The 243,793-nt window shown below is 43.6% G+C and overlaps 8 protein-coding genes across 12 annotated transcripts; 2 read left to right on the top strand and 6 right to left on the bottom strand.

The window, feature by feature from the left end:
- Nucleotides 1-7,793: 7,793 nt before the first annotated feature.
- amfra (autocrine motility factor receptor a) lies at nt 7,794-22,901 on the bottom strand. The gene is made up of 13 exons (XM_046346237.1): nt 21,878-22,901; nt 15,757-15,849; nt 15,181-15,345; nt 14,805-14,957; nt 14,481-14,521; nt 13,694-13,826; nt 13,347-13,480; nt 13,036-13,146; nt 12,659-12,858; nt 9,774-9,880; nt 9,457-9,591; nt 9,030-9,220; nt 7,794-8,196 (listed from the first exon to the last, which is right to left on the bottom strand). The coding sequence occupies exons 1-13, from the start codon at nt 22,124-22,126 to the stop codon at nt 8,016-8,018; spliced, it is 1,893 nt and encodes a 630-aa protein (XP_046202193.1). The 5' UTR covers nt 22,127-22,901; the 3' UTR covers nt 7,794-8,015.
- Nucleotides 22,902-24,902: 2,001 nt separating this feature from the next.
- On the bottom strand, nt 24,903-47,416 carry nfatc3b (nuclear factor of activated T cells 3b). Its single transcript, XM_046346215.1, has 9 exons — nt 46,936-47,416; nt 40,904-42,089; nt 40,322-40,484; nt 37,531-37,730; nt 35,374-35,546; nt 34,424-34,564; nt 34,291-34,346; nt 33,119-34,181; nt 24,903-26,372 (listed from the first exon to the last, which is right to left on the bottom strand). Exons 1-9 carry the CDS (start codon nt 47,021-47,023, stop codon nt 26,263-26,265), a joined length of 3,180 nt encoding a protein of 1,059 aa, XP_046202171.1. The 5' UTR covers nt 47,024-47,416; the 3' UTR covers nt 24,903-26,262.
- Nucleotides 47,417-47,538: 122 nt separating this feature from the next.
- Nucleotides 47,539-56,307, bottom strand: dus2 (dihydrouridine synthase 2). The gene is made up of 16 exons (XM_046346227.1): nt 56,181-56,307; nt 55,712-55,855; nt 55,540-55,585; nt 55,338-55,429; nt 55,155-55,198; nt 54,880-54,940; nt 52,387-52,434; nt 52,231-52,296; nt 51,993-52,063; nt 50,675-50,761; nt 50,403-50,571; nt 50,007-50,128; nt 49,671-49,814; nt 49,006-49,093; nt 48,827-48,900; nt 47,539-48,585 (listed from the first exon to the last, which is right to left on the bottom strand). Exons 1-16 carry the CDS (start codon nt 56,184-56,186, stop codon nt 48,351-48,353), a joined length of 1,497 nt encoding a protein of 498 aa, XP_046202183.1. The 5' UTR covers nt 56,187-56,307; the 3' UTR covers nt 47,539-48,350.
- Nucleotides 56,308-56,598: 291 nt separating this feature from the next.
- slc7a10b (solute carrier family 7 member 10b) lies at nt 56,599-71,929 on the bottom strand. The gene is made up of 11 exons (XM_046304322.1): nt 71,123-71,929; nt 66,699-66,903; nt 66,305-66,456; nt 62,512-62,637; nt 62,077-62,230; nt 61,466-61,589; nt 61,152-61,255; nt 60,853-60,949; nt 60,482-60,631; nt 58,539-58,716; nt 56,599-58,275 (listed from the first exon to the last, which is right to left on the bottom strand). Exons 1-11 carry the CDS (start codon nt 71,292-71,294, stop codon nt 58,151-58,153), a joined length of 1,587 nt encoding a protein of 528 aa, XP_046160278.1. The 5' UTR covers nt 71,295-71,929; the 3' UTR covers nt 56,599-58,150.
- An 862-nt stretch (nt 71,930-72,791) lies between these two features.
- faap24 (FA core complex associated protein 24) lies at nt 72,792-75,606 on the bottom strand. The gene is made up of 4 exons (XM_046346204.1): nt 75,411-75,606; nt 74,905-75,050; nt 74,581-74,736; nt 72,792-74,294 (listed from the first exon to the last, which is right to left on the bottom strand). The coding sequence occupies exons 1-4, from the start codon at nt 75,511-75,513 to the stop codon at nt 74,052-74,054; spliced, it is 648 nt and encodes a 215-aa protein (XP_046202160.1). The 5' UTR covers nt 75,514-75,606; the 3' UTR covers nt 72,792-74,051.
- A 1,839-nt stretch (nt 75,607-77,445) lies between these two features.
- tdrd12 (tudor domain containing 12) lies at nt 77,446-122,433 on the top strand. Its single transcript, XM_046346193.1, has 35 exons — nt 77,446-77,529; nt 83,764-83,817; nt 83,959-84,126; nt 84,395-84,531; nt 84,697-84,819; nt 84,959-85,014; nt 85,146-85,231; nt 85,329-85,548; nt 85,704-85,777; nt 85,883-85,995; nt 86,116-86,187; nt 86,282-86,336; nt 86,554-86,678; nt 87,776-87,920; nt 88,095-88,202; nt 88,605-88,790; nt 89,159-89,312; nt 89,409-89,536; nt 90,039-90,230; nt 90,878-91,006; nt 91,250-91,367; nt 91,567-91,706; nt 91,959-92,179; nt 92,454-92,535; nt 92,725-92,906; nt 93,138-93,345; nt 104,966-105,058; nt 105,316-105,491; nt 105,792-106,313; nt 106,677-106,744; nt 109,399-109,492; nt 109,672-109,785; nt 110,038-110,191; nt 110,448-110,508; nt 120,505-122,433. Exons 2-35 carry the CDS (start codon nt 83,794-83,796, stop codon nt 120,570-120,572), a joined length of 4,596 nt encoding a protein of 1,531 aa, XP_046202149.1. The 5' UTR covers nt 77,446-77,529; nt 83,764-83,793; the 3' UTR covers nt 120,573-122,433.
- A 6,381-nt stretch (nt 122,434-128,814) lies between these two features.
- On the top strand, nt 128,815-160,108 carry LOC124033809 (ankyrin repeat domain-containing protein 27-like). Of its 4 annotated transcripts, none has more exons than XM_046346172.1 (27): nt 128,815-128,969; nt 137,262-137,381; nt 138,188-138,298; nt 138,649-138,805; nt 138,930-139,084; nt 139,395-139,454; nt 139,573-139,626; nt 139,797-139,862; nt 139,971-140,047; nt 140,358-140,479; nt 141,210-141,288; nt 141,453-141,591; nt 141,865-141,957; nt 142,169-142,287; nt 142,469-142,551; nt 142,737-142,852; nt 143,062-143,154; nt 143,445-143,642; nt 145,125-145,181; nt 145,623-145,739; nt 146,000-146,164; nt 146,413-146,607; nt 146,710-146,829; nt 157,256-157,429; nt 157,506-157,599; nt 157,798-157,879; nt 158,146-160,108. In XM_046346172.1, exons 2-27 carry the CDS (start codon nt 137,280-137,282, stop codon nt 158,519-158,521), a joined length of 3,204 nt encoding a protein of 1,067 aa, XP_046202128.1. In that variant the 5' UTR covers nt 128,815-128,969; nt 137,262-137,279; the 3' UTR covers nt 158,522-160,108. The 4 variants fall into 4 exon arrangements, with proteins under 4 accessions (XP_046202128.1, XP_046202111.1, XP_046202137.1 ...); XM_046346155.1 differs by having other exon boundaries at nt 146,410-146,607; XM_046346163.1 differs by having other exon boundaries at nt 128,818-128,969; nt 137,266-137,381; nt 146,410-146,607.
- A 2,883-nt stretch (nt 160,109-162,991) lies between these two features.
- LOC123998871 (iroquois-class homeodomain protein IRX-5-like) lies at nt 162,992-165,676 on the bottom strand. Of its 2 annotated transcripts, XM_046304122.1 has the most exons (4): nt 165,424-165,676; nt 165,129-165,297; nt 164,222-164,627; nt 162,992-163,990 (listed from the first exon to the last, which is right to left on the bottom strand). In XM_046304122.1, exons 1-4 carry the CDS (start codon nt 165,594-165,596, stop codon nt 163,293-163,295), a joined length of 1,446 nt encoding a protein of 481 aa, XP_046160078.1. In that variant the 5' UTR covers nt 165,597-165,676; the 3' UTR covers nt 162,992-163,292. The 2 variants fall into 2 exon arrangements, with proteins under 2 accessions (XP_046160078.1, XP_046160160.1); XM_046304204.1 differs by having other exon boundaries at nt 165,129-165,676.
- Between the last annotated feature and the right edge of the window lie 78,117 nt (nt 165,677-243,793).

Here is a 243,793-nt window from a genome sequence, read left to right as displayed (position 1 = left end):
AACAAGTAACATAATAAGGTTAATAGACTGTGTGGAATAATAGTGTTTAACATTATTTATGACTACCTCATCTCTGTACCCTGCACACACAATTATCTGTAAGATCCCTCAGTCGAGCAGTGACTTTCAAACACAGATTCAACCACAAATACCAGTTTTTTCCCCAATACCTCACACATACTTATATGTCCCCCACTAACTTTAAGCATCAGCTGTCAAAGCAGCTTACCGATCACTGTACCTGAACACAGCCAATCTGTAAATAGCACATCCAACTTCATCTCCATATTATTTATTTTTTGCATCCCAGTATCTCTACTTGCACATCTATCACTCCAGTGTTAATGCTAAATTGTAATTATTTCTCCTCAATTGCCTTACCTCCCTAATCTTACTACATTTGCACACATTGTACATAGACTTTTCTATTGTGTTATTGACTGTACATTGGTTTATCCCATGAGTAACTGTTGTTGTTTTTGTTGCACTGCTTGGCTTCATATTGGCCAGGTCGCAGTTGTAAATGAGAACTTGTTCTCAACTGTCCTACCTGATTAAATAAAGGTGAAATATATTTTTCAATATTGGTAGATGGGTAAAAAAAAATATATATATATATATATATATATATATATAAAAAAGATATTAAATATCCCTTTGAACATGAAGATATTAAGTATAATTTTGATGGTGTATCAATACACCCAGTCACTACAAAGATACTAGCAACCTTCCTAACTCAGTTGCCGGAGAGGTAGGAAACTGCTCAGGGATTGTTGACTAAAACATTTACAGTTTAAATGTCTGAAAACTGAGGATGTATCAATATTGTAGGTACTCCACAATACTAACCTAATTAACATAACGAAAAGGAAGCCTTTACAGAATAAAAAAATATTCAAAAATATGCATCCTGTTTGCAACAAGGCATTAAAGTAATACTGCAAATAATGTGGTAAACCAATTAATCATTTGTATTCAGGACAAAAGGTTATGTTCGGGGGAAATCCAATCCATGTAACATCCTGACCATAGAAAGCCTTTATTTTCTATGGTGGAGTAGGTCACGGTGTGACTGGGGGGTGTTCTAGTTTATTATTTCTATGTGTAGTCTAGTTTTTGTATTTCTATGTTGGCCTGGTATGGTTCCCAATCAGAGACAGCTGTCTATTGTTGTCTCTGATTGGGGATCATATTTAGGCAGCCTTTTTTCCACCTGTTGTTTGTGGGATCTTGTTTTTATATTGTTGCTTTTGAGCCCTACAAGGCTGTATGTTTGTTTGTTAGTTACTCTTTATTGTTTTGTTGCTGGTTCACATTTGGGGCGGAAGAGTAGCCTAGTGGTTAGAGTGTTGGACTAGTTGGGAAGGTTGCAAGTTAAAATCCCTGAGCTGACAAGGTACAAATCTGTCGTTCTGTCCCTGAACAGGCAGTTAACCCACTGTTCCTAGGCTGTCATTGAAAATAATAATTTGTTCTTAACTGACTTGCCTAGTAAAATAAACATTTAAATAAATTATGAACCCAAAGCACGCTGCGCCTTGGTCCACTCCTTATAACGATTGTTACAATCCAACCTATTACGGAGTACCACTCCATATTTTCAAGCATAGTGGTGGTGGCCAGACACTGGGAGATGAATTCACCTTCCAACAGGACAATAACCTAAAACACAAGGCCAAATCTACACTGGAGTTGCTTACTAAGACAGTGGATGTTCCTGACTGGCCGAGTTAGTTTTGAATTAAATCTGCTTGAAAAAAAAATGGTAAGACCTGCACTTTTTTTTCTAGCAATGATCAAACATCCAATTTGACAGCTTGAATTTAGAAAAATAATCAAATGTGCAAATGTTGCATAATCCAGGTGTGGAAAGCTCTTGGAGACTTACCCAGAAAGACTGTAATCAATGCCAAAAGGTGATACTAACATGTATGGACTCAGGGGGTTGAATACTTATCTAATCAAGATATTATTTTAATTTGTTCATATATTTTTTTTAAATAAATGTTACAATTTTTCTTCTACTTCACAAAAATAAAGCCATTTTAATCCCACTAACACTGGGGGTGAATACTGTAACCCCCAGGGACTTTGAGGTATAGCTATACCTTAGTACCCCAATATATTATTAGTCTCTTCCCACAGCCACTGGAGCGCCATGAGTCTGGCAAATAGTGCTAGACTAGCTATAGCCCCAACAGGTACTGTATCTCACATGCACACCTCAGCGACTGACTGGTGCAGAACCAATTAAGACTCACTTCAGCTGCTCATTGTCCTGCAGAGAGAATGAGAGGCCGGTCAGCCTGATAAGAGGCTCAGCAACACTTTATACCAGCAGCATTACCACACTGTTCTACCACTGGAGTTGTCCCGCTTAGGACCCGGTGCCATCTCCAACAATGGTGGAAAGAAGAGGCAATTTACCGAGGTTAGAGACTAATCATGCTAGCTAATACAACTCAGTGTATATTTTGTGTTATCACACATTTGATAACCTGTTTGGGTGTACCCAAGGAGGGAATTGGCGGAATAAGTCTCTGCAAATGCAAACAGGACTAGGTAATCTAGGTGCAAATTATGTAAATATATTGATTAGATATTTCTCAAAATATTGTTATGCTTAACACAGTGGTCAGATTTCCAGCTTTAAACTATGAATAAGCTGTTGATTGGGTTTGCTCCGATGCCCAGTCTCGGTACACAATGACAAAACAAGCAAATATTTTTCATCTCTTCTTCTTGGCACTTTTCTCAGTGTGTGAATTCACCAGAACTCATAATGCAGCCAGAGACCCAGTGGACTCTCTTTGTCCACCAAAGCTGTTGCATGTTAATTTCTCTACCATAAGCCACCTTCAAAGTAATTTTAGAGAATTTGACATTACGTCCAACCGGCCTCACAACCAGACCACATGTATGGCGGCGTGTGGGCAAGTGGTTTGCTGATGTCAACGTTGTGAACAGAGTGCCCCATGGTGGTGGTGGGGTTATGGTATGGGCAGGCATAAGCTTACGGACAATGAACATAATTGCATTTTATCTATTCAATTTGAATGCACAGATACTGTGACGACATCCTGAGGCCCATTGTCATAACATTCATCTGCCGCCATCACCTCACATTCCAGCATGATAATGCACGGCCCCAAGTCACAAGGATCTGTACACAATTCCTGGAAGCTGAAAATGTCCCAGTTCTTCCATGGCCTGCATACTCACCAGACATGTCACCCACTGAGCATGTTTGGGATTCTCTGGATCAATGTGTATGACAGCGCGTTTCAGTTCCCGCCAATATCCAGCAACTTTGCATAGTGGGACAACATTCCACAATCAACAGCTTGATCAACTCTATGCAAAGGATGTGTCGCATTGCATGAGGCAAATGGTGGTCACACCAGATACTGGACTGGTTTTCTGATCCACACCCCTACTTTTCTTTTTCAATGTCTGTGACCAACAGATGCATATCTGTATTCTCAGTCATTGAAATCTATAGATTAAGACCTACTTCATTTATTTCAATTGACTGATTTCCTTATTCGAACTAACTCAATAAAATCTTTGAAATGGTTGCATGTTGCGAATATGCCTCTCCTTTCACTCACCTAAAGTCCTAAAACAATTTGAAAGGCCTTGCTGCCAGTCTTCAGAGAAGCTACAGAGGTGGCATGCATGGCTGACAGTTACAGACGGATGGTGACATACACATGCCTCGACTTCCCATGACCTTGGTTGACCTGGTTCGACATAGACAAACCATCAGTCAGTCTCACTGGATGAAGGCCATTGTAACGGTGAGAGGTCAGGAGCTGTCGCATTCCTCATACAAAACACAAAATTAGGCTAGACCGCAGGAGATTCGCATTATAGTGCAATTGACATTTAAAGGTGATTTCCGATTGAGCCAACATACGTAGTGTTTACCGTTAATGAGGTCTCCGCGAATGAGAAAAAAAAAATTCCTTTAAAAAGGTGCATAGCTGAAAAAGAGCGATCATATTTAATCTGAATGTTCATAAACCAGTTACATACATTGTTGCTAGAAGCTTAACAGCCAGTAATAGGCTTTAAAACGGGTCATACCAGGGATGTGCTCTATACAACAGTCTCTACTATAAAATATTGTTGTTCTGTTTAACCTAGGCATAGTGTATCATGAAGAGGGAGAATTTGAACCTCAATGATTGAGACAGTGAACATTCCCTTGGAGACTAGTGTACTCTTACTGCCCTCTAGTGAAAACAGTCACAGAGTACCATAGTAATACTGTATAGGGACCCAAACTGGTGGGGGGCAAAGAAGGTGAGAAGGTGGAAACTAGCGTGATGTGTAGTATAGAGCTATGCAGGATTTCAACTGGATGACCCATTTAAGGTTTAAAACCACCCATTTCTCCAACGAAGTGCAGTTGTAAAGAAAACACTACTGTTTCTAAAACAAGGCAAAGACCAAACAGGGTTACAGCATCTATAGTAGTTATGCATTGTATTTGTAGAGGGTCATTTCACATGTAAAATAAAGTCATTACAAAAGTATTTACAAAAAAAATATATATACACACACACACAGTATATATATATATATATATATAAATACATTATTGATCCACTGTTGAATTTAGGCACAAAATAAGTGAACAAAATGCATTCCTATGATTTAGTTACGTACGCATTTTTGCAAAATAATTTTACAATCAATTCTGTGAACAGTTCCATCATCCAGTTGGTAGTCCAAAGGATACCGTGCCATCTATATTATATATTATATATATATATAAAGAAATACTGTTTCAAGGTGCAAATGTGCAACCAAAACAAAACACTAAGGTCATAGTATAGTCAAGGTCTACAAAGACCAAGCCTAACATTTTGTGACACGTAAAAAGCTGTTCATTTCAGGAGAGTTTTAACTACAAAAACACAAGTCCCAAACTTCCCTGGTTTTCGGATTTCTGGAACTTTGCAACTTTACTAGGGAATACTAGGAAGAGAAGCCTCTGGCATATCATGATGATCCAGATGTATGCATAGAGAGACATTAAAAAAAAACTTTAAGGACAACACCACATGAATTCAATAAAATATCACTACAAATACTTCTCGCAATGCAAAATAAAATGAGCAAGACGTAGATGTCTATGTACAGGTATGAAGGTGTTATGGCAACGTTTCCTAAACTCATTCCTCGGGACCCCATGGGGTGCAAGATTTGTTTTGCCGTAACACTATTCAGCTTATTCAAAATATCAAATCTTTATGATTAGTTGAATCAGCTGAGAAGTACTAGGGTAAAAACCAAAATGGGCACCACTTGGGGCCCCCGAGGACCGAGTTTGGGAAACCCTGTATTATGAAATCCTTACATACAGTGCCTTTGGAAAGTATTCAGACCCCTTGACTTTTTAAAATGGATTAAATAAACACATCCTCAGCAATCTATACACAATACCCCATAATGACGACGCAAAAAACAGGTTTTTAGAAATGTTTGCAAATTTATAAAAACATTTAAACAGAAATACCTTATTTACTTAAGTATTCAGACCCTTTGCTATGAGACTTAAAATTGAGCTTAGGTGCATCCTGTTTCCAATGATAATCCTTGAGATGTTTCTAGAACTTGGAGTCCACCTGTGATAAATTCAATTGATTGGACATGATTTGGAAAGTCACACCTGTCTATATAAGGACCTATAGTTGACAGTGCATATCAGAGCAAAAACCAAGTCTTGGTGTCGAAATAATTGTGTGTCGAGGCACAGATCTGGGGAAAGGTACCAAAATATTTCTGCAGCATTGAAGGTCCCCAAGAACACAGCGGCCTCCATCATTCTTAAATGGAAGAAGTTTGGAACTAACAAGACTGTTACCCGATGGTCACTCTGACAGAGTTCCTTTGTGGAGATGGGAGAACCTTCCAGAAGGACAACCATCTCTGCAGCACTCCACCAATCAGGCCTTTATGGTAGAGCGGCCAGATGGAAGCCACTGCTCAGTAAAAGGCACATGACAGCTCGCGTAGAGTTTGTCAAAAGGCACCTAAAAGACTCTCAGACCATGAGAAACAAGATTAGTCTGGAAGAAACCTGGAGGAAACCTGGCAGCATGGTGGTGGCAGCATCATGTTGTAGGGATATTTTTCAGCGGTTGGGACTGGGAGACTAGTCAGGATCGAGGCAAAGATGAACAGATCAAGGTACAGAGAGATCCTTGATGAAAATCTGCTCCAGAGCGCTAAGGACCTCAGACTGGGGCGAGGGTTCACCTTCCAACAGGACAACGACCCATAAGCACACAGCCAAGACAATGCAGGAGTGACTTCAGAACAAGTCTCTGAATATCCATGAGTGGCCCAAAAAGAGCCCGGATTTGAACCCAGTTGAACATCTCTGGAGAGACCTGAAAATAGCTGTGCGGCAACACTTCATCCAACCTGACAGAGCTTGAGAGGAATGGGAGAAACTCCCCAAATGCAGGTGGGTCAAGCTTTTAGCGTCCAACCCAAGAAGTCTCAAGGCTGTAATTGCTGCCAAAAGTGCTTCAACAAAGTACTTAGTAAAGTGTCTGGATACTTATGTAAAAGTGATATCTGTTTTTTATTTGGAGTATTATGTATAAATTGACGAGGCAAAAAAACAATTGAATCAATTTTATAATAAGGCTGTAACCTAACAAAATGTGGAAAAAGTCAAAGGGTGTGAATACTTTCCGAAGGCACTGTAGGTCAGTACCATTCAAATAAAGTGTGAACCAGCTAAAGCCTTTACCCAAGGTTTTGAAGAAACATGTAGACAATCTAAATGCTACTTATGCCATCTACGCATGTACACAAATAAAATAATCAATGAATATTTCAACTCCTTATAATACAAATTAAAATGTGGCTTTTAGCTATGAATCATAGTGGTACACTATCAATACACAAGGCAATGGAACTGAACTATATATGTATTCAGGACAGAAAATAGATCTTTCCTACATCAAACTGTACTAGACTGTACAGTATCAGAAAGTAGATGGAGACTGTCTGTTCAATGTTTCTTCATGGTAGAGATAAGAGCAGAAATGTGGACAATACAGATTTCTGTCTAATAATGTATTGGCAGGCAGTCTCCCGTCTCAGTACTAACCAGGCCTGACCCTGAACAGGCGTGTTCTGGGTGTTATGGCCACAAGCAGTTTTTTTAAAACATAGTTTTCTCCCCGAATTAGGTCCCTAGGCATCTCTGCAACTCCTCAATGGGCTCGGGAGAGGCAAAGGCCAAGTCATGGGTCCTCCGAAACATGACCCGTCTGGCTGGCTGCTTTCTTACCACACCGCCTGCTTGAGCTGGATGTCAGCCGCACCAATATGTTCAATTGACGACGGGATTCAGCTTGCAGGTGCCCGGCCCTATCACAAGGAGTTGCTAGAGCATGATGAGCCAAGAAAAGCCCCACCGGCCAAACCCTCCCTTACCCCAGACAGTGCTGGGCCAATTGTGGGCCCTCCTATGGGGCTCCCGGTCACGGTCCATTGTGACAAAGCCTGGGATCTCATGTTTAAAACACAGCGTGGGGAAAAAATGTCATCATGCACATTTCTCAGGTTAATTTAACAGATAGACAGTCCATTCAGTAGTGGGTTATTTACTCCGGCCCTAGATGGACTGTAGAGGGGCAGGTTTGGTGGTACAGTGAGACCTGTCGTAACCAGTATAAATCTTACTGGTTCCCACTAGGGCTGTAACAATACCAGTATCACAAAAAAATGTCCATGACCAAAATTAAAACACGAAGCAGATCTAACTTTGGTCCTTTAATAACCTGCTGTATGCAATATATTGTTTGCTAAAGCTTGGAAAATAAATACATGTGACTCTGGATGAAAACATAATTTCATTTGATTCCAACATTAGGGATGTTTTCCTAAAGTTAATTTCGCTTTGTGTTTGGTTTCCTTGCCATGATACTAACGAGTATGGTAATACTGGTATCATCCCGGCCTTAGTTCCCAGTCCAGCCTCTTCACTGGTAAGTGTGCATGCGGCGCTCAGCAGCTGCCGCTAACTTTCTGCGTCGCAGGGTCATAGAGTCTAAAACTGAGCCTGCTGGGATGTCATCCTCAAGAGAGGGCAGACCTTCATCGTACTCATCATCGTCGTTCATAGCAGCAGCATTTTCCTCTGGGCTCTTGCTCAGATATCTCCTGAGAGGGGCGCAGGAAGAGAGGAGCAGGTTTTAGTTTAAGACCTCTGCTGGGTTCTTAGGGTTACGGTTGAGCCAGGATGTGGACATGAAGCTAGGGTTAGGGTTGAGGTTGAGCCGGGACGTGGACATGAAGCTAAGGTTAGGGTTGAGGCTAGAGTTAGGGTTGTGGTTGAGGCTAGTGTTGAGGCTAGAGTTAGGGTTGAGGCTAGGGTTAAGGTTGAGCCGGGATGTGGACATGAAGCTAGGGTGGTATTTAATATTGGCTTATTTAAAAATTAAAAATACTTTGGCTCAGCTTGATTTAGCTTGCCTGGTGCAATGGAACCAATAGAATAGTCCCAAAAGTGCAACTGCAGACCCTGCCCATCTAACAAACTGTATTTGAAAGAAGACAAGTACTATTTAAAGCCAGGCATGTTAATGTCCTGGTGCCGGGGGACATGTCTATCGGTGTGCTAATGGGGTCAGTGCTGCTCAGAGCCTCATGACCAGGTCGTATTATTAGCCATCGCTGACAATAGTGATCAGTACCATTAAACAGGAGAATGAGAAACACAATGAGCTGAATGGAATAGAGCAGCATGAAAAGGTGAAAAGCACAGGGTACGACCCCTTTAGCATACAATACCAAATATTCTAACAAAAACACCAATAGACAAGTGGGCACAAACAGAGCATAGAAAGGTAGTAAATATGATAAAATAGACAATTTGCGTCATTTGCAACATCCATAATAGATCAATTTGAAATCCAGGCTAGGAGGTTAGGAACTGGAAGTGTTCCATTGAAGTCAGTGCTTTCTTTTTAACTTTAAATAAACAGATCCAGTACCTCTGTGCTCGTAGCAGTAGCTCATCTTTCCTCTGTAGCAGTATCTTCTGTCTCTCCTCGGCTGACTTGGAGAAGCGGCTGCCTCTGACCTCAAAGTCCTCCACCTCGGGGGTCACGAACTCTGAACTCCCGCTGGCCCCACCCACATCTTGTGGGGAGGGGTTGACCTGGGAGGCGGAGTGATCCACAGGCTGGAGAGGGAGACAGCAGACATTTTAAGCAGACCTGGAAGTCAGGTATGCTCTAAACTTACTGTGGAAGTGTCCCAAGAAGGCTTTTTTCAAGTCCTTTTGGGTATCGGCTCATGGGATGAATTGACCCTGAACTCTATTTTAGCCCTTCCTTATGTTAATGTCACATCCAAGGAGACCACATAAGCACCCACACAACCAGCGTGTGGAGTTCCCTGTAGCAGTGTGGGACTGACCTGTATGGGGAAAGGAACCACAATGCGTCCGTCCAGGATGTTGTCAGTGGTGACCTCTACAGAGCGGGTCAGCTGCAGATCCTGCAGCACAAGATGGTAGGGAACCTCCGGAAACATCTCCCCGATTTGATGGGCCTAAAGATAGCGAGAGAGGAGATGTAGCATTATTTAAAATATCTAATGTAGCCTCCTATCTTTACCTCCTTATCTTCATTGTTACTGACATGAGAGAATAGCACAGGTGAAAGTTAACAAGAATATAATGAGACACTGGTAAAAAGAAAAACAAGTAATGGATGGACCCCACAAACACTGACCATGGCATTGAGCTGGGAGTTGTTGGCCTGTTGTACGATTCCCAGGATGTTGGTTGTGTGCATCACTTCCACAGAGAAACTGGGCAGCCAGCTGGCAATGCGAGAACCTAGTAGGGGTGAAATAAATGCACGGTCAAGCTCGTTAGATATTCACGGAGAGGTGTCCTCTCTAATCTGTATATGGATTTAGAGTGGTGAGAGAAAAGCCTGAATAGTCACCAACTGTGTCAGATTAACCACTGAGAGGATGTCTATCTGCATATTTTATGGGTGTTACTCTTGGCCCTAAAGATAGGGACTACAGATGTCATTTAGTTTCATAGCCAACACTGACATTTACATTGATGAGTAAAGAATTTGACAGGGTTAACTACTGTAATCAAAAATATCCTGTCAATGGGGGTGAGGCCTGAAATGGTCCCATGGGTTTGGGACTTTCTCTCTGACAGGAGACACCAGGTCATTATGGTGCCCCATCTGAATGAGAGTCCCTCGTGTGGGGTGGCCCAGGGGACCCTCCTTGGCCCGGTCCTTTTCCTTGGCCTCAATGACGCCGAACATGAAGCTGCCAACCCTGTGTGGAAATATGTATTTTCTAGATATGTGGTAGTAGTGTAGTGGCCTGAGGAAACACACTTAATGTGTTGTGTAAAGTGTTATGAAATGTAATGTAATATTTGAAGTTGTATATAAGGGCCTTAATGTTGCTGGACCCCAGGAAGAGTAACTGCTGCCTTTGCAGGAACTAATGGGGATCCTTAATAAATACAAATACAAAGCTGCCACCCATACCATGTCTTTATAGTATTGTTGTTTGTATACAAAACATTAAGAACACCTGCTCTTTCCATGACAAACTGACCAATGGCTGCACCATTGAGAGCATCCCGACCTAGCTGCATCGCCGCCTGGTATGGCAACTGCTCGGCATCCGACCGCAACATGCTACAGAGGGTAATGTGTATGGCCCATTACATCACTGGGGCCGAGATCCCTGCCATCCAGGAACTCTATACCAGGTGGTGTCAGAGGAAGGCCCTAAAAATGGTCAAAGACTCCAGCCACGCAAGTCGTAGACGGTTCTCTCGGTTACCGCACGGCAAGCAGTACCGGAAAGCCCAGTCTGGTACCAAAAGGCTTAACAGCTTCAACCCCCAAGCCATAAGACTGCTGAACAGTTAATCAAATGGCTACACAGACTATTTACATTGACACCCTTATTTTATTATTATTTGTTGTACTGACTCTTGCACAGGCTTGATGTACACTCAGTGGAATCCACACACACACAAAGTACTCTGTTATTATCTATGCCTTTTCACTTTACCCCAACCTACATGTACATATTACCTCTACCTCGTACCCCCGCATATTGACTATATAGCCTAGTTATTGCTATTTTATTGTGTGTTACTATTTTTCCTTTAGTTTATTTAGATTTTTGTTCACGGTAAGGTTGTATTTGGCGCATGTGATAAATAACATTTGATGTCACTAAATCCACTTCAATCAGTGTAGATGATGGGGAGGAGACAGGTTAAAGTAGGATTTTTAAGCCTTGAGACAATTGAGAGATGGATGTTGTATGTGTGCCATTCAGAGTGAATGGGCAAGACAAAATATTTAAGTTTTTTGAACGGGGTATGGTAGTAGGTGGCAGGCACCCCGGTTTGTGACAAGAACTGCAACACTGCCAGGTTTTCACACTCAACAGTATCCTGTGTATCAAGAATGGTCCACCATCCAAATTACATCCAGCCAACTTGACACAACTGTGGGAAGCATTGGAGTCAACATGGACCAGCATCCCTGCGCAATGCTTTCGACACCTTGTAGAGTCCACTCCCTGATGAATTGAGGCTGTTCTGAGGGCAAAGGTGGGGTGCAACTCAATATTAGGAATGCGCTCCTAATGTTTTGTACACTCAGCATATATTGCATATTTTAACATTTTTAATATAATACAGTTTTACTGGTTTAGGATTTTACTATTTGATAATTATTTAATTATTCGTGTTGAATGTAAGCACCAACTGTCAGAGCAGCTCACAGATTACTGCACATAGCCCACCTATAATTTATCCCAAACAACTACCTCTTTCCCAACTGTATTTAATTTATTTATTTATTTTGCTCCTTTACACCCCAATATTTTTATTTCTACGTTGCACATTCTTCCATTGCAAAACTACCATTCCAGTGTTTTACTTGCTATATTGTATTTACTTTGCCACCATGGCCTTTTTTGCCTTTACCTCCCTTCTCACCTCATTTGCTCACATTGTATATAGACTTGTTTATACTGTATTATTGACTGTATGTTTGTTTTACTCCATGTGTAACTCTGTGTCGTTGTATCTGTCAAACTGCTTTGCTTTATCTTGGCCAGATCGCAAGTGTAAATGAGAACTTGTTCTCAACTTGCCTACCTGGTTAAATAAGGGTGAAATAAATAAAGAAAAATAAAAAAATAGGTGTACAATTCAGTCTGACTGAGAGAAACCAATAAAACCTACTACTTATTTACATACTTTTAAAGCACCAAAACATGTAAGCAAAGCAATGTTCTAGAATATTGGACCGTTGGCTTTGATACTTTTCGAATTCTCAGCACGGCTCAAGCAATTTCTCCAACTGTCAACACACCCAAATGAATATAGAGGACACATACCGGAGATACGTTGGTTGGGAATTTAGTGCGTCCCCCGCAGACGGTGGTCTCAGAAACGCATAGCTATGTCACAATGAGATGCGGGACTATGATTTACACTTAAGCCTAAATGTTGATTAATGTCTCCTGTCCCTGTGAAATAAATTGGTTCTGATTCTGGGTGCTAGTAAAAAAGTAGAAAAGTGAGTATACTGGGTGAGTGTTGGGGCCTCACCATCAAAGTGGAAGAAGTGGTTGTGTTGGTTGAGGTGTTGCCTTGCATCTGGCCCGGGGCCTCCAGGGCCCATGTTGTCTTCCAGCATGGGCTCCCTTTGCCTCTCCTCTCTCTCTCCTCCAGCCCCCTCGCTGATGTTCAGAGACATACGGCACGTGGGACACGACGTGTCCTGCTCCAACCAGGAACGCAGGCAAGAGCTGGGCACACAAAAACACACTGTTAATAGTAACCATAATAATGCTTTGATTTTATGTAGCACTAGGCACAATGTTAAATCATGATAATGGACTGGAGTTATGTATAGCAGAATAGATAGTTGTGGTTGCTGAAATGCACACTGCATGGGGGTTAAGTGTTTTTGCATATCTGCTCACTTGTGGAAGAGATGTCCACAGGGCAGCTTGCGTGCTGTCAACATGGAGTCCCAGCAGATAGCACAGTCATCATTGTTCGCTACAAGCTCATCAGAGGTGGCCACAGCAAACCTGCAATCAACAATATACTTAGAAGAACAATACTTTGCCCATTTTCTTTTCAGATCATGGAAATTAATATTTTCCTTTCAACCTTTTGCCTTCAAATATCCCTTAGAGCATAGATGGATACAGCTATAACACAATGTAATGTAAATAAATTCAGGTACAGTTCAGTATGTAGAAAGATAAAGCTTGACTGAGCAACAAACCTGGCCTCCATGTTGTTGATGACACGGAGGTAGTTCTTGTGGCGACGTATTCTCTTCTGCACCTCATGGAACAGGTAACGCAGCTGCATGAAGATCACCAGGCTGGCCATAGAGAGCCAGATGTTACCAAACAGCTGAGAGGAGAAGGGGAGAAGAGGGAGAGAAGAGGAGAAAAGAGCAGAGGAGAGGATAGGAGAAAGAGTTGGTAGAAAGAAGACATTCTCGTTACAACATGAAGGGACCTATAGATAAATGGACACTAGTACCAAGTCAAATAGGAACATGCCGCTCTTGTGCAGTTGTTTTGTGTGAAAGTGAGTGGATGTGAGGATGGGTGTTGAACTCACCAGCATGTGGATGTGGTGCATAAGGTCCAACCCCAGCAAAGCCAGCTCCATCACAAAGTCAGTGTAGTAAACGTAGGATCCTTTACTCTCCCAGGTGCCCTCATGGTTCAAGTCCCACAGGTGGATAAAGTACCTGGAGGAAGCAGAAACAGGTGTTCAGTGCGTGCCTGCGGCCTTTTCAGATTGTTACAGGCTTTGGATTTTCCATTTATATTTAGAGGTTTGATGTTAGCACGTGGGGCGCACAGACTGGTGTCACTTCGTTAGTCAGCTTGTGTTACACCTGTGCTAGTTTGTCATCTTGTTAGTGGGAAGGTGTCTGGCCCAGGTGATTTTTAAGAGTGGCTGGCCCAGTGCCCCAGTTGTCTGGAGAGATGTGGAAGGTCAACTCTCCTTAGATTTCTAGAAAAACAATCCTTTATCTGATCTTCCCCGTTTTTGTTTTGCTCCAACATTTTGGTTTGCTTCCTGTCTTTGAGTTTGGTGTGGGTTATTTTATTTGTCTCTTAGTGGGCACATTTAGTGGGTGCTCATGGTGGGTGTCTTTTAGGTTCCAGTTGTTGTTGCTATGCAACTTTCAGTGGACAGCCCCAAGAGTATCCTTCCTAAAACCCCACCTGTTTCATTCTGTTTCATTTTGTTTGATGACAGTGACTATTTGTTAGATCCCCCTTCTGTTTGAGTGCCATGTTTGGTTTTCATGCTGGGGAACCAGCATGTACCACCAGTTGGTAACGGTTTATAAAAGATATACAATATTTTGGCAATTGCCTGCACAATCACTTACCGGATAATGACATGTCCAGTTCTAACAGACACCAGTATACACTGAAAGAAAACATAAGAGAACAATGGTCTGGTTAGATAATGGGGAGCATCATCAGATAAGGCCATGATGTATACATTAAAAACAGGCAGATAAGCACTACACCGCAAATGTTTATCCATATAGAATAGAGAAACAAAGGCAAGAGGACCCAAAATACTTTTTAAATGTCGCCTCCATCTCAAAATGCATTGGAGAAACATTCCTTTCCTGATGCGAGGAGACACGATGAATCAAGGAAAAACAGTTGAGATCCACCTGGGGAGCGGGCTCCAGGCATCCTACCTCAGCGGCCATGAAGGCGACGGTGTGTACGCCGTGGGGATTTCCCAGGAGCCCACAGAGCAGAGCCAAGCCACAGCAGGTCAGCAGCATACCCACCAGCAGGGTCAGAACCCTCACATGGCTGTCCATAGGAGTGGTGGGTGAGAATGACAGCTGTAACAACACACACAAGACTCAATGATAAAGTACGATACTGCCGTGGATGATAATAGAATATCATAACATTAAAAACCCTATTCATGAACCGGGGAAATTAGAGTTTGTTTTACAAAACAAAGACACTATTGATTAGCCTTACAGATATTGGCTAAATACAAATGATGAAACAATATTGTGAGAAGAGGATAACTCCTATATAGGACTATTGGAAACGAACATATTCAAAGCGGTCCTTGCAGAGCTGGACCATGAGGTGCATGAAGACGAGGACAGCAAACCACAGACACCACATCACCACCTCCTCCACCGTCTGAACGTTGAGCACCCCGAAGATGAAGATAAACTTGTAGAAGATGAAGTTCCAGAACTTGTCCTTTAGGTGCTGTTTCGACAGAGAAAGCAGCCAGGGCAGATAGGGCATTACAACATTTGATTTAGTGGCAATAGATTTCTTGTTTTGAGGAAGGATTGTTGACATATTTTACAGTTGTATCTAAAAGCATAATTGAGCAATGATTTATCAAAGATTGGCATATTTATTACATTTTGGCCTTATCCAGGCATCTCATCTGGGTTTCGTGAGGATTTAATTCAGCTGCATAATAAAATGTTTATGATAGTGGCCTCGATCTTAGCATGCATATCTCAATGACTACTAATGAAATTACATTCCCATTATACCCCAGTTACTGGGGACCTGGCAGTTTGCAGTAAGTGTTTCAAAGAAAAACATTAGGCTACCTGGTTAACGAATGACATTACCTAGAAAAACACCAAACACATTCCTACTTACCTGTTTTTCACTGACACGGAGCGGCCCAAAGACAATGCACTGGATCACCTTTGCAATCAGCATCAGGACACAGCAGGCTGTATTCACCATCACCTGATCAACATGACATATTGAATTGAACGTTAAATCAGCCATCAAATGAAACAGCAAATTGACACTATATCCCAAATCCATTATTTCAATATCAAGGTCAAAGTTTGTCCCGGGTTACGAAAGTCTCAATTGCGATATCAGCACAATATCTATCGGACTAATCTCCACGGTACAGGAAGTTTCTGATGAACTTCACCAACAGTGTGGAGCCAAGACCAAGCTTTCTGGAATATACTGTACAAAGTCAAAGGTTTGGACAATCCTGATGAATTTACCGTGTTAAATGAGGCCTCACCTCCTGGTTACACTAGTGACCATATCACCCATGCATCCCGCAAAGGCGGGGGTGTTGCTAACATTTAAGATAGCAAATTTCAATATAGAAATCTATGCAGCCTACTCAATCACTTTTTATAGCTACTGTTTACAGGCCACCTGGGCCATATACAGCATTCCTCATTGAGTTCCCTGAATTCCTATCGAACCTTGTAGTCATAGCATTGTAGTTATTGTAGTCATATTAACATTTTTGGTGACTTTAATATTCACATGGAAAAGTCCACAGACCCAGTCCAAAAGGCTTTTCGGAGCCATCATCGACTCAGTGGTCTCTGGACCTACTCACTGTCATACGCTGGACCTAGTTTTGTCCCATTGAATAAATGTTGTGGATCTTAATGTTTTTCCTCATAATACTGGACTATCGGACCACCATTTTATGACATTTGCAATTGCAACAAATAATCTGCTCAGACCCCAACCAAGGAGCATCAAAAGTCATGCTATAAAATCACAGACAACACAAAGATTCCTTGATGCCCTTCCAGACTCCCTCTGCCTACCCAAGTACGTCAGATGACAAAAATCAGTTAACCACCTAACCGAGGAACTAAATTTAACCTTGCGCAATACCCTAGATGCAGTTGCACCCCTAAAAACTAAAAACATTTCTCATAAGAAACTAGCTCCCTGGTATACAGAAAAAACCTGAGCTCTGAAGCAAGCTTCCAGAAAATTGGAACGGAAATGGCGCCACACCAAACTGGAAGTCTTCCGACTAGCTTGGAAAGACAGTACCGTGCAGTATCGAAGAGCCCTCACTGCTGCTCGATCATCCTATTTTTCCAACTTAATTGAGGAAAATAAGAACAATCCGAAATGTACTTTTGATACTGTCGCAAAGCTAACTAAAAAGCAGCATTCCCCAAGCAGCATTCCCCAAGTGAGGATGACTTCAGCAGTTATAAATTCATGAACTTCTTTGAAGAAAAGATCATGATTATTAGAAAGCAAATTACAGACTCCTCATTAAATCTGCGTATTCCTTCAAAGCTCAGTTGTCCCGAGTCTGCACAACTCTGCCAGGATCAAGAGAGACACTCAAGTGTTTTAGTACTATATCTCTTGACACAGCGATGAAAATAATCATGGCCTCTAAACCATCAAGCTGCATACTGGACCCTATTCCAACTAAACTACTGAAAGAGCTGCTTCCTGTGATTAGCCCTCCTATGTTGAACATGATAAACGGCTCTCTATCCACCGGATGTGTACCAAAATCACTAAAAGTGGCAGTAATAAAGCCTCTCTTGAAAAAGCCAAACCTTGACCCAGAAAATATCAAAACTATCGGCCTATATCGAATCTCCATTCCTCTCAAAATTTTTAGAAAAGGCTGTTGCGCAGCAACTCACTGCCTTCCTGATGACAAACAATGTATACGAAATGCTTCAGTCTGGTTTTAGACACCATCATAGCACTGAGACTGCACTTGCGAAGGTGGTAAATTACCTTTTAATGGCATCAGACCGAGGCTCTCCATCTGTCCTCGTGCTCCTAGACCTTAGTGCTGCTTTTGATACCATCGATCACCATATTCTTTTGGAGAGATTGGAAACCCAAATTGGTCTACACGAACAAGTTCTGGCCTGGTTTAGATCTTATCTGTCGGAAAGATATCAGTTTGCCTCTGTGAATGGTTTGTCCTCTGACAAATCAACTGTAAATTTTGGTGTTCCTCAAGGTTCCGTTTTAGGACCACTATTGTTTTCACTATATATTTTACCTCTTAGGGATGTAATTTGAAAACATAATGTTAACTTTCACTGCTATGCGGATGACACACAGCTGTACATTTCAATGAAACATAGTGAAGCCCCAAAATTGCCCTCCCTAGAAGTCTGTGTTTCAGACATAAGGAAGTGGATGGCTGCAAACTTTCTACTTTTAAACTCGGACAAAACAGAGATGCTTGTTCTAGGTCCCAAGAAACAAAGAGATCTTCTGTTGAATCTGACAATTCATCTTAATGGTTGTACAGTCGTCTCAAATAAAACTGTGAAGGACCTTGGTGTTACTCTGAACCCTGATCTCTCTTTTGACGAACATATCAAGACTATTTCAAGGACAGCTTTTTTCCATCTACGTAACATTGCAAAAATCTGAAACTTTCTGTCCAAAAATGATGCAGAAAAATGTATCCATGCTTTTGCTACTTCTAGGTTAGACTACTGAAATGCTCTACTTTCCGGCTACCTGGATAAAGCACTAAATAAACTTCAGTTAGTGCTAAATACGGCTGCTAGAATCCTGACTAGAACCAAAAAATGTGATCATATTACTCCCTACACTGGCTTCCTGTTAAGGCAAGGGCTGATTTCAAGGTTTTACTGCTAACCTACAAAGCATTACATGGGCTTGCTCCTACCTCTCTCTCTGATTTGGTCCTGCCGTACATACCTACACGTACGCTACGGTCACAAGACGCAGGCCTCCTAATTGTCCCTAGAATTTCTAAGCAAACAGCTGGAGGCAGGGCTTTCTCCTATAGAGCTAAATTTTTATGGAATGGTCTACCTACCCATGTGAGAGATGTAGACTCGGTCTCAACCTTTAAGTCTTTACTGAAGACTCATCTCTTCAGTGGGTCATATGATTGAGTGTAGTCTTGCCCAGGAGTGTGAAGGTGAACGGAAAGGATCTGGAGCAACGAACCGCCCTTGCTGTCTCTGCCTGGCCGGTTCCCCTCTTTCCACTGGGATTCTCTGCCCCTAACCCTATTACAGGGGCTGAGTCACTGGCTTACTGGTGTTCTTTCATGCCATCCCTAGGAGGGGTGCGTCACTTGAGTGGGTTGAGTCACTGATGTGATCTTCCTGTCTGGGTTGGGCCGTGGAGGAGATCTTTGTGGGCTATACTCCGGCCTTGTCTCAGGATGGTAAGTTGGTGGTTGAAGATATCCCTCTGGTGGTGTGGGGCTGTGCTTTGGCAACGTGGGTGGGGTTATATCCTTCCTGTTTGGCCCTGTCCGTGGGGTATCATCAGATGGGGCCACAGTGTCTCCTGACCCCTCCTGTCTCAGCCTCCAGTATTTATGCTGCAGTAGTTTGTGTCTGGGGGCTAGGTTCATTTTGTTATATCTGGAGTACTTTTCATTTCTTATCCGGTGTCCTGTGTGAATTTAAGTATGCTCTCTCTAATTCTCTCTTTCTCTCTCTCAGAGGACCTGAGCCCTAGGACCATGCCTCAGGACTACCTGGCACGAGGACTCCTTGCTGTCCCCAGTCCACCTGGCTGTGCTGCTGCTCCAGTTTCAACTGTTCTGCCTGCGGCTATGGAATCCTGACCTGTTCACCAGACGTGCTACCTGTCCCAGACATGCTGTTTTCAACTCCAATTTGTAAGTCGCTCTGGATAAGAGCGTCTGCTAAATGACTTAAATGTAAATGTAAATGTAACTCTCTAGAGACAGAAGGAGCGGTAGAGATACTCTTAATGATCGGCTATGAAAAGCCAAATGACATTTACTCCTGAGGTGCTGACTTGCTGCACCCTCGACAACTACTGTGATTATTATTATTTGACTATGCTGGTCATTTATGAACATTTGAACATCTTGGTCATGTTCTGTTATAATCTCCACTCGGCACAGCAAGAAGAGGACTGGCCACCCCTCATAGCCTGGGTCCTCTCTAGGTTTTCTTTATTTTCTTTTACTATTTTCTACATTGTAGAATAATAGTGAAGACATCAAAACTATGAAATAACACATATGGAATCATGTAGTAACCAACAACAACAAAAAAGTGTTAAACAACTCAAAATATATTTTATATTTGAGATTCTTTAAAGTAGCCACCCTTTACCTTGATGACAGCTTTGTACACACCTTGAATGCATTTCAATTAAAAAGGTGTGCATTGTTAAAGATATGTTGTGGAATTTCTTTCCTTCTTAATGTGTTTGAGCCAATCAGTTGTGTTGTGACATGGTAGGGTTGGTATACAGAAGATAGCCCTATTTGGTAAAAGACGAAGTCCATATTTTGGCAAGAACAGCTCAAATAAGCAAAGAGAAATGACTGTCCATCATTACTTTAAGACATGAAGGTCAGTCAATCTGGAAAATGTCAAGAACTTGAAAGTTTCTTCAAGTGCAGTTGCAAAAACCATCAAGGGGTATACATGAAACTGGCTCTCATGAGAACCGCCACAGGAAAGGAAGATCCATAGATACTTCTGTTGCAAAGGATAAGTTCATTAGAGTTACCAGCCTCAGAAATAAGCAATTAACTGGACCTCAGAATGCAGCCCAAATAAATGCTTCAGAGTTCAAGTAATAGACATCAACTGTTCAGAGGAGACTGCGTGAATCAGGCCATCATGGTCGAATTCCTGGAAAGAAACCACTACTAAAGGACAGCAATAATAATAAGAAACTTGCTTGGGCCAAGAAACATGAGCAATGGACATTAGACCGGTGGAAATCTGTCTTTTGGTCTGATGAGTCCAAATTTGCAATTTTTGGGATTTTTTAATGGATAATCTCCGCATGTGTGGTTCCCACCGTGAAGCATGGAGGTGTGATGGTCTGTGATTTATTTAGAATTCAAGGCACACTTAACCAGCATAGCTACCACAGCATTTTGCAGCGAGACACCATCCCATCTGGGTTGCGCTTAGTGGGACTATGATTTGTTTTTCAACAGAACAATGACCCAAAACACACCTCCTGGATGTGTAAGGGCTATTTGACCAAGGAGAGTGATGGAGTGCTGCATCAGATTACTTGGCCTCCAAAATCACCCAACCTCAAGCCAATTGAGATGGTACGGGATGAGTTGGACCGCAGAATGAAGGAAAAGCAGACAAGTGCTCAGCATATGTGGGAACTCATTCAAGACAGTTTGAAAAGCATTCCAGGTGACTACCTCATAAAGCTGGTTTCAGAGAATGCCAAGAGTGTACAAAACTGTCACCAAGGCAAAGGGTGGCTACATTGAAGAATCTCAAATATATTTGTTGATTTGTTTAACACTTTTTTGGTTACTACATGATTCCATGGTGTGGTATTTCATAGCTTTAATGTCTTCATTAGTATTCTACAATGTAGAAAATAGTAAAAAAAAAGAAAGAAAAACCCTTAAATAAGTAGGTGTGAATAAGTAGGTGTCCAAACGTTTGACTGGTACTGTAGCTCGGACTATATCGATTCACCCAAGGTTAATACTTCAAAAAAATATTAAAACATCTACCTTTTACCTATGTTTGTCCTCTGTAGATGGTTGCCTTTGTTTACTGAAATCTATACTTTTTCAATAAACATTAATCAACCACCACTGATTATTTAATTGTTGAAATTCAATAGGCACATGCGGATTTACACTGAGTTGCCATCTTAGAGCAACACCGATGAGCAAACAGTCTGTAGTTGTATGTGATTAACCCTTTATTGAAAAAGTATGGATTTCAGCAAACAAAGAAAGGCACGCAACTACAGAGGATAAACATAGGTACAAGTTGGCCATTTCATAATTTATATTTTTTGAAGTATTGACCTCAGGCAAATCGATGTGGTCGGAGCTAGATTCCGCAAAGCCTGTTCTCAGCTCCACGCCGTTGGTGAAGTACATCCTTAAACTTTCTTTACCATGGAGTGGAGTTTAGTCCGCTACACAATATTCAGATAGTCATGCTTTGAATTGTACTGAATTATCAACAAACCACAGGAGCAGAGTTCATGAACTTACCCAAACAAAAACAGTGTCTGAGACCAGGTACAACCGGACAGTGGCTGCCACATCGCTAAGGCTGGTGATTGGGTCCTCATCAACATCATCACTTTCTACAGGAGAACTGCTCTGTGTCTGTGTGTACTCTACTGGTTCTGGGACAGTACAGTAGCCACTCAATATTGACCCAGCGAGAAATACAGCACTCAGAGCTGTGTATGTCTGCAAACTGGGCCATGGACATCTCTCCAAAAACAGCAAAGGCATATTGACTGGTGCAAGGTTTGCCACTTTGGAAAGTTCAGATAAATACGTATTGAGTGAACACCTATTTCGAGAGATTATTTTATAAACTAGTGATTTAAAGATGAAATGTCACTTTTTGGAAGACCCCACCAAATACACATAGAAATGTAAGTAATAGATATGTAATTCGCAAGTCCAAGAAGCAGGAGATATGTTGTGTGCGCTGTATCTTTCCTTCCTGTTTTAAATTTTCTTTTACTTTCAGATCAATACACCAGCTTCAAACAGATGAAAATACTATATTTTTTGGTTATTGAAAATATATTTATCGACGGTTTATATGGTACAATGATATGTTTTTATCACAAACTGAAATTAGGCGAACTATTCGATTTTTAGCAAGCAAGCAGGAAATGGTGCAGCGATTTATGCGTAGTGCACATTTAATTTAGCGTTATTTAGAAAACGTTAACTTAATTATCTCGTTTGTAGCCAATACCGTGGTAACATTTGATATGTATCCTCCTTGGCTAGCTAGCTAGCTAGGTATATGGACGACTGGTAAATCAACAACAGTTTAGCTAGCTAGTAACCAGGATTAAAAACTCTTGACATTTCGCCCACGCTGATAACTATGTACGATGTCGCCAAATACCAACTGTATATCGGCGTCTCTCTGAAAAACCGTCAAAGGCTTAACTGTGTCGACCGTCCTATTGCATGTTGCTGTAGCAATATCTCTGAGTTTCCACTTTATTGCGTCTATTTCAGTGTACTTCCGGTTTTGGAGCATCTGGATTCCTCTCTGGATTGGCTGGATCAGAGAGTGCTCTAGTTACATAAAACATATCAGAATTTGTCTGCCTGTGTGAACGCAGCAATGTTTTCTCAGCAAGGGACCTCATTCAGAGTAAGGCATCATACCTACAGTGCCTTCAGAAAGTATTCATACCCGTTTACTTATTCCACATTTTGTTATGTTACAGCCTGAATTCAAAATGTATTAAATATGTTATTCTCACCCATCTACACACAATACGCCTATAATGACAAAGTGAAAACATGTTTTTAGAACTTTTAACACATGTATTGAAAATTAAATACAGAAATCTCATTTGCATAAGTTCACACCCCTGTGTCAATACATGTTAGAATCACCTTTGACAGCGATTACAGCTGTGAATGTTTCTGGGTATGTCACTAAGAGCTTGGCACACATGAATTGTACAATATGTTCACATTATTATTTTCAAAAATGTTCAAGCTCTGTCAAATTGGTTGTTGATCATTGCTAGACAGCCATTTTCAAGTCTTGCCATAGATTTTCAGGCAGATTTGACTCAAAACTGTAACTTGGCCACTCAGGAACCTTCAACGTCCTCTTGGTAAGCAGCAGTATAGTTGGCCTTGTGTTTTAGGTTATTGTCCTGCTGAAAGGTGAATTTATCTCCCAGTGTCTGTGGAAAAAAGACTGAACCAGGTTTTGCTTTAAGATATTCAGCCCCCTTAAGTTAATACTTTGTAGCGCCACCGTTTGCTGCGATTACAGCTGTAAGTCGCTTGGGGTATGTCTCTATCAGTTTTGCACATCGAGAGACTGAATTTTTTTCCCATTCCTCCTTGCAAAACAGCTCGAGCTCAGTGACGTTGGATGGAGAACATTTGTGAACAGCAGTTTTCAGTTCTTTCCACAGATTCTCGATTGGATTCAGGTCTGGACTTTGACTTGGCATTCTAACACCTGGATATGTTTACTTTTGAACCATTCCATTGTAGATTTTGCTTTATGTTTTGGATCATTGTCTTGTTGGAAGACAAATCTCCATCTCAGTCTCAGGTCTTTTGCAGACTCCATCAGGTTTTCTTCCAGAATGGTCCTGTATTTGGCTCCATCCATCTTCCCATCAATTTTAACCATCTTCCCTGTCCCTGCTGAAGAAAAGCAGGCCCAAACCATGATGCTGCCACCACCATGTTTGACAGTGGGGATGGTGTGTTCAGGGTGATGAGCTGTGTTGCTTTTACGCCAAACTTAACATTTTGCATTGTTGCCAAAAAGTTCAATTTTGGTTTCATCTGACCAGAGCACCTTCTTCCACATGTTTGGTGTGTCTCACAGGTGGCTTGTGGCAAACTTTAAACGACACTTTTTATGGATATCTTCAAGAAATGGCTTTCTTCTTGCCACTCTTCCATAAAGGCCAGATTTGTGCAATATACGACTGATTGTTGTCCTATGGACAGAGTATCCCACCTCAACTGTAGATCTCTGCAGTTCATCCAGAGTGATCATGGGCCTCTTAGCTGCATCTTTGATCAGTCTTCTCCTTGTATGAGCTGAAAGTTTAGAGGGACGGCCAGGTCTTGGTATATTTGCAGTGGTCTGATACTCCTTCCATTTCAATATTATTGCTTGCACAGTGCTCCTTGGGATGTTTAAAGCTTCCAAAAGTTCCTTGTTCTTCATGATGCTCTCTGCGCTTTTAACGGACCTCTGAGACTATCACAGTGCAGGTGTATTTATACGGAGACTTGATTACACACAGGTGGATTGTATTTATCATCATTAGTCATTTAGGTCAACATTGGATCATTCAGAGATCCTCACTGAACTTCTGGAGAGTTTGCTGCACTGAAAGTAAAGGGGCTGAATAATTTTGCACGCCCAATTTTTCAGTTTTTGATTTGTTAAAAAAAGTTTGAAATATCCAATAAATGTCGTTCCACTTCATAATTGTGTCCCACTTGTTGTTGATTCTTCACAAAAAAATACAGTTTTATATCTTTAACATCTGAATTTAATCAATTTAAAAAAGCTCAAGGGGTGTGAATACTTTCTGAAAACAATGTACATGTTGTCCCATTCCTGTGGTTGCAACATCATGCATGTGTTGACTGAGTGGAAAAAAAGGAGAAAGTGTAACCACCTACACCCACGACCCACCTGTTGTAGGCCTATATCATTTTGATACCACTCATAGATACAGCTAACAAGATTTTTAAAATGTGTTTTCTTTTAATTGAACAAAACCACCTGATGAAGAAACTTTGACTTTGAAATAGCTGCTTCACACCTGACATATTGCCAAAGAGTGTCATGTAATTATTTATAATATTGTACATTCTTTGGAAAGTAAAATCTTAAAATAGAAAATGGGCATACAATATCAGGCCGGCAATACAAGGCTATGAAAATCAATCATTATTCTAAAGAATCATACAACTGCAAGAGCTACAGTATAAAAAAATAGATTAAAATCTAATGTATTTTGCCAATAAATATTACATTAATACAGCATTTACTATTTGGCCTTCTTCAGCCTCTTCATTGACATCAATGTTCTTTCAACAGCAAATTAGTCATTTTTATGCATTTATAGACATTTTAGCTGTGACATATTTTAGCTGTGCCTCCATCTGCTCTTTTTCAAAAGGCAGCAGGAAAATCTTTGGTATGAGAGACATAGCCATTTTTTTTCCTGAAAGATACTTTAGTTTGACTTGAAAATCGTGATCTGTTAAACAGGCATAACTTCTCTACAACCTAACCACCTGTATGCATTACCAGTGACTGGGTTGGTAATTGCACCAGTTAAATACATGCTTGGGAACTTTGGTGACTACTAATTATTTGTTCAACCTCCCGCTTTGGGATGGATGTGTCAATGTGTAGTTCATACATGCATAATCTATGAGCAGAATTACTGTCTTATCTCAATTAGTCACAAAATCCCTAGTTTGAAAGCAACTGTTTTTTGTGAAGCTGTGCTGTGCCATTTTTGCCACATTTTCCCCCACATGGGCCAGCCCCCTAGCAATTCAAGTTCTAGCCAATGAGCTTCAGCCCCTCGCCATTTGACAGCTAGCAAGATGCACACACAGCAGAGCGACAGAGAGAGCAATGATTTGGTGCACATATGTGACATAGTATGCAATTTTCAGGGACAACTTTTGGCTTGTAAGCGCTACTTTCAAAACTACTGGCTAAAAAGTATACAAAAGGACAGGAGAATCTCTTTAAGCCACCACAGTTTTGCCATCAAAATTGTGATCAGTTAATAATAGAACTGCCAAATGCATTGATAGCACCAGTCAACTCATGTCCTGAGTAATGATGATTAGAAAATGAATGAAAGACAAAGAATGGAAGAACATTATCACGGGAGAATCACAGAATCCCATTCATAAGGATCCTGTCCTGGTTGGCTGGACTCTGCTGCACTACCACCAATGAGCTGAGATATGTCTCTGTCGATGATCTCATTCACTGCAAAAGAGAGACACACAAATGTAAAAGTAAGTAAATGATACATCAAGCAATACAACACTGACACATACAATGCAGTGCATTGTTGATACAGATGTAGGATCTTAATTTGAGCCAGTTTGCTACAGCTGGAAAATAATCCTGCAGCAACAGGAAATGTGAATTATTATGTTGATTATAATTCATTAATATTTTTGTAAGGGATGATACACATTACACGTTAGGGCAAATCAGGTTTAAAGTGGGAATTACAAACTTTAGAAGTAGTTGCATTTCCTGCTGTGCAGGAAAACTCTCATCAACAAAAGACTGATCAAATTAAGATCCTACATCTGTACATTGTATTATTTTAATGACACTCTCCATCTACAGATGTCACGCGTTATGAAAAACGACCAAGCATTGAGGCCTGGTCTAAAGATTAGAATTGGCTGTATGGTGAAACATATTCTGGAGCTTTATCAAATGGTGTGATCCATGTCGATGGCTGAGGCTCCAGTCTGTATTTGTGATGTCTATTTATATTACTCACAGTGCAACAAAAACACATGGATTATAAGGCCACATACAGTGCCTTGCGAAAGTATTCGGCCCCCTTGAACTTTGCGACCTTTTGCCACATTTCAGGCTTCAAACATAAAGATATAAAACTGTATTTTTTTGTGAAGAATCAACAACAAGTGGGACACAATCATGAAGTGGAACGACATTTATTGGATATTTCAAACTTTTTTAACAAATCAAAAACTTAAAAATTGGGCGTGCAAAATTATTCAGCCCCTTTACTTTCAGTGCAGCAAAGTCTCTCCAGAAGTTGGGAGAGGATCTCTGAATGATCCAATGTTGACCTAAATGACTAATGATGATAAATACAATCCACCTGTGTGTAATCAAGTCTCCGTATAAATGCACCTGCACTGTGATAGTCTCAGAGGTCCGTTAAAAGCGCAGAGAGCATCATGAAGAACAAGGAACACACCAGGCAGGTCCGAGATACTGTTGTGAAGACGTTTGAAGCCGGATTTGGATACAAAATAATTTCCCAAGCTTTAAACATCCCAAGGAGCACTGTGCAAGCGATAATATTGAAATGGAAGGAGTATCAGACCACTGCAAATCTACCAAGAACTGGCCGTCCTTCTAAACTTTCAGCTCATACAAGGAGTAGACTGATCAGAGATGCAGCCAAGAGGCCCATGATCACTCTGGATGAACTGCAGAGATCTACAGCTGAGGTGGGAGACTCTGTCCATAGGACAACAATCAGTCGTATATTGCACAAATCTGGCCTTTATGGAAGAGTGGCAAGAAGAAAGCCATTTCTTAAAGATATCCATAAAAAGTGTCGTTTAAAGTTTGCCACAAGCCACCTGGGAGACACACCAAACATGTGGAAGAAGGTGCTCTGGTCAGATGAAACCAAAATTGAACTTTTTGGCAACAATGCAAAACGTTATGTTTGGCGTAAAAACAACACAGCTCATCACCCTGAACACACCATCCCCACTGTCAAACATGGTGGTGGCAGCATCATGGTTTGGGCCTGCTTTTCTTCAGCAGGGACAGGGAAGATGGATGGAGCCAAATACAGGACCATTCTGGAAGAAAACCTGATGGAGTCTGCAAAAGACCTGAGACTGGGACGGAGATTTGTCTTCCAACAAGACAATGATCCAAAACATAAAGCAAAATCTACAATGGAATGGTGCAAAAATAAACATATCCAGGTGTTAGAATGGCCAAGTCAAAGTCCAGACCTGAATCCAATCGAGAATCTGTGGAAAGAACTGAAAACTGCTGTTCACAAATGCTCTCCATCCAACCTCACTGAGCTCGAGCTGTTTTGCAAGGAGGAATGGGAAAAAATGTCAGTCTCTCAATGTGCAAAACTGATAGAGACATACCCCAAGCGACTTACAGCTGTAATCGCAGCAAAAGGTGGCGCTACAAAGTATTAACTTAAGGGGGCTGAATAATTTTGCACGCCCAATTTTTCAGTTTTTTATTTGTTAAAATAGTTTGAAATATCCAATAAATGTCGTTCCACTTCATGATTGTGTCCCACTTGTTGTTGATTCTTCACAAAAAAATACAATTTTATATCTTTGTTTGAAGCCTGAAATGTGGCAAAAGGTCGCAAAGTTCAAGGGGGCCGAATACTTTCGCAAGGCACTGTATACACTGTCTATTCATAGCCTGCCCATGAAAATGTGATGTTTATGAAACCCGAGCTGTGTATGAGGGTAGATGAAAGACCACATGTAAAAAAGCAAGGAAAAAAACATGTTTAATTGTCACATACACTGGACAGGTGCAGTGAAATGTGTTGTTTTACAGGGTCAGCCATAGTAGTATGGCACCCATGAAGCAAATTGGGTTTAAATCCCTTGCTGAAGGGCACAGCGACATATCTTTCACCTTGTCGGCTCGGGTATTCAAATTATCAGGGATTTTGGTTACTGGCCCAACGCTCTAACTGCTTACCTGCCCCCCAAACAAACATATGTAAACAAACACACAGCACCAGGCTAGCACTGTTGGGACCAAAAGAACAAGTCCCTGGCCTTCCCAACCAACAGACTGACGGGAACTCTAGACAGCTTGACTGCACCAGCTCCCCTCCTCCAAGACCAGTTACAAGACACTGTAAGGGCCTTAAACTATTTTATGCTTTAAGCAAAACAAAATTACTAAACCTAAAAGATCCCAGCACTGTAAATCAATGAAATCACTGTCATTTAAAATTAAAATGTGTCCTTCTGTAGCTCAGTTGGTAGAGCATGGCGCTTGTAACGCCAGGGTAGTGGGTTTGATCCCCGGGACCACCCATACGTAGAATGTATGCACACATGACTGTAAGTCGCTTTGGATAAAAGCGTCTGCTAAATGGCATATATTATATTATAAAATGGATTAAATCATTTGAATTAAATCATTATCACCTAATGTGGCATAAGCTTGCTGTACCCTAATTTATGTATCGCAGAAACCCTGTAGGGTGAAAGTCCGAGTTCAAAGAGGACCCTTCCACCAAACTCAGACCAGGGGTCTTATTTCCAAGCCATATGTAGTGAGGGGGTTGTGGGGTTGTTATGAATACCTGTCATCACTGCACTGTGACAGCTGTGCCACAGATGGTAACTGAAGAAGATTAGCATGCAAAGTACCTTTAGTCTCTTCTGTGTGATTATAATGTCTATGCTATACCAATCACAGTCAAAAGTGTTATCTCCTCAACTAGCAACCAGGGCCCCTGCCTATAATTAACCTAGATCAGCATTCTTCAACTCTGTTCCTGGAGAGCTACCTGGTAGGTAGGTTTTCACTCCAACCCCAGTTGTGACTAACCTGATGCAGCTGATCAACCAGCTAATTATTAGAATCAGGTATGCTAGATAATCTACGGGACAGTAGCTCTCCAAGAACAGGGTTGGAGAGCCCTGACCTAGATCATATTGTACGCAAACACACATAGACATATGTGCACAAGCGTGCACACACACATACATGGGCAGGCAGCCATGCAGCCCTGTAGGACAGCAAACAAAGACCCAGTGGGCATATGCCTATGGTGACAAGAAAACTGGGCAACAGTGACTGACTGTGTGGTTGGGACAAACACAGTCCGGCCAGCGAGAGGTGATTCATTAAAATATCTGGTCGGCATGGTGAGAGTCTGAGAGCTTAATGGTTCATTGCCTGGCCCCTGAAGGCTTGTAATTACAGCCAGCCCTACTGCTGCCTATCACCTAGCCCACAGTGCAATGGCATCCATTGATTCCTGCACTGTAATGTTCTTTATTTTTGCTTTCTAACCGATTTCTTTAAAGTAACTCCCCTGAGAATAAAATAAATAAGACCGATCAGATTGGGAAAAATCACCTATTCTACCCCTTCATTCATAACTAATGGCCCAGTAATAACTGTGCTCTAAATACCCAAGATCAAACATTTTATAGTCCCGTACCCCTTTAAACATTCAACCTCCAGCTACATACCCCCTCTAGCACAAGGGTCAGCGCACTCTCAAATGTTGTTTTTTTGTCATCATTGTAAGCCTGCCACACACACACTATACGATGCATTTATTAAACATAAGAATAAGTGTGAGTTTTTGTCACATGGCAGGTCGTGGGAAGTGACAAAGAGCTCTTATAGGACCAGAATAATAATAATCAATAATTTTGCTCTTTATTTTGCCATCTTACATATAAAACTTGATTTGTTCTTTGAAAATTGTGAATAACTCACCACAGGTTAATGAGAAGGGCGTGCTTAAAAGGATGCACAGAACTCTGCAATTTTGTTTTGTATTGGACAGAGTCTCAGTCTTAAATCATTTTCCACACACAGTTTGTGCCTGTATTTATTTTTTCATGCTAGTGAGGGCCTAGAATCCACTCTCACATAGGTACGTGGTTGCAAAGGACATCAGTGTCTTAACAGTGCGATTTTCCAATGCAGGATAGAAATCTGCCCGTGGCTTCTGATTAAATTACATTTTCACAGAACCACTTGTTTCAATTTTGATGAGGCTCTCTTGTTCAGATATCGGTAAGTGGACTGGAGGCAGGGCATGAAAGGGATAACGAATCCAGTTGTTTGTGTTATCTGTTTCGGGAATGTTACTGCGTAATTGCACACCCAACTCACTCAGGTGCTTCGCTATATCACATTTGATGTTGTCCATTTGCACACAAAAAAATCATACAATGATGGAAAGACCTGTGTGTTGTCCTTGTTAATGCAGACCGAGAAGAGCTCCAACTTCTTAATCATAGCCTCAATTTTGTCCCGCACATTGAATATAGTTGCAGACAGTCCATTGCATATAGTTCCTGTAATCCTAGATTCAGATCATTCAGGTGAGAAAAAACATCCCCCAGATAGGCCAGTCGTGTGAGAAACCCATCATCATGCAAGCGGTCAGACAAGTGACTATTATGGTCAGTAAAGAAAACTTTAAGCTCGTCTATCAATTCAAAAAACGTGTCAATACATCGCCCCTTGATAACCAGCTTCGGTAAGTTGTAAAAGTGTTACATATCATTGCATAGTGCAGAAAACACTCGAGAGTTCAGGGGCCTTGCTTTAACAAAGTTAACCATTTTCACTGTAGTGTCCAAAACGTCTTTCAAGCTGTCAGGCATTCCTTTGGCAGCAAGAGCCTCTCGGTGGATGCTGCAGTGTACCCAAGTGGCGTCTGGAGCAACTGCTTGCACGCTCGTTACCTCTGTTATGTCTCCCTGTCATTTTGCGGCATCAGTACAGATACCAACACATCTTGACCACCAAAGTCCATTTGATGTCACAAAGCTGTCTAGTACTTAAAAAATATCCTCTCCTGTTGTCCTGGTTTCCAGATGAGGATTTCTTCCTTAATTGATCCCCTCATAAATGTAACAGACATATACCAGAAGCTGTGTCAGGTCCACCATGTCTGTTGACTCCTCCAGCTGTTACGCATAGAATTCACTGACTTGTATGCGAAGAAGTAATTGTTTCAAAACATCTCCTGCCATGTCACTGATGCGTCCTGAAACAGTGTTGTTTGATAAAGCCATTGTGTGTATAGCTTTTTTGGCCTTTTCCCCCAGCATTGTCCCAGCCATTTATATATTTTTTAACCTTCATTTAACTAGGCAAGTCAGTTAAGAACAAATTATTATTTTAAATGACGGCCTAGGAACAGTGGGTTAACTGCCTGTTTAGGGGCAGAAAGACAGATTTGTAACTTGTCAGCTCAGGGGTTTGAACTTGCAACGTTCCAGTTACTAGTCCAATGTTCAAACTGCTAGGCTACCCTGCCGCCGATATCTGCAGCAGCAAGAAGAATGAAGTCCTCCACAATAGTATGGGGCTTGCCTGTCCTCGTCACTCGGTAGCTCACCATATAAGACTCTTCCAGCCCCTTCTTATTAATGGTATCTGCTTTTATACATAAAAGTAGTCTTTATTCTCGCTCTTACTCGTTCTTGCTCAAAAAACTTCCGCGGCTTATTTTTCAAATTGCCGTGTTGTTTCTAAATGTCTGCGCAAGAGTGATGGTCTCATCAAGTTGTGAGATAGTACTTTTGTGGATGAGGAAAGGCACTACTCCCAATATAAGTGAACCCCAAATCAATGTAGTTCTCATCATATTTGTGTCTCTTCGATGGTCCAACATCCCTGTCTGTTGTTAGGTGCTTTCCTGGGTAAGGGGGCAGTAGCTCTTCGGCTGCATCAGATTCACAACTGTCAGTGTCCATGCGCGCTGGGCTAACAACAAATGTAGAATTACTGATGTGCTTGTGGAAGCAGAACAACTTTTTAACCATTTAACTATTTTTGAGCAAACGGAATGAGCAGCAGCTACGTTTGACTACACACGGACAATTAGTGGAATTCCAGAAAGAGTAACGGTTAATGTAATTGGATGTTAATTATTTGACTAGGTTACCTGTATTTGACATTGGGTTGTTATTTTGCTGAACACCAGATTGTTTAATTTTATTTTTGGCAGTAAAACGAGGATACTCAGGCGAGAAAAAAACCTCACACAAATGTATAGCGCCGTTGAAAAATATACTGTTTGAAAATGTTAGAATATTTAAATGTTTTATATAAATGTTTTTAATAATAAAAAATACATATTTTTATAATAATCAATTTTTTAATTGCCGTACCCTCAACAGCATTGCGCATACCCCAGTACCCCAGTTTGGGAATACCTGCCCTAGAGAACATTTATCATCTGAGCCTCTTACCATCATCCAGTGTGATCTCCTGGAGCCCCATGTTGCCGAGAGGCAGCTTCTCCTCTGGTTCCTGCTTGATGTTCACTTTCCCTTGGTCGTTTGAGAAATGGAAATGGGTGGCCGGGGGACACTCCTGGGGGTCACTACTAGAGGCCAGGCCCTGGGCTCTGCTGGGGGACAGTTGCCTCAGAGGACCCCCAGAGGAGGCTGATGCTGACGGGGAGGTGGAGCAGGTTGCTTGTGCTCCAGGGGTGGGGGAATAAGAGGCAGGCAAGTTTCTTGCAGAGTGATAGCTCAGATTATACTCAGCCTGTAGGGCTGCCAGATCAGAGTCTGATTGGGAGCAGTGGTAGCTTAGAGAGTGCATTTGGGTTGTATTCTGGGTGTGGTTTCCCGCAGACTGGAGAGTGGCGCCAGAGAGATCAGGTCCAATGAGGCTCTGGTACATTTCCCTGTGAGGGCTGGAGGCAGCTGGTCTGGTCTGGGCAGACTGAGGTCGATTGACCTGGGGTGCGGCAGGGCCAGGTCTCATGGGAGAGCTGGCCTGGCCACTGTAAGGCACATTGTGTTGTGTGACCTGATAGACAGGCCTTGTCCGAATGGGTGGCATGGGGTCAGGTGTATGCACAAGGTTTATCTGCTGGTATCCCATACGGGGGCTGTAGCTGTGGAGGTGAGGGGAGTGCTGAAGAGGCGAGGAACCAGAGGGAGTGTATGCTGCCTGGGAGGGTGGATCACAAGGCACTGGGTGACCACCAGAGGAACCATACAAGGGCTTGTCCTGAGAGAAGGCCCCGTCAGGAGAAGTCAGCTGGCTGCTGGTTGGATATAGGCCAGGGGGATTGGTGCAGGTAGACAGATAGACTGAGTCTCCGTGCTCTTGCTTCACCCGAGTAGCCACAACTGCACAGTCAATGGCAGTGGGATAATGGTGTGGAGAAGCACCAGCCAAGTATGTGAAGTTTTGTGTCTGGCTTCTTCTCCTCTTCCCGTTACACACATAGAACTGCACCTGGACTGCAGAGCTCACAGTTGTGTTGTGGTAGGTAGGAATCTCAACCACGATTCTGGACTGCAAAGAGAATGTTTCAAAATGATTTATTATCTATTCAAGGGATTCACGGTTTCTGTGAGGTCCATTTCATGTAACTTTTATTAACGTAATGTACATTACTACTTACTATTTTACTCTTTTCACCAATAACTTTTCCATCAACTTCCCATTGTGTGTGTCCATCTGGAGAGATAAAACATCACAATTAATAACTTGTTAATAAACCTCTGCTAAAGTTGGGCAGCATCACCATCTCTTACCAGGGCTTTTCTCCAGGAAGATGACCTTTGACTCTGGGGATATGTTGGAGCCGGTGATGACCATCTCCTCCCCCCCACTGACCAAGCAGCTGACGGGACTGCAGCTCTCCATCTGGGGAAGGTCTGTGGCCGAGCGCTGGGCTGCAAGCCAATTACATTTAACTATTAAATATACTATACAGTAAAACAACATTATGTAAGCTACTGGATAAAATAAATTCAAGGGGAAACCTCTGACTTCTAGTTATAGCCTTGCCTAATTATTATAGCCAATAACTTAATACAGGTTACATAAATAAAGAGTATTCCTGGTCAAGTCGGCAGGGTAGCCTAGTGGTTTGAGCGTTGGACTAGTAAGCGAAAGGTTGCAAGATCAAATCCCTGAGCTGACAAGGTAAAAATGTGTTGTTCTGCCCCTGAACAAGGTAGTTAACCCACTGTTCCTAAGCTGTCATTGAAAATAAGAATTTGTTCTTAACTGACTTGTTAAATGAAGGTAAAAAAAAAATGTTTAAGTCCCATAATGGAGAAAAACTCAGGACTCTATGAATCATGTACATGTATCTTTGAATGTATGTACATACCATATACCAGGGACCATCAACTAGAGGATGGTTAGGGGGCCGGTACATAATTACAGATAATTTGTGGACCAGATATATTTAACTAAAACATAATAATTTAAAACCTTGCTACATTTGTATACAATCATATATATTTCTCTATTATGCATGGGAATACTTTGGAACAGATTTCCAAAATTATGATATGCTGGTGTTTTTAGACTTTTATGTCCAACAATCTATAAAAAATATATCTTTAAAAAAAATATATATATTTTTTTTTTTTGCTCAGAAAAATAAAATCCCGCGCGGGCCAAATTTGGCCTGTGGGCCGCCAGTTGGGGAACCCTGCCATATACAATATGTAGCCCTACTGAAGATACTCACAGCACTCCACAGGAATAGAGGCAGCTTGCAGACACATGACCTTTCCACTAGGCTGAGGGATATACACACGGAATGCCACTCGCACACGCGTGTTCTTCCTCCCGATGTCTGTCTCCCCCTTCCTGAGCTCAATGTCAGAGTTCCTCAGCTTCAAGATGCCTGCACAGTCAATACTATAGAGGGGGTCATACAAGTACAAGACAACTTTATATAAAGGCCATTTGAATATAAAAGCTAATAATTGAATATACTGTAGTAAGCTAATAAAATAGGCCCATAATGCTAGGAATAGTTCAAGTTTTTCATGTGTAATTTGATGGTGTTATGCAGTTTGTTGATTAGTCACAACATGTATCAGATAGTGTGTCAAGATCTAGTCTTGAGACAAAATAATAGCTGGATTTTTATACTATGGAAGGCAGCCACATTTCCATGACAAAATAAACTCAGCAAAAAAGGAAACCTCCCCTTTTCAGGACCCTGTCTTCCAAAGATAATTCGTAAAAATCCAAATTACTTCACAGATCTTCATTGTAAAGGGTTTAAATGCGGTTTCCCATGCTTGTTCAATGAACCATAACCAATTAATGAACATGCATCTATGGAATGGTCGTTAAGACACTAACAGCTTACAGATGGTAGGCAATAAAAGTCACAGAAAACTTAGGACACTAAAGAGGCCTTTCTACTGACTCTGAAAAACACCAAAAGAAAGATGCCCAGGATCCCTGCTTATCTGCGTGAACGTGCCATAGGCATGCTGCCAGGAGAAATGAGGACTGCAGATGTGGCCAGGGCATAAAATTGCAATGTCCGTACTGTGAGACGCCTAAGACAGCAATACAGGGAGACAGGACGGACAACTGATCGTCCTCGCAGTGGCAGACCACGTATAACAACACCTTTACAGGATCGGTACATCCGAACATCACACCTGCTGGACAGGTACAGGATGGCAACAACTCTCCGAGTTACACCAGGAATGCACAATCCCTCCATCAGTGCTCAGATTGTCCGCAATAGGCTGAGAGAAGCTGGACTGAGGGCTTGTAGGCCTGTTGTAAGGCAGGTCCTCACCAAACATTACCGGCAGCAACGGGCACAAACCCACCGTTGCTGGACCAGACAGGACTGGCAAAAAGTGCTCTTCACTGCTGAGTCGCGGTTTTGTCTCACTGGGGGTGATGGTCAGATTCGAGTTTATTGTCGAAAGAATGAGCGTTACACCCAGGCCTGTACTCTGTAGTGGGATCGATTTGGAGGTGTAGGGTCCGTCATGGTCTGGGGCGGTGTGTCACAGCATCATCAGACTGAGCTTGTTGTCATTGCAGGCAATCTCAATGCTGTGCGTTACAGGGAAGACGTCCTCCTCCCTCATGTGGTACCCTTCCTGCAGGCTCCTCCTGACATGACCCTCCAGCATGACAATGCCATCAGCCACACTGCTCGTTCTGTGCGTGATTTCCTGCAAGACAGGAATGTCAGTGTTCTGCCATGGCCAGCGAAGAGCCCGGATCTCAATCCCATTGAGCACGTCTGGGACCTGTTGGATCGGAGGATGAGGGTTTGGGCCATTCCCCCCAGAAATGTCTGGAAACTTGCAGGTGCCTTGGTGGAAGAGTGGGGTAACAACTCCCAGCAAGAACTGGCAAATCTGGTGCAGTCCATGAGGATGAGATGCACTGCAGTACTTAATGCAGCTGGTGGCCACACCAGATACTGACTGTTACTTTTGATTTTGACCCCCCTTTGTTCAGGGACACATTATTCCATTTCTGTAAGTCACATGTCTGTGGAACTTGTCCAGTTTATGTCACAGTTGTTGAATCTTGTTATGTTCATGCAAATATTTACACATGTTAAGTTTGCTGAAAATAAATGCAGTTGACAGTGAGAGGAAATTTCTTTTTTTGCTGAGTTTAGCGAAGCTATGGTCTGTTAAAATGTGTTTTTCACTATGTAGAAATATGCTTATTCTTCAGATGACAATCCGTTCCCATTTTTACATGCTATGATCTGTTCTAAATCTTAAAAAAGGAATAGAATTCACAGTGGAAACCATTTTACATTTTAGATCATAAAACCAATAAATCAGAAGCACAAATGTTATTTTTTTAGCATTTGAAAACATAAATCTTGCATGGTTATGACCAGTACCTGCTGGACATATTGTTTTCAGGGAGCAGAGGTATTTCCAGAACCTTTGTACTGCGTATTACACTTTCCTGGCAAGCAGTAGCCACCGTTTTCCCTGTTACTCTGTGCACCTGGTAGAAGGCATGCGGTCTCAAGTAGCGATCGTCTGCCGTTCCAATGAAAATCTGCAGGTTGACTGGCTTCTCGTTGTATCCAATGAGCTGAAAATGAAACCAATCCATAGAGATATTAATAAGCATACTATTGAAGCATACTAGAGCATTTGATTTACAAAGCTATAAATACACTGTTTCACTTCTTCTTATGAGCACTATTTTTTTGAGCACTGTTTTCTAAGAAGTCCTGATTATAATGTGATTGTAATGACAACATGAACTGAATCATGTATATTTCACTACATATACATAACTGTGTTCATCATGTCTATTTATAAACAGTATGCCAAAACAATACCAAAGATCTGTATAGATAGCATTACACTCAGAGAATGTCTAAAATGTGACCTGAAGGATGAGCACTATTTAGTTTACTTATGGAGGGTTTGTATTGCGCTTTCCCTACAGGAGTCCTGTAAGGAATATCCAGAATTTCCCGCAGTGAAATGTCCAAATTGAAACCAATTGAGGTCACCACAAATTTGTTGTGCCATAAAGGAGCATGAGATTGAGGAATGTACGGGGAAACACTGTTAGTGGCATTACAGAGGACTAGAGAGTGAAGCTGTGTGGCTTTAACACCAGAGTAATGAAGCCCCCCTCCCCAAAATAAACCAGCTGGTGTACATTACATGGGGGCCTTGGTAAAGCTTTGTTTATCTCAGCTTTCATCTGTTCCAGAATGGCTGCACCCTGATCCAGAGTAGTAGTCCAGTCCCACTGCAGCCCACTGGCAAAAAGTGCTCTGCTAGACGTTAGGTGATACAGTCCCACTGCAGCCCACTGGCAAAAAGGCTGTCTGTCTGAGGGTTACCATGTATCAATCATTTACATAATGCAATGTCTATAAACTGAGAGGGGGGAGAGACAGAGAGAGACAGAGAGAGAGGGTGGAGAGAGAGACAGAGAGAGAGACAGACAGAGAGAGATGGGGGAGAGAGATATAGTGGGGAGGGAAAGAGAGGGAGGAGAGAGAAACAAAGAGAGAGGGAGACAGAGAGAGTGGGGGGGGGAGAGAGAGAGAGAGAGAGAGAGAGAGAGAGAGAGAGAGAGAGAGAGAGAGAGAGAGAGAGAGAGAGAGAGAGAGACAAAGAGATACAGTGAGAGACAGAGAGAGAGGGGGAGATATATAGAGGGAGAGAGGGGAGATAGAGCGAGAGGAAGAGACAAAGAGAGAGACCGACTGAGAGAGAGAGGGGGGTGAGAGAGATAGAGGGAGAGAGAGGGAGACAGAGACAGACAGAGAGAGAGGGGGATATAGGGGGGAGAGGGAGAGAGAGACAAAGACAGAGAGACAGAGAGAGAGGGAGAGAGATAGTGGGAGCGAGAGTGAGAGTCTAGTCCATTTTTATTGTTTATTTCACTTTTGTATATTATCTACTTCACTTGCTTTGGCAATGTTAACATATGTTTCCCATACCAATAAAGCCCCTTGAATTGAATTGAGAGAGACAGAGAGAGAGAGAGAAAGAAAGGGGGAGAGAAAGAGAAAGGGGGAGAGAGAGAGAGAGAGAGAGAGAGAGAGAGAGAGAGAGAGAGAGAGAGAGAGAGAGAGAGAGAGGGGGCTCTGTATATTTTTGCTGTTGGGGACTTGGCTATCATACAGTATGAGATTAGTGCTTTTGTGGTTGGTAGAATTTAAATACGCTACCCCCATATTTACTGAACCTAATATACTGTATATCAACAAGCTTCACAAACCTCTGATAAACCTGATTGTTATATAAATGTCTGATTCAAGCAACAGCAGTGAGTAATTCCACAAAACGCCAACTCAATTTATCATACATAGTCAATTATGAGCACTCTTTCTCTGAGCTGTTTTCTAAGAAAACCTGATTATAATGTGATTATAATGACAACATGAACTGAATAATGTACATTTCACTACATATGCATAACTGTGTTCATCATGTCTATTTATAAACAGTATGCCAACACAATACCAAAGCTCTGTATAGATAGCATTACACTCAGAGAATGTCTAAAATGTGACCTGAAGGATGAGCACTATTTAGTTTACTTATGGAGGGTTTGTAGTGCGCTTTCCCTACAGGAGTCCTGTAAGGAATGTCCAGAATTGCCCACAATGAAATGTCCAAATTGAAACCAATTGAGGTCACCACAAATTTGTTGTGCCATAAAGGAGCATGAGATTGAGGAATGTTGAACCCGCCTATGTGATGTAATGTACGGGGAAACACTGTTAGTGGCATTACAGAGGACTAGAGGGTGAAGCTGTGTGGCTTTAGCACCAGAGTCAATTCAATGTAACACTTCCTTTGATATCTCAGGATATAACAAGTTGATTGACACTTCAAGGCTACAACTGAACTGCAAACAGCAGCTAATCAAAACACAATTTATGTGAACCAGGCATAAAGTTTTAACCATTTTCTGTTTTGCTTTGATCTCTTAGAGACCCTCAAAGTTTGCATTGTATCAATAGCACAATCATATTGATATTCTAGGTGAGAGCCTGACACTGACCCTCTATAGATACATTTGTCATGTTGACTTGGATTTACATAGAATGTGTCTAAATACTTTAGCTGTGCTAGATTGAGCTTGCCAAGTTAAAATACTAATTGAATCCAGGTCTGGTGTCGTGATTTTGTGAAAGTCTTGCTTTTTACCTTGACTAAAGGGTGTCCACCTGAGGCAGCCTTGATGGCCCCCCGACTGCCCTCTGTCTCATAGTGGGCCCTGTGGTGGCCCCGCGGCTGCACATCCACCTTCAGCTCACACTGGCCAAACTGGCTGGGCAGGGGCCAGTCCAGAGGGGGCAGGGACGAGGTTCTGGGTGGGGGAGGCAACACAGGGCTGTATTAATTAGGCAGCAAATGGAAGAAAACTGAAACAGGGAGGGAACTACCTGAACTTGTCCAATAAGCAATGCTAATTTTAAATTGAGTTTTTTTTGTTACGTTTTGGTAAATTTTGATACAGTGTGTGCGCTAATGAATATGACCCAGCAGTTCTTTCTCATAAACATACAGTCATTCAGATTTGGTGTTAAAAATACCATGGGGGTCTGTGTTTTGTTCTTCACCTTTAGGTAAGCTTTGCTGACCCTTTGCCTTGCTAGGGTTCTATGGTAGTACAATGTCTGCACCATGCTGAGTGATCGGGGAAATGAGAGCATGTTTTCAACCAGTGGTTGGCATTATGAAGCACGCATGTGAGTATTGATGCCGATGTGATTATGAATAACAAACCTGAAAAGGGGTGTGTTGCCAAGTTTGGGTTTGCTCCAGGTGAAGTGTGAGGGAACCGAGAGAAAAAGTTCTTCAAAAAGACCATCCTGATTTAGAGTAGACCCAGACTCCTCTGCAGGTGAATCCAGGTTAGGCAAAGCCGCTCTGTGGTCTTCCAGCCTCTGCCCGGAATCTCCCTGTGCTTGCAATAGACCCATGTGATGAGAGGTCCTCCTGGTCTTGGACGGAACGTCTACCTCAGGGAAGCTGTACAGGAGGGCCCCCATGGCACCAGGGCTTCCAACCACCCAGGTATCCTCTGTCACACTGCCCCTGGGAGAGTGGCCCGGTGTGGGGCTGGGGGAGTGGTGTGGCGAGGGGGAAGGGGAGGCTAAGTGGACGTCGGCACTGGAGTGCCTTCTTTTCCCACAAGGGGATGTGGGTCTTGAGCCAGACCTGGAGGTGGGACGCAGGTTCAGCCAGTTCTCATCTGTGACGCTGTTGCGCGGGGAGTGACAGGGGGACTGGTGGGGCGATTGGCGAGGGGACTGGTGGGGGGACCCGCGAGGGGACTGTCGGGGCGAGAGTGAGTAGGTGCTCATGAAGTACTGGTGCTGCCACAGCTCTACCCCAAATCCCACTGCGGCCTGGCCCTGTGGCGAGCAGACAGGGGAGGCCAGGGGAGAGGCCAGCGGGGAGCCCAGGGTGAAGCGGGCGGCCGCCTCGTTTAGCTCAGCCTCCACGTCGTCATACACGTGGGAGAAGGACTCGCAGGAAGACATGTCAGACAGCCAGCTCCTGGAGGATAGGCTGCTGCAGGGGCTGGGGTTCAGGGAGGATGAGTCCCTGTAACAGGGGTCCAGGGACAGGTAGAGGTGGTCCGTGGACAAGGAACGCTCGTGGCTGCACACCCCCCCGCCATCTGCCCCGCTGATGAGCACGGCATCCTGGCTGGAAACCAGCTCTTGGTGACTAATGGATGTGATTTGGATGCTTGGGCAGTCAAATGCCTTGGGGATGTGTCCAGTGGCACTGTATCTGGAACCGTGATCTTCATAGCTGGAGCTAGGGTGGTAGTTACCATGGGCCTGCAGAGGCGCCTGGTTAGAGACAGCTTGATGGCGCTGGTGACTCTGTTGTACGTCCTGGGCCTGGCCAATAGGCTGGGTGGTGTAGTATTGCGTGCTGTCATCAGGGTCTGGACCAGCTGGGTATAGAAAGAAAGTAGGCCAATTGAGAGGGTTGTTCATTTGCAATGAAAAGTGTCTACTCTTTAGAGCGTAGCAGATAAAAACAGTGCCACTGCACCCTGTATTAATCCGGAGTCCAGACAAAGGAACAGACAAACAAATTATAATTCTCTGATCTATTACTCTCTATTTGCATCTATCCGACAACAGCCTAGACTAGTCATCTATAGGTCAACCCACTGGGAAAGGTTTGTCATAAATGCCATTGCAGTCTCTACAAAATGTGGGGAAGACTAGAGACTGACCTGTTTAGCAGGGGCCACTGTGGAATGGCGATATATAGATTAACAGCAGCACTCGCCAGGCTAATTCGCATAACTGTATGTGCTCACAGCTGTCAACAGAGCAGAAGCAGCAGCATTAGAAGTGGCCTACTACTAATAAACAGTTTCACACAGGACACACGCCCACACACACTGTTTCTCTCTGGCCCGGTCTGGTCTGCATGCAAAATGCAAAGAGGGTGAATGGTCAAATGGCAGATTGTGCCTTGATATGGAGCACATATAATAATTGCCTTTGGCCTTGACTTATTTGCAAATGCAATGAATGTAATGAATATAAATATTATCTGATGCAACATGGGCTCAGCAACCCCTCTGGCTGAGTGGTAGAGCGTGGCGCCTGAATGAGTTGCGGGTGCCATTTACAACCGTTAGAAATAAGGAAGGAAACAGACAAGAGAAGGGCTTATGGCAAGAAGGGAGTGGGCGGCTGTTATTATGATTTATGCTCTTATATTACAGTAGACATCACCTTTCACTTTTCATACCCCAATGTCGCTGGCATTTGACCCCTTATGAGTACATTTCTACTGAAAACTGCTGCTGAAATCTTTATCTAAAATGGCAAAATGGGCAGTTGTCAGTAAAATAGTATTTTATCCTACAAAGTACATAGTTATACACTGAGTACACCAAACCTTAAGAACACCTTCATAATATTGAGTTGCACCCCCCCCCCCTGAATGGCACACATACACAATCAATGTCTCAATTGTCTTTAGGCTTAAAAATCCTTCTCTACCTTTCTCCTCCCCTTCATCTACACTGATTGACACTGATTGAAGTGGATTTAAAGTTGCACTATGCAGAACTCGCTACACCATTTCCTGGTTGCTATAACTCTACCCTATTTTCAGTTTTTGTAACTAAATAAGCTGGTATAGTGTAAAGAATCCTTGTTCCATCTAAACCTCTGTGAAATATATTTTCGATAATCAAAAATATTGTATTTTCAGCTGTATGAAGCTGGTGACAAAACCAAAAGTAAAAGAGCAAAAACACAATTTAAGAACAGGAAGCATAGAAATAGCGCACATAGAACAGATCTACAACTTCTTAGGCTTACTTTCAAGTAGAATGTTAGATCTATAACTCACATTTCTGTGAATTTGGTCAGGTTGCCCAAAAAGTTACATATTGCCATTTTAACAAGTGACATCAATAAGGGATCATAGCTTTCACCTGGATTCACCTGGTCAGTCTATGTCATGGAAAGAGCAGGTGTTCATAATGTGTTGTGCACTCAGCGTATATTGAGCCACTGGGATTTTGCATGTCAGTGCTGTCCAAATTTGAACTGGACCAGGATCTGATTAGATATAATCCAATGTATCAGTGCAATTTATAACTGTGTAATAAACTCAGTGGTGGAAAATTGCCCAATTATCATACTTGAGTATAAATAAAGATACCGTAATAGAAAATGACTCAAGTAAAAGTGAAAGTCTCCCAGTAAAATACTACTTGAGTAAGAGTCTAAAAAGTATTTGGTTTTAAATATTATGAAATATGTAATTCCTTATATTAAAGCAAACCAGATGGCAAAATGGTCTTGTTTTATTTTTACAGATAGCCAGGGGCACGCTCCAACACTCAGACATCATTTACAATAAAGCATTTGTGTTTAGTGAGGTAGGCCAGAACAGAGGCAGTAGGGATGACAATGGGATGTTCTCTTGATAAGTGCATGAATTGGAACATTTTCCTGTACTGCTAATGAGTACTTTTGGGTGTCGGGGAAAATGTTTGGAGTAAAAATTATACTGACCTAAAATATAAACACAACATGTAAAGTGTTGGTCCCATGTTTCATGAGCTGAAATAAAACATCCCAGAAATTTGCCACATGCACAAAAAGCAGTATGTCCAACCGGCCTCACAACCACAGACCACGTGTAATCATGCTAGCCCAGGATCTCCACATCCAGCTTCACCTGCAGGATTGTCTGAGATCAGCCATCCGGACAGCTGATGAAACTGTGGGTTTGAACAATCAAAGAATTTCTGCACAAACTGTCAGAAAACATCTCAGGGAAGCTTATCTGCGTGCTCGTCGTCCTCTCCAGGGTCTTGACCTGACTGCAGTTTGTCGTATTAACCGACATCAGTGGGCAAATGCTCACCTTCGATGGCCACTGGCACGCTGGTAAAGTGTGCTCTTCATGGATAAATCCTGATTTCAACTGTACCGGGCAGGTGGCAGTGTGTATGGCAACGTATTGGTGAGCAGTTTGCTGATGTCAACGTTGTGAACAGAGAGCCCCATGGTGGAGGTGGGGTTATGGTATGGGCAGGGATAAGCTACAAACAACAAACACAATTGCATTTTATTGATGGCAATTTGAAAGCACAGAGATACCGTTACAAGATCCTGAGGCCCATTATCGTGCCATTGATCTGCTGCCATCACCTCATGTTTCAGCATGACAACATATGTCGCAAGGATCTGTACACAATTCCTGGAAGCTGAAAATGTCCCAGTTCTTCCATGGCTTGCATACTCACCAGACATGTCACCCATTGGGCATGTTTGGGATTCTCTGGATCGACATGTACTACAGGGTGTTTCAGTTCCCGCCAAATCCAGCAACTTCGCACAGGTATTGAAGAGGAGTGGGGCAATAATCAACAGCCTGGTCAACTCTATGCGAAGGAGATGTGTCGCGCTGCATGAGGCAAATGGTGGTCACACCAGATACTGGCTGGTTTTCTGATCCACACCCCTACCTCTTTTTTTTAAGTTACAGTGCCGTGAAAAAGTATTTGCCCCCTTCCCTAAAATGTTGCATATTTTTTATACTGAATGTTATCAGATCTTCAACAAAACTTAATATTAGATAAAGGGAACCTGAGTTTACAAATAAATAATAAAAAGTGAAAATAAAAAAATGGATACTTACTATATTTAATTAACGAAGTTACGCAACACCCAATTCCCCTGTGTGAAAAAGCAATTGCCTCCTTACACTCAATACATTGCAAATGTTTCCTGTAGTCGTTGATCAGTCTCACATCGCTGTGGAGGAATTTTGGCCCACTCTTGCATGCAGAACTGCTTTAACTCAGAGGTTCTCAAGAATGAACTGCTCATTTCAAGTCCCGCCAAAACATCTCAATTGGGATTAGGTCTGGACTTTGACTAGGCCCTTCCAAACTTCAAATGTGTTGCTTTTTTGACAATTTCATGTAGACTTGATCGTGTGTTTTGGATCATTGTCTTGCTGCATTTCAGCTTCAGCGCACAGATGGAGAATTCATGGTTCCTTCTATTAAGGGAAGTAATCCAGGTCCTGAGGAAAATAAGAAAGTCATCCCCAAACCATCACACTACCACCACCATACTTGACTGTTGGTATAAGGTTCTTACTGTGGAATACAGAGCTTGGTTTTCGCCAGGCATAATGGGACCCATGTTGTCCAAAAAGTGATACTTTTGACTCATCTGTCCATAGAACATTCCTCCAAGAGTCTTGATGATCATCCAGGTGATTTTTGGCAAACTTGAGTCAACTTTTTGGACGAGATGAGTCCCATTGGGACGGCAGGAAGCCTAGTGGTTGGAGTGTTGGGCCAGTAACCTAAAGGTTGTTGGATCGAATCCCCAATCTGTCATTGTGCCCCTGAACAAGGCAGTTAACCCACTGATCCCTGGTAGGCTGTCATTGTAAATAAGAATTTGTTCTTAACTGACTTGCCTAGTTAAATAAATTGTCTGGTACAGATACCCAAAAAACTACTTATGTAGTACAGTCAAGTATTTTTCCTTAAGTACTTTACACCACTGAATAAACTCCACATCATTCAGAATGGCTGGTGTATTATGCAGTGTGATCGTAAAACACTGGTCTAGTATTTTACATGTGTGTTATACGTTTTAGAACTTTCAAAATATTCATGTTGCCTAAGTAAGCTAGACATTTAAAGATATAACAAGTAAATGCTTATTCAACTGAATCTGACAGTCTAGGTTTATTTGGCTACAATTGATACCTTACAACGGGGATAATTAACTAGATTCAGCAGCGAGACTATTTTTTCTTGAGCGGGTGGTTTAGGGGGCCAGAACATCATTAAAAATCAGTTGTAGACCAGATATATTTGGTTAAAACACAATTTCAAACCTTGTTTACATTTGTGTACAATCACATATCTCTTTATTATGCGTACTTTGGAACAGATTTCAAACATTTAAATCACTTGGGAGATGATTTGCTGTTGTTTTTACAGTATTTTATGTTCAACAAATAAAAATAAAAACATTTGGGGTTTTTTGTTCCAGAAAATTTGGGGGCCAAATCAAATCACCCGCGAGCCAAATTCGGTCCGTGGGCCGTCAGTTGGTGAACCCTGCCCTACAAGACAGTAGCGACACATATAGGTCAATGACTGCAGCCTACATTCGTAGTTCTTCTACTTTGGCTCCAGGACCAGGCAAATTGACATCGAATGGTTAACTTTAAAACATTATATTACGGCTTTGGCGAATACATTGTTGCATCAAAAAAAGAAGAGAACTCACCTACGGGGCCTAGCTGTTGTTGCGCCTCCTCCCCGAAAATAAGTCTGAAGTCCAGCTCCTCATTGCCGCTAAAATTTACAGTACTCATTCGGTCTGACGAGTCGGTTTTTTTGCCGTTGTTTCAGAACTGCATTCAAGATTTTCACGATGTAAGGAGGAAATACTTTTTGTTTTTACTATTAACAGCAAGAAGCCTATCCGAAGTTGTAAATAGTTAAAACGACTCCAAAATGCGTGTTCCCTCCAGACGACATTTATAACGACGTTATAATCTCTCGATACTTTACCAGTTCAGTTATGCAAATAAAAAAGACGCATAAACAATAGTTTGTCCGTAGTTATTCTCGATTACCCTTGAAGAAGCAGTCAGTCTACTCACTAAACTTCCATATTACAAACAAAGCATTGACAGACAGCTCCGTTCATGACGTCAGCTAAATCCACCACAGGCATCAACCTGCGTACAAGTATAGTAGCTGGTGAGAGATTATTAGAGTATCAAATCACATGACACGGCAGTGTCTCTGGATACGAATAAAGATAATTAGAATCAAACTGTTTAATTAAAAACAATTGATTCAATAGCAGCCAACTGTCAATGTATACAATCAACAAAAACGTTTATTGTTTAACGTGAAAGAGCAACAACCAATTAATTTAGGATGAAAACATAAAAAGCAAGTTTTCCTAATTTTGTAAGGTCCCATGTGAGACAATGGTGCAATAAATACTGCCTGAGAAAATTAACTCTCTTTATACAGCTCCTGTGCCGCCCTCCTCTGGCAGATTTCATTACACTGTACATACACTCCTGTCAAGAATTATAAAATAAAAACTTGCTTCTGGTCAATATGAGTAGTGCAGAAAGTTGATAAGTGTTTTTCTATTGTGACTTTACAGAAGAAACATTTGAATATTGCAAGAGTAAGCAGAATGCATGATTTCAAGTAGCCTGACAAACTGTCTTGTTACACATTTGGACCGGTTTCTTTGTAAACTAATCCGATTACCAGTTTGGTTTATCAAAAAATTAAATAATAATAGGGCCATTTAATAATCCCACGCAGAGCATGTTTTCTGCAAACCAACACCAAACAAGCTTTTTGTCACTAAACAAAATAATCCAGGAGAAAAAATAAATAGCATTGAACACCTCATGCTGATGTCTGTTTGACTTTTTGGAGGGGAGCTGACAGAATATCTCAGACACTACACTACTCGTTGCCATGTCTCAATCTCACAATAATATGGCCGCTACTGTATCAATCACTCCCCATGGTAAGAGCTGACCCCTGCCGGAAAACAGTCACCATTTAATATAAAAGGTACATGCTGTCTTATTGCGGTCGTAAAGCAATAATTTTACAGTTGTTACACAGTGTAGTAGTCAGGCTGTGCATGTCATGTGCTGTACACTATTTGGAATGGTTGGTGATCCGTTGCTCTTCTGGGTTTTCAGACGGGCGTCTTTTCCTGGCTCCAAAGTATGTAGTGGTGTCCTCCTCATCTGGCGTCTCGTTGCTCTTCTCCTCCCTCTTCCTCTTGCCCACCAACCCAGAGTACTCTTCACCAGCCCGACCCTCTGGTAGCCCCAAAACACGTAGACATACTATAGCAGAAGCCTGCTCTGCATATTTCTTTGACTTCTCCCTGCATGGTTATAAAAGAGAATGTGTTTTTATGTGTGAATAGTGTACTTTAGCATTTGTATGAGTAAATAACACTGTTTTAAGCATTGTGTGTTATAACAGTGTTATCAAGCTTTAACTTCCCAGGGTTTAACTTGGTCATAAATAGAAATAAAATTAATTAAGCCTTTTGTGAACTAACACTGGCATCTGCTAAATGACTAACATTTAAAATGTCTATAACACTTTCACTATTAACTCACCACAGAGTGGATCTGTACTTTTTCCCTGTCATCGTTACCATGGATTGGAAGGCCCGGTCTTGAGAGCGCTGTACCTGAAAACATCATACACAATGCACATAGGCACACTACACATAAATGCACTCAGGTTTTGACATGTATGTTGAAAGACCATGGCTAATCTAAAGTGGTCATCTTACTGTCTCATATCGTGGTTGCTCTAAGTTCTCCTTGCGGCTCCACTCCAGCAGGAACATCTTAGGGCTGAATTCTCCAGGGTACTCCCTCCTGACACACCAACATCACACGTCCATCATATTATGTACAGTCATAATAATATGTGCAATATGTAATATTCACAGTAATATATTACAGGACTTCCCACTACCTGCCTACACAACTCAACTAGTGACTTACTAGACATAAACCAATGGTCTTAAAGGTGCACTATGCAGAAATCGCTCCGCCGTTTCCTGGTTGCTGAAATTCTAAGAGTTCGCCTAATTTCAGATTGTGACAAAACCACCAGTCATTGTGTAGAGAATCATTGTACCATCTAAACCGCTGTGACATATATTTTCCATAACCAAAAATATAGTAGCTGGTGTACAAAACTAACAGTACAAGATGCAAAAACTAAACTTAAGAACAGGGAGCATAGAAATAATGCACATACTGGGTACACATAGAACAGATCTACAGCTTCTTAGTATTGCTTTCAATTAGAGTAACAATCTGTAAATGAAAATTCTATGCAAATTTGGTCAGGTCATCCCTTAAAACATTATCCACCAGACAGAGTAGAGCTGCTGTAATCCGATGAGAGAGATGTGTAAGAGAAGTTCCAAATGGCCTTAGAACAAACCGTTCAAATTTGACATGCATTGTGGTGACATCACCATCTAGAACAGGCTGGTTGGGGTGATTGTGGTTGGTTTGGATGGCTTCCCTTCTGGCTTGTAGTTCTGCCTGGGTCTTCTTATAGTACTCCTGCAGCCCATATCCCTCACTGGAAAACACAGGTGTAGAGTTAAATACCCAAACATCAAACTTAAGTACCAATACTACAATTTTTGAGTACTTATTACCAAAAAGGTTCACCAATAGAATAATATATTAAATAAAACTACATTTACTAGGAAATTAAATAGAATACTGGAATTCTGAAGTTCTCTGACATCATGATTCAAAAGACATGTACCAGATCTCTTTGTTGGTTTGGGCAGATTTGAGTTGCTTCCCCAGTGGAGACTCCACCTTATCCCTCAGCATCTGACAGAGGCAGTACTTGGTGTTGAAGGCATGGTTGTCGTAGCGGATGGCCTACAAATAAAAAAGCACAAATGTTTCTTAATTGGCCTCTAACATGACACAATGTATTTTATGCTTGGTAAAGTTGGCATATAGCAAGTCATCTTTGATTAACTTCCCTGTAGTTTGTGATTGCGTCATTATCAGATCAAAAAACAAGCCTTGGATTACCTAGGTAACTTTCCTATGTCAATCTACAATATGAAAGTGATAGTTGAGTTTGGCATTTTAACACAGTGGGTCTCCTGCAGAGTGAGGTAAAGTGCACGGAGCGTGGTAGACTCACGTATTTGAGGTATTCCTCCATGACCTCCTCCACAGACAGCAGTCCCTGACTGCGGAACACTGAGGGGTTCCACATAGCCGCCCTGGCAACCATCACAGAGGACGCCCCGGTGGCCTTCCGGAACTCCTCGATGTCAGCGTGGGCTTTGACCCGGTCCAGAGAACCTCCGCTACACAAAATACAGTAAGTGTCGAAGGCAAGGACAGTCAGTCACATAATAATTTATTTATCTCCGTGTTCACAACACCTCTGAGAGAGACAGAGCGACTTACTTAGCGATGACAGGAATGGACACCGCCTCAGCTATAGCCTGGATGAAGTCACAGTGAACAGGGTGTCTTGGTCTTTCATCTTTTAACCTGAGGAAGTAGAGGCAGTCACAAATCAATTTGGATATGCAAAACGCCAAAAAATAAAATGAGCCACAAAAAGGTTTGGGTCTCTATAAATCACTAGCTTTACACAAAATCAGGCATCTAAAATCAGATGAATGTAAAATACAATATATATACAAAAGTATGTGGACACCCCTTCAAATGAGTGGATTTGGCTATTTCAGCCACACCCGTTGCTGACAGGTGTATGAAATCGAGCACACAGCCATGCAATCTCCACAGATAATTATTGGCAGTAAAATGGCCTTACTATAGAGCTCAGTGACTTTCAACGTGGCACCGTCATAGAATGCCACCTTTCTAGCAAGTCAGTTCGTCAAATTTCTGCCCTGCTAGAGCTGCCCTGTTCAACTATAAGTTCTGTTATTGTGAAGTGAATACTTCTAGGAGCAACATCGGCTCAGCCTCAAAGTGGTAGGCTACACAAGCTCACAGAACTGGACCGCTGATTGCTGAAGCATGTAAAAATCATCTGTCATCGGTTGTAACACTCACTACAGAGTTCCAATCTGCCTCTGGAAGCAACGTCGGCACAATAATTGTTCGCCGGGAGCATCATGGCCAAGCAGCCGCACACAAGCCTAAGATCACCATGAGCAATGCCAAGCGTCGGCTCTGGAGCCGTGGCAAAGCATTCTCTGGAGTGATGAATCACGCTTCACCATCTGGCAGTCTGACGGACAAATCTAGGTTTGGCGGATGCTAGGAGAACGCTACCTGCCCCAATGCATAGTGCCAACTGTAAAGTTTTGTGGAGGAGGAATAATGGTCTGGGGCCCCTTTGTTTCAGTTTCCTGTTTCAGCATTACAATGCCCCCATGCACAAAGAAAGGTCCATACAGAAATGGTTTGTTGAGAACAGTGTGGAAGAACTTGATTAGCCTGCACAGAGCCCTGACCTCAACCCCATCGAACACCTTTGGGATGAACGCCGACTGCGAGCCTGGCCTAATCACCCAACATCAGTGCCCGACCTCACTAATGCTTGTGGCCGAATGGAAGCAAGTCCCCGCAGCAACGTTCCAACATCTAGTGGAAAAGCCTTCCCAGAAGAGTAGAGGCTGTTATAGAAGCAAAGGGGGGACCAAATCCATATTAATGCCCATGATTTTGAAATGAGATGTTCGACGAGCAGGTGTCCACAAACGTTTGATCATGTAGTGTAACAAAGGGAATGATAAGAACAGGACTTTACCTGCCATGAACGGCAATAGCTGCCACACCCGTGTTCTCAATTCTCTTTACCAGAATAAGAGTATCTTCCAGCTGAACACACACATAAACACAGGGGTCAGTCAGTCTGCCTCACAAGTACAATTTTAATGGCGAATGTAATGGTTAACAAGTGAGGTCAAAAGACTAATGAATTTGGCTCAAAACACATGACACCCATCTAATTGCTGTAGAAAAGGCATTGTCCTTTTAAAACTTACTGTGGGCAATATTCTGATTTTACATGTCACTGGTTTGGACACTCCTTTCACAAGTGTTCTAAGAATCTAGAAAAAGAGAGATGACAAAAATATATTATTTCTCAACAGTGCTCTATTCAATTAGCTTTCTGATGGAGGAGAAGATTGACAACTCACCGCTTCGATTTTGTCGGGGTCTGAGAGCAGAGCAGCTCCCATCCCACCCTACAGGAGATACAGAGAAGTGAGGGGTCAGCAGACAGTCACCTTAGTGTGAACCTTATAGTAGGTCTGAATTGACTGACCATTCATTGACTATTTGTTGGCTGCTGACTGTGTCACTCATTGCAACTTCCCTCCAAGTCTCCGACCACTACCTTGTATCCTTTTCCCTCTCGCTCTCATCCAACACCTCCCACACTGCCCCTACTCGGATGGTATCGCGCCGTCCCAACCTTCGCTCTCTCTTCCCCGCTACTCTCTCCTCTTCCATCCTATCATCTCTTCCCTCCACTCAAACCTTCTCCAACCTATCTCCTGATTCTGCCTCCTCAACCCTCCTCTCCTCCCTCTCTGCATCCTTTGACTCTCTATGTCCCCTATCCTCCAGGCCGGCTCGGTCCTCCCCTCCCGCTCCGTGGCTCGATGACTCATTGCGAGCTCACAGAACAGGGCTCCGGGCAGCCGAGCGGAAATGGAGGAAAACTCGCCTCCCTGCGGACCTGGCATCCTTTCACTCCCTCCTCTCTACATTTTCCTCCTCTGTCTCTGCTGCTAAAGCCACTTTCTACCACGCTAAATTCCAAGCATCTGCCTCTAACCCTAGGAAGCTCTTTGCCACCTTCTCCTCCCTCCTGAATCCTCCTCCCCCCCTCCTCCCTCTCTGCAGATGACTTCGTCAACCATTTTGAAAAGAAGGTTGACGACATCCGATCCTCGTCTGCTAAGTCAAACGACACCGCTGGTTCTGCTCACACTGCCCTACCCTGTGCTCTGACCTCTTTCTCCCCTCTCTCTCCAGATGAAATCTCGCGTCTTGTGACGGCCGGCCGCCCAACAACCTGCCCGCTTGACCCTATCCCCTCCTCTCTTCTCCAGACCATTTCCGGAGACCTTCTCCCTTACCTCACCTCGCTCATCAACTCATCCCTGACCGCTGGCTACGTCCCTTCCGTCTTCAAGAGAGCGAGAGTTGCATCCTTCTTTCTTTTCTCTACAAAACTCTTGAACGTGCCGTCCTTGGCCAGCTCTCCCGCTATCTCTCTCTGAATGACCTTCTTGATCCAAATCAGTCAGGTTTCAAGACTAGTCATTCAACTGAGACTGCTCTCCTCTGTATCACGGAGGCGCTCCGCACTGCTAAAGCTAACTCTCTCTCCTCTGCTCTCATCCTTCTAGATCTATCGGCTGCCTTCGATACTGTGAACCATCAGATCCTCCTCTCCACCCTCTCCGAGTTGGGCATCTCCGGCGCGGCCCACGCTTGGATTGCGTCCTACCTGACAGGTCGCTCCTACCAGGTGGCGTGGCGAGAATCTGTCTCCTCACCACGCGCTCTCACCACTGGTGTCCCCCAGGGCTCTGTTCTAGGCCCTCTCCTATTCTCGCTATACACCAAGTCACTTGGCTCTGTCATAACCTCACATGGTCTCTCCTATCATTGCTATGCAGACGACACACAACTAATCTTCTCCTTTCCCCCTTCTGATGACCAGGTGGCGAATCGCATCTCTGCATGTCTGGCAGACATATCAGTGTGGATGACGGATCACCACCTCAAGCTGAACCTCGGCAAGACGGAGCTGCTCTTCCTCCCGGGAAGGACTGCCCGTTCCATGATCTCGCCATCACGGTTGACAACTCCATTGTGTCCTCCTCCCAGAGCGCTAAGAACCTTGGCGTGATCCTGGACAACACCCTGTCGTTCTCAACCAACATCAAGGCGGTGGCCCGTTCCTGTAGGTTCATGCTCTACCAACATCCGCAGAGTACGACCCTGCCTCACACAGGAAGCGGCGCAGGTCCTAATCCAGGCACTTGTCATCTCCCGTCTGGATTACTGCAACTCGCTGTTGGCTGGGCTCCCTGCCTGTGCCATTAAACCCCTTCAACTCATCCAGAACGCCGCAGCCCGTCTGGTGTTCAACCTTCCCAAGTTCTCTCACGTCACCCCGCTCCTCCGTTCTCTCCACTGGCTTCCAGTTGAAGCTCGCATCCGCTACAAGACCATGGTGCTTGCCTACGGAGCTGTGAGGGGAACGGCACCTCAGTACCTCCAGGCTCTGATCAGGCCCTACACCCAAACAAGGGCACTGCGTTCATCCACCTCTGGCCTGCTCGCCTCCCTACCACTGAGGAAGTACAGCTCCCGCTCAGCCCAGTCAAAACTGTTCGCTGCTCTGGCCCCCCAATGGTGGAACAAACTCCCTCACGACGCCAGGACAGCGGAGTCAATCACCACCTTCCGGAGACACCTGAAACCCCACCTCTTTAAGGAATACCTAGAATAGGATAAGTAATCCCTCTCACCCCCCCTTTAAGATTTAGATGCACTATTGTAAAGTGACTGTTCCACTGGATGTCATAAGGTGAATGCACCAATTTGTAAGTCGCTCTGGATAAGAGCGTCTGCTAAATGACTTAAATGTAATGTAAAATGTCATAGCCCACCTTAGTAGAGTATTCCTTAGGACAGCCCATGTTCACATCAATGGCAGCCACATCATTCTCCCTACACATTACAAAGAGGAATATATAAGAACAAGTGCCAAGGGGCAATAAGGCTTTTCTTTTCACTTGTGAGGTAGACCATAGAACAGACTGTAGTGCCTCTCAACCTAGACCTCAGTTGCTGACAAAATATGCTTACATGTTCATCCTATATACCAGTAGAAATGGAACAGAAAGAATAGATGGACAACAGAAATACAATGTTCAAGACTCACACTAGTCGCGCCACAATCAGTGCTCTGTCTGGGTCCGCAGTTCCCTGCAGAAACAGTAAGAGGCATAGTCATGTTGGTCCCATCTTTGACATGTTGAATAAATAAGGACATGAGTCCTGTCTATGTCAAATATTGACTTCAATGAAACATTGCAGACAGTGAAGGCTCTCGTGTATAGCCTACCATCTGGAAGACAACACGGTCTTTCTCCTTTTCGCAGGTCCTGAACATCACTCTCTCATCAGGAGCCACGAAATCCACCGTCTCCAAGACCTCTGCAAATCACAGCGCGTGCACAGACACACACACACTAGCATCTCACAGTGACAGTTGTTACAACAACAGTAATCAAAGGACTGTAGTAGGGAAGGTGAGACAAACTTACCATTGACAACTCTCTGACACTGTGCCATTTTGATGTCAATCAACTCCTACAAAACATACAAAAAAAATGTATTGAACACAGTAATCAAAGACAACAGTTTAAAAAGATAGATTGACAGTCAATTGCCCCAAAGCCATAAAATGAAGCACACCTTCTCCACTGACAGACTTACCTCAGAGTACACAATATCAGCACCATAATCCAGGGACAGCAGTCTCGTTGGTAAGGTGCCAACACGCACCATAGGTGCCAGTGCATTTACATTGCGGAAACACAGTCTACCCACTGTATTGACCGTCATATTTTCTTTATTCGCCTGGTTCGAATGGAAACAGAAAACAGGCAAAGCTATTACAACAAGCTGTCCATGTCCTGAGTCTCTTCTTGGTGAAGAGGTTAGGTTATGTGAAGTAATCAACAACGAATGGTGGGTGTAATTCTATACGAATCATGGTTAATAACAGCATTGCTTTAGCCAAAGACAGTTTTAGCTGCGTTGACAAACATGTTTGGTGTCGCTGTTCGCTTGCGTACAACCAGAGAAACGTGGCAGATATAACGTATTGCTGGTAATATAATTGGAGGACACAGATCTGGCACTTAAGATATCCTGTTTTTACTCCATAATCAAAATAACTCACCGTCATTTACAGAAAGTACATTATAGTGGTCTTCATTTGATCCCCCGGAACGCGTGTTGACTCTACTTCCTGTTTGAAATCTTGCATCATCAAACCTCGCCGATTTGGAATAGAAATTACGGCATAGAACAGACAAATTCACTACGAGTAACGTTGTTCTAAAGTGGTCCTTTGTGTGTTGTGTGCTGCATACCTAACTGTACCGGCGGTGTAAACCTGATGAACGTAAAACACACTACAAACAGCTACAATATTTTAAAGCCACATATAAATACTTTTTTTAAAAATTCTCTCTGGCTGGCAGTTACTGGTACATTATTGGCAAATTTAAACAGTTGAATACTTTATAGTGAGTGCAACATTATGATAAATGATGATGGCAATGAAACAAAGCAGACAAAGCATGAAGTCATTCATTTCCGATAGGTATTTGATTTATTGTGGTATTATTGTCATTTTCTCATTTACAAAAAAGTGCACTAAAATACATTCTAGTTAACATTCCAAGTACTGAACCCATTGTAAACACCTGATGCTTTACAAATAATTTACAGTGTAAAAGCTCTTCATATCAAGACTGCTCTAGAAATCTGAACTAAAATGGATATAAAGTAGTAATAAATCTTGCATAAGCACTGTGTTTTACCTGACTGGCTTAATGATCATGGCAGCTGTTGGAGAGACAACTCAGACTCACGTAGTACTATCAAACTACATAATGATATCCTAAACCTACATCATTATCTGGTTATTGGCATTAAATATGTTCCTTGAGTAATGTGTGGTATCAAGTACAGTATCCATATATCTACTACAATACAGTATATATCTATAAATCTAGGCTACTTAAAATGTATGTTAATTTCAAAAGAAATGCAACATATCATCATTTTTGTTTTACAGTAACAGTCAAGGGCCTGGTCATATGAAGAGCACAATATCAGTTAAAGAGCTCTGTTTAGGGAAAATAAATGGAATGGCAGTACAGTGCACCACAGGAAAAGCAAAGGCCTTTTGTATGTTTTTGTCAGGTTACCAGCACAGCATTTAGTTTTAAGTGTGGTAGAGAATAGAAAATAAAATAAGTTAACTTGATATTAGAATCTTAGTTTAGAAACAAGCATTAGAAAAGTCCAGCAAGCATTTTGTGAGCAGTTTTACTTCCACATAACACTGGTATAAATTGGTGTTTGGGTCATTATGTCAGCTGTGAACATTACAGTTGTCGTGTATTTACAGTATATGAAATAGAATCAGTAGTGTTAAAGGCAATGGCAAAAGTTAAACAAACTAATTACTGTAAAAACATAGTGACACTCAACTATCAACTACAACCATCTATCATTCAGCAGTATACGATCAGAACACATCTATGTTGTTGGCTGTTGCTGGCTAAAGAGATTAATTTCCAAAGGATTCCAGTCAAAGGCTCTAAGGTCTTTGTTCAGATAGTTTTGAATATGTTCACAAATCTGAGGAAGTCATGACATGTGGCAAATTAACAACTGTCAAGAAGCAGAACATGGAAGACCACAGTGCTTTTCAAATTCTCATAAGGAACACACAAAGCAAAGCAAATTCCAAATTCAAATAATAGGTAAGGTACATTTTTGTTAACAAGGTACACAATTTCCCCTAAAAGGCACATTGATGCACAGTAAATCTTAGGTCAATTAAAACCCAAAGGCTCAAATACTTCCTTAGGGCATATGAAGTCTGTTTCAAAATGTGATACTGTTGCCATTAGCTTGTTGTCCTTGACGACTTAGTACAAAAAGAGAATACATTTTTTTTGCAAGTGGCCCATGCATCAAAACGCAGGCAATTCCACCTAGCTGTAAAGAAATGGATATGAGTCTGAGGTTACCAGAGACCAGACAAGGGGCTCCACTATAAGGAACGGACCGTGTCTGTACTCATACAGTGACAGAATATACAAAAAGAAAAATACTTCAGAAGGCAAAAAGAGTTTAAGACTTCCTAGATAGAGTGTCAGAAGATTTGTCGGGCCATTCTTCGATTGGACTGATCTCGATGGGGTCGAACTGAGGGAAGACCACGAAACACAGCCTCTGTGCCACGTAGGTCGCTGACTCTGTGAGAAAACAGGTCCCATGTTTAGCATCACATAAAAGTGTCTGACCAGACCACTAATGTAGTATTCCTTTTAAATGCCATATATCTGGGTCTCCTTAAATAAAGAATGGGTTGATACTTGTTATATATAGGGTTTAGGGAGTTTGAATACCATTAAAAATATGTGGTTGAATTCAGAAATTCAGATATTTTGGGGGGCAAAGAAAGAGGCCAGGATTACTAAAACAAGCATGTATTTGCAGGACTCAAGAGGACACTCACCGATGAAGTCATAGATACACTTTGGCTTGGCTTTCCAGTGCACCCCCAGGAAGTAGACTGGTACACCAGTGAGCATGATGACCAGCCCAACACCACACACTACAGGCTCAGAGTACAGGCTGAAGCCCAGTAACAGGGCCCAGAACATCAGGTAGGTGATAGGAACAAGTAGGTTTACCTGATGAGAAGGGATTTATTTTTATTTTATTTTATTTCACCTTTATTTAACCAGGTAGGCTAGTTGAGAACATGTTGTCATTTGCAACTGCGACCTGACCAAGATAAAGCAAAGCAGTGTTACACAGACAACAACACAGAGTTACACATGGAGTAAAGAATAAACAAGCCAATAACACAATAAACAAGTCAATGACACAGTAGAAAAAAGAAAGTATATATACAGCGTGTGCAAAAGGCATGAGGAGGTAGGCAATAAATAGGCCATAGGAGCGAACACTGGAGTGATAAATGAGCAGATGATGATGTGCAAGTAGAGATACTGGTGTGCAAAAGAGCAGAAAAATAAATTAAATAAAAACAGTATGGGGATGAGGTAGGTAGATTGGATGGGCTATTTACAGAGGGACTATGTACAGCTACAGCAATTGGTTAGCTGCTCAGATAGTTGATGTTTAAAGTTGGTGAGGGAAATAAAAGTCTCCAACTTCAGCGATTTTTGCAATTCGTTCCAGTCACTGGCAGCAGAGAACTGGAAGGAAAGGCGGCCAAATGAGGTGTTGGCTTTGGGGATGATCAGTGAGATATACCTGCTGGAATGAGTGCTACGGGTGGGTGTTGTTATCGTGACCAGTGAACTGAGATAAGGCGGAGCTTTACCTAGCATAGACTTATAGATGACCTGGAGCCAGTGGGTTTGGTCGACGAATATGTAGCAAGGGCCAGCCGACTAGAGCATACAGGTTGCAGTGGTGGGTGGTATAAGGTGCTTTAGTAACAAAACGGATGGCACTGTGATAAACTCCATCCAGTTTGCTGGGTAGAGTATTGGAAGCTATTTTGTAGATGACATCGCCGAGGATCGGTAGGATAGTCAGTTTTACTAGGGTAAGTTTGGCGGCGTGAGTGAAGGAGGCTTTGTTGCAAAATAGAAAGCATATTCTAGATTTGATTTTGGATTGGAGATGTTTAATATGAGTCTGGAAGGAGAGTTTACAGTCTAGCCAGACACCTAGGTATTTATAGTTGTCCACATATTCTAGGTCGGAACCGTCCAGGGTGGTGATGCTAGTCGGGGCGGGCGAATGCGAGCAGCGAACGGTTGAAAAGCATACATTTTGTTTTACTAGCGTTTAAGAGCAGTTGGAGGCCACGGAAGTAGTGGTGTATGGCATTGAAGCTCGTTTGGAGGTTAGTTAGGACAGTGTCCAAGGAAGGGCCAGAAGTATACAGAATGGTGTCGTCTGCATAGATGTGGATCAGAGAATCGCCCACAGCAAGAGCGACATCATTGATATATACAGATAAAAGAGTCGGCCTGAGAATTGAACCCTGTGGTACACCCATAGAGACTGCCAGAGGTCCGGACAACATGCCCTCCGATTTGACACACTGAACTCTGTCTGCAAAGTAGTTGGTGAAGCAGGCGAGGCAGTCATTAGAAAAACCAAGGCTATTGAGGCTAATAGAAAAACCAAGGCTAATACGGTGATTGACAGAGTCGAAAGCCTTGGCCAGGTCGATGAGAACAGATTGTGTTTTTATAATGAAGAGAGAGTCACAACATGACGTCTCACCTTCCAATGAATCACCCGAGTGAAGAGGACAGAGGAAAATAGCTGCTTCTACTCTGTTTTTAACAGGTGATGAGGACAGGTGTTGCTGTAGTTTGTTATTTTTTGTCAATTACGGTGTCAATCATTTATCTGAGGGCCATGCCTGTATGTATCATTTATATGATTGAACCATGCCTGTATTAATAATACCTTAATTGGTCTGTAAAGTTTGGGCTTCTTCCATCGGTAATAGAGCAGGCCTGCGATGGTGACTCCATAGGAGAGGTAGTTGATGAAGGACACATAGTTGATCAGGTTGTGTGTCTCTCCTATACACAGGATTACAATGGTGGCAGTACACTGCAAGACAGAGAGAGAGGGAGAGAAGGGAGGGAGAGAGAGAGGAGAGAGAGAGAGAGAGAGAGAGAGAGAGAGAGAGAGAGAGAGAGAGAGAGAGAGAGAGAGAGAGACTGTTATTGAAGACATAAGGTAGAGGGAAAAAGGACCTGCATGTTGGCCACTGAGTGTCGTTTGAGAAACAAAACATACAGTAGGGACGTAGTAGTGTTAGGTAGTCTTACGCAGCAAAGGAGAGCAGGGATAGGGGTGCAGTTCTTAAAGTGGATCATAGCCAGCAGGCTGGGTAGATGTCCCTCTCTGGCCCCAGAGAAACACAATCTAGAAAGACAAATAAAAACCTAGAGGGCTTCTAAACATTTAATTTACTTAAAAAACACACACACGCCTCCGTTTCTATGGCTGTGCCTCAATCCAAAGGCTGCATCCTTGTGGATTGAGACAAAGCCAGTCTAGAGGACACCATCCACCATCCCTCTGTCTCTCTCCCTTCTCTCCCTCTCTCTCTGTCTTTACCCCTCACCTAGAAGATGTGAAGAGGTAGCCGTTGATGCCTCCAAACGTAGACAAGGCTACAGAGATGGGCATAATGACAGAGAACATCCCCAGCAGCTTCTCTCCAAATGTCTGCAGCAGAACAAGAAGGTTTACATTTAAGACACAATTCAAGCCAGGGATAACTCTTGATGTACAGCAAATTAAAGGTAATCTCTATGTAAACATGCATTGTGTTGAACATTCATTAAAGGTCAATAAATCAAATAAGGGCACCATTAAAGTACAGTACGCAATGCAGTTTTTGTCATTTTGCAAAGCAAAGCGAACAGTGTTACTCACAACAGCCACAGCATTGGATGACAGCAGCTCCTCGGGTGACATGGCGGAGAAGTAGGCGATGTTGGTGAGCGTGTACACAAAGGTCACCAATGGGATAGAGATGTAAATGGCACGAGGTAGGTTCCTGATGAGGTAATCCACACGGTACACAAACTACCGATGAGGTCATCCACACGGTACACAAACTACCGATGAGGTCATCCACATGGTACACAAACTACCGATGAGGTCATCCACACGGTACACAAACTACCGATGAGGTCATCCACACGGTACACAAACTACAGATGAGGTCATCCACACGGTACACAAACCATTGATGAGGTAATCTACACTGTATACAAACCATGCAATCAACACACAGTCTGATATATCATACACTGTTAGAGAAATAAGAAGGCAGCTGATATGCAAAATATAACTCTATAGAATGTTTTCCATAGCAATATGTTCATTGATATAACATCACAACATACAACTATGCATCACTCCACAATGCTTGCTTTCATGCATTCACAGCCGGACTGCATATTCGGCACATAGCATTGGATTGATAAACAGAATAGAATAGAATGCAAAGGAAAATAATGTTTGGTGAACCAGAAGCTCACCGTCGCGGTTCAACCACTTCCTCTGTGACATAGTTCAGGAAGTTCCATCCACTGAAGGCGAATGAGGCCTGAAGGAAAGCCAGAGCAATCTGCCCAACCGAGGGAGTCGTGCTGAACTCAAAGGCCACCTGAGGCGTCAGTCCCTCGTAGTTACCTGGAGAAGTACAAATTTACCATCAATGTCTGGGGGGCTGTTTTAGGGAAATAGCTTGATAGTCTCTTTGACCATTTAAAGGTGCTATTGACCTTCGGCACCTGGGTCATGTTCAGTAGACACAAAACCGAAGAAAGCAAACGGAAACGGGGAGGTACTATCTGAACTTGCTAAATAAGAAACCTACTACTCATTTTCAGTTGCAAAACGTCTTGCATGTCCCAAGATTGCTATAATGAAAACCAATCTAGAGAGAGGGTGAGTGTGTGTGTGTGTCTCACCCTTGCAGATCTGCACCAGGCCGACCACTATGATGAGACCCAGGGCCGCCAGCTTCCCCACCGTGAACACATCCTGGATCCTGGTGGCCAGACGTACACTGGAACAGTTCACCCAGGTCAGGAACACTGCAGACACACACACACACACACACACACACACACACACACACACACACACACACACACACACACACACACACACACACACACACACACACACACACACACACACACACACACACACACACACACACACACACACACACACACACACACACACACACACACACACACACACAAATACTTTAATGTAATTGTCCAGTGAAATTCGGACTTTTGAAACTTCTGTTAACTCATACCCAAATAACGTTGTTGACTCGTCCTATACTCGTATTTGTGGCCAAAGCATAAATTGGAGAGAAAAAAAACAGTAAAAAAAACACCTCAAGCTTGTATCTCAAACAGAATGTTTAAAAATGCTTGCTATTTCTCATAGAGGCTTGCCAATCAGCAGTCGACTTGCATTAATATTTTTTATGATCAGTATACGCCCACACCATTCTGTTGTTGGGGTACGCCCACACCATTCTGTTGTTGGGGTACGCCCACACCATTCTGTTGTTGGGGTAAGCCCACACCATTCTGTTGTTGGGGTACGCCCACACCATTCTGTTGTTGAGGTACGCCCACACCATTCTGTTGTTGGGGTACGCCCACATCATTCTGTTGTTGATGTACGCCCACAACATTCTGTTGTTGATGTACGCCCACACCATTCTTTTGTTGATGTACGCCCACACCATTCTGTTGTTGGGGTACGCCCACACCATTCTGTTGTTGATGTACGCCCACACCATTCTGTTGTTGGGGTACGCCCACACCATTCTGTTGTTGAGGTACGCCCACACCATTCTGTTGTTGATGTACGCCCACACCATTCTGTTGTTGATGTACGCCCACACCATTCTGTTGTTGATGTACGCCCACACCATTCTGTTGTTGGGGTACGCCCACACCATTCTGTTGTTGATGTACGCCCACACCATTCTGTTGTTGGGGTACACCGACACCATTCTGTTGTTGAGGTACGCCCACACCATTCTGTTGTTGATGTACGCCCACACCATTCTGTTGTTGATGTACGCCCACACCATTCTGTTGTTGATGTACGCCCACACCATTCTGTTGTTGATGTACGCCCACACCATTCTGTTGTTGATGTACGCCCACACCATTCTGTTGTTGATGTACGCCCACACCATTCTGTTGTTGAGGTACGCCCACACCATTATGTTGTTGATGTACGCCCACACCATTCTGTTGTTTGGGTATGCCCACACCATTCTGTTGTTGGGGTATGCCCACACCATTCTGTTGTTGGGGTATGCCCACACCATTCTAACACAGAAAAGCTGCTTTTTAGCATACTTAAATTATTAAAAAATTGTAAAGAAAACTATTTCACTCATATTATAATTATATTATTATTATATAGGTCATATTTCATAGAAATCTGGGAACACTGGACAGTTACTTTAAGGCAAGCATTTATTGAGAAAACAAAATACTATTTAAACCCAGGTATAGAATATGGTAGCCTAAGAATGTTACCAACAATGATCAGTCAAAAGTCATGTTTGTCCTCACATAGGGGAGCTCTCGCCCAATCGGAATGTGGCATTAGGGATGCCAGGCAAGCCGTGAGGTGCACAGTAATGTGACATGTTCTCTCCCAGTCAGTCAGGACTAACGCCTGGGCACATGGTGTTGGTCGGGCGGCAGCGGCCTAGCAGTTGCCATGGCAGACTGGAATGTGGGAAATGGTAAGGCAAAGGGGTAGACACGATTGTTTCACCTCGTCCATCACTGTCATTGGCTTGCCTCTCTTTCTCATGGTGGCCTGGCTCTCACAAACAAAGGCTAGGTGTCAAGGCCCCCAAAACAAACCGCTTCCGATGCAACAGAACAAAACCCAGAGAGGACAGGCAGGCAGGTCCCTGAAGAGGCTGAGAGAAAGCTCACGTTTTCTCCAGATCCTTGGCATCCAGTCCCCCAAAAAACAAGTGAGAATAATGGCCCCTAAAAGCAAGGAACACAATAAAAAAAACATGGGCCACAATGCTGTTGGCTTGTTGGCTTTTCCGCAGCTCAATCATGGTACAATAGGGATTTTGTGTTTTTTTTCTCTCTACTTCATGGGGTTCAGTGGAGGTACAGTGGAGGTCCCCTCAGGCTTGTTGCCAAGTAATTAGTAATACTAGCATGTACAAATTGTAGACAGAGTGAGGGGTGCAACCCTGTGAAAAGCAATACACAAATCACAGGCGACAAAATTGGCTCTAACTTTAGCGAATGGAACAGACACTGTACATGACATTGAATTTAAGTCCAAGTTCCTTCAGGTTCACAAAACTGGTTGCAGTGACGTCATTCGAATGTCTTTTGTGGCGTCACAGTCAACTTCGTTGTAAAAGGATGTTTTTAGATGTATTTTTAGCGACCAATAAAAGGATGTCTATAACCACCTAAAAACCAAATGTCTCCTTGATAAAGAACTTCAAACTAATTTACAACCAGAGAATTAGGCCACTAGGACATCCCATGGCATATTTTGCCCATTGGGATGATTTTATACATACTTTAGAAACTGTACTCTTCATCAGTCTTTGTTTCCCTAACTTTCCGGCTCACTCTTCCCCCTCCTGTCTCCCCCTTCCATTTTCTATTTGATACACCATGCATGTTAATATCCCTGTCTCCCCCTTCCATTTTCTATTTGATACACCATGCATGTTAATATTCCTGTCTCCCCCTTCCATTTTCTATTTGATACACCATGCATGTTAATATTCCTGTCCCCCCCTTCCATTTTCTATTTGATACACCATGCATGTTAATATCCCTGTCCCCCCTTCCATTTTCTATTTGATACACCATGCATGTTAATATCCCTGTCTCCCCCTTCCATTTTCTATTTGATACACCATGCATGTTAATATTCCTGTCCCCCCTTCCATTTTCTATTTGATACACCATGCATGTTAATTAATATTCCTGTCTCCCCCTTCCATTTTCTATTTGATACACCATGCATGTTAATATCCCTGTCTCCCCTTCCATTTTCTATTTGATACACCATGCATGTTAATATGCCTGTCCCCCCTTCCATTTTCTATTTGATACACCATGCATGGTAATATTCCTGTCTCCCCCTTCCATTCTCTAAATGATACACCATGCATGTTAATATCCCTGTCTCCCCCTTCCATTTTCTATTTGATACACCATGCATGTTAATATCCCTGTCCCCCCTTCCATTTTCTATTTGATACACCATGCATGTTAATATTCCTGTCCCCCCTTCCATTTTCTATTTGATACACCATGCATGTTAATATCCCTGTCCCCCCTTCCATTTTCTATTTGATACACCATGCATGTTAATATTCCTGTCTCCCCCTTCCATTTTCTATTTGATACACCATGCATGTTAATATCCCTGTATCCCCCTTCCATTTTCTATTTGATACACCATGCATGTTAATATTCCTGTCTCCCCCTTCCATTTTCTATTTGATACACCATGCATGTTAATATTCGTCTCCCCCTTCCATTTTCTATTTGATACACCATGCATGTTAATATTCCTACATCCCCTCTGAGAGTTTTAAAAGGCTTAGAGGCAATTGTTACATAAGATATATTTTACTCTGTTGCACCAGATAAACTTCCCATAAAACATAACACAAGCATGCACGCACACACACAGTCAGACACACGGTGCAGTACTCACATAGACAGACTGTTGACAGCAAGCGTGTGGCCATGTAGGGAGGGACACAGTCTGGGAAGACAGGCTGTAGGACATAGTTAGAAAAGGTCAGGGCGATGACAGCCAGGGTGGTAGGGTACATGATGAGCACTGCACTCCACAGCAGAAGGAACCTAGGATGGGAAAGAAACAGAATTGAACAGAATTGTATTTGGGGTAAAAAGTCATGCATAGGCTACATCAACAACATGTGAATTTCATCACAGAGAAAAGCACATGAAAGTATCAATTAAAAATGTATTCCCAAAGTATTCTGCATTGATCCAACCTAATGTTACATATTTCATAATCAGCTTGCAAACTCTACACATTGGGTGTGAAATAAACTGTAGGTGTGGGAGACAGAGGTACCTACCCAACAAGGCCTCCAAATATTTCTGTGACGTAGGAGTAGTCCCCCCCTGACTTGGGGATGGTGACCCCCAGCTCAGCATAGCAAAGGGAGCCCAGGGCAGCTATACATCCCCCTAGAATCCACACAATCAGGGCTAGACCCACTGAACCCGAGTGCTCTAGAACCCCTTTAGGAGAGATGAAGATTCCAGAACCTATGATGTTCCCTGTGGAGAGGGAGAAGGTATTACTAGAATGCATACACACAAAAACAAGCAATGTAAATATTGTTTAAAAATATACACTACCGTTCAAAAGTTTGGGGACGCTTAGAATTTCCTTGTTTTTTAAAGAAAATCACATTTTTTGTCCCTTAAAATAGCATCAAATTGATCAGAAATACAGTGCAGACATAGTTAATGTTGTAAATGACTATTGTAGCTGAAAACGACAGATTTTTATGGAATATCAACATATGCGTATAGAGGCCTATTATCAGCAACCATCACCAATGGCATGTTGTGTTAGATAATCCAAGTCTAGCAGTTTAAAAGGCTAATTGAACATTAGAAAACCCTTTTGCAATTATGTTAGCACAGTAGAAAACTGGTATTCTGATTTAAGAAGCAATAAAACTTGCCTTCTTTAGACTAGTTGTGTATCTGGAGTATCAGCATTTGTGGGTTCGATTTCAGGCTCAAAATGGCCAGAAGCAAAGAACTTTCTTCTGAAACTCGTCAGTCTATTCTTGTTCTGAGAAATGAAGGCTATTCCATGCAAGAAATTGCCAAGAAACTGAAGATCTCTTGCAACGCTGTGTACTACTCCCTTCACAGGAACACAAACTGGCCCTATCCAGAATAGAAAGAGGCATGGGAGGCCCCGGTGCACAACTGAGCAAGAAGATAAGTACATTAGAGTCTCTAGTTTAAGAAACAGATGCCTCCAAGTCATCAACTGGCAGTTTCAATAAATAGTACCACCAGTCTCAACGTCAGCAGTGAAGAGGCAACTCCGGAATGCTGGCCTTCTAGGCAGTGCTGCAAAGAAAAAGTCATGTCTCCGACTGGCCAATAAAAAGAAGAGATTAAGATGGGCAAAAGAACACCGAGTCATCTGATGCAGCACTCCATCACTCTCCTTCTTGGTTAAATAGCCCTTACACAGCCTGGAGGTATGTTTTTGGTCATTGTCCTGTTGAAAAACAAATGATAGTCCCACTAAGTGCAAACCAGAAGGGATGGCGCATCGCTGCAGAATGCTGTGGTAGTCATGCTGGTGAAGTGTGCCTTGAATTCTAAATAAATCCCAGACAGTGTCACCAGCAAAGCACCCCCACACCATCACACCTCCTCCTCCATGCTCCACAGTGGGAACCACACATGCGGAGATCATATGTTCACCTACTTGGCGTCTCACAAAGACACGGCGGTTGGAACCAAAAATCGCAAATTTGGACTCATCAGACCAAAGGACAGATTTCCACCAGTCTAATGTCCATTGCTGGTGTTTCTTGGCCCAAGCAAGTCTCTTCTTATTATTGGTGTCCTTTAGTAGTGGTTTCTTTGCAGCATTTTTACCATGAAGGCCTGATTCACGCAGTCTCCACTGAACAGTTGATGTTGAGATGTGTCTGAAACTTGAACCCTTTTACGCTTTTATTTGGGCTGTAGTCTGAGGTGCAGTTAACTCTGGGTCTTCCTTTCCTGTGGCGAGCCAGTTTCATCATAGCACTTGATGGTTTTTGCGACTGCACTTGAAGAACTTGAAGAAACTTTCATGTTCCGTATTGACTGACCTTCATGTCTTAAAGTAATGATGGACTGTTGTTTCTCTTTGCATTAAGAAGGACATAAATTCCACAAATTAACTTCTAACAAGGCACACCTGTTAATTGAAATGCATTCCAGGTCACTACCCCATGAAGCTGGTTGAGAGAATGCCAAGAGTGTTCAAAGCTGTCATCAAAGCAAAGGGTTGAAGACTACTTTGAAGAATCTCAAATATAAAATATATTTTGATTTGTTTAACACTTTTTTGGTTACTACATGACTCAATGTGTTATTTCATAGTTTTGATGCCTTCAGAAATATTCTACAATGTAGAAAATAGTAAAAATAAATACAAACCCTTGAATGAGTAGGTGTGTCCAAACCTTTAACTGGTACTGTATATATTTATATGACTATTATAAAATCTGATAAAACTGTATCATGTGTTTGGAAACAAAGAAAAACACTAAACAATACATTGAGATCTAAACAACAGATATATTGCAGTGTGTAAAAAGTGGAGATATTATATAATCTGGTCTATACACTTCCCCTTGAGCTAGCTAAAGGGTACTCACTGATTTATCCTCACATCAACCCTGAAATGATATGGCTCTCTCTCTCTTCAGATATACTTGAGAAAAATATCCTCCCCGATGATCATTACAAGTTAACACATCGTCCACAGCGGACCTCAGAAATGGAACAATTATACTGTTGATGTGAGTGAACAGAGCTTTAGACAGGAGATCAAGCAGTCAAAGTAGGAAGTGCTACCATCTGACTCAAGAGGCTTGCTTCACCATCAACCACACTCATTGAAGTAATAAAATGAGCTGGGTTCCAATATGGCTGTACCATGTCCAAGGAAATGGCCCTGTTGAAAAGTAGTGCCATTATGGAATTGGGTGCCATTTTAGACGCAGACCAAGTGTATCCCAACCAACACATTCAGGGTAGAGCACTCAGAGTAGCACAGCAGAAGGCAGCCAAGTGGCACAGACCTCCATTACATAACTGGACATAAATGATTTACTCTTAACTGTCGAGCTCAGGCATGAGCCATCCGCAAGAATTGAATTCAACTCATCTCCTGCATTATTTCTAGACTCTACACGGCCGGCTTTCATTTAGGTTTCTGCCCCTGTCAGAAATGTTAATACTGGGATGTATAACTTTTAAACAACAGCAACAGGGTGGATGCCAGCATAGACTTCCTGGTCTGGATTGCTCAATTTGTCCAATCACAGTTGGTGGTCTGTACTGTGTTTCTCTTCCACACACGCATTGGTGCATCAATTTGTGTACTATTTTCTATGATTGTGTTTTGCTTTTGTGTTTTGATGTGCATAATATGGTGTATAGTGATGTGCCTAGTGTATATTGTCAAAAAAAGGTTAAATAAAAAATATCTGCATTCTGTGGTGGAACAGACCTTCCAGGAGTCAAAGAGATTTTCACTTTTTTCTCCAGGACCGATCTTGATGAAAAAAAGTTTCATTAATGTGACTTATCAAAAGCCACTAGAGTAGGTTGGGGCCTGCTGTGAGGAAATGTAATTGAAAAACATAACTGTCAGTAGAAATGGCATAGAGCATAGGCCTATTCTTTACACTTTAGACTTTCAGTTTAATAACCATTTTACAGTAACTCTAAAACAAATGTACAGTCAAGTCAGAACATATGTAATAATGGCAACAGAGCATGCTGAAATCTTCAGCATATTTATCATTAGTCTGAAAACCAAAACCACCTAAAATTGACTTTATTAGTCATGATACATATGCATCTTCCAGACTGTATAGTGGGATTTACTTTACTGTAAATCAGTAGTCATATTTTGGGATTACCCCAAATCAGTCATGTAACCTGATTACTTTGGCCTGATGAGGATCCATCTAACACATGTGGTGTGTCATTGTAGTGGCCTCTGACTTGTGGACTCCCTCAGGTGGAACAAATTTGAATTTGCTTCTTTTTTTTCCCAATGCTGAATTGAATGTCATTGCGAAAACAGAAAGGTGTCGTAATGTATTTTTGCAAACACCTTGAACATTTCTGAATTTAAAAGTAGTCCATCTAGTTTTTCAAAAGTATCTGTAATCTGATTACAATATTTATTCCTGGTAATGTAACTGGTTAGTTCGTTTTTTTGTAATCAGATTACATGTCAGTTATTTTACTCTCCAACCCTGTGTAGGTGACACTTGGGTTTATATCTTAATTTGCACCCTTCAACAAGCAGATTAGATTTATTAAAGCAGTCCCTGCCATTTCTTCTGCTTCAGCAGAATATTTTCTTCTGCTTGACAACCAATGTGCTACTTGACTGACTTAATATATTTTGGCCACGTAAGCATTGAGGTAGATATTTAATGCACATATTTATTTGTCATGTTACCACACGAACAGATCAAATAGTACCATATTCTTAACATCACAGGTGAGAAGATGGGCCTATTTTTAAACATTAAACTTGTGACTAAATATAGGATATTAACTTGAATAATAGGCCTACATAATCCATCGTTGGAAAACTAATGTTTCATTCAGTAAGGGCAAATGTTGTCAATAGCAAATTTACAACGTTCTTTTATAAAGTGCGCATTCAAATAAAACAATGAACAAACACCCCCTAAGTCTCTAAAATGCAATACATTTTTACCAACCTTACCTATGATTATTGTACAGGCGCTTAAAAGTCCTATTTCTTTTTTCAGAGTCACTCTATCGGGGATTTCGTCACGCTTGTTGTTCCCATCTTTTAAGATCTTCAGTGCAGCCAACGGCTCTTGCCGTGAGCAGATACTTCTTTTCCGCTTTCCTCCATCCATGTCTGCAACCATATCAAAGGCTTTCTCGAATCCCTCTCTTGAACTCACACACGGTATTGATGCACACTGAATAGGGTGCGCTTGCGCAATAATCTGCCGCTGTCCAGGGTAGAATGCTAACTACCCCACTCTCGTGCCATGGCCCATCAAGTACTTGAGCGTCGCTGCGCAGGACTTTTCGTACAATCACTCAACCTCACTCGAAGATCCCCTCGAACTTCGAAGTCCATAGTTTCACCATAAATATTTGGTTATACCAAATGTTCTGTTTCAATACCGGACATGATAGGATGGCATGCTTTTTAGCTGAGGCTTGCAAACATCATAGTTTGGTGAACTCTCCAATTTGAGTAAACCCCCCATCTTGAACACAACTGTGTGTGCATAATCTCGACTGCTCAGTGTTCATGCCCTCCTTTCAGAGTACACACATTCTCTTCATCAATGTCCTCAACTATCAGAGTATTACATCTTGTGAATTGCAAACAGTCATAGAAAATACATGTTAAATAAAACTATACAACTGTGACCACAATGAACATAAGCACTCCATTATGGAGTAATAGAGTATACTAAATTATTGACCAACTGATCAATATTTTATAGGGCATGAAAGAGCAAATGCAATAATGAATTTAACAAGCATACACACCACCTACTATGCCTTATCTACTACTACAGTACTCCAAATAAAAGTAGCCTAATAATCCTCAACAAAATTACTATTTTCAATTCTAGGGGGAAAAAAATAGCATAAATAGATTACAAAACATATGGATGACAGGGACGCCCCCCCCCCCCCAAAAAAATTAATCATTAAAATCATGTACCAGCTTTATAATTTACTTAGCAAATACTCTCCTCTGTGTACATTTCATGCCAGATACACTCCCATTCACACAACTCTGCCCCTCTGTTGTCTTGTTTCTAAAATTAGCCTGTCATGTTACATTGATGCAACTCGGAACAGCCTCCTGATGAGAGAGCCCACATTTGAACTGTCCGGGAGAGGAAACCCAAAGAGGAGGGCTCACGCCTCTGCTCCACCAGCGCACGCATCCCAAAGGCGGCCTTCTTCATGCTTCCCTTCCTCTCTAAAGGACCCTAGTGGAATTTAGGAAGTCAAGTTGTGCAGTCGTACCAGGTCTTTTCTCTGCCTCTCTCGCTAACACCACAGACTGCACAATAAAGGGCCTGGATTCAGCTGATCCTGTTAGAAGGCCAATAAAACGGCCAGCTGCTTTGTGTGCAGGCAGGGAGGGAGGAAAGACTAACACTGCCAGCAGTGTGCTGCGTCGCTTAAAGGAGGAAGCCGAGCAGAAAACCAATACGTCACAGGAGCCACTCTGGGTAACTGGATGGTGGACAGAGGGAAGGAGTGATAAAAACAAAGACTTCTTCAACCAAATGCTTTTTAACTGCCAGTAGCTTTTACTGCCTTTTAACTGCCAGCAGGGTATTATCTCATTGTGAAACGCAAACGTTCACAGCATCACACTGGGTCAAAAGTTTAGATGAAGCACAAAATTGAAATAGATATTTTATTTAACATTTAAATAGGCAAGTCAGTTAAGAACAAATTCTTATTTACAGTGACGGCCTACCCCTGCCAAACCCTAACGACGCTGGGCCAATTGTGTGCCGCCCTATGGGACTCCCAATCACAGCCGGTTGTGATACAGCCTGGAATCAAACCAGGGTCTGTAGTGACGCCTCTAGCACCAAGATGCAGTGCCTTAGACTGCTGCACCACTCAGGAGCACCTATCAATAAACAAGCAAACAAAGTCTGTCCTGTCCAAATGCATTAACACTCATAAGATCCCAAAATGAGTAAAGTTAATTTTTGGGAAGAAATGTAGTTCCAGTTCTTAAGAATGGGGGAGCTGAGGTAGGAGTCAATTCATTCAGTCAATTCATGCTTTGGCCAGCATGCCAGTGTTAGTTCCTGTTAGATTTGGAAGGGATGGAATGGCATCACAGAGAGAAGTCACTGGCCAGGGAAAGCTCCACACAGCCAACCCAGGTCACATGGTCAGAATGGTATAAAAAGGCAGTCCTGACTGTGGTTGGGAAAGAAGGCCTTTGACAGCTGTGCCAAGAAAGTGTGCCTTCATTGAGGCGGAATGCTTTAGTGCAAATGGATTGGATTGAACTAAGCCAGGGGATCTGCCCTTTCATTGAAGTTATAAAGTTTCCCTGTAGGCTCCAACGTCAGTTGGAAAAGGTATCCATATTGTATTACCATTTGCACCTGCAATCAGTTCAAGTCCTTGGTTAAGGTTGATTTATTCCAATGGAAGTTTATGAATTGTTCTGGATGAGGAAAGAGCATCTTCTACTCCATCTTGTGGTCAGTTACACACACACTTTCAATGTAGCTCTGTGATGTCTTGTGCAACACATGATATTGAGGATCCTTGGGACCCCTTCATTGAAGTTTCAATTTACAATGGTTAGGTAAGTGTTAGGGTTAAGGGTAGGGATATCCCAAGGATCCCTAATAGCACTGACCCATATTATAGGCCCATGGGTCACAAGAACTGCAATACATTTTTTCATTACACAGAGAGGCACCAAAGCATTCTGTTTGTATAAACTTGTATCATAGAGATGTGAAGAAAAAACAAACTATAAATTCCACTAGATTTCCAACTAAGGAAGTCTCTCTAGCTTTACAGCATTGTGTCAGGTTCACTGTTGCCCTCCTTACACACTTGAACATAAAACAAGTATTGATTTGCCAATGAGCTGTGGCGTTTGGTCAGAGTCAGACCAATGGGTCGTGGAAGAAGTTGCGTATATGCTGAGCCGTGGCCTGGCCCACAATGTGTTCCAGTTCGTGCGTTCCTGCATTGCACAGCTGATGGATACTGGAGTAGCGCTGGAGCAGGGCCATGGCTTTGACCTTCCCTACTCCAGGGATCTGCTGAACCAGGGACATGATCAACGGGTCTAGCAGCCAAGACACACTCCTCCTACGGAACGGGTTGTCTTTACATTCTCCGTGCACCTGCAGAGGAGAGGACAACTCAGTCAACTGTCATCATACATGGTTAGACTATTATCATTTTTAAACTGCATCGTTGGGAAGGGCTCATAACCAAGCATTTCACTGTGAAGTCTACACCTGTTGTATTTGGCACATGTGACAAATAAAAATTGATTTATTGAGTTCTAAATGGCTGTATGCCAGTTTGAGGTTAATGCGCATTTATGTAACCAGGAAAACACTTGTATAGTGACAATTCTAAACAAAACTCTTCACTCGTTTTCTCTCGTGTGAAAGTATGACTTACTATTTGTGTGAGTAGCTGGGAGGCTTCAAGCTGGCTGGCAACAGGTAGCAGTGTCAGACCAAGCTCAAACACCACAAACTTCTGCATGGCAGAAAAGTACTGTTCGCTGAGCTGGGTCTTCTCCACCAGCACTATGCCCTGGAGGCTGCTGTTTGCCTGCAACAGAGAGGGGAAAAGATTAGAACATCACCAAGGAAAAATGGAAGACGTAGTATGTACATTAAAATATTATATCAGTCATTCTATACATTAGAATGTAGCAGCATAATCAAGTGTGTAATAGTAGTGTATTAGTGTAGTGCCGAACACCAAAAGTAGACTTACATTTCTAAACCTAACAAGTTTTCTTTTGTAGTGGTTTCCAGCCACAATGTCAGTTTCAGAGACATACAAGATGCAGCTCTTGTTAGATAGATGAAAGTCCACCACGCCAAGTTCTTCTTCAAATATTGTTTTCACACTTCCAGTTCCTGAAACCAGGAATTCAACGCCACCATGTTCAGAATGTAACAAACGAGAAGAGACTTGATTTACAATCACTCAGTATTTACTATCTAATCGTCATGTCTTATATTAATAAAACAGACATGAAACAACATTGTGCGCTAGCACTGACAATGGGGTGTCCGCTGATAATATCGATTGTTTGTTTAAACTGGTCTGTAAAATGTATTTCAGTTGTAATGTAACGTAACTTCAATGACATGTGTAACTAATAAAGTAAATACAGTTGTTTGTTTACAATGTTATCCACAGGTTAGTTAATATGATAACTTTAGTTGCCTTAGCTACTGTAGCTACTCTCTGGCAAGAGACTTAGCTACTGTTACCTTTCAAACTTTGCACGAGGACTGAGCTTCTCCACTTCTCGTTGGCAATAACATGCCCATACGGTGGAACGGCGTTCATAAGAACGGGAGGTTTTATCGCCATTTTGACAACGATATGTCAGTTCTTCATTCAAAGCAAAATTAGCTTTCCTCCAAATGTTCAATATCTAACTAACTCTTCTTCGATGAGGTTTAACGGCGGTTGGCATCCAATAAATGTTGCATTACCGCCACCTACTAGACTGGAGTACAACTCCCTTACACTCCCTTAAACAAATACCATAACACAATACTTTAAAAGAAACCACCCGACTCCACTATTTAAATCTATTTAGTCCTACCTCAGGTCAACAACCTGAAAGGATGGGACACCACCACTTAACACACCCTGTAACTCTTCTGATTTTATTTTATTTGTTTATTTAACCTTTATTTATCTAGGCAAATCAGTTAAGAACAAATTATTATTTACAATGACAGCCTACCAAAAGGCAAAAGAACGGGTGTTGTATGTGGAGGATGAGGGCTGCAGTAGATCTCTCAGATAGGGGGGAGTGAGGCCTAAGGGTTTTATAAATCAGCATCAACCAGTGGGTCTTGCGACAGGTATACAGAGATGACCAGTTTACAGAGGAGTATAGAGTGCAGTGATGAGTCCTATAAGGAGCATTGGTGGCAAATCTGATGGCCGAATGGTAAAAAAAACATCTAGCCACTCGAGAGCACCCTTTCCTGCCGATCTATAAATTACGTCTCTGTAATCTAGCATTGGTAGAATGGTTATCTGAATCAGGGTTAGTTTGGAAGCTTGAGGAAACCAAGTTTAGATTTAACTTCAGTCCGCATCTTTGATATGTGCTGAGAAAAGGACAGTGTTCCGTCTAGCCATACTCCCAAGTACTTGTATGAGGTGACTACCTCAAGCTCTAAACTCTCCGAGGTAGTAATCACACCTGTGGGGAGAGTGGCATTCTTCTTACCAAACCACATGACCTTTGTTTTGGAGGTGTTCAGAACAAGGTTAGGGGCAGAGAAAGCTTGTTGGACACTAAGAAAGCTTTGTTGTAGAGCTTTTAACAAAAAATCCGGGGAGGGGCCAGCTGAGGATAACACTGTATCATCTGCGTATAAATGGATAAGAGAACTTCCTACCGCCTGAGCTATGTTGTTGATGTAAATTGTGAAGAACGTGGGGCCTAGGATCGAGCCTTGGGGTACTCCCTTGGTGACAGGCAGTGGCTGATACAGCAGATGTTCTGACTTTATACGCTGCACTCTTTGAGAGAGGAAGTTAGCAAATCAGGCCCTTAGACACCAATTCTACTTAGCTGGCCCACAAGAATGTTCGCTGAGCTGGATATGGTCTACCATATCAAAAGCTTCGGCCAAGTCAATAAAAATAGCAGCACAACATTTCTTAGAATCATGGGCAATGGTGACATCTTGAGGACCTTTAAGGTTGCAGTGACACATCCGTAACCTGAGCGGAAACCAGATTGCATACAAGAGAGAATACTATAGACATCAAGAAAGCCAGTCAGTTGATTATTGACAAGTTTTCCAACACTTTTGATAAACAGGGCAAAATAGAATTAAGCCTATAACAGTTTAATTCAAGGACTAACCTTAGCTACCTTCTAAGCAATGTGAACCTCCCCAGAGAGGAAAGATAGGCTTGGCGATTGTGCTTCTTGTCAGTAACAACCACATCATGAACTTTACGGGACAAGGGCAGCTGTGAGCTACCATGCTGTGTTGTTGCCTTTGGTAAATATAAAAAAATATAATAAGTCTCTATTTATGTAGTGTTGTCTGTCTTGTCATGATGTGTGTTTTGTCCTATATTTATTAAAAAATATATAAAATATTTGTATCCCAGCCCCCGTCCCAGCAGGAGACCTTTTGACTTTTGGTAGGCCGTCATTGTAAATAAGAAATTGTTCTTAACTGACGTGCCTAGTTAAATAAAGTTAAATAAATACAATAAATAGCGCCATCCTGTGGACTAGCAAGTGCATTGAACTGTATACTTTTTTTTCTCGATCCATCACCACGTTGCGGTCGTGATGATGCGCAGTCTCGACAACTACACGCTCGCGCTCGGAATCAGTTGAAACAGGTAAGAAACATAGCTACCCAAAACCTCGGACGGAATGCGATACTGTACCAAATACTATATATATTATTGTCTATGCTTCACTCTTCCCCATGACAGTGATGTTGGGCAAATGGTGTGAGCTCGATATGTTTGAACCTGAACCTCATTGATTTGACCGACTGTGAATTTATGTAGTAATGACTTTCAGCTGATACGTTCATTCAGTTTCAAAACAAGGTAGCAGCTAATACCAATTGTTTGTCATGCATGACAGCCACCATGTCACTAAATGTTTGTTAGCATCATTCAAATACCCTTTTAGATCATTACAGTGGTCTTTGGCACTGCAAAGTTGATCATTATTAACAATTACCTTTTTGTAACTACTCAGACTGCATTTCCCGATTCACTTTCAAATCATTCAGCTTTCTAGCTAAGTTAGCTTAATCAGAGAAATGCACAACTAACAACAAAAAGCAAACTTTTAAATGTGAAGTAAAATGTCAATTTAAGTTGCTAGTGTAAGTAAAGTTGCTACTATAACTTAGCTAGCTAAACTAACAAGGTGAGCTAGCTAGCTACCTTGTCGTAAATATATGCGTGTCATTGGATGGCGCGCAAGATGGCGATCAGTGCAGATAATTTGTTTTGGTAGCTGAAGGAATTATTGGATTTCTTTACCCAATTATGACCATTGGATTAGTTCTACGGTCATAAAACCCTGTGTGAATATGGTTTAGTTTATTTACCAAAGTAATTTATTACTTTCTGCAAGCTATTCACCTTTAAAAATTAAGTTTAGGACAACACTAGCTAGCTCAAAAACTAGCTTGTCAAACGTACATGGAAACTGCCACGATTTGAAAGAAATGGAGAGATCTTCAGATGGACAATTGACCACAAAAGAGAGTGATTTTGGGTACTCTTCTTCAGAATGTAACTGTGGGGGGAAATACTGCAATGGGTGATGAAAATGTGGTGAGCACAGACAACATTGCTCACAACTTGCGCCTCTCCAGTTCCCAGCTCAGGCCTTTACCTTATGACCCCGGAACTTCAGTCAAGCCCCAGGGGAAAAAGATGAGAGGCCAAGAGGTTGTCACTTCTTGAGATGCAAAACCATATCGCAATGCTTTTGACAGCAAAGATGGATGAAAGGGCAAATGTCTTGGAGGTCATGGTTGGGGAGAATACAATGAAAATTGAGGCCATTAAAAAAATCTGACTATCTTTGGAGAAGTGAAAACCCTCAAAAGTGACATGAAGAAAGTGGAAGTTATCAGCCAGGAAAATGAAAAGAAGCTGCTTAACTCAAGCAAAAGGGGAATGAGGCGGATAGATACCAGCGCAGGTGGAACCTGAGGCTCCATGGAATTCCAGATCAGGCGGAGGACATCAAATGCAGAGTTGACATCTGTGGAGCTGTCATTCCCGTCTCAAAAGCCACACTTCAGGAATATGTAGACATCGTTTGGGAAGACTTGTGGATCAAGACAAGAGACTGAGGACCGATCTACACAGGATCTTTGGAGGCGAGCTAAGAATTGTGAATTCCTCATCAAGCAAAAATTGAGGTTCACGGAGGATCTGACCTCAGCAGACAAAGTGACGAGGGAAACTGTGGCTGCAGCTCAGGCAGGGAAAATTGCATTTTTTTTTATCGGTACAAGAGTGATCATCGATGGGAAAGAAATGCGGCCAAATCAGAACATTTGAGTGAAAGCCAGAGTCTAACTCAGACAACTGGCAGGCCAAAAAACTGATTACCAGGTGAAAAGCAGCCTTTTATTATAAAAATGTACACAAACACTTGAATGAGAAAAGGCTGACCTGAGAACTGGTCAACTAAACACTAACTATAGATGAATAACTGCTTATTGTAAAGTCTACAATGTCTCCCCCTTGTGGGAGTAAGAATACTTTAACTTCATGACCTATATTTGTTAGTTTTTTTGTTGGAGAGGTTAATAATGGGATGGAAATCCTTTTGAGTTACATATCCTTAGGAAAAGCTTATATTAGCATAACAAGGTTGTTGGTTGAAGTTTGTCTATCTCTTTGTTCAATTAATGTCAGGGGGTATTTGTAATTTACTCAAGGGTAAGGCTATTTTCCTGTATTGCAAATGGTTTAATGCAGACTTTTACAAGAGACTCATGCTTATTCTTTCGCTCTATCTTTTTGGAAAAATCAATGGGCCGATATCTGGTTATCATATGGCAACAACCACTCTGCAGGTGTAGCAGTTTTAAGAGGTGTATTTAAAGGGAAGGTCATCAGTAGTAAGACTCACCACTCTGTACGTTGGTTAATTTTAACAGTAAATTTCAATTGAACCATAAATTCTTACTGATCATGAAGGTATATTCTTATCTTTTAAATATGAATGGATTTGAAGTTAAACCGAATCGAAGTTATTGGAAACTCAATAGTAGACTGTTGGAAGATGATAATTTCAAGATGGATGCCAAATATATTATACAAGACAATTGGAGGAAAGCCCAACTATTTTAGTCTTATGGAAATATTGGGAACTAATGAAGTATGAAATAAGACAAACAGCCATGAAGAGAGGTAAATAAATTGCTGAACTTAAAAGATTGAGGGAAGATGAACTTATTCATAAGCTCAATATAGATGGCAAAGAAAATGAAAACCCCAAAGATGTTTCAGGATTCTATGGTAACCTTTATACCAGTAATGCCTGTTCTACTAGTGATATCTCTGCCTTTCTTGACTCTGTCAAAGCCTGTGCAAAATTCATAGATGAAGACTTCCAAAAGTCTTGTGATTAAATTATTTCTATAAATGAAGAAAAAAAAATGTATCAGCAAGTTAAGAGATAACAAATCTCCAAGGAATGATGGCATTATCAGTCAAATCTATAAATATGTTCAGGAGGATATTATTGAATTTATATTGAATGTTTTTAAGGAAGCAATTGATTTAGGGGTCCTGCCTATTTCTATGACACAGGGCCTAATTTCTGTAATACCCAAACCAAACAAAGATTCTATGATGATAGAAAATTTGGAGACCAATCACAATGATGGAAAGCTACTTGCATCCATCATTGCAGAAAGACTTAAATGTCTTGACCAAATCATTGATGATACCCAGTCAGGTTTTATGGAGGGCAGACATATGTAATAATATTCGACTAGTATTGGACTTGATCGACTACAATGAGGACATTATGGAAGATGGCTTTATTTTATTTGTTGACTTTTACAAGGCATTTGATACAGTTAAACATTATTTTCTTTTTGAGACTTTGATTTTATTTATTTATTTATTTTGTCAATATTTTCAAAGTGTAATTAAGACACTTTAGAATAATAGTAACAGCTCTGTTAAATTATCCCATGGAACTTCACAAAGATTCAACATTAGACGTGGAATTAAACAAAGATGCCCAATTTCTCCTTTCTTATTTTTATTGGTCACAGAAGTTATGGCACTTCACATAAATAAGAATAGTTTTAGGGGTATTCAGATACAAGACAAAGAGATAAAATGTTCATAATTGGCTGACGACACCACCATTTTTTTGAAAGATCATAATGAAGTCAAGAAAGCTATTGAGTGTATTAATGCCTTCACACATGTATCAGGTTTATCTCTGAATATTAGGAAATGTGAATTATTTGCGTTGAAAAGACGTGACTTAAACTCAGTATGTAATATCCCTGTAAAAGATGTGATCACATATCTTGGCATTACAGTTAGCAAAGATCAGAAAGAACTTAAATACCTCTCCTTTTGTAGAGGACATTGGAAAGAGGTTTAACTCCTTGTTATTAACCTCTTGCTCCTACCTGACACGCAGGCGTCCCATCTAGACATCTGGAATTTGCTATGCTAATAGCACTCGTTAAAACTCAAACGTTCATTAAAATACACATGCAGGGTACTGAATTAAAGCTACACTCATTGTGAATCCAGGGAACAAGTCAGATTTTTTAAATGCTTTTCGGTGAAAGCATGAGAAGCTATTATCTGATAGCATCTAACACCCCAAAAGACCCGCAGGGGACGTAAACAAAATAAATAGCATAGTCGTCGCTACACACAACGCACAAATCAAATATAAAACAGTCATTACCTTTGACCATCTTCTTTGTTGGCACTCCTAGATGTCCCATAAACATCACTATTGGGTCTTTTTTCCCCCGATTAAATCGGTCCATATATAGCCTAGATATCGAGCTATGAAGACTGTGTGATCAACGAAAAAAATAGCATTTTGTAACGTCCTTTTTTTTTTTTATTATTAAAAAAGTCGACGATAAACTTTCACAAAACACTTCGAAATACTTTTGTAATGCAACTTTAGGTATTAGTAAATGTTAATAAGCGATCAAATTGATCACGAGGCGATGTATATTCTATAGCTGTATGTCTGGAAATAATGTCTGGGTAAATCTCAACCAAAATATCCGGTCAGAGACCGGAAGAACTGCGCTGCCTTGTGTCTGTTTGACCAAGAAACAAATCGTAGGCAAATGACAAGACTGTTGACATCGTGTGGAAGCTGTAGGTATTGCAACCTCGGCCCCATTTAATGTGGATCACGTTTAACAATGGGTTGAAGTGGCGCAAGGATATATTTTCCCATTTTCAGTGATCAGATTTTCCTGCACTTTTCGATGAAACGCACGTTCTGTTATAGTCACAGCCATGATTTAACCAGTTTTATAAACGTCTGAGTGTTTTCTATCCACACATACTAATCATATGCATATACTATATTCCTGGCATGAGTAGCAGGGAGCTGAAATGTTGCACGATTTTTAACAGAATGTTCGAAAAAGTAGGGGGTAGGAGTAACAGGTTAAGAGATCTTTATCTGGACCTGTACTTTTATCAATCTGATGGTTCAAATGAGTTTATACCTCCCTTGTTCCTCTGTCAGTAACTAAAATGGCTGATACTAAATTATTTAACTTCATATGGAGGAATAAACCTCATTATTTAAGAAAAGCGGTAATATGTAGCACCCAAGGTGAGGGAGGGTTGAATGCTCTGGATTTTAAAACCTCTAATATAATATTAAGATTAAATGGATAGAAAACTATTTAAGAAATAAGGATTGCATCTGGAATATCATCCCTAATTTAATAATCCAACAAATTGGTGGTCTAGAATTCTTACTCAAATGCGACTTTGATATGGGTAAAATCCCTATTAAGCTTGCAAACTTTACCTCTAACTTGGAACCTCATGTACAAACACAATTTTTCCCCTCATAGGTTTGACAACAACATTATTTGGGTTAAACAATTATTGAATAGTGATGGACAACTATATGATTATCCAGAACTTATTAGAACACACAATGTTACATTCACTCCTGAGGAGTATCAAATTGTTAGAGCTGTCCCTAAAGGTGCTATTCTTCTTTTAGGAGAATATAACAACACTCCAAGTGCAACTGTTGAGAATTTTGTAGCCTCAGTACAATTAGAAGGAATTTACATTTTAAACTATAAGTGTAATAACATGTATATAATGAAACTGTCAATATGTTACTATTCCCTCTGCTAAAATGTACTGGAATGCAGCCCTAAGACAAGTGAACTGGAACAAAGTTTCATTGTTATCTGGTAAATATTGTATATCTAAGGTGAAAGAAGTATCATACAAACTCATTCATAGAATCTACCCTGGAAAGACCTTTATTATACACAGATTTAAATTAGCTATTGATAACAAATGTGTATTTTGTGATTGTGACCCAGAGACTTGACCATTTATTTTGGGACTATTCTATTATTATGTCAGAAGATTTTGGAGTGAGTTAGAAGATTTTAATCAATTTAAAAAAAAATACTATTAATGTTAATCTGAGAGACTGATATGTTTTATTTTGACCAAATGCTATGGACCCTGATTTAACTTTCATTGTTAATTTGTTTATCTTTCATGGAAGATTCTTTGTCAATAAAATGAAGTGTGCAGAGAACAAACCCCTCTTCACATTATTTAAGATAGAATTGATATATTATTTTGAAATGATCAGTAAAAGTAATACGCACCATGAAAGTATTTAACAAATAGAAAATTAATCTTGATGTGTAATACCCCTGTCTGTTAGGTTTATGTACTCTTGTTTGTATATTTAAGATTTTTTTGTATTTGTTGATCATAATAAAACAAATTAAAAAGTAACTATATGCGTGTAGCAAATTTAGATAAATGATGTACATTTGCTAGCTACAGTAGTTTTCTGAATTTGAACCCCATGTCTTGCAGGTGACCAAACTGTCAGTGACGGTTGAAATCATGCTTGAAATAAATGTTTTGAAAGTAAGTAGCTATCTATGCGTGCTATTCCACACAACATAGATTCCAATCTAGATTGCCAATGGGCTGTCTTTGTTACCTTGCAAATGTGTGTTGTTGCTTTACAAATTGAAAACGGTTTCACCACCATGTTTTCTTTGACAGGTGGAGAACCCGTCCTGTCTGTGGGGTCGGTTTGTGAAGGGTCCAGGGATAGAAGCAGTCGAGAATAAAAAAGAATATGATGATCTGCAAATGAAAATGAACCTTTTCTATCATGAGGTCAACCTACATGTGCAGAAGATCAAACTCTCAACTATAGAGTCGGGACAGGTAATAATCTGTGGAGAGCGTGAAGGGTGATTAGAGCTCAATGTAATTAATCTGTGGAATGTTTGTTTTAGTATCTTGAGTTTAGGGTAATCAACTTGAGTATATGGCACATGATTAAAGACATTTCTCGTTTTTGAAAGTGAATGTGCATTTACAGCTCTGCCTGACTGGCATAGCTCATGAATGATAAATTAATCTATTAGTTGACTGACTAGTTACTACACTGCTATATGAAAAAATTGAGCATCATCATTGTAGTGTTCCCCAGGTGTGTGTGGTGTACTGGTCTGCCCTAAGGAGCTGGTGCCGAGCCATCGTTGAGTCTCTTTTCCTGGGCACCGTTGGAACCCAGGCCATGTGTTTCCTAGTTGACCACGGAGAGCGCGTCATCGTCAGCTCAGATGAGTATGTCCTAATTCACTCTCACATCCCCATTGTGCCAGCTGATGCAAAGGGCAACCAAAAAGGCTCTTGACTTCTGACAGTCTTTGGCCATCTTCTTGGTTTGGCACTTGATTAATGTCATGAAATGTAATTGGCTGATCATGGAGACCTTCCATTCTTCCCCAGAATTCGGGCTCTGTTAGATACGTTTTTGCAGCTGCCCTTCTGGGTGAGGAAGTTTCAGCTCGCTGGTGTTCATCCCATGACGCTGCACGTGTCTGGAGACTGCCTGGAGAAAGCTGAGCTCATGTAAGGGTGGATTGCAGTGCCGAATAAATTGATGTACTAAAATATCCATCAAAATTACTGTAATTATTTTGTACTATTAAAATCACCTTTGTTAGTAGTTATTACTACTCACCCTATAGAGCTCTTGTTTTCATTCTAGACCATCAACGCAATGGGACAGCTCTGCCACACGCTATTTGCACAATCTCTTACAAGGTATGTAATCCTCTCCTGCAAGGTCAGTTTCAATAAAGATCACTGAATTGAGAAAGCACAGTTCGTAGTGCTGGAGTCTCATTGCTTTATATCAGTCCTAACTGTGCTCTGTTCGATTCTCTGATCTGAAGCTTCTACTGAGATGGAGGCAGTGTTGTGTGAAACACAGGCAGATTGCACTGCCATTGAGCTCTACTTGACCGTCAAAAATGTTAAGGTATTGTACAACATACAATCAGTGGTGATGCCTCCCATAACTAGCGATCACAGTTTTTCTATACAACTTTGAAGCTAAAAGATGGTTATCTCTCTAGATCTGTGTAAACGACGATCTGGTCTCAAAGAAGTTTGCGTACTTCACAAGCCAGAAGGCCCATCAAACCAGTGGAAAAAATGGTGTTGATAGATCCCCAGCCGTCTTGGCTTGTGACATCTTTTCTGAAACTCAGAACTTCCTGGCTACTGACGGTTGTACCGCACGATCACTTTCAGATTTCCAGCTCCGGCAGCAGGACCCAATCGTTCATAATCAAGGTGAATGCACCTTCAGTTATTTTGACGTCTTCATTAAGAACAGTTTATTATATTTCTTTCAAAAAGTTCCCGTTGTAAAATATCACTGCATGATCTTGAGGGGGAAACTCTTAGTAAGATTTTCTTAATTGAACCTTCTTTATTGATCTCTTTAGTGTCTGATCAGTGCCAGCTAACGGCATCTGTGAAAGAGGCATCGAAGACTTCCAATGAGATATCAAATCCAAAGGTGACTGACTATTTTACCCTCAATAAGGTGCAGCAGTTGGAATCATGGCACAAACAAAAAGTTATATCCTGTGAAATCAACACTTATGTTATTTACTTTTTACAGAAAAGCCCAGAAAATGGAAGAAATTCCTTAGAGGGAGGGAAAAATAAGGCAGCGCAGCCGCAGAACAAGAAATTCAAGACATTTGCAGAGATTGATGGCGACGAAGTCGAGAGGTTTGTTATATAGCTTTAGTTATTGTTTTTATTGCTCAACAGGTCATTTGGCAGTGGGGCTGCCTTTTGTAGTACGATAATGTCACATTGTTGTTTTTAATCATAGCATTCTTCTTTCAGGGACGACGAGCCTGGAGAGGAAACTGACATGTCTCTTGATTCAGAACTGTTCAGAAATCTGAATCTGTTAAGGTGAGAATGCTTTAGTCTTCTACTTTCATGCTAAGGTTCTAATCTGCTTTGAATGACATTTAATCAAATTCTTACTTGTTCTGGATCTCAACAGATTCAAGAAGTTTCTGAATCCTACTTCGAGCACTCAAAGGGCTGCTATTCCCAATGTGAGTTTCTGGATGATCTCGATAGCCGTTTTTGTAAAAATTCACTTGCACAAGAACTTGGCTTCTACATGTTTCTAAGTCGGGAGATTCCATTTTGGTTCACATAGTGCAAAAGTTCCCAAACTTTTGTACTTTGTGAACCAAAATGGAATCTCTGCAGTGAATCTTGGGTCAAAAAGAGACTAATGCTGTAAAGCACCTTTTGTTTAATTGTCAGACTGAGTTTATTGAACAGAAGGAGGAATGTGGTGTTCAGAGGATCTCTGCGGTCACTGAGAAAGCAGAGGAAGAGCCGGTCACTGCACCTCATCAGATCGGCCAACAGACTGAAACGGCTGTATGGTATGAACACAACCCTCCTGCCACTACCACTCACGTTCTCTGTTCTAATTAGAGGACCTAATGGAAAAAAAGTATTGTGACTTTAATCCTCAACAATTTTGGCATGTGTATCTTTGCAATGTGTATTTTAAATTGTCAAATAAACTGCTGCCATCCTTTCAACCATTCTAATGCTACCTACCTTTCAACCATGACTTTGCCCATATGTAAGTTAGTGAATTTGTCAAGTTGTTTTAAAGCGCCATCTGCTGAATGCTTTCATAGTAACGTTGAAAGTCAACCTGTGGATCAAAAATGCAGTGAACAAAAGTATATCACATTAAAAGCTAAGACAAGTGATATATGTGTGTTTTCTCACAATTAAACTTTGTTGAATTTCTTGGATGAAAGTTTTTCTAGATTTAAATACTGAACATAATCGGAACATGCAACAATTTTCAAAGATTTTTCTGAGTTACAGTTCATGTGAGGAAATCTGTCAATTTCAAATGAAATTCATTAGGCCCTAATCTATGGATTTCACATGACATGTATCTGTCTGTCACAGAACTTTAAATAATGAGCCTCATGATCTTGTCACAGTATTTCTGTGCATTCAAATTGCCATTGATAAAATGCAATTGTGCTCGTTGTCCGTCCATAGTTTATGCCTGCCCATGCTATAACCCCACCACCACCATGGGGCACTCTGTTCACACCGTTGACATCAGCAAACTGCTCAGCCACATGACGCCATGCACGTGGTCTGCGGTTGTGAGGCCATTGTCTGACACAACTGCACATTTTAGAGTAGCCTTTTATTGTCCCCCAGCACGAGGTGCACCTGTTTAATGATCGTGCCGTTTAATCAGCTTCTTGATATGCCACACCTGTAAGGTGGATGGATTATCTTGACAAAGGAGAAATGCTCACTAACAGGGATGTAAACACATTTTGTGCACAAAATTTGAGAGTAGTAAGCTTTTTGAGCATATGGAAAGTGTCTGGGATTTCTTTATTTCAGGTCATGAAACATGGAACCAACACTTTTACATGTTTCATTTATATTTTTGTTATTAATGTGAATGTCTGTACTAAAGTGTAATCTGTGGTTCCAGTACTCCTAGTGACCTAGTAGACCGGACACAAGAGTTTGTCTTCACAGAGCAGCCAACCATTGAGGAGGAGCTTGTCTGCGCTCGGTTGTTGCAGTTGCTAAACCCTGACCCTCTGAACACAGATGTAGGCTCATCAGAAGTCACTGTAAGTATCGAATCAACCTTAATTTATACAAAAAAGTTCAAATAATCATCAATGGACTGGATGCAGATATACTCTTCACTTCCTTGGGTAGCTGTCACCAAATGTATTGACATGTTTTGTGCACATACAATAATATCTACTGTCCATGACTGACTTAAGTGTTCCTCATGTCAGATCGTCCATACTGATCCAAGCAGGAGTGGGATAATGGTGCATTCTGCCTTTACTCTGGACCCCTGCACCAGTCTGGCCAATGCTCCAATCACTGACACCTTCCGGAGGGTTGGTTTGCTTTCAACTATGTTCTAACTTTCGAATGGAACGTATTTTGAATGCACTGAGCGCTGTACATTGCTCTAGATAAGAGCTCCTGCTAAATGACTATAGTCAATGTATTTACAACTGTGAAAATGTAATGTTAGTAATATGATAATGTAAGTTGAGATTGTTCAGTATAAATGTAATTAGTTGAACATTTGAAATGACTGTTCAACATTTTACCCTGAAGATCTTAGGCAATAATAATGTCCTGTCGCATGGGCAGCAGGTAGCCTAGGTTAAGAGCATTGGGCCAATAACTGAAGGTCGCTGGTTCTAATCCCCATGCTGACTAGGTGAAAAATCTGTAAATGTCTAGACTAGTATGTCATGAAGATTGGTAATGTGCATTGTGTTTCTTTTCAGATCTTGATGAGGAATAAGTATGCCGGCCCGTCTGTGGCTGAGAGTTACTGCTGGCCGGCGGTGGCCAGGGGCTGTGACACGGTCCTCATCTCCCACAGCGGAGACCAGCCCCTCACCTACATTCCCCCGTTCCTGGCCCACATGCAGCTCTCCTCCGTCTTCAGCGCCCTCTCTTCTCGCACCGGGGTGAGTTGAGCAAGTAGTAGTAGCAAGCACCTTGATTTCCAGTGTTTCCCCTGCTGTTATTGTGGTGGATAACTATCTCTGTTTGCCTCCTAATAAAATTGTCTGGCTTCAATTAGACAGTTGAAAATCTTAGTTTTGGTACAGGCCTCTTCCGCTCCGTTCATGGTGATACCACGCTATGTAGACAAAGTAGTATGTAGAATTCTGGGTGTTTAATTGGTTTGTTAGGGTTCAATGGCAAACAGCAGTAACCTACCTAACTATGTTCATTAAGTCAGGCATGGTTTTCTGCTGACATCTGCTTTTAAAGGATCCATTTGTGTTTATTCCGTTTTATCTAATACCACATTATGTGCGGTCTCCTTCAGCCCATAGCGGTGATCCTGTGCCCAGGGTGGGAGAAAGCCCAGACTGTGATTGACCTGCTGGAGGAGAGCCAGACCTTCCAAGTCCTCCACCCCATGGTCATACTGTTGGGACTGGGAAAGGACGAGGCAAAGACTGTTAAGATCCAGAACAACTGTAAGACCATTATTCTCAGGATCAGGACAGTTCGGTTTGACAGACAGGAGTATTACTACATTCCTCTCCTGCTGTGCTTTGTGTGCGTCTCTCCAGGCCAGGTGGTGGTGACCACTCCGTTCAGCCTTGTGCGTCTGCTGCGTTTGCACTGTTTCTTGTTCCTGCGGCTGTGTCACCTAGCGCTGGACGAAGTGGACCTGCTCTTTTCTAGAGCCCCGGACGAGGTGAGAGACACTGACTGTTCTTCAACTGTAGTGATAAGACTACAAAAGGAGAGAACGGGAGATACACATGGTAAAGGGGCACAGACCGAAAATAGCCAAGATGGGACTCAAACCCCCGTCACCAGGGGGTGATACAACTAGACCAGACTCCAGTGCTTTCAACTGCTTAAAGCAGTAATCCCGGTCATCTGCGCTTCAAAGGCAACACCTCACGGCACACCGCCTCTCCCCTATTTGACCTTGATATTTTGTGTGTATGTACTGATATGTAGGTTGTGTGTGCTGCTTTTTAAATATATGTTGTTCTGTCCTTGAGCTGTTCTTGTCTATTAATGTTCTGTATTGTGTCATGTTTCATGTTCTGTGGGCCCCAGGAAGAGAAGTTGTGGCTTTCGCAATAGCTAATGGGGGTCCTAATAAAATATACCCCTGTCTCGTCTGTTTTCCTCCCTTGCCAATGTCTCCTCAGCAGTTTATCTGACTGTTCTCCCCCTTTCCTCAGATGACCATCATCCTGCAGCACTTCCAGAGGGTGACAGCCAGCGAGGAGCGTGTGTCGTGCCCCAGACAGATCATCGCAGTGGGAAAGCGCTGGAGCCGCCCCCTGGAGGGCCTGCTCCTCAACCACATGAGCAACCCCACCGTTGTCGTCACGGTGATGGAGGAGGCCGCACTCTACGGCAATGTGCACCAGGTCAGTTTTGAGAGGACTGACAACAAAATAATCTGAAAACCTACAAAGGTTGGAGGGTCTCTACCATCAGAGAGCTGGTTAAAGGGATAGTTCAGGCAAAATCTATATTTAAGTGGAATTACCCTTACTTTGAGTTGTCTGAAGGCCCATAGTGACAGAATCCACAATAATCCATTGTTTACTTCTGCCGCAGCCAGGATTAAGCATAATTAGCCTCGTCCAAATTCATGAATGTAAACAGCCGGACCGATGTTAGCAAAGCTACATCACAAGCAGAAACTTCCTCAGAAACACTTTAAAGTAATGGATTATTGTGGATTCTGCCACTTTGTGCCTTCAGACACAACTCAAGTTCAGGGTAATTCCACTCAAATATAGATTTTGTCTGAACTATCCCTTTAAGTGTTTAGCTGTCTCTGATTTGAAGGGCCTGTTGGTTGGATTTGTGATTGATTAAAACTATGTAATGTGGCAGTAAACCTGCTTTCATCGTATCTCATTTAGACTAGTCATTACTTTTAGTAAGGGAAGAAGGGTCCAAGAGTCAAACAAGGTCTAAAAGTCTCTCAAAGCAAAGTTTCACTCATGTATATGTTCTTCAATAAAAAATAGAAAGCCTTCTCTCATCTCTCTTCTGCCTCCCCAAGATTATCCTGTTGTGTCTGGACTGCACTAAGATCTCTGTCCTGCTCGGGGCGCTGGACTTCACCCCCGACGTGGCCCAGAAGACCCTCGTCATCACCAACTCTGCTGAGGAGGCTGAAAATGTATTCAAGGTAACTACAGCAATCTATATCTCTTATTTTGGCAACCTTATTTTTGGACGTCCTGTCCCTTGCTGGTACGGGGTACTATAGAAAGAAAAAGACATTGCTACATTTCAAAACTTGTACGATTTGCATTTTGCAACCTTATTTTTGGGCATCTTACCACAAGTGTACAGCACTAGAAAAACAAAAAATACATTGTTCATGTATATTTAGTCAACTAAATGTTTGTTTCTTGTATCTGTCATTCAGGCTGTTTCAAACACATCAGCCTTCTCCCTGAAGGTCCACGAGGAGTTAACCTACCAGTTTGACTTTGTGACAGAGCAGTGGAAGAAGCCCATTGGACCTGGCACTCATGTCATTCTGGGTGAACTGATGCACAATTGCATTTTCTTAGGAGTTGACAGTTGCAATGAATAAAAAATATCATACATCTTTCCATTTTATGGCATAGTCTGCCAGGTCAGCTCAGTTTGCTTGAAGTAAGCTTGTCTCTATTTTTGTTCTCCAATTTGCCCTTTGTCCAATCTGACCTGTTTTTCTTTCCTTGTCTTTCTGTCTACCAGTCACCACCAATGAGTGTATGAAGTCTTTGGGTATCTGTGATGCTACGTGTGTTGTGCACTACGGCTTCCCAAGCTCACCTAAGCTGTTTGGCAGCCGTCTGTTTTGCATGTCCCAGAACTTCCAGAACCTTTCCGACAAGGTAACGTTAGAACAAACTATGTTCTTTCTCTTGCTCAGTCCTGGATTCAGAGCTGAGATAAGCGTGCACAGCTCTGACTTTTTCTGGGAGACGTCTAGTTTAGCGGGCAGATCTCAAGTCAGAAGATGGCCCTGAGTGGTCTCCTTTTACATAATTTATTCAGATGGCACCTGTGTAAGTGTATCTTCTTTGACTGTATGAGGATAGTCTACTTTGTGAATTCCTTTTCATATTGGATTCTGTGATTGACAGGAGCGTGCTGCAGAGAGCACGTCTCACCCTGCCAAGTCAGTGCTGCTGCTATCTGAGAGGAATGCCCGTCACGTAATCGGGGTCCTGCGCTACCTAAAGCGTACTGAGGCCTCGCTGCCTCCAGAGCTGCTGCACTTCGCCCAGGGAGTCCTGCGGGCCAAGGAGGAACAGAAGTCAGACATGCCTCTGTGCAGATACCTCAAGAGCTTTGGCTTCTGCAGGTCAGTGCAGCTGAGATGCAGACAATACTCTGTCAAGAGCATTTCTCCATGGGACAATAAAGCTAGATTTGATTTGCTGTTATGCATGTTACAATACTCAGACATAAGCTGAACCTTGAATGTGGGTACTTTGAAAGATTCATACTTGTTCTATGCACTTAAGAATAGAACTTTATAGTTTTGTAAATCATTGCTTTGCTCAAGGGCACAGCAGCAATAGATGGCACCTGATATTCTTTATGTAGTGCTTAATGTGACTCTTGCTGTATTGCAGGGACAGCAGTGTTTGTTCTTATCGACACAGCATCAGCCCCATAACAGACCAGCCACTGCAACCAGACTCTGGAACTATTGTGGTGAGTCAGCATATTATATGATAGCACTTGTTTCAGGGGTGTAGATATCAGGCAAGAACAGATGCCAAAGTTGGACATATCCTCTCAAGCTTTTCCAATGAGATCACAGGTGTAATATAACTTAATATGCTATCTGAATGTATTCAAATGAATATATATATATATTTGTTTCACTCTTACGTTTGAAAGGTTCTGCCCTTGTTCATCAAGACTGCTTCCGTCTACTACGGACGCATTGTGAGTAAGAAGGAGGACCGTTATGAGAGCCTGGCAGCAGCAATGACTACATACTACGCCGCTGAGAAGCTGGGTGCTAAGGAGGTTCTGGAGGGAGGGCTGTACGGAGTACAAGAGGATGAGGTCTACCACAGGTCAGAAAACAAACAACATTAATTCAGTCACTTTTATAACTGATGATGTATGATATATGGCCATGAAGCAGGTTTAAACAACATTCCAAGTAATGGTTACATGCAGTGAAGTGAAGTCCAAATCCTCTGGGTGGGTCAAATGCTTTTGTCACATATCAACCCAATGCCACTCTACCTCACGTTCCTTACTTAACAACTCCTCCCACTGCTCCTCTCCTGCCTGTCTTGCAGGGTGCGGGTGACTTCGGTGCCGGACAAGGGTGAGTGGATGTTCTGCAGCGTGAGGGCTCTTTTCCTGGATGAGGGGCGTGAGCAGGAGGTGAAATCCCACCAGCTGCTGCAACTGCCGGCCCAGTTCCACACACTGCCGCCCCAGGCTTTGGAAATCATTGTCTGCAGGGCCATGCCCATCGACGCTGAGGTCAAATGGAACCCCAAGGTCTCTTACACCAGGCTACACTCACTGGAACATTTCTCACTCACTTTTTGGGAGCTCATCTTTAGCGATAGAACATTTAAATAATTAGAACCAATGACCATGAACTATGTTACAGAAGCTAAAATTATGTGTTGAGATTTTTTAAATTAAAAAAATATATGTTCCACTATTAGTTAACCAGGTAGGCCAGTTGAGAACAAGTTCTCATTTACAACTGTGACCTAGCCAAAGCCCTTGCGACACAAACAACACAGAGTTACACATGGGATGAACAAATGTACAGTCAAATAACACAATAGATACACCTATAAAGTGTGCAAATGTAGTAAGATTAAAGAGGTAAGGCAATAAATAGGCCATAGTGGCAGAATATGTGAAAGTAGAAATACTGGGGTGCAAAGGAGCAAAAAAGTAAATAGCAATATGGGGATGAGGTGGGTGGGCTGTGTACAGGTGCATTGATTGGTAACCTGCTCTAACAGCTGATGCTTAATGTAAGTGAGGGAGATATGTCTCCAGCTTCAGTGATTTTTGCAATTCGTTCCAATCATTGGCAGCAGAGAACTGGAAGGAAAGGTGGCCAAAGGAGGAGTTGGCTTTGGGGATGACCAGTGAAATATACCGCCTGGAACGTGTGCGATGAGTGGGTGTTGCTATTGTGACCAGTGAGTTGAGATAAGGCGGGGCTTTACCTAGCAAAGACAGTGTAGTGTGTTGGAGGCCATTTTGCATATGACATCGCCGAAGTCAAGGATCAGTTTTACGAGGGTATGTTTAGCAGCATAAGTGAAGGAGGCTTTGTTGAGAAATAGGAAGCCGATTTATAGATTTGATTTTGGATTGGAGATGCTTAATGTGAGTCTGGAAGGAGAGTTTACAGTCTAGCCCAGACATGGGCAAACTACGGCCCGCGGGCCACATACGGCCCGTTAGGCTTTTTAATCCGGCCCGCCGAACTTGTCCAAATTATAGTAAAAACCTCATTTTTTCCCCTTTCCCTGCAATGCCCACGTTTCCCCAATAGATGGCGCACTCAAAACACATTGACCGTTGTTGGAGTGGCGCGTATTTCTCTTTATTTCACTTTAATTTTCACTTCGTTTAACGTCACCATTAAGCCCTTCTGTGAAAATGAGCGGACCAAAGAGAAGGAAAGTGGACAGCGAATGCCGAGTGTTTAATAAGGAGTGGACAACAAAATACTTCTTCACTGAAGTCCGATCAACGGCTGTATGTCTGATATGCCAAGAAGCTGTTGCTGTTTTCAAATAGTACAATATCAGCCATCACTTTGCCACGAAGCATGCAAACTATGCTAGCAAGCAGTCAACACAAGAACGGGCGGCTACTGCTCAGAGGTTAACTGACCAACACCTCAGATCTGTCCTGAGAATTGCCACAACAAAACTAACTCCAGACTTTGATGCACTGGCAAAAAAGGGAGACCAACAACACTGTTCCCACTGAAATGGTGAGTTTTTCTGCTGTGTTATGAAAAAATGCATATGGAAAGTTTGGAAGTGCGTCTTTTAATTAAGAGCAATGCGCATTTACGCACAGCAGCGGTACAGTAGCTTAATTAACACGCCGCACATCGCTCTTAATTTAAATTGAAATTTTCAGCTGCAGGTAGGATATTTAATACAGCCTATGTCTGTGTGCTTGGCAACGATACACGTGTACTGTTTGCGCGTGAAGGCGAGGGCGTCCGTGGCGAGTTTGTAGAGCGCGCGGTCAGGACAATCCATCCATGATTTTGCGGAGTTTAACACAAGTAGATATTATTGAGCTTGAGTATTTCGTTGTGTAATAATATGTTTTGAATGTTGAAAGTGATTCCATTTTTCAATAAATGTTGATTTCTTTAACTTTGCACCTTCGATTGAAACTTATTAAAAACAGACGCAATCTTGATAAATAACAGTGCGTATGTTATTTTAATCTATTTACATTTCCTCCTCCCAGTATCTGCGAAATAGTATGTAAATGCCATATCTTGCATATTCCTTGAGACAAATTTATTAACTGATAAGGGCTATTTTTCACATTTGAAAGACAGTTAATAAATTGGGTTGTAGTGTTCTTACTGTGCTATGAGGTTTGCACACACTACATTTAATGCTTTAGTATATCCGGCCCAAACACTCCCTCCAAATGCTCCTGGCCCGGCCCCTCTGTCAAATTTTAGAACCCATTGTGGCCCGCGAGTCAAAAAGTTTGCCCACCTCTGGTCTAGCCAGACACCTAGGTATTTATAGTGTTCCACAAGTCCGAACAGTCCAGAGTAGTGATGCTAGACGGGCGGGCTGGTGCGAGCAGCGATCGGTTGAAGAGCATGCATTTAGTTTTACTTTCATTTAAGAGCAGTTGGAGGCCACGTAAGGAGTGTTGTATGGCATCAAAGCTTGTCTGGGGGTTTGTTAACACAATGTCCAAAGGGCCAGATGTATACAGAGGTGGATCAGAGAATCACCAGCAGCAAGAGCGACATCATAGATATATACAGAGAAGAGAGTCTGCCCAAGAATTGAACCCTGTAGAACCCCCAGAGACTGCCAGAGTCTGCCAGAGGTTTGGACAACAGGCCCTCCGATTTGACACTGAATTCTATCTGAGAAGTACAGTGCCTTGCGAAAGTATTTGGCCCCCTTGAACTTTGCGACCTTTTGCCACATTTCCGGCTTCAAACATAAAGATATAAAACTGTATTTTTTGTGAAGAATCAACAACAAGTGGGACACAATCATGAAGTGGAACGACATTTATTGGATATTTCAAACTTTTTTAACAAATCAAAAACTGAAAAATTGTCAGTGCAAAATTATTCAGCCCCCTTAAGTTAATACTTTGTAGCGCCACCTTTTGCTGCGATTACAGCTGTAAGTCGCTTGGGGTATGTCTCTATCAGTATTGCACATCGAGAGACTGACATTTTTTCCCATTCCTCCTTGCAAAACAGCTCGAGCTCAGTGAGGTTGGATGGAGAGCAGTTTTCAGTTCTTTCCACAGATTCTCGATTGGATTCAGGTCTGGACTTTGACTTGGCCATTCTAACACCTGGATATGTTTATTTTTGAACCATTCCATTGTAGATTTTGCTTTATGTTTGGGATCAATGTCTTGTTGGAAGACAAATCTCCGTCCCAGTCTCAGGTCTTTTGCAGACTCCATCAGGTTTTCTTCCAGAATGGTCCTGTATTTGGCTCCATCCATCTTCCCTCTCCCTGCTGAAGAAAAGCAGGCCCAAACCATGATGCTGTCACCACCATGTTTGACAGTGGGGATGCTGTGTTCAGGGTGATGAGCTGTGTTGCTTTTACGCCAAACATAACGTTTTGCATTGTTGGCAAAAAGTTCCATTTTGGTTTCATCTGACCAGAGCACCTTCTTCCACATGTTTGGTGTGTCTCCCAGGTGGCCTGTGGCAAACTTTAAACGACACTTTTTATGGATATCTTTAAGAAATGGCTTTCTTCTTGCCACTCTTCCATAAAGGCCAGATTTGTGCAATATACGACTGATTGTTGTCCTATGGAGAGAGTCTCCCACCTCAGCTGTAGATCTCTGCAGTTCATCCAGAGTGGTCATGGGCCTCTTGGCTGCATCTCTGATCAGTCTTCTCCTTGTATGAGCTGAAAGTTTAGAGGGACGGCCAGGTCTTGGTATATTTGCAGTGGTCTGATACTCCTTCCATTTCAATATTATCGCTTGCACAGTGCTCCTTGGGATGTTTAAAGCTTGGGAAATCTTTTTGTATCCAAATCCGGCTTTAAACTTCTTCACAACAGTATCTCGGACCTGCCTGGTGTGTTCCTCGTTCTTCATGATGCTCTCTGCGCTTTTAACGGACCTCTGAGACTATCACAGTGCAGGTGCATTTATACGGAGACTTGATTACACACAGGTAGATTGTATTTATCATCATTAGTCATTTAGGTCAACATTGGATCATTCAGAGATCCTCACTGAACTTCTGGAGAGAGTTTGCTGCACTGAAAGTAAAAGTGGCTGAATAATTTTGCACGCCCAATTTTTCAGTTTTTGTTTTGTTAAAAAAGTTAGAAATATCCAATAAATGTCGTTCCACTTCATGATTGTGTCCCACTTGTTGTTGATTCTTCACAAAAAAATACAGTTTTATATCTTTATGTTTGAAGCCTGAAATGTGGCAAAAGGTCGCAAAGTTCAAGGGGGCCGAATACTTTCGCAAGGCACTGCAGTTGGTGAACCAGGCATGGCAGTCATTTGAGAAACCAAGGCTACTGAGTCTGCCGATAAGAATGCGGTGATTGACAGAGTCGAAAGCCTTGACCGGGCCGATGAAGATGGCTGCAAAGCACTGTCTTTTATCGATGGCGGTTATGATATCGTTTAGTACCTTGAGCATGGCTGAGGTGCACCAATGACCAGCTCGGAAACCAGATAGCCTAGCAGAGAAGGTATGGTGGGATTCTAAATGGTAGGTCATCTGTTTGTTAACTTGGCTTTCAAAGACTTTAGAAAGGCAGGGTAAGATAGATATAGGTCTGTAACAGTTTGGGTCTAGAATAGAGGTCGACCGATTTAATCGGAATGGACGATTTAATTAGGGACGATTTCAAGTTTTCATAACAATCGGAAATCGGTATTTTTCGGCGCCAATAAAAAAAAAAAATATATATATATATATATACCTTTATTTAACTAGGCAAGTCAGTTAAGAACACATTCTTATTTTTAATGACGGCCTAGGAATGGTGGGTTAACTGTCTTGTTCAGGGGCAGAACGACAGATTTTCACCCTGTCAGCTCGGGGGATCCAATCTTGCAACCTTATAGTTAACTAGTCCAACGCAATAACGACCTACCTCTCTCGTTGTACTCCCCAAGGAGACTGCCTGTTACGTGAATGCAGTAAGTTGCTAGCTAGCATTAAACTTATTATATAAAAAAAACTATCAGTCATAATCACTAGTTACCTACACATGGTTGATATTACTAGATATTATCTAGTGTGTCCTGCGTTGCATATAATCTGACTGAGTATACAAGTATCTAAGTATCTGACTAGGCGGTGGTAGGCAGAAGCAGGCGCGTATACATTCATACAAACAGCACTTTAGTGCGTTTTTCCAGCAGCTCTTCGTTGTGCGTCAAGCATTGCGCTGTTTATTACATTTACATTTAAGTCATTTAGCAGACGCTCTTATCCAGAGCGACTTACAAATTGGTGCATTCACCCTATGACATCCAGTGGAACAGTCACTTTACAATAGTGCATCTAAAACTTAAGGGGGGGTGAGAGGGATTACTTATCCTATCCTAGGTATTCCTTAAAGAGGTGGGGTTTCAGGTGTCTCCGGAAGGTGGTGATTGACTCCGCTGTCCTGGCGTCGTGAGGGAGTTTGTTCCACCATTGGGGGGCCAGGGCAGCGAACAGTTTTGACTGGGCTGAGCGGGAGCTGTACTTCCTCAGTGGTAGGGAGGCGAGCAGGCCAGAGGTGGATGAACGCAGTGCCCTTGTTTGGGTGTAGGGCCTGATCAGAGCCTGGAGGTACTGAGGTGCCGTTCCCCTCACAGCTCCGTAGGCAAGCACCATGGTCTTGTAGCGGATGCGAGCTTCAACTGGAAGCCAGTGGAGAGAACGGAGGAGCGGGGTGACGTGAGAGAACTTGGGAAGGTTGAACACCAGACGGGCTGCGGCGTTCTGGATGAGTTGTAGGGGTTTAATGGCACAGGCAGGGAGCCCAGCCAACAGCGAGTTGCAGTAATCCAGACGGGAGATGACAAGTGCCTGGATTAGGACCTGCGCTGCTTCCTGTGTGAGGCAGGGTCGTACTCTGCGGATGTTGTAGAGCATGAACCTACAGGAACGGGCCACCGCCTTGATGTTGGTTGAGAACGACAGGGTGTTGTCCAGGATCACGGCGCTCTGGGAGGAGGACACAATGGAGTTGTCAACCGTGATGGCGAGATCATGGAACGGGCAGTCCTTCCCCGGGAGGAAGAGCAGCTCCGTCTTGCCGAGGTTCAGCTTGAGGTGGTGATCCGTCATCCACACTGATATGTCTGCCAGACATGCAGAGATGCGATTCGCCACCTGGTCATCAGAAGGGGGAAAGGAGAAGATTAATTGTGTGTCGTCTGCATAGCAATGATAGGAGAGACCATGTGAGGTTATGACAGAGCCAAGTGACTTGGTGTATAGTGAGAATAGGAGAGGGCCAAGAACAGAGCCCTGGGGGACACCAGTGGTGAGAGCGCGTGGTGAGGAGACAGATTCTCGCCACGCCACCTGGTAGGAGCGACCTGTCAGGTAGGACGCAATCCAAGCGTGGGCCGCGCCGGAGATGCCCAACTCGGAGAGGGTGGAGAGGAGGATCTGATGGTTCACAGTATCGAAGGCAGCCGATAGATCTAGAAGGATGAGAGCAGAGGAGAGAGAGTTAGCTTTAGCAGTGCGGAGCGCCTCCGTGATACAGAGGAGAGCAGTCTCAGTTGAATGACTAGTCTTGAAACCTGACTGATTTGGATCAAGAAGGTCATTCAGAGAGAGATAGCGGGAGAGCTGGCCAAGGACGGCACGTTCAAGAGTTTTGGAGAGAAAAGAAAGAAGGGATACTGGTCTGTAATTGTTGACACCGGAGGGATCGAGTGTAGGTTTTTTCAGAAGGGGTGCAACTCTCGCTCTCTTGAAGATGGAAGGGACGTAGCCAGCGGTCAGGGATGAGTTGATGAGCGAGGTGAGGTAAGGGAGAAGGTCTCCGGAAATGGTCTGGAGAAGAGAGGAGGGGATAGGGTCAAGCGGGCAGGTTGTTGGGCGGCCGGCCGTCACAAGACGCGAGATTTCATCTGGAGAGAGAGGGGAGAAAGAGGTCAGAGCACAGGGTAGGGCAGTGTGAGCAGAACCAGCGGTGTCGTTTGACTTAGCAAACGAGGATCGGATGTCGTCAACCTTCTTTTCAAAATGGTTGACGAAGTCATCTGCAGAGAGGGAGGAGGGGGGAGGAGGATTCAGGAGGGAGGAGAAGGTGGCAAAGAGCTTCCTAGGGTTAGAGGCAGATGCTTGGAATTTAGCGTGGTAGAAAGTGGCTTTAGCAGCAGAGACAGAGGAGGAAAATGTAGAGAGGAGGGAGTGAAAGGATGCCAGGTCCGCAGGGAGGCGAGTTTTCCTCCATTTCCGCTCGGCTGCCCGGAGCCCTGTTCTGTGAGCTCGCAATGAGTCATCGAGCCACGGAGTGGGAGGTGAGGACCGAGCCGGCCTGGAGGATAGGGGACATAGAGAGTCAAGGGATGCAGAGAGGGAGGAGAGGAGGGTTGAGGAGGCAGAATCAGGAGATAGGTGGGAGAAGGTTTGAGCGGAGGGAAGAGATGATAGGATGGAAGAGGAGAGAGTAGCGGGGGAGAGAGAGCGAAGGTTGGGACGGCGCGATACCATCCGAGTAGGGGCAGTGTGGGAGGTGTTGGATGAGAGCGAGAGGGAAAAGGATACAAGGTAGTGGTCGGAGACTTGGAGGGGAGTTGCAATGAGGTTAGTGGAAGAACAGCATCTAGTAAAGATGAGGTCGAGCGTATTGCCTGCCTTGTGAGTAGGGGGGGAAGGTGAGAGGGTGAGGTCAAAAGAGGAGAGGAGTGGAAAGAAGGAGGCAGAGAGGAATGAGTCAAAGGTAGACGTGGGGAGGTTAAAGTCGCCCAGAACTGTGAGAGGTGAGCCGTCCTCAGGAAAGGAGCTTATCAAGGCATCAAGCTCATTGATGAACTCTCCGAGGGAACCTGGAGGGCGATAAATGATAAGGATGTTAAGCTTGAAAGGGCTAGTAACTGTGACAGCATGGAATTCAAAGGAGGCGATAGACAGATGGGTAAGGGGAGAAAGAGAGAATGACCACTTGGGAGAGATGAGGATCCCGGTGCCACCACCCCACTGACCAGACGCTCTCTGTGTGTGCGAGAACACGTGGGCGGACGAAGAGAGAGCAGTAGGAGTAGCAGTGTTGTCTGTGGTGATCCATGTTTCCGTCAGTGCCAAGAAGTCGAGGGACTGGAGGGAGGCATAGGCTGAGATGAACTCTGCCTTGTTGACCGCAGATTGGCAGTTCCAGAGGCTACCGGAGACCTGGAACTCCACGTGGGTCGTGCGCGCTGGGACCACCAGAGTAGGGTGGCCGCGGCCACGCGGTGTGGAGCGTTTGTATGGTCTGTGCAGAGAGGAGAGAACAGGGATAAACAGACACATAGTTGACAGGCTACAGAAGAGGCTACGCTAATGCAAAGGAGATTGGAATGACAAGTGGACTACACGTCTCGAATGTTCAGAAAGTTAAGCTACGTAGCAAGAATCTTATTGACTAAAATGATTAAAATGATACAGTACTGCTGAAGTAGGCCAGCTAGCAGTGGGTGCGTTGTTGACACTACACTAATCAAGTCGTTCCGTTGAGTGTAATAGTTTCTGCAGTGTTGCTATTCGGGGGCTAGCTGGCTAGCTAGCAGTGTTGTTTACGTTACGTTGCGTTGCGTTAAAAGAACGACAATAGCTGGCTAGCGAACCTAGAAAATCGCTCTAGACTACACAATTATCTTTGATACAAAGACGGCTATGTAGCTAGCTATGTAGCTAGCTACGATCAAACAAATCAAACCGTTGTACTGTAATGAAATGAAGTGAAAATGTGATACTACCTGTGAATGCGACCGGGTTGTGAGTCAATTCGGTAGACGTTGGCTAGCTGTTGGCTAGCTGTTGGCTAGCTAGCAGAGTCTCCTACGTTAAGGACGACAAATAGCTGGCTAGCTAACCTCGGTAAATTAAGATAATCACTCTAAGACTACACACTCTAAACCTAAACAACACAATTATCTTGGATACGATGATACGAAGACAGCAAAGACAGCTATGTAGCTAGCTAACACTACACTAATCAATTCGTTCAGTTGAGTGTAATAGTTTCTCCAGTGCAGCTAATCAGTGGACGTTAGCTAGCTGGGTAGTGAAGACTACGTTAGGACGGCGAAATACGACAATTACGCAATTATCTTTGATACAAAGACGGCTATGTAGCTAGCTGAGAAGAAATTGCTAAGATTAGACAAATCAAACCGTTATGCTATAATGAAATATAATATAATGAAAAAGTTATACTACCCGCGGGAGCGAAGTGCAGATGCGACCACTCGCTCCAACCAGAACCAGTTATGACTTCAAGCCTATCAACTCCAGAGATGAGGCTGGTGTAACCGAAGTGAAATGGCTAGCTAGTTAGCGCACGCTAATAGCGTTTCAAACATCACTCGCTCTGAACCTTCTAGTAGTTGTTCCCCTTGCTCTGCAACGCTACTTTGATGGTGACTGTTGCGAGGGGAGGGACGGAAGCTATACTGTTACACTGGCAATACTAAAGTGCCTATAAGAACATCCAATAGTCAAAGGTTAATGAAATACAAATGGTATAGAGAGAGGGAGTCCTATAATTCCTATAATAACTACAACCTAAAACTTCTTACCTGGGAATATTGAAGACTCATGTTAAAATGAACCACCAGCTTTCATATGTTCTCATGTTCTGAGCAAGGAACTGAAATGTTAGCTTTCTTACATGGCACATATTGCGCTTTTATTTTCTTCTCCAAGACTTTGTTTTTGCATTATTTAAACCAAATTGAACATGTTCCATTATTTACTTGAGGCTAAATTGATTTTATTGATGGATTATATTAAGTTAAAATAAGTGTTCATTCAGTATTATTATTACAAATAAATTGAAAAAGGAATCTGCCGTTTAAATCGGTATTGGCTTTTTTGGTCCTCCAATAATCTGTATCGGCGTTGAAACATCATAATCGGTTGACCTCTAATCTAGAGTGTCTTCCCCTTTGAAGAGGGGGATGACCGCGCGTCTTTCCAATCTTTAGGCATCTGTGACAATACGAATGAGAGGTTGAACAGGCTAGTAATAGGGGTTGCAACAATTTAGAGAGGGTCCAGATTGTCTAGCCCAGCTGATTTGTAGGGGTCCACATTTTGCAGCTCTTTCAGAACATTAGCTATCTGGATTTGGGTGAAGGAGAAGTGTGGGAGGCTTGGGCAAGTTGCTGTGGGGGGTACAGAGCTGTTGTCTGGGGTAGGGGTAGCCAGGTGGAAAGCATGGCCAGCCATAGAAAAATGCTTATTGAAATTCTCAATTATAGTGGATTTGTCGGTGATGACAGTGTTTCCTATCCTCAGTGCAGTGGGCAGCTGTGAGGATGTGCTCTTATTCTCCATGGACTTTACAGTGTCCCAGAACGTTTTGGAGTTTGTTACAGGATGCACATTTTTGTTTGAAAAAAGCTAGCCTTTGCTTTCCTAACTGCCTGTGTATATTGGTTCCTGTCTTCTCTTAAAAATTGCATATCGCGGGGGCTATTCGATGCTAATGCAGTACGCAACAGGATGTTTTTGTTCTGGTCAAGTCTGGAGTGAACCAAGGGCTATAACTGTTCTTAGTTCAACATTTTTTTGAATGGGGCATGCTTTTTTAAGGTGGTGGGGAAAGCACTTTTAAAGAATAACCAGGCATCCTCTACTGATGGGATGAGGTCAATATCCTTCCAGGATACCCGGGCCACTTAGATCAGAAAGGCCTGCTCGCTGAAGTGTTTTAGGGAGCGTTTGACAGTGAGGAGGTGTGGTTGTTGCCCGCGGACCCATTACGGACGCAGGCAATGAAGCAGTGATCACTGAGATCCTGGTTCAATACAGCAGAGGTGTATTTAGAGGGCAAGTTTGTCAGGATGATATCTATGAACGTGCCCGTGTTTACAGATTTAGGGTTGTACCTGGTAGGTTCCTTGATGATTTGATTGTAGGATGGCCGGGGTGTTCAGCATATCCCAGTTTAGGTCACCTAACAGTACGAACTCCGAAGATAAATGGGGGGCAATTATTTCACATATTGTGTCCAGGGCACGCTGGGGGCTGAGGGGGGCCTATAACAAGCGACAGCAGTGAGAGACTTATTTCTGGAAAGGTGGATTTTTATAAGTAGAATCTCGAACTTTTTGGGCACAGATCTGGAATGCATGACAGAACTCTGCAGACTATCTCGGTAGTAGATTGCAACTCCACCCCTTTTGGCAGTTCTATCTTGTTGGAAAAATGTTGTAGTTTGGATGGAAATTTCTGAATTTTTGGTGGCCTTCCTAAGCCAGGATTGACGCTGCTAGGACATCAAGGTTGGTGGAGTGTGCTAAAGCAGTGAATAAAACGAACTTAGAGAGTAGGCTTCTGTTGTTAACATGCATGAAACCAAGGCTTTTACAGTTACAGAAGTCAACAAATGATGGCGCCTGGGGAATAGGAGTGGAACTGGGGGCTACAGGGCCTGGGTTAACCTCTACATCACCAGAGGAGAAGTAAGAAAAGGTTATGGCTGAAGGCTATAAGAACTGGTCGTCTAGTGCGTTGGGAACAGAGAATAAAAGGAACAGATTTCTTGGCGTGGTGGAATAGATTCATTTCTGGGCGTGGTGGAATGTGATTGCTGAGACTCATATTGTGAATACCAATTGCTATTGTTGGACCTTTACCTTTTCAAAGTGTATAACTAATGACTCTAGAACAACAGGTTACAATGACATTATTCTAATGGTGTGGTTTCAGGTCACCAGGGCCATCAGTCAGAAGATCAAAGGCTTGCAGCACCAAGCCAAGGTTGTTCTGTGTTTGGGAAACACCGTCTTCGTAGATCCTATGGTAGGTTCTTCTACTACAACTACAGACAGCTGAATTTCAACAAATCTTCAACACAAACACTTAATCCTTGTGCGGCAGGTAGCCTAGCGGTTAAGAGCGTTAGGCCAGTAAACGAAAGGTTGCTGGTTTGAATCCTAGAGCCGACTAGGTGTAAAATCTGTCTGTGCAAGGCATTTAACCCTAATTGCTCCAGTAAATGGCTCTGGATAAGAGTGTCTGCAAAATTTCTAAAATGTAAAAATGTGCTTTGTTCTCAGGTGCGGATGACACGACTACCAGGCCTGAAGACCTTCATAAATGAATACAACGTCCACGCTGAGATCCTGAGCACGGGGATGGGTACCAGCAACCCTCAGCACCTGGACCTGCTGAATGAGCTCTGCCAGGGGGCTGGGCCTGGAGCCAGTGCTGGGGATGCCCCGCTCACCACGGTGTGAGTTCAGTCCTCTATGCCCATGGGTAACCAGGCTTTCGTGCACCATGGGACTTCCATAACACAAGACACTGTACACTGACATCCAACAGCATTCTCCACTTATAATACGGCACAATGTAATACAGCATGTTAAAATGGATGCTGCTACACCAGGGGCTGTGTGCAGATATGGGAGTTACATCACATAGGACATGGCGGTCAATCCTACATTTAAAAAAAATCCTCAGTACTTAATGAGAGCACTGCATTACCAACCTATTACGATTGTGTGTCGTGACTCGTTTGTTTGTTTGTTAGGCCGGATGGCTCTGGGGTGACCTTGGAGGACAAGGTGCAGGCTGCAGAGGAGGCCCTGGTCTACAGGATGAGGGCAGCTGTCGAGCGCTTACACTGTGGCCAAGAGGTTTCTGTAGACCTGCCCCAGACCCAAACATCTGTGCTTCATGCCCAGACAGACTTGTCCCAGTGCCATATGAAGGCCTCAGCAGATCTGCACCAGATGGACCAGAAAGTCTTTGCTCATGCACCCCAGCCTCGGATGAACGATGTCTTTATATACCCGTCCCAGCTCTCTCCCAAGCCACAGGAGGCCCCATTAGCAGCAGTTCCTGATCCGAGCGAGGCTCAACTACCAACACTCGTGGACAGGACCCAGATACCTTCCCCTCTCCCAACACCTAGCGAAGCCCAGATATCTGCCCCACTCCCATCAACTAGTGAGCCACAGTTACCTGCCCCAACAACTGAGCACAACGACCCCAAAATGGAGCAGTGGAGGAGCCTCATAGCTAACCTCCAAGGCGCCACACAAACACGGAGGTTGGTGTTCTTCATTTTCACTGGGAAACGTGCTTCTTCCTTGCTGCTCGCTTACTGTTCTTAGTATTGTTTTTCTTTGATGCAGTCGGTCAATAGAAATACATTTTCTGATGTTTGATTCTTTCACTATACAGTGCAGCTCTGCTCCCGACCCGTGATATCCCACTGGCCACAGACGTCAATTTAACGTCTATTACACATTGGTTCAACATAATTTAATTGACATGATGTGGAAAAAATGTTGATTTAGCTAGTGTTCTTAGGCTTACAACTGTGCTGAGTGCTCTAAATGGGATCCATGGCTAGTGTTGCGTTGATCTCACTTCAACATGTGATGTTCACAAGACTTGTGTTGTCATGCAGGCATACAGCTCTACAAAGATTCACCCCCAAAGACTGGATTTCTGCAGTTCCCTGCCCCATTGAAAATGGTATGAAAAGTATTTTAGTTTGATAGTGATCAACAATGTACAAAAAGTACATTTACTGTATGCCTGTCTGAACCATGACATTCACTATTGGTGAAAACAGAAGTTGATAATGATCAACAAAGATGTATAAAGACTCAAATATTTTGAGTATTCTAATATGCCATTCACCATTGTTGTATCTCATAAGGCTGGCTCTTCATACTACTCCAAGCATGTCACATGTGCAACCAGAGGAAAACCACTCTAGACCACCTTTACTCCACACAGAGAGATGGATACAAAGCTCTCCCCCACCTTCCATTTGGCAAATCTGACTATAATTATATCCTCCTGCTTACAAGCAAAAACTAAAGCTGGAAGTACCAGTGACTCGCTCAATACGGAAGTGGTCAGATGACGCGGATGCTACGCTACAGGGTTGTTTTGTTTGCACAGACTGGAATATGTTCTGGGATTCATCCAATGGCATTGAGGAATTTTCCATCTCAGTTGTCGGCTTCATCAATAAGTGCATTTACGACGTCGTCCCCACAGTGACCGTGCGTACATATCCAAACCAGAAGCCATGGATTACAGGCAACATCCGCACCGAAAACTATTGTGGACTATAAAGGGAAACCCAGACGCGAGCTGCCCAATAACGTGAGCCAACCAAACGAGCTAAATGCCTTTTATGCTCGATTCGAGGCAAGCAACACTGAAGCATGCACGAGAGCACCAGCTGTTCTGGGTAATGACGCTCTCGGTAGCCTGTGAGCAAGACTTTTAGACAGGTCAACATTCACAAAGCCACGGAACCAGATGGATTACCAGGACGTGTACTCAAATCATGCACAGACCAACTGGCAAGTGTCTTCACTGACATTGTCAACCTCTTCCTGACTGACTCTGTAATAGCTACATGTTTCAAGCAGACCACCATAGTCCCTGTGCCCAAGGAAGCGAAGGTAACCTGCCAAAAATGATTACCACCCCGTAGCACTCACACCGGTAGCCATGAAGTGCTTTTAAAGTCTGATCATGGATTACATCAACAGCATCCTCCCGGATACCCTAGACCCACTCCAATTTGTATACCACCCCAACAGGTCCACAGATGAGGCAATCTCAATCCACACGGACCTTTCCCACTAGGACAAAAGGAACACCTATGTGAGAATGCTGTTCATTGACTACAGCTCAGTGTTCAACACCACAGTGCCCATGTAACAGTATAGCAGTATAGCTGTCCCTCTCCTCGCCCCTACCTGGACTTGAACCAGGGACCCTCTGCACACATTGACAACAGCCACCCTCGACGCATCGTTACCCATCGCTCCACAAAAGCCGGGGCCCTTGCAGAGCAAGGGGAACAACTACTTCAAGGTCTCAAAGCGAGGTGAAGTCACCGAAACACTATTAGCGCACACCCTGCTAACTAGCTAGCCATTTCACTCCGGTTACACCCACAAAGCTCATCACTAAACGAAGGACCCTGGAGCTAAACACCTCCCTCTGCAACTGGATCTTGGACTTCCTGACAGTCAGCCCCCAGGTGGTAAGGGTAGGCAACGACACGTCTGCCATGCTGATCCTCAACAATGGGGCCCCTCAGGGGTGTGTACTTAGTCCCCTCCTGTTCACCCACAACTGGGTGGCCAAACGCGACTCCAACACCATCATTAAGTTTGCTGATGACTCAAGTGGTAGGCCTGATCATCGACAACGATGAGGCAGCCTATAGGGAGGAGGTCAGACAACCACCTCTCCCTCAGCATAACAACCTCTCCCTCAATGTGAGCAAGACAAAGGAACTGATCGTGGAGTACAGGAAAAGGTGGGCCGAACAGGCCCCTATTAACATCAACGGGGCTGTAGTGGAGCAGGTCGGGAGTTTCAAGTTCCTTGGTGTCCACATCACCAACAATCTATCATGGTCCAAACACACCAATGCAGTCGTGAAGAGGGCACAACAAAACCTTTTCCCCATCAGGAGACTGAAAAATATGTCAAGAGTCCCCACATCTTCATAGTTCTACAGCTGCACCATCGAGAGCATCCTGACCGGTTGCATCACTACCTGGTATGGCAACTGCTCAGCATCTGACCGTAAGGCGCTACAGAAGGTAGTGCGGACGACCCAGTACATCACTGGGGCCAAGCTTCCTGCAATCCAGGACCTATATAATAGGCGTGTTAGAGGAAAGCCCATAACATTTTCAGAGACACCAGTTACCCAAGTCATAGACTGTTTTCTCTGCTACTGCACGACAAGCGGTACCAGAGCGCCAAGTCTAAGACCAAAAAGCTCCTGAACAGCTTCTACCCTTAAGCCATAAGACTGCTGAACAATTAATCAAATGGCCACCAGACTACTACATTGACCCCCCCCCTCCATTTGTTGCAACCCGCTGTTTATTATCTATGCATTGTCACTTCACCCCTACCTACATGTACAAATTACCTCTAAGCTGTACCCCCGCACACTGACTCGGTACATGTACCCTCTGTCTATAGCCTTGTTATTGTGTTTTTATAAAAATAAATGTAAATATTTTCTTAACTCTTCTTGAACTGCATTGTTGGTTAAGGGCTTGTATAATTAAGCATTTCACGGGAAGGTCTACACTTGTTGTATTCGGCGCATGTGACAAAGTTTGATTTGTCTTATTCAGGTCATTTGATCGATGAGAAGCAAGTCAACGGCCAGCAAGTCAACGGTGAGAAAGTCATCAGTGTTGTCAAGGTTGATGTGGATGCACCAAAAAGGTATTCGTATCCCTTATATTTCTGAATAGTCAAATTAAGCTGATTTTCTATTTACGTATTGCGCATCAGTGTTGCATGGGGTCAATTCCATTTTTAAAATCAGTTTACTTAATAAATATATGAATTGACTGAACTGACTCTAATCCATCGCAGATTTACATTTAGTTAGTCTTTTTCAGTTTCCATCCACAGATCAAGTGGTTCCAGAGAGATGACACAGTCACACTGAACATAAAGCTCAGAGAACCAGTGGATCAGAGATGTGAATTCTTCCCTGACAGAGTGGTGTACAGGTCTGTCATGTGTCCTTTCAACCACCTGAACATATATAAATATAAAAATAATCGTAAGTAGCTTGAGGCAAGTGCTGAGCTGTTAATGTTTATATTCTATGTATAAAAAAAAAAACTTTTTTTTTTAAAGAACTCCCCGTGCATGGTAACATTGTGTGTGCAGGTTGAAGTCAACATTGGGGCTGTAATTCCCTGCATCACAAATGAGAGAAGCATTTAATTTGATATTACATCTCTAACTATTGCCTATAGTGCATGTGTGAATGACAGGCCTTATCGTGCTGACCTGGAGCTCCACGGTAACATCACTGCAGAGAGGTCCTCCTGGGAGATGAAGTGCAATGAGCCAGTCATCCGGCTCGTCAAACAGGAGAGGGGAGACTGGAAGATGCTCCTCAAGCAAAAGGTAGTGCTTTTCATTAAAGGGAAAAATATAGTATGTCTATCTCCTAACCTCCTTTGTACAGCTAGCAATACCTGTAGGTAAACATACTTTGGATATTTTGTCCTTTTGGCATTTGAGAACTAAAAAATACAAGACACGGCCCTTCAGATGAGGAGTTGTCAGAGTTTTGCTTACAGTAACAGAATGTTCTAGTGAAGTCATGCCTCATTGTTTATTCATAATGAATATTGATTAAGGTGAATTGTGATGTCCTCAGAGTGCTTTTGTTAGTTTGGATTTCGACCGATTTGAGGAAGATGAAAAGAAGACTACAAATGGTAAGATTTTAGAATCATTTGTACTAAATTCCAGAAGCTAGGAGTTATTTGCAGTCGGTTACAGTGGGGAGAAGAAGTATTTGATACACTGCCGATTTTGCAGGTTTTCCTACTTACAAAGCATGTAGAGGTCTGTAATTTTTTATCATAGGTACACTTCAACTGTGAGAGACAGAATCTAAAACAAAAATACAGAAAATCACATTGTATGATTTTTAAGTAATTAATTTGCATTTTATTGAATGACATAAGTATTTGATCACCTACCAACCAGTAAGAATTCCGGCTCTCACAGACCTGTTAGTTTTTCTTTAAGAATCCCTCCTGTTCTCCATTACCTGTATTAACTGCACCTGTTTGAACTCGTTACCTGTATAAAAGACACCTGTCCACACACTCAATCAAACAGACGCCAACCTCTCCACAATGGCCAAGACCAGAGAGCTGTGTAAGGACATCAGGGATAAAATTGTAGACCTGCACAAGGCTGGGATGGGCTACAGGACACTAGGCAAGCAGCTTGGTGAGAAGGCAACAACTGTTGGTGCAATTATTAGAAAATGGAAGAAGTTCAAGATGACGGTCAATCACCCTCAGTCTGGGGCTCCATGCAAGATCTCACCTTGTGGGGGATCAATGATCATGAGGAAGGTGAGGGATCAGCCCAGAACTACACGGCAGAACCTGGTCAATGACCTGAAGAGAGCTGGGACCACAGTCTCAAAGAAAATCATTAGAAACACACTACGCCGTCATGGATTAAAATCCTGCAGCGCACGCAAGGTCCCCCTGCTCAAGCCAGCACTTGTCCAGGCCCGTCTGAAGTTTGCCAATGACCATCTGGATGATCCAGAGGAGGAATGGGAGAAGGTCATGTGGTCTGCTGAGAAAAAAATATAACTTTTTGGTCTAAACTACACTCGCCATGTTTGCGTACAGCCCAAAGAACACCATCCCAACCGTGAAGCATGGAGGTGGAAACAACATTCTTTGGGGATGCTTTTATGCAAAGGGGACAGGACGACTGCACCTTATTGAGGGGAGGATGGATGGGGCTATGTGTCGTGAGATCTTGGCCAACAACCTCCTTCCCTCAGTAAGAGCATTGAAGATGGGTTGTGGCTGGGTCTTCCAGCATGACAATGACCCGAAACACACAGCCAGGGCAACTGAGTGGCTCCGTAAGAAGCATCTCAAGGTCCTGGAGTGGCCTAGCCAGTCTCCAGGCCTGAACCCAATAGAAAATCTTTGGAGGGAGCTGAAAGTCCATATTGCTCAGCAACAACCCCGAAACCTGAAGGATCTGGAGAAGGTCTGTATGGAGGAGTGGGCCAAAATCTCTGCTGCAGTGTGTACAAACCTGGTCAAGAACTACAGGAAACGTATGATCTCTGTAATTGCAAACAAAGGTTTCTGTACCAAATATTAAGTTCTGCTTTTCTGATGTATCAAATACTTATGTCATGCAATATAATGCAAATTAATTACTTAAAAATCATACAATGTGATTTTCTGGATTTTTGTTTTAGATTCCATTTTTCACAGTTGAAGTGTACCTATGATAACAATTACAGACCTGTACATGCTTTGAAAGTAGGAAACACTGCCGATTTTGCAGGATATCAAATACTTGTTCTCCCCGCTGTAGCTACCGCCCCAAAACACTTTTTAAAATGTATTTATTTAACCTTTAACAAGTTTCACTCACTTTCTATCATTGTATCAAGCCTCTTAAAATGACAAGGAGGCTCCAGTAATGCTTTCACGCCCCACAATATGCAACGTCTCAGGGAAGACCGGAACAAATGTACTCAGTCAGTTAGGAAAGCAAAGGCTAGCTTTTTCAAACAGAAATTTGCATCCTTATTCCGAAAAGTTTTGTGACACTGTAAAGTCCATGGAGAATAAGAGCACCTCCTCCCAGCTGCCCACTGCACTGAGGATAGTAAACAGTGTCACCACCGATAAATCTACAATAATCGATAGTTTCAATAAGCATTTTTCTACGGCTGGCCATGCTTTCCACCTGGCTACCCCTACCCCGGCCAACAGCTCTTCACCCCCTGCAGCAGCTTCTCCTTCACACAAATCCAGACAGCTGATGTTTTGAAAGGGCTGAAAAATCTGGATCCCTACAAATCAGCTGGCCTACACAATCTGGACTCTCTCTTTCTAAAATTATATGCCAAAATTGTTGCAACCCCTATTACTAGCCTGTTCAACCTCTCTTTCGTATATTCTGAGATCCCCAAAGTATTTTAATTTTATTTTAATTTCACCTTTATTTAACCAGGTAGGCTAGTTGAGAACAAGTTCTCATTTGCAACTGCAACCTGGCCAAGATAAAGCATAGCAGTGTGAACAGACAACAACACAGAGTTACACATGGAGTAAACAATTAACAAGTCAATAACACAGTAGTCTATATACATAGTGTGCAAAAGGCATGAGGAGGTAGGCGAATAATTACAATTTTGCAGATTAACACTGGAGTGATAAATGATCAGATGGTCATGTACAGGTAGAGATATTGGTGTGCAAAAGAGCAGAAAAGTAAATAAATATAAACAGTATGGGGAAGAGGTAGGTAAAATTGGGTGGGCTATTTACCGATGGACTATGTACAGCTGCAGTGATCGGTTAGCTGCTCAGATAGCAGATGTTTGAAGTTGGTGAGGGAGATAAAAGTCTCCAACTTCAGCTATTATTATTTTTTTTGCAATTCGTTCCAGTCACAGGCAGCAGAGAACTAGAACGAAAGGCTGAGGATGAGGTTTTGGCTTTAGGGATGATCAGTGAGATACACCTGCTGGAGCACGTGCTATGGGTGGGTGTTGCCATCGTGACCAGTGAACTGAGATAAGGCGGAGCTTTACCTAGCATGGACTTGTAGATGACCTTTAGCCAGTGGGTCTGGCGACGAATATGTAGCGAGGGCCAGACGACTAGAGCATACAGGTCGCAGTGGTGGGTGGTATAAGGTGCTTTAGTAACAAAACGGATGACACTGTAATAAACTGCATCCAGTGTTGGAAGCTATTTTGTAGATGACATCGCCGAAGTCGAGGATCGGTAGGATAGTCAGTTTTACTAGGGTACGTTTTTTCGGCGTGAGTGAAGGAGGCTTTGTTGCGGAATAGAAAGCCGACTCTAGATTTGATTTTAGATTGGAGATGTTTGATATGAGTCTGGAAGGAGAGTTTACAGTCTAGCCAGACACCTAGCTACTTATAGATGTCCACATATTCTAGGTCGGAACCATCCAGGGTGGTGATGCTAGTCGGGCGTGCGGGTGCAGGCAGCGAACGGTTGAAAAGCATGCATTTGGTTTTACTAGCGTTTAATTGCAGTTGGAGGCCACGGAGGGAGTGTTGTCTGGCATTGAAGCTCGTTTGGAGGTTAGATGGCACAGTGTACAAGGACGGGCCGGAAGTATACAGAATGGTGTCGTCTGCGTAGAGGTGGATCAGGGAATCGCCCACAGCAAGACCAAGATCATTGATATATACAGAGAAAAGAGTCGGCCTGAGAATTGAACCCTGTGGCACCCCCATAGAGACTGCCAGAGGACCGGACAGCATGCCCTCTGATTTGACACACTGAACTCTGTCTGCAAAGTAGTTGGTGAACCAGGCAAGGCAGTCATCAGAAAAAATGAGGCTACTGAGTCTGCCGATAAGAATATGGTGATTGACAGAGTCGAAAGCCTTGGCAAGGTCAATGAAGACGGCTGCACAGTACTGTCTTTTATCTATGGCGGTTATGATATCGTTTAGTATCTTGAGCGTGGCTGAGGTGTACCCGTGACCGGCTCGGAAACCAGATTGCACAGCGGAGAAGGTACGGTGGGATTCGAGATGGTCAGTGACCTGTATGGAAAGCTGCCTCAGTCATTCCCTTCTTCAAATAGACCCAAACTGTTATAGACTTATATCCATCCAGCCCTGCCTTTCTAAAATCTTCAGAAGCCAAGTTAACAAACAGATCACCGACCATTTAGAATCCCACCGTACCTTCTCCACTATGCAATCTGGTTTCCGAGCTGGTCATGGGTTCACCTCAGCCACACTCAAGGTCCTAAACGATATCATAACCGCCATCGATAAAAGACAGTGCTGTGCAGCCATCTTCATCGACCTGGCCAAGGCTTTCGACACTGTCAATCACCACATTCTTATCGGCAGACTCCCATAGCCTTTGTTTCTCAAATGACTGCTTCGCCTGGCTCACCAAGTACTTCTCAGATAAAATTCAGTGTGTCAAATCGGAGGGCCTGTTGCCCGGACCTCTGGCAGTCTCTATGGGGGTGCCACAAGGTTCAATTTTCGGGCCGACTCTTTTCTCTGTGTATATAAATGATGTCGCTCTTGCTGCTGGTGATTCTCTGATCCACCTCTACGCAGACGACACCATTCTGTTTACATCTGGCCCTTCTTTGGACACTTAACAAACCTCCAGATGAGCTTTGATGCCATACAACACTCCTTCCGTGGCCTCCAACTGCTTTTAAATGCATAAATAAAATTAAGTGCGTGCTCTTCAACCGATTGCTGCCCAACTAGCATCACTACTGGACGGTTTTGACTTAGAATATGTGGACAGCTTCAAATAATTACCGTAATTTCCGGACTTTAAGCCGCCACTTTATTCCCATGCTTTGAACCTCGCGGTTTATACAATGACGCGGCTAATTTATGGATTTTTCCCGCTTTCACAAGATTCATGCCGCCAAAAAACTGAGCACCGTCACATAATGTGACGTAAATCGAGCGCGCTCAAACTTCCAATCATTCTGATTACGGTAGTAATTTTGTCACCCTCATCATGGCAAAGCCACGGAGAAACGCATATATGATGCAGCTTTCAAGTTGAAGGCGATCGATCTGGCTTTTGGAAAAGGAAATAGAGCTGCTGAACGGGAGCTTGGCCTTAATGAGTCGATGATAAGACGTTGGAAACGGCAGCGTGAGGAACTGACTCAGTGCAAAAAGACAACAAAAGCTTTCAGAGGGAAGAAAAGCAGATGGCCCAAAGTATTTGCAGACACTCGACATCAGTGTAAATCGTGCATTTAAGGTGGCGCTCCTTGTTCAGTGGGAGGCTTGGATGACAAGAGGGGAGAAATCCTTCACTAAAACGGGCCACATGCGAAGAGCAACTTAAGGTAAAGTCTGCCAGTGGGTCCTGACAGCGTGAAGCATTGTCAAAAAATCTACTATCATCAACGGGTTTCGAAACGCTGGACTCCTGCGTGTTGAAGGGGCAGCATGAGCTCAGCGGGGTATTTGCCTCCGGATGAAAGTGACTAGAGCGACAATGAAAACGATCCAACATCGGATGAAGCAATTCTGAGGCTATTCAACTCCGACACCGAAGGAGATGGCTTCAGTGGTTTCAGTGCACAGGAGGAGGAAGATAGTGACCAAAGACTTTCTTGGTAGGCCACTGTTTAATTTTTGTTACAAGCCGTGTTTCGTTTAAAGGCTGTGTAAAGTTATTTTGTTTCAATGTACCGGTATGCACCTGCGGCTTATAGACGGGTGCAGCTTATTTATGTATAAAATACATATTTTTTAAATAATTCAGTGGGTGCTGTTTATATTCAGGTGCGCTTAATAGTCCAGCAATTACGGTAGGTGTCTGGTTAGACTGTAAACTCTCCTTCCAGACTCACATTAAGCATCTCCAATCCAAAATTAAATCTAGAATCGGCTTACTATTTCGCAACAAAGCCTCCTTCACTCATGCTGCCAAAACATACCCTCGTAAAACTGACTATCCTACCGATCCTTGATTTCGGCGATGTCATTTACAAAATAGCCTCCAACACTCTTCTCAGCAAACTGGTCGTAGTCTATCACAGTGCCATCTATTTTGTCACCAAAGCCCCATATACTACCCACCACTGTGACCTTTATGCTCTCGTTGGCTGGCCCTCACTAAATATTCGTCGCCAAACCCACTTGCTCCAGGTCAACTATAAGTCGTTGCTAGGTAAAGCCTCACCTTATCTCAGCTCACTGGTCATAGCAACACCCACCCGTAGCACACGCTCCAGCAGGTGCAGTTGAAGTTTACATACACTTAGGTGGCAGTCATTAACTTGTTTTTCAACCACTGCACACATTTCTTGTTAACAAAACATAGTTTTGGCAAGACGGTTAGGACATCTACTTTGTACATGACACAAGTAATTTTCCCAACAATTATTTACAGACAGATTATTTCACTTATAATTCACTGTATCATAATTCCAGTGGGTCAGAAGTTTACATACGCTAAGTTGACTGTGCCTTTTTAAAGAGCTTGGAAAATTCCAGAAAATAATGGCATTAGAAGCTTCTGATAGGCTAATTGACATAATTTGTGCCTTTTTAAAGAGCTTGGAAAATTCCAGAAAATAATGGCATTAAAAGCTTCTGATAGGCTAATTGACATAATTTGAGTCAATTGGAGGTGTACCTGTGGATGTATTTCAAGGCCTACCTTCAAACTCAGTGCCTCTTTGCTTGCCTTTTTGCTCCTCTTTGACCACAGAAAATACATTGTAGACCTCCACAAGTCTTGCTCATCCTTGGGAGCAATTTCCAAACACTTGAACGTACCATGTTCATCTGTACAAACAATAGCACGGAAGTATAAACACCATGAGACCACGCAGCCGTCATACTGCTCAGGAATGAGACTCGTTCTGTCTCCTAGAGATGAATGTTCCTCTGGTGCGAAAAGTGCAAATCAATCCCAGAACAACAAAATTACCTTGTGATTACCTTGTGAAGATGCTGGAGGAAACCGGTACAACAATATCTGTATCCACAGTCCTATATCAACATAACCTGAAAGGCCACTCAGCACGGGAGAAGCCCCTGCTCCAAAACCGCCATAAAATGTGCCAGACAACGGTTTGCAACTCCACATGGGTACAAAGATTTTACTTTTTAGAGAAATGTCCTCTGGTCTGATGAAACAAAAAATAGAACTGTTTGGTCATAATGACCATTGTTATGTTAGGAGGAGAAGGGGGGGGGGGCTTGCAAGCTGAAGAACACCATCCCAACCGTGAAGCACGGGGGTGGCAGCATCTTGTTGTGGGGGTGCTTTGCTGCAGGAGGGACTGGTGTACTTCACAAAATAGATGGCATCATGAGGTTGGAAAATGATGTGGATATATTGAAGCAACATCTCAAGACATCAGTCAGGACATTAAAGCTTGGTCGCAAATAGGTCTTCCAAATGGACAATGACCCAAAGCATCCTTCCAAAGTTGTGGCAAAATGGCTTAATGACAACAAAGTCAAGGTATTGGAGTGGCCATCACAAAGCCCTGACCTCAATCATGTAGAACATTTGTGGGCAGAATTGAAAAAGTGTGTGAGCAAGGAGGCCTACAAACCTGACTCAGTTACACCAGCTCTGTCAGGAGGAATGGGCCAAAATTCACCCAACTTATTATGGGAAGCTTGTTAAGCATGTTAAGCAATTTTAAAGGCATTGCTACCAAATACTAGTTGAGTGTATGTAAACTTCTGACCCACTAGGAATGTGATGTAAGAAATAAAAGTTTAAATAAATCCTTCTCTCTGCTATTATTCAGACATTTCACATTCTTAAAATAAAGTGGTGATCCTAAGACAGGGAATTTTTACTAGGATTAAATGTCAGGAATTGTGAAACTGAGTTTAAATGTATTTGGCTAAAGGTTATGTTATCTTCCGACTTCAACTGTATATTCCACTGGTCATCCCCAAAGTCAACACTTCCTTTGGCTGCCTTTCCTTCCAGTTCTCTGCTACCAATGACTGGAATGAATTGCAACAATCACTGATGCTGGAGTCTTATGTCTCCCTCTCTAACTTTAAGCAACAGCTGTCAGAGCAGTTTACCTGTACACAACCAATCTGTAAATAGCACTACACAACCAATCTGTAAATAGCACACCCAACTTCCTCATCCCCATATTATTACTTACCCTCTTGCAACCCAAAATCTCTACTTTGACATCATCATCTGCACATCTATTTCTCAAGTGTTAAAGCTAAATTGTAATTGTTTCGCCTCTATGGCCTATTGCCTTACCTCCCTACTCTTCTACATTTGCACACACTGTACATAGATTTAGCTATTTTTCTATTATTAACTATACATTTGTTTGTGTTGTTCTGTTTTTGTCGCTTTGCTTTATCTTGGCCAGGTCGCAGTTTTAAATGGGAACTTGTTCCTGGTTAAATAAAGGTGAAATAAAAATTTGCCATAGAGAGAACAAAATAGTCTACATTTTCAAAGTAGGTGGACACGTCAAACATCGCATTCCAAACTCATGGGCATTAATATGGAGTTGGTCCCCCCCTTTGCTGCTATAACAGCCTCCACTTTTCTGGGAAGGCTTTCCACTAGATGTTGGAACATTTCCCCAGGGACTTGCTTCCATTCAGCCACAAGAGCATAGGTGAGGTCAAGCACCGATGTTGGGCGATTAGTCCTGGCTCGCAGTCAGCGTTCCAATTAATCTCAAAAGTGTTCAATGGTGTTGAGGTCAGGGCTTTGTGCTGGCCAGTTAAGTTCTTCCACACCTATCTCGACAAACCATTTTTGTATTGACCTCGGTTTGTGCATTGGGGCATTGTAATGCTTAAACAGGAAAGAGCCTTCCCCAAACTGTTGCCAAAGAATTGTCTAGAATGTCATTGTATGCTGTAGCGTTAAGATTTCCCTTCACTGGAACTAAGGGACTTTGCTCGATCCATGAAAAACATCCCCGGCACGAAATTTGTCACTGATTTAATAACATTTTCCCTTGTATTTCAAGATTGAAAAATGTAATAACATAATGTCGTGGACCGAGCTAGCCATTAACGTCACTTAACGCTCAAAGACAGATTCAATGGCATAGTGTTTGACTGAATGCTTAGCGAATAAATATTTGAGAAATTATGAATAATTAGAATGTTTTTACCTGATAATAGTCTACTAATGATATTATAACTTCAAATACAGAGCTAGTAATGTTAAGTAGCCTACGTTAACTAAGCTCACCTTCAATAGAGGGAATTCACAAGAGTTCCCTGACATTTTTACAACTCATTCAAACTCTGAAAATAAATATATGGGCAAATGTTACCAAACATGATGATGATGATGATAATAGGCCTGCATTATGGTAGGCAGCTAATTTGTTAAATTACACTTTCCATCCTTATCTTGGAAGGTCACTGTCTCTACTCTGATCGCCTGTGAGTGAGAGAACTCTAGCTAGCCAATGGAAGCGTAGTAGAACGCCCCTCTGATTAACGGGGCGTGGTTTAGGATGAACTCTGTTCGGGTACAAGAAAGATGCCATTTGGGCAGGTAGCGTTCTCCTGGCATATGCTGTAGTGTTGACTTCCCTTCACTGGATGTAAGGTGCCTAGTCTGGACCATGAAAAACCGGCCAGGTTTACACCACTCCTGCCGATGCTTGGCATTGCACATGGGGATCTTAGGCTTGTGTGTACGGCTGCTCGGCCATGGAAACCCTTATCAGGAAACTCCCGATGAACAGGGCTTGTGCTGATGTTGCTTCCAGTGGCAGTTTGGAACTCAGTAGTATGTGTTGCAACCAAGGACAGACCATTTTTACGCGCTTCAGCACTCAGTGGTCCTGTTCTGTGGGCTTGTGTAGCCTACCAATTCACAGCTGAGCCGTTGTTGCTCCTAGATGTTTCTACTTCACAATAACTGTGGTTACAGTTGACTGGGGAAGCGCTAGCAAGGTAGAAATTTGATGAACTGACTTGTTTCACCGGTGCCACGGTGAAAGTCACTTAGTTCTTCAGTAAGGCCATTCTACTGCCAATGTTTGACTAGCGATTGCATGGCTGTGTGCTCAATTGTATACACCTGTCAGCAACGGTGTGGCTGAAATATCCAAATTCACTCATTTGAAGGGGTGTCCACATACTTTTGCATATACAGTGTAGTTCTAACTGACCACCTTGTTCTGTTGCTGGTGTTCCCCAGGTCTCTGCTTTGTGGGGCACACTGGGGAGGAAGGCTGCTACGTGAGCTCAGACAGTAGCAGTGACTGACTGCAGACAGACGGCCCTCATCGATCCTCTCTCCAATCATCAACTGAGAAGAATCTAGTGCCAATCCCCCCCAAAATACATAAATTCAGCCAGTTAATTATTTTACACTTCGTTCATGTCTGCTTGAAGGACACATCTCTTTGGCTATTTTAGCACATTTCATATGACAATTCCATGTTTTCAGGTTTATTGTTTAAAGATTTTTTGATGTTATGCTATCAGACTCAACACAAGTGAATTGAGAATAATGATGGAGTATTCAAATCTGTTACGACAATAGTACATCAAAGTACTTACTACTTAGGAATTGACAAACTAGTAGATACCCATGACGTCCAGTCATTGTGTTAACGCTAGTTAGAATTGGCTTGCGAAACACCCTTTTAACTTCCTTCATACTGGACACAGATATAACAATGATATCCTCCAGTTCATATGACTCTGGGGAAGTAGATAAAGGGCCTCATTGCCAAAATCCTGAAGTTAAAAAAAAAAGTAAGTTAAAAAGGAGCTTTCCTGTGTTAGAATGATGTGGGCGTACCTCAACAAAAGAATGGTGTGGGCGTACCTCAAAAACAGAATGGTGTGGGCGTTTACCCATCATAAAACATATTCAAGCAAGTAGACTGCTGATTGGCCAGCTCATCATCCTCTATGAAGAAATGGAAGGCATTTCTGAAACTGTCTGAAGTGTCCCCCCCCTCCAATTTATGCTTTGGCCACATGAGTATAGGATGAGTTAACAAAATTATTTGGGTAAGAGTTAACTGAACTTTTGACTGGACGATTACAATAAGCATTTTCACACATAGTTGTTAGCTAAAACGCAAATCAGTTTTATTATAGGTTTAAGTTACGTTCAATTTCAAGAAAACAACAAAAATTTGTGAACCAGTCCTTGTTTTCAAGCATGTGTCTACTTGACATAAATGTACAAATCGAAGCTACATTCTGGGATTCGAAAAACTGCTGCCATGTCACTTGTTTTGGCATACAGCTGAGGGATGGGGCTAGTAAAATGTAACTCCTCAAATTCATAGACTGCGTGCAAGGACTAACAGTATATATGCCATTTACCAGACGCTTTTCTCCACAGTGACGTAGTCATGCATGCTTCGTGCGTCATTATTTTACATATGAGTGGTCCTAGGAATTGAACCAACTATCCTGCTGTTGTAAGAGACATGCTCTACCAACTGAGAGGACCAGTCCATGACATCCAAGCTATACATTGTTTGTTTACATTATTGTCATTTGTAAACAATGGTGTAATAAAACCAAATATTTTGGGTTATGATAAAGACCGATGGTTGTGCTTTGCTCATGAGGTGTTTAAAGCTCCATTATGGAACTCAATTTTTTTTCAAGAACCTTAATGACCATTAATCAACTTTCAGACGAACGTTCTTCCAGACTACCTGCATTTTTGCTGTGATTTTTCAATTAAAGTGCAATGGTTTTGGAATAGTTGCAATAGTTGTAAACTAATATAAATGATTTTACTTTCAATACATGGACGAATTCGGTATGACCCAAATCCCGCCAGAAGAACCGAAAGATTAACTTCGGCCTTAATAAAGCCTTCAAAATAAAAGTTAACAAAACAACAGCTACTCTATCAGTAGTCTTCTATGCTAGAAATGAACCTTTCAGCAGTACAATGAAATTCCAAGCTAAATATGAAAACACCCGTACGAAGTGTGGAGTGGGTTGTGTAGTAAAAAATTGTAAACACTTGGAATTGTAACTATTCCCCAGTTGCTGTAAATGAGAATGTGTTCTCAGTCAACTTACCTGGTAAAATAATGGATGTTTTTTTTTGCACAGCTATTTTCAGGTCTCTCCAGAGATGTTAGATTGTGTTCAAGTCCAGGCTCTGGCTGGGCAACTCAAGGACATTCAGACTTCTCCCAAAGCCACTCCTGTGTTGTCTTGGCTGTATGCTTAGGGTCATTGTCCTGTTGGAAGGTGAACCTTCCCCCCCAGTCTGAAGTGCTCTGGAGCAGGTTTTCATCAAGGATCTCTCTGTACTTTGCTCCGTTCCTCTTTCCCTCGATCCTGACTAGTCTCCCTGTCCCTGCCGCTGAAAAACATCCCCACAGTATGATGAAGCCACCACCATGCTTCACCGTAGGGTTGGTGCCAGGTTTCCTCCAGACGTGATGCTTGGCATTCAGGCCAAAGAGTTCAATCTTAGTTTCATCAGACCAGAGAATCTTGTTTCTCACGGTCTGAGAGTCTTTAGGTGCCTTTTGGTAAACTCCAAGCGGGCTGTCATGTGCCTTTTCACTGAGTGGCTGAAGAAAAAAAAAGATTTAAAAAAAAAAAAAAGGTCATACAATTTTAGAATAAGGCTGTAACGTAACAAAATGTGGAAAAAGTCAAGGGGTCTGAATACTTTCTGAATGCACTGTAATTGTGCATTAAAATAAATTGGTCTGCCTGTATAAACGCAGCCATTGTAGATTAATTTAACCCAAGCATGTAGATTGACCATTTAATGGGTTAGTTCATCCAATCTGCAGTTGCTACATCCATTTTTGGACTTAAATATATGTACCCATTGATTCTTGAAGAATATAACTTATAAATCCCCATCAGAACCCAAAATATAAGCATGTTTTCCTCAAATGTTTGTTCACAAAGTAAATGTAAACATTTGTATAACCTCAAAACATGGTTAAAATATAATTTTAATATCATGGCTGGTCAGTCCTTGCATCAATAGCTCTATGAATTTGAGTGGTTGCATTTTTCCATGCCTATTACTCAGCTTTTTACCAAAACTGGTGAGGCTTACATTTTGTTTCAACTGCTGATTACAGCTTTAAAAGATGGTTCTGTTAGTGTTTTTGCCATAGTTTGATTCCTCTCAAGGTTTCTTCCATCTGGGTGTTATTCCTTGCCTCTGTGCTTCTGCTTGTTCTTTGGAGGATTAGACTGTGTCACTGTGAAGCACTTGTTGTAAAAAGTGCTTTCATTTTAGCATTTGTGGCACAAATCCCCTGCAAGTCATGGTACCTAAATTAGCATTTTTAGTGCATCAGGTCAAAATCATCTAAGTAAATTAGTTGAGCTGCACAATCAATGTTTGATAATTTAGGATGATTTGGACATAATGTGCCATAAAAAAATGCTAATATTAGTACTATGACTTGAATGGGATTTGTGCCACAAATGCTAAACTATATAGAAATATTTAAAGAAGGTCATACCAAGGATCATTTTGCAATTTGATTTAGAATTTTAAGAGCCCTTGAATTATTTTAAAAAAAAACATGAAAAAATGATCTATTTGGCTTTGCTGCTATTAGCCCAAACCAACTAATTGAATAACAGGTCAACTACATGGAACAATGGATGTCCCCCCCCAATTTTTTTTAAAGGAAGTTTGTTCTGAAGTGTCTGTCCTATATCTGAGAGCTACAGTATAAGAAAGATCAGGAAACATTTTTATTTGTCCATGTATTTAACCCCTTATTTCTGGCACTAAACTGTTAACATAGTCGTGGCCAAAAGTTTTGAATGACACATTAATTTTCACAAAGTTTGCTGCTTCAGTGTCTTTAGATATTTTTGTCAGATGTTACTATGAAGTATAATTACAAGCATTTCATAAGTGTCAAAGGCTTTTATTGACAATTACATGAAGTTGATGCAAAGAGACAATATTTGCAGTGTTGACCCTTCTTTTTCAAGACCTCTGCAATCTGCCCTGGCATGCTGTCAATTAACTCCTGGGCCACATCCTGACTGATGGCAGCCCATTCTTGCATAATCAATGCTTGGAGTTTGTCAGAATTTGTGGGGTTTTGTTTGTCCACCCGCCTGTTGAGGATCGACCACAAGTTCTCAATGGGATTAAGGTCTGGGGAGTTTCCTGGCCATGGACCCAAAATATCGATGTTTTGTTCCCCGAGCTACTTAGTTATCACTTTTGCCTTATGGCAAAGTGCTCCATCATGCTGGAAAAGGCGTTGTTCATCACCAAACTGTTCCTGGATCATTTGGAGTTGCTCTCGGAGGATGTGTTGGTACCATTCTTTATTCATGGCTGTCCTTAGGCAAAATTGTGAGTGAGCCCACTCCCTAGACTGAGAAGCAACTCCACACATGAATGGTCTCAGGATGCTTTACTGTTGGCATGACACAGGACTGATGGTAGCGCTCACCTTGTCTTCTCCAGACAAGCTTTTTTCCGGATGCCCCAAACAATTGTAAAGGGGATTCATCAGAGTAAATGACTACCCCAGTCCTCAGCAGTCCAATCCCTGTACCTTTTGCAGAATATCAGTCTGTCCCCAATGTTCTTCGCGGAGAGAAGTGGCTTCTTTGCTGCCCTTCTTGACACCAGGCCAACCTCAAAGTCTTTGCCTCACTGTGCGTGCAGATGCACTCACACCTGCCTGTTGCCATTCCTGAGCAAGCTCTGTACTGGTGGTGCGCCGATCCCGCAGCTGAATCGACTTTAGGACACTGTCCTGGAGTTTGCTGGAATTTTTTTGCGCCCTGAAGCCTTCACAACAATTGAAGCGCTCTCCTTGAAGTTCTTGATGATGCGATAAATGGTTTATTTAGGTGCAATCTTACTGGCAGCAATATCCTTGCCTGTGAAGCCCTTTTTGTGCAAAGCTATGATGACGGCACGTGTTTCCTTGCAGGTAACCATGGTTGACAGAGGAAGAACAATGATTCCAAGCACCACCCTCCTTTTTAAAGCTTCCAGTTTGAACTCAACCAGCATGACAGAGGGATCTCCAGCCTTGTCCTCGTCAACACTCACACCTGTGTTGATCAGAGAATCACTGACATGTCAGCTGGTCGTTTTGTGGCAGGGCTGAAATGCAGTGGAAATGTTTTTGGGGGATTCAGTTCATTTGCATGGCAAATAGGGACTTTGCAATTAATTGCAATTCATCTGATCACTCTTCATAGCATTCTGGAGTATATGCAAATTGCCATCATGCAAACTGATGCAGCAGACTTCTAAAATGTATATTTGTGTCATTCTCAAAACCCTTGGCCACGACTGTATATTACATTTACATTACATTTAAGTCATTTAGCAGACGCTCTTATATACTTCCTTTCATTTTTTTAACTGGTCCTGGGGGGACCTTCAGGGGAGTCTTGTGAAGCCTGTGTTCTTGAGAGTCTCACCTTTTCACAGAATGGTCATATTTGTGTGTGTTGATTACTGAGGCATTTGTTGATTACTGAAGAGGCATTTGTTAAATTTTGAAGAGGGCGCTGATGTTCTGGCAAAAATCTATCACGGAAACCTATACCCATGTAGCTTGTGTGATCTTGTCAATTAACATGTATCATATTGTATTTTTTTTGTCTCAATCCATGTATAAGCATTGTTTTTTGGTTAAATTAAAGTTCTTTGTTTCTTGAATTTCCCTGTTATAATTTGTTTATTACACATAGCACTGGATCACCCTAGTAACTACTGGAACACCAAACATGTAACATTCCTACTCATTACAATACCTGTAAAGAGGTGAATGGGTATTGGTAGGTAAACATTGGTGGGCTCTCATGAATGGACATGCTTCAAAATCTAATAGCTGCTTTCCTACTTCCTCTTTTCACTAACACACATTTCAACATTGTACCTTTATCAGCATGTGGCAGTGTAAGTCTGATATAGTGTTCATATCCCTTGACTTATTTTGCATTTTGTTGTAACAGCCTGAATTTAAAATGTATTAAATAAAAAATCAAAGTTAAATGGGTAAAGTTAACACTTTTTTTATTTTTTATGTTTTGTTAATTTATTGAAAATGAAATACAGATATCTCATTTACATAAGTATTGACTCAGGGGTGTGAATACATGTTAGAATTTCAAGTCTATTTTAGTCAACTGTAACTAGGCCACTCCGGCACATTCAATGTCGTCTTGGTAAGCAACTCCAGTGTATACCCAGTCTTGCGTTTTAGGTTGTTGTCTTGCTGAAAGGTGAATTTGTTTCCCAGTGTCTGTTGGAAAGCAGACTGAACCAGGTTTTCCTCTACGATTTTTGCCTGTGCTTAGCTTTATTTTGTTTCCTTTTATCCTAAAACACTCCCTACCTATAATATGATGCAGCCACCACCATGCTTGAAAATATGAAGTGGTACCCAGTGATGTGTTGGATATGCCCCAAACATGTGCCGACTTCCTTCTTTTCACTTTGTCAATTAGGTTAGTATTGTGGTGTAACTACAATGTAGTTGATCCATCCTCAGTTTTCTACTATCACAGCCAATAAACTCTTAACTGTTTTAGTCACTGAGTGGTTTCCTTCCTCTCCGTATCTTTGTATTGACTGGGTGTATTGATACACCATCCAAAGTGTAATTAATTACTTCACCATGCTCAAAGAGCTATCCAATGTCTGCTTTTTAAAATATTTACCCATCTACCAATAGGTGACCTTTGCGAGGCATTGGAAAACCTCTGTTTGAAATTCACTGCTTGTCTGAGGGACCTTACAATTATCTGTATATGTGGGGTACAGAGATGAGGGAGTAATTCAAAAATCATGTTAAACTTATTGCGCAGAATGAGCTCATGCAATTTGTGAGTTAAGGAAAAATGTTACACCTGAATTTATTTATGCTTTGCAAGAACAAAAGGGTCGAATACTTATTGACTCAAAACATTTCACATTTGTAAAAAATTAAATAACAATTCCACTGACATTTTGGGGTATTGTGTGTCGGCCAGTGACACAATCTAAATTAAATATATTTGAAATTCAGGCTGTCACTCCAAAATGTGCAAATAGTCAAGGGATGTGAATACTTTCTGAAGGTACTGTACATGCCTAATTTGGGCCCATTTTAAATATATTGAAAGGGCCCTTTATTACAAACTAATTGTTTACCACGGGTAGGTAGGGGACCTCTGACATTTGCTCCCTGTGGTTCCCAGCGCCTATGCAATTGAGGCCTAAACTTTCACTGTGTTGCTGATTTAAAGCCCTGTTTCATGTTAGAATATAAAATACAAATCACAGCCCTTTTTGAATAAGTGATGGATAAGAAAAGAGTAAGTCACGTACACATTTAAGTATCCCGATTGCACACTGACATTGCACATTACACTGTGAAAGAAACACTTAAACATATTGTAGCGACCCGCACAGACAGCTGTGTGTTATGTGTTAGGCTAGGAGGTGGTTGTGTTGTACTGACCAGTACCCGGTGTTCGCGGGGTCCGACCTGTCAATCAACCTGTTATCTGCCAATCACGGGAATGCCTGGAATGTTCTGATGCCGGGCATCCTGGTGGTTGGCGGAGTGGCGTGGAGGGGGGTTGGGCAGGGGGGTGGAGCATTGGAAGTTAAGACCAGGTTCAGCCTTTGTTCTCTCTCTCTTACGTCTGGGCTTCACAAGAGACGGTCACGATTGGCTTGTGTCATCTATTTGGCGTGTGCTACGGCCCAAACAGTAGCCTGTGTAGAGTTGGTGTAATAAACCGTCAATTCGTAAACTCAAGCCTCTGTCTGGACAATTGTCCATTTATGATCTAGTCGGGTCATTACAATATGTTATTCTGCAAATCAAGTTCAAGAACGTGTTAGAGAGCAGTAGAGGCTTCTTTAGTATTATACTGTATGTATACAGTGTAACTTGGCTACATTATGCGCAGTGGAGTGTCATCCTTTCGGTTGATGATTTGAGGCAGGCGGTTGAACAATTTGTCCCGGAGTAGCGGGATTGGTTTGCTGTAAATCGGCGAACCTTCACCTGATTGGTTGACAAAACCAAACTCGCGTTTATTTCCCTCATCAAATGAGGGATTTACCGTTCTCCATGCAGCAGGATATGATGCTGGCATCACGATCGCGGATTTGTTTTTATCTCAAAATAAGAGTCCCCTTACAAAGACATGCTGAATTTGGGTGTAGTAAAATGTGTGTAGTAAAAGGTCGACAACACGTCGTATTTTTCACTGTCCCATGAAATTACAACATATCTACAGACCATACCGAGTACTCCAAACCCCACTTTTACATCAGCACAATATATTTTTTCCTTATAATCCCAATATTATCAACATACCAGTTTTAACATTTTATTTTTCAGGAGTGGGCTTAATAATAAATAAATAAAATCCTTATTGCATTTGCTTACAAACACAATGCATATCGATGTTGATTAAAATATATATTTTGAATGAGTTAACCATGCAATGGGATTGAAATATGGGCTTTAATTTGGAAGGGTTCCTCATTACGATAGTGACGTCACCTTTATTGCTGCTTTCAGAATAGTAGTAAATTATGGAGACTGGTGTTAGTGTTGACAGACATCGGTGGATTAGATGGTGACTTCTGTTTACTGCACGTCTTTTGAAGAAGAGCATTTTGGAATGCGATTCCTCGGGGTTTAGCAAATAGAGGTAAGTTAGATGGACATATTGTGTTTGTATGAATGTAACGTTAAATGCAAGTCGACGTCGTTGTTGCTGTGAGCTAGCTTGCTAACTACTGCAGCTAGATAGCTGAAAGATAAGCAGCGTGTTATCCCTTGATCATGACTCAGTTCCATTAACGCCATAAATCATTGGACGAATGCGTCTTCTGTACGGGGGAGTTTTGTTAAAAGCCCTGATGCTCGGTCTGAACATGTACACGCATTTGCTTGCGGTACGGTTTTGGAAGCATAAGGATATTTCATATCACCAATACATAATTTTATGAAAACAAAAGGTTGAATTGATACACATTTTATATGGTTAGTGTTGCCACACAGTCATATCGCCATGTTATGGGTTGTGTTTACGAAAGAGAGACCACCTGTGATAACTAGCGTGCTCCGAACACCTGTGTAACGGAAGAAGGCCGCCAGAAATGTGTCACTGAAAAATGTCAGCTGCAACTGTGATTAAACCCGTTAACAGTGTTTTAAGTGTTTCATTTTGCATTTGTGAAGTTATTTTGATGTGATCTGAAAATAAATAGCTTTTTAATTTATTTTTGTAGAAAAGTTTCACAATTGAGAATCTATTCACGTTTTAGATGCATTTACAAGCATTTCGTTACACACGCAATTACAGCTACTAAATATGTGTATGTGGCCAATAACATTTTATTTGTCTGTTTTGGCTGCCAGTCTACCTTTGTAAATAACATACGTTAAATTAAGGAGTAACGGTTGGCTCCTTTTAAGAGTACATCTTGGGCTAGCTAACGTGTTAATGTATTTAAGAATACAAAAACCTGGCACTGATATCTATATGACCCATGTAGCTTGTGCAGTCCACTTACTAAGTCTCTATTTGCAGGGAATGATCGATGTCCAATTGACAGAACATTGCTTACATTGCTAGAGTAATTTATGCCCCTTGATCTAGCCAGCTATTATGGATTTCAATGCTGTCTTGTGAGCATTGTTCCAGGCCATATTTTTGTCCACTTCCAAAGCAAGTATTTGTATGATATTGAACTTTGACTGTCTCTTACAGCCTGAAAATTGCAAACACATGACACCCCTTACCTGCAATATATCAAGTGTAATTTTGCAATATATATATATATACATATCTCTATAATATAACCTATTCCTGGAATTTTTCAACCTGTGCACTATTGTACCCCTGGGGGTGCAATGGCGATTGCGTTGTCTGTGGATTAGTTGGTGCGGTATGCAAATTGTAGTGGGTTTAGGCTGTCCGGTAAGGTGGAGATGATATGGTCCTTAACCTCTCAAAGCATTTCATGATTATGATACAGTGGAAACAACATCCTCCATGCACGTCTTGATGAACTACCCGGACATTTCCCAGTCCTCGTGATCAAAAGAATCTTGAAGCATAGATTCCGATTGGTCAGACTAACATTGAACAGTGCTTACCATGGGTGCTTCCTGCTTAAGTTTCTGCCTATAGGTGGGGAGGAGCATAAATCAACAATGCTTTGTCACATACCAGATAGGTACAGTGAAATGTATTGTTGTACAGGGTCAGCTATAGTAGTATGGCCACCCTGGAGCAAATTGGGTTTAAGTGCCTCGCTCAAGGGCACATCGACATATTTTTCACCGTGTTGGCTCAGGTATTCAAACCTGCAAACTTTTCAGTTACTGGCCAGTTACTGGCCCAAGGAGGGCCTTGTCATCCCGGAAGGTAGAGTAGCAATGATCCAGAGTCTTTGATTTGCATGTAGTACAGGAGATGTGTTTGATAAGATTTTGTTCGCGTTTTCCTCATGTTTATTTTATTAAAGTCCCCAGCTACTATAAATGCAGCCTCAAGATATGCGTTTTCTAGTTTGTACAAAGTCTAATGTAGTTCCTTGAGCTGTATGGATGTCTGCTTGTTGGGGAATATACATGGCAGTGACGATGACCGAATAAAATTATTTTTGGAGGTAATGCAGTCTGCATTTGATGGTGAGGTATTCCAGATCGGGAAAACCGAAGGACTTGAGTTCCTGTATGTTACCACAATCACAGCATCATGAACCATACACCTCCACCTTTCTATTCCGGAGAGTTTCTTCCTGTCTACGTGATGGACGGTGAACTCCGCTGGCTGAATGGAATGGCCTTACAAACCAGAGGTAACTCATTTCAGTTTTTTATAACTATAAGCTGGTAAGCTCTATTCCTGACCATGAGGTCAGTCATGCATCATACCGGCAAGCCTATGCATTCAAGACGCCATGGTTTTACGGCGCCTTTGATGAGCACATTTTAAGACTGTCGTCCGTGAAATCTGATTTGTGGGGACATCAAATTGTATACAGTTTTGGCTTGTTATCCACGGGATACTAAAATAGCGAACTCTAAATTAGCCTAGTACATTAAATCAATTGCATTTATTTTTTTCTGTTGGACAAGCACATGATCATACGATGCAGTGTCCATTTCAGTTGACTTTGGGGCTGACACAATGTTTCAAATTTACTCAAGTAATCTATGATAGGCCTATGTTGTCGACGCTTGTGCTTTCGCCTGGGTACACTTCTTTCCATGGAAACAACAGGATTGATGTTAGCTGTGTTGGGGAATTAAAACCAGAGTCCAGCTCTGCAAACATTGCCATGGCTTTGGCAGAGGAAATTATGGGCCTATTCATTTCAAGTGCAATTGAATCAGTATGTTTTTAAAACCTTCTTGTTTGAATTTGCATTCATTGTTACTGCTCGTCTTGAAGGAGTCTATTGATCAGTGTGTTACAACATGGGACCTTCTATTGTAACATGTCGCCTTAGGTAGTGGACCAACCTGGTTATGTGCTCCACTTGGTATCATTTCCCTAGGATTTGATTGTTTAGGCTGGCCTATGTTTTGTCTCCAACATTTGTCATTTCTGGTTGCCAGGCATGGGATTGCCTCCAGTCTATTTGTAAAGTGTACTTGACCGTTCTCACAAGTGTCTTTCATTATATATAAAACAGGTTGAAGGCACTTGTTATCAAGATGAGATCTGGCACGATAAGTCTAATCCAATAGACTACTAACCTAAAACAGGCCTTAGACAGGATGTTGCTATTTTTAACTTAGTTTATTCTTGAGCTAGTCAAAACAAAGGCAAGAAAGTTAGACAAGTGTTTTCTTCAGGAACCTCTTCAAATTAGGTGATCCAATTGTTCTTTACTGGCTAGAGGTCTGTCTGTTTTTAACAGAGAAGTACTATACGCTGACACTACATGACAAAGTATGTGGACACATGCTCATCTAACATCTCATTCCTAAATTATGGGCATTAGTATGGAGTTGGTCCCTCTGTTGCTGCTATTGTATAAAAGCCTCCTCTGCTCTAGGAAGGCTTTCCACTAGATGTTGGAACATGCTTTGGGGACTTGATTCCATTCAGCCACAAGCATTAGTGAGGTTGGGCTCTTAGGCCTGGCTCGCAGTTAGCGTTCCAATTCATCCTTAAGGTGGTTGAGGTCAGGGCTCTGTGTGGGCCTGTCAAGTTCTTCCACACCAATCTTGACAAACCATTTTGTATATGGCCCTCGCTTTGTGCGCAGGGGAATTGTTATGCTGAAACTGTAAAGGCCCTTTCCCAAAATGCCACATAGTTGGAAGCACAGGATCGTATAGCATGTCAGTGTATGCTGTAGTGTTGACTTCCCTTCACTGGATGTAAGGTGCCTAGATGGAACCATGAAAAACCGCCGCAGACCATTATTCCTCCTCCACCAAACTTTACAGTTGGCACTGCATTCTGGCCGGTAGTGTTCTCCTGGCATCCGCCAAACCCAGATTTGTCTATCGCACTGCCAGATGGTGAAGCGTGATTCATCACTCCTGAGAACACTTTTCCACTGCTCCAGAGTACAATGGCGGCAAGCTTTACACCACACCAGCTGACGCTTGGCATTGCTTGTGGTGATTTTAGGCTTCTGTGCGTGCGTGCGGATGCTCGGCCATGGAAACCCATTTCATGACGCTCTCAACTAACAGTTATTGTGCTGACATTGCTTCCAGAGGCAGTTTGAAACTCAGTAGTGAGTATTGGACAAATTCTTTTTTTACACTCTTCAGCATTCAGCGGTACAGTTCTGTGAGCTTGGGTGGCCTACCACTTCGCGGCTGAGCCGCTGTTGCGCCTAGATGTTTCCACTTCACAATAACTGCACTTACAGTTGACTGGGGAAGCTCTAATGGGGAAGAAATTTGACAAACTGACTTGTTGGAAAGGTGGCATCCTATGACAGTTCAGTGAGGCCATTCTACTGTAAATGTTTGTCTATGGAGACTTCATGGCTGTACTCGATTGTATACACCTGTCAGCAACAGTGCGGCTGAAATAGCTGAATGCCCTTATTTTGAAGGGTTGTCCACATACCTTTGTATAAACAGTGCATTTGAAAAATATTCAGATCCCTTGACTTTTTCCACATTTTGTTATGTTACAGCCTTGCGTTTTTTCCTTCATCCATCTACACACCATGCTCTATAATGATAAAGCAAAAAGTCATTTTTTATTTTTTTGTACAGCTAATGTCAGGTCTGTCCAGAGATGTTCCATTGGGTTCAAGTCTGGGATCTGGCTGGGCCACCCAAGGACATTCAGAGACTTGTCCCGAAGCCACTCCTGCGTTGTCTTGGCTGTGTGCTTATGGTCGTTGTCCTGTTGGAAGGTGAACCTTCGCCCCAGTCTGAGGTCCTGGATCTTGTTTCTCATGGTCTGAGAGTCTTTTGGAAAAATCTAAGCGTGCTGTCGTGCCTTTTTACTGAGGAGTGGCTTCCATCTGGCCACTCTACCATAAAGGCCTGATTGGTGCTACAGAGATGGGTGTCCTTCTGGAAGGTTCTCCCATCTCCACAGAAGAGCTCTGGAGCTCTGTCAGTGACCATCGGGTTCTTGGTCACTTCCCTGACCAAGGCCCTTCTCCCCTGATTCTCCCCTCAGTTTGGCCTGGTGGCCAGCTCTAGGAAGAGTCTAGGTGGTTCCAAAATTCTTTCATTTTAAGAATGATGGAGGCCATTGTGTTCTTGGGGACCTTCAATGCTGCAGAAATATTTTGGAACCCTTCCCCAGATCTGTGCCTCGACACAATCCTATCTCGGAGCGCTACGGACAATTCCTTCGACCTCGTGGATTGCTATTTGCTCTGACATGCACTGTCAACTTTGGGACCTTTTTTATATAGATGGGTACAGTGCCTTGCAAAGGTATTCACCCCCTTTATGTTTTTTCCTATTTTGTTGCATTACAACCTGTCATTTAAAATTAATCTGGATTTCATGTAATGGACATACACAAAATAGTCCAAATTGGTGAAGTGAACTGAATAAAATAACTTGTTTTTTAAAAGAGAACTGAAGTGGTATGCATGTGTATTCACCCCCTTTGCTATGAAGCCCCTAAATAACATCTGGTGCAAGCAAATTACCTTTGTCACATAATTAGATTGCACACAGATTGACTTTAAGTGTCACATGATATATATATATATATTACCTACCTACCTACCTACCTACCTACCTACCTACCTACCTACCTGTTCTGAAAGGCCTCAGTCTGCAAGCGGCACCATGAATACCAAGGACCTCTCCAAACAGGTCAGGGACAACGTTTTGGAGAAGTACAGATCAGGGTTTGGTTATAAAAAAATAATACTTTGAACATTCCACGGAGCACCATTTTTAAAAAATCCATTATTAAAAAATGGAAAGAATATGGCACCACAACAAACCTGCCAGGAGAAGGCTGCCCACCAAAATGCATGGACCAGGCAAGGAGGGCATTCATCAGAGAGGCAACAAAGAGACCAAAGATAACCTTGAAGGAGCTGCAAAGCTCTGATCTCCGCTGTGGAGCATCTGTCTATAGGACCACTTTAAGCCTTACACGCCACAGAGCTGGGCTTTATGGAAGAGTGGTCAGAAAAAGTCATTGCTTAAAGAAAATAAGTAAACACGTTTGGTGTTGGCCAAAATGCATGTGGAAGACTCCAAACATATGGAAGAAGGTACTCTGGTCAGATGAGACTGAAATGTAGCTTTTTGGCCATCAAGGAAAATGCTATGTTCGGCGCAAACCCAATACTGTTCATCACCCTGAGAAAACCATCCCCACAGTGAAGCGTGGTGGCAGCATCATGCTGTGGAGACATTTTTCATTGGCAGGGACTGGGAAACTGGTCAGAATTTAAGGAATGATGGATAGTGCTAAATACAGGGAAATTATTGAGGGAAACCTGTTTGTCGAGAGATTTGAGACTGGGACAGAGGTTCACCTTCCAGCAGGACAATGAACCTAAGTATACTGCTAAAGCAACACTCGCGTTGTTTAAGGGGAAACATGTACATGTCTTGGAATGGCCTAACCAAAGCCCAGACCTCAATCCAATTGAGAATCTGTGGTATGACTTAGAATGCTGTACACCAGCGGAACCCATCCAACTTGAAGGAGCTGGAGCAGTTTTGCCTTTCCGAATACACGGTATAGTGTATATAGTAGACAAAAGGACTTCCATCAGAAGATGTCTCAATGTAATATAGATATACAGTATAGCTTGACCAAACAGCATGAAAGGTCAGATGAAGAAATATACTTTGTCCATTATCTTGAAGAAAACGGATGCTTCTTTATGCTTACAGTTCACTGGTCACAAGTGTGAAGGAAGTTTTCCACAAACCAGGCTGGTTCAGACCCTGCAGACAGGTCACACGGCACATTCTTCAGGGTTTCAGGCCATCAGGCAGTGTCTATCTGATAGCCTACCAGGCAGGGAGCACACAGGGAGATGAGGGTGGAAGTTGATAGTGCTCCTGTCTTCACTCTGAGCCTGAGCTACTGCTGATCTACTATGAAGCCTTGTCCGACTCCGAAAGAGGCTGGATTAGTTTAAGATGAGTCCTCCCAGTCCCACTCTGCTGTTGTGAATGACCCCCCCCCCCAATGGAGTTATCTTTCCTGCGATTCGTAAAGATGATGTTGAGCTCAGCATCTCAAGTCCGCTTTACTCGGCGCAAACAAGTGAGTAGCCTGATCTATTCTATCAGATGATGAGACTTTAAATGGATTTCATATTCTGGTATTCTCCATTTTGGGGATGATGCTCACATGATGTATTTATGATGTTCCAATGGAATGTTTGGAGTTTTATATCAGAAGGAGACATAAGGGAAGATGTGATGCCACGGCATCATATGACCTGGCTAAATCTCATCTTTTTTTAAATAGTTTCAACAGGAGATGAGGCTTCTGTCTGAACATTTGAGGCTTGGGGAACATCTTGGAAAGGCTCGGTGCAGTCAAATGTGATTTTGTTTTTATTTATTTCTACATTGAGGTTGGAATACTGTGAATTTGTGAATATGATGATGCCCTTTTAGTGTTAGAGCTGTTTGAAAATAGAGATTTCAGGCCAACCTTTTTTGGTGGGATAGAGTTTTGCCCTGCCTGGTGACATCACTTTTTGGTAAATTAGTCAATAGACACAACCTCTGCCAATAATGACTTTTTAAAAGTTTTCCCTCCCCACTCAGACCACTTCAAGACAGTCATAGCTAAATTCTTGCTCGAAAGTGTTCTTGCTAAGAAGCTATTTATTTATAATAAAGTGAGAGAGAGAGAGAGGAGAGAGAGCGATGCATTGAGCCTTTAACAACCTGTTGGTTCGATCCTTCCTGCTGTGTGTCTCTTTAATAAAGGTTGATGTTTCATTAAGTTCTTCTAAACATGTCATATACACATACAGAATCTCTGGCCCTGGAGATGCACTTATGTGGGGAACCAGCTTTTGTAATGTAATTTCCGAGAATGTTAACGAGCTCAGCTGAGAGGCAGCTGGCTAGGGAGAGGGAGGAGGAGAGCAACCCTGGAGACAGGAACAATATTCTTGTTGTTCCTGTTGTGGTTTCAGATGCTTCAGGAAAGACTACTCTCTCTGGACCTAGCTGCTTCTGTCTGTTTGTCTTCTTTGGCAAACCCTTAACCTCGTCCCCAGGCTAATTGCTACCATAAATAGCCAACATATACTGCATGTTCGACAGAAATTTGGCTGGTGGACTAAACCCCTAGCCATTTAGCTCTTACCTAGGCTACTTCATGTCAACAACTCTAACATGTTCTCTGTCCAGCCTGGGCTGAGTCTTCGTCCTTATGGAGCAACATGGAAGCATTTTTGTTGTTGTAGTCAGCCAGACAAAGTCACCTAATATGGAATCCTTCCCTCCTACCACATATTTACTGTTAACTGTCCACCTCTCTTCCTCCCCCCTGGAGCCAGAGATCCAGATCCTTATGGCTGTGTATGATGAGAACCTCCTGAAGAACCCTTTTTACCTGGCACTGGAGAAGCAGAGACCCGACCTGTGCAGCAGAGTGGCAGAGCTACATGGCATTGTGAGTGACTGACAGCTGTGGCTGTGGGGCCATACTATAGTACTCAGCCCTTTTTATATTGTGTATGTTACCAAGCTCGGCAGAATAAAACTATTGTGTTCAGGCTTGCATGATCATATACAGTAAATATTCCAGCTGTGTGTAGACTTGGAGCAGAATCAAACAATGTAAAGGTTCAACATATGGGGCTAGGCCAGCGTGACTGTCCAGAAAAGGCAGGACAATTTGGTAACACACAGACTGAAGATTCTCTTTATGGCAAGTTAGCTGCTAGGTTGATATGCAGGGCACGAGAGCATCCATTTATGCAGAGATAAGAAGAACATAAAGGAAAATAGTCCATTTTTCAGGGAGGGAGTCCATGTTATTGCTTTGGAAAATGGTTTTATCTTGCCATTTATAGAAAATGGCCACTTAGAAGGTTCTCAGCCTACTTGGTGGTTAGCAAAGGAATATCAAGAGGATAATATCTGGACCATTACTATGACTCACCACTGTTAGTGTTCTGGGAAGTTCTCAAAGGAGAGCTCTGTCTAGTAACCACCTCCTACAGTGAGAGAAGGAGCGGGGGCGAGAGAAAGCTCATGCAGACACTACTGTCATAGGTGTTGGATTGCATGTGGGTGGTAGGCCGTACCAGAGAAATAAATGCTACTGTCTTAAATGTGAAGTAGCATTTTTTACAGTCGGCTCAGGTGCTTTTTATTGTGGGTACTTCACCAATAAACCTTTTGATGAATCCATTCTGTCAGTCACGAGAAGCATTGTTGATTACCCTTGTTGATGATGGTGTGGTTGTGCCCCAGGTTTTGGTGCCGTGCTGTGGAAGCATAACCCTTAGTGCGTACACAGCATCCCAGTTTGAAACCTACGTTTTACACCCATCTGGAGAAGGGTATCAGACTATAGATGGGAAGGTAAGATCCATCTGCCAACGCTACAGTTCCTGTTGTATCATTGGTGCAACAATACAAAATATCATGCAGTTTCATTTTCTCTATACCACAGGAGGTTGGTGGCACCTTAATTGGGGAGGACAGGCTTGTGGTAAAGGCTAGAGTGGAATGGTGTCAAAATGCATTAAACACATGTTTCATTAAATTCCATTAGCTCTGTTCCAGCCATTACTATGAGCAGTCCTCCTCTCAGCAGCCTTCACTGCTATATACCCATCTAGTTGATTGTAAACAGCCGCTATAAAGCACAACGTTCTTGGTTAAGACATCTTGGGCAACAATACTACCTGTGTTTTTGTCCTGTCTGATAGGAGCTGACCATCCAGGACAGCTTGGTGAGACTGGGCTTAGGGTTCCAGGCCCCAGCCAATGTGCCCATCCTGTTTGAGGAGACCTTCTACAATGAGAAGGAGCAGAGCTACAGTATCCTGTGTATCGCCAGGCCCATTGACACCAACCAAAGCCCAGGTAGTACTGCTATCCTCCAAAGTGACAAAAGTTGATTAACTTAGTGTATGGTTTAGTCTATATGGAATCAGATACAGCCACCATCTCACTCTCACCTTTCTTCTCTCCCTATTTTCTCTCACAGTGGAGGTGGCCCCCAGCCCAGCCCCGTACTATCTGAAGAATGTGGAGGATGTCAGGGAGTTCCTGGGCCGCCATGTTGAGAAACTGGACAAGTTCATCAGCAGCTTTTGCCACTCATTTAAGGAGCAGGAAAAGAAGGGACTGCGACACCACATCGTAAGTACTGACCTTAAACAACACCTATCTGACGCTAGACTGCTTTCGACACCATGTAGAGTCTATGCCCCGACCAATTGAGGCTGTTCTGAGGGCAAAAGGGGTACAACTCAATATTAGGAATGCGTTCATAATGTTTTGTACACTCGGTGTACAGTAATGACACACTAATGTATAATATGAAATGGCTATACTATAGTAATGTACACTAGTGTATTGTATGCTATAGATGTATAATAAGATGTTATATGACTTCTGCTGTGATGTACTGCTTTAACATGTAACTGAGGACTCTGTGAATTCCCCTCAGGACTCTGTGAATTCTCTTTATACTAAATGTCTTCAGTGCCTGTTGAGAGACTCTCGCCTGGTGAGTAGCATGTTTTGCTACGGAAAAACAAAACTCATTTTCACATAATTTTCTACTGTTTCATGCGTATTGGACACAATCCTGAGAAGTAAAGCTGATTTGTTAAACCTCCTTTCAGAAATTGCTGGTCAAACAGGAGCTCCAGATGACTCTCCTCAAACAGGCGGTTGAGGTAGTTCTATCCTAGTCGTCATCCCTCACACTTACTTTCAAATTTGACATGTCTGCTGCTTTTTGGACTGTTTCTTCATTCTGGTCCTCAGCGAAATTCTGTTGTGTGATGCTATAATGATGTAATATATTTTTATGTAAAGTTGTCAGTAAATATTGTTTTTCTTTTAGATGTATATACATCATTGTATCCATGATTTCGTCTTTAATTTTGTGGGGACTCTTGAAGCCAGCCAGGTATGTAAATAAATACTATACAGTATTTGATAATGCTGTCATTTATAGGCCCAGAATTCCCATGCAGTGAAGGTTAATATCTATGTTTTATTATCACTGTTCCAACAGGATTCTGCCTTCAACAAAACCACCAGAGGCCTGCAAGACCTGCAGCAGAAAGACTTTGGGGTCAAATCTGAATTTAGGTTGTTGTTTTTTCCACGTGGTCTCTTTTAATTTCTGCTTTTTATGATTACAACTCAATAACGTGATGCACATTATAATTCTGTGCTGGACAAAAAACAAGTCTGCATACAACACAAACAAAAATGAACAGACACCATATTGATCTCCATAATGTCAAGCAGGTTTATAGCAGTAGATCCCTATCAGGTCATTTCACCACTACTGTTGTTGTGTCTATAGACAATAGGAGTATGTTTTGTCTTTCCACTCTCGTACAGTATCAATATTAACTTATCCTGTTGTACTTCCATGTTATGTCTCCTCCTACAGTATAAATATCCCTCGGGCCAAAAGGGAGCTGAGCCAGTTGAACCGCTGCACCTCTCCTCTACACAAACTGCTCTGCCTCAGGAAGGTGTCTCTCACAATCATGCAGTCCCCCAGCCACTCTGGTATGTGTCTGTTTTTTATGTCTGTCTCTGTCCATCCTACCTATGCCATTTCATGTCACATCGGCAGCAGTTTACACAGTGTTACAGACTTGAATGGAACCATCACAAATGGGACAGATTCCATTTTAAAGGCACATTTGCATTCCACTGTCAATGGGCTGATTGTTGTATCATCAAATAAAATGTTTGCTTTAATCCAGAAATGCATAAAAAGCTGATTTACCAATGTTTTATGTAGACATGACATTATTATAAGCAGCCTACAAGTCTTTCAAGGCTGGTCATTGTAACCCAGATCAGGATTTGTTGTCTGTTCTATTCACTCCCTTCCTGGTAATATAATAACTTGGTTTGTACACACGGTCCACAGAACAGAAACTGTAGGGCCCTAATGTGTATGTCCAGTTTGTTTTGCAAATCCAACCTTGTTTGCCACATAACAACCAGACCCTGTCTCTGCAGAGTGCTGCAATCCACTCCTAATTTCTGATGGCCAAACAACCAATTGACCAATTTAAAGCCTAAATGAGGACAGAGGCAGAGTGTCTGAGTGGTTACTGACTGTGTGGACACTTTCCTGCTTTGTAGGATGACACTTTTATGTCTTCATTTTGAAGAGCCATTTCTCCCTGCTGTATGCTCTAGTTGTAAACCTCACACAGTCACTGAACCTTAGACGCAACCACAGTCATTTAATAACATCTTTCATTTCCCTTTTCTCCATATGCAGTTAGCTTAGAGGCCCTGTGTGCAGACGACCTTCTGTCTGTGATTCTGTACTTACTGGTGAAGACGGAAATCCCCAATTGGTGAGTAAGGAGTTATAACCTAGTAATACCACTGACCATTAAATAGCCTGGTGACTACTAACTACTCATTTAATGAATAAGTGAATAACTTGGACCTAGTAATTAAATATAGTCATTAATTAATGACTAACAGCCATGTTAAACTAACAAGCATGCTCTTCCAGGATGGCCAACCTGAGCTACATCAAGAACTTCCATTTCTGTAATTCCACCAAGGAGGAGCTGAGCTACTGCCTGACGTCGTTCGAGGCCGCCGTGGAGTTCATCAGACAGGGAAACTTCGGCCTGAGCCAGGGCCGCGTGGTGAGCACAGTGCAGTACAGTAGTACACAGGGTGTCTTTTACATGACATTAGTCCTGGCCTACTTGGCTTGGCTCAGTATTGTGAAGGGGGCTTTATACACCACAAGCACATATGTTGTTGTAGCTGATATCCTATCCAATCACATTGTTGACTTAGACCAACTTATCACTGCAATTCCTGTGATAGCAGGCCACAATAATGACTGAAAAAATGATATTGAGAAAAACACTCCCCTGTGCAGAGTGAGTGACTATGGCTTTGTGGGTTTGCAGGGCTTAGAGGACCTGAACAACAAAGTGCATTTCACCCAGAAGATAAACCTGCTCTCCCAGAACACTGCTACCCCCATAGACTGTCTGTTTCAGGTGAGAACCCTGTCCCCCGACCTTAACAAGGGGAGAAAGCTACACTGTGCATAACGTTATGCTTCATTCATCAGATGGACATCTAATTTAATTCAGCATTTCATTTTAATATGAAAACGTTTGATTCACTTTCTTTTTTAAAAATCAATTGTGTGTGTTGATCCATTTGATTTATCTTTGCTGATTGTGTGTGGATTGATGGATCCTGCAGCACATAGCCAATGGTAACGAGGTAGAGGTCCAGCGTGTGTTGAGTGAGAACCAGAGTGACGGTGTAAAGGGGTGCCACCCCCTCTGCTCCTGTGACCACTGTGAGCTCCATCTCTCAGGGTGAGTACCGCTCCCACACACACAACTCCTCTATCATAAAAAAAATGATATTCTCAGTCGGAAAAGTTATTTCTTTCACTACATCTCGGGTTCTCACTTGAAACAATCATTTCCCCTTTCTGCCCATTTAATGGCTTAGGAACTGAAAATGTGATTATTCTTCAACACTGTCTGCTTACAGGAGCCTGAATGACCCCTCCATCATAACGCCCTTCTCTCGAGACGACAGGGGATACACACCACTTCACGTCGCTGCTATCTGCGGTAAGAGATTTCAGGTTTCAGGTAACAGGTTTCAGAGGTACATAAAGTTGTCCAGAAAACTGCCACCAGGCCACACAACAGGAGTTTCCTGGTCTGCCACATTCTGTACTGTTCATCCCTTTCCATCTGTCTCCCTCATTTCCCACTGTCTAAATAAAATAAAAAGCCTGTCTTTTCCGTGGCAGGTCAGTCCCTGTTGATCGACCTGCTAGTGTCTAAGGGAGCTCTGGTGAATGCCACAGACTACCATGCCCTCTCACCCCTTCACCTCTCCTGCCAGAAGGGCTACCAGCGAGTCACGGTGAGCAAGGACGCTAGCAGGACGGCTATAGCCTGGTCCCAGATCTGTTTGTGCTGCCTTGCCTACTCCTAAACAGATCTTGAACCAGTCTAGGAGAGCTACACTAAAGATGCAAAAAGAATACTTCTGTTACAAACTGTATATTGTCTCTGACATATTTATATTTTTCTCATTCTGTTTGTCTCCATCTGTCTCTCTCTGTACTCCAGCTGCTGCTCTTGCACTATAAGGCTTACTCCGGTGCCCAGGATAACAATGGCAACACTCCTCTGCACCTGGCCTGTATGTACGGACACGAGGATGTACGTCAGTTTGGGGAGTCACTCTCCATTTCAAATCTGGATTTAAATGCACTGTTTATTCCAACAGCCTTGACTCTGCCAGTTTGTGTAGTAACCTGAGTGATAAAGCTGAAGAAATGTAACCAGTCACAGTACATGGGATAGCAGTCACAGTATCTGTATTGATACTGCCCTAAATAAGTATTTAGATGATGATTACAGGTGTGGACACCCTGCATTGACAGTCTTCTCTATGGTAGTTCAGAGGAGATTGTTCTCAGTCTAACAGTGTTATCCTATCCGTGTCTCAGTGTGTTAAAGCCCTGGTGTACTACGACCTGCACGTCTGCCGTCTGAACATCCAGAATGACAAAGGCGACACTCCCCTGCACATCGCAGCCCGGTGGGGCTACGAGGGCATCATTGAGGTGCTGCTGCAGAACGGAGCCAGCACCACCATCAACAACAAGGTCAACGACTCTCCACTACAATGTGCCCTCAACTCTAAGGTGAGGAGTAGAGACCCCTGGTCACAGCTGCCTCTGCCTGAAATACACTTCCTACATGGGTACTTTAACACCAGGAAAGCAGAGCGTGTCAATGATAAACATTTTTCTTTTTTTATTACTCTGCCATTTTTTAAAAGTCTGGTCCTCTTCCTGAATAAGTCTATATAACACTTACTTGTGTTCTAAGCAGTTTCAAGAGGATCTTATCCCCCCCCCACACACTGCCCGTCATTCACTGCCAGTCATCCAGCACAGCTGATGATGTCCCATTGAAACTATACTACATGACCAAAAGTAAATGGACACCAGCTTATCGAAAATCTAATTCCTAAATCATGTGCATTAATATGGAGTTGTTTCCCCTCTTTCCTGCTATAACAGCCTCCACCCTTCTGTGGAGATTGGAAATTGGTGTTATGGATAGACTAATCTAAGTTTGAGGTGTTCGGATCACAAAGAAGAACATTCGTGAGACGCAGAAGAAAAAAATAAAGATGCTGGAGGAGTGCTTGACGCCATCTGTGAAGCATGGTGGAGGCAATGTGATGGTCTGGCGGTGCTTTGGTGGTGTTAAAGTGGGAGATTTGTGCAGGATAAAAGGGATCTTGAAGAAGGAAGGCTACACCATGCCATACCCTGTCGACGGTGCTTAATTAGAGCCAATTTCCTCCTACAACCGGACAATGACCCAAAGCACAGCTCCAAACTGTGCAAGAACTATTTAGGGAAGAAGCAGTCAGCTGGTATTCTGTCTATAATGGAGTGGCCAGCACAGTCACCGGATCTCAACTTTATTAAGCTGTTGTGAGAGCAGCTTGACCGTATGGTACGTAAGAAGTGCCCATCAAGCCTATCCAACATGTGGGAGGTGCTTCAGGAAGCACGGCGTGAAATCTCTTCAGATTACATCAACAAATTGACAACTAGAATGCCAAAGTTCTACAAGGCTGTAATTGCTGCAAATGGAGGATTCTTTGATGAAAGCAAAGTTTGAAGGACACAATTATTATTTCAGTTAAAAATCATTATTTATAACCTTGTCAACATATTGACTTTCCTATTCATTTTGTAACTAATTTCATGTATGTTTTCATGGAAAACAAGGACATTTCTAAGTGACCCCAAACTTTTGGACGGTAGTATATATGACATGTATTTCTTTAGAATGTTGACATCCAAAAGATTCGTCATTGGCTCGAAGGGGGGTCCCCTCTCGGCCAGGCTTTTCTACTGTTAAAGATAAGGCTTGGCATACTAAACATTTTAGTTAGATAAATATATCTATTCAGAAAAAGTATTAACAGAAGGGTGGGAATTGTTCTAAGGAAGAAAATCTTTCTGGATGGCCTAGCAACAGGATTGGCTTGATATATTTGCCTTGTCATTCAGTATTGTGATTTTTGAACAAGAATGAAATGTGAAAAGGTTGTATAAGAAATAGCGCGTGTGTAACTGAAGTGTACTTGTCTATGCGTCTTGCAGATTCTAACGCTATTGGAGTTGTCCCACAACGGCTCTCATAGAAGAGAGAACAATGATGTAAGTCAGATTATCACTTAGGAAGTGACAGAGAAGAGATGCAACTACAGTATTTCATTAGATACAATGATGGCTCTACTCCAGGCAGCCAAACCTGTTGGAACACCATTAACCAACATACTGTAGTTCTACTCTAGACTCTTCCAAATATATCTAATATATATATATATATATATAATATATATATATATCAAATATATTCACTTGCTCTGCTAGGAGCAGCCTGTACTGCATGGGTGTCAAACTCATTCCACCATTTTTGGTTAAGACCTAGACAACCAGGTGAGGGGAGTTCCTTAATAATCAGTGACCTTAATTCATTATTTAAGGACAATGGAAGAGCCAAAACCCGCAGACACTTGAGCCTCCGTGGGATTAGTTTATGAAACGTGCTGTACTGTGTGTGTGGTCAGCTGAGTGACTGTGCTCTCTCGCTCTCAGTCCCCAAACCGTTCCCCCCAGGCCTCTGACTGCAGCAGCCGCCGCTCCTCTGTTTCCAGCACCACCTCCCAGAGCTCTGAGGCCAGACCCGACAGAGACAGGTTCCGACACAAAGAGGTTAGAAGGGAGCACTGAGGACCCCTGGGCAGGACTGACCCTGGCAATGCCTGAGAGGAGTAGCATCATCTTAATTTAAGGGGAAAAGGAATAGGGATGTAGTAGAAATTAAATGCACTATTTTTCTATATATTGAGGGAAGCTAATATTTGGTGCTTTCACCCAATATTTTTTTGTGGGATGACTCTTTGTCATTGTAATCCAGTTTGTAAAGGTCTGGCTGGTGTTCCAATATGTAGTCTCACTCTCTCGACTGACAGGTGGAGAAGTTGCTTCGTGCGGTGGCAGATGGAGACATAGAGATGGTGCGGTACCTGTTGGAGTGGTTGGACGAGGAACCAGAGGAGCAGCATGCAGGGCTGCCGTCCTGGACAGAACTGTGCCATCCACTGTGCCAGTGTCCACACTGTGGACCTACACAGAAGGTCAGGGAGCAACCCTAGCCTTTCATTCCTACCACAACTCCTTGGCCAAGCCCCTTTCTGATATATAGACGATATCAGTGAGCACACGGCAAACTTGACACATGGCTGGAAGCACTGAAGCTATGTTGAATGGGAAGTTAGATGTTGAAAGGAGATGATTTATGATGTTCCTGCAGTGCTGCCAAGTTAACTTGATGATGTTATTCTTTGTATTTTCCTCTGTGTGTGTGTGTGTTTGACACCAGAAGTTGGTGTGCCTGCAGGCCAGTGGTCTGAGTGTGAACAGCAGTAGTGTGGATGGCTTCACTCCCCTCCACGTGGCAGCGCTCCATGGTCACACGGCCCTGGTGTCCCTGTTCAGCCGCCACGAGGCCAATGTTGACGCACGCAACAGCCAGAGTGCCACGCCACTGCACCTGGCCAGCCAGAACAACCACGTACAGGTGGGCACTCCGCTGTGTTCGATTGAGCTTGCATGGCACATCTGAACAAATGGAATAGTCCCAAAAGCTCAAACCCCAACCCATCTCATTAATCATGTTCAGGTAGTGACATCACTGCTGGAGTGCAACGCCAAGCTGAATAAGAAGGATCACTATGGCAACACCCCTCTGATCCACACCTGCCTCAGAGGTCACCTGGACACAGCCACCATCCTGCTACAGGTAAAACACACACACACACACACCGTCCTGCTGCAGGCACACACACACACACACACACCGTCCTGCCGCAGGTACACACACACACACACACACCCCGTCCTGCCGCAGGTACACACACACACACACACACCGTCCTGCCGCAGGTACACACACACACACACACACCGTCCTGCCGCAGGTACACACACACACACACACCGTCCTGCCGCAGGTACACACACACACACACACCGTCCTGCCGCAGGTACACACACACACACACACACACACCGTCCTGCCGCAGGTACACACACACACACACACACACACACACACACACACCGTCCTGCCGCAGGTACACACACACACACACACACACACCGTCCTGCCGCAGGCACACACACACACACACACCGTCCTGCCGCACACACACACACACACACACCGTCCTGCCACACACACACACACACACACACACACACCGTCCTGCCGCAGGTACACACACACACACACACACCGTCCTGCCGCAGGTACACACACACACACGACACCGTCCTGCCGCAGGTACACACACACACACACACACACACACACACACACACACACACACACACCGTCCTGCCGCACACACACACACACACACACACACACACCGTCCTGCCGCAGGTACACACACACACACACACACCGTCCTGCCGCAGGTACACACACACACACACACCGTCCTGCCGCAGGTACACACACACACACACACACACCGACACCGTCCTGCCGCAGGTATACACACACACACACGCACACCGACACCGTCCTGCCGCAGGTATACACACACACACACACACACACACACACACACACACACACACACACACCGACACCGTCCTGCCGCAGGTACACACACACACACACACCGACACCGTCCTGCCGCAGGTACACACACACACACACACACACACCCACACCGTCCTGCCGCAGGTATACACACACACACACACACACACACACACACACACACACACACACACACACACACACACACACACACACACCGTCCTGCCGCAGGTATACACACACACACACACACCGTCCTGCCGCAGGTATACACACACACACACACACCGTCCTGCCGCAGGTATACACACACACACACACACCGTCCTGCCGCAGGTATACACACACACACACACACACCCACACCGTCCTGCCGCAGGTATACACACACACACACACACACCCACACCGTCCTGCCGCAGGTACACACACACACACACACACACACACACACACACACACACACACACACACACACACACACACACACACCGTCCTGCCGCAGGTACACACACACACACACACACACACCGTCCTGCCGCAGGTACACACACACACACACACACACACACACACACCGTCCTGCCGCAGGTACACACACACACACACACACACCGTCCTGCCGCAGGTACACACACACACACACACACACACCGTCCTGCCGCAGGTACACACACACACACACACCGTCCTGCCGCAGGTACACACACACACACACACACACACACACACACACCGTCCTGCCGCAGGTACACACACACACACACACACACACACACACACACACACACACACACACACACACACACCGTCCTGCCGCAGGTACACACACACACACACACACACACACACACCGTCCTGCCGCAGGTACACACACACACACACACACACACACACACACACTGCCGCACACACACACACACACACACACACACACACCGTCCTGCCGCAGGTACACACACACACACACACACACACCGTCCTGCCGCAGGTACACACACACACACACACACACACACACACCGTCCTGCCGCAGGTACACACACACACACACACACACACCGTCCTGCCGCAGGTACACACACACACACACACACACACCGTCCTGCCGCAGGTACACACACACACACACACACACCGTCCTGCCGCAGGTACACACACACACACACACACACCGTCCTGCCGCAGGTACACACACACACACACACACACACACACACACACACACACACACACACACACACACACACACACACACACACACACACACACACACACACACACCGTCCTGCCGCAGGTACACACACACACACACACACACACACACACCACACCGTCCTGCCGCAGGTACACACACACACACACACACACCGTCCTGCCGCAGGTACACACACACACACACACACACCGTCCTGCCGCAGGTACACACACACACACACACACACCGTCCTGCCGCAGGTACACACACACACACACACCGTCCTGCCGCAGGTACACACACACACACACACACACACACACCGTCCTGCCGCATACACACACACACACACACCGACACCGTCCTGCCGCAGGTATACACACACACACACACACACACACCCACACCGTCCTGCCGCAGGTATACACACACACACACACACACACACCGTCCTGCCGCAGGTATACACACACACACCCACACCGTCCTGCCGCAGGTATACACACACACACACACACACCCACACCGTCCTGCCGCAGGTATACACACACACACACACACACACCGTCCTGCCGCAGGTACACACACACACACACACACACACACACACACACACACACACACCGTCCTGCCGCAGGTACACACACACACACACACACACACACCGTCCTGCCGCAGGTACACACACACACACACACCGTCCTGCCGCAGGTACACACACACACACACACACACCGTCCTGCCGCAGGTACACACACACACACACACACACACACACACACACACCGCACACACACACACACACACACACACACACACACACACGTCCACCGTCCTGCCACACACACACACACACCGTCCTGCCGCACACACACACACACACACACACACACACACCGTCCTGCCGCAGGTACACACACACACACACACACACCGTCCTGCCGCAGGTACACACACACACACACACACACACACCGTCCTGGCGCAGGTACACACACACACACACACACACCGTCCTGGCGCAGGTACACACACACACACACCGACCGTCCTGCCGCAGGTACACACACACACACACCGACCGTCCTGCCGCAGGTACACACACACACACACACACACACACCGTTCTGCCGCAGGTACACACACACACACACACACCGTCCTGCCGCAGGCACACACACACACACACACACACACCGTCCTGCCGCAGGTACACACACACACACACACCGACCGTCCTGCCGCAGGTACACACACACACACACCGACCGTCCTGCCGCAGGTACACACACACACACACACACACCGTCCTGCCGCAGGTACACACACACACACACACACACACCGTCCTGCCGCAGGCACACACACACACACACACACACACACCGTCCTGCCGCAGGTACACACACACACACACCGACCGTCCTGCCGCAGGTACACACACACACACACACCGTCCTGCCGCAGGTACACACACACACACACACACACACCGTCCTGCCGCAGGTACACACACACACACACACACACACACACACACACACACACACACACACACACACACACACACCGTCCTGCCGCAGGTACACACACACACACACACCGTCCTGCCGCAGGTACACACACACACACACACACCGTCCTGCCGCAGGTACACACACACACACACACACCGACCGTCCTGCCGCAGGTACACACACACACACACACACACCGTCCTGCCGCAGGTACACACACACACACACACACACACCGTCCTGCCGCAGGTACACACACACACACACACACACACCGTCCTGCCGCAGGTACACACACACACACACACCGTCCTGCCGCAGGTACACACACACACACACACACCGTCCTGCCGCAGGTACACACACACACACACACACACACCGTCCTGCCGCAGGTACACACACACACACACACACACACACACACACACACACCGTCCTGCCGCAGGTACACACACACACACACACACACACACACCGTCCTGCCGCAGGTACACACACACACACACACACACACCGTCCTGCCGCAGGTACACACACACACACACACACACCGTCCTGCCGCAGGTACACACACACACACACCACCGTCCTGCCGCAGGTACACACACACACACACACACACACACACACACACCGTCCTGCCGCAGGTACACACACACACACACACACACACACACCGTCCTGCCGCGTCCACACACACACACACACACACACACACACACACACACACCGTCCTGCCGCAGGTACACACACACACACACACACACACACACCTGCCACACACACACACACACACACACACACCGTCCTGCCGCAGGTACACACACACACACACACACACACACCGTCCTGCCGCACACACACACACACCGTCCTGCCGCAGGCACACACACACACACACACACACACACACACACACACCGTCCTGCCGCAGGTACACACACACACACACACACCGTCCTGCCGCAGGTACACACACACACACACACACACACACACACACACACACACACACACACACACCGTCCTGCCGCAGGTACACACACACACACACACACACCGTCCTGCCGCAGGCACACACACACACACACACACACACACACACACCGTCCTGCCGCAGGTACACACACACACACACACACCGTCCTGCCGCAGGTACACACACACACACACACACACCGTCCTGCCGCAGGTACACACACACACACACACACACCGTCCTGCCGCAGGTACACACACACACACACACACCGTCCTGCCGCAGGTACACACACACACACACACACACACACACCGTCCTGCCGCAGCACACACACACACACACACACACACCGTCCTGCCGCAGGCACACACACACACACACACACACACACACCGTCCTGCCGCAGGCACACACACACACACACACACACACACACCGTCCTGCCGCAGGCACACACACACACACACACACACACACACCGTCCTGCCGCACACACACACACACACACACACACACCGTCCTGCCGCAGGCACACACACACACACACACCGTCCTGCACACACACACACACACACACACACCGTCCTGCCGCAGGCACACACACACACACACACACACACACCGTCCTGCCACACACACACACACACACACACACACACCGTCCTGCCGCACACACACACACACACCGTCCTGCCGCAGGTACACACACACACACCGTCCTGCCGCAGGTACACACACACACACACACACCGTCCTGCCGCAGGTACACACACACACACACACCGTCCTGCCGCAGGTACACACACACACACACACACCGTCCTGCCGCAGGTACACACACACACACACACACCGTCCTGCCGCAGGTACACACACACACACACACACCGTCCTGCCGCAGGTACACACACACACACACACACCGTCCTGCCGCAGGTACACACACACACACACCGTCCTGCCGCAGGTACACACACACACACACACCGTCCTGCCGCACACACACACACACACACACACACACACGTCCTGCCACACACACACACACACACACACACACCGTCCTGCCGCACACACACACACACACACACACCGTCCTGCCGCAGGTACACACACACACACACACACCGTCCTGCCGCAGTACACACACACACACACACACACACCGTCCTGCCGCAGGTACACACACACACACACACACACACCGTCCTGCCGCAGGTACACACACACACACACACACCGTCCTGCCGCAGGTACACACACACACACACACACACCGTCCTGCCGCAGGTACACACACACACACACACCGTCCTGCCGCACACACACACACCGTCCTGCCACACACACACACACACACACACCGTCCTGCCGCAGGTACACACACACACACACACACACCGTCCTGCCGCAGGTACACACACACACACACACCGTCCTGCCGCAGGTACACACACACACACACACACACCGTCCTGCCGCAGGTACACACACACACACACACACACCGTCCTGCCGCAGGTACACACACACACACACACACACACCGTCCTGCCGCAGGTACACACACACACACACACACACACACACCGTCCTGCCGCAGGTACACACACACACACACACACACACACCGTCCTGCCGCAGGTACACACACACACACACACACACACCGTCCTGCCGCAGGCACACACACACACACACACACACACACCGTCCTGCCGCAGGCACACACACACACACACACACACACACACCGTCCTGCCGCAGGCACACACACACACACACACACACACAGGCACGTCCACACCGCACACACACACACACACACACACACACACACACACACACACACACACACACACCGTCCTGCCGCAGGTACACACACACACACACACACACACACACACACACACACACACACCGTCCTGCCGCAGGCACACACACACACACACACACACACACACACACACACACACCGTCCTGCCGCAGGCACACACACACACACACACACACACCGTCCTGCCGCAGGCACACACACACACACACACACACACCGTCCTGCCGCAGGTACACACACACACACACACACACACACACACACACACACACACACACACACACACCGTCCTGCCGCAGGCACACACACACACACACACACACACACACACACACGTCCTGCCACACACACACACACACACACACCGTCCTGCCGCAGGCACACACACACACACACACACACACACACACACACACACCGTCCTGCACACACACACACACACGTCCACACACACACACACACACCGTCCTGCCGCAGGTACACACACACACACACACACACACACACACACCGTCCTGCCGCAGGTACACACACACACACACACACACACACACACACACACACACCGTCCTGCCGCAGGTACACACACACACACACACACACGTCCTGCCGTCACACACACACACACACACACACCGTCCTGCCGCAGGTACACACACACACACACACACACACACACCGTCCTGCCGCAGGTACACACACACACACACACACACACACCGTCCACCGCAGGTACACACACACACACACACACACACACACCGTCCTGCCGCACACACACACACACACACACACACACACCGTCCTGCCGCAGGTACACACACACACACACACACACACACCGTCCTGCCGCAGGTACACACACACACACACACACACACCGTCCTGCCGCACACACACACACACACACACACCGTCCTGCCGCAGGTACACACACACACACACACACACACCGTCCTGCCGCAGGTACACACACACACACACACACACCGTCCTGCCGCAGGTACACACACACACACACACCGTCCTGCCGCACACACACACACACACACACACACACACACCGTCCTGCCGCAGGTACACACACACACACACACACACCGTCCTGCCGCAGGTACACACACACACACACACACACCGTCCTGCCGCAGGTACACACACACACACACACACCGTCCTGCCGCAGTACACACACACACACACACCGTCCTGCCGCACACACACACACACACACACCGTCCTGCCGCAGGTACACACACACACACACACACACACCGTCCTGCCGCAGGTACACACACACACACACACACACACACCGTCCTGCCGCAGGTACACACACACACACACACACACACCGTCCTGCCGCAGGTACACACACACACACACACACACACACCGTCCTGCCGCAGGTACACACACACACACACACACACACACCGTCCTGCCGCAGGTACACACACACACACACACACCGTCCTGCCGCAGGTACACACACACACACACACACACACACCGTCCTGCCGCAGGTACACACACACACACACACACACACCGTCCTGCCGCAGGTACACACACACACACACACACCGTCCTGCCGCAGGTACACACACACACACACACACACACACACACACACACACCGTCCTGCCGCAGGTACACACACACACACACACCGTCCTGCCGCAGGTACACACACACACACACACACACACCGTCCTGCCGCAGGTACACACACACACACACACCGTCCTGCCGCAGGTACACACACACACACACACCGTCCTGCCGCAGGTACACACACACACACACACCGTCCTGCCGCAGGTACACACACACACACACACACACCGTCCTGCCGCACACACACACACACACACCGTCCTGCCGCAGGTACACACACACACACACACACACACACACCGTCCTGCCGCAGGTACACACACACACACACACACACACACACCGTCCTGCCGCAGGTACACACACACACACACACACACACCGTCCTGCCGCAGGTACACACACACACACACACACACACACCGTCCTGCCGCAGGTACACACACACACACACACACACACCGTCCTGCCGCAGGTACACACACACACACACACACCGTCCTGCCGCAGGTACACACACACACACACACACACACACACACACACCGTCCTGCCGCAGGTACACACACACACACACACACACACACCGTCCTGCCGCAGGTACACACACACACACACACACACACACCGTCCTGCCGCAGGTACACACACACACACACACACACACACCGTCCTGCCGCAGGTACACACACACACACACACACACACCGTCCTGCCGCAGGTACACACACACACACACACACACCGTCCTGCCGCAGGTACACACACACACACACACACACACACCGTCCTGCCGCAGGTACACACACACACACACACACACACACACACACACCGTCCTGCCGCAGGTACACACACACACACCGTCCTGCCGCAGGTACACACACACACACACACACCGTCCTGCCGCAGGTACACACACACACACACACACACACACACACCGTCCTGCCGCAGGTACACACACACACACACACACACACACCGTCCTGCCGCAGGTACACACACACACACACACACACACCGTCCTGCCGCAGGTACACACACACACACACACACACCGTCCTGCCGCAGGTACACACACACACACACACACACACACCGTCCTGCCGCAGGCACACACACACACACACACACACCGTCCTGCCGCAGGCACACACACACACACACACACACACACCGTCCTGCCGCAGGCACACACACACACACACACACACACCGTCCTGCCGCAGGCACACACACACACACACACACACACACCCGCACACCGTCCTGCCACACACACACACACACCGTCCTGCCACACACACACACACACACACCGTCCTGCCACACACACACACACACACACCGTCCTGCCACACACACACACACACCGTCCTGCCGCAGGTACACACACACACACACACACCGTCCTGCCGCAGGTACACACACACACACACACACACCGTCCTGCCGCAGGTACACACACACACACACACACACACACACACCGTCCTGCCGCAGGTACACACACACACACACACACACACACACCGTCCTGCCGCAGGTACACACACACACACACCGTCCTGCCGCAGGCACACACACACACACACACACACACACACCGTCCTGCCGCAGGCACACACACACACACCGTCCTGCCACACACACACACACACACACCGTCCTGCCACACACACACACACACACACCGTCCTGCCGCAGGTACACACACACACACACACACACCGTCCTGCCGCAGGTACACACACACACACACACACCGTCCTGCCGCAGGTACACACACACACACACACACCGTCCTGCCGCAGGTACACACACACACACACACACACACACCGTCCTGCCGCAGGTACACACACACACACCGTCCTGCCGCACACACACACACACACACACACACACACACACACACACACCGTCCTGCCGCAGGCACACACACACACACCGTCCTGCCGCACACACACACCGTCCTGCCGCACACACACACACACCGTCCTGCCGCAGGTACACACACACACACACACACACCGTCCTGCCGCAGGTACACACACACACACACACACCGTCCTGCCGCAGGTACACACACACACACACACACCGTCCTGCCGCAGGTACACACACACACACACACCGTCCTGCCGCAGGTACACACACACACACACACCGTCCTGCCGCAGGTACACACACACACACACACACCGTCCTGCCGCAGGTACACACACACACACACACACACCGTCCTGCCGCAGGTACACACACACACACACACACACCGTCCTGCCGCAGGTACACACACACACACACACACACCGTCCTGCCGCAGGTACACACACACACACAGTCCTGCCGCAGGTACACACACACACACACACACACACACACCGTCCTGCCGCAGGTGAAGACAGAGGCCAACTGTTACTCTTTACAACGTGTGTTCTATGGGCCTCCAGAGCAATGCGTCAGTGAACCTGTCCAATAACCAGGGGAACACGGCCCTGCATGAGGCTGTGAGGGGAGGTCACCTGGCTCTGGTGGAGCTGTTACTGCAGGCTGGAGCCCTGGTCCACATGAGGAACCGGAGACAGCGGACCGCACTGGACTGTGGCAAGGAGACTGGGGGCAAGGTGAGAATAGAACAGCTACTGTATGTTCAGTAGCAGATCCGAGAGGGAGAGAATAATTGATTAAATGTATCTACAGAACACTGAGATCCTGAGGATTCTTCAGAAGGCTTCTGGACTCTCGCCTGATGCTGAACCAATCAAACTGCTCTCTGTGCCCAAGGGGGCTTTGGGTAAGAGAGCCAGTTTTGACACCAGCAACTTTTTCCTTGACCTGCTAGAGGGTGACAGTAGAGATGTGCCACAACCAACACAATGACAAGTCTTCGTCACCATCTTCAAACTGTGGCTATCTTCCGATGTCTCTATCCTATGCCAGAGAATGCATTCCCGTGGTATGCTAGTGTCTAACTCTTTTCTCCCAACCACAGCCCATTCATTTGTCCAGAGGTTCAAGCTCCATCAGCATAATACCAATGGAAGATGTCAGAAGCTGGCCCAGTCAATCAACAGGTTGGTCTCATGAAAAGGATGTCTCCTAGTGGAATATTTTAACTTGAGTTTGCTAAACGTATTAGATGACCATGTGGAGTTTGTTTGTAGTTGAGTTAGATGTCAAATGTTTTCTAGAAAGTATAGAGAAATGTTTTAAGCAGAGTCAACAAAGAGGTCTACAATACAACTTTTGTCATAAACTTACATTTTTTTAAGGAACTGCACTGAAACAAAGCAGTTCCTTTTTTTAAATGTAATTTTATTAAAAGGGATGATGTTTGCAGAGTTCAGCAGATGAAGAAAGGTCTTCCCAGGGACCCCAGTGTACCTTCCATCAACTCGCCCACTGCCCAGAGGAGGAAGCTGAGGCGGGGGGTGACCCTGGAGAGCAGTGGGCCTTTCAGCATCTGCTCCAGCCCAGAGGGAAGCCCCCCGCCTGGGTACCACAGGGACAGCGAGAGGGTCCTGAGCCACTGTCACACTGTGGACACAGAACACCCCCCATTCCCTCAGTGGGCCCGGGACCTGAGACCCACAGGAGAGGTTAAGGTGGACACACATGAAGCCGAAGACCCTTCACACACAGACACTCCCGGTGAGCCTGACATACACACACCTGACGTATCAAATACACACATGCACAGCCAACGACCCCTCTAATACCCTACAAACAACCAGCAGCGACCCGCCACACACACCTAGCCAAGTCAATGAAGGAGACAGACCAAGAAGGACATGAAAAATATGTCCTCACCAGATACAGATTTACAGTGGAAAAGATACTGTCCAGAGGCTGGGAGCCGACCCAAAGAGCTGGTAGAAGACCTGGTGGATAAATGGGGATCCTTTAAGGAACGGATGGTTGAGGCAGACTCCAGACGGGAGAACTTGCACCAAGTGGGTTAACCAGAGATGAGTGGAGCCTAGTTCTAGTTACAGAAAGAGGGCTTCTATACTGACTGTTATTGAAAGCACTTTTTCACCTTGCCTTCAGGAAAAAGGGTAACAAATCATGTTAATTCAACTTCATGCGAATGTCATTTCTGTTTTAGTACATTTTTTATTTGGTTGCTCACTCTTCTAAAAGAGAGTAGATAGAACGTTGTGACATTATAGCATATCACGATGAAGAAAGTTGGTTTACTTGATAGGATCATCTGCATCTATGCTCCTCTTGCATCGGACAGGGTTTTATTTCAACATGTACAATCAGGGCTCTGTTTTTATTCCTAACAATTTAGTTTTTTTTTTACACTTCTCAGGTTTGGATATAATTTTTAATTGACTGCGTTAGTTATTCCCTTTTTTAGAAAAACCATCAATTCCCCTTTTCAACCCATCTATAACACATGACCTCCCTGGTGTGACATCTGAATGACTATGCACAGTAAGGCCACACTTGTATCTCACTGAATGTCACACACAGTTTTCTTGGTTGCTCTGTAGGTAGAGGGAGCAATGTATATACATCTATATACAGTGAGTAGCTCAATTTGTTGACTCCAGAACTTGTACTGTAGTTGTGTTACTATATTCTCAAATGCAGTACAACTGCCATAGTTAATGTCATCATCTTTACTGTATTCTGATGTAACACATGCCATGGAAATGGGTACATATGTAAAAAAAATATATATATATATTGCAAAAAGTGCTTATTTATCATTCAGCAGAAAATTCTGTTTCACTTCTATGGCAGCTGATCCTGTCAAGCAAGGCCATATAGGACCCAACCGACGCTATCGGGAGTTTGCGCTTTGCTCCTATCATTTTTTTTATTTCTGTCAACAACACTCTGAAATGTCTGTAGCTCTTTTTGAATTGACATTATTTTAAATAATAAATAATCGTTTTCCAGCACATACAGTATATTTAACGCAAATGACTAGCATCAATCAGCGTACAGATGTATTTTTATTTCAAGGTGACCGTTTTGGTATATGCATTAGTAGTTATCCACTCCAATTGCAATATTAATTTATGTACTAAAGTATTTTATTTTGAATGTTGAGGCAGTGAACAATAAATAAACCCATGATCTATTGTCATTTGGTCATGCAGGTGTTGGCCAGTTATTAAAAAAATAAATGTGTGCTTTAGGATCTATATGCTTGGTAAGTTTCTAATGTTATGACTTTTATACTGTTAAAATATTTTAAAGGGTCATTCTAGACTTGGTACGTACATTTTTGAATGATACATTATATGTACCCATTTGATTCTTCAATAAAATGCCTCATGAGCTTAGTTCAATTGTGTTGCCCCATCAGAACCCAAAGTAAAAATATTGTCGTTAAACAAGGTTATAAACGAACACTATACAGTACAGTATATAGGGGCGCGGAGGACGCTTTGTTAATGTTTCAACTGCTGATTTCGCTTTAAGGATGCCCATTCTACTCATTTGAATGTTATGGTATCACCACTAGATGGCGGTGTTTGTCCTTCAATGAGATTGGCCTTCCTCCACATGTGATCCAACAGCGATCCAGTGAGACGAGAGCCCTAGGTGCCACCGGGAGAGTGAGCAAGCAGAGACAACAGCTGAGCCTCTGTCTAATAATGTTGCTTTCTGCTGTGGCACCAGGGAGTCCATACTGCCCTGATAGGTCATGTATGTCACTGTCAACATGGTGTTCATGTCATCCAGGCAGACCCTGGGCGTTCTCTCTGCATGGTCCTCACAGAAGCGTACTCCATGGCCGTCTGCTTAGGGGACATATGGGAGTCAGGAAGTACACTACTTTGGGGCAGGTGCCATTATGAGCTCCAGCCTCCTGGCTCACACCAGGGGAAAGTTATGAGTGCAATGTGTCTTCCACAGAGTGGGAGAATACTGCTGGACTACTACAAAATGTTGCTCGTGTGCAGCTACTTTACCTAGACCATATTCTGTGAGGAATGCAGTAAGCGGGTTTTGCTTGGGTGTCTGTGGCTGCTGCATCTTTTTAGTGGCACTAGAGGGCACTTCAGGCAAAGTTACGGCTACAATTGTTATACCAGGGTTTCCCAAACCATGGAGGACTGAGGACCAAGTTTGGGGAACATATCCATAGACATCATATATATGTCTCAGTCTACCCTCCTGGAAAGCTACTGGGTCTGCAGGCTTTGGTTCCAACCTTACGCTAACACACTCGATTGGGTTAAACCATGTCAAATGTGAGGATGACTCACGAGGTCATTAAATGTAAAGCACTTTGAAACGTTGTTCTATTGAAATGCAAGCCTTACACATGGATTGTATTTATTTTATTTTTCATATGAAAGGTACTGTATGTGCCTAATGTGGGAAGAGACTGCTTGTATCGAGGCACAACATTACCTCAGCCCTCAAAGACCAGAGACTGGGCCGTTCAACACAATGATCTGCGTCTGAAAACCAACACTGTGAGACCAGCTGCTTTTATAGAGGTCCTGGAGCGAGGGAGTAGAGAAGGGGAGAAGAGGGTGAAGGGACTGCGTGGCAGGGGGCTAGGTGATATCAGATCCTAACATCTGGTAGTCCTAGGGGTTATCCCATGCAGAGTGGACCTCACACTGGTTGAGAATGCCCCAGCAGCGTCTACACCTGTTGTTTACGACGCATGTTACGAATACAAATTTGATTGATGTCTGGTGGTGTTTAGCCTCAATGCACAACACAGTTGGGAAAGAGAGACATATGGGCCCTAAAGCCAATCAAACAATTACTTCACTGCAAATGTCAATGTTTGAGTTCAACTAATCTACTGAATGCAACAATTCATACAGAGGACTGCTCCTAAATAATAATTGATAAGGTGTCTTTGGTATGATAAAGTTACAGCACATATATTCTTTAGGTTTTATAAATACGTTTTTTTTAAAGAAGCAAAAGAGGTCACAGGCCAATAGTTTGAATGGTGATATGGACCAAGTCAGCAGTAATATTATACTAATATAATCCATAAATTACTGCTTGATAATTTGATGATTTTGTTAACTCCTTTTTGAGACTGTGGTGGATTGGATTTGGCCCATTGGCTTCCATTTGTGTATGTAGCTGGGACCTAGAAGTAATTCTATAAAACTAAATGTGTAGATATCCTGCACTATTAAAAAAAGGTCATATTTTGCCATCATGAAAAATGTATCCATACACTGTCAATTTGAGTTTAAACAAACACCATTTATATTTCTTATGACCTTTGTGTAACCTGAGCTTTTACTGAATCCAAGACAACAAATGTTTTTATAATCTTTTAACGTTTTTAGTAAGATGATGGTGTATCACGACTATAGAAAGTCTCAGGAAACGTTTAAACGTCCATTGACACAATGTATTGATGTTTCATACACACTTTCTCTGTTAGTTATCCGTTTAAAAAAGGACTTCAATATCAAGAGAATTGAGAAAAATAGCCTATGCAGAAAGCCACGAAAAATCACTGCAACACAGAAAACATGGAATTGCTTTAAATACCTTAGGGATTTTTACATACCATTTTAAGTAATTGTGCACTCAGTGCGCTGAGTTTACACTGTGACACGCTTTTCTTACTCTTCTCTGCATGTTTTGTTGCTGTTTGGCTCTTCGAATTCCAGGATCAAGAGAGATCCCCTCCTTCAGGATAACATTTTCGAACGTACACACTTAATTCCTTCAAGATGGCCTTGGAAAATGTAAGCTTCTTAACTGTTAATATTTTTGAAACGCAGATAGGCCTGGTTTACGATTAATATGTTTGTGCTGTGATCATATTTAATTTCCTCCCTGCTCAACTTTAAAATAAATCAAAAATAAAAACAGATATATGGGGATTAGGCCTACATTTTCCGCAGTTGCTTCATGTAATTGCTACTAAAATCTAGCCTGGCTACATGCAGGGGGAATTTTGAGAATGATTTATCCTATTGAAATACATATTACTTATTGGAATGGTTGTGATAATGCAGTTAATACAATAATGCATTGTGTTTTAATCCAATACTTTTGCCGCATTGGCAACTTTCTGTGTGGAGTTGTGTGCATAACATGGCTGTGGTTATTTCACAAGGCACAGATGTCAAACATTGCAGCCATGCTATATGAAATTAACTTGATAAAAAATAAGATATTGTTTGCATAATGAACGACCAAAGTTAAATATAAATGACAGAGTAACACGATTTTCTTCTCAGAAAGACTTCAATAAAACTCTTCTTTAATGATTAAATATTCACCACGCGTTTTGACAAAGGAATGCACTTTACTTTCTTCAGATATTAAACATTATCCTTTAAAAAATGCAAAATGTAATAATTCAATATTCATATTCCTTAAATAATCGTTTGTTGCCTTTTTAGGGATTCACAAGAATACTCATTTTCAATGTTTCCTTTTCCACACTGAAAATATCCTTTATTTTCCCAGTTCGATAATAAATAAATGTTTATATAGAGCCTATAGCTTACCAAATAACACAGGCTACTAAACATGTGTCATACCTTTCTTAAGTTCATATCTCAAGTCTTTACAAAGATCTATCTGTGTTTGGCTCCTGGCTTTGCTATCTCTTGCCAGTGCCTCGGCTCTGTGTAACATAGTTTGATGTAATCCATTTAAATGTGTCGCTGACCCCACGTTGGATCCGGGGCTGTGCAGCTGTCCAAAAGCGCCATGATAGTTTGAGTAACCCTGGAAAAAGGGAGACGTATAATAGACATGTCTTGAAAGGGCTGCGCTGTGAGGGAAATGATTCTGAGGAGCAGCTCGCGGTGGAGATGACACACTGGCCGGAATCTCTGTGCGCAATTGTCGGGACACGTTCTGGGCACCATCGCTACATCCTTTACATTTGTCCGAAGAAGTTGCAATCTCCGCCAGCGACCACAGTTTTGGTTTTGGGGCTGGAAGGGGCGAGTCAATCACTGACGTGGCATTGCTGGAGTTGCCTGTGTCATTACGCCTCCGTGCAGGTGGACTTGTCGTGTCCGCCGAGTCTGAATCCCTCTCCGCTCCAAGGTGCACGTTTTGAGGAGATGCTGTAGTAGTGGGTCCCAGCATCTCGGGCACTCTCCTGTCCCCGTGGTCCTTTAAATCCGGATCAGTTAAGACAGGTTCCATATCATTGCTGCTATTGTCCTCTTTCTCACGGGAGATTCCCACTGGATGTGGATGATGTCCATCTGCAAGAAGTTAGAATAAATTAGACCAAATCGTTCAAAGGATTACCGTAATCACCCTTTCAAGGTCTAACGAAAGCAACAGCATGTTGTAAGCCTATGCAATGAATTAAATGGAAATAGGACAACGTTTTTGTTTTTACAACTTTTGAAAACAATTAAATGCCTGAAATAAAATACATTTTAGACCTATTGCAACTTATAAACGTTATTGAAAAAATATATTAAACTAACCTCCTTCATTTTTTAACCCAATTTCTGCTGTTGGCTTGAGTGGCTCGTCGTCGTCGTCATTCTTTTCCAGGTCAATGTTGTCATCCTCTTCCTCATCCTCACTTCTATTCCTCGGGTTCCACGTCATTTTGTTCTCTTTCTTCAAACGTCTTCTGGCGTTAGCGAACCAGGTGGACACTTGGGTAAGGGTCATCTTGGTGATGATTGCCAGCATGATCTTCTCGCCCTTGGTGGGGTAAGGGTTTTTGCGATGTTCATTGAGCCACGCTTTGAGAGTGGAAGTCGCATCCCGTGTAGCATTTTTCCTGTATGCAGGGTCGCCATATGGATAGGGGCCCAATGCACCACCAAACGGGTGATATTCTAAAGAGCCAGTGATGCCGGCTGAAGGATCATACGCGGAACCCTAGAAAGTCAATAGACAGACAATGTATAATCATCTATTTCAAGATTGACTGCACAAGACTGGCAAGCCTAAAATAAGATATTCGTAATTTCCAGATCAGATTTCCAATATAATTATATTGATTTAGAGATACATTTAGAGATAGAGAAAAAAAATGGATGCATATTATAGGCCTTAACATTTAGGCACAGTATATTCACAATTTATGACAGATTAAATATTGGACACTAATTTTAACTCAATTCTATATTTTCTTTTGCAAAGTTTAGCAAATAATTGTGACTAATCATTGCATAACTTATTATAAATTACTTAAAGCTTTTATTAGGAAGCTTTTGTAAATATTTGAAACATTATAGTCTACTCCTTGCGTCAGAAGGCTACACTTCAGCCTACTCGTTCCAAAAGCTGGATAAAAATAGTCCTTTTCAAGGAAACGAACGGCATTTTTGTTTTTACAAAGTGCATAATTAATTATTAAACTGTACAGTATTCACTCACCACAAACGAGTTCATTGCCGCCCTCTGCTCTCCGCTGTACTGAAGGTAAGAGTTGAAGCCTGGCGACGTGCCATTGAACGCCGGTGATCCCGCGTACGGCGCGAAGGCTGAGCCTGTAGACGGCCGGCCCATTTCATCTGTCCTCGGTCTTCCTAAAATCACACTGGAACTGAACGGGGGACAGGAATGGAGAGCCAGAGAAACCGACGGTTGGAAGAGAAAGCCTTGAGGATACGCCATGATGACTGAGTGACCTCCTAAAGTCAGCCACTTAGGGCCACTTTTGAGCTTTCACCTGGTTAGTTGTTCACTCACAAGACTAGCGCATGGAAACACATCTGAAAACAGGCCCTTTCCCTCAATGTTCGCATTTGTGAAATACGTATTCCATTCAATAACATTACGAACTGTTGCGTCGGTTGGGTTTGTTGTTTCCTGCAGCAAGTTGTCTGGAAAAGTAGTCTGCATGCAGCCTTCCAGCGGAACACTTTGTCGATGCTCACTACCTGCCAGGCTCTGGTAATTGAGTATTCTGAGGCAAGTGCTCCTCCTGCAAGTGGGAGTCAACAGAGGAAAAAGGCAACCTCATTCTATAATTGTCAGCTCCACCCCCGTGAATGCGCGAGCGTACACACACACACACACACACACACACACACACACACACACACACACACACACACACACACACACACACACACACACACACACACACACACACACACACACACACACACACACACACACACACACACACACACACACACACACTAAGCTATTATTCAGATAGCCTATTATCGAATCAATATAATGTATTACCTGTAGCCTAAGACAAAAAATGATATTAATATAGGGTCAACTATCGATTAATGATCTTATTAGAAGCACTCCCGTTAAGGAGGCAAATTGCAGTTCAAACAACAACAAAGCATTAACCCCACCACTGTTTTGATAAACAGCTGAGGAATGGGGCCAGAGAAATGTAACCACTCTCATATTCATAGACACCTCTATGGATTCAATGACTGACCGTCCATGATATCAAAAGTTTGAACCTATACAGTGTTTGTTGACATTTCCATTGTTTAGAAACATTGGAGTGAATAGGCTTGCAGTAGCCTACACTGTATTTTAGGTTCTGGTGGGGTAGAAATCAAACAGTTGAATAAGCTCATGAGGAATTTATAAGTCATATTTTTCAGGAATCAATGTGCAGGCCTACAGTATATATCATTCATTTATTCAAAAAATGGATGCAGCCTACCATTCGCAGATTACCCCTTTAACTGTGAGGGATCGTTGCTTGTACTGTTCTTCAGTTGTAACAATTGCAGATATACAGTCACCTCCAAAATTATTGGCACCCTTGATAAGGATGAGAAAAAAAGACTGTTTAAAATCAATAATACAAATACTGAGCTATATTGTATGCAAAAACAAAATAGTGGACTATTTTATGCAAAAACAATTGCTCAGATAAGTATATTTTTGTTTAACAACTATTAAAACAAATTCTCAGAAAGATAGGTGTCAAAATGACTGTCACCCCTGAGGCACCCTCACCTTGCGAGGATAACAGCCCTGAGGCACCCTCACCTTGCGAGGATAATAGCCCTGAGGCACCCTCACCTTGCGAGGATAACAGCCCTGAGGCACCCTCACCTTGCGAGGATAACAGCCCTGAGGCACCCTCACCTTGCGAGGATAACAGCCCTGAGGCACCCTCACCTTGCGAGGATAACAGCCCTGAGGCACCCTCACCTTGTGAGGATAACAGCCCTGAGGCACCCTCACCTTGCGAGGATAACAGCCCTGAGGCACCCTCACCTTGCGAGGATAACAGCACTGAGCTTTTTTTCTCAAATGTTGTATGAGATTGGAGAATGCACTGGGATGAATATACACCTACACCATTCCTCCATACACAATCTTTCCAGATCCTTGATATCCTTTGGTCTGCACTTATGGACTGCCCTCTTCAATTCAAACCACAGGTTTTTAATGTGTTCTGGAGACTGAGATGGCCGTTGCAAGATTTTGATTTTGTGGTCAAATAGCCATTTATTTGTGGATTTTGATCTTGGGGTGCTTGGGGTCATTGCTTTGCTTGCTGGAAGATCCACTGGCGGGCCAAGTTTCAGCCTCCTTGCACAGGGAACCAGGTTTTTGGCTAAAATGACCGGGTAGGCCTACTTGGTAGTTCATGATTTTAAAAAAATCATCGTTTGCCTTATGTTGAAATTCCTGAGTGTTTTTTCCCTCTCCGGCAGCTGAGTTATGAAGGATTTCCTGTATATTTTTAGTGTCTGCGTGTACTGATACACCATCCAAAGGGTAATTGATAACTTACATTTTTCCCACCGATCTATCAATAGGTGCCCTTCTTCGCGAGGTATTGGAAACTCTCCCTGGTCTTTGTGGTTTAATCTGTGTTTGAAATTCACTACTCGATTGAGGGACCTTACAGATAATTGTATGTTTGGGGTACAGAGTTGTAGTAGTCATTTAGAAATCATGTTAACCACTATTATTGCATACAGAGTGAATCCGTGCAACTTATTATGTGACTTGGTAAGCAACATTTTTACTCCTGAACTTATTTAGGCTTGCCATAACAATATACTTATTGACTCAAGATGTTTCAGCTTTTCATTCTTTATTTATCCTTTATTTCATTCTGTAAACATTTTTATAAACAAAATCCCACTGTGACATTACGTAGATTTTTATTTTATCTTTATATAACTAGGCAAGTCAGTTAAGAACAAATTCTTATTTTCATTGACGGCCTAGGAACAGTGGGTTCGTTCTGCCTTGTTCAGGGCAGAACGACAGATTTGTAACTTGTCAGCTGGGGGATTCAAACTTGCAACCTCTCAGTTTCTAGCCCAGCTCTAACCACTAGGCCACCCTGCCGCCCAGAGCAGTAACATACAATTAAAACAAATCCATTTTATATTCAGGCTGTAACCCAACTTATCGTGGAAAAGGTCAAGGGGTGTGAATACGTTCTGAAGGGACTGTATGGTGTCCAAGACAACATTGTCTGTGTCAACAACAAGTTATTTTCTCTGTCTCACATAGACCTGTTGGCCTGCCAATAGCAGTGACCAAACGGAGAAGGAGAACTGTCAGGACACAATAGAGGCAACGAGGAAGAGAGAGATAGATGCAACACAGAAGAGAGAAAATGAGTAAAAGAGAGGAGGGAGAGCATGAAAAGAGTCCGAAGGTGGCTGGTAGGGAAGACAGTGAGGATGAGGAAGTGACAGAGTATTGAGGATGAGGAAATGACTGAGACTAGTGAGGATGAGGAAGTGACAGATTAGTGAGGATGAGCAAGTGACAGTGTACTGAGTATGAGGAAGTGACAGATTAGTGAGGATGAGGAAGTGACAGAGAGTAGGGAGGATGAGGACTTGACAGAGTGTAGTGTGGATGAGGAAGTGACTGAGCGTCGTGAGGATGAGGAAGTGACTGAGAGAAAGAAAGAGATGGAAAAGGATGTAAAGGAAGTCTGAGTCAAGAATTGAAAGAGAAACCAACATTTCAAAACAGGTGCTAAAAGTCCTACAAGATGACAAAAAAAGTTGTAAAAAAAAACAGAAAATGATAAGAGGAACACAAAAAGCGTGAAAAGCAAGAGAAGGAACAGAAGGAGAGGGAACAGAAAAAATAAAAGAAGAAGAGAAGAGGAGAGAAAAGGATATAATTCAAATCTTAGAGGAAGAGAAGAAAAATACAGAAAAGAAGGAGAAAAGTAATTTGGAGGCAAAAAAGAAAGAACAACTGAGAAAGGAGGAAGAAAAGAAGAGGGAGATGGAGAAGGTGCTAGAAAAGCAGAGGAAAGAGAGAAAGAAGAGGAAAAGGAAGAGATTGGCAGATGAAGAGAAAAGGAGCGTAAAGAAAGAAAAGAGATTAAAAGAGGAGCAGGTGAAAAGTTAAGAGAAGGAACATACATAAAACGATTGAAAACGAGAAGAAATAGGGAGAAAAAGAAAGAAAAGAGTAAGTGGGAACAAAAAGAGAGAAACTGGAACTTGCAACGGGGGAAATGGAGGAGGCAATATTGAGAATGTTTTAATAGTTGCTGTGGATACGATATCGCCGATGCACTTGCTAATAAACTCCCTCACCGAATCATCGTATTCATCAATGTTGTTGTTTGACGCAATGTGGAACATATCCCAATCCACGTGATCTAAGCAATCTTGAAGCGTGGAATCAGATTGGTCGGACCAGCGTTGAACAGACCTGAGTGCGGGAGCTTCCTGTTTTAGTCTCTGTCTATAGGCTGGGAGCAAAAAAAGGGAGTCGTGGTCAGCTTTTCCGAAAGAAGGGCGGGGGAGGGTCTTATATGTGTCGCGGAAGTTAGAATAACAATGATCCAGGGTTTTACAGGCCCTGGTGGCACAATCGATATGCTGATAGAATTTAGGGAGTCTTGTTTCCATATTACCCTTGTTAAAATCCCCAGTTACAATTAATGCAGCCTCAGGGTATGTGGTTTCCAGTTTACATAGAGTCAAATAAAGTTCGTTCAGGGCTATCGATGTGTCTGCTTGGGGGGGAATATATGCGGCTGTGATTATAATCGAAGAGAATTCTCTTGGTAGATAAAGCGGTTGACATTTGATTGTGACACATGCCACCCCGCCCCTGTTCTTACCAGAGAGATGCTTGTTTCTGTCGGCGCAATGCGTGAAGAAACCAGCTGGCTTTACCGACTCCGATAGCATGTCTCGAGTGAGCCATGTTTCCGTGAAACAAAGTACGTTACATTCTCTTATGTCTGGAATGCAACTCATGCTCGGATTTCATCAACCTTGTTGTCAAGAGAATGGACATTAGCGAGTAGTATGCTCGGGAGCGGTGCGCGATGTGCCTGTCTCCGGAGCCTGACCAGAAGACTGCTTCGTCTGCCCCTTTTACGGCGTCGTTGTTTTGGTTCGCCGGCTGGGATCCGATCCATTGTCCTGGGTGGTGGGCAAAACACAGGATCCGCTTCTGGAAAGTCGTATTCCTGGTCTTAATGATGGTGAGATGATGTTACTCTTATATCCAGTAGTTCCTCCCGACTGTTTGTAATAAAACCTAAGATTACCTGGGGTACCAATGTAAGAAATAACACGTAAAAAAAACAAAATACTGCATAGTTTCCTAGGAACGCAAAGCGAGGTGATCATCTCTGTCGGCCCCGGCTTTAAGTGCCGGCTTTAACCACTGCTTTTAACCAGGGCAAGGTGATCGGAAACATGACCGAATACAAACAGTGTAGCTATTCCCTCCGCAAGGCAATCAAACAAGCTAAGTGTCAGTATAGAGACAAAGTAGAGTTGCAATTCAATGGCTCAGACACAAGAGCTATGTGGCAGGGTCTACAGTCAATCACGGACTACAAAAAGAAAACCAGCCCCGTCGTGGACCAGGATGTCTTGCTCCCAGACAGACTAAACAACTTCTTTGCTCGCTTTGAGGACAATACAGTGCCACTGACACAGCCCGCTACCAAAACCTGCGGACTCTCCTTCACTGCAGCTGACATGAGTAAAACATTTCAACGTGTTAACCCTCGCAAGGCTGCAGGCGCAGACGGCATCCCCAGCCGCATCCTCAGACCATGTGTAGACCAGTTGGCTGGTGTGTTTACGGACATATTCAATCAATCCTTTTCCCAGTCTGCTGTTCCCACATGCTTCAAATGGACCACCATTGTTCCTGTTCCCAAGAAAGCTAAGGTAACTGAGCTAACCGACTACCGCCCCTTAGCACTCACTTCCGTCATCATGAAGTGCTTTGAGAGACTAGTCAAGGACCATATCCCCTCCACTCTACCTGACACCCTAGACCCACTCCAATTTGCTTACCGCCCCAATAGGTCCACAGACGACGCAATCGCAACCACACTGCACACTGCCCTAACCCATCTGGACAAGAGGAATACCTATGTGAGAATGCTGTTCATCGACTACAGCTCAGCATTTAACACCATAGTACCCTCCAAACTCGTCATCACCCTGGGTCTTGACCCCGCACTGTGCAACTGGGTACTGGACTTCCAGGCGGTCCGCCCCCTGGTGGTGAGGGTAGGTAACAATTTCTCCACCCCGCTGATCCTTAACACTGGGGCCCCACAAAGGTGCGTTCTGAGCCCTCGCCTGTACTCCCTGTTCACCCACAACTGCGTGGCCATGCACTTCTCCAACTCAATCATCAAGTTTGCAGACGACACTACAGTGGTAGGCTTGAGGACCCTCAAAGTGTGGTGTCAGGAAAATAACCTCACACTAAACGTCAACAAAACAAAAGAGAAGATCATGGACTTCAGGAAACAGCAGAGGGACCACCCCCCTATCCACATCGACGGGACAGTAGTGGAGAGGGTAGTAAGTTTTAAGTTCCTCTGCCTACACATCAAGGACAAACTGAATTGGTCCACCCACACAGACAGTGTGGTGAAGAGAGCGCAGCAGCGCCTCTTCAACCTCAGGAGGTTGAAGAAATTTGGCTTGTCACCAAAAGCACTCACAAACTTTTACAGATGCACAATCGAGAACATCCTGTCGGGCTGTATCACCGCCTGGTATGGCAACTGCTCCTCCCACAACCGTAAAGCTCTCCAGAGGGTAGTGAGGTCTGCACAACGCATCACTGGGGCATACTACCTGCCCTCCAGGACACCTACACCACCCGATGTCACAGGAAGGCCATAAAGATCATCAAGGACAACAACCACCTGAGCCACTGCCTGTTCACCCCGCTATCATCCAGAAGGCGAGATCAGTACAGGTGCATCAAAGCAGAGATCGAGAGACTGAAAAACAGCTTCTATCTCAAGGCCATCAGACTGTTAAACAGCCACCACTAACATTGAGTGGCTGCTGCCAACATACTGACTAAACTCCAGCCACTTTCATAATGGAAAAATTGATGTAAAAAATGTATCACTAGCCACTTTAAACAATGCCACTAATTATAATGTTTACATTCCCTACATTACTCATCTCATATGTATATACTGTTCTCGATACCATCTACTGCATCTTGCCTATGCCGTTCTGTACCAACACTCATTCATATATCTTTATGTACATATTCTTTATCCCTTTACACTTGTGTGTATAAGGTAGTTGTTGTGAATTGTTAGGATAGATTACTCCATTGTCGGAACTAGAAGCACAAGCATTTCTCTACACTCGCATTAACATCTGCTAACCATGTGTATGTGACAAATAAAATTTGATTTGATTTGACGGCAGAGATGAAAATAAGAGAGAAGAGCAAGAGTGGAAGAAGAAAGATCAGGACAAAGAGGAGGCAGAGATGAAAGAGGAGAAGAAGAAGCAGAGATGGATGAAGCAAGTCAGAAAACAGATGGAACAAGCCAGAAAATGTGATATCTTCAAACTTGAAAACGCAAATGCTTTGGCACATTTTTTGCAGTATTACTTTAGGGACATTTTGCAAAAAGGATTCATGTTTTAGATTATTTTTTATTCTGTTCAGACTTCCTTCTTTTCACTTTGCCATATAGGTTAGTATTGTGGAGTAACTACAATGTTTTTGATCTAACCTCAGTTTTCTCCTATCACAGCCAGTAACCTCTGTAACTGTTTTAAAGTCACCATTCTCCTCATGGTGAAGTTCCTGAGCAGATCCTTCCTCTCCAGCAACTGAGTTAGGAATGATGCCTGTATCTTTGTAATGAATGTAATGAATAACTCGCTCAAAGCGATTACATTTATTTTTATTTTTAACCATCTACCAATAGGTGCTGTTTGCAAGGCATTGGAAAACCTCCCTGGTCTTTGTGGTTGAATCTGTGTTCGACATTCACTGCCTGACTGAGGGACCTTACAGATATTTGTATGTGGGTGGTACCGAGATGAGGTAGTCATAAAAAGATAATGTCCGATTTTCGTGACCAAGTTGCCTACTGCTAGCTGGACATAATGCTATGTTAGGCTATCGATGAAGTTACACAAATGCTTGTCTTGATTTGGCTGTAAAGCGTATTTTCAAAATCTGAGATGACAGGGTGATTAACAAAAGGCTAAGCTGTGTTTCAATATATTTCACTTGTGATTTCATGAATAGGAATATTTTCTAGTAATATTTATGTCCGTTGCGTTATGCTAATTAGTGTCAGATGATGACAACGATCCTGGACACGGGATGGGTAGTTACAACAGTTAAGGGGTGAATATTTTCTGAAGGCACTGTAGGAGGGGTTTATGACTTTGTGGTAACTAGTGATGACCAGGACCCAATGCCGTGTTTCTGCACATGAGCTTAGCTAGCAAACGGCGCCATGACATTGCCTACAAGGATGAGCGGAGATATCTATTGGAGAAGGATTTTCGGCCTATCTTTATACTGTACTGTCTTTGATGGAGTTTTGGGATAAACGCTGACAATAAAGTCCAAGGTTAACACAAGCTTAGGAGATCTTATACATTTTGTTGTATGAGATAATATCAGTCATTTGTTAACATGACCTTTATGAGTTTACTCACTTCTGTCATCATGAAGTGCTTTGAGGGGTTGGTCAAAGACCAGATCAACTCGTCCCTCCCCGACACACTCGACACGCTCCAATTTCGTTACCGCCCTGACAGCTGCCCCCAGGTGGTGAAGGTAGGCAACATCTCCTCTACACTGATTCTCAACATGGGGGCCCCACAAGGGTGTGTCCTCAGTCCCCTGCTGTACTCCCTGTACTCCCACGACTGCGTGGCCTCACACAGTTCCAACTCCATCATCAAGTTGCGCACGACTTGACAGTAGTAAGCCTGATAAAACAGGTGCAGGGCCAGATGGATTACCAGGATGTGTACTCAAAGCATGCGTGGACCAACTGGCAAGTGTCTTCACTGATATTTTCAACCTCTCCCTGACTGAGTCTGTAATACCTACATGTTTCAAGCAGACCACCATAGTCCCTGTGCCCAAGGAAGCGAAGGTAACCTGCCAAAATGATTATCGCGCGGGTCGAGAGTTTCAAGTTCCTTGGTGTCCACAACTATCATCGTCCAAACACACCAAATCAGTCGTGAAGAGGGCACAACAACACCTTTGCATCACTGCCTGGTCTGCTACTGCACGGCAAGCGGTGCGCCAAGTCTTGGACCAAAAGGCCCCTTAACAGCTTCGACCTCCAAGCCATAAGACTGCTAAATAATTCATCAAATGGCCACCAGATTATTTACATATTTACCCCCCCCCGTAAGTTTTTACCTTAGTTAACTTGGTACATTTTTTCTTAACTCTTTCTTGAACTGCACTGTTGGTTAAGGGCTTGTAAGTATGCATTTCACGGTAAGGTCTACACAGGTTGTATTCAGTGCAAGTGACAAATAAAGTTTGATTTGATTTAATTACCAACAACGACAAGATGGCCCACAGGGAGGAGGTAGGCACTCTGACGGCTCGGTGCCAGGTAAACAACCTGTCCCTCAACATCAGCAAAACAAAGTAGCTGGGCACACCCCCATCCTCATCAACAGGGCGGACACATCTCCGTGGAGCTGAAATGGTCAAACCGCTTTGGACGCAGTCGTGAAGAAGGCACTACAGCGATTCTTCAATCTGAAGAAATTAGGCGTGTCCACGCTGGCCCTCATAGTGTTATACAGGAGCACCATTGAGAGCTTAGTGTTGGGCTGCATCACAGCCTGGAACGGCAACTCTACCGCTGCGGACCACAAGGCAGTACAGAGGGTGGTATGCTCAGCTGAATGCACCATTGGGTGCCTTTCAGAAAACCTACAACACCAGGTGTTGTTGGAAGACATGGCCTGTTCTCCCCGCTTCCATCTCTCAGATGCGGGCAGTATACTGCATGAGTGTCATGGCAAAAACTGTAGAACTGGCCAATAGCTTCTACCCCCAGATCATCAGGATGCTGAATAGGCAGTTACCTGCCCCCTCCTCTATTTAAAGTTATATTTGCCTAAAAGCCTTAACGAGTTTAAATTGCGATGGCCCGTGGTTATTGTAAGCTTCTACTGTAAACACAACGCTCAACAGCTCTGTTTAGTCAGACCTGTGTGCATGGATAGAGTTCGTCTTATTTGTGGTTACTATAACTAGAGTGGATAGCTTACCAGACATCACTTTCACACTGGCCCATGGTGTGTGGTCAGTCTGTCATCATCGTTGTCTTAAAATAAAAATCTACAAACTGTATGGGGTGATCTTGATAAGCTCTGTGTGTCTGGTTTTCTTTAGATAACAGCCACACCACAACCTACCACCCAGGAGAAGTGACTGTGACGTGAATCCACAGGTAAGCTGTCCCATTGATAGACAGAGTGTAATAGCTGGAGCATGAGTGATGATCGCAAACCTAGATGTGTAGAATATAGAAGCCCTTGTTGAACCTGGCTACTGTATGTCCCTCTATCCTTCTCTTCTCTGTGTCTCTGTCTGAATGGAAATCCTTCTCTTATACAGTGAAGTGTTATGATACGAATGCTGTGTTGATATTCTGAAATTAGTCTGTTCTCCCATTAATTTCTCTGTGCCAGATACTAGGAATTTGTTGTTGACAATATTTAATATACAGTATTACAAAACAGCAACCATATGATTGACAGCTAGACTTTTAATACACCTGGGAAAGAGATTGGGATAATATTCCCATTTCAATTACACAATACATTACCAGAATGTGCCTGAAGAAAGAGAGAGTACTTTTCATTTGAAAATAAGTCAGTAACCTGGAGACACTAAACACATATTGATTGAGCATAATGAAGCCTGAGCAATGTGAAAACTCTTCTCCTTAAGGAGTCTCTCTAAGTACATCATAAGCATGACCACACTCCTTATTGCTGCCGGAGGAAATGGTGCTGTTGATGATGTGTATGTGTGTGGTGTCGGTATGTGTGTGTGTGTGTGTGTGTGTGTCGGTGTGTGTGTCGGAGTGTGTGCAGGGGGAAATGGTGCGGTTGATGGGCATGATCATTTGTGGCTCATATGCAGTTTCTCAGCTTATAAACTACAGATGGGTTGAGTAGATTAGTGATGGTATTTTCACACTTTTAAGCATCCCTTACTAATGCACTGCAATGTACTGTTAGGTTACAGTTGGGGAGGAGTATGATGTAGGCTTGCATCTTATAAGCACTGTTGGATGGAATGAGAATCATATTAGTTAAAGGCCATAAATGCATGTGGTATGGTGGTGATCCATTTCTAAACAGCAGTTATATAATATGATAGCCTATTATATGCATTCATTCTGGTTTTCTTTATCCAGTAGCTTGACACCAGCTGGTGACCCAACATGTGTTTTTTTTGTATGACCATTTTAATTACCTGGAAACGCAATATAATTCAAATGTACTTTTTATGTCTTAAAGGTACAGGTACTGTAATTGCCAAAATAAAGGGAACACCAACATAAAACATCTTAATAAGGCATTGGGCCACCACAAGCCAGAACAGCTTCACCGTGCATTGGCATAGATTCTACAAGTGTCTGGAACTCTATTGTAGGGATGTGACACCATCCTTCCACAAGAAATTCAATAATTTGGTGTTTTGCTGATGATGGTGGAGAACGCTGTCTCAGACGCCGCTCCAGAATCTCAGCATTTTTATACATGAACCTAAGCATGATGGGATGTTAATTGCTTAGGAATTGCTCAGGGACCACACATGTGCAGAAGCACCTGCTGTCAATATACTTTGTATCTCTCATTTACTCAAGTGTTTCCTTTATTTTGGCAGTTACCTGTAGGTAAACAACTTGTGAGGACAAAGTTGAAGATGCACAGTTCCAATTCATCATCTAATTCCCCCACAGTCTCTGTGGTACTGGTTCTTTTGTGAAGATAATTCTGCAGATGAAAGCAAAATCTCCTCTCTTTTTTCATCCTTCTTTATTAATTTGCTTAGCCTGGAGGGCAAATGACAAGAGGTTACTTGTAAGACAGTGTGTTTAATTAATTCGAAAAATACATTCCTTTTAAAAATAGTTGTTGAAGTATAAACTGTAATCCTTGTTAGCTGGACTCAACTGTAATTACTACCCATGGGATTTGTGTATTAAGCATGGGAAATGTCGGGGCATTGTCTGTGTTAATGAAAGGACTTCACTGTAAGGGCTAATGGTTACTATGACAGCACTGCCAGGGAAAGAGAACTGGGATATACTATAGTGTTATAAACAAGAACGAGGATTTTAACCTAGAATTCAAAATGTGTGTGAGCATGTGCTTGCATGTGTGTGTGAGTGTGTGTGTTTGCGTGTAATCCTTATATGCACACGTTTGTATCTGTGTATGTTTTAACCTCTGCGTCTTGCTCTCCTTTGGCAGGCAACTCCGTGCCCTATGACAGCGTCTTCTTCAGGTCTTCAGGAGTCCCAGCAGGGTTTGGAGGGAGAGTCAAGGCCTCCAGAACATCGCCAACAGCCAATGACAGCGAGACAGTTCCAAGACTGGCGGAATAGTCAAGGTAAGAGTTCAGCACCAGACTAGGAAACATTGCAAGGTCTAGACCGGGGTCCAGCACAAATCCAGGAAAACACTGTAGTGTCTTGACAAGGGTTTAGCGCAAGGCCAGGTGAGATCATATAGTCTAGATCAGGATACAGCTCCAGCACAAGACCAGGACAGTCTGAATCAAAATGACTCACATCAAGTCCAGGATAAAAATGGTTCACTGAGAAATTCTCTACAGAAGAACAGGATTCTCCAGGAAATGCCCAGGACCAGGATTAGGATCCACTGGGGAACCAGGACTATCAGTGTAATGTAGCCCTGAAGCAATGCACACCTCAAACCTAGAAATGCTCGAGGGAGATCTAGGCAGGCTGTGTAGTGTGAAACAGGATCCATTACCACTCCCTGGACAGGACCACGACAGGCATGAAGTCACCATTCCCAGCCTGCTATCAGATGAGAACCAGAAACAGGCACAGGACTCTAACCATGATCTTGCTGGAGATAAGAATGTACCATACTGCACTGATTAATCGCCAAACCAGGACCAAGAGCAACTACTGGGATCGCACCAAGATCAGCAGAAGGTCGTCCCAAATGGGCCACTCAACCTAGACCTGGACCTGACCACAGATGATGCGTAGGGGGAGAAAGGGGGCTGCATCCCAGCAGTGGTGATCACCCAGGCAGAGGAGGTGAGTAAAGCTACAATACCTGATGGGAAATAATATCTCTAACACTCATTGATATTCATGGGTTTCAACTGTAGTTCCACACCACTCTCTAGCTATACTGCTCACACTGCCAAAATGTCTTCTCTTCCTCAACCCCTTTGTTTTCCCAACTCGCAGGTAGCCCTTTCTTCTCCGTAGTTGCCTGCTTTGTTCTTTGTTTAAACTATGTCTCTGATCATGTTCAAAGCCCAGCTTTTCTGACAGCTTTTCTTTCTCTCACCCACTCTCTCTTTATTCTTTCATCAAACCATTTTGATTTTTTCTATTCAATAGAGTTTCTGCATTGTTCATATATTACCTGTTTTTATAGGTTTGGGTTGGTAATTAGGCATTCATGTCCTGCTTCCACTCATCACAATGTTGATTAGAGATGATCTGAATGTCTTCAATAATATTTGTTCAACTTCAGATGGTTCTCTTATTAAGCCAATGCTCCTTCTTTCTGAATCACAAAGCCCCCTTTTAGTGAATAGACTGAGTTCATAACAAGGGACATTTAGGTAAGGACATACAATTTGGTTGATTTTCTCTTATCCAATCACTAAACCTTCCATATTGGTTCATTTTGAACATAACACTTGGAAAATACTAATATTAGTCTCATGACTTGAATGGCATTTGTGCCACAAATACACAAACTAAACCGAAGCATGGATTGCTGTCATACCTTGTCCATAGACTGCTTACAGGGTAAAGAAACCAATATAATTTTGTCATTTGGGTGAACTATCTCTTTAAGCCAAGCCGGAGGAATCAGAGGGGGTAAATGTGAGAATTTAACTCTCTTGCAGCCAGCGCTCCTATGATAGAATCCATTACCCGCTCTCATGTGTACATGTTCAGTGATCCAAACCGTCTCCAAATAAGTTTCCCTCACAACCTCTCCCTCACACACGGCAAGCTTAAACCAAATTGACTTTACCGATCTGAATTATGAAGATACCGATATCATGCATAAAGTTATTTACCCCTCTGAAGAATTGGAATAAGTAATTTCCTCAGATGGCGATACGGGGAACTAATATGAATGCAAATAGGATTAGAGACTGCATTAGTGTCTGATAAACAATTTACAGGCCTCAGTGTTCGCTGGGGAATACACAAACTCCTGGCTACACACACACACACACACACACACACACACACACACACACACACACACACACACACACACACACACACACACACACACACACACACACACACACACACACACACACACACACACACACACACACACACACACACACACACACACACACACACACACACACACACACACACACACACACACACACACACACACTCCTGGCTGCACAGGAGGGAATGGGGAGATGCCAATCCGAAAAGAGAGAGGGTCCGTTCTAGCTATTCCTCTCTTTAGACCTCCTTATCTCCATTAACCCCTTGAGACCCCAGCATCATTAGAACTAGATCAGACCATGCTGTCACATTCTAGCATGACAAACAATCTAGCATGAAATATAATTCTAGCATGAAATACACTATCTAAAAATTGCAATGTCTTTCGGTTGCCCTTTTTTGGCATAGGTATTCTGATATTTCCCATGATATTTTAGTGCTGTTTTTTGTTGTTGTCCGAATAAAGTCATTTTTTCATAAAGCTACTTCCTTCCTTCTGCTTACAATGTTGCAAGTCGTCCCCCAAATGTTCAACTCATTGACTTCTGTAAGGTTTGCTTTAAAATTGAGTTTGGAATGCCATAATATCCAACATACAGTTGAAGTCGGAAGTTTACATACACTTATGTTGGAGTCATTAAAAGTCATTTTTTCAACCACTCCACACATTTCTTGTTACAAACTATAGTTTTGATAAGTCGGTTAAGGACATCAACTTTGTCCATGTAATATTTTCAACAATTGTTTACAGGCAGATTATTTAACTTATAAATCACAATGGGTCAGAAGTTTATTTATTTTACCTTTATTTAACAAGGCAAGTCAGTTAAGAACAAATTCTTATTTTCAATGACTGCCTAGGAAGAGTGGGTTAACTGCCTGTTCAGGGGCAGAATGACAGGTTTGTACTGTGTCAGCTCGGGGATTTGAACTTGCAACCTTCCGGTTACAGGGTCTAACCACTAGGCTACCCTGCCGTTTACACACACTAAGTTGGCTGTGCCTTTTAAACAGCTAGGAAAATTCCTGAAAATGATGTCATGGCTTTAGAAGCTTCTGATAGGCTAATTGACATAATTTGAGTCAATTGGAGGTGTACCTGTAGATGTATTTCAAGGCCTACCTTCAAACTTAGTGCCTCTTTGCTTGACATCATGGGAAAATCATGAAGAAATCAGCCAAGACCTCTACAAGTCTGGTTCATCTTTGGGAGTAATTTCCAAATGCCTGAAGGTACCACGTTCATCTGTACAAACAATAGTACGCAAGTATAAACACCATGGGACCACACAGCCATCATGCCACTCAGGAAGGAGTCTCCTAGAGATGAACGTACTTTGGTATGAAAAGCGCATGTCAATCCCAGAAAAACAGCAAAGGACCTTGTGAAGATGCTGGAGTAAAAAGGGACAAAAGTATCTATATCCACAATAAAATAAGTCCTATATCGACATAACCTGAAATACTGCTCATCAAGGAAGAAGCCACTGCTCCAAAACCGCCATAAAAAAAGCCAGTTTGCAACTGCACATGGGGACAAAGATCGTACTTTTTGGAGCAATGTCCTCTGGTCTGATGAAATAAAAATAAAACTGTTTGGGAATCATGACCATCGTTATGTTTGGAGGACAAAGGGGAGGCTTGTAAGCCAAAGAACACCATTCCAACTGTGAAGCACGGGGGCATCATGTTGTGGGGGTGCTTTGCTGCAGGAGGGACTGGTGCACTTCACAAAATAGATGGCATCATGAGGCAGGAAAATTATGTGGATATATTGAAGCAACATCTCAAGACATCAGTTAATGCTTGGTCGCAAATTAATCTTCCAAATGGACAATGACCCCAAGCATCCTTCCAAAGTTGTGGCAAAATGGCTTAAGGACAACAAAGTCAAGGTATTGGAGTGGCCATCACAAAGCCCTGACCTCAATCCTATAGAAAATTTGTGAGTAGAACTGAAAAAGTGTGTGCGAGCAAGGAGGCCTACAAACCTGACTCAGTTACACCAGCTCTGTCAGGAGGAATGGGCCAAAATTCACCCAGCTTATTGTGGGAAGCTTGTGGAAGGCTCCCCGAAACGATTGACCCAAGTTAAACAGTTTAAAGACAATGCTACCATATTCTAATTGAGTGCATATAAACTTCTGACCCATTGGGAATGTGATGAAAGAAATAAAAGCTGAAATAAATCCTTCTCTCCATTGTTCATTTCACATTCTTAAAATAAAGTGGTGATCCTAACTGACCTAAAACAGGGACTTTTTACTGGGATTAAATGTCAGGAATTGTGAAAAACTGAGTTTAAATGTATTTGGCTAACGTGTATGTTAACATCCAACTTCAATTGTATGCTTGATGATGTGTGTGATAAGTTTGTAAAGTAACCATTGCAAAAATTCTCCATTTAACTTTTTAAGACTCAAGATGGAGATGAACAAATAGTAAAAGTGAATAAATAGTAAAATAAATAGTAAAAGTGAAAGCCAGACAAAACAATGTCAACACAAATTTCAACAACAGAGGAGCTTAGCAATAGCCCCGAGGTGTACATTTGCTTGTCAGAGTTCTCTTCCCTTTTAGTGCTACCTGGCCGCCAAGGCATTGCAAATCACTGTTCTCCTTCCATTGCCAATGATTGGATGACATCCTGTATGTTTTCAACTCAGCTGGCATAATCATCTCCTTCCCCTCCTTCTTCATCCCCATACTGAGCTAAGTGCCCTTCACATCTCGGGTATCATACTGCATTCACACTTCATTTGTGTGTCCTTGTTAATGGTCTATGTGGTGGTATTTGAGTAATGGGGAAATTTTGATGTACAGCATTTGTCAGTCACTGTTACCAATTAGAGTCCCCCTGTGTCATATATGTAGGAATGTCTTCCATCTTGTTTTCTAGTGGCATTTATCTTCCCAATATAAACCCAGTGGATAATTTACATAATCTCAGTTGTGTATTAAATAGAATTGACGTACATGACTGCAACTCATATCGTAACCGCAGATTTAAACACAACATTTCACGAAACTTGCTCTGTAGCTTTCCTGCAGTCAAATGACCAACTCGCCCTCTGTGGTCTCATGGGTGGAATGTTAGTCATATTTTTCATAATTTCATAATTAATAAACCTTTTATTTTTTTTACGCCGAAAATCTAGTGTTTCCATGTCAAACGATTTTGTTATATTTTAGTCTTCTTTGATGCATATAAAGTGTAATATCGGGATGCAAACTCAAAATTGAATACATTTCAACTCTACATTTGACATGATACATTTGTCTTCTATTTTTTAAGCCCATAACCTTGTGTGTGAGGTGTATACTTTTGTTTCAAAGTAGATTTGTCTAGGACTACCCAGAATTGCGGTCTAAGGCACTGCATCGCAGTGGCCCAGCGTTGTCCGAGTTAGGGAAGGGTTTGGCCGACCGGGATGTCCTTGTCCCATCGTTCTCTGGGGACTCCTGTGGTGGGCCGGGCAAATTCACGCTGACTTTGGTTGCCAGTTGTCTGGTGTTTCCTCCGACACATTGGTGCGGCTGGCTTCCGGATTAAGATTTGCAGCGATGGAACAAGACTGTAACTACCAATTGGATATCACAAAATTGTTGGAAAGTATAAAGCACAAAAATTATTTAAAAATAAAAACACTACTCAGAAACCCTCTGTGTAACCCAGATTTAGTCCACTGCAGTACAATATTTTAGCATTAGGAAAATAACATTCTGTTTGTGTGCCTGGTCATCATTACATGCCATGAAAACTGAATGGGCAAATGGCAAGTACTATACATAGTTTTCACTCATTCACCAAATGTGGATTTTATTTCACTGTATTGTGCCATATCCCTATTTATGCCTAGTTCAAACTCTGAAGGGCCAAGCTTTTAAACCAGTCTTTGGTGTATGCTACTCAGATCCCTACCAGCCGCTTGGCAAATACTTGTGTTTTTCATTACTTTAAATCAGATTATTAGATCTGAATGAAAAGGCAGACATGGTGTCTCTTTTCAAATGGTGTCATAATTATGGAACACAGTGACACTTGAGCACATAGACATGATTAACTGAAATCAAACTGATTGGAGTGATGATAGCCTCTGTGTGTTTAGCCTCAAAAATGTTTAGTGCATTTTTACTCTGTGTTTGAACAATGGTTCTGTGCAAAGTGTGTGTGTGTGTGTGTGTGTGTGTGTGTGTGTGTGTGTGTGTGTGTGTGTGTGTGTGTGTGTGTGTGTGTGTGTGTGTGTGTGTGTGTGTGTGTGTGTGTGTGTGTGTGTGTGTGTGTGTGTGTGTGTGTGTGTGTGTGTGTGTGTGTGTGTGCTACAGCCTCGTCTGGATAATTAGTTCTCGTGGGACAGCAGTCTGAACAGCTAAAGGACAATCACACCACTATGAGATGTTTAACTGCTGCCCGCTGCCTCTGTCTTTTACTGCAGCCTAATTGTTTTCTACAGGCCAGTCAGGCGCTTCATTTTGTACCTTCATAGGAATGACTGACTCTCACACAAGCAGACCGACTGATATTTTGTTGAATTGTAAAAACTATCTTATATGATGATTCAGTGGCTCACTAAAGCACATTTGAAACACAGGGATCTTATTGGAATTGAAAGTGGTAGGTTGTATAATGTTGAGTGCCGACGGTGGCCCACTCTATAGTTTCATTTTGGTAATTGAGTTATGCATTCATTCAAGACAAACACAATTGTGTGGACTTGTGTAAGAGATGTTTCAGATTTGCATAGCCTAGCATCTTGAATTGAAGTTCATATGATATGAACCAATGTTAGTCGCTTTGGATAAAAGAGTTAAAGATATCTGAGCAGGATTTGAATAGAAGATCTCATTCCTAGTACTATCCCCAGTCCCAGTCTCAGCGATTAACAAAACATTCATGTCTCACCTCAGAGCTATCCAGTTTCATTATCGCAGAAAGAAGGAGCGCTTTATCCAGAGGTCGGAGGTCAGGCAGGAATATGGAACCATGGCACCACTCCAATGAGCATCCAGGCCATATCGTTGTTTCAAACATCAGGCAGAGCGCTCGTCTACTCATAATTCCCCTGACCTTGGTGACTGTCGGAGGCTTTGACAACATGGGGCCATGGTACAGAACAGAAGCTCTCTTTCACAGCCGCCACCGCCGATGCCAAAATGGCTCTTTCATTCCTCAAACAATCATATGCTAGAGCCTCTGAATGTAAGGGCAGATGACATAAGCCTGTCTGGTTTGAGATACGTGCTTTATTGTTACCTCCAGAAGTGTGGGGTCTGACCCTAGTGTATGTTCTGACATATGCTACTTTCTACTTTGCATCTCATTTAAGCCCCATTTGAATATGCTCATCACTGCTGCAGCCCTGTTGTCGAAATCTCACTTAATGTCTTCATGTCTCAAAGATCTTTCATCAGTTACCAAAAGAGATATTAGTGTTTTTTTCAGGGTGGAATCATAAACTGGAGTCCTCAACAAAGAAGAAATCCCTACTGTTGATACACTTGCTTCATAACATATTTTATGTTGATACATCTTCAATGTATAACTTGGAGGATAGTGTCTTCATGATGCCTTCTGTAGTTATACAACACCATAGCCATGGGAAGTAAGGGTTCTGAGAGTTCTGCAGCACCCCCTGACAAATCTGAATAATAACAACAACAAAAAATATATACATATATTTTCTTGCAAAAGTAGTGCCCTGGGCCTTTAATAGTCCTGTATTAGCGGCCCGATAAAGCCATCTTCAGCGCTGGCAAAAACATCTCCTCCCTGCCCCTGTCCCCGTTGACATTTTGTTGTGTTACAGTCTGAATTCAAAATGGATTACATTATATATTTTTAACCCATCTACACACAAAAGGGAAAAATGGCGCCGGAGAAGAAGGCAGATGTTTTACGTGTGCCCAACCGAATGTGTTTTATGTTAGTTTATTTGCATTTTTTGTAACTTAGTTTTTTACTTATTTTGCATACCGCCCCAATAGATCCACAGAGGATGCAATAGCTATTGCACTCAACACTGCCCTTTCCCACCTGGACAAAAGGAACACCTATGTGAGAATGCTATTCATTGACTACAGCTCAGCGTTCAACACCATAGTGCCCTCAAAGCTCATCACTAAGCTAAGGACCCTGGGACTCAACACCTCCCTCTGCAACTGGATCCTGAACTTCCTGATGGGCCGCCCCCGGGTGGTAAGGGTAGGTAACAACACATCCGCCACGCTGATCCTCAACACAGGGGCCCCTCAGGGGTGCATTCTCAGTCCCCTCCTGTACAACCTATTCACTCATGGCTGCATCAAAAAGTTTGCTGATGACACAACAGTGGTAGGCCTGATCACCGACAACAACGAGACAGCCTATAGGGAGGAGGTCAGAGACCTGGCAGTGTGGTGCCAGGACAACAACCTCTCCCTCAACGTGATCAAGACAAAGGAGATGATTGTGGACTACAGGAAAAAGAGGACCGAGCATGCCCACATTCTTATTGACGGGGTTGCAATGGAGCAGTTGAGAGCTTCAAGTGCCTTATTGTTCACATCACCAACATACTAACATGGTCCAAGCACACCAAGACAGTCACGAAGATGGCACAACAAAACCTCAAGAGACTGAAAAGATTTGGCATGGGTCCTCAGATCCTCAAAAGCTTCTACAGGTGCACCATCGAGAGCATCCTGACTGGTTGCATCACTGCCTGGTATGGCACCTGCTAGGCCTCCAACCGCAAGGCACTACAGAGGGTAATGCGAACGGCCCAGTACATCACTGGGGCCAAGCTCCCTGCCATCCAGGACCTCTATACCAGGCAGTGTCAGAGGAAGGCCCTAAAAATTGTCAATGACTCCAGCCACCCTACCGCACGGCATGCGGTACCGGAGCACCAAGTCTAGGTCCAAGGGGCTTCTAAACAGCTTCTACCCCCAAGCCATAAGACTCCTGAACACCTAATCAAATTGCTACCCAGACTATTTGCATTGCCCCTCCCCCCTCTTTTACGCCTTTGCTACTCTATGTTGTCATCTATACATAGTCACTTTAATAACTCTACCTACATGTACAGTACTTATTAGCTCAACTAACTGGTGCCCCCGCACATTGTACCGGTACCCCCCTGTATATTGTCTCGACATTGTTATTTTACTGCTGCTTTTTTAATTACTTGTTACTTTTATTTATAATTCTTATCCGTGAGCTGCTTGTTGGTTAGGGGCTCATAAGTAAGCATTTCACTGTGAGGTCTACACCTGTTGTATTCAGCACATGTGACTAATAACATTTGATTTGATTTATTTGGAATACCCCATAATGACAAAATGAAAACATGTTTTTAGATATTTTTGCAAATTTCTTGAAAATTAAATAGGTTATTGTCCTGCTGAAAGTTGAATTTGTCACCTTGTGACTGAACCAGGTTTTCCTCTCGGACTTGCCTGCACTTGTAAAGTTCTTAGGTAAAAATACTTAAAAGTACTACTTAAGTCGTTTATGGGGGTATCTGTACTTTACTATTTATATTTTTGACAACTTTTACTTTTACTTCACTACATTCCTAAAGAAAGTTATGAACGTTTTACTCCATACATTTTCCCTGACAACAAAAAGTACTTGTTATATTTTAAATGCTTAGCGGGACAGAAAATGGTCCAATTCACACACCTATCAAGAGAACATCCCTAGTCATCCCTAATGCCTCTGATCTGGCAGACTCACTAAACACAAATGCTTTGTTTGTAAATTATGTCTGAGTCTTGGAGTGTGCCCCTGACTAGCTGTACATTTAAAAGAAAAGACAATTGTGCAGTCTGGTTTGCTTAATGTAAGGAATTTTTTATTATTCATACTTTTACTTTTGATACTTAATTATATTTTAGCAATTACATTTAATTTGGATACTTAAGTAGATTTAAAACCAAATACTTTTAGACTTTTACTCAAGAAGTATTTTACTGGGTGACTTTCACTTTTCCTTGAGTCATTTTCTATATCTTTACTTTTACTCAAGTATGACAATTGAGTACTTTTTCCACAACTACTTCCACCCGTTTATTTTTTATCCAAAACAATTCCATAGTCCTTGCCGATGACAAGCAAACCCATTGCATGATGCAGCCATCACCATGCTTGAAAATAGAGTGGTACTCAGTGATATGTTGTGTTGGATTTGCATGTTTTGGAATATTTGTATTCTGTACAAGCTTCCTTCTTTTAACTTTGTCATTAAGGTTAGTATTGTGGAGTAACTACAATGTTGTTGATCCATCCACAGTTTTCTCCTATCACAACCATTAACCTATGTAACTCTTTTAAAGTCACCATTGGCCTTATGGCAAAATCCCTGAGTGGTTTTCTTCCTCTCCGGTAATTGAGTTAGGAAGGACGTCTGTATCTTTGTAGTGACTGGGTGTATTGATACACCATCCAAAGCCTAATAACTTCACCATGCTCAAAGGGATATTCAGCGACTGCTTTAAAAAAAATGTTTTTACACACATCTACCAACTGGTGCCCTTCTTTGCGAGGCATTGAAAAAACTCCCTGGTCTTTGTGGTTGAATCTGTGTTTGAAATTCATTACTCAATTGAGGGACCTTACAGATAAGTGTATTCGTGGGGTACAACGATGGAGTAGTCATAAAAAAACAACAATGTTAACCACTATTATTGAACACGGAATGCATGCAAATTATTATGCGATTTGTTAAGCACATTTTGTACTCCTGAACCTATTTAGGCTTGCCAAAGGGGTTGAATAGTTATTTACTCAAGATTAATGAAAAACAATTCTACAAACAAAATTTGACTTTGACATTATGGGGTATTGTGTGTAGATCAGTGACACAAAATATAAATTTAATCCATTTTAATTTCAGGCTGTAACACAACAAAATGTGTAAAAAGTCAAGGGGTGTGAATACTGTAAGCCTGTTCCATCACATTGAACATAATACCAAAGAAACTGTATGTAAATGAATGTTAGAGGCCTATCATTGATATCCTCGTTAGTACCATTGACATACTGTAGCTTAGACATGCCTCAGCAAAAACTGACTTCACTAACTACCGTGTGATTAGAGAAGAGGCTATAAGCCCCCACATGTTCCTTTCCATCTCACTAGACTGTTTAGGAACATTTAATTTTCAGACAGAATTATTGAATCATGACTGCAGGGCCAACAGTAGATTTTAATAAGAGTTATTAAAGGGAAGTAGTGTCCTCATGGGTTTCTGTTGTTATAGGTTGCGTCCCAAATGGCACCCTGTTCTCCAATAGGCTCTGGTCAAAAGTAGTGCACTATGTAGGGAATATGGTGCCATTTGGCACGCAACCATAGTAAATCATTTAGTGCCTCAGGTGTCCCCTATGTAAATCCCTTATAAATGGAAATTGGCTACAAAGGCTCATAGATTAGAAAGGAATTCTCTCTCTAGTATAACAATCTATTATTTTATTTTATCCCTGAATTATTTGTAATTAATGCTGTTGCTAATAACCTTAATCAAATAAGATGAAAACCCTATGATGGATAATATGGCTTATCACATTTAATTGAATGATCAAAGGCTTGCTTTTATCGTTCTTGTTACTGCAAAATAATTTACTAGATAAACAAGGAAAGTCTTCATTGTTGGATGCTTTAATGATTGAAAAGTGATGTTGATCTCTCAGGTTCCTTTGGATCAATATTGGTTGGGGTGAATGTTTTTTGTTGTTGTCTAGGTTGGTGAGGGGACACAGAGCACTGATATATAACACACCTCTTTTACACATAAGGGGACCAGGCTCTTCTTCTGTTTAGATTGCGGTTGTATAATATGTGCATGGTACTCACTCTGACTCTCTTTTTCTTGCTATCTCTCTCGTTTTTTAGCTGTATGTCCTTTAACTATCCTTCTTTCTTTTGTATTCTACAAAGTCCTGACGCATCTCTCATAATTGCTCAAGCAGAATGTAATTTCATTGCTTGCCGTCCTTGACGGAAGGAATCGAGTGGCCCGTAAACACACGGCTAATTAGCCAGCCGATTGATACACAAAAAAGGGGACTAGCTACTCCTCTATTCCTGAGTGGAAGAGAGGTCGAATGCCCCCCTCTGCCTCTCGTGCTGTCAGTGCATCAGAATGAGGCTCTCATTGTGTTTGAGGGCCGAGAAAGAGGAGAAAAAGAAGGGAAAGTGAACCGCCAGTGTTTTGACAGTATGAACCGATAGAGGAGTGGAAGTGCAGGGCAGGCTGGGAAATGGCTTTGTTATGCTAAGAGCTGGCCACATTGTTCAGCCGAGGTACAGGAGCCCCATTCATTCATCACTCCTCTTCAACACAGTCAAAGGAAAGTTTATTTTATTATGTTATTGGTCCTTATTTAAGGGCTGTGAATGTGAAAGGAAGGAATGGTGATGTTGTATGGAGAAATGGAGTAGAGGTCATTTCAACTATTTCTATTTCCACATTCCTTGGTTTGGTGAATATTTCCCTTTTGTTTGTGGTTGACTAATGATTTCCTGGTCATCTCCATCAACATAAATTAAATCCAAATTCACACTAAAGAGTTTAAATTCATAGAGCATTATATATATATATAAAATATTTTCTGCTGCGTGTGTGTCTGCGTTGAGACTTTATAAAATGAATGAATGCAAATTATATCACGTTGTGCCAGTAATGTTCACACTGAACATTGTTATATATGTTCTTAGGTGACTAATGAGGAAAGTGGAGGCATCCTCCTTCCCTCTCTCTCCTGGGATACTGTATACCCCCCCACACACACACAGTTATATACAGTTTAAAATATTACATGACATTACATTTCATAACACTTTACACAATACATTTAGTGTGTTCGCTCACTCCAATATCACATATGTTATGGAGAGCTACTCAACAACTCTTGCTTTTCCCTATCCCCTTTGGAGTTTTCCCCTATCCCCTTTGGGTTTTCCCTATCCCCTTTGGAGTTTTCCCCTATCCCCTTTGGAGTTTTTCCCTATCCCCTTTGGAGTTTTTCCCTATCCCCTTTGGGGTTTTTCCCTATCCCCTTTCCCCTTTGGGGTTTTTCCCTATCCCCTTTGGGGTTTTTCCCTATCCCCTTTGGAGTTTTTCCCTATCCCCTTTGGAGTTTTTCCCTATCCCCTTTGGAGTTTTTCCCTATCCCCTTTGGAGTTTTCCCCTATCCCCTTTGGAGTTTTTCCCTATCCCCTTTGGAGTTTTTCCCTATCCCCTTTGGAGTTTTTCCCTATCCCCTTTGGAGTTTTCCCCTATCCCCTTTGGAGTTTTTCCCTATCCCCTTTGGAGTTTTTCCCTATCCCCTTTGGGGTTTTTCCCTATCCCCTTTCCCCTTTGGGGTTTTTCCCTATCCCCTTTGGAGTTTTTCCCTATCCCCTTTGGAGTTTTTCCCTATCCCCTTTGGAGTTTTCCCCTATCCCCTTTGGAGTTTTCCCTTGGAGTTTTTCTATCCCCTTTGGAGTTTTTCCCTATCCCCTTTGGAGTTTTTCCCTATCCCCTTTGGAGTTTTTCCCTATCCCCTTTGGGGTTTTTCCCTATCCCCTTTCCCCTTTGGGGTTTTTCCCTATCCCCTTTGGAGTTTTTCCCTATCCCCTTTGGAGTTTTTCCCTATCCCCTTTGGGGTTTTCCCCTATCCCCTTTGGAGTTTTTCCCTATCCCCTTTGGAGTTTTTCCCTATCCCCTTTGGAGTTTTTCCCTATCCCCTTTGGAGTTTTTCCCTATCCCCTTTGGAGTTTTTCCCTATCCCCTTTGGAGTTTTTCCCTATCCCCTTTGGAGTTTTTCCCTATCCCCTTTGGGGGTTTTCCCCTATCCCCTTTGGGGGTTTTCCCCATCTTTTTTTCCTTTGCTGTTTACAAAAAGTGACATAAAAAAATTGAGGTGGTACATTTCACATATGAAAAAATATAGATATAGTTGGGAAAGAGTGGTTAGAATTGACAGGATGCTGAATAAGTTAACATCCAATAGGATAGAGCAGGAGTGGGCATGTTAAATGAATAATACACTCAAAAACCATATTTTTGCATTTTGTTCATTAGTCCTCTGTTAATTCAACCCTCCTAAAAATGTGCATGTCAGGAGTCAAGTTTTCAAGATAGAGCACTTTCAGTAAAGAGCAAAAAACTTGCCTTGATTATACATTTAGTAATATTCCTTTTAGTGTAGTATTCCTTTAATGTTGATATCAACCCAACAGAGAAAACAACTCCTTATGATTTTTCATCCTTCCCTGTGTGCCCACTTAAGCCAGAAGAAGAAAAGTGTATTAATACAGTCCTCCATCTTGAAATACAATGATTAAAATCATCATTGGCAGCTTACCCCACCAACGCAAGGTGTGTTCTGGATGGTTGAAGGAAATCACACAACCTGGTAATTGCAGAGAGAGAGAGAAAGAGAGAAAGAGAGAGAGAGAGAGAGAAAGAGAGAGAGAGAGAGAGAGAGAGAGAGAGAGAGAGAGAGAGAGAGAGAGAGAGAGAGAATTTGAAAGCAGAGATTGGGAGATGTTTAGTGGGAATTAAACAATGAAAGGATTTTACTCATCTACTGTAGCTGGTAGAGAAAATGAAAGAATTAAACCATAAATCAAGCTTCCTCATTAATCAGTAGCGAGCTGACCTTAGTCTTTGCTCTTCTGACTGTAGACTGTAAATAAGGATATCAGTTTGAAGATGAAAGCAGTTTCGTCTCTGAAGTCCTCTGAAGTGTGTTTTGGGAAGCCTTTGAGAATTTAGACAATCATTTTAGGATTTTAATTGATTCATTATATATTCCACCTTTTCTTTTTCCCTAAGGGAGGTTCATACCCAGTCTTCTGTAATTCTTGGTTAGAAAAATTAAAGGATCTTTTTTATCTTTAAATCCAAATATCCTATAATTAACTATATGGAAATAGTACAGATATTTGCTACAAATGTTGCAAAAACAAACACAGAAAACATCTGATGCTAATGCTACGTTTGGATTATTTTTCAGTTGTTGAGTGAGGGAGACGGCATCTGATGCTAATGATATGTTTTGATTATTTGTCTGTTGTAGAGTGAGGGAGACGGCATCTGATGCTAATGATATGTTTTGATTATTTGTCTGTTGTAGAGTGAGGGAGACGGCATCTGATGCTAATAATATGTTTTGATTATTTGCATGTTGTAGAGGGATGGAGACAGCATCTGATGCTAATGATATGTTTTGATTATTTGTCTGTTGTAGAGTGAGGGAGACGGCATCTGATGCTATTGATATGTTTTGATTATTTGTCTGTTGTAGAGTGAGGGAGACGGCATCTGATGCTAATGATATGTTTTGATTATTTGCATGTTGTAGAGGGATGGAGACGGCATCTGATGCTAATGATATGTTTTGATTATTTGTCTGTTGTAGAGTGAGGGAGACGGCATCTGATGCTAATGATATGTTTTGATTATTTGTCTGTTGTAGAGGGATGGAGACGGCCAGGAAGAAGATACCAGAAGTGTGGCTGCCTCCTCTGTCACGGTGTGCTCAGCATTCTAAGAGAGGAACTACTGTCTATGCATTACCCAAAAACGCTATTTGTGTTTACAAATTAGAAAGAGAGGCGCTTGAGAGCGAGAAAGTGTGTGTTTTTGTATGTGCATAAGTTTGTGTGTGTATATAAAAGTGTGTGTTAGTACTTGCGTGCGTGTTTCTGTGTGTGTGTGTTGATAAGACGGCATTCCAACAGTGTGTTAGTAAGGCATGGGGGGTGTCAGAGCTGCCAGCAGGAAGAAATGGAGACTATTTTCCCCCACACCGTTCCCATGGCGATATCCCATAATCACTCCCGTCCTCTTCCTTGGCGGGACACAGACTCATTTGCTCATTGGCTGTGACAGCCTCCTACCTCTCACTGGCTGAAACCAGCAGGGGCCTGAGTGAAGCTATTGGTAGAAATAGCAGAGGAGCTCCTATAACTGAACAACAGGGGAGAGAGAGAGGGAGAGGGGGAGAGAGAGGGAAGGAGAGAGGGAGAGGGGGCAGAGAGAGAAAAGGAGAGAGGAGAGCGTGGTGGGAGAGGGAGATGGCGAGTGTGGAGAGCGTGGGAGAGAGAGGGGGAAGGAGAGAGAGATGCCCACACTATTATTAGGAGTGGAGGTTTAGAGGAGGGGATGAGTGATAGATGTCCCCACAGTGGGGTAATTAGAGAAAGGTAGTCACGAGGAGGGGGTAGGACAGAGTTGGGACCCCACAGTGATGTCCATCATAACACTAGGGGTCTGTGTCTATAATTAGAGCTTATTTACCACCAGTATGTGTTCTAGCAGTAGTGCAGCTTATTTCAACTGAGTACAGGCTTAACTGAATTGAACAACAAAGAAGGAAATCAACATGACATTTTATTAAATACTTTGGGGAATGGCCTGGTCTCCGAGGGAAGATCCTCTGCGCCAGATGATGTGATGGCAGGTAGCCCTATGAGGGTCAGCCAGCATCAAGGAGTTCCAATGCTGTGCCTTAAGGTTATTATACTGTAGCTGGTGGTATTGGGGAGATGGATGGTTGTCAAAAACTGTTGCTGAAAAACATCAAGTGAGAGAACGAGATTAAGTTGACAAATAAATACATCCCAAAGTTTATACCCATTGGCTGGTCGAGGGGAAGGTGATAATTGCAAAAGTGAGCCCATAGGTTGGACAGCAAGCGTGAGGAACGTGCAATATTATGCAGTGCTTATCGGCTAGAAAAGAAAGAGGCGAATGACATTCCACACATGGCTAATAGGAAAGTTTCAAGTTTCATTAGTCGTATGTACGGGATACACCTGGTACAGTTGAAGTCAGAAGTTTACATACACCTTAGACAAATACATTTAAACTCAGTTTTTCACAATTCCTGACATTTAATCCAAGTAAAAATTCCCTGTCTAAGGTCAGTTAAGATCACCACTTTATTTTAAGAATGTGACACGTCAGAATAATTGTAGAGAGAATTATTTATTTCAGCTTTGTGAGCGTGCATTTATTTTTGTTAAAAACATCACCAACAAAAACAAGACACAACCCCCCCATAAAAAAATCGACCATGACGCTTACTAGGGCTATACAGGCCACTAACAAAGACAACTACCCACAACTAAGGTGGCAAAACAGGCTGCCTAAGTATTATTCCCAATCAGAGACAACGATAGACAGCTGTCCCTGATTGAGAACCATACCCGGCCAAAACATAGAAGCAGAAAACATAGAAATAAAGAAACTAGAATGCCCACCCGAGTCACAACCTGGCCTCACCAAAATAGAGAATAAAAACCTCTCTATGGCCAGGGTGTGACAAGAAGTTTACATACACTCAATTAGTATTTGAAGAACACCATCCTACTACACCCCCTTGCTTCACGGTTGGGATGGTGTTCTTCGGTTTGCAAGCCCTCCCCCTTTTTCCTCCCAACATTACGATGGTCATTATGGCCAAACAGTTCTATTTTTGTTTCATCAGATCAGAGGACATTTCTCCAAAAAGTAGGACCTTTGTCCCCATGTGATGTACTGGGCCATACACACTACCCTCTGTAGTGCCTTGTGGTCAGAGGCCGAGCAAACTGTACTCTGGCGCATTTTATGGTGGTTTTGGAGCAGTGGCTTCTTCCTTGCTGAGTGGCCTTTCAGGTTATGTCTATATAGGACTCGTTTTACTGTGGATATAGATACTTTTGTACCTGTTTCCTCCAGCATCTTCACAAGGTCCTTTGCTGTTGTTCTGGGATTGATTTGCACTTTTCGCACCAAAGTACGTTCATGTCTAGGAGACAGAACGCGTCACCTTCCTGAGCGGTATGACGGCTGCATGGTCCCATGGTGTTAATACTTGCATACTATTGTTTGTACAGATGAATGTGGTATCTTCAGGTGTTTGAAAATTGCTCCCAAGGATGAACCAGACTTGTGGAGGTCTACAATTTTTGTTCTGAGGTCTTGGCTGATTTCTTTTGATTTTCCCATGATGTCAAGTAAAGAGGCACTGAGTTTGAAGGTAGGCCTTGAAATACATCCACAGGTACACCTCCAATTGACTCAAATGATGTCAATTAATCAAATAAAAAAAATGTATTAGGTGAACAATAGGTAAGTAAAGAAATAAAACAACAGTAAAAAAAAACAGGCTATATACAGAAGCGAGGCTATAAAAGTAGCGAGGCTACATACAGACACCGGTTAGTCAGGCTGATTGAGGTAGTATGTACATGTAGATATGGTTAAAGTTACTATGCATTTATGATGAACAGAGAGTAGCAGTAGTGTAAAAGAGGGGTTGGCGGGTGGTGGGTGGGACACAATGCAGATAGCCCGGTTAGCCAATGTGCTATGTTGATTGCTTGATTCAGCACAGTTCTCATTAGCTTCACGGTTGTTATTTTGTTTATTGTTTTTGTATAGTGTTTCAGTGTTCAGTGTTTTCTTTATTAAAATTCATGATGAACACATACCACGCCGCATTTTGGTCCTCCGATCCTTCTCGCCTCTCCTCTTCAGATGAAGAGGAGGACGACCGTGACAGAATCACCCATCACAACAGGACCAAGCGGCGTGGTGACAGGCAGCGGCAGCAGGAGCAGCGCAAGGAGGACTGGACATGGGAGGATGAGTTGGACGGTAAAGGACCCTGGGCACAGCCAGGAGAATGATTCCGCCCCAAGGAAGAGCTGAAGGCGGAGAGGCGCTGGTATGAGGAGGCAGCACGGCGGCGTGGATGGAAGCCCGAGAGTCAGCCCCAAAAATTTCTTGGGGGGTGGCACACAGGAAGTGTGGCCGGGCTAGAGTGGGTGAAACAGGTAGGAGACCTGCGCCAACTTCCTGTGCTTACCGGGGGTCGAGAGAGACCGGGCAGGCACCGTGTTATGCTGTGAAGCGCACGGTGTCCCCAGTGCGGGTGCATAGCCCGGTGTGGTACATACCATCTCCGCGTATCGGCCGGGCTAGAGTGGGCATCGAGCCAAGTGCCATGAAGCCGGCTCTACGCATCTGGTCTCCAGTGCGTCTCCTTGGGCCGGCTTACATGGCACCAGCCTTGCGCAAGGTGTCCCTGGTTCGCCTGCATAGACCAGTGCGGGCGATTCCACCTCGCCGCACTGGCAGGGCGACCGGGAACATTCAACCAGGTAAGGTTGGCAAGGCTCGATGCTCAAGAGCTCCAGTGCGCCTGCACGGTCCGGTCTATCCGGTACCACTTCCACGCACCAGCCCTCCGCACCAGGCTGTCTCTCCATCTCATCCTTACAGCTGCTCCCACCTGTCCAGCGCTGCCAGAGCCTTCCTCCTCTCCAGCGCTGCCGGAGTCTCCCGCCTATCCGGCGCTGCCGGAGTCTCCCGCCTGTCCTGCGCCATCAGAGTTGCCAGTCTGCCCAGCGCCATCTGAGCCGCCCGTCTGCCCAGCGCCGCCCGAACCACCAGTCTGCCCAGCGCCGCCAGTGCCGCCAGTCTGCCCAGCGCCGCCAGTGCCGCCAGTCAGCCAGGGGCCGCCAGTCAGCCAGAGGCCGCCAGTACCCCTCAGCCCAGAGGCGCCAGTGCCCCTCAGCCCAGAGGCGCCAGAGCCCCTCAACCTCTTCATCGACCTTGCCAAGGCTTTCAACTCTGTCAATCACCATATTCTTATCGGCAGACTCAGTAGCCTCGGTTTTTCTAATGACTGCCTTGCCTGGTTCACCAACTACTTTGCAGACAGAGTTCAGTGTGTCAAATCGGAGGGCATGATGTCCTCTCCTCTGGCAGTCTCTATGGGGGTACCACAGGGTTAAATTCTCGGGCCGACTCTTTTCTCATGATATATATATGATGTCGCTCTTGCAGCGGGCGATTCCCTGATCCACCTCTACGCAGACGACACCATTCTGTATACTTCTGGCCATTCCTTGGACACTGTGCTATCTAACCTCCAAACAAGCTTCAATGCTATACAACACTCCTTCCGTGGCCTCCAACTGCTCTTAAACGCTAGTAAAACCAAATGCATGCTTTTCAACCGTTCGCTGCCTGCACCCGCACGCCCGACTAGCATCACCACCCTGGATGGTTCCGACCTAGAATATGTGGACATCTATAAGTACCTAGGTGTCTGGCTAGACTGCAAACTCTCCTTCCAGACTCCTATCAAATATCTCCAATCTAAAATCAAATCTAGAGTCGGCTTTCTATTTCGCAACAAAGCCTCCTTCACTCACGCCGCAAAACCTACCCTAGTAAAACTGACTATCCTACCGATCCTCGACTTCGGCGATGCCATCTACAAAATAGCTTCAATACTCTACTCAGCAAACTGGATGAAGTTTATCACAGTGCCATCCGTTTTGTTACTAAAGCACCTTATACCACCCACCACTGCGACCTGTATGCTCTAGTCGGCTGGCCCTCGCTACATGTTCGTCGCCAGACCCACTGGCTCCAGGTCATCTACAAGTCTATGCTATGTACAGCTCCGCCTTATCTCAGTTCACTGGTCACGATGGCAACACCCACTCGTAGCACGCGCTCCAGCAGGTGTATCTCACTGGTCATCCCTAAAGCCAAAACCTCATATGGCCGCCTTTCCTTCCAGTTCTCTGCTGCCTGCGACTGGAACGAATTGCAAAAATCTCTGAAGTTGGAGACTTTTATTAAACATTTGCTATCTGAGCAGCTAACCGATCGCTGCAGCTGTACATAGTCCATCGGTATATAGCTCACCCAATTTACCTACCTCATCCCCATATTGTTTTTATTTTATTTACTTTTCTGCTCTTTTGCACACCAGTATCTCTACCTGCACATGTTCATCTGATCATTTATCACTCCAGTGTTAATCTGCTAAATGGTAATTATTCATTCCTATGGCCTATTTATTGCCTCCTCATGCCCTTTGCACACAATGTACTGTATATATATATATATATATATTTTTTTCTATATTTTACTATGTTATTGACTTGTTTATTGTTTATTGTTTACTCCATGTGTAACTGTGTTGTTGTCTGTTCACACTGCTATGCTTTATCTTGGCCAGGTCGCAGTTGCAAATGAGAACTTGTTCTCAACTAGCCTACCTGGTTACATAAAGGTGAAAAATTATATATATATTTTTTAAATACTGTCCCATCTGCTCTTTCCTGAAGTCCAATATCATCTCCTTTGTTTTGTTGACACCACACTCCGAGGGCCCTCACCTCCTCCCTGTAGGCCGTCTCGTCGTTGTTGGTAATCAAGCCTACCGCTGTAGTGTCGTCTGCAAACTTGATGATTGAGTTGGAGGCATGCATGGCCACGCAGTCGTGGGTGAACAGGGAGAACAGGAGAGGGCTTAGAACGTGCCCTTGTGGGGCCCTAGTGTTGAGGATCAGCAGGGTGGAGATGTTGTTACCTACCCTCACCACCTGGGGGCGGCCAGTCAGGAAGTCCAGGACCCAGTTGCACAGGGCGGGGTCGAGACCCAGGGTCATTTCGCTGCAGGATTTCAGTCCATCACGGCGTAGTGTGTTACCAATTGTTTTCTTGGTGACTATGGTCCCAGCTGCCTTGAGATCATTGACAAGATCCTCCCGTGTAGTTCTGGGATGATTCCTCACCGTTCTCATGATCATTGCAACTCCAAGAGCTGAGATCTTGCATGGAGCCCCAGGCCAAGGGAGATTGACAGTTATTTTGTGTTTCTTCCATTTGCGAATAATCACACCAACTGTTGTCACCTTCTCACCAAGCCGCTTGGCGATGGTCTTGTAGCCCATTCCAGCCTTGTGTAGGTCTACAATCTTGTCCCTGACATCCTTGGAGAGCTCTTTGGTCTTGGCCATGGTGGAGAGTTTGGAATCTGATTGATTGCTTCTGTGGACAGGTGTCTTTTATACAGGTAACAAACTGAGATTAGGAGCACTCCCTTTAAGAGTGTGCTCCTAATCTCAGCTTGCTACTTGTATAAAAGACACCTGGGAGACATTTCCCTAATTAAAATGTTTGACATGCGTTTTTATTTTAAAAAAAAATATTCTGTCTCTCACTGTTCAAATAAACCTACCATTAAAATTATAGACTGATCATTTCTTTGTCAGTGGGCAAACATACAAAATCAGCAGGGGATCAAATTATTTTTCCCCTCCTCTTGTCCAGATGGGTTAGGGCAGTGTCCAGTGTGGTTGTGATTGCGTCGTCTGTGGACTTATTGGAGAGGTAAGCCAATTGGACTGGGTCTAGGGTGTCAGGTAGGGTGGAGGTGATATGGTCCTTGACTAGTTTCTCAAAGTACTTCATGATGACGGAAGTGAGTGCTACGGGTCTGTAGTCATTTAGACAGGTTGACTTTGTGTTCTTGGGCATAGGGACTATGGTGGTCTGCTTGAAACATGTTGGTATTACAGAATCAATCAGAGACATGTTGAAAATGTCAGTGAAGACACCTGCCAGTTGATCAGCACATGCCCGGAGCACACGTCCTGGTAATCCGTCTGGCCCCACAGCCTTGTGTATGTTGACCAGTTTAAAGGTCTTACTCACGTCATCTATGGAGAGCCTGATCACACAGTCGTCCGGAACAGCTGATTTTATTTATTTATTTTTATTTCACCTTTATTTAACCAGGTAGGCTAGTTGAGAACAGGTTCTCATTTGCAACTGCAACCTGGCCAAGATAAAGCATAGCAGTGTGAACAGACAACACAGAGTTACACATGGAGTAAACAATTATCAAGTCAATAACACAGAGAAAAAAGGGGGAGTCTATATACAATGTGTGCAAAAGGCATGAGGAGGTAGGCGAATAATTACAATATTGCAGATTAACACTGGAGTGATAAATTATCAGATGATCATGTACAGGTAGAGATATTGGTGTGCAAAAGAGCAGAAAAGTAAATAAATAAAAACTGTGGGGACGAGGTAGGTGAAAATGGGTGTGCTATTTACCAATAGATTATGTACAGCTGCAGCGATCGGTTAGCAGCTCAGCTAGCTGATGTTTGAAGTTGGTGAGGGAGATAAGTCTCCAATTTCAGCGATTTTTGCAATTCGTTCCAGTCACAGGCAGCAGAGTACTGGAACGAAAGGCGGCCGAATGAGGTGTTGGCTTTAGGGATGATCAATGAGATACACCTGCTGGAGCGCGTGCTACGGATGGGTGTTGCCATCGTGACCAGTGAGCTGAGATAAGGCGGAGCTTTGCCTAGCATGGCCTTGTAGATGACCTGAAGCCAGTGGGTCTGGCGACGAATATGTAGCGAGGGCCAGCCGACTAGAGCATACAAGTCGCAGTGGTGGGTAGTATAAGGTGCTTTAGTGACAAAACGGATGGCACTGTGATAAACTGCATCCAGTTTGCTGAGTAGAGTGTTGGAAGCAATTTTGTAGATGACGTCGCCGAAGTCGAGGATCGGTAGGATAGTCAGTTTTACTAGGGTAAGCTTGGCAGCGTGAGTGAAGGAGGCTTTGTTGCGGAATAGAAAGCCGATTCTTGATTTGATTTTCGATTGGAGATGTTTGATATGGGTCTGCATGCTCTCATGCATTCCTCAGTGTTGCTTGCCTCGAAGCGAGCGTAGAAGTGATTTAGCTCATCTGGTAGGCTCGTGTCACTGGGCAGCTCGTGGCTGTCCTTCCCTTTGTAGTCTGTAATAGTTTGCAAGTCGTGCCACATCCGACGAGCGTCGGAGCCGGTGTAGTATGTTTCAATCTTAGCCCTGTATTGACGCTTTGCCTGTTTGATGGTTCGTCGCAAGGCATAACCGTTTCCGGGTTAGAGTCACACACCTTGAAAGTAGCAGCTCTACCCTTTAGATCAGTGCAAATGTTGCCTGTAATCAATGGTTTCTGGTTGGGGTATGTGCGTACAGTCACTGTGGGGACAACGTCCTCGATGCACTTATTGATAAAGCCAGTTACGGATGTGGTGTACTCCTCAATGTCATCAGAAGAATCCCGGAGCATGTTCCAGTCTGTGATAGCAAAACAGTCCTGTAGTTTAGCATCTGCTTCATCTGACCACTTTTTTATAGACCGAGTCACTGGTGCTTCCTGCTTAAATTTTTGCTTGTAAGCAGCAATCAGGAGGATAGAGTTGTGGTCGGATTTACCAAAGGGGGGCGAGGGAGAGCTTTATACGCGTCTCTGTGTGTGGAGTACAGGTGATCTAGAATTTCTCCGGCCACAAGGAGCGCCGCCTCTGGGTGAGTATTTTCCTGTTTGCTTATTTCCTTATACAGCTGACTGAGTTATCTCTTAGTGCCAGACAGATGTGTGGTGGTAAATAAACAGCCACGAAAGTATAGCTGAAAATTCTCTAGGCAAGTAGTGTGGCCTGCAATTTATCACAATATAGTCTACTTCGGGCGAGCAAAATCTAGAGCACCAGCTGTTGTTTACAAATATGCCTATCATTTAGCCTATCAGAAACTAGCCTATCAGAAGCTTCTAAAGCCATGACATCATTTTCTGGAATTTTGTGTAAGGCACAGTCAACTTAGTGTATGTAACCTTCTGACCCACTGGAATTGTGATACAGTGAATCATACGTGAAATAATCTGTCTGTAAACATGACTTGTGTCATGCACAAAGTAGATGTCCTAACCGACTTGCCAAAACTATAGTTTGTTAACAAGAATTTTGTGGAGTGGTTGAAAACCAAGTTTTAATGACTCCAACCTGAGTGTATGTAAACTTCCGACTTCAACTGTGTATACAATGCTTACTTTCAGGTTTCTTCTCGACAATGCAACAACAATAAGAAATAATAAAGTAGAGAATACGAATGTAAAGTAAATGGCTCAGTAGACTAGAACAGGAGGAGAAACAAGACGCTATGCTGATGATGACACCTTTGAGTTCATTCACGCTATGCCTGTAGAATAGGAAACAGTGAATTATGTTATGCTTACTGGATGAAGTTAAACAAGCATTCAGACCAGCCTTCCTAATTAAACTTTTGTTATACTACATACGACTGCATCCTTATGTAACACATGTATCACTAGCCACTTTAACTATGCCACTTTGTTTACTTTGTCTACACACTCATCTCATATGTATATACTGTACTCGATACCATCTACTGTATGCTGCTCTGTACCATCACTCATTCATATATCCTTATGTACATGTTCCTTATCCCCTTACACTGTGTATAAGACAGTAGTTTTGGAATTGTTAGTTAGATTACTTGTTGGTTATCACTGCATTGTTGGAACTAGAAGCACAAGCATTTCGCTACACTCGCATTTAACATCTGCTAACCATGTGTATGTGACAAATAAAATTTGATTCGATTTGATTCGATTTGATTTGATTATGATGGTCTTTTCTGTATATTGGCTTTGGAAAAACGTAGTGGAGATCTCTCCAGTTACACAATCATTATGGAAGCCATCATTTTCTAGTATTTCTTCACTTTGTAAGTGTGGAGTATTTAAGATTCTAACACAACAGCACTTTAAAACTGTGCAGGGGGTTCACCTACTTTTCTACACTGACTGTATGTTCTCTCACTTTCTCCCTCCTTTCACTTTTCTTTCCGCTCCCAACACTCCCCTCATGGTGGTGTTGTTGTCAGACTGAGGGCTGAGGGACAGCCTCCCTGAGTGAGAGGTCGAGAGGGTTTTATCATTAACGTGGAGCTGACACCTGCATGGTCGGTGTAAACAGGTGAGCTGTGAGGAAGAGACCCTTCCTGGCAGGCCACTGATTAAAGCTTGGCTCTGCTGCTCTGTGGTTCTGTCTCATTCAAGCTGTCCAACTCGTCAGTAACCCCCACTAATGGCATCAGACCCCCCGCCATGCCCACAGGACAGACCTAACAGGGTTGCTGGGATGGGAGGCTGTGGGCTGGTGTCATATAGTAGTTATAGTACACCGATGTTCAGAGAAGTTTAAATATTATTATACAGCCTAAAAAACACACAAATGTTTTAGATGGTTTGCACATGCGATTGCACTCAAAGATGCGTGTGGTACTGTTTGTTTGATATTTGCACTACTATTCAGCGTAGCAGTGTTTGACAATTGGTATTCGCCTCAGCCCTAAATGCTGAAAATCACAATTTCCCCTCAAATGAATCAATATCCTTCATTTGCCAGCTTTGAGTTGCTTCTCTTTTTCCCTGGAGGGAAGACGTGCTGCATCTACCATAGATTCCCTGCCTGCCTTTTAGATCCTTAACTACTTTGTTAGCTGGCTTTGTTTGTTTATTATCAGGACTAATTTGCCAACTTCCCACTTATGTGAAGATCAGTGTGAAGATCAATAGAATGTCTTCCCTACTCATCACATGGTAAGAAGAGGCTCATGAAAAATTCAGAGACAGTGGGACTGCATCTCAAGTGGCACCCTATTCCCCTTTTGGCCAAATCAAATCAAATTGTATTGGTCACATACACATGGTTAGCAGATGTTAATGCGAGTGTAGCGAAATGTTTGTGCTTCTAGTTCTGACCATGCAGTAATATCTAACAATTTCACAACAACTACCTTTCACACACAAGTGTAAAGGAATGAATAAGAATATGTACATATAAATATATCGATGAGCGATGGCCAAACGGCATAGGCAAGATGCAGTAGATGGAGTATATACATATGGAGTATATACATATTGGATGAGTAATGTAGGGTATGTAAACATTATATAATGTGCCATTGTTTAAAGTGACTTGTGATACATTTAATACATCCTATGTTTATTTTTTTTAACGTGGCTAGAGATTTGAGTCAGTATGTTGGCAGCAGCCACTCAATGTTAGTAGTGGCTGTTTAACAGTCTGTTGGCCTTGAGATAGAAGCTGTTTTTCAGTCTCTCGGTCCCAGCTTTGTTGCACCTGCACTGACCTCGCCTTCTGGATGACAGCAGGGTGAACAGGCAGTGGCTCGGGTGGTTGTTGTCCTTGATGATCTTTTTGGCCTTCCTGTGACACTGGGTGGTGTAGGTGTCCTGGAGGGCAGGTAGTTTGCCCCTGGTGATGATTTGTGCGGACCTCACTACCCTCTGGAGAGCCTTACGTTTTGGGGCGGAGCAGATTCTGTAGAAGTCGGTGATACAGCCCGACAGGATGCTCTCGATTGTGCATCTGTAAATGTTTGTGAGTGTTTTGATGACAAGCCAAATTTCTTCAGCCTCCTGAGGTGGGTGGACCATTTCAGTTGGTCCGTGATGTGTACGCCAAAGAACTTGAAACATTCCACCTTCTCCACTACTGTAACGTCAATGTGGATAGGGGGTGCTCCCTCTATTGTTTCCTGAAGTCCACGATCATCTCTTTTGCTTTGTTGACGTTGAGTGTGAAGTTATTTTCCTGAAACCACACTCTGAGGGCCCTCACCTCCTCCCTGTAGGTCGTCTCGTAGTTGTTGGTAATCAAGCCTACCATTGTAGTGTCATCTGCAAACTTGATGATTGAGTTGGAGGCGTGCATGGCCACGCAGTCATGGCTGAACAGGGAGTACATGAGAGGGCTGAGAACGCACCCTTGAGGGGCCCCAGTGTTTAGGATCAGAGGGGTGGAGATGTTGTTTCCTACCCTCACCACATGAGGGCGTCCCGTCAGAAAGTCCAGGACCCAGTTGCACAGGGCGGGGTCGAGACCCAGGGTCTCGATCTTAATGACCAGTTTGGAGGGTACTATGGTGTTAAATGCTGAGCTGTAGTCGATGAACTGCATACTTACATAGGTATTCCTCTTGTCCAGATGGGATAGGGCAGTATGCAGTGTGATTGCGATTGCGTCGTCTGTGGACCTATTGGGGAAGTAAGCAAATTGGAGTGTGTCTAGGGTGTCAGGTAGGGTGGAGGTGATATGGTCATTGACTAGTCTCTCAAAGCACTTCATGATGATGGAAGTGAGTGCTACGGGGCGGTAGTCGTTAAGCTCAGTTACCTTAGCTTTCTTGGGAATAGGAACAATGGTGGCCCTCTTGAAGCATGTGGGAACAGCAGACTGGGATAAGGATCGACTGAATATGTCCGTAAACACACCAGCCGCAGCTAGGGCATCTGGGCCGGCAGCCTTGCGAGGGTTAACACGTTTAAATGTTTTACTCACGTTGGCTGAGGTGAAGGAGAGCCTACATGTTCTGTTAGCGGGCCGTGTTGGTGGCACTGTATTGTCCTCAAAGCGAGCAAAGAAGTTGCTTAGTTTGTCTGTGAGCATGACATTGGGGTCAGCGACAGGGCTGGTTTTCTTTTTGTAGTCCGTGAATGTCTGCAGACCCTGCCACATACCTCTCGTGTCTCAGTTGTTGAATTGCGACTCCACTTTGTCTCTATACTGACGCTTATGACGCTTAGCTTGTTTGATTGCCTTGCGCTGCCATCAATCCATGGTTTCTGGTTGGAACTGCATCATCAGTTTTAATGGTTGCCATGGGTACAACATCACCGATGCACTTGCTAATAAACTTGCTCACCAAATCAGCGTATACATCAATGTTGTTGTTCGACACTTTCCGGAACATATCCCAGTCCACGTGATTGAAGTAATCTTGACGTGTGTAATCAGATTGGTTGGACCAGCTTTGAACAGACCTGAGCACAGGCGTTTCCTGTTTCAGTTTCTGTCTATAGGCTGGGAGTAACAAAATGGAGTCGTCGTCAGATTTGCCGAAAGGAGTGCGATGGAGGGCTTTGTATGCGTCGCGGGTCCAGAATTTTGCTAGCCCGGGTTGCACATTCGATGTGCTGATCAAATTTAGGGAGTCTTGTTTTCAGAATAGTCTTGTTAAAATCCCCTGCTACAATAAATGCGGCCTCAGGATGTGTGGTTTCCAGTTTACATAGTCCAATGAAGTTCTTTCAGGGCCATCGAGGTGTCTGCTTGGGGGGGATATACGACTGTAATTATAATCAAAGAGAATTCTCTTGGTAGATAATGCGGTCGGCATTTGATTGTAAGGAATTCTTGGTCAGGTGAACAAATGGACTTGAGTTCCTGTATGTTGTTATTATCACACCACGACTCGTTAATCATAAGGCATACACCCCCACCCTTCTTCTTACCAGAGATATGTTTGTTTCTGTCGGTGCGATGCGTGAAGAAACCAGGTGGCTGTTCGACTCTGATAACATATCTCGAGTGAGCCATGTTTCCGTGAAACAGAGAATGTTACAATCTCTGATGTCTCTCTGGAAGGAAACCCTTGCTCGGATTTCGTCTTACTTGTTGTCAAGAGACTGGACATTGGCGAGTAGTATACTCGGGAGCGGTGGGCGATGTGCCCGTCTACGGAGCCTGACCAGCAGACCGCTCCATCTGCCCCTTCTGCAGTGCCATTGTTTTGGGTCGCCTGCTGGGATCAGATCATTTGTCCTGGGTGGTGGACCAAATAGAGGATCCATTTCGGTAAAGTCGTATTCCTGGTCATAATGTTGGTAAGTTGAATTAGTGAACTAGTGGACTGTATAGGAAATACGGCACCCTTTGGAACACAACCCAGGGCAGACTTCAGACTGGATGTGTGCGCTGGAAGAAGACAGCTGAAGATTTTAGGGAAAATGACATGAAATAGTTGACACGATTGTGTCCTCACACAGGACCCCCAACCTGGCCATCTCCAAGGTGCTACCTCCCCCTCACCCTCAGTTCCATCCTGGTCTCCAAGAACGTACTACCTCACCCTTACCCTCACCACCCCCCTTTACGTCATCCTCAGATACCAAATACAAGGCTGTGGACTAGGGTAAACTTGTTTGATCTGGTCTGTCCAAAACCATCATTTTGACTGGCACATTATTCAAACCCATCTCCCACTGGGATTGACACACACGCACGCACGCACGCACGCACGCACGCACGCACGCACGCACGCACGCACGCACGCACGCACGCACGCACGCACGCACGCACGCACGCACACACACACACACACACACACACACACACACACACACACACACACACACACACACACACACACACACACACACACACACACACACACACACACACACACACACACACACACACACACACACACACACACAGGCCTTCTGTAGGATTCAGCATGATGACACTGGGGAGCTGCTTTTGCTCATCTCGGATCAGATAAGAGGATTCTGTTGATGGGGTTGATGGGCATCTATCTACTGAGGCTACTGAGATTGAAAGACAAAAAAACAACACCAGGAAAGGTTAGCTTGAGCCCTTATCAGTCAATCACATCAAGCTTTGTCAGACAGTGTTACGAATTGAACTGGCACATAGTTGCTGTCTTGTTCCCCGACTCACCCCCTCTTGAGACAAAGCTTTCATGGACCATTTCCCCTCCACAAAAGCTGTCAGATCGCAAGGTTGATGTCATTGACCTTGTTTTAAGATGAGAACTTCAGATAAGAACCCTCTGAAAGAAATCTGGTAGGCCTACTTATATTCAAGGAACCGCATATAATACAATTCATGTAGAGTACACGTAAAAGTAATGATATATATCATAAATAGTATGGTAATAAATTAGACCCATTTATTTTCTTCAGATGTTTGATGCTTTCACCAGGACTTCATCATTGTAAGTAGCCTACAGTTTGTTGATACCCCTTCTTTCTCTCACAACATCCTCCCTTCCTCTATTACTTGGCCTGCTATCTCTTATGTTGGTAATGCACATAGAAAAGCCTTTCAGATACAGTAACTTCTGTTGTTTGGTTTAAGTTCTGTAATGTGATGTATCAGTACCCATTATTTCATGTGCAATCCTGTATATCTGCAGCTTTCAACCAAGCAACCAGTACCATGAGCAGCATCAGTTAAAGGTGCAATATGCAGAAATAGCTCCACCATTTCCTGATTGCAAAAATTCTAATAGTTTGCCTAATTTCAGTTTATGTGACAAAAAAAGCAATGTATTGTGTAGAGAATCATTGTGCCATCTAAACCGTTGTGAAATATATTTTTTATAACCAAAAATATAGTATTTTCAGCTGTGTACAAAACCGTAAGTAAAAGACGCAAAAACTAAATTTAAGAACAGGAAGCATAGAAATGGCGCAAATAGAACTGATCTGCAGACTTGCTTTCAATGAGAATGACAGATATATAACTTACATGTCTTTGTGAATTTGGTTGGGTCAACCGAAAAGTTACATATAAGCAGCGTTAACATGAGCTCCTCCTTACATTTATTTTGTTAAATTATCTTATTATGTAAACAGTTTAGTTATTTTTGTGCATTGCTGTTTTCTACTCATCGAGAGGAATCGCGGTATACTTTTATTTCGTGGAAATAGTTTGATTTTGAGAGATTTTGAGAGATTGATCTCGTCTCCTGTCTCTGAGGAAAAGCCCTGGCGTGGGCCAACGCCATATGGGGGGGAAGGAGAAGCGGTGTTGGACCATTAAGCAGAGTTCACCTCGCTTTCAGGCAGTTTTCGACCACCCGCCTGAGGGTTCCACTTGAGGCAGGGGACGAGGAGCGCATAGGAGTTCGCTTTGGACTTCCGGACCCTGGCCGCCAGCACGGGATGGAAGGAGAGGGCCCTGATTGATCACTACCGGTACAGTCTGCGCGAGGACGTCCATTGGGAGTTGGCCTGCAGGGATTCCGCTCTGACGTTTGACCAGCTGGTGGACCTGTCCATCCGTCTCGATAACCTGCTCACTACCCATGGACGTCTGGATCGGGGCCTGTCCATTCCATCCCCCAGCACCACCGCTCCACCGCCCATGGAGCTGGGATGTGCTGCACTTAGGGCAACCGGAGGAGGGGCCGTTCCCTGTACCATCTGTGGCCGCAGAGGGCACAATGCTGGTAGGTGCTGGGGAGGTTCCTCTGGGGGGTGAGACGGCAGGCAGGGCATTCTCGTGTCACCCCAGGTGAGTCTGCACCAGGCTCACTCAGAGCCTCCTGTTGCTCACATGTTTTTGTTTATACATTTTCCTGAGTTTTCCCCACATTCCCAGCCTAAGGCACTCGTAGATTCAGGCGCAGCTGGGAATTTTATTGACAGAGCATTTGCCCATAGTTTAGAGATCCCCATTGTTCCTGTGGATATACCCTTCCCTGTGCACACCCTAGATCGTCGACCATTAGGGCCAGGGCTAATTAGGGAGGCCACCGCTCCACTGTGCATGGTTACGCAGGAGGGTCACAAGGAGAGAATTGTTTTTTTCCTTATTGATTATTATGTGTTTCCCGTGGTGCTAGGCCTACCCTGGTTGGCCTATCATGATCCCACTATTTCGTGGCAACAGAGGGCTCTCAAGGGGTGGTCACGAAAGTGCTCGGGGAGGTGTTTAGGGGTTTCCGGTACTACTACAGTGGAAAGTCCACACCAGGTCTCCGCCGTGCGCATCCCCTCTGAATATGCCGATTTGGCTCTCGCCTTCTGCAAGAAGAAGGTGACTCAATTACCACCCCATTGATGGGGGGATTGTGTGATAAATCTCCTGGTAGACGCAGCACTTCCCAGAAGTCACGTGTACCCCTGTCACAGGAAGAGACGGCGGCTATGGAAACATATGTCTCCGGATCCCTGGGGCAGGGGTACATTCGGCTCTCCACTTCACCTGCCTCCTCAAGTTTATTTTTTGTGAAGAAGAAGGATGGATGTCTGTGCCCTTGCGTTGACTATCGAGGTATCAACCAAATCACTGTGAGGTACAGCTACCCGCTGCCTCTCATAGCCAGTGCGATAGAGTCAATGCTTCTTCACAAAATTGGATCTCAGGAGCGCTTTCAACCTGGTGCGTATCCGGGAGGCGGACGAGTGGAAGACAGCATTTAATACCACCTCAGGGCACTATGAGTACCTCGTCATGCCGTACAGGTTGATGAATGTTCCATCAATTTTCCAGGTATTTGTAGATGAGATTTTCCGGGACCTGCACTGGCAGGGTGTAGTGGTGTATATTGATGACATTCTGATATACACCGCTAAACGCACCGAGCATGTGTCCCTGGTGCGCAGGGTGCTTGGTTGACTGTTGGAGCATGACCTGTACGTCAAGGCTGAGAAATGTCTGTTCTTCCAACAGCCCGTCTCCTTCCTAGGGTACCGCATTTCCACTTCAGGGGTGGAGATGGAGAGTGACCCCATTTCAGCCGTGCATAATTGGCCGACTCCCACCATGGTAAAGGGTTAGTGCAGCGGTTTCTAGGGTTTGTCAACTACTACCGGAGGTTTATTCGGGGTTTTAGTCAGGTAGCGGCTCCCATTACCTCACTGCTGAAGGGGGGCCGGTGCGACTGCAGTGGTTGGCTGAGGCGGACAGGGCTTTTGGTCACCTGAAGGTTCTGTTTACCTCGGCTCCTGTGCTGGCTCATCCGGATCCCTCTTTGGCGTTCATAGTGGAGGTGGACGCGTCCGAGGCTGGGATATGAGCCGTGCTCTCTCAGCACTTGGGTACGCCACCAAAGCTCCGCCCCTGTACTTTCTTTTCGAAGAAGCTCAGCCCGGCGGAGCGAAACTATGATGTGGGGGACCGGGAGCTGTTGGCTGTGGTCAAGGCTCTGAAGGTGTGAAGACATTGGCTTGAGGGGGCTAAACACCCTTTTCCCATCTGGACTGACCACCGCAATCTGGAATACATCCTAGCAGCGAGGAGACTGAACCCTCGCCAGGCAAGGTGGGCCATGTTCTTTACCCATTTTGTTTTCACCCTGTCCTACAGACCAGGTTCCCAGAACGCTAAGGCAGACGCACTGTCCCGGATGTATGACACAGAGGAGCGGTCCATGGATCACACTCCCATACTTCCGGCCTCTTGCCTGGTGGCACCAGTAGTGTGGGAGCTGGACGCGGACATTGACCGGGCGTTACGTACCGAGCCCAGTGTCCAGTTGGGGGTCTGTACGTTCCGTCTGCTGTCCGTGACCGTTTGATCTATTGGGCCCACATGTCACCCTCCTCTGGTCATCCTGGCATCGGTCGGACGGTGCATTGTCTTAGTGGGACGTACTGGTGGTCCACCTTGGCCAAGGACGTGAGGGTGTATGTTTCCTCCTGCTTGGTGTGCGCCCAGTACAAGGCCCCTAGGCACCTGCCCAGAGGGAAATTACAGCCCTTTTACCCGTTCCACAACAGCCGTGGTCGCACCTATCAATGGATTTCCTCACGGATCTTCCTCCCTCGCAGGGAAACACCACGATCCTGGTCGTTGTGGATCGGTTCTCTAGGTCCTGCCGTCTCCTTCATTTCGCCCGGTCTCCCTACGGCCCTACAGACTGTGGAGGCCCTGTTTACACACATCTTCCGGCACTATGGGGTGCCTGAGGATATAGTGTCTGATCGAGGTCCCCAGTTCACGTCAAGGGTCTGGAGGGCGTTCATGGAATGTCTGGGGGTCTCGGTCAGCCTTACCTCAGGTTTTCACCCCGAGAGTAACGGGCAGGTGGAGAGAGTGAACCAGGATGTGGGTAGGTTTCTGCGGCCTTATTGCCAGGACCGGCTGGGGGATTGTGCAGCGTTCATCCCCTTGGGAGAGATGGCCCAAAACTCGCTCCGCCACTCCTCCACTAACCTCTCCCTCTTCCAGTGCGTACTAGGGTATCAGCCGGTTCTGGCACCTTGGCATCAGAGCCAGATCGAGGCTCCTGTGGTGGACGAATGTTTTAAGCACTCTGAGGAGTCCTGGGACGCCACTCATGAGCACCTGCAATGGACCGTGAGGCGTCAGAAGGCGAGGGCCGATCGCCACCGCAGTGAGGCCCCGGTGTTCGCACTGGGAGACCGGGAGACCGGGTCTGGTTCTCAACCCGAAACCTGCCCCTCCTCCTGCCCTGCCAGAAGCTGGGCCAGTGGTTTGTGGTGCCGTTCAAAGTCCTTAGGAAACTGATCGAGGTATGTTATAGGTTACAGCTTCCCCCAGATTGCCGTATTAACCCCTCGTTCCATGTGTCTCTCCTCAGGCCGGTGGTGGCTGGTCCACTCCAGGAGTCTGAGGTGAAGGAGGTTCCTCCGCCCATCTGGACATTGAGGGGACCCCGGCGTATGCTGTTCGAGCCATATTGGACTCAAAGCGTCGGGCGAGGAGCCTTCAGTACCTCGTGGAGTGGGAGGGGTACGGTCTGGAGGAGAGATGTTGGGTGCAGGTGGAGGACGCTTTGGACCCTTCGTTGTTGCAGGATTTCCACCGTCTCCATCCCGCACTGCACCTCATCCTTCGGGTCGTCCCCGAGGTCGGTGTCGACGCGCGGCTCATCGGGGGGGGGGGGGGGTTACTGTCACGACCTCCGCCGAAGACGGTCCCTCTACGGGGCGGCATTCGGCAATCAATGTCGCCGGCCTTCTAGCCATAGCTGATCCACTTTTTTATTTTCCATTTGTTTTGTCTTTATTTTACACACATGTTCATTATTTAACCCTCTGTTTTCCCCATGGTTCTTGTGCATGTTTGTTTGTTGTATTTACGGTCCGTATTGTGGGCTAGGTATTATCGACTTGTATTTGTAAGTCTTGAGTAAAATTACTTTGTTGTCCTGCGCCTGATTCCTCTGCACCAGCAACATCCAGACCTATTACAGGAGCATTCTCAAAATGTACTGTGTATAATTAAAAAACATATTTAATATCTTTATTTGTATCATAAAAGTGTATTATTTAAAAGTGCATTTATCTATAGATTAATTATTTAAATAAGTGCTGTCATCAAGAGGCACATGCATATCATTCTAGAGCAGAGTGCATTGTTCAAAGAGGCCACCATGGAGAAGATGGATGTATTCTCTAAGCATTGTTTCAAAGCCCATGGGTACATTCCAAACACGAAAAAAACACACCCTCTCCCCTCAGCCCTCAAATTAAGTGGACACTTCTGATGATGCATCAGGACGTATGATCAGTTGACACTTGCAGGGCAAGAGGCAAGAGAATAATTAATTCATTTTAAATGGACCGCCCTTGCCCAGAAAGTCATCACTCCTTCATCCCACAGTTGTGTTTTCAGTCATCATGTAACCACCGGTAGCTGGTGTGTGCTTTATATGCGCTACAGTGAATTCTCCTCACAATCTCCATCCCATGTTACCAGACCAAGCCCACCCCAGCACAGCACAACCAGACCCGACCCATCACAGCACAGCTCTACTAGACCCGGCCCATCACAGCACTGCACAATCAGACCCGGCCCATCAAAGCACAGCTCTTCCAGACCAGGACCACTCCAACTCAGCCCATCATTCGGTACACACAGTACCGACCACTACCCTAAGGTCTGGAAAAACACTGTTGAGGACTGTGCACCACATGATGCAGTCCACACCATGTATCATTCACATCATCAACCCTTATATGCTGAGAGTTTGGAGCTCTGCCAGCCACACTGTCTCCACACCACACTGCCTCCGCACCACACTGCCTCCGCACCACCCTCCCCAACTCCTCCCACATCCTACCTCCCAGGCTAGTTTTGGTTGCCCTCCCTACTCCCATCCCCAGGAATCACCCATTTCCCACCCCAGACCCTGCATCCAACACCTTGAGGGAGTCTGTCGAATGCTCAATCTGCTCTGCTCTCACGTGGTTGGCCAGGGACCTTGGCAAAGTCTCAGTTCACTCAACAAATAGCTGCAGATGACCATATGCATGAGCTGAATACCCCCTCTGACTTTAAATCTTGTAGGGGACTTTTGATTTAAAAAAAGGGACACAATTGACATTTGAGTACAGGACTCGTGTCCTGACATTCTGGTCTTCTCAGAGACATGGTTAAATGGTTCTGTCTCTGATAAAGACATTGAATTAAATTATTATAATGTGACATATTACATGAAGAGGGAGGAGTGACCATATATGTAAAATCTAATTTTATGTCATCACAATCTTTAAATATTTCTGTTCCCAAGAAATTTGAGCTCCTGGTTATAGATGTGTCTATAAACCAAAATACACATTTATTTATTGCTGGGATTTACTGCCAAACCTGCTGCCATGGCGGAAACTATTGGTGTTATATATGAATGTTTAACATCTTTTCTGTCCTCAGAGTTGGTCATTTTAGGGGATTTGAATCTGAATTGGCTATCCCTGGCCTCGGATCAATTTAAGAGTATATGCAGTCATTTTAATAAGACTCAATTGATCTCAAAACCCACATGACTAAATATGAAAAACCCTGTTAACACTTCATTGATTGATTTCATTCTTACTAATAACTCCCATAAATACTTGTCTAGTGGAATATTTGCATATGATCTCAATTATTATTGTCCCGCAGTATGTATTTATACTTATCCTCATTTAATTATGAAAATACATTTGAAAAAGTTCTCCCCTCAAAGGTTTTTACATGACATATTCTACTCTGATTTAGCCACTGTCTCCTGTATTCCTGACCCTGAGTTGGTTTTTGAAAATGTCTCTCCATATTTATTCCTCTGGCAGAAAAACATGCTCCTTTTAATCAATTCAGAGTCAACGATAGATCTAACCTTTGGTTATCTTTGGAACTATCTGAGCTCATTCAGATGAGAAATCAAGCCTGGGCCAAAGTAAGGAAGTCTTAAGTGGCTCTGTAGTGGACTGGCAATCTTTCAGACAACTGAGAAACAGATGTACTATCTTGATTAAGAAAGCTAAATCAAGCTAGTGAATCTTTGTTTTCATTTCAACAATTTACTACCTCTGATGTGCTATATGGTTTGCTTAAGATTGATGTAAAAACAAATCTGCTGGGGCTGATATGCTTAATGTATTTTTGCTGCAGCTCTCTGCCCCCCTGATTGCGGAATCATTAACCCATATTTTTAACCTGACAATTATATCTGGTACTATCTCCAAAGTTTGGAAGACGGACCATGTACTCCCCCTTCACAAAGGTGTTGACCCTTGTGACCTAAATCATTATTTCTAAACTGTCTTGTATAGGTAAAATATTAGAATCCTTGATTAATTCTGAGCTTATCTTTGAAATGTATTCTAAATGTACATCATTCTGAATTTAGACCAAATGCAACATTGTGCTGCCCTCTTCATTGACCTGTGAAAGGCCTTCAATACTGTTGATCACGTATTGCTAATTCAGAGGCTTTCCTCAATTGGCTTAGAACAGGCTGCATGTAAGTGGTTTAAAAATTACTTGACAGATACAACTCAATATGTATCTACTGATGGTATTACGTCAGGTTTTCTGGACATAACGAAAGGTGTCCCGCAGGGGTCAGTTCTGGTTTCTGTTGTTTTTACTGGTTATATTAAAAATATTGACATGTCTGTAAAAAATTGGAAGATGCACTTGTATGCCGATGATACTGTTGTGTATGCTACTGACCAGGCTATATAAGAACTACCGTCTGCTATCATTGTATAAAAGAAACATTGTATTGACCTGGAATTAGTACTAAATGCAGGTAAAACTAAGTATATGTTGTTCTCTAGAGCACATAAAACTATTTCTGATGATTTAAACATTGAATTGATTCAGACCCCTTGACTTTTCCCACATTTTGTTACATTACAGCCTTATTCTAAAATGGATTAAACATTTTTTTCTCATAATTTCCCCCCAAAACGGAAATATCACATTTGGGGCGGCAGGGTAGCCTAGTGGTTAGAGCGTTGGACTAGTAACCGGAAGGTTGCGAGTTCAAACCCCCCAGCTGACAAGGTACAAATCTGTCGTTCTGCCCCTGAACAGGCAGTTAACCCACTGTTCCCAGGCCGTCATTGAAAATAAGAGTTTGTTCTTAATTGACTTTCCTGGTTAAATAAAGGTAAAATAAAAAATAAAAAACATATTCAGACCCTTTACGCTGTACTTTGTTGAAGCACCTTTGGCAGTGATTACAGCCTCAAGTCTTCTTGGGTATGATGCTACAAGCTTAGCACCTGTATTTGGGGAGTTTCTCCCATTCTTCTCTGTAGATCCTCTCAAGCTCTGTCAGGTTGGATGTGGAGGGTTGCTGCACAGCTATTTTTAAGTCTCTCCAGAGATGTTTGATCGGGTTCAAGTCCAGGCTCTGGCTGGGCCATTCAAGGACATTCCTGTGTTGTCTTGAATGTGTGCTTAGGGTTGTGAACCTTCACCCCAGTCTGAGGTCCTGAGCGCTCTTGAGCAGGTTTTCATCAAGGATCTCTCTGTACTTTGCTCCATTAATCTTCCCCTCGAGCCTGACTAGTCTTCCAGTCCCCGCCACTGAAAAACATCCCCACAGCATGATGCTGTCACCACCATGTTTCACCGTAGGGATGGTGCCAGGTTTCCTCCAGACGTGACACTTGGCATTCAGGCCAAAGAGTTCAGTCTTGGTTTTATCAGACAAGAGAATCTTGTTTCTCATGGTCTGAGAGTCTTTTGGCAAACTCCAAGCGGGCTGTCATGTGCCTTTTACTGAGGAGTGGCTTCTGTCTTGCCACTCTACCATAAAAGCCTGATTCTCCAATCAAGTTGTAGAAGCAACTTTATGATGATCAAAGGAAACAGGATGCACCTGAGCTCAATATCGAGTCTCATAGTGAAGGGTCTGAATACTTATGTAAATAAGGTATTTCTGTTTGTTATTTGTAATACATTTGCTAAAATAAAAAATAAAAACGTTGTTATTATGGTGTATTGTGTGTAGATTGATGAGGGAAAAAAAATTACATCAATTTTACAATAAGGCTGTAACTTAACAAAATGTTAAAAAAGTGAAAGGGTCTGAATACTTTCCCAATGTATGTACTTTTGATGGTGTCCATACTGATCGTGAAAATGTGTCTTTGAAAAGGCATACTGAGGAGTTAGTTAAGAAGCTAAGAATAAAAATGGGCTTCTTCTATAGAAATAGGTCATGCCTCTCGCTAAATAGTAGAATGCAGATTATTCAGTCGACGTTCCTATCAGTCCCAGAATATGGAACCATCATCTACTGTATATGAACGTAGCTGCCACTTAATTAAAGCTGTTAGATGCAGTTTATTATGGCGCACTGCGCTTTATTGTGAGTGGCAGTTGTAGTACTCATCACTGCATTCTCTACCAGAAAGATGTTTGGCCCTCTTTGAAGTCACGTAGGTTGATACATTGCTATGTTTTAATGTATGTTTTAAGCCCTTTTTACAAAAACGCCCACTGTACCTAACATCATTATTAAACCTCAGTCTTGAGTTACCACACCCTGTCTCAAGGAACTCTGAAAATTCCTTTGGTCTCTACTGAGTTTGGTAAATTAGCTTTTAGTTTTCTTGCACCTTGTTTGATTAACAATGTTCAAAAATACATTTGATGTTGTGGTGCCTCTGGAGCGATTCAGAAAGCGTGTTGAGGACCTTATTACTGATGAACGTGTCTGTTTTTTATGACTGTTTTTTTCTTTCTGCTTGAATTTTGTATTTACATTTTGATGTGTGTATTTTCTGTAATTTCTGTAATTTGGGGCTTGGCTGTAAAAGAGACCTTGGTCTCAGTGTGACTCCTTGATAAAATAAAGGTTCAATAAAACCTGGCCTTTGTACTTTTACCAAAACAAATACATAGTACCTTGTTGAATAGTCAGTACTATGCCATACTGCACAGTAGAGAAGACATAGTTTGCCATCAACACATTGTATCGGACTTGATTAACCCAGTGAGCAGGAGGTGGACTCAAATGACAGGTTTCATTTCTTCATACCCCCACTAAATAAACTGCATTCTCTCTAGTATGCATCGACAGCAGAAGACACATTTCAGTTGACTAAATATCCCCCTATCTGCTAACACCATTGTATTGATTCCTATCTGACTGGGTTGTTGGTTCACTGGCTGGTTAAGCCTATCCCGTTCCCTTCCTCAACACTGAATCTCGACAGAGGGCATTAAAGAGTTGAGCACGTATTAAAACAATGGTCTTAATTAAAAATGCTTCAACTACAACAAACAAGCAGTTAGAAATCTTCTTATAGAAATTAATGAAAAGGGGGGAATGAGAGAGAGAGAGAGAGAGAGAGAGAGAGAGAGAGAGAGAGAGAGAGAGAGAGAGAGGGAGGGATGGAGAGAGAGAGAGAGAGAGAGAGAGAGAGAGAGAGAGAGAGAGAGAAGGATGTAGAGAGGGACAGAGAGAGGGAGGAAGGGAGAGAGACCCCGATCCATCAGAGGGATTAATGATCCTGTAAGATAGGATAAGAGGCCACTGTGGATCTACAGGAAGGTGAGAACGCGCGACGGATTAGAGATGAACATCCGACAAAATGGATAGGTTATCCCCCCTTTCCAAAACGTCTATGATTCCATCTCAGTTTGATGGTCAAAGGTGTTACAACATGAGATGTAGTACAGTACATCCAAAAATGATCATGAACAAAGACTTAATATTTCCTACAATATGAGATGTAGTACAGTACATCAAAACTGATCATGAAGAAAGACTTAATATTTCCTACAACATCAGATGTAGTGCAGTACATCAAAACTGATCATGAACAAAGACGTAAAATTTCCTACAACATGAGATGTAGTGCAGTACATCAAAACGGATCATGAACAAAAACTTAATATTTCCTACAACTTCAGATGTAGTACAGTATATCCAAACTGATCATGAACAAAGACTTAATATTTCTTACATGAGATGTAGTACAGTATAAAAACTGATCATGAACAAAGACTTAATATTTCTTACATGAGATGTAGTACTGTATCAAAACTAATCATGAACATAGACTTAATATTTCCTACAACATGAGATGTAGTACAGTATATCAAAACTGATCATGAACAAAAATATTTCTTACAACATGAGATGTAGTACAGTATATCACAACTGATCATGAACAAAGACTTAATAGTTCCTACAAAATCAGATGTAGTACAGTATATCAAAACTGATCATGAACAAATACTTAATATTTCTTACAACATGAGATGTAGTACAGTATATCAAAACTGATCATGAACAAAGACTTCATATTTCCTACAACATCAGATGTAGTACAGTATCAAAACTGATCATGAACAAAGACTTCATATTTCTTACATGAGATGTAGTAGAGTACATCAAAACTATTTCCTACAACATGAGATGCAGTGCACTATATCAAAACTGATCATGAACAAAGACTTAATATTTCTTTCATGAGATGTAGTAGAGTACATCAAAACTGATCATGAACAAAAATATTTCTTACAACATGAGATGTAGTACAGTACATCAAAACTGATCATGAACAAAGACGTAATATTTCCTACAACATGAGATGTAGTACAGTATATCAAAACTGATCATGAACAAAGACTTAATATTTCCTACAACATGAGATGTAGTACAGTATATCAAAACTGATCATGAACAAAGACGTAATATTTCTTACATGAGATGTAGTACAGTATAAAAACTGATCATGAACATAGACTTAATATTTCCTACAACATGAGATGTAGTACAGTATATCACAACTGATCATGAACAAAGACTTAATATTTCTTACAACATAAGATGTAGTACAGTACATCAAAACTGATCATGAACAAATACTTAATATTTCCTACAACATCAGATGTAGTACAGTATATCAAAACTGATCATGAACAAAGACTTAATATTTCCTACAACATGAGATGTAGTACAGTATATCAAAACTGATCATGAACAAAGACGTAATATTTCCTACAACATGAGATGTAGTACAGTATATCAAAACTGATCATGAACAGAGACGTAATATTTCTTACAACATGAGATGTAGTACAGTATATCAAAACTGATCATGAACAAAGACGTAATATTTCTTACAACATCAGGCAGTGTCCAGGATGTAACTCCAATAAGAATAACATCCTATACTATAACAAGCACAGCCATATTCATATTCTCTTTCTCTGTCTCCTATGAATTGTACTGCCTGATGACCAATCTACAACTGTGTTCTTTCTGTTACCCTTCTGCTCGAAACAAAGGGGGTGAGTAGTTATTATTATTTTGTTCCTGTGCCTAATTTTTGTACTGATCAACTCATTTTGCTGTTGGTTTACAGCTAAAACCAAACATCCCCATGACTTTAATTTTAATTAGCTAAGCATTGATAATACATAGTGCTCTTTTACCCCTGTGTTACTCTCTTAGTGAAAGATGTAGAGAGCTTGCAGTGTCAAAGGTCGGGTGTCTCGCTCTTCTTTAAAGTAGGATGAAAATTAATTCAGAAGTCTACTAAATGGGATTCACATGGACGTCCAATTTCTGGCATGTTTATCTACAAAATAAACAAAAAGCTGACATTGTTTTGCAAGGCACGCAAACACGCCCTTCATATATTTTGACAGGCTTTGGTTCTCCCTATCATCACACACACACACACACACACGCACGCACGCACACACACACACACACACACTGATAAATGAATACATGATGTCCTACATACACAGTTTATTTTTCCCGACCAGACAGGGCTGGTTATTTTTATCAAGCCTCTTTGTTTTTGTGTTCTTCAGGCGTCTGTGTTTTTGTTTAATATTAGCGGTCAGCCAGTGTGATGGGCCAGATAATCCATGCTAATTACTGTATCCACCGAGTTAAACTCACTTCATAGACATGGGCTAATCCAAAGTGGCACCCTATTCCCTATATAATGCACTACTTTTGAACATGGCCTATAGGGCTATATTGAGACTAGGATACCGTTTGTGACCCGCATGGTGCCGGAGCCCAGTTGATCAGGATGTGTAATGATATTGTAATTGCATGGTAATTAATAGTTGAGCATACACACAGCTTTCACTGCCTGAGGCAGACATATACAGCCATGCCGTCTTTGCTAGATGAGAGCTACTGATAATTTTGCACAGAATGAAACAATTTCATAATTTGGGGTGTGCTTTTTAATGTATTTTATTTTGGGGGTGACGTTTTGTGTGTTAAAACACTGAATTTCACAGTCATTGTCTTTAAAAACAAGAATATACAAGGTGCAACAGTTAACTACACACCCTTTAGTTTACCCACTATAAACACACGTACACATGGATTTGGTATGTGGTAGTGGAGTAGGGGCCTGAGGGCACACACTTAGTGTGTAGTGAAATCTGTTATGAATGTATTGTAATGTTTTTAAAATTGTATAACTGCCTTAATTTTGCCAGGCCTCAGGAGAGTAGCTTCTGCCTTGGCAGCAGCTAATGGAGACCCATAATAAATCCAAAATAGAAATATTAACACCAACCAATACTTTCTCTAAAATAACTGTCTGGAAACCAGTATGCTTCAAAACAAAGGCATTATTCCACTTGTTATGAAAACCTTGTTGAGGTCTGTCTGTTGAGAATGTTTCATCCAGCAGTGCACATGGTAGCCAACTGTCGCAGTCCGTCTTTGAAAGGAAACTGCTGAAGCCAAAGCAGGAATTTCACACAGCATTGAGTGAGACTGCATAGACCAGCGCTAAGCTGCCTATTGAAAGGCTGCAAAGCAAAAGACCTCATCCATATGGCCTCTTCTAAAACTCTCCCTCCATCAGTCAGTTTGTGTGCCCCCTGCATCCCCCCATCAGCTCCATGGGCCACACCATGCAGAAGTAACAACATCAATGATGTAAACCCTTGCAACTTGAGAGTATTACATTTCTTGGCATGCTTCACTTGATCAAAACGGAAGAAGCAGAAGCTATCATAGTAGAAGCTATCATAGTATATAGTAGCTATCATCACTAATTGTATAATTTAAAAAGTTTAACATATTTCCATTTTAGTAATGGTCATTGTAAAGTGGACAGTCAGATATTGGTCACAGTTGCTCATTATAACATGGTGAGTGACAATAGCTCCTGACCTGGATGGAGAAGGGTTTTTTAATCAGTTTGTGTCTGGAGCATTTGGGAGGCCAAACAGTCTGACTGAGAGATGGAAGAACCCCAACGGGTGTCACAAAGCTCGGTTAGCACCTTCTAATGAAACCAGGCCTGTTAAAGCAGCTTGGCAGAATCCCACCTCGATAGGCGCAGTGGTCAGTCTACATTAACACACAGAAACGCACGCACGCACACAAATACGTATACGTACACACACACACACACACACACACACACACACACACACACACACACACACACACACACACACACACACACACACACACACACACACACACACACACACACACACACACACACACACACACACACACACACACACACACACACACACACACACACACACACACACACACACACAGCAGGGGCTGCTGCAGGAACCAAAATAACTACCATTAGCTATCCCGCCGACACAACACACTCTATTTATCCCAGCAGACATTGGTTCCTGCTAGATTTTCACGCTCTCGGTTGTTGGCTGAATGAAAAACATTGGTGAGAGATAATTAAATGCTCGGAAAACAGTGGAAAACTATGTTCTATTTGTTTCATCTAATTTACTGTACCGCAACATGGTAGTGATAGTGTGAGGTTGGTAGGGAGTGGGCCGGGCTACAGAAGACCAAGGCAGCGTTGACACTGTGTGTCCTTGTGAAAGGGATGTGGGGTTGGATGGGATGGAAGTACAGACCGTACAGATTTTTGACCATCTCTGTGTTAAAAGATACAAAGAATCAGTTCAGATGGACAGGGACATTTTCTGTTGCTATAGTTCCCTACATTCTCTTTGGGGAATATCTTAATCTTAAAAGGAAGATTACGAGAAACTCTAGTTGTTTTAAGGGTTTAGTTTGAACCCATGTAAAATCTGAACAGAATAGGCCCAAAGGTGTCAATGAACAGACATGTCAGAGAGTGAACACATCAAAGCATGCCTCTCCTTTTCCCTCTCCTCCTCTCTCCTCTCCTCTCTCCCTAGTTTGATGTGCTTCGACTGTGAATGTGGATGGAGGGGACTGGCTAATGTCCCGGCTCTACATAAATACATCCATGCGGACAATAAGAATGTCTGGAGAAAGGCAGAACAGAGCAAGTATCAGAACATAACAATACAAAGAGATATCCACCACGTTCTACATTGTGACCAACACTTGCAGTTGTTATAATGGTTAGAACAGTGATCATACACTAAACCTTCCTATCTTTTGTTTAGTTTTTCTTCTATCCCAATAAATTGGACATCACGTTTGTAAGTATAGCATTAAACGTCAAGCTCATAGAAGGGCTTCAATGACTGTTTGTGTGTGTGTGGCATGGGTGTGTGTACTACATTTGTTCTTCTGTCTCTCGCATAAGAGTGTTGTGTTCTCTAATTGTGTAGCTAGTTATCGGTAGATTCATTATAATACACAAAATAACGTGATTAGGACCCGTTCAGTTCCTACACAATAGAAATAATAGAGATAACTGTCCTTGGATCTAGCTCTTTAGTGAGGCATCAATAAACTCATCATTGGACCAAATTAGCCAGCTTATTACAAAGCAGACACAGTGCCATTCTTCAAAGCCAAATCTGTTTAGGAAAATTAGGCATGAATTCAATTCAACGGGAGATTTTATTTAAAGGGGCAGTGCAGTCAAAAACTTGATTTCCACACTATGAGGTTGAAATAACACTCTGACGTTGTAAAAACTATGATAATGTCCTTCTAGTGTAAGCTTTTTGAAGAAAAAAACAACAACTAGGACTTCAGCCTAGCCAGGTGGGATGGAGATTTTGGCCCACAGCATGATATCACAATTTGATATGATTATTCTGACCAATGACCAGTCATCTTTTATTTGCATATGTATCCTCCTACTTTGAAGGGGTAAGCGGGGTAGGCTGTAGAATCTAGATGATCCTATCCGCCAATCAGGGTGACCACACATGATCAGACTGAGCATATAAATGACAAAAGGAAGCTCAGGGAAATAAATTATAAAACATATATTTTGAGTTATTTTCATGAAATTAACACACACAATGATTTATTAGACATACAGTGATGATTTAAAAATGTAATTAAAAAGACTGCATGGGGGCTTTAAATGAGCCTCAAACCTCCTCAGTGCATGATAACATTATTACATTCCTGAAGTTGTGATTTCAGTCAGTCAGTTAGTGCGTGTGTATGTACTGTATGTGCGGCAGAAGCAGTTTGAGTGTTGATTGACTGGCCCCTCCTCTCCCCTCCCTCTGTGTGTGTTCTCAGACGACGCTCCACTGGACACCCATGCAGGGCCGCGTGGAAGCGGTGGACATGATGGTTTGCGCTGGCGTGAACGTCAACATCAGATTGGTGAGCGATTGCCACGGTGACAGGTGGTGTCAGGCTGTGCAGGTCAGACTTTACACATAGTTCACGCTGAATCCTTACTCCACCTCATACAGATCACATCTACCTCATCTCCTCACACAGTTACCGTTCTCTATGCCCGTCAATTGTTCACCCTCCCCCCAAACACACACGCACACACACAAAACACAAACACACACACACGCGCGCACACACACACACACGCGCACACACACAAACACACGTGCACACACACAAACACACGTGCACACACACAAACACACGCGCACACACAAAAACACACGCACACACGCGCACACACACAAACACACGCGCACACACACAAACACACGCGCACACACACAAACACACGCGCACACACACAAACACATGCGCACACACACAAACACACGCGCACACAAACAAACACACACCTCAGGGAGGGTGAGTGACTTCTACTACTCAACAAGAAGTATAGTTTTGACTATACTCCTTTAGTAAGATTCCTGCCCTGAGGTTATACTGCAGTCTCCCTGTAGTGTTTTAGTCCAAAGGCTTCATTAGTCTTAGGAGCTTCTCTTCAACTGCGGGCTACTTGTTTGATGGAGTGAACAACTTACACCTCCTCCCTTACCTCAAAGCTATTGGCAGTCTCTAATGTGCAATACTGAATAAATATCAGTTAAGTGTTACTTACTGTAGGACTAACTTATGAGGATTTTCGCTCTGTCATCTATGCCTGGTTAAGTACTGTAAAATATTCAGTTTGTTGTATGTTATTTTGTTATTTTCAAAACGCTATTTTCTCTTTTATCACTCACACACTTTTTGTAATTTATTTTGGGGCAGATTTTGACATTCACTGAGAGAGTTGTGTTCTTTTCTCAGCTCGGGGCTAAGTTTGCCTTCACAGTCAATAAAAATTGAAATCATACCACCTGACACACACACAGATGCGCACACACACACACACACACACACACACACACACACACACACACACACACACACACACACACACACACACACACACACACACACACACACACACACACACACACACACACACACACACTCACACACACACACACACACACACACCCTGCCTGTCTTGTGTGCAGAGAGGCGGCAGAGTCGGGCAGGTGGTGGATTGATTCGAGGGGGCAATGTTGTGATTACTTAATGGCTTCCCAGACAGCCATGGGCCTGGAGAATTCAATTTAGTGTCTGCCTCTCTAAGTGTTAATCTCCTCTCCTCACAGCCCGCTGCCTGGTTATGATGTGATGTGCACACACAGGAGATAATGTTTAAGCCCCACCAGAGCAAAGTAAACCAGACAAGTCAGTTATTGGCTCTATAATTACATAATTAACTTTTTGTCTCTAATCGTTACGGGGGTAATGGCTCTGATAAAATGGCTTCGCAACTGAGCAGAAAGCAAATCAAAAATCAATAATCCATAGAATTGCATTAAGAGCTAAGAAACCGTTGGATTCACTTAACATACTCCATTCACTGGAGGCAGTTTAGAGAGTTTTGGAGCTTTTTCTTTTGCTGCTAATGAATTGCATGTGGGTGTATCTATGTGTGTGTGTTATCCCCTACAGTAAGACAGCTTTTGTCTGACATTAAACAGTTAACACCGTCAATTAGCTAGTTTTTCAAGTTTTATTAGTCATATGTACGGGATACACATGGAATACATCGTCCAATAAATTACTTAGGTTTCTTCTTGACAATGCAACAGCAATAAGAAATAATAAAATATAAGAATACGAACAGAAAGTAAATGGCTCAGTAGAATAGAATAAACTGAACTTGCAAAAGAGGACACACAATTTTGACACACAGTGCATCTCATAGATATAGCATTGCCCAGTTCATCTTAGTGCAGATTTGTATTTTTGTGTATACTTCTTTGAAAAATGACATTGTGAACAAGATGAAACACTAATTTGCTCTTCTCTTGCCACCCACCTCTTCCTATAACACAATCCTCACCATTTCTACACAGCATGTAAGTAGTCCCTTACCTCACTGTGGCAAGTACTGTAAAACGTACATAGGAAAATGCTGGAAAAATGAATAGCCCTATGGCTGCTGTATGCATTTCATATGAATTGAGCATTGACAAACAATGCCCTTAGCCAAAAGACCTGCAGTGGTAGTGTGAAAATGAGGTTGTGCCTCTGACTCTGATGTTCTCTGATTTTCTCTCTATTCCTCTGGTCTCGTCCATGCCGGGCGATTTGGATGGCGACATGCTCTCCTCTGAAGGGGGTAAGTCTTATTCTAATATTCTAATAGACCTTTGAAATGAGTCCATACCATAAAGGAGAGCTGTCACACACTGTGAATTGAAGAGTATAATTCTCTTTTGCCACCCCGCTGCTCAGACTCTTCTTCATATCTCATAGTGGGAATAAGGCCTCAGAGTGATATCCCCTCCTCACATGTGGGTGGAGAATGGGAGTTTGGACTGGAGGACTCATACGAACAGGCATACAGAAGGAAGCCAATTCCAGTCTGCCCACCACAGGCAGCCAACAAATAGGTTTATAAGAGGGGTGGCATCAAGTTACATTGGGTCATTGAATTAAGTATCAAATATGGCTTGTGTCCACAATCAGAATGAACGATAAATTGTACTCTGACTTGGCAAAGTCAGCATGTACAGCATCTTTGAAAGGAAAGGTATTCTGTGTCTGTTTAGACCATCTCCCTGTTTGTCAGTGGACTCTGAGGGCTCAATTTGAACTAAATCAACACAATGGCGGACCTGGTGGTAGCGCTCTACAGTAGGTTCGGGGGTATGTCAGAAAACGTTTTAGCTATTTTCACAACCGGAATTATGGGCGCAGTAGCTGGTGGTGGTGCAAAAGGACTGTGTTTTGATTTAAAAATAAGTTGTGGGTGTGTCGAGGCTTAATCCCTCAGAATGTGCTCCATGGAGAAATATGTGGTTGCTTCAAGTTGTGTATTTATGGTTTTTATGTATTGCCTCATCACCAACTCCAATTCGAATGTTAGTCCGTTATAGCCTAGTTTGTTAATTAAATAACCTACAGAAAGAAAATAACAAAAAGACCTACTGTAAATTGCATACATTTACTATTCATAAGACTTAAAAAGAGAGTGAATAATTATAACCAAATGATCATCAAAACAAAACAACAACTTGTTTTAAATAGGCTGTCTGAATACAGTTACAGGCCCCATAATTGCTCCACGTATGCATGTAATATTAAGACAATGCACATACACATTTTTCACAGAAGCTGGACAAAGATACAATATTAAAATAAAGTCCACTCACCCTTATACTGCTACTAAATGTAATGTTCTGTTAACATAATGGAACCATCTTACAGATCACACTTCTCCAAAAATAGCAGACAGCTACTATTTAAAAAATAAATAAATTATTTCACCTTTATTTAACCAGGTAGGCTAGTTGAGAACAAGTTCTCATTTGCAACTGCGACCTGGCCAAGATAAAGCATAGCAGTGTGAACAGACAACACAGAGTTACACATGGAGTAAACAATTAACAAGTCAATAACACAGTAGAAAAAAAAGGGGAGTCTATATACAATGTGTGCAAAAGGCATGAGGAGGTAGGCGAATAATTACAATTTTGCAGATTAACACTGGAGTGATAAATGATCAGATGGTCATGTACAGGTAGAGATATTGGTGTGCAAAAGAGCAGAAAAGTAAATAAATAAAAACAGTATAAAAACAGTATGGGAATGAGGTAGGTGAAAATGGGTGGGCTATTTACCAATAGACTATGTACAGCTGCAGCGATCGGTTAGCTGCTCAGATAGCTGATGTTTGAAGTTGGTGAGGGAGATAAAAGTCTCCAACTTCAGCAATTTTTGCAATTCGTTCCAGTCACAGGCAGCAGGGTACTGCAACAAAAGGTGGCCAAATGAGGTGTTGGATTTAGGGATGATCAGTGAGATGCACCTGCTGGAGCGCGTGCTACGGATGGGTGTTGCCCTCGTGACCAGTGAACTGAGATAAGGCGGAGCTTTACCTAGCATGGACTTGTAGATGACCTGGAGCCAGTGGGTCTGGCGACGAATATGTAGACAGCTACTAAATTGCATTGCATGCGAGCTGGACGCTTACAATAAAGCCAGGATGGTGAATCGTTCTAATAAGTTTGGTTTTTAATCAAATTAAATGAAAAACAGCTTGGGGTCAGAAGCATGATATCATAAAGTAGACAGGATAATAAAGACACAACGGATTTCTTTTGAACCAACCTTCATTATAACATATTTGTAAGTCGCTCTGGATAAGAGCGTCTGCTAAATGACTTAAATGTAAATGTAAATATAGGCCTAGGGTAAGGGTAACCTAAGGAAGACTTGCTTTTTAATCATATGAAATGGAAAACAAGCAATTGTTACAGGAAAATAAGGTCTAAATACAAATGTCACCAGCATCATTTCATCTTTGGTTTCATGATGGGCATATGGATAAATGTAGCCTACATGGATGGTTTTTACGCAAGTCCAAAAACAGGAGCTGGCTAAAATATTGGAGGCTTACACAATACATAGATAAAAAAGGGGATGTCCTCTAAACAGTTTTGCTACTTGTTTTCAAAAACACACTTCAAATGTTCCCACCTCAGCGCAACCAAGCTGATATTAGATAGGTACATTTCTGAAGCTGGTGCATGGGGTGCAGGTACATTTCTGAAGCTGGTGCATGGGGTGCAGGTACATTTCTGAACCTGGTGCATGGGGTGCAGGTACATTTCTGAACTTGGTGCATGGGGTGCAGGTACATTTCTGAACCTGGTGCATGGGGTGCAGGTACATTTCTGAACCTGGTGCATGGGGTGCAGGTACATTTCTGAACCTGGTGCATGGGGTGGAAAACACCAGTGCGCCAGTTTTACATGCTGAAATTGCAGGCTGACTTGTGCCACAGTAGCAAAAATAGAGTGCTGAGTGTTTTTTATCAATAGCTTATGGGTTGTCTTGGACATGTTACACAACCAGCTTATCAGCCAACAACAGAGTTGGATTCAGGTTGAATTCACATACCTTGATCTCACCCTGCACCTTTGACCTCCTAGTTTTACACCCTTTGTCCTCGATCTACAGCTCAAAATACATGAAAACACATTAAAGGGACTTTGACCTTTCAGCAAATGTCAAATATCTAATTTAAGGCTAATTTAAAAGGTGTTCTCATTTAGCTTGCAAAAGTAGCATACAGTATCTAGAGCCCCCACATATAGATTTACTGTTTTTTTTTTACCCACATTAATACATTTTATTAATTCAGCAGTTGCTCTTATTCAGAGCGACTAGAAGGAGAAATTAGGGTTAAGTGCTTTGCTCAAGGGCACATTGACCCATTTTTCACCTTATCAGCTCGGGGATTCAAACCAGCAACCTTTTGGTTGCTGGCCCAATGCTCTTAACTACTAGGCTACCTGCCACCCCACATAGAGATAGGAATACCCATACAAATGTAGACATCACAATACATACTAATACAGTGTGTTAAGTGTGTATGCATTAAGTTTATGTACAGCATGCACTTATATTACATTGTTATATATTAAACTGCTAAAAATCGATCCTTTTACTTTTCTGCCATCCGTCCACACATATTTTCAGTAGACAATGGGATAAATGTATTTAAGACTCATTTGGAAGGAAAGTGACAAGAAAGAAACACAGAGGAAATAAAGTGACGGTACAACGTTTCAGCTTGTCTGAAAGCTTCGTAGGTGTACTGCATATCAAAGAGTCTCCTGGGCCCAATAAGTCTCTGTTGTGATAAGAGTTTAGTGTACCTGTGTCCCAGCGCTTCATACAGACCTATTACTCTAATCTGTACTGACATCAAATCTCCCTCCACATTTCAGTACTGTCACTTAACTTCTCTATGACAGAAAACTCGTTTTTGAGCACTGTGTTTGTACGATAGTGACACCAAAGAAGGACTCAATATGAATGACAGTGTGTCTGGTGAGGGAGACAAGTGTTAATGTGTACAAATGACAAGCGTGGTAGCCCACAGCAGGTTCTGCTAATCAGGCAGACAGAATAAATAAAGATTCCTCACATGTCAAAGCATGAAATGTCATCCGGTTAGTGATGATATCAGAATGTACAGACAGACACATTCAGACTGATGCAGATAGACAGACTGCAAGATCTTCAGGTTATAATAACTGGTTACAAATAAATTACGCTAAGGTTCCCAATCCACAATGAAGATCAGAAAGCACTCCAATATCCTCCTTATACTTTATCCAGCAATACCCCCACTCATTATTAAACCTTTATTTTGACAGATGAGGTTGATGAGGATATTTTTTATTTAATACATTTAGAGTAAGGTTGTAATGTAACAAAAGGTGGAAAAAGTCAAGAGGTCTGAATACTTTCTGAATGCACTGGACATAGGAAGTTTCTGCATGAGTGTTTTGTAAATAAACACAAGAGAATTCTGCTCTCTCCTTACATATAAGAGGTCCAACCCACTTGTTTGATACAAAACACAAAGGTGAGTTCTAGAACCATCACCAATAATAACCCTAAGGGCACAATGGTGAGTTCTAGAACCATCACCAATAATAACCCTAAGGGCACAATGGAAAACAGCATCTAGTGGTTTAAGGGTAGATGCTGCTGCATGCATATAGATAATATTCCCATAATCTAAAATAGACATAAAAGTGGCCTGGACAATATCATTCCTATTAACCCTGTTTTTGTTATTCACCCAATGTTCGCGGGTCTGTTGGACCCACAACATTATTAGGTTTGTTAAACTAAACAGCCATAATAATTTACTTAAATATACTTAATAATTCATACTTAGATGTTGACATATAGCATATGTGGTTAATATTTGCCATGTACCTCAGCTCAATCACATTATTATTTCTTAAATATTGTGATTTTTGAAAACAAAAATCTATTATAATCAAGACATGGGTGGAATAAATCATGTTAATCTTGAACAAATATATATGAAACAAGGTTTTCATCACTATTGATGTTTATTGCTTTAAACTGAACAAGGCTGTATCACATTCGGCCGTGATTGGGAGTCCCATAGGGCGGTGCACAATTGGCCCAGCATCGTCCGGGATTGGGCTGTTATTGTAAATAAGAATTTGTTCTTAACTGACTTGCCTGGTTAAATAGAAATATTCAACAGCTGAGGTGGGAGCTCTGGCTTGTTTTTTCGTACTGTTCCAGCCATTGTCAGCTTCCTCTTAAGGAACTCCTGTCCCAGCTTGTGTGAAGTAAAAAATGTATTGCATGTGATGTTGTTGCCACGGAGTCACTGTGTAACATCCAGGACAACCCGCATCCCTTGGTTCTTCTAAGGGGCTCCTCCATCTGGCTTCCCCATATACACTTGTAAGTTCCAAACATATGATGAAGCAGCATCACAGGCAGCCCAGATCTTGATTCCATATTTTGCGGGATTAAACAGTATGTACAGTTGAAGTCGGAAGTTTACATACACTTAGGTTGGAGTCATTAAAATGTGTTTTTCAACCACTCCACAAACTTCTTGCTTTCTGTCTCCAAGAGATGAACGTACTTTGGTGCAAAAAGTACAAATCAATCCCAGAAAAACAGCAAAGAACCTTGTGAAGATGCTGGAGGAAACAGGTACAAACGTATCTATAGCCACAGTAAAGCGAGTCCAATATCGACAAAACCTGAAATGCCGCTCAGCAAGGAAGAAGCCACTGCTCCAAAACCGCCATAAAAAAGCCAGACTACGGTTTGCAATTGCAAAGATCCTGCTTTTTGGAGAAATGTCCTCTGGTCTGATGAAACAAAAATATAACTGTTTGGCCATAATGACCATCGTTATGTTTGGAGGAAAAAGGGAGAGGCTTGCAAGCCGAAGAACACCATCCCAACCGTGAAGCAAGGGGGTGGCAGCATCATGTTGTGGGCGTGCTTTGCTGCAGGAGGGACTGGTGCACTTCACAAAATAGATTGCATCATGAGGATGGAAAATTATGTGGATATATTGAAGCAACATCTCAAGACATCAGTCAGGAAGTTGAAGCTTGGTCGCAAATGGATCTTCCAAATGGACAATGACCCCAAGCATACTTCCAAAGTTGTGGCAAAATGCCTTAAGGACAACAAAGTCAAGGTATTGGAGTGGCCATCACAAAGCCCTGACCTCAATCCTATTTAACATTTGTGGGCAGAACTGAAAAAGCGTGTGCGAGCAAGGAGGCCTACAAACCTGACTCTGTTACACCAGTTCTGTCAGGAGGAATGGGCCAAAATTCACCCAACTTATTGTGGGGAGCTTGTGGGTGCCTGCCCGAAATGTTAAACCCAAGTTAAGCAATTTAAAGGCAATGCTACCAAATACTAATTGAGTGTATGTAAACTTCTGACCCACTGGGACTGTGATGTAAGAAATAAAAGCTGAAATAAATCATTCTCATTGAGATTCTTAAAATAAAGTGGTGATCCTAACTGACCTAAGACAGGGAAGTTTTACTCTGATTAAATGTCAGGAATTGTGTTAAACTTGGTATAAATGTATTTGGCTAAAGTGTATGCAAACTTCCGACATCAACTGTACTGCCTGAAGGGGCAGCGGCCCCTAATTGGCATAAGCTGCTCAACAACAGTAATGTTGGGCCCAGGGTTGAAAACAGGGGAAGGCGGTCCACCCACTTGTCCCACACTGACCTGATTGCAGCTAGCTTGTCTCTCTGCTGCCGAGCTGATCTGGTGTCTCGGTTATCGAAGTGGATTATCCTGGAAATAGTGTGGAAGTTTTACAGAGACATTGTTGCACATAAAAGCTATCTGCTAGTTTCTGCATCCAACAGGAATTCTGTGCCATCCCCATTGGATATGAAAACACCAGCAAGGATAATAACCCAAAAGTATGCACGGAAATTATTTTGGTCCGCCTTCCCTCCAAATTAGTGAGGCCAGAATGATTTTCTGGGTGGTGTCAGGGATGAACAGTTCAAAAGAAGACTTTATGTCCTGCACATGAGTAACCGCCATCCGTGTCGGCCCTGGTTGCATTCTTATCACATTGGTAGCCATGTGGGGCTCGTTCCTTGGGCAAGAAGACCATTCAATTTCAAAATATTTTCACATCCATATTTCTCCTCCTGCAGGCTGCTGATGAGCTGGTTGCTGACGGGCTGGTCCTGGGGCTGGCTGAGGGTCAATCTAATCCTCTTCTTCCAACTCGCTGTCAGTGACAATTCACAGAGACAGATTCCTCAGATTCCTCAGATTCTGAAGACATTCCTTCCACACAAGCTTCTCTCTGCAAAAATTATTGCTAAGGCACTCTGAGCAGAGATTATTTTTGCATACTGATCGATTGTGGTAAGGAGCCACATACGCAAAGCTATTTATTTGTGTCCCTCCCCCAATTTGCACCTGGCTGGGGTAGCGTGTGGGAAAATACTGATTGTTTTTTTACAATGTATCAAAATAATGAATTGAAATAATGTATTGTAATAACAGTGTGCAGGTTCCTGCAAGACGTAGTGTAGTTTCACACACTACACTACTCAAGAGAGTGAGAAAAGCGGGAGAGAGGCAGGCAGACAGGCAGACAGGCAGACAAGTTCTTGGGGCTGTTGAAACAGGGAAAAGGAAGACAGAGTAAAGGCACACAGCAAACCTTTTTGTTCCATTTGTACTTGTTTTCACCTACACACACCTGTGGACCCGAACACCACATATGTAATATAAATGTGTAGGGGGGGTGGTGTTATTTTACATGTTCTTCACAGAAAATGAGCCAAGGCTAAAGAGTCTCAGATTGAAACAAATAGTAAACATTGAAAATGGGTCCCACAGACCCGAACACCACACAATGGTTAACAAAAGTCAAACATGCTTTTTTTCTGTAAAATAAACCAACCTTGAACTTCAACTTCTTCACCAGCTCAGTGACATGTTTTTTAAATGACAGTTTGTCATCAAGCCAGATACCAAGATATTTGTAGGAAAGAACACGCTCAATTTGTGTAGCGTTCAAACTAGTCATTACAAATTCACTTAAATCTGTGGGACCTAGAAAAAAGCATGCAATTGGTTTTGTTTGCATTGAGCACTAAATTTAGATCTAATAGCAACCTCTGCAGTGCTAGACAATCCAATTTCAAATGTGAAAGGGCTTGGCCAACCGATGGAGCAATGGAATACAACATTGTATCATCTGCATACAAATGAATATTTTTTTAACGTGTATTTATATACATATATATATTATATATACACTGCTCAAAAAAAAGGGAACACTAAAATAACACATCCTAGATCTGAATGAATGAAATATTCTTATTAAATACTTTTTTCTTTACATATTTGAATGTGCTGACAACAAAATCACACAAAAATTATCAATGGAAATCAAATGTATCAACCCATGGAGGTCTGGATTTGGAGTTACACTCAAAATTAAAGTGGAAAACCACACTACAGGCTGATCCAACTTCGATGTAATGTCCTTAAAACAAGTCAAAATGAGGCTCAGTAGTATGTATGACCTCCCTACAACGCCTGGGCATGCTCCTGATGAGGTGGCGGATGGTCTCCTGAGGGATCTCCTCCCAGACCTGGACTAAAGCATCCGCCAACTCCTGGACAGTCTGTGGTGGATGGAGCGAGACATGATGTCCCAGATGTGCTCAATTGGATTCAGGTCTGAGGAACGGGCGTGCCAGTCAATAGCATCAATGCCTTCCTCTTGCAGGAACTGCTGACACACTCCAGCCACATGAGGTCTAGCATTGTCTTGCATTAGGAGGAACCTAGTGCCAACCGCATCAGCATATGGTCTCACAAAGGGTCTGAGGATCTCATCTCGTTACCTAATGGCAGTCAGGCTACCTCTGGCGAGCACATGGAGGGCTGTGCGGCCCCCCAAAGAAATGCCACCCCACACCATGACTGACCCCCCGCCAAACCGGTCATGCTGGAGGATGTTGCAGGCAGCAGAACGTTCTCCACGGCGTCTCCAGACTCTGTCACGTCTGTCACATGTGCTCAGTGTGAACCTGCTTTAATCTGTGAAGAGCACAGGGCACCAGTGGCGAATTTGCCAATCTTGGTGTTATCTGGCAAATGCCAAACGTCCTGACTGTAAGCACAACCCACCTGTGGACGTCGGGCCCTCATACCACCCTCATGGAGTCTGTTTCTAACCATTTGACCAGACACATGCACATTTGTGGCCTGCTGGAGGTCATTTTGCAGGGCTCTGGCCTCCTGCTCCTCCTTGCACAAAGGCGGAGGTAGCGGTCCTGCTGCTGGGTTGTTGCCCTCCTACGGCCTCCTCCACGTCTCCTGATGTACTGGCCTGTCTCCTGGTAGTGCCTCCATGCTCTGGACTCTACGCTGACAGACACATCAAACCTTCTTGCCACAGCTCGCATTGATATGCCATCCTGGATGAGCTGCACTACCTGAGCCACTTGTGTGGGTTGTAGACTCCGTCTCATGCTACCCCTAGAGTGAAAGCACTGCCAGCATTCAAAAGTGACCCAAACATCAGCCAGGAAGCAGAGGAACTGAGAAGTGGTCTGTGGTCACCACCTGCAGAACCACTCCTTTATTGGGGGTGTCTTGCTAATTGCCTATAATTTCCACCTGTTGTCTATTCCATTTGCACAACAGCATGAGAAATGTATTTTTTATCAGTGTTGCTTCCTAAGTGGACAGTTTCACAGAAGTGTGATTGACTTGGAGTTACATTGTGTTGTTTAAGTGTTCCCTTTATTTTTTTGAGCAGTGTATATGCTGGGCAACACAGACTTTCAACTCCCTCCAAAGATTTTCTATGGGGTTGAGATCTGGAGACTGGCTAGGCCACACCAAGACCTTGAAATGCTTCTTACGAAGCCACTCCTTCGTTGCCCGGGCAGTGTGTTTGGGATCATTGTCATGCTGAAAGACCCAGCCACGTTTCATCTTCAATGCCCTTGTTGATGGAAGGAGGTTTTCACTCAAAATATCACGATATATGGCCCCATTCATTCTTTCCTTTACACGGATCAGTCGTCCTGGTCCTTTGCAGAAAAACAGCCCCAAAGCATGATGTTTCCACCCCCATGCTTCACAGTAGTTATGGTGTTCTTTGGATGCAACTCAGCATTCTTTGTCCTCCAAACACGACGATTTGAGTTTTTACCAAAAAGTTATATTTTGGTTTCATCTGACCATATGACATTCTCCCAATCTTCTTCTGGATCATCCAAATGCTCTCTAGCAAACTTCAGATGGGCCTGGACATGTACTGGCTTAAGCAGGGGGACACGTCTGGCACTGCAGGTTTTGAGTCCCTGGCGGTGTAGTGTGTTACTGATGGTATGCTTTGTTACTTTGGTCCCATCTCTCTGCAGGTCATTCACTAGGTCCCCCAGTGTGGTTCTGGGATTTTTGCTCACCGTTCTTGTGATCATTTTGACCCCACGGGGTGAAATCTTGCGTGGAGCCCCAGGTCGAGGGAGATTATCAGTGGTCTTGTATGTCTTCCATTTCCTAATAATTGCTCCCACAGTTGATGTCTTCAAACCAAGCTGCTTACCTATTGCAGATGCAGTCTTCCCAGCCTGGTGCAGGTCTACAATTTTGTTTCTGGTGTCCTTTGACAGCTTTTTGGTCTTGGCCATAGTGGAGTTTGGAGTGTGACTGTTTGAGGTTGTGGACAGGTGTCTTTTATACTGATAACAAGTTTGAAAAGGTGCCATTAATACAGGTAACGAGTGGTCCTTCTGTAGCTCACTTGGTAGAGCATGGCGCTTGTAATGCCAGGGTAGTGGGTTCGATTCCCGGGACCACCCATACGTAGAATGTATGCACACATGACTGTAAGTCGCTTTGGATAAAAGCGTCTGCTAAATGGCATATATATTATTATTATTATATTATTGGAGGACAGAGGAGCCTCTGCGAGAGCCAGAAATCTTGCTTGTTTGTAGGTGACCAAATACTTATTTTCCACCATAATTTGCAAATAAATAAATTAAAAATCCTACAATGTGATTTTCTGGATTTTTTCCCCATTTTGTCTGTCATAGTTACAAATTACAGGCCTCTCTCATCTTTTTAAGTGGGAGAACTTTCACAATTGGTGGCTGACTAAATACTTTTTTGCCCCACTGTAGGTATCGTTAAAGTGACTATGCATATATGATGAACAGAGAGTAGCAAAAGCGTAAAAAGAGGGATTGGCGGGTGGTGGGTGTAATGAACTTCGTCTGCTGTTAGAAGAGAGGCAGACCGAAATGCAGCGTGTAGGTTACTCATGACCTTTAATAAAGATAAAGCGGTACATGAAATAATTGAAAATACAAAAACAACAAACAAGTGAAACAAATTACAGCCTATCTGGTGACTAACACAAAGACAGGTACAATCACCCACGAAATACAACGCGCACTCAGGCTACCTAAATACGGTTCCCAATCCGAGACAACTAGAATCAGCTGACTCCAATTAGGAATCGCCTCAGGCAGCCAAGCCTAACTAGACACACCCCTAATAATACACACTCCCAATTAATACAAACCCTAATAAGAAATACAACATATAAACCCATGTCACACCCTGGCCTACCCAAACATATAACAAAAACACAAGATACAATGACCAAGGCGTGACAGTGGGACACAATGTGGTTGGTCGGGCCAATTTAGGTAGTATGTACATGAATGTATAGTTAAAGTGACTATGCATATAAGATCAACAGAGATTAGCAGCAGTGTAAAAAGAGGGGTTGGGGGGGGGTACAAAATGCAAATAGTCATGGGTAACCATTTGGTTACCTGTTCAGGATTCTTATGGGTTAGAGGTAAAAACTGTTGAGAAGCCTTTTTGTCCTAGACTTGGCACTCTGGTACCGCTTGCCATGCAGTAGTAGAGAGAACAGTCTATGACTGGAGTGGCTAGGGTCATTGACAATTTTTAGGCCTTCCTCTGACACCGCCTGGTGTAGAGGTCCTTGATGGCAGGCAGCTTTGCCCAAGTGATGTACTGGCCCGTACACACTACCCTCTGAAGTGCCTTGCGGTCGGAGGCCGGGCAATTGCCGTACCAGGCATTGGTGAAACCGGTCAGGATGCTCTCAATGTTGCAGCTGTAGAACCTTTTGAGGATCTCAGAAATGTCCGAATTTTTGGTGGCCTTCCCAAGTCAGGATTCAGACACGACTAGGACATCAGGGTTGGCTGAGTATGCTAAAGCAGTGAATAAAACAAACTTAGGGAGGAGGCTTCTAATGTTAACATGCATGTTACTGTTACAAAAGTCCACAAATGATAGCGCCGGGAGAATAGGAGTGGAACTGGGGGCCACAGGGCCTGGGTTAACCTCTACATCACCAGAGGAACAGAGGAGGAGTAGGACAATGGTATGTCTAAAGGCTATAAGAAATGGTTGTGTAGTGCATTGGGGCCAGAGAGTAAAATGAGAAGATTTCTGGGTGTGGTAGGATAGATTCAGAGCATAATGTACAGACAATGGTTTGGTAGGATGTGAGTACAGTGGAGGTAAACCTAGGCGTTGAGTGACGATGAGAGTGGTTTCGTCTCTGGAGGCACCAGTTAAGACAGTTGAGGTCTCTGCATGTGTGTGTGGTGGGACAAAAGAGCTATCTCAGGCATTTTGAGCGTGACTGAGGGCTCTACAGTGAAATATAACAATAAGAACTAGCCAAGACAGCAGTAGACAAGACATATTGACATTAGAGAGGGGCATAAAGCAGTCAAAGGTGTTGATCAGGAGAGCTAAGACAACAACGGGTAAATGGTGATGAATGGGCAGAGTGGGTCAGTTAGGTACTTACAGGACCTCGAGGCTGGGGACGACAGGTAAACAAAATGAGGTACTGTGTTATTGAAACAGTCCAGGGGGCATCAGCTGTGTAGCCGAGTGATCATATGGTCAAAAGAGCAGCAATAGGTGAGTCAGGGTGCCATTCGGTAGTCACTTCTACGCTAGACGAGCAGTGGACACAGCATCCAGAAAATCTAGCGGGCCGGGGCTTGTGTACGGTTCTTCGGCGACATCGTAACAGAGTAGCCTGTTGAGACCATATCGGGCGATCACGTCGGCAGTCCAGTCGTGATGGATCGGCGGGGATAATTGTCGACAGTAAAGGGTCTAGGCCAGTTGGCAAAGGAGGTATTGTAGCCCTATAATTAGCTGGTATATGGGCCTAGCTCGAGAATAGCTCAAGGCTAGCTGGTGCTTGCTTCGGGCAGAGGCATTAGCTAACAGTAGCCATTTGTTTTCAGCTAACTAGCTGCCATGATCTGGTGTAATGATCCAGAGTGGCAGGAATCCGGTGATATGGTAGAGAGAAGCAGTCCGATATGCTCTGAGTTGATATCGCGCTGTGCAGACTGGCAGGTGTTGTCCGAGCTAAGGCTGGCTGATGACCGAGAAAAAGGTGAAGACCGCTAGCCGTGGCTAACAATGACTAGTAGCTAGTTATCTGCCTAGCTCCTGATGGAAGTTCCAGTTATAAGGAACAAAAATAGCAGATCCGTACCACATTGGATGAGGCGGGTTGCAGGAAAGTATATTTAGTTAATAGATAGAAAGTGAGATTAAGATATACACGAAAAAGACTGGCTATTTACATGGGATAAGACACGGGATAAGACAAAGACAAATACAGACGTCCTACTGCTATGCCATCTTGGTTGCAAGTTTCTCACACGACTGGCCTATCTGGGTGATGATTTATCTCGCCTGAATTATCTGAATCTAGGATTACAGGGAGTCTCCGCAACTATATTCAAGGTGCGGAACAAAATTGATGAAGAAGTTGGAGCTCTTCTTTGTCTGCATTAACAAGGACAACACGCAGGTCTTTAAAACATTGTAGGATTTTTTTGTGTGCAAATGAACTCAAGCTTATGGACAATATCAAATGTGATATAGAGAAGTGCCTGAGTGAGTTGGGTGCACAATTATGCAGGTACTTTCCTGAAATGGATAACACAAACAACTGGATTTCTTAACCCTTTCAATTCATTGAATTGAATCAGAAGCCACTGCCAGATTTCTGGATTGGGCTGCACTCATTTTACATTTACATTTAAGTCATTTAGCAGACGCTCTTATCCAGAGCGACTTACAAATTGGTGCATTCACCTTATGACATCCAGTGGAACAGCCACTTTACAATAGTGCATCTAAATCTTTTAAGGGGGGGGGTGAGAAGGATTACTTTATCCTATCCTAGGTATTCCTTAAAGAGGTGGGGTTTCAGGTGTCTCCGGAAGGTGGTTATTGATTCCGCTGTCCTGGCGTCGTGAGGGAGTTTGTTCCACCATTGAGGGGCCAGAGCAGCGAACAGTTTTGACTGGGCTGAGCGGGAACTGTACTTACTCAGTGGTAGGGAGGTGAGCAGGCCAGAGGTGGATGAACGCAGTGCCCTTGTTTGGGTGTAGGGCCTGATCAGAGCCTGGAGGTACTGAGGTGCCGTTCCCCTCACAGCTCCGTAGGCAAGCACCATGGTCTTGTAGCGGATGCGAGCTTCAACTGGAAGCCAGTGGAGAGAACGGAGGAGCGGGGTGACGTGAGAGAACTTGGGAAGGTTGAACACAAAACGGGTTGCGGCGTTCTGGATGAGTTGTAGGGGTTTAATGGCACAGGCAGGGAGCCCAGCCAACAGCGAGTTGCAGTAATCCAGACGGGAGATGACAAGTGCCTGGATTAGGACCTGCGCCGCTTCCTGTGTGAGGCAGGGTCGTACTCTGCGGATGTTGTAGAGCATGAACCTACAGGAACGGGCCACCGCCTTGATGTTAGTTGAGAACGACAGGGTGTTGTCCAGGATCACGCCAAGGTTCTTAGCGCTCTGGGAGGAGGACACAATGGAGTTGTCAACCGTGATGGCGAGATCATTGAACGGGCAGTCCTTCCCCGGGAGGAAGAGCAGCTCCGTCTTGCCGAGGTTCAGCTTGAGGTGGTGATCCGTCATCCACACTGATATGTCTGCCAGACATGCAGAGATGCGATTCGCCACCTGGTCATCAGAAGGGGGAAAGGAGAAGATTAATTGTGTGTCGTCTGCATAGCAATGATAGGAGAGACCATGTGAGGTTATGACAGAGCCAAGTGACTTGGTGTATAGCGAGAATAGGAGAGGGCCTAGAACAGAGCCCTGGGGGACACCAGTGGTGAGAGCGCGTGGTGAGGAGACAGATTCTCGCCACGCCACCTGGTAGGAGCGACCTCTCAGGTAGGACGCAATCCAAGCGTGGGCCGCGCCGGAGATACCCAAAACTGGGAGGGTGGAGAGGAGGATCAGATGGTTCACAGTATCGATGGCAGCCGATAGGTCTAGAAGGATGAGAGCAGAGGAGAGAGAGTTAGCTTTAGCAGTGCAGAGCGCCTCCGTGATACAGAGAAGAGCAGTATCAGTTGAATGACTAGTCTTGAAACCTGACTGGTTTGGATCAAGATGGTCATTCTGAGAGAGATAGCGGGAGAGCTGGCCAAGGACGGCACGTTCAAGAGTTTTGGAAAGAAAAGAAAGAAGGGATACTGGTCTGTAGTTGTTGACATCGGAGGGATCGAGTGTAGGTTTTTTCAGAAGGGGTGCAACTCTCGCTCTCTTGAAGACGGAAGGGACGTAGCCAGCGGTCAGGGATGAGTTGATGAGCGAGGTGAGGTAAGGGAGAAGGTCTCCGGAAATGGTCTGGAGAAGAGAGGAGGGGATAGGGTCAAGCGGGCAGGTTGTTAGGCGGCCGGCCGTCACAAGACGCGAGATTTCATCTGGAGAGAGAGGGGAGAAAGAGGTCAGAGCACAGGGTGGGGCAGTGTGAGCAGAACCAGCGGTGTCGTTTGACTTAGCAAACGAGGATCGGATGTCGTCGACCTTCTTTTCAAAATGGTTGATGAAGTCATCTGCAGAGAGGGAGGAGGGGGGGAGGGGGAGGAGGATTCAGGAGGGAGGAGAAGGTGGCAAAGAGCTTCCTAGGGTTAGAGGCAGATGCTTGGAATTTAGAGTGGTAGAAAGTGGCTTTAGCAGCAGAGACAGAAGAGGGAAATGTAGAGAGGAGGGAGTGAAAGGATGCCAGGTCCGCAGGGAGGCGAGTTTTCCTTCATTTCCGCTCGGCTGCCCGGAGCCCTGTTCTGTGAGCTCGCAATGAGTCGTCGAGCCACGGAGCGGGAGGGGAGGACCGAGCCGGCCTGGAGGATAGGGGGCATAGAGAGTCAAAGGATGCAGAAAGGGAGGAGAGGAGGGATGAGGAGGCAGAATCAGGAGATAGGTTGGAGAAGGTTTGAGCAGAGGGAAGAGATGATAGGATGGAAGAGGAGAGAGTAGCGGGGGAGAGAGAGCGAAGGTTGGGACGGCTCGATACCATCCGAGTAGGGGCAGTGTGGTGTTGGATGAGAGCGAGAGGGAAAAGGATACAAGGTAGTGGTCGGAGACTTGGAGGGGAGTTGCAATGAGGTTAGTGGAAGAACAGCATCTAGTAAAGATGAGGTCGAGCGTATTGCCTGCCTTGTGAGTAGGGGGAAGGTGAGAGGGTGAGGTCAAAGAGGAGAGGAGTGGAAAGAAGGAGGCAGAGAGGAATGAGTCAAAGGTAGACGTGGGGAGGTTAAAGTCGCCCAGAACTGTGAGAGGTGAGCCGTCCTCAGGAAAGGAGCTTATCAAGGGATCAAGCTCATTGATGAACTCTCCGAGGGAACCTGGAGGGCGATAAATGATAAGGATGTTAAGCTTGAAAGGGCTGGTAACTGTGACAGCATGGAATTCAAAGGAGGCGATAGACAGATGGGCAAGGGGAGAAAGAGAGAATGACCACTTGGGAGAGATGAGGATCCCGGTGCCACCACCCCGCTGACCAGAAGCTCTCGGGGTGTGCGAGAACACGTGGGCGGACGAAGAGAGAGCAGTAGGAGTAGCAGTGTTATCTGTGCTGATCCATGTTTCCGTCAAGTGCCAAGAAGTCGAGGGACTGGAGGGAGGCATAGGCTGAGATGAACTCTGCCTTGTTGGCCGCAGATCGGCAGTTCCAGAGGCTACCGGAGACCTGGAACTCCACGTGGGTCGTGCGCGCTGGGACCACCAGATTAGGGTGGCTGCGGCCACGCGGTGTGGAGCGTTTGTATGGTCTGTGCAGAGAGGAGAGAACAGGGATAGACAGACACATAGTTGACAGGCTACAGAAGAGGCTACGCTAATGCAAAGGAGATTGGAATGACAAGTGGACTACACGTCTCGAATGTTCAGAAAGTTCAGCTTACGTAGCAAGAATCTTATTGACTAAAATGATTAAAATGATACAGTACTGCTGAAGTAGGCTAGCTGGCAG

This window comes from Oncorhynchus gorbuscha, linkage group LG01, assembly GCF_021184085.1.
Source record: "Oncorhynchus gorbuscha isolate QuinsamMale2020 ecotype Even-year linkage group LG01, OgorEven_v1.0, whole genome shotgun sequence".
Lineage (NCBI taxonomy): Eukaryota > Metazoa > Chordata > Actinopteri > Salmoniformes > Salmonidae > Oncorhynchus > Oncorhynchus gorbuscha.
The sequence above is the reverse complement of the archived record's forward strand: the minus strand, read 5'-3'. Positions and strand labels throughout refer to the sequence as shown.

Coding starts and splice junctions, on each gene's coding strand:
- amfra (XM_046346237.1), bottom strand. CDS start 22,126: ATGCCTTTGCTGTTTTTGGAGAGATGTCCATGGCCCAGTTTGCAGACA. Junction 13,147..13,346: donor ATCAACAACATGGAGGCCAG/GTTTGTTGCTCA, acceptor TGTTGATTGCAG/GTTTGCTGTGGCCACCTCTG. Junction 9,592..9,773: donor ACTCCCAGCTCAATGCCATG/GTCAGTGTTTGT, acceptor CGCTATCTTTAG/GCCCATCAAATCGGGGAGAT.
- nfatc3b (XM_046346215.1), bottom strand. CDS start 47,023: ATGAGTACTGTAAATTTTAGCGGCAATGAGGAGCTGGACTTCAGACTT. Junction 40,485..40,903: donor GGCAACACACCCCTTTTCAG/GTTTGTTATTCA, acceptor TCCCCCACCCAG/AACCTCGTCCCTGCCCCCTC. Junction 34,565..35,373: donor CTCTATTCCTGTGGAGTGCT/GTGAGTATCTTC, acceptor ATTGGCTTGCAG/CCCAGCGCTCGGCCACAGAC.
- dus2 (XM_046346227.1), bottom strand. Junction 52,297..52,386: donor ACCCCGACAAAATCGAAGCG/GTGAGTTGTCAA, acceptor CTCTTTTTCTAG/ATTCTTAGAACACTTGTGAA. Junction 48,901..49,005: donor AGCAACCACGATATGAGACA/GTAAGATGACCA, acceptor TGATGTTTTCAG/GTACAGCGCTCTCAAGACCG.
- slc7a10b (XM_046304322.1), bottom strand. CDS start 71,294: ATGGTTGCAGACATGGATGGAGGAAAGCGGAAAAGAAGTATCTGCTCA. Junction 66,457..66,698: donor ATATTTGGAGGCCTTGTTGG/GTAGGTACCTCT, acceptor TTCCCATCCTAG/GTTCCTTCTGCTGTGGAGTG. Junction 58,276..58,538: donor GTGTATCTATGACTTCATCG/GTGAGTGTCCTC, acceptor GTTTTCTCACAG/AGTCAGCGACCTACGTGGCA.
- faap24 (XM_046346204.1), bottom strand. CDS start 75,513: ATGGCGATAAAACCTCCCGTTCTTATGAACGCCGTTCCACCGTATGGG. Junction 74,737..74,904: donor AACTTGTTAGGTTTAGAAAT/GTAAGTCTACTT, acceptor TCTCTGTTGCAG/GCAAACAGCAGCCTCCAGGG. Junction 74,295..74,580: donor CCCAGCTACTCACACAAATA/GTAAGTCATACT, acceptor TCTCCTCTGCAG/GTGCACGGAGAATGTAAAGA.
- tdrd12 (XM_046346193.1), top strand. CDS start 83,794: ATGCTTGAAATAAATGTTTTGAAA. Junction 87,921..88,094: donor TAGGCTCATCAGAAGTCACT/GTAAGTATCGAA, acceptor TCCTCATGTCAG/ATCGTCCATACTGATCCAAG. Junction 91,368..91,566: donor TGGCACTCATGTCATTCTGG/GTGAACTGATGC, acceptor TCTGTCTACCAG/TCACCACCAATGAGTGTATG.
- LOC124033809 (XM_046346155.1), top strand. CDS start 137,280: ATGGCTGTGTATGATGAGAACCTCCTGAAGAACCCTTTTTACCTGGCA. Junction 140,480..141,209: donor GCAGTCCCCCAGCCACTCTG/GTATGTGTCTGT, acceptor CTCCATATGCAG/TTAGCTTAGAGGCCCTGTGT. Junction 141,289..141,452: donor AAGACGGAAATCCCCAATTG/GTGAGTAAGGAG, acceptor ATGCTCTTCCAG/GATGGCCAACCTGAGCTACA.
- LOC123998871 (XM_046304122.1), bottom strand. CDS start 165,596: ATGCAGACTACTTTTCCAGACAACTTGCTGCAGGAAACAACAAACCCA. Junction 165,298..165,423: donor GTGAGTGAACAACTAACCAG/GTGAAAGCTCAA, acceptor TCCCCCGTTCAG/TTCCAGTGTGATTTTAGGAA. Junction 164,628..165,128: donor CGGCAATGAACTCGTTTGTG/GTGAGTGAATAC, acceptor TTGACTTTCTAG/GGTTCCGCGTATGATCCTTC.